A 205,000-nucleotide genomic window follows, 5' to 3' on the forward strand; every position below is an offset into this window, starting at 1 on the left:
GATCTTGTTCTTTCGGTCATTACCCAAAGCTCATGACCATAGGTGAGAGTCGGAACATAGATCGACCAGTAAATTGAGAGCTTCACCTTTTGGCTCAGCTCCTTCTTCACCACGATGGACCGGTAAAGCGACCGCATCACTGCGGAGGCTGCACCGATCCGCCTGTCGATCTCATGCTCTATCCTTCCCTCACTCGTGAACAAGATCCCAAAATACTTAAACTTCTCCACTTGAGGCAGGACTTCTCCACCAACCTGGAGAGGGCAAGCCACCCTTTTCCGGTTGAGAACCATGGCCTCTGACTTGGAGGTGCTGATTCTCATCCCAGCTGCTTCACACTTGACTGCAAACTGTCCCAGTGCATGCTGAAGGTCCTGGTTTGAAGAAGCCAACAGGACATCATCATCTGCGAAAAGCAGAGATGAAATCCTGTGGTTCCCAAACAGGATTCCTTCCGGCCCCTGGCTGCGCCTAGAAATTCTGTCCATAAAGATTATGAACAGAACCGGTGACAAAGGGCAGCCCTGATGGAGTCCAACATGCACTGGGAACAGGTCTGACTTACTGCCGGCAATGTGAACCAGACTCCTGCTCCGTTCGTACAGGGACCGGACAGCCCTTAGCAAAGACAGCCCTTAGCAAAGAGCCCCGAACCCCATACTCCCGAAGCACCCCCCACAGAATACGATGAGGGACATGGTCAAATGCCTTCTCCAAATCCACAAAGAACATGTGGACTGGTTGGGCAAACTACCATGAACCCTCGAGCACCCTATGAAGGGTATAGAGCTGGTCCAGTGTTCCATGACCAGGACAAAAACCTTATTGTTTCTCCTGGATCCGAGGTTCAACTCATCTCATCTCATCATCTCTAGCCGCTTTATTCTTCTACAGGGTCGCAGGCAAGCTGGAGCCTATCCCAGCTGACTACGGGCGAAAGGCGGGGTACACCCTGGACAAGTCGCCAGGTCATCACAGGGCTGACACATAGACACAGACAACCATTCACACTCACATTCACACCTACGGTCAATTTAGAGTCACCAGTTAACCTAACCTGCATGTCTTTGGACTGTGGGGGAAACCGGAGCACCCAGAGGAAACCCACGCGGACACGGGGAGAACATGCAAACTCCACACAGAAAGGCCCTCGCCGGCCACGGGGCTCGAACCCGGACCTTCTTGCTGTGAGGCGACAGTGCTAACCACTACACCACCGTGCCGCCCCCGAGGTTCAACTATTGGCCGAATTTTCCTCTCCAGTACCCTGGAGTAAACCTTCCCTGTGAGGCTAAGAAGCGTGATTCCCTTATAATTGGAGCACACTCTCCGGTCCCCTTTCTTAAAAAGAGGGACCACCACCCCAGTCTGCCACTCCAGAGGCACTGTCCCTGACCGCCATGCAATGTTGCAGAGGCGTGTCAGCCAAGACAGCCCCACAACATCCAGAGACTTGAAATACTCGGGGCGGATCTCATCCACCCCCGATGCCTTGCCACCGAGGTGCTTGCTAACCACCTCAGTGACTTCGGCTTGGGTAATGGACGAGTCCACCTCTGAGTCATCAGCCTCCGCTTCTTCAATGGAAGACGTGACAGTGGGATTGAGGAGATCCTCGAAGTATTCCTTCCACTGCCCGACAACGTCCCCAGTCGAGGTCAACAGCTCCCCACCCACACTGTAAACAGTGTTGGCAGAGTACTGCTTCCCCCTCCTGAGGTGCTGGATGATTTGCCAGAATTTCTTCGAGGCCGACCGATAGTCCTCCTCCATGGCCTCACTGAACTCCTCCCAGTTCCGAGTTTTTACCTCTGCAACTGCCCGAGCTGCGGCACGCCTGGCCTGCCGATACCCATCAGCTGCCTCAGGAGTCCCAGAGGCCAACATGGCCTGATAGGACTCCTTCTTCAGCTTGACGGCATCCCTTACTTCCAGTGTCCCCCACCAGGTTCAGGGATTGCCGCCACGACAGGCACCGGAGACCTTGCGGCCACAGCTCCGCTAGCTTTTTAATTCTCTACTATTAGCTAGCTTTTTATGAACATTCTCTACCATTAATTAGCTAGCTTTTTATAAACATTCTCCACTATTAGCTAGCTAGCTATTTATAAACATTCTCTACGATTAGCTAGCTTTTTTATAAACCTTCACTACTATTAGCTAGCTTTTTATAAACATTCTCTACTATTAGCTAGCTTTTTATAAACATTCTCTACTATTAGCTAGCTTTTTATAAACATTCTCTACCATTAATTAGCTAGCTTTTTATAAACATTCTCTATTATTAGCTAGCTTTTTATAAACATTCTCTACTATTAGCTAGCTTTTTATAAACATTCTCTACTATTAGCTAGCTTTTTATAAACATTCTCTACTATTAGCCAGCTTTTTATAAACATTCTCTACTATTAGCTAGCTTTTTATAAACATTCTCTACCATTAATTAGCTAGCTTTTTATAAACATTCTCTACCATTAATTAGCTAGCTTTTTATAAACATTCTCTACTATTAGCTAGCTTTTTATAAACATTCTCTACTATTAGCTAGCTTTTTAATTCTCTACTATTAGCTAGCTTTTTATGAACATTCTCTACCATTAATTAGCTAGCTTTTTATAAACATTCTCCACTATTAGCTAGCTAGCTATTTATAAACATTCTCTACTATTAGCTAGCTTTTTTATAAACCTTCTCTACTATTAGCTAGCTTTTTATAAACATTCTCTACTATTAGCTAGCTTTTTATAAACATTCTCTTCTATTAGCTAGCTTTTTTTATAAACATTCTCTACTATTAGCTAGCTAGCTTTTTATAAACATTCTCTACTATTAGCTAGCTTTTTTATAAACCTTCTCTACTATTAGCTAGCTTTTTATAAACATTCTCTACTATTAGCTAGCTAGCTTTTTATAAAAATTCTCTACTATTAGCTAGCTAGCTTTTTTATAAACATTCTCTACTATTAGCTAGCTTTTTAATTCTCTACTATTAGCTAGCTTTTTTATAAACATTCTCTACTATTAGCTAGCTTTTTTTAATAAACATTCTCTACTATTAGCTAGCTTTTTAATTCTCTACTATTAGCTAGCTTTTTTATAAACATTCTCTACTATTAGCTAGCTTTTTTAATAAACATTCTCTACTATTAGCTAGCTTTTTATAAAAATTCTCTATTAGCTAGCTAGCTTTTTTTATAAACATTCTCTACTATTAGCTAGCTTTTAAAAAAATTCTCGACCATTAATTAGCTAGCTTTTTATAAACATTCTCTACTATTAGCTAGCTTTTTATAAAAAATTCTCTACTATTAGCTAGCTTTTTTTATAAACATTCTCTGCTATTAGCTAGCTTTTTAATTCTCTACTATTAGCTAGCTTTTTTATAAACATTCTCTACTATTAGCTAGCTTTTTTAATAAACATTCTCTACTATTAGCTAGCTTTTTATAAAAATTATCTACTATTAGCTAGCTTTTTTATAAACATTCTTTACTATTAGCTAGCTTTTTTTTTATAAAAAATTCTCTATTAGCTAGCTAGCTTTTTTATAAACATTCTCTACTATTAGCTAGCTTTTAAAAAAATTCTCTACCATTAATTAGCTAGCTTTTTATAAACATTCTCTACTATTAGCTAGCTTTTTTTATAAACATTCTCTACTATTAGCTAGCTTTTAAAAAAATTCTCTACCATTAATTAGCTAGCTTTTTATAAACATTCTCTACTATTAGCTAGCTTTTAAAAAAATTCTCTACCATTAATTAGCTAGCTTTTTATAAACATTCTCTACTATTAGCTAGCTTTTTATAAAAAATTCTCTACTATTAGCTAGCTTTTTTTTATAAACATTCTCTACTATTAGCTAGCTTTTAAAAAAATTCTCTACCATTAATTAGCTAGCTTTTTATAAACATTCTCTACTATTAGCTAGCTAGCTTTTGTAAACATTCTCTACTATTAGCTAGCTAGCTTTTTATAAACTTTCTCTACTATTAGTTAGCTTATTTATTTATTACATTTTCTACCATTGGCTGTGTTGCTTTGTTTTTTGAACGTTCTCTTACATTAGTTAGCTAGTGTATATTGTTAGCTTGTTTGGGTATATGTTGTTATTATATGCTATTTTGAACCTAAATGTGGAACATTAACATCTCTTCAAGCTGTAATTACAAGAAGGAGCTTGAAAAAGAATTCTGCTTAAAAACATAACTGTTAGTCAACAGTCATGTTTCCATCATCCTGCTTTATGCTCAGTTTGAAAACGTGATCTAAAAAGTGAGGATGTTAGGGTGGGTGGAGGTGTGGTGAAGTTAGGATCCACAAGCAGAGCACAGACAGTACTCCAATAAATAATATGATTTAATCATGGGTGCAAGTATAAAATTTTCAAAAACCTGAAAAGTCTGACAAGGTCAGACGTGCATAGCACAGCCATGCACCCCCCTTAGGGCTCGAAAAAAAAAATTCATTACAAGTTAAAATGGTTGTCTCTCATGCAAACATTTATAATATTAATAGTTATATGATTTGCATATTCACATCAAATGTTTAATACATTTCATCAATTCATCTGAAATAATATTTCAAGTACAAGGCTTGATATTTCAAAACATCTAGCAACTACTAATTTAAATGTTGAAACAACCATTTTTAATATGCTTTTGCTGTGATACCTTTTTTACAATATATACACAGCTTGAATTAAAATAAGGGGCCACATGTCTTGATGTCCTCAGAAACTCCTGGATTTTAGCAAATAAGATTCAGCTTTTTCCATATACAAAAATATCTATATTTTATCATCCATTACTGACTACAAATGAGTTTTCAACCTAACAACCACATTAGAAAAGATGATAAAAAAAAGCTAACAAACTTATTTCAAGACCTACCTTACTTTTATTTAATAATTGAAAGGTAATCAAATGTAAAAAAAAAAAGTTTATAAAAGCACATTTGTGATGAATTTCAATTCTAGAAGAAAGCACACTGCATTTGCACATCACACAATATCAGATGACAATTTAAATCACCAATAAATGTTTTGAATTCACTTATTACTACATAGCACAAAAATCAGAAAAGTGATTAGTCTCATCGGTGTGACTTTTAAGTCCCTTCGTCCCGCTGGAGCTGTACTTGATGGTCTTTGAACAGCAGTCACAATACGCAACTCCCGGGACGTCCGGTTTTCTCAGCCATATTCCCCATTTGTCACCGTTTTTGTCACACTCGCTTAACCATTCCCATCTCCATTTATTTCTAGACGTCTTTTCTAATTCTTTTGTATTGGAGCCTTCCGATAAAAACTTCATTTTGACATATTTTGATCAGCAACCAGAGGCAAAGCATGTGGATCTGTCGCAAGGGAGGGAAGCGAAATAAGGCGTATTATAAAAGCTGAAGTTTCATTGGACGGCAGTTAACAGTGAGCCAATCAAAAGCAACGTTCTAACTTGCACCAAAAGAAACGGCAACTCATGGGAATAGCTGTGTTGATTTAGTCGAACAACGTGCTACGTACGTGAAACATGATATCACACGTGTATAACACCGTGAAACAACGGGCTAGTCAGGACCGCTCGTCGGTGAGCGGCGTATAAATTGAATGAGGTTTGTGGTGAAGACGAGATGAAAAGATTTGTCTCATGCAGAGATTGTACCGCGGTAACCCGGTAATACGCTGAGAGTGAGACAGTGAGAGGGCCACCTTCACATTTAAGTCACATGACATGAAGCTCAAATGGAAATGCTACCTTTCTGAAAAAGAGAGAGAGAGACGTGTAAGAGCCATCACGAGAAGAGAAAACTCAGCTTTAATCATGTAACATCACTCAGTGGAAACAGAACATTCACAATTTTGTTGAACATTTTGTCAAAAATACGCGTCTATTTTGAGCAAAAATTGCAATGGAAATGCGGCTAATATTTCACTTCAAAACAAAAATGTCCTCATCAGGACTATCTGATCAGCCAACAGGCGAATGTGTCAGGCCTGAACATGGTGCTATGAGAAAGAAAACAAAAGATTATGTCAAAAAAGGAAGAAAAAAAAGAGAGAGACCACCACAACTTGTGGAGCAGAGTTCCAGATCTACGGCTGGAGGGCGAGTGGGAGACCGGCTAATCACACGGCACTGATAACAAGAAAACCCTCTGTCGTTAGCATCAGAATAGGGTCACTTGCATACCAAGTGTTATGTCTGAACACAAAATTCCCGAAAAGAACCGGTCAATGCTGGACTTTCAGCTACCCAAATGGGGTTAACGCTCAACTTGACTATGTCGTCATAAATAACAAATGGAGAAATAGTGTCATGAACTGCCATCCTTACAGCTCTTTCGAGGATGTCAGCTCAGATCATAGGATAGTAACATCACAAATTCGGCTGAGTCTCCAGGCAAACAAAGGAAAGTCCTCACGGAGCTCTCCTCACGACTGATCTCTTCTGTGCAACAACAAGGACATTCTGCAGTCGTTCACAATTGCCTTGAGGAATCGTTTCATGGTTCTGGAATCTGGAAATGATCATAACCTGGCTAACCAGATATATAACAACTTTGAGACAGCCTGTAAGGAAGCAGCCCTCAATTGGTTTCCAATAAAACCAAAGTTAAAAAAGCATCTCCCATGGGAATCGGACGCAGTTATTAAGGGTCGTAAACAGCTAAGTGAGGCTGCAAAAGCCAAAAATGTGAACCCCACGATATCAAACAAAACAAAGTTCAAAAGAGCCCAAGCCTCCCTTTCTGCCATATACAAGGCTGAGCAACAGGTGTGTCTTCAGAGCAAAATCAACCTGATCACAAATGCAAGCCTCAAAAACAGAGCAGCCACTGCTTGGAAAACTGTCAATGAAATATGCGGGAGGAAGAGTGCAAATAAAGCCAAGTTGAAAGCTTCAAGCCAGCAAGAAAGACTTGATCTCTGGAAAAAGCACTTCCAAAATCTTCTTGGAAAACCACCAACCGTCATTGATAGCTCAACCAGACAAATAATTTTCAAGGAACTTCATGTAAAGAAAGGGTCTTTCTCAATAGAGGAGCTCTCTGTTGTTCTGAAGAACATTGATAATGGAAAAGCATGTGGACTCGACAACTTCCCTGCAGAAGTATGGAAAACTGGAGCTTTCAACAACGCTGCGTATAGTGGACAACATATTGACAGATGGACCCAAGGCTGCACTGTACCCTTTCCTAAGAAAGGGGATCTTGGGGTTTCAACCAACTAGAATTATATGGATTTATTCCACCCGTATCGGTAACCATCCAAGAGAGAAGATTACAGTTTGCTGGCCACTGCTGGTGCAACAAGGAAGAGCTGGCAAGCGATGTTCTTCTATGGCAGCCCAAACACGGTACCATCTCTGTGGGTCGTCCAGCACGTACCTACATCGATCAACTGTGGGACGACACAGGCTGCCTAGTAGAAGAACTGCCTGTAGCAATACAGGATAAAGTTGGTTGGAGAGGCAGGGTCATGGGGGTCCAAGCTTGCTTGACATGATTGATTGATTGATTGATTGATTGATTGATTGATTGATTGATTGATTGATTGACATACCTAGCTAGCATTCAGTCCAACTTATGAAGTTGTTCAGGCAAATTATGCTAACATGTCCAAAGTTGTGTTATTTGTAAAAAAAAAAAAAAAAAAGATGCTAACGTACTGTAGCAAGAACCTGAATATTGCTAGCTAGCATGGTGTTCAGCTCATCTAGACACACAGTGCTGTGTAAAAGTTTTAGGCCCATGTAAAGAAATGCTGTCGACCAAAAATGGCTTAAAAAATAGCCTTCATTATAATCTGAAAAGTGCTCTCTTCTTTTGTAATATGCTGCCCGGATACAAACATTTTTTTTCCTGTAACATTTAATTTTGTGCTGGAAAACAAACGAATGTTTGGAATGCTAAAATGTTTTGTAATGTTGTGACTCGATAATGTAGAAGTCATAAAATAGAAATCTGTAACAAAGATTGTATGAAAAAAAATAGAGTGCCAAGACTTTTGCACAGTACTACTGTATATCATAGCTCGTCTCGTCTCGTCTTCTTCCGCTTATCCAGGACTGGGTCGCGGAGGCAGCAGTCTAAGCATGGAAGCCCAAACTTCCCTTTCCCCAGACACCTCGGCCAGCTCCTCGGGAAGAACACCGAGGCGTTCCCAGGCCAGCCGAGAGACATAGTCCCTCCAGCGTGTCCTGGGTCTTCCCCGGGGCCTCCTCCCGGGGGGACATGCCTGGAACACCTCCCCAGGGAGGCGTCCAGGAGGCATCCGAAAAAGATGCCCGAGCCACCTCAGCTGGTTCCTCTCGATGTGGAGGAGCAGCGGCTCTACTCCGAGCTCCTCCCGAGTGACTGTGCTTCTCACCCTATCTCTAAGGGAGCGCCCAGCCACCCTGCGAAGGAAACTCATTTCAGCCGCTTGTATCTGCGATCTTGTTCTTTCTGTCATTACCCAAAGCTCATGACCATAGGTGAGAGTCGGAACGTAGATCGACCGGTAAATTGAGAGCTTCGCCTTTTGGCTCAGCTCCTTCTTCACCACGACGGACCGGTAAAGCGACCGCATCACTGCGGAGGCTGCACCGATCCGCCTGTCGATCTCACGCTCCATCCTTCCCTCACTCGTGAACAAGATCCCGAGATACTTAAACTCCTCCACTTGAGGCAGGACTTCTCCACCAACCTGGAGAGGGCAAGCCACCCTTTTCCGGTCGAGAACCATGGCCTCGGACTTGGAGGTGCTGATTCTCATCCCAGCCGCTTCACACTCGACTGCAAACCGCCCCAGTGCATGCTGAAGGTCCTGGTTTGAAGAAGCCAACAGGACAACATCATCCGCAAAAAGCAGAGATGAAATCCTGTGGTTCCCAAACAGGATTCCTTCCGGCCCCTGGCTGCGCCTAGAAATTCTGTCCATAAAAATTATGAACAGAACCGGTGACAAAGGGCAGCCCTGACGGAGTCCAACATGCACTGGGAACAGGTCTGACTTACTGCCGGCAATGCGAACCAGACTCCTGCTCCGTTCGTACAGGGACCGGACAGCCCTTAGCAAAGAGCCCCGAACCCCATACTCCCGAAGCACCCCCCACAGAATACCACGGGGGACACGGTCGAATGCCTTCTCCAGATCCACAAAGCACATGTGGACTGGTTGGGCAAACTCCCATGAACCCTCGAGCACCCTATGAAGGGTATAGAGCTGGTCCAGTGTTCCGCGACCAGGACGAAAACCGCATTGTTCCTCCTGGATCCGAGGTTCGACTATTGGTCGAATTCTCCTCTCCAGTACCCTGGAGTAAACTTTCCCTGGGAGGCTGAGAAGTGTGATTCCCCTATAATTGGAGCACACTCTCCGGTCCCCTTTCTTAAAAAGAGGGACCACCACCCCAGTCTGCCACTCCAGAGGCACTGTCCCCGACCGCCACGCGATGTTGCAGAGGCGTGTCAACCAAGACAGCCCCACAACATCCAGAGACTTGATATACTCAGGGCGGATCTCATCCACCCCCGGTGCCTTGCCACCGAGGAGCTTGCAAACCACCTCAGTGACTTCGGCTTGGGTAATGGACGAGTCCACCTCTGAGTCATCAGCTTCAGTCTCCTCAGTGGAAGACATGACGGTGGGATTGAGGAGATCCTCAAAGTATTCCTTCCACCGCCCGACAATGTCCCCAGTCGAGGTCAACAGCTCCCCACCCGCACTGTAAACAGTGTTGGCAGAGTACTGCTTCCCCCTCCTGAGGCGCCGGACGGTTTGCCAGAATTTCTTCGAGGCCGACCGATAGTCCTTCTCCATGGCCTCCCCGAACTCCTCCCAGTTCCGAGTTTTTGCCTCCGCAACTGCCCGAGCTGCAGCACGCCTGGCCTGCCGATACCCGTCGGCTGCCTCAGGAGTCCTGGAGGTCAACATGGCCCGATAGGACTCCTTCTTCAGCTTGACGGCATCCCTTACTTCCGGTGTCCACCACCGGGTTCGGGGATTGCCGCCACGACAGGCACCGGAGACCTTGCGGCCACAGCTCCGAACAGCTGCATCCACAATGGAGGTAGAGAACATGGTCCACTCAGACTCAATGTCCCCCGCCTCCCTCGGAAGCTGGGAAAAGCTCTCCCGGAGGTGGGAGTTAAAGACCTCCCCAACAGAGTGCTCGGCCAGACGTTCCCAGCAGACCCTCACCATACGTTTGGGCCTGCCAGGTCTGTCCAGCTTCCTCCTCCGCCAGCGGATCCAACTCACCACCAGGTGGTGATCAGTTGACAACTCAGCCCCTCTCTTCACCCGAGTGTCCAAGACATAGGGTCGGAGATCAGATGACACGACTACAAAGTCGATCATCGACCTCCGACCTAAGGTGTCCTGGTGCCACGTGCACTTATGGACACCCCTATGCTCGAACATGGTGTTCGTTATGGACAAACTGTGACTAGCACAGAAGTCCAATAACAAAACACCACTCGGGTTCAGATCGGGGAGGCCATTCCTCCCAACCACGCCCCTCCAGGTGTCACTGTCATCGCCCACGTGAGCATTGAAGTCCCCCAGTAGCACAATGGAGTCCCCAGTCTGAGCACCCCTCAGTACCTCTCCCAGGGACTCCAAGAAGGCTGGATACTCTATACTGCTATTTGGCCCGTAGGCACAAACAACAGCAAGAGCCCTCTCCCCAATCCGAAGGCGCAGAGAGGCGACCCTCTCGTTCACTGGGGTAAACTCCAACACATGGCGGCTGAGCTGGGGAGCTATAAGGAAGCCCACACCAGCCCGCCGCCGCTCACCACGGGCGACTCCAGAGAAGTGGAAAGTCCAGCCCCTCTCGAGGAGCTGGGTTCCAGAGCCCAAGCTGTGCGTGGAGGTGAGCCCGACTATCTCTAGCCGGTACCTCTCAACCTCCCGCACAAGCTCAGGCTCCTTCCCCCCCAGCGAAGTGACATTCCATGTCCCAACAGCCAGCCGCTGTGTCCGGGGATCAGGTCGTCGAGGCCCCTGCCTTCGACTGCCACCCAATCCACACTGCACCAGCCCCCTACTGCTACCTCTGTGGGTGGTGAACCCACAGGAGGTCGGGCCCACGTCACCTCTTCGGGCTGAGCCCGGCCGGGCCCCATGGGCAAAGGCCCGGCCACCAAGCGCTCGCATACGAGCCCCAACCCCGGGCCTGGCTCCAGGGTGGGGCCCCGGCTGCGTCCTACCGGGCGACGTCACGGTCCTGGATTTTTTCTCCATAGGGGTTTTTTGGTGAACTGCTCTTGGTCTGGCCTGTCACCTAGGACCTGTCTGCCTTGGGAAACCCTAACAGGGGCATAATGCCCCCGACAACATAGCTCCTAGGATCATTCAAGCACACAAACCCCTCCACCACAATAAGGTGGCAGTTCTAGGAGGGGTATATCATAGCTTTCAGGAATAAGTAGCATTAAGAGATAACTCATTCAAACGCTGCTAATTATTCCTATATCATAGCTTTCAGGAATAATTAGCAGCGTTTGAATGAGTTATCTCTTAATGCTACTATAATGACTCTGTTTTCCTTGGGACGTCCTCTGAGGTCGGTACTCTATCTGTTCTGGGGGGGGGGGAGAAGGAAGAGTGCCATTAATTACACTATCTGTTAAAATGGTGTGAATTGGTATCAATACACAGACTGAAAGGTGAGCGATCGTTTGGGTTTTTTGTTTAGCATACCAAGCTGCAAGGTATTCATCAAGGGTTTGTGGATTAAACCCAGATTAAATCCAGTTTTTGTCTAAACTGGATTTTTACCACCATGTTTCTTTTTTTATCTGCGCCGTGGCTGCACGGCAGCACTTATTTAGGATTCCTTGAGCAACACAAACTGGAAAAACAAACAAACAAACAAACAAACAAACAAACAAACAAACAAACAAACAAACAAACAAACAAACCCTGATTAAGCATAACATCTGAAACCAGAGGATTTCAGACCCCTGGTGGCAGATTGTATTTTGTGGGTGTGGCTTTATAGCGCTAGGATGTTAGCTAACGAGTTTTGTTTGGGTATTTTATATAAAATTAGCTAGTCACATTTGTTTTGGAGTATTCTCTAACTTTAGCTCTCTAATTTCATTTGGAAATTCTCTACTATTAGCTAGCTTTATTGAACATCCTCGACCATTAGTTGGCTAGCTTTTTTTTTTTTTAAATATTCTGTGCCATTAGTTAGCTAGTTTTATTAAATATTCTCTACCGTTAGTTAGCTAGCTCTTTTTAGACATTCTCTACTATTAGTTAGCTTTATTGAACATCCTCTACCATTAATTAGCTAGCTTTTTAAAAATATTCTCTACCATTAGCGAACTAGCGTTTCAAAAATATTATCCACCATTAGTTAGCTCGCATTTTAAAAACATTCTCTACTATTAGCTAGCTTTTTTAATGTCTATTTATTTATTAAACATTTTCTACCATTAGCTGTGTTTGGGAATGATCTAACATTGGCTGTGTTGCTTTGTTTTTGGAACGTTCTATTACATTAGTTAGCTAGTGTATATTGTTTCATGTTTACTAGCTTGTTTGGGTATATGTTGTTATTATGTGCTAGTTTGAACCTAAACATTTAACATTAACATCTCTTCAAGCTGTAATTACAAGAGGGAGCTTGAAAAAGAATTCTGACCACAGTTTCTGACCTGTTACTAATAGTTGACTGTGCCCTCATTCCAGAGAAATTAAAGTTTCAATATTTGATGAGATTTAATTCCTAAATTTTTAAAAATACAACTTATTTTAGTTGTCACGAATTACTGGGTTACATCTTGCATTAAAAATATAGCTATATGTAGCTCATATGTAGCTAATCCTAACAGCTAAACAGCTAGATATGTAGCTGATGCTAACTCAAATCTACTTATGGTATTTACATAATAGCGACTATTGAGCCACTGTTCCCTCACGTTAGCTAGCTAGTTTTGTTTTTGTTTACACATTTACAGCTAGTCAGATGTAATATTTTGTTATACCAGTATTATGTTGGTCTTATAAGACTGTGTGTGTGTGTGTGTGTGTGTGTGTGCGCGCGCGTGTTGTGTTTTGAAATAAACCACTTTATGAAGCGAAATGATCATTCAGGTGTTCCACATGTTTGGGGATTTTGCTAGAAGCGCAGTGTCACGAGAGCAGAAGGTTTTAAAGCCACTTCACGTCCGCCCCTCGCCCTTTAAAAAAAAGACCAACACCCCAAAAAATACCTTCTGCCGTCCCCCACACTCCTACCACCTGCTCTTTTAGCACACACACACACACACACACACACACACACACACACACACACACACACACAGTGCATTCTTTATCTCCAGATTTCCAGACAATGCCCAAGGGATACTGATTCCTAATCCTCCTGATCCCTCTCTCTCTCTCTCTCTCTCTCTCTCTCCCACTCACATCCCCCACCATCACCCGGTCCTTATAGTTGAAATATCGATATAAATATAGGTGTAGTAGTTACATAGAACATTTGATAATTATAAAAACAAACACTATATACAACCCAAACAGGAAATAGATGAACCCTAAACAGGAAGTAGAGCTATGGTGTTGGTCTATTTATGCTTTGACATGCAGCCGTTTTATTTTCTTGAGCTGCAAGTAAAAATTCATCCTGTAAATATTAAATATTACAACCCATCACTCCTCCCAGTGAGTCTCGTGCCTCGTGTTAAACACTCCAATGTTAAACAATTAAACAGGCACAAAGTTCATACAAAAGTAAGACCATAAGTCTCGGCTTCCTCTGAACTCACGCCATCTTTTCCTGGGATTGAAGGATTTGCGCATTACGCTCTTAACTCGTTTGTTTCGAGGCCTAACTCCTGAAAGATTATACGAGTTATCCCATTTGAGTTAGTTAAAAACCACCATTCTTGTGTGGTGTGTGGTGTGTAGTGTGGTGTGTGTGTGTTTGTGTCTGCATGTGTAAGCTTAAGCACAGAGCGGGTCAATGAGACCAGGCCGCTGCTTACAAGGCCAAGCCCACAGCGAAGCTCGGATGTGTTATTGTAATGAACCATAAGCTCCTTTGGCTGTGCACTCCCTAAAGAACTTGGCTGATAATATACTTAAGGCAGGATGCGCGGAGACGTTGAACATGCCGCTCACGTAGCGAAGGCTTAAAGTCTCGAGGTCTGAAACCACACAGACTGACAATGAAAGCAGGCGGCTGTTAGTGTTACTAGCATATGTCACTTTGCCCTTCATACTGTCCCTAGGTTTAGGAACACTCGCTCTGTTTGGAGCTGAAAGACGTTACGATTTAAAGGAAATGCACTGGATGGAAATGATACTGCTGGACTTCATTCAGTGCTACCTCATAATAGTTAGCAAACTTAGCCAACAGTAGCATCAGTAAGCACTTTATCCAGGTCAGGGTTGTGGTGGGTTCCAGAAACATAGGGATCAAGATGGGAATACACTCTGGATGGGACACCATCATAGGGCCAGTGTTGTATTACAGATGTTCAATGTGATGTTCAATGATTGTCACACTTAACAAGAGTGAGCTGAAAGTTCAGTTCACAGACAGATGGACCAGTTCAAAATGAACCAATTCACCAATGAACCAACTGAAAATAAACCAACTGAAAATGAACCAATTCAACAAGGAACCAACTGAAAGTGAACCAACTGTAAATAAACCAATTGAAAATTCACCAATTCACCAATGAACTAATTGAAAATGAACCAACTGAAAATGAACCAATTCACCAATGAACAAACTGAAAAAACCCAATTGAAAATGAACCAATTCACCAATGAACTAATTGAAAATGAACCATTTCACCAATGAACCAACTGAAAATGAACCAATTAAAAATGAACCAACTGAAAATGAACCAATTGAAAATGAACCAATTGAAAATTAACCAATTAATCTATGAATCAATTGAAAATGAACCAATTCACCAATGAACCAACTGAAAATAAACCAATTGAAAATGAACCAATTCACCAATGAAGCAATTCACCAATGAACCAACTGAAAATGAACCAGTTGAAAATGAACCAACTGAAAATGAACCAACTGAAAATAAACCAATTCATCTATGAATCAATTGAAAATGAACCAATTCACCAATGAACCAACTGAAAATAAACCAATTGAAAATTAACCAATTCACCAATGAACCAACTGAAAATGAACTAATTGAAAATGAACCATTTCACCAATGAACCAACTGAAAATGAACCAATTGAAAATGAACCAACTGAAAATGAGCCAATTGAAAATGAACCAATTGAAAATTAACCAATTAATCTATGAATCAATTGAAAATGAACCAATTCACCAATGAACCAATTCACCAATGAACCAACTGAAAATGAACCAGTTGAAAATGAACCAACTGAAAATGAACCAACTGAAAATAAACCAATTGAAAATTAACCAATTCATCTATGAACCAATTGAAAATGAACCAACTGAAAATGAACCAACTGAAAATAAACCAATTCATCTATGAATCAATTGAAAATGAACCAATTCACCAATGAACCAACTGAAAATAAACCAATTGAAAATTAACCAATTCACCAATGAACCAACTGAAAATGAACCAATTGAAAATGAACCGATTCACCAATGAACCAATTGAAAATGAACCAATTGAAAATGAACCAACTGAAAATGAACCAATTGAAAATGAACCAATTCACCAATGAACCAACTGAAAATGAACCATTTCACCAATGAACCAACTGAAAATGAACCAATTGAAAATGAACCAATTGAAAATTAACCAATTAATCTATGAATCAATTGAAAATGAACCAATTCACCAATGAACCAACTGAAAATAAACCAATTGAAAATGAACCAATTCACCAATGAACCAATTCACCAATGAACCAACTGAAAATGAACCAATTGAAAATGAACCAACTGAAAATGAACCAAGTGAAAATAAACCAATTGAAAATTAACCAATTCATCTGTGAATCAATTGAAAATGAACCAATTCACCAATGAACCAACTGAAAATAAACCAATTGAAAATGAACCAATTCACCAATGAACCAACTGAAAATGAACCAATTGAAAATGAACCGATTCACCAATGAACCAATTGAAAATGAACCAATTGAAAATGAACCAACTGAAAATGAACCAATTGAAAATGAACCAATTCACCAATGAACCAACTGAAAATGAACCAATTCACCAGTGAACCAACTGAAAATGAACCAATTGAAAATGAACCGATTCACCAATGAACCAATTGAAAATGAACCAATTCACCAATGAATCAACTGAAAATGAACCAATTGAAAATGAACCAGTTCACCAATGAGCCAATTGAAAATGAAGCAACTGAAAATGAGCCAATTGAAATTAATCAATTCACCAATGAACCAACTGAAAATGAACTAATTAAAAATTAACCAACTGGAAATGAACCAACCAAAAATGAACCATTCAAATGAATCAATTCATGTTCACATTCATTTCTTCCCTTTTTTTTAATGAACTGCTCTGAACCCAAAGTGAAAATTTGTGATCAGCAATTAAAAAAATCCAGTTTCACCTCCCAGTAGAAGGAGTAGGTGAGTTGGAGTCTCCATTACTGATAAAAGCAAATCAGTAGCATCACCACCAGCGCAGTGGAGCGCATCACTGGGCAAGACGAAGAACATACGAGAAAATCCAGATGGTCAGGGAATAATTTTCTAAATTATTGCAATCCCAAGACATCATAACACTTCACACACGTCAAACAATAACGTGACGTATCTAATATGACATACAGTACTGTGCAAAAGTCTTGGCACCTTTTTTTAATACAATCTTTGTTCTAGATTTCTATTTTATGACTTCTACATTATTGAGTCAAAACATTACAGAAACATTTTAGAGTTCCAAATGTTCGTGTGTTTTTTTTCCAGCACAAAATTAAATGTTACAGGGAAATAAAAGTTTGTATCTGCGCAGCATATTCCATAAGAGAGCACTTTTCAGATTAAAAAAGAAAACATATTGAAGGCTACTGGGTTTTGGTGCAAAATGAAGAAGCGAGTGTGACAGTCAAAGTGTCCAGAAGAACTGTGGCTGGTTCTGGAAGATGCTCAGTAAAACCTACAGCTCATTTCTGCATAAAACTGCACTCATTGGACCTCAGACTACTGTTTTTTTGTTTGCTTGTTTTTTAAAGCAAAGGGTCGTCTCACACCAAATACTGACTTTGTTTAATTTATTATGGCTTAATGATTACTGTTTATAGTATTTTTTTTAATGGTGAAACATTTAATTTCATTATTTTTTAAGCCGTGTGTTTAAGAATTTTCCACACTACTGTACTTGTATTTTTTTGTTTTTGTAATTTCTAAGTTTGTATTTTTTGGATTGTCAGTATTTTAGTCTTGTTTTTGTGCGTATAGATGAAATTTCTGAAATTTTTGTTTGCTTATCTGCTTGCCTTGAATTAGCCACTTTGGAGATGATTAAAGTATTTTGAACTGAATTGAAATGTTCATATGAATGTTCATATGAAAGTTAAATTTTTGCCTTTTATACAAATTTCTCTTGCACGAGCTTCGTTTAGTCTCACCAGAGTAAATGACGCTCATGTCATTTTCATGGTTCATTAGTTGCAAACCAGTATGTTCAGTTCGTATGAGCCGATCCAGTGAATGGTGCTCATTTAACCTGCACAACACTGCATCGAGCTTCAGGCAGATTCACTTCTTGGGAACAATTTAGCATTGACAGTCTACTGACTGGCATGTTTTTTGGGAGTTGGGTAGAAACCAACGGAATTCTACTCAGATGTTGGGAGAAAGTCTTCAGAAACTCCACAACCCCAGAGCTCAGGATCAATCCAGGTTGCCAGGTCTCAGCAAAATTTCCAGGACAACTACTGCATATATAGTTAAAACGAGCCCCCCAGAAGGGAGACTTTTTTGATGCTTTTTCTCAGTCTTTTCTTTCCATGGGAAGCAAGTTTGTCATGGTGTGCACACATGTTTGCAAGTTATTTATAATCACGCTATCTGTTATCACCCAGGTGAGGTTGGGTTCCCTTTTGAGTCTGGTTCCTTTGAAGGTCTGAGGGAGTTTTTCCTCACCGCCATCACCTCAGGCTTGCTCACTGGGGATAAATTTAGTTCATTTAATTTGTTAAAGTCTTTATTTTTCTATAAAGCTGCTTTGCGACAATGTCTGTTGTTAAACGTGCTATACAAATAAACTGAACTTGACTTGATTTTCCATTTCTGATTGAGAGTACGCTGTGCGCATTTTGGCTGCCACTTCTCACTGGAGCTTTTTATTTTTCTTCCCTCCCCCTTTGTTTTTCTTTTTGTGATTGTATGGTTTGATGTTTCTTCTTTGTTTGAATGTTTTGTCCACCAGTTGTGGTGTAGCTCTGGACCTAGTTTTGGGTGTCGGTTCCCTTCAGGCCTTGGTGCATCATGGGTGATATCTGTGTTCCTCGCTATGGACTTCAGTGAGCTCATTGCTCTTTTAACATCAGGGTTGTCCAGTGCTCTGTGTGATGGTGCTAATGTGCTTGGCGTGGTGTTCCGAGCGATGTTGCTTGGTGGCGTCACAGTGGCTGTGCAGATGGTTTGGGACATACCAGCACTCTGTGCAATGGTGCTTCTGCGCTCGGTTTGTGGAGCCATGGTGTGGTGTTCTGAGCGATGTTGCTTGGTGGCTGTGCAGGCAGTGTGGGACATACTTTTGTGCGCCTTTTGGTGGGACTGTGAGTAGGTATGCCATTGGAATTACATCCTGACCCTCTTTTGGTGGACTTTTTTTTTCTTGTAATTGTAAAGCAACCTTGGGTGTGAGAAGCCAAGTCAAGTCAAAGTCCCTCTCACGCCAGAATCTGAACTTCCCAGGCAGTCTCCTGTCCCAGTACTAATCAACTCTTTACACTGCAAAAAAATTGAAAACTGAATTTGAGGAGAAAATTACTTAATACTAGTGAAATTATCTTGCTGCCTGGACAGATATTTTTACTTGATAAGGCATTATACACTAAGTAACTTTAAAAACGCACATTGATAAAACTTGCTGAATTCGTGCTGAGTTTATCTCAAGAAGAAAAGAAATATATCACAATGGAAAAATAACTTCGTTCCGCCCGAATAAGTTCCAAATCTGTGCTCAAATCAGAATTTAAGGGAGTTGTACTCAATAACGTACAATATGACTCGGGTAGTCAATGACATGGACAGGCTTTAATTTTCAAACAAATTTTGCATACACTGTACACACACAATCTTGCCTATAAATACCCGGGGGAAATGATGGGAAAATTGTCATTATTGAAGATGCCACGCCTAAGCCAAAATCAACGTGAACAGGCCATTGGGATGTTGCGTGCCGGAAGTACACAGACAGAGGTCGCCCGGCACTTCGGTGTTCATCATTCGACCATTTCCCGTTTGAGTCAGCGTTACAGACAGACAGGGAGCACCAGGGATCGTCCACGCCCTGGTCAGCCTCGAGTCACGACGCCAGTTCAGGATCAGCACATCAGGCTAGCTCACCTCCGTGACAGATTCCTGACACCCTCAGTCACTGCTGCTGAGACCCCTGGATGACACAGACCCAGAATCTCCAGCATGACGGTCTGAACATGGACCACCTGTCACTTTGAATTTTTTTTATTGTGAATTAATTCTTGAATTTGACAATAAGTGTCCTTTATCGATGTTTCAAGATGTGTGTGCATTACATACAATATCATAAATTTCAAATATATGCATGGATCTAAAGTTATATCGTGTTGAATTCCATTGTGCATTTTTAAAGTTACTTAGTATAGAATAAATTGGTTACAATCTAGAACTAGGTTTAATAATCTCAGAATTGGTGGCTTGTATTCTTCTAATAGGACATGTTAGATCGTTTCAACTATTTTCAAGATATTTTCACTTGCTAAGATATCATTTTTTGCAGTGTAAGGCATATGGATGCGGCGCCCATCTCTGTTTCGATAGCCCTCGGCCTCTCACCTATACAGCTAGGGTTACAGTGGGTGGCTAGTCCTCTGGTAACCACGATAACCTCATCTCATCTCATCTCATCTCATCATCTCTAGCCGCTTTATCCTTCTACAGGGTCGCAGGCAAGCTGGAGCCTATCCCAGCTGACTATGGGCGAAAGGCGGGGTACACCCTGGACAAGTCGCCAGGTCATCACAGGGCTGACACATAGACACGGACAACCATTCACACTCACATTCACACCTACGGTCAATTTAGAGTCACCAGTTAACCTAACCTGCATGTCTTTGGACTGTGGGGGAAACTGGAGCACCCGGAGGAAACCCACGCAGACACGGGGAGAACATGCAAACTCCACACAGAAAGGCCCTCGCCGGCCCCGGGGCTCGAACCCGGACCTTCTTGCTGTGAGGCGACAGCGCTAACCACTACACCACCGTGCCGCCACCACGATAACCAATAAGTTGAAATTATTATTATTATTATTATTGACATGTTTGTCATAGGCGGCACAGTGCACTGCAAAAACAGAAAACTGAATTGGAGGAGAAAGTTACTTAATACTAGTGAAATTATCTTGCTGCACGGACAGATAATTTTACTTGACAAGACATCTTGGAATAAGATTGAGTAATAATCTCAGAGTTGGGGTCTTGTATTCTTCTAATAGGAAATGCTAGATCATTTCAATGATATTCAAGATATTCTAACTTGCTAAGATATCATTTTTTGCGGTGTGGTGTAGTGGTTATCACTGTCGCCTCACAGCAAGAAGGTCCGGGTTCGAGCCCCGTGGCCGGCGAGGGCCTTTCTGTGTGGAGTTTGCATGTTCTCCCCGTGTCCGCGTGGGTTTCCTCTGGGTGCTCCGGTTTCCCCCACAGTCCAAAGACATGCAGGTTAGGTTAACTGGTGACTCTAAATTGGCTGTAGGTGTGAATGTGAGTGTGAATGGTTGTCTGTGTCTATGTGTCAGCCCTGTGATGACCTGGTGACTTGTCCAGGGTGTACCCCGCCTTTCGCCCGTAGTCAGCTGGGATAGGCTCCAGCTCACCTGTGACCCTGTACAGGATAAGCGGTTACAGATAATGGATGGATGGATGTTTGTCATAATGCACCTTTTCCCTTCTCTCCATCTTCAAGGTATATTTTACAATGCAAATGGTTGTGAACTTTATTGACACACTATCTGCGCTTGCACTTTCCCACTGTTTACTGAAACTGATTACATTTCATTCTGTTTATTTGCTTTGAAGCAAGATCTTGGTGGACATGGACTATTTTTTAAACGAGACCAAAAAAAGTCACCTGTGGATGTGATGTTCCACCTGAAAATGCAATTTGGGGTAAAAACCAAGACCTGTGGCAACCTTGGCTGGTGATGTGGCAACACTACCCCCTGCAACTTTTGCATAATGCTTTTAAAATGTGAATTATTTCATAGTATTTTCATACTCGGGATTGTTACAGATACTAACAGCTCTGTTTGACACTTTTTCCGAAGATGGAGGTTGAGTGGTTCAGGCTTTTAATTTTTTTTGGAAATGTCAATTGTAAATTGCCTTGGATCAAAGCATCCACCAAATGTGAATGTAAACTATATGACGTTGCAGTGAATTCGGGGTCAGTTATGGGGTCCTGAAGTCTACCGTCCTGTTCACTTGATTCCTAAACTGATATAATAAACTTCACAGCTAAAATACAGTAATGGAGCAGCAGTAAAGATGGCGTCAGGGCATGTTGATGTCAAACAGAGCACTAGAAACATAATTAACCCCTTAGAAAAGACAAATTTATCTACACCTATGTGTGATGGCGGAATCCCCTCCCCCACCTCCCCCACAATTAACCTTCCTGGTTAATTATCAGCGGGGTTAATTATCACCTGTTTATCAGTGTAAATATCAATCAGCTGAATAACCCCAGTGCACATGCTCAAAGAAAAGTGTGTGTGTAGTGGGGAAAGGAACGACTGAGCAGTAAGACATGAACACGCACAGATCCAAAACACGTCGTTTCTTCAACGCACACAAACCACAGAAGCCGCAGACATAAAGCACTCTTGACATCAATGGAGATGGATGAGTGTGTAACGACAATTAAACCACCAGAAAAGGACTCCTTATTGTCGATGAGGTCATTAGTGCATGTCAGTTCCAGTCAAACTGCCAACAGTTAATTAACACCAGATAACGAGGTGCTTCCTTTCACACCTTCTCTTTCAGCCGTGAAAAGGACGCCAAGGGAGCTAATATAATTATTAAAAATAACATTTAACACTTAAAAGGAAAACTGATTCATTTGTCGTTTAAAGTCAGACAAAACCCAAAAATAAACTCCTTTATACTGACAGATAATATTTATACAAGACTCAAGTTCGAGTATTCATTTGTTCATATTTGTACCTATATACTGTGTACGAGGTTTATTTTAAAAGAAAAACAAACAGTTTCCCTGGGCATTGCCATCTTACTCTCTCTGAGGTCAAATATCACGCTTTGAGGACAAATTACGAGAGAGAATCCGAGATTGTGACATCATTTACACACTACATGACTTACCGAGACTGAGATCTAGTGGATACATCACTTCTACATTGTCGCAAACGAACCTGAAGATGCCAAGTGTCAAGCATTTGGATATAAAAACGACCCAGAATGCAAGCAAAGGGAATTTTTTTTTGTCATCCCCAATACGAAAAACAATATCACTTTGAAGGAGCAAGTCATGAAACTTGCTTTTCACTTTCACCGTTTATTTCTTCCTTCCTGGGCTCATATTCTGGTTTAAAGATGTACAGTTGAATATTGCTTTGTGTTCAGGAACCTTTTCCATGTTTGCACAGCAAACCTACAAAAAAAAAATTACAGACAATTTCTGAGTCGATGGCTCTGTGTAACGAAGGCAAGTAGTGTACTAGCGTGCTAGCAATGTCAGAAGTGGATATCCAGTTTCAGCGCAAATGGCCACGCCCATATAAGCCTATTTTTTAAATATCAATATTGCAACTTTTAGAATGGATAAATTGTTGTTATAAAGTTTTATTTTTAATTTAAATGTGTGTGTGTGGGGGGGGGGCACTCACCATGGGCACTCACTGTGATCGGCAAACGGTGTTTATTTTTTGGGTGTTTTTTTTCTGCTTTAAGGAGATTCTAAAATAATATGAAGTGAGAATAATATAAATATAAATATTTAACAGTTATTCCACAAAATCGAGTCATACATAAGCTGACAGTTGATGAAGAGCATAGCACCGAGTGTACGATGTGTATGACGAGACTGAGTGGAATAAATGTTTTATTCTATCCACATTCACTGGATTTTGAGAAACAGAGCATTTTTATTTTTAGCAAATTCGATCAATAAAAAACTTTATACAAAATAATTTCCACTTAGAATGTAAACAAACTGGTGAAATGACAGGAGCAATTTGTGAAAAAATACGATAATAATAATAATTCTTGAAAAATAAAAAAAAGATACGTTCTTACCATCAAATACTTTTATTCCATATTTTGTTGCTTTTTTTTGGTTTTGTTTCCGAGTAGAGTTTTTATTTCGTTCTCGGTTGGTTCAGCAACACGCGCTGCCATTTTGTTTTTCTCTACTCACGGTATATGAGCTGATATCCTAGTAGTAGAGTAGCCAATCAGAGCGCGCGACTGCTCATATGCAGTGCATGTGGATAGAATACATACACACACACACACACACACACACCATATATATATATATATATATATATATATATATATATATATATAAAGTAGAGTAGAGTAAAAAGTCTCTGTCAGCCAACAACCAAGGTTGCTTTAGGTGTAACAAAAAATGCGATTTATGTAATAACTTTTTCGCAGAGTCAAATTTTTTTTGTCAGCTCTGTAACTGGAAGGAAATACAAAATTCATCAACATCTTTCTTGTACTTCCCGCAATACAATATATATTTAGTAACTTGCTGTAAATGTAATCTCCAATATGTTGGCTCTTGTACTACAGAGTTTAAAGTACGTTTTCGTAACCATAAATCTAGTATGAAAAACAACAAAAAAACATGCGAATTAGCCAAACATTTTAATCAGTCTCCCCATAATTTAAATGATTTTGAATTCATTTGTATAGAAACAATAGTTAACGCTGCTCAAGATAGTTTAGACAATGTGCTTCTAAATAGGGAAGTGTACTGGATGTCGCAATTGTTTACTTTAGCCCCTTATGAGTTAAACAAGTGAAAAGAATATAAATCTAAAAATTGCATTCTTTTAAATAATATTTAATTATTAAATTTTGTGATTAATAGTTTATTTTTGTCTTTGTCTTTTATTTTGACGTGTATAGAATTCACAATTTTGTATATATAAGACCAAGCCCACAGCACTATGTAGTTTTTTATGACACTGAAGAAGGCTGAAGGCCGAAACGTTTGTCGAGAATAAATTTTTAATAATGTTCAAAAGTTGCATGTCAGAGTGAAATGTTTCTATTCTACATTTTATATATATATCTCATCTCATCTCATTATCTCTAGCCGCTTTATCCTTCTACAGGGTCACAGGCAAGCTGGAGCCTATCCCAGCTGACTATGGGCGAAAGGCGGGGTACACCCTGGACAAGTCGCCAGATCATCACAGGGCTGACACATAGACACAGACAACCATTCACACTCACATTCACACCTACGGTCAATTTAGAGTCACCAGTTAACCTAACCTGCATGTCTTTGGACTGTGGGGGAAACCGGAGCACCCGGAGGAAACCCATGCGGACACGGGGAGAACATGCAAACTCCGCACAGAAAGGCCCTCGCCGGCCCCGGGGCTCGAACCCAGGACCTTCTTGCTGTGAGGCGACAGCGCTAACCACTACACCACCGTGCCGCCCTTATATATATATATATATATATATATATATATATATTAGAAATTGATTAAAAGAAATTCAGTTCATGGAAACATCATTTCAAATAACATATCGTTGATCAGTGTTCCTTCATGTAGTGATACTATTTGAAAATCACACTATAAAAATTCTACACCAACAAAACCTTTATACTTTTAGTAATTATAATAATTATACTATTACTGTAAATTATTCATCTTATACAATTTGCGTTTATTTCATCCTACTTTGCTTGTGTAAAGTTTGAAATGTATTTACGGTAGCATACAGTTTATCATGCTTTCGTCTAAACCGGGGAACAGGGGTGCTGCGCCCTCTTACTCTCGGCGTGCGCCCCCTTACCGAAATGCCGATTGAACCCCAAGTTACACTTAGGCCATGCCCTTATATGCTACTGCACAACATGCAATCTTTCTCAAAACGATCTTTTCTCCGTGAAAACATCCCAGCAACACCACATGACAATGTGCCTGATCATCAAATAAGTTATAATTACTCCAAAAATATTCCAATCATAGTAGATACACCGCCAGACGGTGCAAAAAGGATCCGAATTGGCGTTTTCCAGACCGAAGCACCATGTTGTTTAGTTGTTTACTTGTCACAGCTGCTCTCGCAAGATTTGACATAGGTTACATACAAGGTCAGCTGACTTGTAGAGCGAGATTTCTCGAGACTGAATGACCTTTCACCCACCGGTGCAGGAGCTTTTGACAGAAGAAGTTCACGAGTTGTTTTTATTGACACTTGGGCATTTAAAGACGTCATCCTGCGGCACGAAATGGAAGAAAGCCAAAGACTGTCCAGGACAGAAGTAGATGACTTCTTTTTTCTGTTACAAAGCGGATAAAGATGTTTCCGATGGTGAGATCACGACAATTGAGGGACCGGTCCGTGCCACCGGTTCCAGGGCCTCATTGAAGGACACGCCAACCGAGCGCTGTGACAGCGGCGTCGCGGAATCTGTGACGAACGAAGACCAGATGTCTTGCTCTGATGAAAGCACCATGTTCAGTGGAAAAGCAAAATGAGAAAAAGGCCGAGTTCCAGGAAAAGTTCAAGTATGTTTTTTTTTTTTAGCACGCTTACATTTTTTGCATGGTTTCAAACTTTGTGATTTGGGTTGGATTCCAACTTTACAATGTTTACTTTCATCTCATCTCATCTCATCTCATTATCTCTAGCCGCTTTATCCTTCTACAGGGTCGCAGGCAAGCTGGAGCCTATCCCAGCTGACTACGGGCGAAAGGCGGGGTACACCCTGGACAAGTCGCCAGGTCATCACAGGGCTGACACATAGACACAGACAACCATTCACACTCACATTCACACCTACGCTCAATTTAGAGTCACCAGTTAACCTAACCTGCATGTCTTTGGACTGTGGGGGAAACCGGAGCACCCGGAGGAAACCCACGCGGACACGGGGAGAACATGCAAACTCCACACAGAAAGGCCCTCGCCGGCCCCGGGGCTCGAACCCAGGACCTTCTTGCTGTGAGGCGACAGCGCTAACCACTACACCACCGTGCCGCCCCCCAATGTTTACTTTTTTAAAGAAAATAATTTCGCTCTGGAATTTTTTTTTTTTTTCATTTTGAACAACTAACTCTACCTTATTCTAGTACAACCCCGATTCCAAAAAAAGTTGGGACAAAGTACAAATTGTAAATAAAAACGGAATGCAATAATTTACAAATCTCAAAAGTTGATATTGTATTCACAATAGAACATAGACAACATATCAAATGTCGAAAGTGAGACATTTTGAAATTTCATGCCAAATATTGGGTCATTTGAAATTTCATGACAGCAACACATCTCAAAAAAGTTGGGACAGGGGCAATAAGAGGCTGGAAAAGTTAAAGGTACAAAAAAGGAACAGCTGGAGGACCAAATTGCAACTCATTAGGTCAATTGGCAATAGGTCATTAACATGACTGGGTATAAAAAGAGCATCTTGGAGTGGCAGCGGCTCTCAGAAGTAAAGATGGGAAGAGGATCACCAATCCCCCTAATTCTGCACCGACAAATAGTGGAGCAATATCAGAAAGGAGTTCGACAGTGTAAAATTGCAAAGAGGTTGAACATATCATCATCTACAGTGCATAATACCATCAAAAGATTCAGAGAATCTGGAAGAATCTCTGTGCGTAAGGGTCAAGGCCAGAAAACCATACTGGGTGCCCGTGATCTTCGGGCCCTTAGACGGCACTGCATCACATACAGGCATGCTTCTGTATTGGAAATCACAAAATGGGCTCAGGAATATTTCCAGAGAACATTATCTGTGAACACAATTCACTATGCCATCCGCCGTTGCCAGCTAAAACTCTATAGTTCAAAGAAGAAGCCGTATCTAAACATGATCCAGAAGTGCAGACGTCTTCTCTGAGCCAAGGCTCATTTAAAATGGACTGTGGCAAAGTGGAAAACTGTTCTGTGGTCAGACGAATCAAAATTTGAAGTTCTTTATGGAAATCAGGGACTCCGTGTCATTCGGACTAAAGAGGAGAAGGACGACCCGAGTTGTTATCAGCGCTCAGTTCAGAAGCTTGCATCTCTGATGGTATGGGGTTGCATTAGTGCGTGTGGCATGGGCAGCTTACACATCTGGAAAGACACCATCAATGCTGAAAGGTATATCCAGGTTCTAGAGCAACATATGCTCCCATCCAGACGACGTCTCTTTCAGGGAAGACCTTGCATTTTCCAACATCACAATGCCAAACCACATACTGCATCAATTACAGCATTGTGGCTGCGTAGAAGAAGGGTCCGGGTACTGAACTGGCCAGCCTGCAGTCCAGATCTTTCACCCATAGAAAACATTTGGCGCATCATAAAACGGAAGATATGACAAAAAAGACCTAAGACAGTTGAGCAACTAGAATCCTACATTAGACAAGAATGGGTTAACATTCCTATCCCTAAACTTGAGCAACTTGTCTCCTCAGTCCCCAGACGTTTACAGACTGTTGTAAAGAGAAAAGGGGATGTCTCACAGTGGGAAACATGGCCTTGTCCCAACTTTTTTGAGATGTGTTGTTGTCATGAAATTTAAAATCACCTAATTTTTCTCTTTAAATGATACATTTTCTCAGTTTAAACATTTGATATGTCATCTATGTTCTATTCTGAATAAAATATGGAATTTTGAAACTTCCACATCATTGCATTCCGTTTTTATTTACAATTTGTACTTTGTCCCAACTTTTTTGGAATCAGGGTTGTATATGAAAACAACAGATTTCTCTGGTGAATGTTTAATACTATGTAAGTTTGATTCATTTGAATTTGAATTATAAATTTGAATTTGAATCATGAGGAATTAGTATTATGTGCAATTTGAATTATGAGGTATTAGAATTTGAATTACGTGTTGTTTGTGACAAAGTTTTATTTTCTTTTTCAATGTTGACAAACAATTTGTTACAATTTCCCTCTTAGATAGCCTCAGAATGTCCCATTGTAGCCTCAATTTTTCAAAGGCTTAGCAAGCACCTTATATACCGTGTGTATATATATATATATATATATATATATATATATATATATATATATATATATATATATAAAATCTATGAGTGTTGTTAAACTTATTTAAGTCAATAAACACAGCTTGTGATTGCATACAATGACTATGAGAGGGCTTTTTTATTTTCCCATTCATATATTACCTGGTGGTGGACTAAAGCACGGACTATCAGCGGAAAAATATATCCACGCTAAAATAAAGAAAACTGAGATAACGCTTAACCAGACTGGTTGCTTGTCTCAATCTGGCCCCTCTTGGCCATTGAATGTGTTGTTAATTCCTTTGGAAAGCCCACCAAACACCTTCAATTGTCTCTTGGCCATTTTTCCGCCTGCCCCCTGCCCCTCCCTGGCCGTACCCCCTCCTGTCCACCGGGCCCAAAGCAATTTAGCCCTATCTCTCCTGGCTAACAATCCCCAACAGAGATAACTAATTAGCTACATTTCTGCCATTTCCATCTTAATGGTTTGTTTGCGGCCATTGTTTGGGTGACACAATGGGAAGCAAATGCAAATGGAGGAGACCCAGGAGCACTCGGTTTGAGAGCGGGACCATACACTGGCTTACACCTCCCAGGAGAGAGAGAGAGAGAGAGAGAGAGAGGGAGAGAGAGAGAGAGAGAGAGAATGCATGTGTGTTCATTTAAGACAAGACAGCAACATTCTAAACACCGAGGGCTTAATAGCACTCCTTGAGGTACACCGCTCTGCAGGGTGGAGTTGCTCCTACACACTTGAGCCACTTCTAAAGACCTTCATTAACTGGAACAATCGTGTCAGAGATCTTAAATTTGGAGAGCTCTATTATTTAAAAAGTGCTGTGGCCAGTAAGTGCAAACCATATAAACAAACAACAGAAAAAAAACCCAACAAAAAAAACAGAAAAGCCTTTCAATCAGGACAGCATTAACTCAAAACTCAAAAAAGTGTAGGTTGCTGGGTTTCACATGACGTCACAGCTGCCTCATTCGTTATTCAGAACTTTAGCTGGTGGTCTACCAAGGCTCAGTTGACAAAGTGTTTGAATGGAGAAGGTGCATTGCTCGCATGAAAAATGCCTAACGCTTGCGTTGTTTTAGGTTTTTCGACTTGATCAGACCATGAAACTGATAAAAGTTTCTTCAGGGTTCTCTGTGAACTAATAAACAAGGGTGAACAAACAGGATTTCACAAAAAGATTTCGAGAAAGGTGGCTTTTGAACCTCTCGCTGAAATCGAAGGGAGCCGAGTCGAAGCATGCTCGAGTTTGCAGTGACCACTTGGTGAAAGGTTTGTATTTCCCTCTCAGCTCTGTCCTTTGTGTTTTCCAAGTACTTTTCTTGCTATGTGTCATTATTTTACAGTAGTTTTTTTAGTCCCGAAGTGCTAAAGTCCCCAGCTGTTTCTTTGTTTACTCCTCACAAAGTCCATATGCATGAAGGTCGCGACAAAATTCTTCCCCAGCCGTACAGTTACAATACGGTGTGATCATTTCTCTGTCTTGTTTAACTAAGATCCAGGTCTTTAAAGGGGTTTCTGATGATCTTTGTGAATGATTTACCTGAGAGATAAGAGCCAACACAAGTGAGAATCAAGCCAACTGTTTGTTTACACTTCAACTTGCAGCGCTTCGTTGTAAAGACACGAACGAAAAGCTTAAAAAAACATACTGAGATGGGCAAAAGCAATACAGGATTCATTGGGCAGCGACTTGGTACCGAGGTCCTTTACCCAGCCACATACAACAAAGTTGTAAGCCTCCATACTCTTCCATGCTTTCATCTGTTTTGCGGTGTAGAAGGACATCTGCAACACCTTCATGTTTACACTCTCACTCTCTATCAGTGGCAAACTAGAGGTTAGAGAAGTAAACACAAAAGTGGTCATGTGCAAATCAGTGATCAGAAGTTTGTTTTTGACTTGCGTTATTGTCCCCTTGCTGCTCGTGATTCTGTGGTAAATCGGCTCATCGCGGCCTGATTTCTCCAAATCCGAATGAGTATCTGCATCTCGCCACAACTGGATGAGGGTAAGAACTTCTTCTGTAGTCCAGTTACCACTGCGATTGGTTTGGGAATCGCTTGACTCCATCGTTTAAAGGAGGAGAAGTTTGACAACGAAAAGCACTCAAAGAACTGACCATTGAATTATTTTCACTGAAGTGGTCTTGTCCAGATGATAAATGACCCGGATGAATGCTACAGCGCATATGTAAGCCCCTCCTACTTGCCACTGATTGCATTTAGATGATAAACAGGAACAAGTTGCACCACCTCGTAAAGAGGAGCAAGTTGCCCCCACTGGTGTCAGATTGTTCTGGAACAAATCATGTTTGGATGGACAGTTGCACCAGGGCAGCTTGTTCTGGGAAGAATTTGTTCCGGTGCACATGCACATGTAAAAGCAGCTTAAGGGGCCAGTCCCACAACACTGATAACTATAACTCCGACTCTGACTCTCCCTTTGCCTGAATTTAATTCCAGTCTGCAGCAGAAACACCACAACTATAATCCCGACTATAATATCGCTTGGTCCTGACACTCAGGGAAATAAATGCATGCAACTTAGGAATAGTCATGGAAGTTTTTTCCAAGTCATAACACATTCTGGGTCGTACTGTACAGCTTGGACTCCAAAACAACCCATATACACACTCTGGTGGTTGATAAAATAGATAGGTCATGGATTATGGAAATATAATAAAAAATTATACAAAATACAGAGTGGTTATGGATGTTAATACAGATGCATCATGGATGCTAATAATTTATGGATTGGTCACGGACATTTCAGTACAGTCATGCTTGAAAGTTTGTGAACCCTTTAGAATTTTCTATATTTCTACATAAATATGACCTAAAACATCATCAGATTTTCACACAAGTCCTAAAAGTAGATAAAGAGAACCCAGTTAAACAAATGAGACAAAAATATTATACTTGGTCATTTATTTACTGAAGAAAATGATCCAATATTACATATCTACAAGTGGCAAAAGTATGTGAACCTTAGCTTTCAGTATCTGGTGTGACCCCCTTGTGCAGCAATAACTGCAACTAAACATTTCTGGTAACTGTTGATCAGTTCTGAGGAATTTTAGCCCATTCCTCCATACAGAACAGCTTCACCTCTGGGATGTTGGTGGGTTTCCTCACATGAACTGCTCGCTTCAGGTCCTTCCACACCATTTCGATTGGATTAAGGTCAGGAGTTTGACTTGGCCATTCCAAAACATTAACTTTATTCTTCTTTAACCATTCTTTGGTAGAATGACTTGTGTGCTTAGGGTCATTGTCTTGCTGCATGACCCACCTTCTCATGAGATTCAGTTCATGGACAGATATCCTGCCATTTTCCTTTAGAATTCACTGGTATAATTCAGAATTCATTGTACCATCAATGAGATGCCAAGCTGTCCTGGCCCAGATGCAGCAAAACAGGACCAAACCATGATGCTACCACCACCATGTTTCACAGATGGGATCAGGTTCTTATGCTGGAATGCAGTGTTTTCCTTTCTCCAAACATAATGCTTCTCATTTAAACCAAAAAGTTCTATTTTGGTCTCATCTGTCCACAAAACATTTTTCCAATCGCCTTCTGGCTTGTCTGCATGATCTTTAGCAAGCTGCAGACAAGCAGTAATGTTCTTTTTGGAGAGCAGTGGCTTTCTCCTTGCAACCCTGCCATGCACATCATTGTTGTTCAGTGTTCTCCTAATGGTGGACTCATGAACATTAACATTAGCCAATGTGAGAGAGGCCTTCAGTTGCTTAGAAGTTACCCTGGGGTCCTTTGTGACCTCACTGACTATTACACGCCTTGCTCTTGGAGTGATCTTTGTTGGTCAACCACTCCTGGGGAGGGTAACAATGGTCTTGAATTTCCTCCATTTGTACACAATCTGTCTGACTGTGGATTGGTGGAGTCCAAACTCTTTAGAGATGGTTTTGTAACCTTTTCCAGCCTGATGAGCATCAACAACGCTTTTCTGAGGTCCTCAGAAATCTCCTTTGTTCGTGCCATGATACAATTCCACAAACGTGTTGTGAAGATCAGACTTTGATAGATCCCTGTTCTTTAAATAAAACAGGGTGCCCACTCACACCTGATTGTCATCCCATTGATTGAAAACACCTGACTCTAATTTCACCTTCAAATTACCTGCTAATCCTAGAGGTTCACATACTTTTGCCACTCACAGATATGGTTATATATATATATATATATATATATATATATATATATATATATATATATATATATATATATATGAAGAGTTTGGTTCCAAAACGTGATAAATGCCAAATTTGAAAAATTTAACCTCCCGCCTCCAAACAATCAGCAATTATCATATCTTACTCGTACCATATTCAGTTTTCGCCAAAACCCAATATCTGCCATTGATTTGCACACTGCATTACAGCCTTTCATTCCAAAACACAACAAGCGCCATCACCGATTTTTCTCAAAACCGGACAGATCCATTTGGCCAATCAGAGGCTGCTACTGGTGGGAAGTCTTCTAAGATGGCTGCGCCCATGAAGTAGGAAATCACTTCGGCACTCCTCGCATTTATTGGACAATTTCACGCTGAATTATGAATAATTTTGATAAAATAATCTATAAAATAAAATAATCTATCATGAAAGAACATGGTTCGATGAACTTTAAATAGAAAGCGATATGTAGCATTTTGGGGAAAATGCCGTGGCGTGGATATGTAGTGACGACAAAAAAAAATTACTTGGTTCAGTTAAAAGTTGTTAATTAGTTTTGGATTTCATTTTTGAAGTTTATTATCATTAAGGAGTTAGTCAATAAATTTTAAAACAGGATACAGTGGTTTTCCTTTCATCACTTCCCGTAATCAGAAAAAGTGATTTTTCTCGAAACAGTGGAATTGGATATATAGCGTTTCGGAACCAAACTCTTCAAATATATATATATATATATATAAATACTCAAAAAAATCGACCGACTGTCAAATCACAAGTCCATTTCCTTTGACAGAATGAGCACATGGAATGATGTTGAGGGTCCAAGAAGAACTGCACAGTTTGATTCATTCTTAATTCATAGTTTATTAATCTATTTGGGAAAGTTGCACACAAAAAAAAAAAGCCTATGATATATATATATATATATATATATATATATATATATATATATATAAACACTAATATGGCCAATAACAGGATCATTGTACTTGTATGATCAGTTTGCCATAAATTATGTGTTTGGAGTATATATATAGAAGGTGTGTGTGTGTTTGGAACACTGACTCTTTCTGAAACGATGCAGAAATGGGGAATGCAGGGAATGCTGACTACGCTACTAATCCTTAATCCCTGGTGAGTGCAGGAGCTCAGACAGGTACTTTTTCCCTCACTGCCTCCGTGTAAGCGTGTGTGCGTGTGTAGCAAAGAAAGAGCGTGGGCTCGGGTAGTCAGTATGCTGAGGTGTGTGATGTAGTGGGACGATGAGGGAGAGAGAGAGAGAGAGAGAGAGAGAGAAATACATTCAAAATAGTTTAGCTTTAATTAATACCACTTTTTGAGGTGCACCACTCTACAGGGTGGAGTTTCACCGTACTTGATTCTGCAACCTTTTGCAGTTTGGCAACGAATCCAAACTGAAGGCTACATCTATCCTGACCAACTGTGTGTCGCTTTCCTGTCATGTAACTCTACCCTTGAAAGTAGGAGGAGTTTTGATCAAGGCCTAAAGGTTAAAGAAACAGCTTTGGGACCAAAAGGTTGCTGGTTCGATTCCCTGGACCAGCAAGACTGGCTTAAGTGCCCTAACCTCCAACCGCTCCGGCTGTACCTTGTGTCTGATTAGCCAATGAAAAACTGATGATGCAATTATCAGTTCGGGCACTGAACCCGACCAACTGAACTGAACTGAGCTGATCGAGGCTGTCAGTTGACTAGTGATGTGCAGAGTAGTATAATACTTAACGAAATTCAAAAACGAAACCAGACACACATCATTCTCAGTTAAAAATGAGTTATGAAAGGGAGAGTCTGACAAAACTGAACCAACATTACTGAAGGTTAGAGGTGTGACGATTAATCGATCCCCGAACTATTGATCTATTTCAATCCGTGATTCAAAAATCGATTAAAATTTAATGAATCATGATTCACTGATGATTCACTAACAATAACTAATTTCATCCTGATAACCCTCGATGCATAACAAATTGCGACAAACGGCAAAACTTTGATATTAAAAATTCGATTCGGTATCCGGAGCTGTACGTGGGCGCAGCCATGTTTGTGGTTGCTATAGCAATCTTGCAAGATCATGTGTTGCTTTGTGAACAACACGGCGGATGACTCAGAATTCCTGAAGCTACTGGATTTCAAAAGCCCATTTTGGCGGCATTTCTTACAATCTCAGCGCCTTCTGTACTCTCTGGCCAACGAATGTTGTGTCTTAAGAGGTGAGATTCACTTTAACACAAGTGACTGTATTTTTGTGTTTTAAAAGATTGAGACAAAAGTCATAAAGTTTTCATTGCTTTTTTGTTTCTTGTTTTTTTGCGGTTTGAAAATTAAAATATGCCAAAAATGACTGAACTGTGATACATTCGTAGTTACATTCAAAGTCAATGTAGTAACTGGAGTCTGAATAAAGACTCCAAAGGCAACACGACTTGTTTGTTTTTTATTGCTCTACATTTCTAGGCTCATAGTTAACAGAATATTGATGATGATTTGCATGAGTTATAAAATGGAGGACAAAAAATGTGAATCGTGATTCAAATTGAATCGGAAGGTCAAAATCGTGATTTGAATCGAATCGTGAAAAAACTGAATCATCACACCTCTATTGAAGGTTCTTGTGCTGGTTACAAAGTGACTCCACCAGAGGTGATCAGGGTATTCACACTCTTTTTAGCACCATCCGTATAGTTCTATCACCCAGCTCAGCTCATGTGGTACCTGGGCAAGAAGGGGACCCAAACGGAGCATAGGTGCTGAGATACAGCTTGCTTTTCAGTGCGAATAATGAAGAAAGTAAACCACATTGCCAAGCCGACCTGCTCCGGTGGATAAGCATTATTAATATTCAATATTCATGTCTTAATGAGGTGAATCCGGATTGTGAATCAAGTCATCGAAAATCTCCAGCTGTATTTCACAGGGTGGCACGGTGGTGTAGTGGTTAGCACTGTTGCCTCACAGCAAGAAGGTTCTGGGTTTGAGCCCAGCAGCTGACGGCGGCCTTTCTGTGTGGAGTTTGCATGTTCTCCCCATGTCTGCGTGGGTTTCCTCCAGGTGCTCCGGTTTCCCCTACAGTCCAAAAACATGCAGGTTAGGTTAATTGGTGGCTCTAAATTGACCGTAGGTGTGAGTGTGAATGGTTGTTTGTCTTTATTACCCCTTTTCCACCAAATCAGTTCCAGGGCTGGTTCAGGGCCGGTGCTGGTTCACAACTCGTTCAACTTGCGAGCCAGCTGAGAACCAGTTTGCTTTTCCATAGCTCGCGGTGCTAAGGGGAGCCACGTCATTACGTCGCTGTATACGTCATTTACGTCGCTGTATACGTCAGTTACATTGCTACGTTTGCATAAACCTTGGTGCGAATATCGAAGCAAAAACAACACGGAAGCAGCAGCAACAACAACAACAATAATAATGGATTACTTCGCTTTGTACAGCTGCTGCTTCTCGTCGCTTAAAAATGGTGATCTTTCGCGGTCTTGTTATTGTTGTTGGTCTTAACAACTCCGCCCCCCCCCCCCCCCGCCCCCCGCTGACATAAGCAGTTCTTTCCTCTGGCCCAGCAGAGATTTGGTGCTAGCCTGGAACCGGTTTTTCTGGCCCCAGAGCCAGTTCTTTGTCAGTGGAAACAGAAAACCCGGTTCCAAACTAAGCACTGGCCCCGAACCAGCCCTGGAACTGCTTTGGTGGAAAAGGGGCATATGTATCAGCCCTGTGATGACCTGGCGACTTGTCCAGGGTGTACCCCGCCTTTCGCCCGTAGTCAGCTGGGATAGGCTCCAGCTTGCCTGCGACCCTGTAGAACAGGATAAAGTGGCTAGAGATAATGGATGGATGGAATATTCATATCTTAATGAGGTGAATCTAGATTGTGAATCAAGTCATCAAAAATCTCCAGCTGTATTTCATAGGGCAGCATGGTGGTGAAGTGGTTAGCACTGTTGTCTCACAGCAAGAAGGTTCTGGGTTTGACACCAGTGGCCAAAGGGGGCCTTTCTGTGTGGAGTTTGCATGTTCTCCCCGTGTCTGCTCCTGTTTCCCCCCACAGTCCAAAGACATGCAGTTAGGTTAACATGGCGAGGCCTTGGGCTGAAGTGCCCTTGAGCAAGGCACCTAACCCCCAACTACCCCCTGGGTGCTGTAGCTACCCACTGCTCTGGGTATGTGTGTGTGCCCATTGCTCACTTGTGTGCGTTCACTGCTTCAGATGGGTTAAATGCAGAGGGCAAATTTCATTGTGCTTGAATGTGCCTGTGACAAATAAAGGCTTCTTCTTCTTCATAGAATAATCTTCCCTCACTTTCAGTAAACACTTTATCTGGATCTGGAGCTTGTCCCAGGAACACTGGGTGTGAGATGGAAACTCATCCTGGATAAGTTCCCGATATTAAAAGGCGCCATGCACGTTCATGATCACGCACTCATTCATACTGAGGGGCAATTAATCATAGTCAATGGCATGATTATGGATACCGAATAATCCAGAAGAAACCCACACAGAGAGTAATTTGAGGGCAGGATCCAACCAGGAACCCTGGAGCTGTAAGGCAGCAAACCTACCTGCTTCACCACTCTCGAAAACTTTTCCGTGATTTATTTAATCACTGCAAATATGACCCTCATTATAATATGGTCCTTTTGATTTCTGCAGTGTATCATTAATCAAATTAAATGTGTTTTCTTTGCGGTGTTAACTGTACTCAAGGGCAAAACTCAAAAAGCATGGTTAAGAGTGTGTGTGTGTTCTCTCATCTTACTGATTCCATGACCCTAACCAGCGCTGTCTCCTTTCTTCTTGTCCAATCATCTGGCATTCATCTGGTTACTCTCCCAAATCCATGCCACTCCATGTCCATCACGTGCCATGTGCTCTTTTCTCTTCCACGCTGCACTTGAGGAATGGTCCGGGAGAATGCAGGGCGCCGAGGATCTGCTTTCTGTTGGAAGCATCGTTCCTGCGTCTCTGAGGGTCAAAACAGAAGGGTACTAATGAGCAAGCTTGACCACTGACTGTTGGAGGTCTGGGATGCTTGACTTTTTTTTTTTGACATGGCCTTTGGTCTCTCTGTGAAGAACTTGGCATTGGATTATGAAGGCCACCCAAGAGGAGAAAGAGAGAGAAGACTAAACCAATTAGCAGTGTACCACCATGAGCTAGGAAGTGAAGGACAGAGAGACTGAGAGTCCTAATGAGTAGCTCAAGGTCAACTTAAATGGACACAAACATTCAGGTAGACAATAAAACACATAAACAGAAAGTTTAATGTGTGTTCAATGCTTTTTTTTTGAATGAATGCATTATAATTACGTTCAGTGACTCAATTTTAGGTCACGATGAGCAAATTAACTGCTTCCTGCCGCCCTCTGTTGGTCAGATTTGATAATACACAAACACACAACAGCCAAGAGGTCAAGTATAATATGCGTTTAATGCACAGGATGAAAAAATAATGAGGGTAGAGAGCTTCCAGGGTCCGATTTCTGTTTAGGCACACTTCAAAAAAAAAATGTTGAAGTAGAAAGGAAGTAGAGAAAGAAATATGTTTCAGATACTGAGGTGACACCCACATTTCAAAAAGCTAACGAAATGTCAGCTTCGTTCACCGGTTAGCCTTATAGTCATAGCTCTTGTATAAAAGTGTATAAAGAAGCTAAATAAGTGAAAATCTTTCCATTCAGACATTTTTCTTAGTTGATCAACGACATTTAAAGGTGCTGAATGCAAAGTCATCTCATCTCATTATCTCTAGCCGCTTTATCCTGTTCTACAGGGTCGCAGGCAAGCTGGAGCCTATCCCAGGTGACTACGGGCGAAAGGCGGGGTACACCCTGGACAAGTCGCCAGGTCATCACAGGGCTGACACAGAGACACAGACAACCATTCACACTCACATTCACACCTATGGTCAATTTAGAGTCACCAGTTAACCTAACCTGCATGTCTTTGGACTGTGGGGGAAACCGGAGCACCCGGAGGAAACCCACGCAGACATGGGGAGAACATGCAAACTCCACACAGAAAGGCCCTCGCCGGCCACGGGGCTCGAACCCGGACCTTCTTGCTGTGAGGCGACAGCGCTAACCACTACACCACCGTGCGGCCCGCAAAGTCATCTGAAATTTTCAATTTTTTTTGTTGTGCATGGCATTTTACTATGTCTTGGAAGAACAATACCATGCGACTGAACGGGATGTGATCATTTTGATGTCCTGAGGGTTTCTTCTATCCGTTTTGGGACTCTTGAGATAAACAGTACGCCCCTACGGAAACAGGAAACAGCCAAATGCGAGGGAGGAGCTTTAACTAATTAGCATAACTATGGAACTGCGTCACACCAAGATAGCGACGCACGGAAAACATCGTGACTCTGCATTGACCTCGGAGAGTTTTGAGTCGCAGGGATGTAATCTGTCGTTGATGTTCGCAAATAGATCCGTGAAACAAAAGACGAATGTACAGTATCTTTTCTCTGTTCCTGCTTTTGTGTTCTCGTTTCTTTCTCTGTAAGATGAAAACATTTGGTGTATAACTCCATCATCAACTCGCTCCCGTGGAGTCGAGCCCATGCATTCTAAGGCTAAGGTAGCTAAGCGCTAGCTAGAATTATTTAGTTATCTGTCCAGAAAAATGTCATCTAACCTTGCTCTATCTTGCAGTTGCACTCACAAGGCAGGCTTTCCTTTTCTTTTCCATGGGAGGGAGAGACGAGTCTGCCATGTTCGCCCACGCCAACTTGTTTTGGTTAAAAGTAGGTCAAACACACCCCACGGTAGTCATGTGACGTGATATTGTTGCTCACTTGCTTCGTCAATCTCCGGAATCATAAAATGTAGGACACTTTTTATCTCAGCAAAACATTTACACACAGGATACACAGTGTGTGTGTGCAGCAGCAAAACATCTCAAAACTCCAACAGCAATACAAATAGAACATTTTGCCCAGAATTCAACTTTGCACTCAGAACCTTTAAGGTAAGAGGAACGTTGTGTAAAAGAACACTATGGTGTCCTCTAAAATCAATTTTACCATCATAGACTGGATTATCTTAACTGTACAAGCCATTTAATATGATATAAGAGTTAAAGGATTGTGCGCTGCCGAAGCGCGCAGAAGGTGTTAGTACGCCTGTCATTATAGTGCGGACTTTCCATAGCATAGAAAATCGCTACGTTTCAATTTGTGTAACTGAACTTGTTTCATATCACTGGTCATATAAACCTATGTAAACAGGAAAAACGCGGAAGAGTTTGGTCGCATCTAACTACAGCCCCAAAAAATACCATTGGCCATGCTGAGCCTAGCTACATTGCTAACAGGAGTGACAGCGCGTCTGACTGCGTCTGACTGACTGGGAGGTCGCGCAAAGCTCGGACAGGTACGGAGCATCTCGTCTCAATTCAGATAAGAGCATATTTCATTATGGAAGTACGGTGGACTGTTCCTTTAAATTGTAAGATAAATCAATGACCTGTAACCTCAACCTATGAGAATTTTTGCTCAGAGTTATGCATTCTTATGAATTTCTGAGCAATTTATGAATGCTGAGTCTTTTTTTTTTTTTTGGTAATTTTGTCATACATACACTACCGTTCAAAAGTTTGGGGTCACCCAGACAATTTTGTGTTTTCCATGAAAAGTCACACTTTTATTTACCACCATAAGTTGTAAAATTAATAGAAAATATAGTCAAGACATTTTTCTGGCCATTTTGAGCATTTAATCGACCCCACAAATGTGATGCTCCAGAAACTCAATCTGCTCAAAGGAAGGTCAGTTTTATAACTTCTCTAAAGAGCTAAACTGTTTTCAGCTGTGCTAACATGATTGTACAAGGGTTTTCTAATCATCCATTAGCCTTCTGAGGCAATGAGCAAACACATTGTACCATTAGAACACTGGAGTGATAGTTGCTGGAAATGGGCCTCTATACACCTATGGAGATATTGCATCAAAAACCAGACATTTGCAGCTAGAATAGTCATTTACCACATTAGCAATGTATAGAGTGTATTTCTGATTAGTTTAAAGTGATCTTCATTGAAAAGAATAGTGCTTTTCTTTCAAAAATAAGGAAAATTCAAAGTGACACCAAACTTTTGAACGGTAGTGTACTTTAACCTCCCATCCTACACTAAACGTCCAGCCGACTCACTCAAATCTCATCATCAAAGTGCGTCCAGTTGAGTGGCTCAACACTGTTTACTCAACCAATCGAATTAAAGCGATCAGCTTTTTCCAGTTATTGAAGACCCAAATGCAATAGTGTCCAGCAGACTTGTTCCACTTTCCCTTCATTGATCTCTCCATCCCCTTTTCCTTTCTTCCTCTGCATGGTCTTCCCTTTTCTCTCTCATTTTTCTCTGACAGAGATGGAGACCCACAGTTTTTTTCCTCAATTCTGGATCAAGACAAGTTTGGATTGGGTGATGATGCAAAATGTCTAGAAATTTGGATAATTTCATACAAATAAAGGTGAAAGAAATGTTACTAGTCATTAGTCACTCTTAGGTTCATATACAAGCATCTTTCTCTACCCCATTTTCCTCCAGTTCTTCTTTGGTAAGCACTTTATCCTGGTCAGGGTCACAGAGCTTCTTCTTCTTCTTCTTCCCATAACTGGCAGGGCCATACCATTCATGTGTTTAGGGCATTTTAAACTTTGCAGAGCCCATCCCTCTCCAAGCTTGATCAGTGGACAATTTAGAGTAGCCAGTTAACCTAACTGCATGTCTTTGGACTGTGGGGGAAACCGGAGCACCCAGTGGAAACCCACACCAACACGGGGAGAACATGCAAACTCCACACAGAAAGACCCCCATCGGCCACTGGGCTCAAACCCAGAACCTTCTTGCAGTGAGGCGACAGTGCTAACTACTACACCACTGTGCCACTGGGGTACAGAGCTAATTCCAGGAATTGTGCATGTGATGTGGATGTACACCTTGGCTGGAGTTCCAGTCCATCATGGTACACTTATTCACACCTAGAGGAAATTTAGCATATTCAATCAATCTACTGATACCTAACAGTTTTTGAGATGCTGGAGAAGTAACCCATGTGGAGTAGACAGCAATCTGAGCTTTAGGATCAAACTAGGAATGCTGGAGCTGTGAGGCATCAATGCTAACTGCTGCACCACCAACACAAAATCATTAGAGCAGATAATAATCAGAGGTGCTAACTGTGTACACAAGTTAACAGATGCCCAAAATTGATTAGCATGGTTTTGACTGACAGAGGGGAAATGAATGGTATACTTCCCAACCAATGAGCAGGATGATTCCAGATGGCCAAGGATGACTATGGAGTCATCCAAATTCCATAGGTGCTAAAGAAGGCAACTGGACTTGCTTGAAATCCTTGACCCTAGCACCTTATTGTACAATATTAACAATATTCAAGGATTTCAAGCAAGTCCAATTGCCTTCTTTAGCACCTACGGATTACGATGACCTGGATGACTGAGAACCTTCACAGACAGTCATCTGGATTCAAACTCCCAGTAATATGGAAAAGTCCTAAAATCATTGTGCCACCTCAGCTCACTTTCAAATTAATACAAAATCACTAATGTGGCCATGTTACTGTATATTCAGTGCTTGTTCTGATTGGATGGAGAATTCCTGTCCTTTTAACCTGGTCAGTGCTGGAAGCAACAAGATCCAGACTTCTCTAGACTGAGCCACAGTTCCCAGCTCTCCATCCTCAGACATTTCCAATCCAGGGGAACCAGGAGGTTCCTTGTGAGGTACTCAAACCACCTCAACTGGCTCCTCTCAATTTGGAGAATCAGCAGCTCTGTCAAACTCCTTACTATATCACAGAGAGTTAGCACGTTATTGTACAATGCTAACAGGCTGCACATTAAGATCTGAAGGCCACATTGTTATCCAGACTCCAAACACTGACATTCCCATGCATGGGGACAAACCTGTGTGTGACTTTGATGGACCTGCAAAATCAATAAAACTTACATTACAGGTATTTAGCAGACGTTCCTATCCAGATCAACGTACAACAGACCCAGAGCAGCCAATTGTTGAGCAGTTGGGGGTTAGGTGCCTTGCTCAAGGGCACTTCAGCCATTCCTGCTGGTCCAGGGACTCAAACCAGCAAACTTTTGATCCCAAAGCTGTTTCTCTAAGCATTGGGCCATGGCTTCCCCAATGCAGTTGACAACTAGCAGGATAATTTGAAACAAATACTGGAAGTGTGAGAGCTAAAACATACATGAATCATCTTGAGACACTGGGGGATGCTTACCTGACAAGATCGGTGTTGAGACGAGGCGTAACCAAGTATTTGGAAAGAAGTAGGGAAGCCATGGCCTAGTGGTTAGCGAAGCACCTTTGGGACCAAAGGGTCACCAGTTCAAGTCCCTGGACCAACAGGAATGCCAGAAGTGCCCTTAAGCAAGGCACCTAACCCCCAGACTGCTCTGGATATGTTTTACATTGCTCTGAATAAGAGCATCTGCTAAATGCCTGTCATGTACATGACACATGCTGTTGTTTTTAGTCTGGAAGCACATCATGAAGGTATATCCACTGAGCCGAGGCCTCCATGATGGGGTAAACGGGTTTGATGTCTTGCTCAAGACCACAGAACCAGTTCTCAAGGAGGAAAGACATCAGCATTTATAAAAGACTTTTAAGCAAACAAATGTCTGGAGACTGTATGTACTACACAAATACAGGAATAGCACACTTAATACACTGCAACCCCTGGGGGGGGACATCCAAATAGTTCATTATACAAAAAAAATTATACCATAATACGGAAATGGACCCACTTGTCACACCAAACACGCACGTTATATATGTGAAATTCTCAGTGCGTATGGCAAGGGCCTTTCTGTGTGGAGTTTGCATGTTCTCCCTGTGTCTGCGTGGGTTTCCTCCGGGTGCTCCGGTTTCCCCCACAATCCAAAGACATGCAGTTAGGTTGACGTGGGGCGGCCTTGGGCTGAGGTGCCCTTGAGCAAGGTACCGAACCCCTGACTGCTCCCCGGGTGCTGTAGTGTGGCTGCCCACTGCTCTGGGTGTGTGTGCGTGTGTTCACTGCTTCAGATGGGTTAAATGCAGAGGATGAATTTCACTGTGCTTGAAGTGTGCATGTGACGAATAAAAGGTTTCTTTTTCTTTTTTTTATTCTCATCACAACTTTGTCTTTCTGAGTCACTTTCAGAGTTCACTGACTGAGTTAAAGGATCATGAACAGAGGCGATGATTTCTTCGTCTGTTATGGAAATGACGGAGGTTACCGGTGTATTGTTTGTTGTCAATGTCCACCCATTGACTTGCTCTGTTTTCTAAATCTTCACCATTCAGCACATTTATGTGTTGCAAATCACCAATGATGTCACGTATGTCTTGTTGCGGGGCTGGGCGGGGTGGGGCAGGGGGTATAAAAATGCCACCAGCTTTAACTAGTTGTTAGGTTTATCAGTAGTCATTTCATCCTTTTATTGATCCTTTGATCACCGTTCTTGATAATTGTTAGTGTTCGATACCTAAGCAAGGTTCATAAAGCCTTTGTTTTATAGCGTTAACGCATATTGTTAATTTAACTGTGGACTTGATTACTTATTGTTTGTCTCTGGGGGGGAAGACGAGCGCATGGCTCAGTGACTTTTTTGAAGACTCTGACTCATCGTTGCTAAAGGCAGGGACATGAACTTAGTTCATTATATGCGAAAGTTCTTAGTAAAGGAGCTTTCTATAGACCTCTTGCAGTCACGTGACCGGAATGTAAACAGCCGCCATCTTGTCGGTAAAAAACACAGCTGAATATTGCTGCACTCGTGTACAAAAAGGATCAATTTCAACTGACGGACTACACGGCTCATTTTTCTAATGAACAGATAACTAGATATATGTCTGAAATAAACGACCTACAGATTAGTGACCCTTATCGATTACCGGACGGAGTTTTCACGACCGTGTCAGTGGATATTGAACTGCCAGAGGTGGAATACCCAGATGTGTATAATTACCTCATTACCTTTCCATCGCTGTTCAGTGGTGAAGCACTGCGTGCTTATAAATCTCTGGACAGTTATCTTTACAGAAATTCAGGATTTGTCAGCCGCCCTCAGATGTGGCATCTTGTAAACAAGAAAATAACTATCCTCATTGGACGGGTAAGTCACTTAAGTATTGAGACCCCGCTGGTCTCGCTATCTCGTCCGGAATGTTGTGCATGCAATGGAAATCGCTACAAACTGTCATTTTCTGCTGGAAACCAATGTTAGATCAAGTATCAGTAGTCTATCACTATTACTGTATATATGGTATACCTGATAGCAGCAATCCATTTTGCACGCCTGTCAAGGTCCCGTGGCAGCCTACTGTCAAGTGTATGTGAGCATCGTGGGTTTCCCACACTTGAAAGGGAAGGACTCGGACACAGGATTCCACTCATCTTATGTTTTATTGATTTTCAGTGGAGTTGATGTTGTAATAGAATTGTAGGGTTTTCCAGAAGAAAAGGTAGAAGTAGAAGGCAGAAATATGGCGTTTGACCGACAAGGTGGCGTCTGTTTACAATCTGGATCGGATGTGACGTCACATGCAAGTGCTCCATAGCACGGTTGCAGTGTATTTGTATTATTACTAGAAAAATACAGATTATTAATTCAATTAATTCTACTTCATTGTGCACCCTATCGGTTTTTATAAAAACGTGAAATTTCCTTTTTCGCTAAAATGTTATCGATCAGTCAGGGCGTGTTTTTTGTCTGGAGTTATCTTCTTTAGCTTTGCCCACTGAGCTACAAGACTAATATAGCTAACAATAACTGAAAGTCTCTCTCACTGAAAATCCATCCAGCCATTATCCGTAACCGCTTATCCTGTGCAGGATCTCAGGCAAGCTGGATCCTATCCCAGCTGATTATGGACCCTTTTCACGTGACGTCACGACAAACGCGGCCGCCATTTTGGACATGTAATACCAGTAGTTTACCACAGCCAGCATTGAGGAACGGCAGCAAAGAAAGTTTTTACTTTCAGCAAGACTTCCATCATGCCACTATATTGTTGTGCACCTGGATGTAGTAACCATCAACAAACAAGGCAAGGTTTATCATTTTATCGGATCCTGACGGAGAAGATGGATAGCGGCCATTAACAGGAAAGATTGGCAGCCCTCGGCATACCAACGCTTGTGTGGTGACCACTTTGTTGGAGGTAAGACGAATAAAATTAGCCAGAAAAGCCATTACATTGCTGTTAACATTCTGTGGCGGCGAGTGTGTAACCAAATAGGTTAAAATAACCCATTGTAACCTCTTTGTTCTTCTGTAGTAGCTATTGTTGACTAGCTAATGTCAACAACATATGTTACTGTAGCAATGTTTACGTTCAGTCATTTGGATGACTGTTAAAACCTTTCAGTCTCAAGTTTTTCCTTTACTGGATTTACTAGTTTACTGTAATTATGATCCGGCAGCTATTTACACCGGATCCAGTGTAAATAGCTGCCAGAGCCAACGTCCGAGGTTCCGGAGCGCACTCCGGCTTGCTCCCCCTCAAATTAAGTAGCGCGCTCCAGCTTGCTCCCGGAGTGCTCCGGCCGAGGTTCCGGAGCACGCTCCGGCTTGCTCCCCCTCAAATTAAGTAGCGCGCTCCGGAAGCCGGATGTGCGCTGCTTAATTTGAGGGGGAGCAAGCCGGAGCGTACGTCAGTGAACAATTCTGGTGGGAGCAGGTAAACGTCGTTCTCTAAGCCTGCTAACCTCAATTTTTGCAAATACCTCTCCCTCTGCTCGCCCTGTAAATGCCCTATGTCGCTGGATAGTGAAGGTGTTTTCTGCATCTCGCTCCTTTTTCTTTTATGTTTTTCGTTTGTCGCCTTCCTCGCATTCAAACTGATTTGAGCCAAAGTCCACTACATGTCCAAAATGGTGGTCGCGTTTACGAAGGTCATGTGACTGAAAAGGGTCTATAGGTGAGAGGTGGGGTTCACCCTGGACAAGTCGCCAGGTTATCGCAGGGCTGACACATAGAGACAAACAACCATTCACACTCACATTCACACTTATAGTCAATTTAGAGCCATCAATTAACCTAACCTGCATGTCTTTGGACTGTGGGGGAAACCGGAGCACCCGGAGGAAACCCACGCAGACACAGGGAGAACATGCAAACTCCACGCAGAAAGGCCCCCTTTGGCTGCTGGGCTCGAACCCAGAACCTTCTTGCTGTGAGGTGACAGGTGGCAGAGTGATAACAAATAGCTCAGAGTGATTGAATCACTGATTTTGGTTGTCCATGATCATTGCCTTTCGGTCTTTGAGTGAAGTTTATTTTGTCTTTACAGATCACTGTGTCCTAAACCACCATCCTGAAGAACCAGTTAACAAATTTAATTCCTGCAAGCAGAAAGTCTCAGCACTCTCATGCTTATATGACAGCAGTGAGGGACTCGGATGCCCCGCCTCGACCTCTCTCTTTATTCGCACATGAAAGAGAGATGCGAACTCACCGCCAATTTCGTTTTTCATTCACAAGGCTGGATTCTGTTCAGTGGCACTCGGCGTACGAGGACCGCTAATTAAAAAGCGCTAACGGCTAGCATGGTGGAGGGGAGAAGGGTGAAAAGCAAACCCCCTTTGGGATGGAGGGGCTTAATCAAGACCTTACACACACACACACACTGATCCTAGGCCTCGGGACGTGGATTGATCTTTCGGGTGGGTTACAGGGAGAGGTTTGAGTTCGACTTCTCCCACTAAGCTGGAGGGCCACACACCTGTGTGTGAGTATTTGAGAGTGTGTGTGTGTGTGTGTGTGTGTGTGTGTGTGAAGCACCGCTAAGCCCAGATTAAGCTAAAGTTACCCGTCTCTCTCCCTTCTTGCCGTGTCATTCAAACCCCTGATAGCCCAGCAACCACGCGGCCCACACAAAGCCCCCTTTCCACTGCCCTCATCAGTGCCATTAGCTCTCAGACATCAAACACAGAGGATTATGGGATTGCCAGAGGTCCCTGAGGGAGGGGGGAAGGAGGACAAAATGGATTCTTCCGGGGGACTCCCTTAACGCTGGAAGGCTTTCTCTTGGGAGATTACGCTACAATTTGTTTCCCTTTTTTCCGCCATTTTGTGAGCCGTGCTCTCTCTCTCTCTCTCTGTCTGTGCGTGGCGGCTGTACTGTAATCCCGGCCGTGCGGCAGATTACATTCGGCTTTGTCAACATGGCTAATACCTAACAGCCGGGGAATCGCCAAGTTCTTAAGGCACTTAACACGTTAAGAGGGTGCTAACGTGTGTGTGTGAGGGAGAGAGAGAGAGAGAGAGAGAGAGAGAGAGAGAGCATGCCGACACACAGTCAAAAACCAGCTAGTGTATTCTGACTTTACGCTTTGATCATGGACTGTTTTATGGGAAACATGACGCGAGCTTGGTTCATGCTAGCAAAACACAGCCCTAGCGTTTAACTCTTTAGCCACACAGTTAGCTGAGGTGTGTATTAACTGTCATGAATATTCTATTCAGTGCTCTTAAAGCTCAGAGTTCAGTCCAGTTCTGAGAGAACACCATGCAATGCCGATAAAGCTAATTTACACTCGGTTTTGGGAGGCAGACAACATTGTGTTAATGGCCGTAGCTGATTTCCTGAAGTTTAGTACATTGAAAGGAATACAACACGTGGGTTGTTCTAGAATTCGGGGTACATTTCATGTCTCTGAGATAAACCTTTTGTTATTTTCCACAAAAGAAATCTTTAGGGTGGCACGGTGGTGTAGTGGTTAGTGCTGTCGCCTCACAGCAAGAAGGTCCTGGGTTCGAGCCCCGTGGCCGGCGAGGGCCTTTCTGTGCGGAGTTTGCATGTTGTCTGCGTGGGTGTGCTCCGGTTTCCCCCACAGTCCAAAGACATGCAGGTTAGGTTAACTGGTGACTCTAAATTGACCGTAGGTGTGAATGGTTGTCTGTGTCTATGTGTCAGCCCTGTGATGACCTGGCGACTTGTCCAGGGTGTACCCTGCCTTTCGCCCATAGTCAGCTGGGATAGGCTCCAGCTTGCCTGTGACCCTGTAGAAGGATAAAGCGGCTAGAGATAATGAGATGAGAAATCTTTATTGAATCAGTTTTGAATAAAATGCAAATTATGACAAACTTACACCAAGAGCGATGCTTGATGTCCATTTTAGACCCAATTTATCCATAAAACATTAGCTAAATGACTCCCACCCCTCCCCCCACATTACTGGCCGTCTTTGACTCCTGATTCATCCATTCAACTCCAATAAACAGGAAGTGATTCAGTCTAACAATCTGATTTTTGGGGGCTTATTCTATTCACTGTCATAAAATCAATTGCATAGAAAGTCTATTTTCTGTATTATGTGAAATTTCAGAAATAAAAATATATGTTTTATCTGTCCCAATATTCATGTCAACTCTGTTTGTCATAAAACCACATAAAATCCACAAAGACTTTTAATAATATGCATGACTCCTGCACCAAGTGACGTCACTTCCTCTGGCGGGAAACTTCAGAAAGGCAGTGAGAGAGAGTGTTCTGTTTCTTCTCTCATTAATTTGAACAAAACATTGAGGATTTTACACCAACAGGAGATTAATGATTCATCAACTCTGTTACCGTGATATCAGAGTGAATCTCTCACTCGTTATAAAAATAAAAACAATGATACGAGTAAAATCCATAAAATTCCATTTTTATGCATGTCATGTGGTAGCTAGTTTGAGGTTAGCATGTGAAGTTAAGACAAAAAAAAAGGTGGGGAATGTCAACTCTGTTACCATCAATTCTGTTAATGTACACTACCGTTCAAAAGTTTGGGGTCACCCAGACAATTTTGTGTTTTCCATGAAAAGTCACACTTTTATTTACCACCATAAGTTGTAAAATTAATAGAAAATATAGTCGAGACATTTTTCTGGCCATTTTGAGCATTTAATCGACCCCACAAATGTGATGCCCCCCAGAAGCTCAATCTGCTCAAAGGAAGGTCAGTTTTATAGCTTCTCTAAAGAGCTCAACTGTTTTCAGCTGTGCTAACATGATTGTACAAGGGTTTTCTAATCATCCATTAGCCTTCTGAGGCAATGAGCAAACACATTGTACCATTAGAACACTGGAGTGAGAGTTGCTGGAAATGGGCCTCTATACACCTATGGAGATATTGCACCAAAAACCAGACATTTGCAGCTAGAATAGTCATTTACCACATTAGCAATGTATAGAGTGCATTTCTGATTAGTTTAAAGTGATCTTCATTGAAAAGAACAGTGCTTTTCTTTCAAAAATAAGGACATTTCAAAGTGACCCCAAACTTTTGAACGGTAGTGTATTAATGATAGCAGAGTTTAACGACAACAGAGTTGACAATGACTAACAGAGTCAATGCTTGAAATGTACCCGCAGTTATAGAAGAAGAAACCTTTATTTGTCACATGCACACTTCAAACACAGTGAAATTCATCCTCTGCATTTAACCCATCTGAAGCAGTGAACACACGCACACTCAGAGCAGTGGGCAGCCCAGAGCACCCGGGGAGCAGTCGGTTCGGTACCTTGCTCAAGGGCACCTCAGCCCAAGGCCACCCCACATTAACCTAACGACATGTCTTTGGACTGTAGGGGAAACCAGAGCACCCGGAGGAAACCCACGCAGACACAGGGAGAACATGCAAACTCCACACAGAAAGGCCCTCACTGGCCGCTGGGTTCGAACCTAGAACCTTCTTGCTGTGAGGCGACCATGCTAACCACTACACCACCATGCTGCCCACCAATGGGCCATGTTATCGATTGGCTGTGCTTTCTTCCGTTTTTTTTTATTTGCGTGACCATCAAGTACTTGGTATGATGTAGAGTAAAGCATGCCCCCTGTTGCCGAGTTCAGAGTGCTAAAATCGTTTGAGTTTTTAAATTGTGACAATAACAGCGTTATAACTTTTTTAAACACAGTCCCATCAGATTTAATGTCATCTGTAAGTGGATCTCTCACTGGATGGTTTGTTTACAAAAAAACCCAAAAAAACCATGGCCGCCACTGCGCATCAGTAATGTAAGACTACTTACCGTACATATACATTCGGTGTCATGACACGTTTCGTTTCTGCTCCTGTTTTTTTTTTTACTTTCTTCAGTACAGTGAGACAGTGAATTGTCCCACTGGGTTTTCTTTATATCATCAGCATTTTCTCCCTTGTGTAGTTCTGTATGTTTGAGAAAGCAAACCGTTTGAAGTCTTTCTTTAGTTTGCTAGAGCAGTGTTTCTCAACCTTTTTTCAGTCACGGCACCCTTCAGAAGTATGCAAATTCTCAAGGCACCCCCATATAAAACATACGCAGTCACACTGACCCCGGCAGTGACGTTGTGACATGGGAAAGGGGGCCGTGAGACAAATTTTGATGATGCATGAGGCGGCGATGATCTGCATTAGTGTAACTATCGTTTTTTTGGAATTTTAATTAATTTTATTTATTACAATGTTAGAATATATAATTTTTTGACGGCACCCCTAATGAAGCCAGACGGCACCCCGGTTGAGAAAGGCTCTGCTAGAGCGTAGGTCTCTGTGAGACTCTGTACATGCTTTCAGGACGTCACATTGGCGTTCAGGTTTGGCCGCGCTTTCTGAAACGAATTGTTAAAGAATGCTATTGTGAGTGTCGTGAATGGAACAGAAACACAGGAGGCATCCTACAAAGAATGCAAACAGTGCAAGGAGCCCATTGCTCAGGGCTCTTACCTGTCCAGAAGAACAAGAAAACAACAAGAAGAGGAACAGTAAAGGTGCTGTGACGCAGCCTATGTGACGTAACATGCATGATGGCTTATGAACTGGGAAACTTAATGTCGTGCTCCGAGCACATGGAATGTCAGGTGAACACTTTCACACAGTGATCCTACAGTCGGCTCGGTGTATATGAAGTGTTATATAAACGTACACAGGATATAAATACAGATTATAGTGGTATTGCCCTTTGTATCATCTCTGATTAGAGATAAATTAAAACACTTCTTATAATTATTATAAAAAAAGGCCTCTGGGAACAAATAAGGTAAAGATGAACTTTCCCACGAGGGAATTTTACTTGTATGATATTACTTGTAAAATGTGCTTGGACCTCTTCTTCTTCTTCTTCTTGTTATGAGTAGCAGTATTGTTGTTATTATTGCTGGTGATGTTTTTATGAGCCCTGTGATGACCTGGCGACTTGTCCAGGGTGTACCCCGCCTTTCGCCCATAGTCAGCTGGGATAGGCTCCAGCTTGCCTGCGACCCTGTAGAACAGGATAAAGCGGCTAGAGATAATGAGATGAGATGAGATGTTTTTATGATTGTATTTGCTGTTATTGTTATTATTGTTGCTCTTGTTGTTATTGTTTGTTTTTATTGCAAATATTTTTCTTTTTGTTGTTGTTATCATTATTGTTAATATTGTTATTATTGCTGTTATTGTTGTTTTTATTGTTATTATTATTATTATTATTGCTGTTATTTTTATTGTTGTTATTACCTCGCCCGGGACGGAGTCCACCAGGGGGCGAGGTATTGTTTACGGTGGGGTTTCTTTGTTTGTTTGCTTGCTTGTTTTTTTCTTAAAGATATTATGAGAAAATGGCTGGATCAATCTTGATGAAACTTTCAGGATAGATGGGCATTAGTCTCAAATAGAACCTCCAACATTTTGAGGGTCATCCGGTCAAGGTCAAGGTTTTTGTGGCTACTGCTTCATACACTCATATGTACACGCGTTCTGATTAAAATGACCAGTGAGTGTATACAATTCGGTTCAACATTCGAAATAAATGGACTAGACTAAAGAAATCACTTTCAGACATGTTTATGCTTATTACAGAGGGAAAGTACGTTCCGTTGAGCTCTAGCGCCAGGCCATTTCCAGGAAATAAGAGTTTGGGTCATGGTGACAGCATGTGTATGTCAGCCTCGGTTCGGAGGTTTCAGTTTTGAAAACTGTAAGAGGGAAGAGTAGAATAATATAAAGTACAGACACTTGGTATATTTTACTAATGTGATTTTTAAATTGTTCATTTTTGGATTACACTTCATTTTTGTGGCTACTGCCTCATAGAGTAAATATATATATATATATATATATATATATATATATATATATATATATATATATATATGCTATATTTACTGTGTGGACATGGGATCAGAAAACTATTTTATTTATAAGCAGTAGCCACATGTACGCATGGGGACCTTTTATTTTTCTTCCCCCTTCATATTCATCATAAGTGCTACCGGGCGAGGTTTGTTTTGCCTGGTGACACTTGTTGTTATTGGTATTGTTGTTATTATTGTAAATATTTTTCTTCTTCTTCTTGTTGTTGTTATCATTATTGTTAATATTGTTATTATTGTTGCTGTTATTGCTGTTGTTATTAGTGTTCTTGTTATTATTTCTGTTATTTTTATTGTTGTTATTGTAAATATTTTTCTTGTTGTTGTTGTTGTTGTTATTTTTATTGCTGTTGTTGTTATCAGTATTGTTAATATAATTATTATTGTTGTAAATATTTTTTCTTGTTAACTGTGGGTGGTAGAAATGGGCAACTGGACTTGCTTGAAGATTCTTGAAAACGTTTCACCTCTCGTCCGAAAGGCTTCCGAGAGGTGAAACGTTTTCAAGAATCTTCAAGCAAGTCCAGTTGCCCATTTCTACCACCCACAGTTTACTATGACCTGGATGATTGAGAATCTTCACAGACATTTTTTCTTGTTGTTGTTGTTGATGTAATTATTATTTATTATTGTTATTTTTATTTTTGTTCTTGTTATTGTTATTTTTGTTCTTGATGTTTTTATTGTATTTGTTGTAGTTGTTATTAATATGCAGGCCCTGGAACACTCTAAACGCAGGTCTGCTCTCACCTGTGAAAGATGTGCAGTAATTTGGTATGTTCTCTTCAGTTAGTCTAGTGAACACACACTTTATGAACAAGAACCACACCACAGAAACAGAAACACGAAAGCAGAACCATGAAAACAGAACCACAAAAGCAGAACCACGAAAACATAACCATGAAAACAGAACCACAAAAGCAGAACCACGAAAGCAGAACCACAAAAGCAGAACCATGAAAATAGAACCATGAAAATAGAACCACCAAAACAGAACCACGAAAGCAGAACCATGAAAATAGAACCATGAAAACAGAACCACAAAAACAGAACCATGAAAACAGAACCACGAAAGCAGAACCACAAAAACAGAACCACGAAAGCAGAACCATGAAAACAGACCGATGTAAATAGAACCACAAAAACAGAACCATGAAAGCAGAACCATGAAAACAGACCCATGAAAACAGAACCACGAAAACAGAACCACAAAAGCAGAACCATGAAAACAGACCCACGAAAACAGAACCACAAAAACAGAACCATGAAAGCAGAACCACAAAAACAGAACCACGAAAGCAGAACCATGAAAACAGAACCACAAAAACAGAACCATGGAAGCAGAACCATGAAAACAAAACCATAAAAGCATAACAATGAAAACAGAACCACAAAAACAGAACCACAAAAGCAGAACCATGAAAACAGAACCACAAAAACAGAACCATGAAAACAGAACCATGAAAACAAAACCATAAAAGCAGAACCATGAAAACAGAACCAGAAAAACAGAACCACGAAAGCAGAACCATGAAAACAGAACCACAAAAACAGAACCATGAAAACAGAACCATGAAAACAGAACCACGAAAGCAGAACCATGAAAACAAAACCATAAAAGCAGAACCATGAAAACAGAACCAGAAAAACAGAACCACGAAAGCAGAACCATGAAAACAGAACCACAAAAACAGAACCATAAAAGCAGAACCATGAAAACAGAACCACAAAACAGAACCACAAAAGCAGAACCATGAAAGCAGAACCACAAAAACAGAACCACAAAAGCAGAACCATGAAAGCAGAACCACAAAAACAGAACCATGAAAACAGAACCATGAAAACAAAACAATAAAAGCAGAACCATGAAAACAGAACCAGAAAAACAGAACCACGAAAGCAGAACCATGAAAACAGAACCAGAAAAACAGAACCATGAAAACAGAACCATGAAAGCAGAACCATGAAAACAGAACCACAAAAACAGAACCATGAAAACAGAACCATGAAAGCAGAACCACAAAAACAGAACCACGAAAGCAGAACCACAAAAACAGAACCACAAAAGCAGAACCATGAAAACAGACCCATGAAAACAGAACCACAAAAACAGAACCATGAAAGCAGAACCACGAAAGCAGAACCACAAAAACAGAACCATGAAAACAGACCCATGAAAACAGAACTATGAAAACAGACCCATGAAAACAGAACCACAAAAACAGAACCATGAAAGCAGAACCACGAAAGCAGAACCACAAAAACAGAACCACGAAAGCAGAACCATGAAAACAGACCCATGAAAACAGAACTATGAAAACAGACCCATGAAAACAGAACCAAGAAAACAACCATGAAAGCAGAACCATGACCACCTTCCACTTTTCAATTTCAACAAAGAGAACGGACTGAGGGTTAAAATGCTCTTCAGGGATTATCCTTCTTATATTTCTCCAGATCACTTATTCAGCCAAAAAAGAAAAAAAAAAGAAAACCCACTCTCACAGCTCACTGAGGAGCCGGTTTTCCGTTTCAGATCTGAACCTGCTGGTTGAAAGGTTCGCTGTTTTACTGCGCTGTGATTGGCTGACAGAAAACCGAGAGGATTGGACTGTAGTTACAATGTAATAACTGCTTTATTAACACTTTCTGCTCATTCAGGACGAGTGTGTGCTTCTGCTATGTATTCTTGCTGTTTATAAGTTATTTCTGTGTGTGTGTGTGTGTGTGTGTGTGTGTGTGTGTGTGTGTGTGTGTGTGTGTGTGTGTGTGTGTGTGAGAGAGAGAGAGAGAGAGAGAGAGGAGAATGTGAGATGACCTTAGCATGAATAAAGTCAGAGAGGATTAAGTGTGTGTGTGTGTGTGTGTGTGTGTGTGTGTGTGTGTGTGTGTGTGTGTGTGTGTGTGTGTGTGTGAGGGGGGTCAGAGGGGGCAATAACAGCTTCTGCAGAGTGGGGGGTTAGGGGGTAACAGATGCTGTCTTTGTGGGACGTGGTTGGAGGGTAGAAACCTTTCCTACCTTAGAGACAGCCAATGACCGTGTGTGTGTGTGTGTGTGTGTGGTGAAAAAGATGAAAATCAAATAAATGTCTGCTGTTATTACGTTATCCTCAGATGCCTTTGCAGTAAAGAGTATTAAAGGCAGATAAACATGAGGAAGTGCTCCAGCGCTGCAGACTCAGCTCTCTCAGACAGGAAGGAGCTTCAACGCAACGTTTTAGGACGAACCTCGTTTTCAAATTCAGTCAGAGAATATACTCCTCAAAGCGCTCCAATTGTAGACATTAACTGAAGTTCATCTACCAATAATTTCCTTTAAGGAAAGGTACAAAATCTGAATGCATTAAAATGCCACTCCAGGAATAACGTTTGTACCATAAAACCTCTGTTTATTTATTTTTTAAGTGCACAGGGTTTAAGGGCCAGTCCTACAATACCGATAACTATAACCATGACTACAATTATAGCGATAACTATGAATAAATCAGTCCCCTAGAGTTTATGTGGTCGGTGCTCACACCGGACCGATAACGATCCCTATAGCCCAGGCCTGGGTTTATCCGTATCACTGAGATTGCTTCTGCAGCCATTTTTCCAGGCCTGGAAAAATCTGATTCGATAAAATGTCTGCCCAATCAGGTCATTGTGACGTTGTCTGAGCACGTGCTATTTTTCCCCAGGCATCTTTCTTTGTACATCCTTGTTGCATCATGAAGTCATGGAACACGGATTCACGGAAAATAAAAAAAAACATAATACAAAGCACAGATCTTTTATTCACAGATATGTGATTATTTTCCATGAAATATCAATAAACATGGGCGGCACGGTGGTGTAGTGGTTAGCGCTGTCGCCTCACAGCAAGAAGGTCCGGGTTCGAGCCCCGTGGCCGGCGAGGGCCCTTCTGTGTGGAGTTTGCATGTTCTCCCCGTGTCCGCGTGGGTTTCCTCCGGGTGCTCCGGTTTCCCCCACAGTCCAAAGACATGCAGGTTAGGTTAACTGGTGACTCTGAATTGACCGTAGGTGTGAATGTGAGTGTGAATGGTTGTCTGTGTCTATGTGTCAGCCCTGTGATGACCTGGCGACTTGTCCAGGGTGAACCCCGCCTTTCGCTCGTAGTCAGCTGGGATAGGCTCCAGCTTGCCTGCGACCCTGTAGAACAGGATAAAGCAGCTACAGATAATGAGATGAGATGAGTGATCAATAAACATATAAATGCAAGTAAGATATTTTAATTATGAACTTCAGCAGTCCAAACATTTACCTGCTTTAGACTTCTTAATTTTTTTTATCCCTGATGCATTTTTTATCCGTATGAAATCTGTAATATACTGAAACATCCGTGACCAATCCGTAAATTATTAGCATCTGTGATGCATCTGTATTAAAATCCGTAACCACTCTGTATTTTGTATCATTTTTTATTATATTTCCATAATCCGTGACCTATCTGTATTTTATCAACCACTGGAGTGTGTGCATGGGTTGTTTTGAAGTGCAAGCTGTACAGTACGACCCGGAGTAACGTGCTACTACTTGGAAATAACTTCCATGACTATTCCGAAGTTGCATGCGTTTATTTCCCTGAGTGTCAGGACCGAGCGATATTATAGTCGGGATTATAGTTGTGGTGTTTCTGCTGCAGACTGGAACTAAATTCAGGCAGAGGGAGAGTCAGAGTCGGAGTTATCGGTGTTGTGGGACCGGGCCCTTAAGATTCATTCCTGACAAACACACATGTAGCTCTTCTGAATCAGTGTTTCACAAATCCATTCTCCATTTTACAGCAAGAATAATTCCTTTTCAGTAAAGAAATCAACAGATACATTAAGATGCTAAAAACACCCAAAGCCTCAATTTTAGAGTTTACTGTAAATCTTTGTCACAAATAATCTCAGATTCTGTCATCCCATCAAATAAAAGAACACACATCCTTTCTCTTTAGTCTGCTGTTTCACACATTACAAAGAGCGCGCGCACACACGACAGAGAGAGAAAGAGAAAGACTTGGAGTGGGTGAGATTGACAGGAAGGATGGAGAGAGAGAGAGAGAGAGAGAGAGAGAGAGAGAGAGAAAGACTTGCTGTGTAGCCTTGGGGAGCATCATGTTGGAGATTAAGCCTAACATATGTCACTAATCGAACCACAGCTGCTCCAAATGTCAAGTGTGTGTGTGTGTGTGTGTGTGTGTGTGTGTGTGTGTGTGTGTGTGTGTAAAGCACAAAAGCATGACAGAAGTGTCCCGTGTCCTATAATTAGTCATTTGTGTCATACTGTCTCTGATACACACTTTAGTTATTAATCATCTTGTTTTTTGGTGATTTTGTGAAGTTTTTCTATAAAATCTGACCAATTAGCATCGTTCTGTAAATCCGGAGCCACAGCAGGTACTTTCAGATCAGAGGAACTTTCAGAGTTCTTAGAATTGTTAGAGGAAGTTCCACTTTTGTGTGTGTGTGTGTGTGTGTGTGTGTGTGTGTGTGTGTGTGTGTGTGTGTGTGTGGTTTTGAGGGACTTTTTTAGCTCCACCTTCAGGGTTGGTTCTCTCCCAGCACATGAGTGACATAAGTGTAAGGTGATTGGTCAAACTCATGAACCAATGCAGCACCAGGAGCCGCCATTTTTATAATTTCGTGTAAAATGTTAGCCGTGTAAACAACAGCTCTTAACATTAGCGTTAAAAATGATGAAAAAATATGTACAAATTTATCGACAGTGATTCGTCCAATTAAAGTCCAGGCTTTGGAGGAAATAGAGCACGATTTTGAAGCAAAATATAAAAATCTTTAATTAAAAAAAAATGTTCTTGTCTCATCTCATCTCATTATCTCATCTCATCTCATCTCATCTCATCTCATTATCTCTAGCCGCTTTATCCTCTTCTACAGGGTCGCAGGCAAGCTGGAGCCTATCCCAGCTGACTACGGGCGAAAGGCGGGGTACACCCTGGACGAGTCACCAGGTCATCACAGGGCTGACACATAGACACAGACAACCATTCACACTCACATTCACACCTACGGTCAATTTAGAGTCACCAGTTAACCTAACCTGCATGTCTTTGGACTGTGGGGGAAACCAGAGCACCCGGAGGAAACCCACGCGGACACGGGGAGAACATGCAAACTCCGCACAGAAAGGCCCTCGCCGGCCACGGGGCTCGAACCCGGACCTTCTTGCTGTGAAGCGACAGCGCTAACCACTACACCACCGTGCCACCCAACCCTTAACTGATAAAATAATAATGCACGCTAAAGATAATTTTAAGCAATCGCCAGCTCTTTTCCACCATGAATTCGATCTTTCTAATAACCTCATAGTCGTCACTGCCGAACCCGATCCAGGAGAACCATGTTTGCTTAACTTGACCAGTAGGGTGGCCAGTTCCTTTCTGCACACTCACACACACCTATGGGCAATTTAGAGTAGCCAGTTAACCTAACCGCATGTCTTTGGGGGAAACCGGAGCACCCAGAGGAAACCCACGCAGACATGGGGAGAACATACAACTCCACACAGAAAGGCCCCCATTGGCAGCTGGGCTTGAACCCAGAACCTTCTTGCTGTGAAACGACAGTACTAACCAGTGGCGTGCACAGACATTTTGGGGGGGCAAGTGCTCTGGGGGGAAAGAAGGGCACTTTTTTGCGCATGTGGAAAACCTTATTATAAAAGTCTGAGATTTAACCCTCCTCTTGTGTTTGGGTCGCCACTGACCCGTTTTAGTTTTTAAAGGTGTAAAACAACCACTTACTGTTAATTTATTACATCAAGGCTTTTTGACTTTGCCAGGAATCTCTAGTTGAACAAAATAGAAAAAGAAATTTTTGTTTTCCTAAATCTGAAAATGGTCTAGCAAAAAATATAATACTTATGTGCAGTTGTTTCTGTATGCGACGGGCTACTTCATGACAAAACAATTACAGCTTGGGCTTAGAGGGCAAACAATACATTTCCACTCGATTCATGTGTTACCTGGCTGGTGGGGCAGGGGAAGAGCTGACTGACTGCCCGATGTGTTGTCTGCGCTACGACAAGGCCGTGGCTTCCAGGACGCTATGCTGCTGCAACCTCACATTGAATGCACTGCATGCTTGTTCACGTGACAGAGCAAGAGAGACAGAGGTGTGTGCGGAGGGGGCACACATTGGGACATTATTTTCACACACGCTTTTAATGCCGCGGCTTTTCTAAAAGATCATGTCGACATTGGCCTCAGTAAACTGTAAAAAAAAAAAATTCAAAAGGGCACTTTTTTGGGCAGAGGGGCAGGTGCTTGAGCACCACCTCGTGTCTATCTGTGCACGCCACTGGTGCTAACCACTACACCACTGTACCACCCTCTAATGGAAGGCATGGCCTAATGGTTAGAGAAGCAGCTTTGGCACCAAAAGGTTGCTGGTTTAATTCTGTGGACCAACAGGAATGGCTGAAGTGCCCTTGAGCAAGGCACCTAAACCTTCAACTGCTCCCCAGGCTGCTCTGGATATGTTGTATATCACTCTGGATAAGAGCATCTGCTAAATGTAATGTAATGATATAAAGTAAAATAAAGAATTTCCTGTCAGCATGTAACACTTCCTGGTCTCCCCTGTTCTACTGTTCTACGGTGCAATGGAGCAATCCGTTTCTATAGAAACAGGCGATCAAAACACGACACACGAAGGTGGACAAGTTTAAACCCTCATGCTGCTAGTTTGCTGTTTTCACGGAGAAACAAGATCACTGGTGGACAAGATGTACATTCATATGAAAACAAACTATAAACTACTGATGTCACTATAGCAACTGTCAGCTAGCTTACTCCAGCGTCACTTGAGCGTTCTTTCTGGTGGTGCGAATACAAACAGGAAAACAAGCCCTGGAAAAGTATGTAGTTCTCCAGGAAGCTCCCCAGGGGTTAGTTCCTCTCAAAGAGTCCCCAGAACTGTTTGGTCCTAAAGTACTGAGAAAAGCAGGAGCAGGAATTAAAAAGGTGAAACATCCACAGGTGAGGATGTGTGTAGCAGGAGGAGGAGGTCCTCTCAGCCTGCGAGTCCAGCTGGTGCTTCATGCTGAGTGGCATGAGCCTGCCAGGCTGCCCCCTGCCCCAGGGAATGCTGGGTAACGGCACCTGTGGCCTGTTGTCCTTGTCAAAAAAGAGTGTGATGAGCTTCGTAAACTACAAAGGCGAAGACAGACTTGCTGAAGGAGAGGCTACACACACACACACACACACACACACACACACACACACACACACACACACACAGTATGTGAGGGGAAGGGATGCTGAGAGAACATCTGGAGGAGTGACTCAGCCTCGACAGTTATCGAATCAAGCTATTTACTGTATTTTTATTACTTTTATTATTTACTATTAACTGTTTGATGGTCTTAAATGCATTAAGAAGGCAAGAAACTCGTCCACTAATTAACTTTTGACAAGGCACACTTGTTAATTGAAAAGCATTCCAGGTGACGACCTCATGAAGCTGGTTCAGATAATGCCAGTAGTGGGCAAAGCATCATCAAGGTAAACTCTGGATACTTTGAAGAATCTAAAATATATAAAACATTTTGGGTTTTTAAGCACTTTTTTTCCATCAAGTTACCACATAATTCCATATATGTTCCTTATTTCGTAGTTTTGATGTCTTCATTATTGCTCTACAATGTAGAAAATACAAAATACAGCAAAACCTATGAATGAGTCGAGTAGGGGTGTACAAACTTTTGACTGGTACTGTATTTCAACACTTATATTTGGGTTGTGCTCATAAAATAAATCTTTAACCCCTGCTTTAAGACATCATAGTGTCAGAGAGAGAGAGAGAGTCTGAGCTGCTCATGAAGCGCCACCTAGTGGTCTAATGAAAGAAATGAATAAGTCATTGAATTTTCATCATAATGAAGAAACGACTGTGTAACAAAAATGGTGTTAATTCTATGAAAGTATGAAATTGTTAAGTGTGTGTGCATGTCAGTGATTGTCAGTGACCTTCATAGGGACACTTTAGAGGTCACACTGTTAAAGGCAGCGCTTTCGTGTCCCTTTTTAGGGCCAAAAAGTTACATATATGTTCCCAAGCAGTATATAAAAGCTACAAATAAGTACCTTATAGGGTCCTGCCCCAGTGACAAACCAGTGTACCGCTAAAGGTACAATCATCTTCTTCTTCTTTTGGCTGCTCCTGATTAGGGGTCGTCACAGCGGATCTTTCGTCTCCATTGCTCCCTGTCTTCCGCATCCTTCTCTACCACACCTGCCACTTTCATGTCCTCTCTCACCACATCCATGTATCTCCTCTTTGGTCTTCCTCGTTTTTGTTTGCCTGGCAGCTCCATCCTCAACATTCTCCTTCCCACATGCTTTGCATCTCTTCTCAGAATGTGCCCATACCATCTCAGTCTCATCTCATCCCATCTCATTATCTCTAGCCGCTTTATCCTGTTCTACAGGGTCGCAGGCAAGCTGGAGCCTATCCCAGCTGACTACGGGCGAAAGGCGGGGTACACCCTGGACAAGTTGCCAGGTCATCACAGGGCTGACACATAGACACAGACAACCATTCACACTCACATTCACACCTACGGTCAATTTAGAGTCACCAGTTAACCTAACCTGCATGTCTTTGGACTGTGGGGGAAACTGGAGCGCCCGGAGGAAACCCACGTGGACACGGGGAGAACATGCAAACTCCACACAGAAAGGCCTTCGCCTGCCACAGGGCTCGAACCTGGACCTTCTTGCTGTGAGGCGACAGCGCTAACCACTACACCACCGTGCCGCCCCCAGTCTCATCTCTCTTAGCTTCATTCCCAAGCTCTCCACATGTGCTGTCCCTCTGATGTGCTCATTCCTTATCCAGTCCAACCTTTTCACTCCCATTGCAAACCTTAACATCCTTAACTCCGCCACCTCCAACTTTGCCTCCTGTCTCTTCATTAAGGGTACGGTCTCCAATCCATACATCACAGCTGGTCTCACTACTGTCTTGTACATCTTACCTTTCACTTTTGCTGGGACTTTCCTAAGTCCCATTATTACCGCTGAAGGTACAATAATGTACTTTATTTTCTGAGAGTGTATATTCATACAGTGTAGCATCTGAGCTGAAAATGTGATTAGGTTTCATTTTAAAAAATCATGGATGGAGTTTAATCTCTAATGCAGACTGATCTGAAGAAGTAAACGATATCAAATGATATTAAATTCAGAGAAACAGTGAGCCAGGCTACAGTACAATATGTCTCTTTTTGCATTGTGATCATTCAGTTTTCACCAAATTCCATACAAACCTGTTTGTTTTGTAATAAAGCAGACTTTTGATTATTGACGAATTTTACTCGAACATGGTAAATAAAACGGGACACAATTAAAAACACCTTGGAATTGTACAATACTTTAATTAGTCATCATGATCACGATATTAAACATGTTGTAATTTTATAAAGATCTCATGGAGGATTATTATTCCTCATCCCATCATCCCAAATACAAGCATATACAGTTAGGTCCATAAATATTTGGACAGAGGCAACATTTTTCTAATTTTGGTTCTGTACATTACCACAATGAATTTTGGACAAAACAATTCAGATGCAGTTGAAGTTCAGACTTTCAGCTTTAATTCAGTGGGTTGAACAAAATGATTGCATAAAAATGTGAGGAACTAAAGCATTTTTTAAACACAATCCCTTCATTTCAGGGGCTCAAAAGTAATTGGACAAATTAAATAATTGTAAATAAAATGTTCATTTCTAATACTTGGTTGAAAACCCTTTGTTGGCAATGACTGCCTGAAGTCTTGAACTCATGGACATCACCAGACGCTGTGTTTCCTCCTTTTTAATGCTCTGCCAGGCCTTTACTGCAGCGGTTTTCAGTTGCTGTTTGTTTGTGGGCCTTTCTGTCTGAAGTTTAGTCTTTAACAAGTGAAATGCATGCTCAATTGGGTTGAGATCAGGTGACTGACTTGGCCATTCAAGAATATTCCACTTCTTTGCTTTAATAAACTCCTGGGTTGCTTTGGCTTTATGTTTTGGGTCAGTGTCCATCTGTATTATGAAACGCCGACCAATCAGTTTGGCTGGATTTGAGCACACAGTATGTCTCTGAATACCTCAGAATTAATCCGGCTGCTTCTGTCCTGTGTCACATCATCAATAAACACTAGTGACCCAGTGCCACTGGCAGCCATGCATGCCCAAGCTATCACACTGCCTCTGCCATGTTTTACAGATGATGTGGTATGCTTTGGATCATGAGCTGTACCACGCCTTCGCCATACTTTTTTCTTTCCATCATTCGGGTAGAGGTTGATCTTGGTTTCATCTGTCCAAAGAATGTTCTTCCAGAACTGTGCTGGCTTTTTTAGATGTTTTTTAGCAAAGTCCAATCTAGCCTTTTTATTCTTGAGGCTTATGAGTGGCTTGCACCGTGCAGTGAACCCTCTGTATTTACTTTCATACAGTCTTCTCTTAATGGTAGATTTGGATATTGATACTCCTACCTCCTGGAGAGTGTTGTTCACTTGGTTGGCTGTTGTGAAGGGGTTTGTCTTCACCATGGAAATTATTCTGTGATCATCCACCACTGTTGTCTTCTGTGAGTGTCCAGGTCTTTTTGCATTGATGAGTTCACCAGTGCTTTCTTTCTTTCTTTCTCAGGATGTACCAAACTGTAGATTTTGCCACTCCTAATATTGTAGCAATTTCTCGGATGGGTTTTTTCTGTTTTCGCAGCTTAAGGATGGCTTGTTTCACCTGCATGGAGAGCTCCTTTGACCACATGTTTTCTTCACAGCAAAATCTTCCAAATGCAAGCACCACACCTCAAATCAACTCCAGGCCTTTTATCTGCTTAATTGAGAATGACATAACGAAGGAATTGCCCACACCTGCCCATGAAATAGCCTTTGAGTCAACTGTCCAATTACTTTTGGTCCCTTTAAAAACAGGGTGGCACATGTTAAGGAGCTGAAACTCCTAAACCCTTCATCCAATTTTAATGTGGATTCCCTCAAATGAAAGCTGAAAGTCTGGCCTTTATGTCCATGTCCATTATATAACTATAACTTGAATATGTTTCAGTAAACAGGTAAAAAAACAAAATTTGTGTCAGTGTCCAAATGTATATGGACCTAACTGTAATCCTAATTCTTCACATATTACATAAAAACAGGATGAAAGTGTCCCCCAATTGTTGGATCCACATAAAGAGATTATTATACGCCTAATTAGGCAACATTTCTGGTGTTATTTGTCTAATTGATTGGAGATTAAATGCAGGCAGCTCAGAAATCACCCTGATTAATGTTTTCTTTTCCAAAGTCTTTCAATTATTATCTAAGTTAAATAACTCCACTGATTTTTTTTTTTTAATTACTATTATTTCTTATTTTTGTGGACTGTGTGCTCCATTGTGTTTCAGTGTGAGATCCCGGACACATTTGTCACCAATATTGAGAAGTTTTTCCAAACGCTGGTGCCTGTCATTAGTAGTAACTCGTATGGTTTTCTTCATTTTCATTCATTCGCTTATCAAACACCGGTGAACTCCACTGAAATTCAAAATTTGTAATCTGCCAAAAGGGGCAGCAGCCACACGGTGAGGGCAAAGTTACTGGATGATTGTGTCTGCTGTACCTGGGCTACTGTTGCTGGGTGAGAAGGAGCAGATCCTCCGTCACCTGAGAGCATTGAGATGATGATTGATTAACATGGACTCCAGCACAGCAACCTGAGCACATCTCTAAAGCTGATCAAGTTTACAAGAGGTTGCTGGAAGGTTTTGGAAAAGCAGCAGACAAAATTATGGCACAGGCCAAAAGGAGGAACCTGGGTGAGGAGATCGGACTCCGGTACCAGAGGCCAGTCAGTCAGGAATGTGAGGAGACACACAAAGGGACAGTATTTGCAACTTTATTTAATGTTCTTCCAATAAATTATGCCATCATTGCGATAAAAAAATGATCCAGGGTTCTTGTCTTTTTTTCCAATGCTCTTGCTCCCTGAGCTGTTCCACCAAAATCCAGACAGGATCTATGGCAGAGGGGAACCATCAGGGCCTTCTAGGCTTTCAGAGAAAGCTCAAACATATCAGCATTTCAAATGTTATATTTAATTTCTTTCATTCTTTAATTGCTTTCATAATTTCATTATAATTATTCTCTTCTGATTTTAATCTGGCCTCATTTTCCATCAAATTTGCTTCAGAAATGAAAGGGTTATTGTCCTGAAAACATTAAAATCGAGTTATCCATTGAGATTTTTTTGTTTGTTGTCTCTAGGCTGAGAAGAGTTTAGAGCTGCTCACTCCTTGGTTAGGACTTCATTGCCAGGACAGAAGGTCATGGTAGGAAGTGACAAATTAATTAACCAATCAGATTTTCATTTATAGAGGGAGGGACCAAATATGTATCGCCCTCAGCCTTCTGGAAGGCCAAAACTAGCTTAACCGCGAGTCGGAGACCAAGTAGCACACATAACTGAAAAACTAAGATTTCTGTCTCCAGACTCTTCTTCCATGCACATGTAGTGATGTCATAATTTCATATGAATAAAGTTCTCTTTTTTTTGTTAACTTCCCCATATCCCTCTATTGTAAAATATGTTAATTTGTTGGGTTCCGTTAATAGTTCCACTATTGTTTGTGATGGGGCATTAATTAGTGTAGCACACCTGTGGACATTATTGTGATTGGGATGTCTGGAAAGGGGTAAGTTGGCTTCGTGAATCCTGCATGGACAGTATTCATTAATACAGTACTTTTTTCCCCCAAGATATGATGTTTAATTTTTAATGTAAGAATGTTTTAATACACATCCACTGTTTGTATCAGATGAAATATGTAAATTAGGCTACATCCACACGACAACGGCAACGAGATTTTTTTTTTTTTTAAATATCGCATGCACATGGGCAACAGATCAGTAAAATATCAGGTACATATGGCAACGCAATGCTTGCTGAAAATGATGCGATACACATGCCACACCTCTACGTGCACTGTAAGACGGTCCCATCGGAGACACCAGAACAATAGAAGAAGTAGACGCATGTGCATAAACCCCTTCTTCTGTAGCATCAGCCACATAAAGTTTTGATTATTAATCAGTAGCGTAAAATAGTATATATTGTCTAAGACACTTATTTATATTTCATATTAAAACGTCTATGTAAATTAATACATAGAAAGCCTGGCCAGGCGCTGAACGTTCTTCTGCCTTCACTTTAAGAGAAATTCAGGGCGAGCATGAGCCTAGCTTCTTCCCTGTCACTGTCACACGCACATACCTTCTCACTCCTTAGCCTATGGATATAGTCCCTTTAAATCACGTGCTCGTTTTTTGAATGGAGATGCGGAAAGAGGAATGAATGGGGGTAGATGGAAGCCGGTACGCCAACATTCTGATATCCTCCAGAATTCTTTAATGGTCCGGAATAAATTGAATGCTACACATTGATGGATTACTTTGTTCTTCTACGCCCTTTTTGAGGAATGTATTGTCGGACTTAAACCAACATCTGAAGAGGTGAGATCGGTCCTTTTTTTCCCCTATTTTTGCTGGCAGGATTGACTCTGCCCTAAGGGCTATTCTCTCACTCTCTCTCTCACTTTGCACCATTACACAATAAATATTCACAGTGAAAATATTTTGTAAGCTCGTTTCATGAACCAAGTTATAGGATTTGTTGACAACTCGCATCGAGTTCGTTACACTTCTACCCGGCATGAAGCACTCACAGTCATGTGGTTGTGACGTCATCGTAAACAAATCCGTTCTACTCATCCAGACGACTTCGCAACGGCGCCGTTGGCAGATTTTTCTACTCTGGAAGCCGTTCTCAAAAGAGTTCGTTTTAGGGCACCCAAAACACCGGTGCCGTGTGGACGCCAGGCCGAAACGATAAACAATTTTATCAGATTCACCTGAATCCGTTGCCGTGTGGACAGGGCCTTAGTGTTGTAAAACTCCATGTGAAAAGTCGAGTGTTTATCCGAGTAGCCATTTGGCTGGCTGCTAACTGGTGTATTATGTTGTCGGGATGCCAGAATTCTTTCCCCGTCTCCATGTGTTGATCGCCCTGTCATTCACTGTTTGCCAGGTATGTTTGCCTGACTATGTTAAGAAAACTCTTAATATATGTCATATTTTATTAATTACTGTATCATTTATATCATTCATTGTACATTGTAAACTATGCTATACAATCAATATTAAGTGCATGACTATTATAGTCTGTTTTATCTCACAAAGTGTAATGTCACCAGCCTACTGAACAGTATGTAGCCTACAGTATGTAATTTTTATTTATTTTATTTATTTTTATCATGCTTGGGCTGTGGGGCAGCACGGTGGTGTAGTGGTTAGCGCTGTCGTCTCACAGCAAGAAGGTCCGGGTTCGAGCCCCGTGGCCGGCAAGGGCCTTTCTGTGCGGAGTTTGCATGTTCTCCCCGTGTCCGCATGGGTTTCCTCTGGGTGCTCCGGTTTCCCCCACAGTCCAAAGACATGCAGGTTAGGTTAACTGGTGACTCTAAATTGACCGTAGGTGTGAGTGTGAATGGTTGTCTGTGTGTCAGCCCTGCGATGACCTGGTGACTTGTCCAGGGTGTACCCCGCCTTTCACCCGTAGTCAGCTGGGATAGGCTCCAGCTTGCCTGCGACCCTGTAGAACAGGATAAAGCGGCTAGAGATAATGAGATGAGATGCTTGAGTTGTCTGGATGGGGGATGCTGGAATTCTTTCTCTTGTCTCCATGTCTTGACAGCTCTGTCATTCATTGTTTTCCAGAATAAATGCTGACGATCAACTCTTCACCTTGTCTGCATCATCTATTAGCCACACAGACACTTTTAGTTATTATTAGAGTAACTAACTGGTTATAGTCAATTACACACACTTGCCCCAGTATTTTTCACTCAGACTTAAGTATACATTTCCCTGTGTAATTTACTTAGTTACTTTTAAAATCAGCATCGATACCTACACACACCGGAGCGACCTGGCAGCCTGCTGCTAATCCCTTGCAAAATCCTTTACCCTGTTGCTTTTTTGCCATGTCTGGCTATGTTTTGGCTGAACTCAAGTCCCAGGTCTCATAGTAATGATTCGCCACTGTCCCCATGTCTGTGTGGGTTTCCTCTGGGTTCACTGGTTTCCTCCCCAGCCAAGATTTCCAAGTCTCAGCAAAGTTTACAGCTCAAATATGTGCACAAATATTGTAAGTATATGAGAGAACAGTGTCCTCTTAAGGTCCTATTTTTCTTTATTTGAGAAATTTATCTGTCCCTACTTTTTTTGAATGTATTTGAGGCATCAAATTCTAACTTTGTTTATATTTACAGAATACAATTAAGTTGATCAATAAAACTATGAAAAAAATTTTTTGTACCTCAGTTCAAAAGGTTCACATGAATTAACAAAATCACAGATTTTTGTTTTTATTGCATTTTGGAAAATATCCCAGCTTTCCTGGAAATGGGGTTAGTGATAAAAAAAAAAAAACTGCTGACCTTGAGATGGCTGTCCGTGTTCCATGCAAAAGCTCCCAAAAACCAGAACGGCTATCAAGATATCCGACCAAAATCATGTCCAGTCACCAATTTAATATGTAGTGGAAGTCTGAACCTTAAAATTACAACCCCGATTCCAAAAAAGTTGGGACAAAGTACAAATTGTAAATAAAAACAGAATGCAATAATTTACAAATCTCAAAAACTGATATTGTAGGGGGCATTGTGGCTCAGGTGGATAAGGCGCCATACCATAAATCCGGGGACCCGGGTCCAATTCCGACCCGAGGTCATTTCCTGATCCCTCCCCGTCTCTCTCTCTCCTGCTCATTTCCTGTCTCTACACTGTCCTATCCAATAAATGTGGAAAAAGCATAAAAAAAATCTTAAAAAAACAACTGATATTGTATAATATTGTAAAATGTGTACAAAAGAGGTTTTAAAAAGCACAGATGTTTAAAATGTGTACAAAAGAGGTTTTAAAAAGCACAGATGTTTAAAATGTGTACAAAAGAGGTTTTAAAAAAGCACAGATGTTTAAAATGTGTAAAACAAGATGTTTTTAAAAAAGCAGATGTTTAAAATGTGTAAAAAATGTTTTAAAAAAGCACAGATGTTTAAAATGTGTAAAACAAGATGTTTTAAAAAAGCACAGATGTTTAAAATGTGTAAAAAAGATGTTTTAAAAAAGCACAGATGTTTAAAATGTGTACAACAAGATGTTTTAAAGCAGATGTTTAAAATGTGTAAAAAAAAGTTTTAAAAAAGCACAGATGTTTAAAATGTGCAAAACAAGATGTTTTAAAAAAAAGCACAGATGTTTAAAATGTGTAAAAAAGATGTTTTCAAAAAGCACAGACGTTTAAAATGTGCAAAAGAAAAAAGTGTACAGCAACCATTTTTTAAAATACGAATGGAACATTAAGTATAGCAACAACAAAAATTGTAAGGGGGGGGGGCGCTGTTGTTTATTTGCTCTCTGAGGGGGGCCTGACTCTCCCACACTTTGAAAACCCCTGGAATACATTGAAAATTCTTAGACTTAGACCAGTAATTTTAAACTCTGTCCCGGTACAAGGGACCAGAGCCGGCCCGTGGCATAGGCAATATAGGCAAATGCTAAGGGCGCTGCGTCCATCCAGGGGCGCAGAAACGGGGGGAGAAAAATGATGACTTCCACTATTCTGAAAACGAGTCAGCATTATAATGTCTTAGCCTAATTTAATTGTACAGCAAAGCATGTAGTCAGGGTGCGATTTGTCAAAAAAAGCGGGGTGGGGTGGGGTGGTGGTTGTTAATCATGAAACAATAAGCGCTCAACAGTGGTTCGCCCTGTCTATAGTGTGTCTTTGGGCGCGCAAGTGCGCATCCGCGGCTATTCTCTGTTTTGGCCATGTAATAGCATAAGTGTTGTTGGCTAAAGAGTGTTTTTGCATAACGTAGATAACTGACATAGATCTGTTGCTTGTTTTGAATATGGCTGCACTTGGAGCAGTCTGTCGGTGTCGTTGAGCAGTCTGGGCTGAAGTAAAGGTCTTTTATGCACCGAACACGTTTCGCAGCGAGATATTCCAATGATGCCTGGCACGTTTTTTTTAAAATAAAACAAAGTTGCTTTGTTGATCTGTGTTCTCATTAAAATGACAGTTTAGCAGCTCATTCAAGCAACCATGTTGCGAAGAGCTTCCTGGAGGAAAATATAATAAACGCGTTGAAAACAAGAAACAATCTCAGTGCGTCAAGACTGCAGGGAAACGAAACAAGCACTCAGATGTGTTCTCTTTACAAATAGCATAAATGGCACACTTTCTCTCCTGTAAAGGAAGAAGACACAAAAGCAACTCACCGAGCGGGTGGTGACGAATTCAGTAAATAATAATAATAATAATAATAATAATAATTATTATTATTATTATTATTATTATTATCATTAATAGACCTGTTACTTTCCCAAGGCGCCCCCTCTCATCCGACCAGGCTTTACATATGCTAGACTACTACTTGGGGAGGATGGTCGTGCTTTAATGCAAGCTGAAAAAATGTCAAAACGTCCAAAATTGTCAGGAGCCCGGGGAGAAAGAAAAGGAAAGAAGAGGAGGAAAAATGCGACAAAGACAGAGGTAATGTCACACTCAGTAAAGATGATGTCGATATTATTTTTCTGTTGCAAAATATAGATGACTTTGCTGCAAGAAAGACTAGGAGGGTAAAGCTGTAGCAGGTTATGTGAGATTGAGGATGCGCTGGTGTTGTTCAAGTTCAAGTTCAACTTTTATTGTCAATTTCCTCACATGCACCAGTCATACAAAGGAGCTGAAATTACGTTTTTCACTCTCCCATACGGGGACAGAGACAGGACAGACATCAAAGTGCTGAGAAAAAAAAATAGGAAAGCAGCACAACATATCAACATATAGTAAACTAGTATTTCCCTTGTACTATATTCAATATCAACATATACACATATAGTTACATATCAACAGTTTTCCCCCTGTTCTACATTTAGTTTTTCAATAGTTGAAGTTGAAGGCAGTACCAAAAAACACCACTAGAGGTCTTTTTAATATCACAATTTTATATTTTTTAATTTTTATTTAAATCCTTGTATTTTTCATGCACACTGGTTTCTTTAATATCTTATTTTGTGCAATGCCTTATTTATATTGCATTTACGAATTACAACACTTGTTTACATTTTTTATTTTGGGAGTACTGTAAGCCATTTATATTATGTTTCATATATTCAGTTCATATTTTGTATTTGTTTCTTTAATTCAGTATTAAATATTTTGAATGTGCAATTTCTTTATTTAATGCCTTTAATTAAGTATTTTGAACGTGCAATTTTTTTGTTTAAATAAAAGAATGTTTTAAGACAAAGCTATTCCATTTCTTGTTAGTATAGATACACTATCAGCGGCTTTAACTGGTGTTGGGGAGGGGGCGCCACCTAAAATCTTGCCTAGGGTGTCAAATTGGTAAGGGCCGGGCCTGCAAGGGACCCACCCCTAGAACCGCCCCAAAACAAAATGACAGTTCTGATTTAAAAGCATTGTAAAATAACTTTTCTTTGTTTGAACACTGACTTCTGATTGGCTGCCCAGTGGCGGCTTCTCATTGGCTAAAGCACAACTTCCGCTGAATTTGAAATAAAGCAGATCTCCCACCATGCGACATCTTACGGTTTTAACTACACGATAGCGAGTCTGTATTTAACACGTTAAGTGCCTTTACATTGATACTCATCAGTGGTAAAGAAGACACCATGTGGTTACTCACAATATCTTCTACATATTTTAACTCTGTTCCTAGGCTAAATTTAATGGAGCCTAGTGTCAGAAAAAAAACCCTAAGTAGAGTATCATAAATCCAGGCTAAGTATTACAACATGCTTTCTCAATGATCTTAGGAAATATTCATTGCAAGCTAAAGCACATTCAGCAGTTTGACCTGTTGACACTTGTATCACAGAGAAACTGGAACAAAGATAACCGTGGCCACAGAAACAGAAACCTTAACACAGTTTGCAGCTTTAAACAGTAATCTCATCTCATCTCATTATCTCAAGCCGCTTTATCCTTCTACAGGGTCGCAGGCAAGCTGGAGCCTATCCCAGCTGACTACGGGCGAAAGGCGGGGTACACCCTGGACAAGTCGCCAGGTCATCACAGGGCTGACACATAGACACAGACAACCATTCACACTCACATTCACACCTACGGTCAATTTAGAGTCACCAGTTAACCTAACCTGCATGTCTTTGGACTGTGGGGGAAACCGGAGCACCCGGAGGAAACCCACGCGGACACGGGGAGAACATGCAAACTCCACACAGAAAGGCCCTCGCCGGCCCCGGGGCTCGAACCCAGGACCTTCTTGCTGTGAGGCGACAGCGCTAACCACTACACCACCGTGCCGCCTAAACAGTAATCTTGAGGGATAAAATAATCCCACATCCATGATTTTAAATTAGTAGCTGGTTAATAGTTTTGAGAAATAAACCTAATTTAATCAGAAATTAATTGTGAGTGGTTACAAATAAAAATAATAACTGCAGAAGCAGACAGGCAGGAGTGGGATTTAAAAAGAATTTCTAAATGATTTAGAAAAAACGCAAACACCTCGAGTGCACACCCCTTTAAACTCCATGTGCTGTTATATTAATTTTACCCATTTAAATCAGCAGATAGTCAGATCCTTTTCCTCATTTGTTTTGCACTTTTCTGTTCACAAAGTCGCTGGCAAAATTCACAATATTTGTCACTGCTGTCAAAATCAGAATATCCACCTCAGTGTTGTTGGTGATTTCCTCATGGTAGTTCTTTACAGGGAAGATTTGTGTCATTTGCAGACCCAGACTGATACTGCACTCCTTCATCTAGAAAGACAGACACTGAGAATAATCAGAATGAACCTGTAATAAAGCTCATGGTGTATTTCAGGGCAGTGGTTCAGCTGAATGAGGTTCTTGTACTTACCCTCTCTCTGATTTTCTTGCTCATGTAGATCGTTCTCAGGTTCTGGTTTACAAGTGAACATGCAACATCCACTTTGGACATGATGACAACTTGAGGAATCCCTGTCATGATGCATGCAGGTCATTCACAATGATTATTCCATTACAGACATTTCAGATCTTTTTTTTTATTTTCATTCTGAATCAATCATAATACATCAGAGAGTAATATATGGACAATTTTTTGGGAATGATTGATTGTAAAAATCAGGATGACAGGATGATGACTCACCTAATTCTTGTGCTTTTTTCCGAATTTCTTTCATTTTGTCCATGATTCCGTCAGATATTTGGAGAACGTTGTCTGCTGGTAGGACAAACACCAGACAGTGAATGTTGTCATTTAGATTTGGGGTTGGATTATAGTCGTTGCTTTCAGCAGTCAGTGGTGTCGAAGGATCAAACTGAAAATAAAAATATGAACTGTCATCACACTGCACTGTTGTACATTAAAGAAACTCTTTGTACACCAATTAGTATAATTAAATTTACATTAAATACACCTATTTTTTATATTTATTTATTTTTACATGTTAGCATTTGGAGTGCAAATGGAGAATTATCTGAAGGTAGTGAAATATTTCAATCTGTGGAAATAATGTTACAGTTCTGTACCATGGAGATATCATACATGTGAATAAGCTGAATGAGCTTTAACTTACTGTGTATCCTTCATGTATATGACCTTGCAGAATGTTGATGATGTCATTTACGTGGGTACCACCTAACTCTTCCAGACCCATTGTGTCACTGAACACAAATGGAAATAAAGTTCCCTCTGTGCCTTTGTTCAGCTTGTAGACGGTGTACTGTATACAAATAGAAATTAATTCTGTGAAATGTGTGAGCAATGTCTATATTGAAATGTTAAGCTGTGCCATTTTATTTGAAATGAAACTAAAAATGGCAGTGTATTTGAGTGTTAGATATTCAAGATAGATTATATATTGTTACCTTGTGGGTGACACTCGAATCGCCAGAGAGTGAATGAGCGAGATAAGTATTGCGGCCTTGGAGAGCAGTATTAACTGAGGTGATAAAGGCAGACTTCCCAGCACCTGCTGGTCCAACAACCAAAATCCTGATATGGTCAACATGGCGGTTTGGCTGAAACTCCCTCAGTCTCTGTAACATTGGTTCTTTATCACTACAAGAGAGTCAAAAGGGGAAATTAGCTTAATAAAGTTTTTTTAAAAACATAAAAATGGAATATGGCAAAGGGACAAGTTGTATCTCTTTAACTGCACTACATTACACATGACCAGATTTCGCACAGGTCATACAAGACTTTTATTTGAAAGTCTTTTTTCTCTGAAAATACACAAACCCAGATGTCCTCAGCCTGGGTTTAGGCACAAGCAGGCCTAATTCTTGCATATTTTGCATAAAAAAATGGTGTAATGGCATAAATACAGTTTCTGCACAGATCCAGTGGTGCTTGAAAGTTTGTGAACCCTTTAGAATTTTCTATATTTCTGCATAAATATGACCTAAAACATCATCAGATTTTCACACAAGTCCTAAAACTAGATAAAGAGAACCCAGTTAAACAAATGAGACAAAATATTATACTTGGTCATTTATTTATTGAGGAAAATGATCCAATATTACATACAGTATCTGTGAGTGGCAAAAGTATGTGAACCTTTGCTTTCAGTATCTGGTATGACCCCCTTGTGCAGCAATAACTGCAACTAAATGTTTCCGGTAACTGTTGATCAGTCCTGTACACTGGCTTGGAGGAATTTTAGCCCATTCCTCCATACAGAACAGCTTCAACTCTAGGATGTTGGTGGGTTTCCTCACATGAACTGCTCACTTCAGGTTCTTCCACAACATTTCGATTGGATTAAAGTCAGGACTTTGACTTGGCCATTCCAAAACATTAAATTTATTCTTCTTTAACCATTCTTTGGTAGAACGACTTGTGTGCTTAGGGTTGTTGTCTTGCTGCATGACCCACCTTCTCTTGAGATTCAGTTCATGGACAGATGTCCTGCCATTTTCCTTTAGAATTCGCTGGCATAATTCAGAATTCATTGTTCCATCAATGACGGCAAGCCGTCCTGGCCCAGATGCAGCAAAATAGGCCCAAACCACGATACTACCACCACCATGTTTCACAGATGGGATAAGGTTCTTATGCTGGAATGCAATGTTTTCTTTTCTCCAAACATGATGCTTCTCATTTAAACCAAAAAGTTCTATTTTGGTCTCATCCGTCCACAAAATATTTTTCCAATAGCCTTCAGGCTTGTCCACATGATCTTTAGCAAACTGCAGACAAGCAGCAATGTTGTTTTTAGAGAGCAGTGGCTTTCTCCTTGCAACCCTGCCATGCACACCACTGTTGTTTGGTGTTATCCTGATGCTGGACTCATGAACATTAACATTAACCAATGTGAGAGAGGCCTTAAGTTGCTTAGAAGTTACCCTGGTCCTTTATGACCTTGCCGACTATTACACGCCTTGCTCTTGGAGTGTTCTTTGTTGGTTGACCACTCCTGGGGAGGGTAACAATGGTCTTGAATTTCCTCCATTTGTACACAATCTGTCTGACTGTGGATTGGTGGAGTCCAAACTCTTTAGAGATGGCTTTGTAACCTTTTCCAGCCTGATGAACATTAACAATACTTTTTCTGAGGTCCTCAGAAATCTCCTTTGTTCATGCCATGATACACTTCCACAAACGTGTTGTGAAGATCAGACTTTGATAGAGCCCTGTTCTTTAAATCAAACAGGGTGCCCACTCACACCTGATTGTCATCCCATTGATTGAAAACACCTGACTCTAATTTCACCTTCAAATTAACTGCTAATCCTAGAGGTTCACATACTTTTGCCACTCACAGATATGTAATATTGGATCATTTTTCTCAATAAGTAAATGATCAAGTATAATATTTTTGTCTCATTTGTTTAACTGGGTTCTCTTTATCTATTTTTAGGACTTGTGTGAAAATCTGATGATGTTTTAGGTCATATTTATGCAGAAATATAGAAAATTTTAAAGGGTTCACAAACTTTCAAGCACCACTGTACATATGAATTGTGCGGTGATGCTGCAGGAATGGGACATGTGACTGATTACATCAGCTACACAGTTTAATACAATTTGACAGCAATGTCCAAATGATATGTTATTGTCTCCACTTCCCAACATCAGATACAAGTGCCACGCACATTTGCTGAGAGCACTACAGCCAGTACTGCTAGTTGTATGTTGTTTTATTTGCAGGTTTGGGTTTGGGCATTTTGTAGCCATTAGGTTAACTAAAGTTTAATCTCCTATTCTGAACATTAGACCTGTATTTTACTGAGTGAATTTATTTCTCTCAGACATCAAGGTATTGCATGATTTGCTGCAAATGAGAGGTGAGTGTAACCATGAGTTGGCCTAGTGGTTAGTGTGTCCACCTCTCGATCAGAAGATCACGAGTTCTATTCATGGTTGGGTCATACCAAAGATCATCATAAAAATGGTACCTACTGCCATCTGGCAAGGCATGCTGCAATACAGATGCGAGTGGAGAGTCAAACTCTCGCGGTTACCAGAGGACTAGCCGCCCCCCCCACACACACACACTGTAACTTTAGCTATGTAATAGGCGAGAAGCCGAGGGAAACAGAGCTCAGCGCCGCCACATGGTGTGGGAAGGACTTTGATAACTGTGAGAGTCCAGTCTAATACTACAGTCAATCAAACAGGCAAGTGAGAGAGCAAGAAAATCTAATGTAATACAATAACAAACCAAACCAAGGAAGAAGAGAATCTAATCTAATACCAAAATAAACCAAACAGAGGAGTGAGAAAATGAAAGTATGTAATGTAATGCTGTAATAAGTCAGGGAAAAGAGAGTGCAAGAGTCCAATCTATTACAATAAACCAAACACGGATGGAAGAGAATCTATTATTATAATAAACAAATGTCACAATGTTTATTATAATAATAATAATAATACACAATTCTTTAACAATTATTTTAGTCTAAATACACGGGTGATTATTTAAAAAAAATCATAAATCGTCTCATCATCTCATTATCTGTAGCCGCTTTATCCTGTTCTACAGGGTCGCAGGCAAGCTGGAGCCTATCCCAGCTGACTACGGGCGAAAGGCGGGGTACACCCTGGACAAGTCGCCAGGTCATCACAGGGCTGACACATAGACACAGACAACCATTCACACTCACATTCACACCTACGGTCAATTTAGAGTCACCAGTTAACCTAACCTGCATGTCTTTGGACTGTGGGGGAAACCGGAGCACCCGGAGGAAACCCACGCGGACACGGGGAGAACATGCAAACTCCACACAGAAAGGCCCTCGCCGGCCCCGGGGCTCGAACCCAGGACCTTCTTGCTGTGAGGCGACAGCGCTAACCACTACACCACCGTGCCGCCATCATAAATCGTATTAAAATATAATTTATTTCAAACTTTAAAAGCAGCCTGTAAATGTAATAAAGCTGCAGTGCAGACTTGTATCACTTATCAACGCCAAGTCACATAAAATACTTTGTTTTGAAATCGATAAAATAAATCACAACTCCACCTTACCTTTGAATGGTTTTAGATCAAACTTCATAGCATCTTTATTGCTTTTAGGAACAGCATTTTCTTTCATAATTTGTAATTCTTCCTTACTTACAGTGACGATGCGATTGGTCACCATTTTTCCAAGTCGCTGGAGGTGATTATCAAGAAATAGTGCGAATTTCTTAACCAATCAGCACACGCAATTTCCTATATATATTTATACTAAAATCCAATCTTATAATAAGTCACAGCATGGAAGAGTTAGAAAGTTCAATATCATTCTCTAATCACCAAACAAAGGAGTTAGATTCCAATCAATATACAACCCCAATTCCATAAATTTGGGACACTGTGTAAAACATAAATAAAAAAACAGAATATGAAAATTTGCAAATCATGGAAACCCTATATTTCATTGAAAATAGTACAAAGACAACATATCAAATGTTGAAACTGAGAAATTTTGTTTTTTGAGAAACATATGCTTTGATGTCAGAAACACGTTTCAGAAAAGTTGGGACAGGGGCATGTTTACCACTGTGTTACATCATCTCTACTTTTAACAACACTCTGTAAACGCTTGGGAACTGAGAAGACCAACTGCTGTAGTTTTGAAAGAGAAATGTTGTTCCATTTTTGCCTGCTATACAACAATTTCAGTTGCTCAACAGTTCGGGTCTTCTTTGTTGTATTTTGCGCTTCATAATGCACCAAATGTTTAAAATGGGAGACATTTCAGGCAGGCAAGTTTAGCACCTGGACTCTTTTACTATGGAGCCATGCAGTTTGAATACGTGCAGAAGGCGGTTTGGCATTGTCTTGCTGAAAGAAGGAAGACCTTCCCTGAAAAAGATTTAGTCTGGATGGCAGCATATTGCTCTGAAACGTGTATATATCATTCAGCATTAATGATGCCTTCCCAGATGTACAAGCTGCCCATGTCATGTGCACGAATGCCCCCTCATACCATCACATATGCTGGCTTTTGAACTGTGCACTGATAACAAGCCGGATGGGCCCTCTCCTCTTTAGCCTGGAGGATGTGGTGTTCATGATTTCTAAAAAGAATTTCTACTTTTGATTCATCAGACCTTGGGACAATTTTCCACTTTGTTTCAGTCCATCGTAAAAGAGCTCGGGCCCAGAGAAGGTGGCAGTGTTTCTGGATATTGTTTATATCTGGTTTTAACTTGCATTTGTGGATACAGTAATGAAGTGTTTTCACAGAGGATGGTTTTCTGAAGTGTTCCTGAGCCCATACATGATTTCCACTACAGACACGTGTCTGCTTTTAATTCAAGGCAAGGCAAGGCAAGGCAAGTTTATTTATATAGCACATTTCATACACAATGGCAGTTCAATGTGCTTCACAGAAGTAAAAACAAAAACAGTAAACAATAGAGAAATAAAATTACATAAAATAATTTTATCTTTATTCTAAAATAATTAATTAAAAGAATTAAAAGAAAATAATAAGAATTAAAGAATAGTAGAAATAAAATATTAAAATGCCAAAAAGAAAAAGAAAAAGGAGAAAAAGAAAGAAAGAAAGAAAGAAAGAAAGAAAGAAAAAGAAAGAAGAAAAAAAACAAACTAGCAGAATAAAATAGAATAAAGTTAAAGTAAATTTAAAACATGCAGAGAAAGTAAAGATTATAAAAAATGTAAAAAAAATATTAATTATTTAACAGAAAGCATCTGAAAACAGCTTGGTCTTTAACCTAGATTTGAAGCTGCCAACAGCAGGAGCATTTTTAATGTCCTCTGGCAGTTGGTTCCATAGCTGCACTGCATAGTAGCTAAAAGCTGCTTCACCACACTTTGTTTTAACAACTGGTTTTAATAGTAAATTTTTCTGTTGCGATCTGGTAGATCTGATTGGGTTAGGCCGCTGCAACATATCAGAGAGGTAATTGGGCCCTGTACCATTTAGAGATTTGTACACCAGCAGCAATACTTTAAAGTCAATTCTGTAGCTTACTGGAAGCCAGTGAAGGGACCTTAGAATTGGAGTAATGTGCTCTGTTCTTTTTGTTCGTGTGAGAACCCTAGCCGCTGCATTTTGAACCAGCTGAAGTCGGTTGATGGTCTTTTTTGGCAGGCCTGTGAAAAGGCCATTGCAGTAATCAACCCTACTAGAGATGAAGGCATGTATTAGTTTTTCCAGATCATGTTTTGACACAAGTCCTCTTAGTTTAGAAATGTTTTTTAGGCGATAAAATGCCGTTTTAGTGATTGCTTTCATGTGACTGTCAAAGTTTAGCTCGCTGTCAATGAAAACACCAAGATTTTTAACCATTTCTTTAGTTTTAATCCCTTTTGTGTCAAGAATAGTGGTAATCCTGAGTCTTTCATCTTTTTTTCCAAATAGAATTATTTCTGTTTTATCTGTGTTCAGCTGAAGAAAATTTTGTGACATCCAGCTATTGATTTGATCGATACACTGGTAGAGACATTCAAGGGGGGCATAATCATTTGGTGATAGAGCAAAATAAATTTGGGTATCATCTGCATAGCAGTGATACAAAATTGAATTTTTATTGATAATTTGCCCAAGTGGGAGCATATAAAGGTTGAAAAGTAATGGTCCAAGAATCGACCCCTGGGGGACACCACAGGTCAAGGGCATTGACGTTGAGGAACAATTTCCCAGGGTAACAAAGAAGCTTCTATCTTTTAAGTATGATTTTAACCAATTGATAACTTTACCAGTCAATCCAACCCAGTGTTCAAGTCGATATAGCAGTATGTTGTGATCAACAGTATCAAAAGCTGCACTGAGGTCCAGTAATACCAGGACCGATGTTTTGCCTGCATCAGTATTAAGACGTATGTCATTTATAACTTTAATCAGCGCTGTTTCAGTGCTATGATTGGCACGAAATCCTGACTGAAAATTATCAAAACGGCTGTTTGATATCAAGAAGGCAGTTAATTGATTGAAGACAATTTTTTCCAGGATTTTCCTGATGAATGGTAGATTTGATATTGACCTGTAATTATTTAACACTGAAGGATCCAGATTATTTTTTTTTCAGTGTCACCTGAGGGCCTGAAGATCACAGGCATCCAATGTCAGTTTTTAGCTTTGTCTCTGGCATACAGAGATTTCTCCAGATTCTCTGAATCTTTGAATGAAATTATGGACCATAGATGACGTGATCCCAAAATTCTTTGCAATTTTACATTGAGGGACATTATTCTTAAATTGTTGCATTGTTTGCCTATGCAGTCTTTCACAGAGCGATGAACCCCTCCCCATCTTTACTTCTGAGAGACTTCGCCTCTGCGGGATGCTCTTTTTATAGACAATCATGCGACTGACCTGTTGGCAATTAACCAAATGAGGTGTGGGGTTTTTTTAGCATTACACAATTTTTTCAGTCTTTTGTTGCCCCATTCCAACTTTTCTGAAATGTGTTGCTGACATCAAATTCAAAATGAACATATATTTTTCAAAAAACAATAAAATTTCTATGTTTCAACATTTGATTTGCTGTCTTTGTACTATTTTCAATGAAATATAGGGTTTCCAAGATTTGCAAATTGCCATATTCTGTTTTTTTTTAATTTATGTTTTACACAGGGCGGCACGGTGGTGCAGTGGTTAGCGCTGTCGCCTCACAGCAAGAAGGTCCGGGTTCGAGCCCCGTGGCCGGTGAGGGCCTTTCTGTGCGGAGTTTGCATGTTCTCCCCGTGTCCACGTGGGTTTCCTCGGGGTGCTCCGGTTTCCCCCACAGTCCAAAGACATGCAGGTTAGGTTAACTGGTGACTCTAAATTGCCCATAGGTGTGAATGTGAGTGTGAATGGTTGTCTGTGTCTATGTGTCAGCCTTGTGATGACCTGGCGACTTGTCCAGGGTGTACCCCGCCTTTCGCCCGTTGTCAGCTGGGATAGGCTCCAGCTTGCCTGCAACCCTGTAGAAGGATAAAGCGGCTAGAGAGAGATGAGACTTATAATAAATCAATCTGGGAAATAAAAGAATGCAAGCATGATTTCTGCCCAAGCTTGTCCATGAAGCCTCACAAATACATTTGTCTTACTATCCTTCTGAGGACCTTCCACTGACATACCTATTAATGCAGTTAATTAACGCTGTACCTGCACCTAAACCTAACCCTAACTCTAACCTCAGTAATGAAAAGAAAACTTCTTGGCTCTTTTATTTTTTCCATACAAATGTCACCACAAGTTCAACATTGTCAGATTTCACTATCCTTGTGGGACCATTTGCTCCTCAGTAGTATGTAAAAACATGCACACGTGCACACATGTACATGCAGCTGAAGCATTAATACATTGATGCTGACCTCCAATTCACTGGCCTCCATGGTTTTTCAGAAGCTGTAAGAGAAAACAAATCATTAGCCAGTGCGTATTGTAAATGTGTACTCTTATTTTATGGTATTTAGTTTATGGAACTTTAGATGTTTAAATTTCCTGATTTAACATTCTTCTATGAAAAGTAAGCTCAGAGGCATCACAATACAATACAAAACATCTGAGACTAGACTTGTACCCTTAGAACTTAATTGTTCTTGATATCTGGACACACTCACTCACAACTTTATTAACATTTCTTGTACATCTGCTCATTCATGCAATTAACTAAAGCAGCCAATCATGTGACAGTAGTGTAATACATAAAATAATGCAGATACAGGCCTAGAGCTTCAGTTAACATTCACTTCAAACATCACACCAAAAATGTGATCTCACTGACTTTAAATGTGACATGGTTGTTGGTGCCAGAGGAGCCATGGGCTGAAGTGCCCTTGAGCAAGGGACCTAACCCCTGACCGCTCCCCAGGTACTGTAGTATGGCTGCTCACTGCTCTCTCTCTCTCTGTGTGTGTGTGTGTGTGTGTGTGTGTGTGTTCACTGCTTCAGATGGGTTAAATGCAGAGGATGAATCTCACTGTGCTTGAAGTGTGCATGTGACAAATAAAGGTTTCTTCTTTCTTCCTCTATTTCAGAAACTGCTGGTCTCCTGGGATTTTCATGCACCAGAGCTTCAAGAGTTAACACAGAATGGTGTGAAAAACAAACAAAAACATCCACTGAGGGAATATATTTTTGTTGAGAGTGAATGAAAAGGCAGGCATTTATGGTAGCAGTCACAAGGGAGAGTGGGTGCACTGCAAACTGGTAGACAAATCCAAATCGTACCATGTCCAGGATATCCCTTGCTTGGACACAACTGCATTCCTCAGGTCCATAACCCTCTTAATCTCTCCCCCATCTCACTCTGGGAGCATTTCCTTTCTTCCAACACCCTCGGTTGCATGGTGCTGGTTTCTCAGAGTGTCTGGCATGAAATTCCTGGGTGAATAGCAGGTCCAGGATATCCCTTGCTTGGACACAGCTGCGTTCCTCAGGTCCATAACCCTCCCAATCCACCAGGTACTTGAGATTATCCTGCTTGCGGGGGGAGTTGAAGATCATGTGTACCAGGTACACCAGGCTTTGGGAAGCTTTGTTTACTCAAGCTTTGGCTGAACTTGGGCCAATTCTTTGTCTATATTCCAAGTGAGGGCATTGAAACATTTGGGGGTAGAATGGGTGTGGTTTCTTGGACAATGGTGATGGGGGAGTGTATTCTGGATAGGGCATTTACCTTAGTGTTCTTGGAACTGGGTCAGTATGCAATGGTAAACTGGAACTGGGTGAAAAAGAGAGCCCAGTGCACCTGATGGGAGTTCAGTTGTTTAGCTGACTTGAGGTATTCAAGGTTTTTGTGGTCCATGTGTATGATGAATGGGTGTGACGCCCAGTTGAACCAGTGTCTCCATTCTTCTAAGGCCAGCTTGATGGCCAAGAGTTCTCAGTTCCCGATGTCATAGTTCAGTTACACTGATGTGAGCTTTCTAGAGAAAAATGCTACAGGGTGACGTTTGGGGTTCTCCCTAAAGCACTGGGACAGTGTGCTGTCTTCCCCTGATTCAGAGGAGTCAATCTCCATGATGAAAGGCTTTGTGGCATCTGGATGCTTCAGAATCGGAGTAGTAGTGAAGGAAGACTTGAGCTGGGTGAACACATCTTCTGCCCCTGGTTCCACTGGAGGTGCTTGGGGCCTTTCTTGAGTAGGGATGTGAGGGGAGTGGCAATGGAGCTGAAGCCCCAGATGAACCGCTGGTAAAAAATTGCAAAACCCAAGAATTGTTGGAGTTTCTTTACAGTAGTGGTGGCTGGTCATGTTGTGACTGTGGCTATTTCATCTAGATTTACAGTGGTGCTTGAAAGTTTGTGAACCCTTTAGAATTTTCTATATTTCTGCATAAATGTGACCTAAAACATCATCAGATTTGAACACAAGTCCTAAAAGTAGATAAAGAAAACCCAGTTAAACAAATGAGACAAAAATATTATACTTGGTCATGTATTTATTGAGGAAAATGATCCAATATTACATATCTGTGAGTGGCAAAAGTATGTGAACTTCTCGGATTAGCAGTTAATTTGAAGGTGAAATTAGAGTCAGGTGTTTTCAATCAGTGGGATGAAAATCAGGTGTGAGTGGGCACCCTGTTTTATTTAAAGAACAGGGATCTATCAAAGTCTGATCTTCACAACACGTTTGTGGAAGTGTATCATGGTACGAAGAAAGGAGATTTCTGAGGACCTCAGAAAAAATGTTGTTGATGTTCCTCTGGCTGGAAAAGGTTACAAAACCATCTCTCAAGAGTTTGGACTCAATCAATCCACAGTCAGACAGATTGTATACAAATGGAGGAAATTCAAGACCATTGTTACCCTCCCCAGGAGTGGTTGACCAACAAAGATCACTCCAAGAGCAAGGCGTGTAATAGTTGGCAAGGTCACAAAGGACCCCAAGGTAACTTCTAAGCAACTGAAGACCTCTCTCACATTGGCTAATGTTAATGTTCATGAGTCCACCATCAGGAGAACACTGAACAACAGTGGTGTGCATGGCAGGGTTGCAAGGAGAAAGCCACTGCTCTCCAAAAAGAATATTGCTGCTCATCTGCAGTTTGCTAAACATCACGTGGACAAGCCAGAAGGCTATTGGAAAAATGTTTCGTGGATGGATGAGACCAAAATAGAACTTTTTGGTTTAAATGAGGAGCGTTGTGTTTGGAGAAAGGAAAACACTGCATTCCAGCACAAGAACCTTATCCCATCTGTGAAACATGGTGGTGGTAGTATCATGGTTTGGGCCTGTTTTGCTGCATCTGGGCCAGGACGGCTTGCCATCATTGATGGAGCAATGAATTCTGAATTATACCAGTGAGTTCTAAAGGAAAATGTCAGGACATCTATTCATGAACTGAATCTCAAGAGAAGGTGGGTCATGCAGCAAGACAATGACCCTAAGCACACAAGTGGTTCTACCAAAGAATGGTTAAAGAAGAATAAAGTTAATGTTTTGGAATGGCCAAGTCAAACTCCTGACCTTAATCCAACTGAAATGTTGTGGAAGGACCTGAAGTTAACAGTTCTTGTGAGGAAACCCACCAACATCCCAGAGCTGAAGCTGTTCTGTACGGAGGAATGGGCTAAAATTCCTCCAAGCCGGTGTGCAGGACTGATCAACAGTTACCAGAAATGTTTAGTTGCAGTTATTGCTGCACAAGGGGGTCACACCAGCTACTAAAAGCAAAGGTTCACATACTTTTGCCACTCACAGATATGTAATATTGGATCATTTTCCTCAATAAATAAATGACCAAGTATAATATTTTTGTCTCATTTGTTTAACTGGGTTCTGTTTATCTACTTTTAGGACTTGTGTGAAAATCTGATGATGTTTTAGGTCATATTTATGCAGAAATATAGAAAATTCTAAAGAGTTTACAAACTTTTAAGCACCACTGTATGCTGACCCCCTTTGTGCTGATTATATAAACCAAAAATGCAACTTGTGGAATGTGAAACTTGCACTTCTCTGCCTTAAAGTACAGGTGATTGTTGAGGAGCTGGCTGAGCACTGCTTTCCTGTGTTCCTCATGGCTCTCCTTATCAGGGGAGTAGATGAAGATGTCATCAATGTAAGCAATGACATAATGACCTAATGTCTCTGAGCATGGCGTTGATGAGACATTGGAAGATGCTGGGAGCACAAGATGGCCCATATGGCATTATGCAATACTCAAAGTGGCCAGAGGTGGTGCCAGATATGCACCAGATTGTAGGTGCTTCTGACGACAAGTTGCATGAAGACGCCTTCTGAACATAACTGTTCCAGGACCAAGGGGACCAGCAGTAATTGGTAAGGGAACTTGACTGTGACTTAACTGAGATCCCTATAATTAATGCACAGCCAAAGCCCTCCTCCTTTCTTCTCTACAAAAAAGAACCCTGCTGATGCAGATGATGTAGATGGGTGGATGTAGCCTTGTTTTAGAGCCTCCACTCTACAGCAGTTCCTCCATTGCTTTTTGTTTGGTGATTGCAAGGGAGTAGATGTGGCAGTGTGGTGTGGTGCTTTGGAGGAGGTCAATCATGCAATCAGAGGTAGCCCACTGGTCTTCTTCTTACTGAAGACATCCTTGAATGCATTGTAAACAGGTGGGGACATGATTGGTGCCACCAGGAGCAGGGCTCTTCACTGAAGTGGAGGCTAGTGTGATCTGGGGTAGGTGGAGACAGTGCTGTCAGCAGAATGGGGACCACTGAAGCATTTCCCTGCCGTGCCAGGAGATGTGAGGGTCATGGAGCTGTAGCCAGGGAAACCCAAGGATGATTGCTTGGCTTTGGTTGTGGGTGATGGACAGGGAAATGGTCTCCTTGTGAAGGGCACCGACTGGAATCAACAGGCGCAGTATATGAGTGGTGACAAACCCCTCCACAATAGGTCCACCATCAATGGTCTTGTGGCCTACTGGTTGTGGGAGTTCCTGTGTAGGTAACTGGAGCTTGTGGATGACCTCACAGTCAATGAAGTTGCCTGTGGCCCCAGAGTCTATCAGGACAGAGAGAACATGGAAAGATTCTGAGAGGTTTAACAATACCTTCAAGTTGAGGAATTGATCTTGTGGAGAGACACTGGAACTTGTCAGAGGAGAGGTGAAGGTGTTTGAAGCTCTCTCTGTGTTGGCCCATCTCCTAGGGCTTTGAGGTCAGACTTGGCAGGAAACCAAGAGATGGCCAACTCCTCCACAGTAGAAACACAAGCCTTCCCTGCATCTTCGTTCCCTTTCAGAACATGGCATGTGAGTGTTGGAACTCTCCATGGGTGTGGGAGGCATGGTGAGCTGTGCGCTTCCTGGGGAACCATGCAGTGACTGCCTTTTATAGAGGAGGTTATCTAACCTGATAGCAAGGTCTCTGACTGAATCCAGAGTTTGTTGTTCACCACGGTAAGCTAGTTACGTTAGAATGAAAGACAGCCTTCAGAGCCGGCTCGTTCCAACCGCTCCCGGTAGTGAGGGTGTGGAACTCGAGTGTATGTTCAACTACTCTCCTCTCTCCTTGTTGTAGCATTAGTAATTTTTCATCAGCCTCCACACCCTCAGGCTGATGATCGAACACTCACTTAAGCAGGTCAATAAAGTGCTCATATTAGTTGTGGCTCACCGCCATTTTCCCACACAGCGGTAGCCCAATGAAGCACTTTGCCAGTGAGCAGATTGATCAACTACGCAAGCTTCTGTTGGTCAGTGGTACAGTGTCTTGCAAAAGTATTCATCCCCCTTGGTGTTTGTTCTGTCACATTACAAGCTGGAATTAAAATGGATTGTTGGGTGTTAGCACCATTTGATTTACACAACATGCCAACCATGTTAAAGGTGCAATTTTTTTTGTGGTACAAACAATAATTAAGATGAAAAAATAGAAATCTGGAGTGTGCATAGGTATTTCATCTCCTTTCATATGAAACCCCTAAATAAGAGCTGGTCCAACCAATTAACGTAATAAGTCACATAATTAGTTGATTAAGATCCACTTGTGTGCAATCAAAGTGTCACATGATCTGTCACATGATGTCTGCATAAATCAACCTTCTCTGGAAGGACCCTGACTCTGCAACACTACTAAGCAAGCAACATGAAAACCAAGGAGCCTCCAAACAGGTCACAGACAAAGTTGTGCAGAAGTATAGATCAGGGTTGGGTTATAAATATAGCCCAAACTTTGAATATCCCATGGAGCACCATTAAATCCATTATAGCAAAATGGAAAGAATATGGCACCACTACAAACCTGACAAGAGAAGGCCCTGCCCACCAAAACTCACAGACCAGGCAAGGAGGCCATTAATCAGAGATGCAACAAAAACACCAAAAATAACACTGAAAGAGCTGCAAAGATCCACAGCAGAAATGGGTGTATCTGTCCATTGGACCACTTTAAGTCGTACGCTCCACAGAGCGGGGCTTTACAGAAGAGTGGCCAGAAAAAAAGCCATTGCTTAAAGAAAAAAAAATTGTGTGGCAGACAGCATGTGGCAGACTCCCCGAACACATGGAAAAAGATTCTCTAGTCAGATGAGACTAAAATTGAACTTTTTGGCCATCATGAGAAATCCCATGTGTGGCACAAACCCAACACTTCCCATCACCCTGAGAACACCATTGCTACAGTGAAGCATGGTGGTGGCAGGATGTTTTTCATCTGTTATCATCAACATTACCATGACAACATGGGGCGCATGAGTCCAATCATTGCATTTAGCTTTCTAATAGCGCTTTTTGTTTTATATCCTATTTAGCTTCTTATTAAAAGGATATTAACAGTTTGTTTATATTCGGTCAATCTATGTACATGTCAGTAGCAAAAATTAATGGGTCGTTTTTGTTTATGTTATCAGAAATCTTGATACAACATTTAAAAGGAAATTGTGTTTATTTTCCTCCTTCGTAAGTCAAAAAATTAAATTGTACGTGAAATAAAAAGAAAAGAGTTCATTTTTGTGAAGGCTGTGGTTGCAGCTGATAGAATCATATGGCCCTTTTCCACAACCCTTTTTCAGCTCACTTCAGCTCGCTTCAGCCCGACACGGCTCGCGTTTCGACTATCTAAGAACAGCACGATTCAGCTCGCTTCAGCCCTGCTCAGCCCCCAAAACTCGCACGGTTTTGGAGTGGGGCTGAAGCGAGCCAAACCGAACTGAGTGAGGCTAGGGACGTGAGGAGACACTCCCCTGTGCACTGATTAGTGAGGAGGAGTGTCCTCACACGCCCACACACGCCCCGCGAGCACGCTGGGATCTGTAAACACCATAAACCCGGAAGAAGGAGAATTACGAATTATGAGAATTATGAAGCCTTATGCGCCTCGCCTCATCTATACACTCTTGCCAGTATCTGTTGGCGTTGTTGGTGACAACAAGCCACAGCACCAAGACCAGCAACACTAACAGCTCCATGTCCTCCATGTTTATTGTCTACTCTCCGGGTCGTGAGACTACCGCTTAAAAGATCACTGATGTCACTGTTTGCGCCGCCTAACGACATCACCTGACGTCCACCCACTTTCGCTAACTCCACCCAATGTGTCCACCCACTTCCAGCCAGCACGGTTCAGCGCGGTTGTAGTCGAAATGCAATGCCAACAGCCCCGCTCAGCTCGACTCAGCCCAACTCAGCATGGCACGGCTCAGCCCAACTCAGCCGCATTGGTAGTGGAAAAGCGGCAATAGGTGCTAAAGAAGGCAACTGGGCTTGCTTGAAATCCTTGAAGACATCTCACCTCTCATCTGAAAGGCTTCTTCAGTTCTGTCTGTCTAGTGGGGAGTTCCAGATATTTATCCTCTAGTGGACCAAAAGCAACCCTAAGGAGAGTCGTTGAGATCACATGGGTCGTTGACCCTATCAGTCTTCCTGTAGGTTGTTAGGATCACTGGAGGCTGGGTGTGAATGGTGTTAGCAGCCTAGAAGGTCGTAAGGGTGATCTGTGGGTCGCTGGCTCTCTCTCTCTGCCATCATGTGAGTCACTGAAGTCAGCTGAGTATTGGTGTGGATGTGTATTCGGTTTTCTAGGAAGTGTACCAAGGACTGCAGTGCAGTGGTGTCTCAGGCCCTGTCCACATGGCAATGGATTCAGGTGACTCCGATACAGTTGCTTATCGTTTAGGCCTGGCGTCCATACGGCACCGGCGTTTTGGGTGCCCAAAACGCAATCTTTTTGAGAACGGGTTCCAGTGTGGAAAGATCTGGCAACGTTGCCGTTGCGAAGTCGTCTGGATGAGTAGAACGGATTTGTTTACGATGACGTCACAACCACATGACTGAGTGCTTCACACCGGGTAGAAGTGTAACGAACTCGATGCGAGTTGTCAACAAATCCTATAACTTGGTTCATGAAACGCGCTTACAAAATATTTTCACTGTGAATATTTATTGTGTACTGGTGCAAAGTGGGAGAGAGAGAGAGAGAGAGAGAGACTCTGCCCTTAGGGCAGAGTCAATCCCGCCAGCAAAAATAGGGAAAAAAAGGAGCGATCTCACCTCTTCAGATGTTAATTTAAGTCCTACAATACATTCCTCAAAAAGGACGTAGATGAACAAATTAATCCATCAACGTGTAGCATTCAATTTATTCCGGACCATTAAAGACGCCGCCTTCTGTGTAGAATCATACGTCATCCTCGCCGCCATATTGGATAGGTCAAAGCGGAGAATAAAGATTCATGTGCTGCGTTTAACTGTACCAACAGGTTTACCGTCCAAACGAGATCACATGGGATTACCTTTCACAGGTGAGAAACAACAAATTAATCCATCAACGTGTAGCATTCAATTTATTCCGGACCATTAAAGACGCCGCCTTCCGCGTAGAATCATACGTCATCCTCGCCGCCATATTGGATAGGTCAAAGCGGAGAATAAAAATTAGCTGCGTTTAACTGTACCAACAGGTTTGCCGTCCAAACGAGATCACATGGGATTACCTTTCACAGGTGAGACTGGAAAAATACTTTTCATTGTATTTGGTCATTATAATGTAATTTTACGAACAGATTTTCCTGACTTTGTGGCTAATATGAAGTCTCGCGCATAATAGTTTATGCACATGCGTCCTTACTTCTTCTATTGTTCTGGTGTCTCCGAAGGGACCGTCTTACAGCGCCCCTATAGGTGTGGCATGTGTATTGCATCGTTTTCAGCAAGCGTTGCGTTGCCATATGGACCTGATATTTTACTGATCGTTGCCTATTTGGACCCGATATTTTTTTAAATAACATCTCGAGATGTTATTTAAAAAAATATTGCGTCCAAATGGGCAACGATCAGTAAAATATCAGGTCCATATGGCAACGCAACGCTTGCTGAAAACGATGCAATACACATGCCACACCTATAGGGGCGCTGTAAGACGGTCCCTTCGGAGACACCAGAACAATAGAAGAAGTAAGGACGCATGTGCATAAACTATTATGCGCGAGACTTCATATTAGCCACAAAGTCAGGAAAATCTGTTCGTAAAATTACATTATAATGACCAAATACAATGAAAAGTATTTTTCCAGTCTCACCTGTGAAAGGTAATCCCATGTGATCTCGTTTGGACGGCAAACCTGTTGGTACAGTTAAATGCAGCTAATCTTTATTCTCCGCTTTGACCTATCCAATATGGCGGCGAGGATGACGTATGATTCTACGCGGAAGGCGGCGTCTTTAATGGTCTGGAATAAATTGAATGCTACACGTTGATGGATTAATTTGTTGTTTCTCACCTGTGAAAGGTAATCCCATGTGATCTCGTTTGGACGGTAAACCTGTTGGTACAGTTAAACGCAGCACATGAATCTTTATTCTCCGCTTTGACCTATCCAATATGGCGGCGAGGATGACGTATGATTCTACACAGAAGGCGGCGTCTTTAATGGTCCGGAATAAATTGAATGCTAGACGTTGATGGATTAATTTGTTCATCTACGTCCTTTTTGAGGAATGTATTGCAGGACATAAACCAACATCTGAAGAGGTGAGATCGCTCCTTTTTTTCCCTATTTTTGCTGGCGGGATTGACTCTGCCCTAAGGGTTATTCTCTCTCTCTCTCTCACTTTGCACCATTACACAATAAATATTCACAGTGAAAATGTTTTGTAAGCGCGTTTCATGAACCAAGTTATAGGATTTGTTGACAACTCGCATCGAGTTCATTACACTTCTACCCGGCGTGAAGCACTCACAGTCATGTGGTTGTGACGTCATCGTAAACAAATCCGTTCTACTCATCCAGACGACTTCGCAACGGCAACGTTGCCAGATCTTTCCACTCTGGAACCTGTTCTCAAAAGATTGCATTTTGGGACACCCAAAACGCCGGTGCCGTGTGGACGCCAGGCCGAAATGATAAACAATTGTATCGGATTCACCTGAATCCGTTGCCGTGTGGACAGGGCCTCAGACCACCATCTCTGTTCAGTGATGGTCATTCCAGGTTGACAAAGATGGCTTCTTTTAGTACTCTTTCAAACCACCAGTCTTCCCTGGCTAAAATGCGTACATTGCTGACATGAAGTGAGTGTCCTTGTTATTGAGATGAAGATAGACTGCAGAGTCCTGACCTGAGGAACTGGCTCTCCTGTGCTGAGCCATACGCTTGTGAAGCGGTTGTTTCATTTCCCCATTGTACAGGTCTGTGGATTCTCACTGCATTGAATTGCATACACTATGTTGTCCTGTTTGTGTCTGGGTATTCTGTCCTTGGGGCAGACCAATTTCTGCCTCAGAGTGTGACTGGGTCTGAAGTGTACAGGTATATTGTGTTTGTGGAAGATCCTCCTGAGTTTCTCAGGTAGTCCAGAAATGCAGGGAATGGCAATGTTTTTGCATTTGTTGTTGTTTTTTTTCCCTGTCCGTTATGTTTCTTTTCCTGGTCTTGACGAAAGCCCAGTTGGAATACCTGCACTTCTGAAGTGCTTCCTTGATGTATTTTTGCTACTTCTCTTTTCCCTCTACTGTTGTAGGAATGTTCTGAACCCTGTGATGTAAGCTCCTAAAGACCCCCAATTTGTGTTCCAGTGAGGAGTGAGAGTCAAACAGTAGGGACTGGTCTGTGTGTATGGGTTTCTGGTAGACCTTGATGCGAAGGCTTCTGTATTGTTTGATATGCATGCCGCAGTCCAAAAAGCCTCGGTTGTTTCCACCGATGTCCTCCCAAGCAAACTTGATGTTGATATCCACTGCATTGATGTGCTCAGTGAAGGGTTCACCTCATGGGCTTTGATTTTTACCCAGATGTCATCCACATACCTGAACCAGTGGCCAGAAGCAACTCCTGAAAAAGTGGTCAAAGCTTTGTTTTCCACTTCCTCCATGTATAGACTGGCCACTATATGGGACACCAGTGAACCCATGGCGCAACCATGCTTCTGTCTGTAGAATCATTTGTTGAACTGAAAATAGGTGGTGGTTTCCAGTTCAATGAATGTTTCTACAGACAGAAGCATGGATGCGCAATGGGCTCATCGGTGTCCCCTATAGTGGCCAATCTATACATGGAGGAAGTGGAAAACAAAGCTTTGACCACTTTTTCAGGAGTCGCTCCCAGCCAGTGGTTCAGGTAGGTGGATGACGTGGATGACTGAGAAGCTTCACAAACATAGCTGATAGAATGTATTTGAGATTCACTGAGCAGTGCAAAGGGAGCATGTTCTAATCCATGTGAATAGAGCAAATTCCAATGCGATCAAAAATCACTTGTAGTAGACCATTTTTGTGGCAGCAGGTAATACCAGCCCTTTCAGCTGGCTACCAGAACAAATGGTAGATGTTCAGACTTGGGAAACTGCTCATTTTCTCACTCTATGCTGTATTTGTTGTTGTGTCACATGTCTGGTGCAAACGAATAATACACCCATTAAATGATTGGTTGTTTGCGTGTCACTCGTAGCACGCTCCATTATCAAGGGATATGATAGGGTGTTTATGGGCCAGGGAGGGAGCATGCTTGGGGTTTGTTCATGCAACTGAACTTTGCGTATTCGTTTTTCTGGCAGTTTGCATTTAATGCATTTAAGTGAAATTATCGAACATTCTATGAAACAGTTATCTGATTGCTATTGATACGATTCTATCGATGGTACATATTAGAGCCCTGCACTCCCACGGGAGTCCCGCGGGACCCGACGCAAAGCAGTGCGGCATGGGACAAATTTTGAAAGCTCATTGCGGGCGCAGGCGGGAGAGGTGATAAGCTGCAGTCCCACTAAGTAAAAACATGTTTAAAATAAAATTTATAAATTATTAATTTATGTCTATCATATATCATTTGTGCTGGATATTTTATTTGGCATTAATAAAAACATTTTAAGATGCCTATATTTGCGGATGTGGTCTAATCTCGCGTACGTTTCCGATTCCTTTCCTCTTCCATGTTTGAGATCTCCATCATGGCAGAAGAGCAGAGCTCCTCTAGTGAAGCTCACAGTGCTTCAAAAGTAAGTGCTACTTTAAAAAGAGGTGCATATTCCGTTAAAAAGTCAAGAGTCCTGAAATCGGACATTTGGAAATCATTCTCACTCGTGTACGACGCAGAGGGAAATCAGCTGCCCTTTGCTTGCTGTGATAAGTGCCAAAAAATTCTGACATACAACGGCCATAAATCAGGTACATCAGGCCTGAATCGCCATGCATGTACTGTGTTAAAAGGACAACAATTGTTGGAGTTCAGAGGGAACAACGCAAAAGTGACAGATGCGTTGAAGGCAAAGACCATGGAGAAATGTGTTGATTTTGTTGCTGCGGACCTCCACCCGTATGACAGCATCGCTGGTCGGGGATTAGTTCAGTTAGCCCAACACTTAGTTGACACGGCAGCCACAATAGGCAAATTCGATGTACGAGATATTCTGCCCCATCCAACAACTGTGTCACGTCATGTAGATGATAGGGCACTCAAATTTAGAAGAGCTGTTGTTGATGACATAAACGAGACGATTGGGAAATACGGGTGTGCTGTGACAACGGATGTCTGGACTGAAACATATCGCAAAACCTCTTTCCTCTCAGCCACCCTGCATTACATCAATTCAGACTACAACTTACAGTCTATAGTGCTATTTTCTGCCCCATTTGATGAAGGAACCTCAAAGACAGGAGAAAATATCCGTGCTTTATTATTTCAGAATTTAAGAGCCTTCGGAATCGATTGTTCAGTCTTGGGGAAAAAGATTGTGTTTGTGACAGATAGAGGGGCGAATATGGTAGCCTCCTTACGAGGATTCACAAGGCTAAACTGCAGTGCCCATGTACTGAATTCAGTTCTCTCGCATGCCCTGTCTCCTACTGTGATGAGCGAAGTCCCTGAAGCAGGCCAGCTGATCAGCGATGCGAAGAAGCTGGTCAGCTATTTTAAACATTCCGGCCTGCGAGTCAAGCTGACGAAGTCTCTCAAACAGTCAGTGGAGACGAGATGGAATTCGACTGTGGACATGCTGCATTCTATCTCACAGCAGTATGACGAGGTCACAACAGTTCTACTTGAAAATAACCAATATGACAAAATAAGCTGCATCAATAAACAGATCCTTGCATCCCTGGTGGCTTTTCTCAAACCCTTCAAAGACGCAACGAATGACCTGGAGTCTGACAATACGGCATTAAGTGCTGCGCTTGTTCTGACATGGTCCGTGAAGTTAAGGGAGCATTGTGAAGTGGCCAAGGCTGACCCCCTACTCAGTGTCATTGCATCTGCGTGTGCGCAACGCCTAGACGCACTGCTGTCACCAAGTCACCTTGTCCCAAACGGAATTGACATGCTGTATAAAGTAGCAACTTTCCTTACTCCAAAGCTGCGTCATCTTAGGATGATCAATGCAAATGAAAGACAATATGTGACGGAAGCTGTGAAAGAGATGACCGAGGAGTTGGGGTTTGATGTCCAAACTGATGAAAGCGCGGAGCCACCTCCACCTAAAAAGGTCACTTTTCATGACTTTGAGGAATGGGAGGATGTCGGTGCTACGGGTGCTGAATCAAAGTCTTTAAACTCCGAGATTGATGATTATCTGAAAGTGAAACTCATTGGATCCGAATCACACCAATCTAAAGATATCCTGTTGTGGTGGAAAAAGCACTGCTATGACTTTCCCACACTTGCCAAACTGGCATGGCATGTACTGGCCATTCCAGGTTCTAGCGCACCATCCGAGCGCGCGTTCAGCATATGTGGTCGCATACTGGAGGAAAGGCGCAGTATGTTGAAGCCCTCAACAGTGAACAATTTGCTGTTTCTCCATAGCTGTTCAAAGAACCCGATAGCCTAAGCAATAGGCTTAGTTGTTTCGTTTACCTGCGTTTGATTAAACCTACCGTTATTTCAATTAGACATGCTATAGCCTACTGACGTTTTTTCTCGTTTTTCTTATTCATATTCAAACAAGGTCAGCTATGTTATATTGAGTTTAACACTTGCACGGAGGCTCAAGCCCAAATAGTTTTAGAAATGTGCAACCATAGCCCTATAATGGCTACAGTAGCCTATACTGTCGATTTTTTGTTGTTGTTTTTGACGATGCATAGCCTACTGTCAACACTGTTCGTAGGCTAGGACTGTGTTTTGTTATAACATTTATATATGCTATGCTTATAGGGTATTCTATAGGATATTCTAGTTAGAAATGCTTTACAAATGTAAACTGGGTTAGCCTAATGTTTTGTATGGCTGAACAATAAATATACCAAATTTCCACTTGGAATTACGCGCTCGCCTGTCTTTTTTTATTGTTTATTATTATTATTATTATTATTAGAGACACTGACGAAGGCAACAGCCGAAACGTTTGTCTCCTTCTGCTGCTAAAAACAACTGAAAAGAAATGTAACTAAAAGAATAAGTTCAAGAGTGCGATCCGTCTCTCCTTTCACACTAATTATTCATAGGAGATGCACCACGGGAGAGCGCATACTTAAATGATTAGCCTACTTAAATAATTATTATTATTAGGTCTACATGTTGCCATTTCAACATTCCGAATTCAGAAACAAGGTTTAACAAACGTGAACGTGAGCTGTAGATATTTATGCTCAAATCCACTCAAAGTAGGGGGTGGGGCACCATCACGCTGTGTCTTTAAATTATATTAATTTCTTATAGGCCTACTTGTATTTCCTAGAATGTAAATGTGAGGAGTGACATATAAGCTATGTGCAATGTACAATATTCTTAATATCCACTGTAGATTTTGGTAGGTGTGTTGGGCATCTCTGTAAAGCCTCAGCTGCGCATGCCGCCTGGCAACGCGCACCCTCGCTACGTGCGCTAGGTGAAGGATCGGTCAGTGGAGAGCTCAGCATGTTTAATTCCCCAAGCCAATGACAAGAACTTTCGTGAGAAATAACGCGAACGTCTGCATCATGCGGGATTTGCGGGCGGGAGCGGGACAAAATATGGCAGGCGCGGGCGGGAGCGGGACTGAAAATCATAATTCTTTGCGGGAGCGGGCAGGAGCGGGACTGCACAATGTGGGCACGCGCGGGAGCGGGACTGAAAATTCTGTCCTGCGCAGACCTCTAGTACATATCACTATCATTTTATTGCCCAGGCATAGTGTTTAGCAGAAAATTTCTCAGAACACACAACAGATTAAAACTTTGAGGTGGTTCAACAACAATAGACCACATCAGGTTCCACTCCTGTCAGCCAAAACAGGAATCTGAGTCTACAGTGGGCACAGACCCATTGAAATTGGACAGATAAAGATCTTTTTCCAATCTTCAACTGTCCAGCTTTGTGTCCCATGAAGTCACACAATTCAGGATTCAGGGTTGCTGAAAGTCTGTTGGTCAAACACTGTCACTTATGGACCAAACAAGCTTGGTTTTCAAAATTAAGTTATCTTCATGCACTATTGGTTAAAACGCAGTACTATTTACAAGCATTTAATATGCTGATTACTTTCTCAGGAGTTCTATGTTTGTATTTATTTATCATTTTTCTTTGCCATCCACCTCATGTTATGAATTACCTGTAGAGCACATTTTTTTAAATGCTTTAAATTTCCACAAAACCTCTCAATACATGTATAATTTTTCCCATTCTTTTTATACATTACCTTGCACAAAGTCGCTGGCAAAATTCACAATACTTGTTACTGCTGTTAGAATCAGAATATCGATCTCAGTGTTGGTGATGATTTCCTCATGGTAGTTCTTTACAGGGAAGATTTGTCTCATAGGAACACCCAGTTTGATACTGCACTCCTCCATCTAGTAAGACAGACACTGAAAATAATCTGAATGAACCTGTAGTAAACATCATGGTGTATTTCAGGGCAGTGGTTCAGTGATGAAGTTTCTGTACTAGAGACTTGTAAATTTGTGAGAGTTCAGCTACATGAGGTTATTGTACTTACCAACACTTTGATTTTCGTGCTCTTATAGATCATTTTCAGGTCCTGCTTTACAAGTGAACATGCAACATCCACCTTGGACATGATGACAACTTGAGGAATCCCTGTCATGATGCATGCAGGTCATTCAAAATGTTTCTTGGACTGATTATTCCATTATGGATATTTCAGAGATTTTTTTTTTCAAATTTTCGTTCTGAATCAATGGTAATACATCAGAGAGAAATATATGGAGAATTTATTGGGAATGAATGAGTGTAAAAATCAGGATGATGACTCACCTAATTCTTGTGCTTGTTGCAGAATTTTTTTCATTTTGTCTGTGATTCCGTCACATATTTGGGCAACTTTGTCTGCTGGTAGGACAAACACCAGACAGTGAACTTTGTCATTTAGATTTGGGGTTGGATTATAGTTGTTGCTTTCAGCAGTCAGTGGTGTCAAAGGATTAAACTGAAAATAAAAATATGAACTGTCATCACACTGCACTGCTGTACATTAAAGAAACTCTTTGTGCTCCAGTTTGCATAATTAATTTACATTAAATGCACCATTTTTACATGTTAGCATATGGAGTGCAAATGGATAATGGAGAATTATCTGAAGATAGTGAAATATTTCAATCTGTGGAAATAATGTTACAGTTCTGTACCATGGAGATATCATCACGGGCAATTGCTCTAAGACAACGAGGGAGGCTCAGCCTCCTTTAAAAATGACGAACATCGTGTAGGATGAATTGTGCTAGGCTTATGTTATAGCCGACCTTATAACATTGCTATTTCAGATCCAGAATCATAGAAATATATGTGCTCAACCCAACTACAGTGCGAAATCATTCCGTTATAACTTTCCCCAGCTCGCCTAATGTGTGCGTGAGTTTTTCCCCCTCGTGACAGCGTGATGCAGCCCAGCCTCAGTGGATTGGGAGCTATGTGCTTGTCAATCTCAAAATGCAAGACAATTATTGGACAAATACTGCGAAAATGCCCGCCCACGGAGTCTCACGGACTCCCAGCCTCAATGGACTTCAACGGCATTTGGGAGCTATGCGCTTTTCAATCTCAAAATGCAAGACGGTTATTGGACAAATACTGCGAAAATGCCCGCCCACGGACTCCGAGCCTCACATGGGAGGGACATGGCAGTTTCCGCGAGGAGACTGGTGATTGGTGAAAGCGGCCGGATATTTTCTTTGATTGACAGCTTGTTTCAACTATAGACAGGCAGCGGTACAGTGTTGCCAGATTGGGCGGTTTTAAGTGCTTTTTGGCGGGTTTTGAACATATTTTGGGCTGGATAACGTCAGCAGTATCTGGCAACATCAGTTCAGTCCCATGCAGATTCACAAGTGCTATGGTGTATTGTAAGAGATCAGCTTACATTTCGATTTCATTCATTACATACGGTTTCTACCAGCTTTTTTAGTTTGTATATATTTTCATTGTAAATAAAGTGTAAATATAGTGTTGTCAAGTTTGCTATCTTAGTTCCAGAAATTTCGTTTATTTGAGTGACTGAACTTGAACTTGAGGGGGCTAGTCAGCTAGCAAGAAAGCTGTGCACGGATGCCAAGCATTGCTGATTTAATTTTGGCGAAGCCATTTGGCAGTCTTCCTTTCGAGGAAAAAATTGAAATTAAAGAGCAGGGTAGACCAACACCTCAAATTGACTTGGTGAAAAAGGTAGGGAATAATACTCGTTCCTTTCAGCTCTCCTGGTATGAGAAAGTGAATTGGCTAACAGCAAGTGACCCACATCAACAACAGTAAATAGGCTACTTTAGTAATATGTCATGGATGGACCAAAAATATAGAATCTATTTAAAATGTTTATGCTGAGTATATTATATTGGAATATATATTTCTCTGGATATGAATTAAACACAGCTACAATTTGGAAAACATTTTTAAACAAAAACACAGCCGAGGTCAATTTTTAAACAACATGCCACAATTTTAAAATATAAAATATTAAAATATACCCCCCCCAACACCACCATCATGTATATTGGACAATAGGCTAATGGGCCAAAAGAACCTGTTATTTCACAGTTTGTGATGCTGCCAACAATCAGCCAGATCAGAGGCAAGAGTATGGGCAGAATTGATGTGTTTTTTCTTTTAAAATCTGGAAATATCGTAACCGACCAGCCTCCCCGTTTGAAAGACTACCAGCCGGCACTGGATATCATACATGTGAATAAGCAGAATGAACTTTAACTTACTGTGTATCCTTCTTGTATATGACCTTGCAGAATGTTGATGATGTCATTTACATGTGCACCACTGAAACCTGTTTCCAGACCCATCGTGTCAGCGAACACAAATGGAAAGAAAGATCCCTTTGTGCCTTTGTTCAGCTTGTAGACAGTGTACTGTATACAAATAGAAATTAATTCTATGAAATGTGTGAGCAATGTCTATACTGAAATGTTAAGCTGTGCCCTTTACTTGAATTGAAACTAAAAATGGCAGTGTATTTGAGTGTTAGATATTCAAGATAGATTATGTATTGTTACCTTGCAGGTGACACTCAAACCACCAGAGAGTGAATGAGCGAGGTAAGTACAGCGGCCTTGGAGAGCAGTATTAACTGAGGTGATAAAGGCAGACTTCTCAGCACGTATAGGTCCAACAACCAAAATCCTGAGATGGTCAACATGGTGTTCCGACTGAAACTCCCTCAGTGTCTGTACCATTGGTTCTTTATCCCTACAAGAAAGTCAAAAAGGGGACATTAGCTAAATATTTTTTAATATCAAAATGTAATATAATAAATGTCATGCATGTAAGATAAAAAATAGTGAAGTTAGGTTTTACTTACTTTTGGAAACATAAAATGTGTTAAAGGCAGAGAAATTATTTAATGCGTTTAATTTCTACTAACACAGTTGCCTAACACTGGCCTTGTTTTTGAAGAAATGTTTGAAAGTTATAAGGAAAGACTCATGCAATGTTTGCTAGCTAAGAAAAGTGAAGATGACAGATGCAGGCATGCAAACTGGTCAGGGGTGAAAAAGGTGAGAAGGGTGCACGGACACACGGCACGCGCGCAAAAGTACATTTCGTAGTCTACGTTACAAAAAAAATTGCAACCAGTCACATCTTGAATTTAATACAATACAAAATAACTTTCCGGGCGGCACGGTGGTGTAGTGGTTAGCGCCATCGCCTCACAGCAAGAAGGTCCGGGTTCGAGCCCCGTGGCCGGCGAGGGCCTTTCTGTGTGGAGTTTGCATGTTCTCCCCGTGTCCGCGTGGGTTTCCTCCGGGTGCTCCGGTTTTCCCCACAGTCCAAAGACATGCAGGTTAGGTTAACTGGTGACTCTAAATTGACCGTAGGTGTGAATGTGAGTGTGAATGGTTGTCTGTGTCTATGTGTCAGCCCTGTGATGACCTGGCAACTTGTCCAGGGTGTACCCCGCCTTTCACCCATAGTCAGCTGGGATAGGCTCCAGCTTGCCTGCAACCCTGTAGAAGGATAAAGCGGCTAGAGATAATGAGATGAGATAACTTTCCATAAACATGTCTTAATAAGTTACTGTTGAGTGGCCGGTAAATTGTACCATTTATTTGTCAGTGGCCGGTAAATTGTACCATTTATTTGTCAGTGGCCGGTAAAGTTTGATATTTTGTGAAGTTAATTTTCACCCCTGTGTACAACACAGTGGCCTATTTACAAAAAGGTATATATTGCTGCCTGTGCTATCTAACAGACCTACCCCAGAGGACACACCTGGCCAATCCCTGTCTGTCAATTTTCTTAAAGACATCACCTATGTGAAATCAGGGGCGGATCTAGAAAAATATTTATGGGGTGGCAAGAGGGGGGCAGGAATTTTTGAGGGGTGGCAACGTATTACAGACGTGTATATATACTGAATTTAATCACAGTTATCACAGTTTGACGACAAATAGTATGTACACACTACAAAAGGGCACAGGCTGCCATTTACAAACTCATACAGACAAACTTAATCTCATGCTTTTATTGTTCATGAAGAACACACATTCTCAGATGAGGTCTATACCGTTTCTGGACAGTTTTATACTGTATATGAGCAATTCCAGCGTTATGGACGTGACACTTGAACTCAAAATGGCAACAAATGACCCAGTGCATGTTTTATTGTCTCCCAGTATTTAAACAGGTGTTGCATATTTTAAGGCTGTACCATACTGGAGAAGTGATAGAACAAGAACAATTCCCATAGTACATCTAGGGCATGCCAGAAAATGCCAATAAAAGATGCGTTATGGATGTGACAGAAAAAGTATCACTTTTCTTGGGTGACTGTACATTTTTATCAAACTCTGTGAAATTGTAAACCTAATGTCGAAATGGAGATATCCATTTGATAGAGGGGTCCAAGGTGAATATTAAAAAATCTTTGTTTAAAATATTTTGTATTTCATGCAGAGTTTCGGAAGGAAAAGTCAGCGTTATGGATGTGACGAAATTCCGTTATGGATGTGACGCGTCTGAAATAGACATGGCATATGTTTAGAAAATCAGCAATTTAACCACCATAACCCTTTGAAAAAACTCTCTAAATATCAGCTAAAACTATCAAAGTTCTTAAATAATATTTAGGATGGCTATTGTTTTGCTGTTTTGTGGATTTTAGCATACATTTCTGTGGCTTGTGGCAATAATATAGAATTGTACATGATCAAAGTTGATTTTAGCTTGGGGTTTACATTATAAGAAAGAAAGACTGACAGTGACATATTAGGTTGGTTACAAATTGGTTCAACTTATTCACATCTGTAAAATACAGGCCTAGGTGATATCTCTGGGAGTGGTTTTGATGTATTACATGTTGCTTTATTTTTGCATGGTGAGGTTGACATTTACATGGAATTGCCCATATGCAAAAGAACAGACACTAAAAAACAACATGATTACCCAGCAAGTCTAATATAGAAAGAAAAACACCCTTTTTTCCCAGAGTCAAGAGACTCCCTGTGACCCCGCTGTTATAGGTTTTCTGTGGCTGTTAGAACTAAAATTTCAGCTAATGTTTTAACGTAGTATTGATTTTAACAAAGTTATCACGTTTTTACAATACATCTATCATGTAATATAACATCATGTAATTTCATGATACAAAATTATTACGTTTTTCATGATATTTTCATGTAATAATGTGAAAACACCTTATCAAGAAATAACGTGAAAATATGGTTTAACGTCCTAGGCTAGGCTACTTCCATTAAAAGCAGACGGCCTAGCCTACTGTAGAACTTGGATCGAGCAAAAACACCGAGCAAAAACATGGCTGAATCCTGAATGACTCCTATTTGTATAAATAGTGGACTACATAGGCGGCAAAACATAGTGTTTTTCCTGCCATGGAAGTGCACTTGTATACTGAAGAGGAAGCACTTTGCATTACAGCCTTGAATGAGGATTCAAAATGGCGCCTCGGCTCAGTTTTCCCTTCCTCCTTCAGAATATAAGTGCGCTTCCATGTTTATGCAGGAGGGCTGATAGAAGTGGCGAAACATTTTACTTTTTATCATTTCTTTCACAACTTGAATGCGTTGAAACAAAAAATTATGACAAACTAACGCCGCTTACACTAAAATATAGAGGGAAAATTTGTAATAAAAACTTTACGTCGGCAATTTCGACGCGGAAATTCTCGATCGGTCGGGTTACCGGAAACACACTTTTTTTGGCCTTACATGTATAGTTAGCTAAATAACGTTCTCCAACCTGATTTTTATCCTCTCAAAATCAGCATCGCAACTATGCTAGCACTGTTCATTCATTATAATTTCATTTCTTGATAGATAGTTAATCAGCTTTTACCTCTGTCCTCCCATGTCTCCTTTCCTCGTGACTCCTGGCTCCCTCGCTTTGCGCCTCTCAATTTTCCAAAACAACCAATCTCTGGCGTTATCTCGTGCTGCATTCGCCACAGTCGGACATTGGAAATTCGTGCACGTAAATGTCAAATTGGCCGTAATTTTTCTTTGAATTCGTCGCTGCCAACTGGGGTGGCAAGGCTTTCTTTTAGAGTGGCATTTGCCACCCTATGCCACCCCGGCAGATCCGCCCATGGTTATTCACCCCCGAACGCGCTGGAAACTGTTCCATTGGTATGTTCAGATCCAGTCGCGAGATGAGGTTGCCAGATCTCTCTATAAAAAGGTGACTTTGCAGTCTGAATCTGTGGAATAGTCATAAGCGAGGACTGGCAACCAGCAGTGGGTTGTGCACCAGCTGATCAGAACTCCAATGGAAAAGAAGCGTGTTAGTAACTGTTTATCTCGATTGGCTGTAACCTTGTAAGTGAAATGTTTGGCAACAATAACGTTGTAGCCTGCCTACCCCCCCCCCAAAAAAAACTCTTCGGATCTACACGATTCACACAAGTGACCTATTTTGGGACCAAAACGGCGAATTTCGCCGAAAGGTGAGGAGTTTGCATGTGTGCAGATGAGAGCAGAGCAGAGTGATTTTGTCTGTAGTAGGACGAAAAAACCTTTTCTCTGTTAAAAGACATGGTAGCGCCAACAAAAGTGAGTGAAAATTCTTGCAAGTTTGTTGAAAATTTTGAGAGACTTTTATACACCCAATAAGAATGTGTTGGTGGAAATGTAATTTGATATTTCAAAAATGATGAGAACAGATAGGAGAGTCTTTTGCAGACTACAAAGCTAATTTGAAGTGATTAGCACGCATGTATGTGTTTAGGGTGAATCTGGAAGATCAACTACAAGACTAGTGTGCGTATAGCATCACTAACAAAGAATAGTGAGGCAAACTGCTAAATGCCACCAGTGATGATGGATGGAGGTGGGCAAAGTTGATTGAAATAAGGAACATTTTCGAGTGAACTACCAGTGGACTGCAGTCCATGCAGAGGGGATCGCCATCAGCTATGAGAGGAGTGCCAGCATGTCAGTGTAGGTATCATGCCGCCATCTTGTGTCAGAACTACAATTCCCAGTCCACTTCCGTGTGACCTACGTCACGCGTGGGCGGGATCATCTACGTCATCATACAAGGAAACATAAAACAATGGGACAACGCTTCCATCTTTGTCTCTCACGGCTGGCTCCCGATGGATCTGGACGTATAAAGAGGCGCTCTCCACCCCAAAAAGACGTCTTCTTTCTTGCAAGATCCATCACTCAGCGCGATTTTGCTTCTTACCCTTGGCAAAGGTAAACTCTAGAGTCGCGCGATCTCTAAACTCAGCCTGAGTTACAACCGGTTTACTTGCATTAGAAGTGACGTCACGACTGCAGCCCAGGCAGTCAGAAGTTAAGAAGCGATTGAATCCTTTTTAACTCAAAAGCGTTGTGCATCTTATTCTGATCAGAGACTTTTCCTCACGAACGCTGAGGTTCGGACCAAGAACCCTCTGCTTTTCACGGGAACCACCCAAGTGCTCCGTTCGACCCGAAAGTTTCTCCGCCTCCATCACGAGCGGCTCACGTGCTCCCACGGCGAGGCCCGAGACTACACCGGCGAATAGTTCTTCATATCTTGCTAAAGGCAGGATTAAGTAAGATTTTGGCATTTGGGCATAATTAGGATAGTCTTAGGAATTTGCTTTTATTTGAAATAGTGTGAATTTAAACCCAGGTTTATTGTTACACTGTTGAACACGCAGCGTGTTGATTTATTTTGGTTCTATGTTCTCTCAATTGTTTAATAGATAGGCTGCGCATGCTTCTCTCTTTTATTCTTTACTACTAACATATAGTTCTCATTATTATACATCTTGATGTCATTAAGATTTCAGTGGATTCAGTATGGTTATGAGCTAGTGGGTTAGCTACAGCTTCGCTTTTGTCTGCTTAGCAACACAAAGCTAATCAAGGCCTACCATGTGCTCAGCAAGCCATCAGGCCTAACAAACACACTTTAGCTAGGCTATAGGGCCTTTCACAAACACATACTAGCAACACAAGGCTAATCTAGGCCTCCACCACGTGTAGTTAGCTACACGAGGCTAAACACAGAGCTAATCCTTTGTTCTGTTTAGATAACATTCTTTTGTTTAGCTACCAACAAGCTAGGCCTCCACCACGTGTAGTTAGCTACACGAGGCTAAACACATGGTCAAGTCCTTCACACTCCCTCTCTCTCTCTCTCTCACACACACACACACACACACTTCACTGCTTGTATATATTGATTTATCTTTTTATCTTTGTATAATAAATTCATTTATTAAACAAACTGTGTTTATTTGTGTGAACAACATCTGAAGTCCCCAATTTTCTCGAATTCAAAAAGGGTGCAAATGTTATATAATATGGTAAGTGATCTTAATAATTTGGAAATGTACCATAATTTAGCTGTTTGGTAATTTATTATTAAGCACCAGGATTAATGGTATGATTCACTAAATGATTCCCTAAATGATTCATTGAACAATTCCCTAAATGATTCACTAAATGATTCATTGAACGATTCACTGAACGATTCACTTCAAATGAGAGTGATTCTATGGTATGATTCAATTCAAACGAGTCAAATTAAATGATTCAATGGGATTGATTCATTTTAATTATTGACCTTCAAAATTTAATGAGACTGATTTAACGAGATTGATCACTTAATATCAATAATTAACTGATTGCACCCACAGTTAAAATGGTGCCCCGTGTGAGGCGATTGGTTTGTTGACTTCTGGATTGTTGTTCAACAACAAATAAACTATCAGTTTAATTCAGCAACTGCTAAGGTATATCCCCAGGTGTGTTAAAACGGATAACAGTAGTGTGATAACCATATCACCAATACTCATAACCTATTCAACTTAGGATAAGAGAGCATTTCCAAATAAACCTTCATAATTAATTACATAGTTAATTAATAATGATTAAATTAATAATTAACTTGATTAATTATCTAACATCCAGCCTAAGTAAAATGGCATCCCCTCATGTCTCAAAAATGGAAGACAACGCTCAAGACGTGTCTCTCCTTGAGGTCATTGCAGACCTCATTCACTGCTCTGCCTCCGAAAAGGCAAACATTAAGTACATGAGTGAGAGTGAATGCCAAAACAACCTAGACAATTCAAACAAACATATGAGAGATCCAAAAAGAACAACTATTAGTGTCCAAGTGGCACTAGGTAAGCTATTCCTATCATACTTCCAAAATGCTGATTCAGAAATCAGATGCCTTCGCGGAGAGGTTGAAAGGCTGACCACCAGCAACGCCAAGCTGACAGCCGATCATAATGATTTACATAGGGAGTGTGAGCTCTTGAAGACCTCCCTTGATAATTGCACCAAACGGCTAGAGAAAGCCGAAATGGTTGCTAAGAGGGCTGCCCAGGAGCAGACCCCCCAAGAGCAGCGCGAGGGGCGTGAAAGACCCCCAACAATGCGCCAAAGCTCAGAGCGGGAAGAGGCGTCCGAACCGGACACCGTAAATGATCTGGTCGAGAACCAGACATCCCGCCAAACTCCATCAACTCGCTACACGACTCCATCGTCGTCTAGCCAGGATGGAGCCGCCCTGCGCTCATCCCGAGCCCAGGCCCGTAGCACACCTAGGTCAGTGCGCTTCAGTCTCCCTGATCCATCTCCAGACGAATCAGACCACGCATCTCGTGCGAAGCGGGAGCGATTCCAGAGTAGCTCAGACAGTGAGTACTCAGAAGAGCCAAGAAGGTCGCACAAGGACGTGCACCAAACCCTTCGTTTACGGCAAATTGACCTACTTGCCAAAGATGTCGAACAATTCGATCCCGACAATCAAAGAACAAATGTAAATAACTATTTACGAGAAATTGATCGATGCCTGATGGACCTGCCGAACGCCACAACACGTGAAAAACTTAAACTAATCTGGAAGACCTCCAGTAGTAGCGTTCGTGCCTTTTTAGAGACACTACCCCCAAACATTCGCGATAGTTATTCGAAACTTCGCAATTACATGAGGGAAGAATATGCGCCATACACGGACGAAACCTCCGCGATATTGTGTGCATTACAAGTCAAACAAAAACGGTCTGAGGCGCCTCGTGAATATTACAGACGGCTACGTACTGCCTATTTCCAAGGTAGTAGTGCACCAGGGTTGGAAGAAGATAGAGGTTTCATATCTCTCTTCTTGCATAACCTCCACCCAAGCGTGCGGACCCATGTCACACTGACGTGTCGACAAGGTCGCTATTCGATGAGGGAAATTAGGCGACTAGCCCAAATGACCTGGGAGACCATTGTCAAAACCGCAAACGGAAATGATGATGAACCCAGAGTCCTTAGTCTCCAGGGTGAGGACAAGCCCCCGCTAACCTTAGGAGGTGAAGCACTGAAAGGGGGACCCACCTGGAAGAATTCCGGTCCAGCCCGATCCTTGCCGAACCATCACAATGGTGAGTGGAAAAATCGACAAGGTAAGGCCAGGAGGGACCGAGGGCGAGTCCACAGTGACGATGGCAATCGCCCATCAAATGAAAAGGGTCGTAGGGAACAAAACGGTTGGCAGCAAAACCGTCATCCCCGCTCTGACCAGAAACGGCAGAAGCGTTCCGACCGTAGCTCTAAAAGCAAGGGTAGAGACGACCAACACAGTGACTCAGACCAACCTGGTGAGTTCCACTCAGAGCTGGACTCTTTAAAAGCCCAGTTGGCTGAGATTAAAGAACTGTTACAGGAGACGTCAGACCCCTCAACAGATAAAACAAAAGAGCCCAAGAAAAATGGCAAAAGGCCATTCACTGGCATGACTAGGCCAGGAACCACGGGTATATCTCGTGAAAGGGGGAGGAGATCCCTCTGAAACAGCAGGCGAGGGTCAGGATGTAGGGCCCCCCCTGGTGGCGAAGGCAAACACACAAGACGCACCTCTCATGTGCGCTAAAGTCTTCACCACCATTTCTCAGACACACGGCTCTCACAAGGCGACCCAATCCCAACCAAGCCCTGCGACATAAACTTAGTCAGCTTTACACAAAACAAAACCCCACAGTCGTTGGATCCCACAAAATATGCACAAAACTATTGCGACGAGATTAGTGCGAACACTGATCAACCAAGCGCCACGCGAGATCAAATTTCTGATTAACTTCAGTTCATGTCTTGGCACACCGAGTCCGGTGTCGAAACACCTGACATCGCGACTCCCCCTAGTGGCAAAAATCTCCCTCTATCCATCGACTCAGACACAGACACCCATTTCACCGCTGGTGTAATGGCTGCGCTGTGGAACATGTTAGGCGTCAAGGCGAAATTCCATATCGCGTACCACCCTCAATTCTCTGGTCAGGCTGAACGAGCCATTCAAACCATTGTGAGCATGCTGCGAAAGTATATCACAAACCATGGTAAAATTTGTGATGTGAAACTTCCCTTGGTGCTAAGGGCCATTCGGTCCACCCCTCATTGCGCCACTGAAGTCACACCCTTTGGGATGATGACTGGGCGAGAGTCGGTTCTTCCCCCGCATCTCCTATACAAACCAGAGGCCATGAGCGTCGCGATTGCATACACTGCACATCAACATGTCGCCGACCTACAACGCCACCTACAGTCAATCTTTACAGGTGCCCAAAAGAATCTCGATTCGAGAGTAGAAGGACACAAAGCCTACTACGCCCGAATCTCAGAGAAGTTCCTACCACCCTGGTCGAGACCTTTCGATCGTGGGAAAACCGTTCCCCGTCGCGTATCACATTAGGATATCTAGGCCTAATCAAATGCTTTCATATCGATTTCCATGATAATCGAATCAAACCTTTTGAACAGTCCTCACTCCAAAAGGGGGTGGACGACAGCTAGGCCCATCCTGTCCACTTAGCTTGTACGCATCACTCAACCATAAGCGTACACTAACATTCCCGGTCAGACTTCACCAACACAAAGAAGTAACCCTTCAGTATAACATGGTAGATAAAATACTAAAATCCGCTATTATTACTAGTGTGTAGTCATCGCAAATACACCTGGCGTATAGTCTTGGCAGTGCTATCCTCACTTTTGTGAATCCACAAAACTTAGAGATGTGCACCTTCACGAAAGACATCCACTGGGTCTGCCCAGGCAACCCATACATAACACTACACACCTAGCTAGATAAAGATGGTCTGTGTCCCCGACAGCTAGCCGCAGTAGCGCACGCTTTCTAGCCAGACCCCCCACTGCTATCACCTTCCCAGAAGATTAGGTTTGCCAACCCAAACACTAATACTTCTTTCCTTCCTTCATTTCTTCTCTTTTCTTGTTTTTTTTTTATGCATAAGAAATTGAATACTACATGTTTCATGTTCAATGTTTAATTTTTTTGATGTGGTTTTGATCTAGTTAGTTAGATAATGATTATATGCCCAAAATGCCCATAGTGATTATATTATGCCCAAAATGCCTCTGACTCCAACTGTCTTACTGGAACTCACAAGTTTACACAGTCTCCGCAGGACACCATGGACTGCACAGGACAAGTCTACCTCAAGGACTATGGACACGGCGATGATACGATACGGTGCTCTCAGTGCTACGACTCCGTCATACCCCTGAGACCAAAAGGGGGACTGTAGGTATCATGCCGCCATCTTGTGTCAGAACTACAATTCCCAGTCCACTTCCGTGTGACCTACGTCACGCGTGGGCGGGATCATCTACGTCATCATACAAGGAAACATAAAACAATGGGACAACGCTTCCATCTTTGTCTCTCACGGCTGGCTCCCGATGGATCTGGACGTATAAAGAGGCGCTCTCCACCCCAAAAAGACGTCTTCTTTCTTGCAAGATCCATCACTCAGCGCGATTTTGCTTCTTACCCTTGGCAAAGGTAAACTCTAGAGTCGCGCGATCTCTAAACTCAGCCTGAGTTACAACCGGTTTACTTGCATTAGAAGTGACGTCACGACTGCAGCCCAGGCAGTCAGAAGTTAAGAAGCGATTGAATCCTTTTTAACTCAAAAGCGTTGTGCATCTTATTCTGATCAGAGACTTTTCCTCACGAACGCTGAGGTTCGGACCAAGAACCCTCTGCTTTTCACGGGAACCACCCAAGTGCTCCGTTCGACCCGAAAGTTTCTCCGCCTCCATCACGAGCGGCTCACGTGCTCCCACGGCGAGGCCCGAGACTACACCGGCGAATAGTTCTTCATATCTTGCTAAAGGCAGGATTAAGTAAGATTTTGGCATTTGGGCATAATTAGGATAGTCTTAGGAATTTGCTTTTATTTGAAATAGTGTGAATTTAAACCCAGGTTTATTGTTACACTGTTGAACACGCAGCGTGTTGATTTATTTTGGTTCTATGTTCTCTCAATTGTTTAATAGATAGGCTGCGCATGCTTCTCTCTTTTATTCTTTACTACTAACATATAGTTCTCATTATTATACATCTTGATGTCATTAAGATTTCAGTGGATTCAGTATGGTTATGAGCTAGTGGGTTAGCTACAGCTTCGCTTTTGTCTGCTTAGCAACACAAAGCTAATCAAGGCCTACCATGTGCTCAGCAAGCCATCAGGCCTAACAAACACACTTTAGCTAGGCTATAGGGCCTTTCACAAACACATACTAGCAACACAAGGCTAATCTAGGCCTCCACCACGTGTAGTTAGCTACACGAGGCTAAACACAGAGCTAATCCTTTGTTCTGTTTAGATAACATTCTTTTGTTTAGCTACCAACAAGCTAGGCCTCCACCACGTGTAGTTAGCTACACGAGGCTAAACACATGGTCAAGTCCTTCACACTCCCTCTCTCTCTCTCTCTCACACACACACACACACTTCACTGCTTGTATATATTGATTTATCTTTTTATCTTTGTATAATAAATTCATTTATTAAACAAACTGTGTTTATTTGTGTGAACAACATCTGAAGTCCCCAATTTTCTCGAATTCAAAAAGGGTGCAAATGTTATATAATATGGTAAGTGATCTTAATAATTTGGAAATGTACCATAATTTAGCTGTTTGGTAATTTATTATTAAGCACCAGGATTAATGGTATGATTCACTAAATGATTCCCTAAATGATTCATTGAACAATTCCCTAAATGATTCACTAAATGATTCATTGAACGATTCACTGAACGATTCACTTCAAATGAGAGTGATTCTATGGTATGATTCAATTCAAACGAGTCAAATTAAATGATTCAATGGGATTGATTCATTTTAATTATTGACCTTCAAAATTTAATGAGACTGATTTAACGAGATTGATCACTTAATATCAATAATTAACTGATTGCACCCACATCAGCCTGCGAGCAGTTAAATAGTGCAACTCCCAAATTTCACAAACGGAACTGAGGCGTCACGACAGCCACCAGTGCTGCCAATGTCAAGGAAAGCGACATGAGACAGTCTAAGCTAATGCTATAATAAACCAATCAGGGAAGAGAGAGAGAGTGAGAGCCTGCTTTTTTTTATAATAAACCAAAAAGGATAGTAAGGGAGCCAAAAAGTCCAATCTAATGCATTAATAATCCAAATGAGCAGAAGGAAGTCCCATATACAACCTATTAATGTATAAGCATGAATACATTGATCCTGACCTCCAATTCACTGGCCTCCATGGATTTTCAAAAGTTATATCAGGTTGTTGAACAGCTGTAAGAGAAAACAGATCAATGTAGTCAGTATATTTATTAGAGGTGCACACTACAAGATTGAACTTTCATCTGTGAAAATTAAGTTAACTAGGTTCATAATGGTGAATTTTCACACACACACACACACACACACACCTTTATTTGAGTGGACATTTCAAAATAAATATCCATATGACACAAATTTAGGAGATGCGTTAATTGTTCAGATACGATTCCAACATGTAACTCAGTTGGCAGGAAATAAACAACAAATCTCACGGGTAAACACAGCACCTTCTCCTGCAAATGTGGTGACTTCCAATTACAGATGAAGTGGAACAATATTTTGCCAACAGTTTTGTTTTCATTTTTGAAAATCCAACCATCCTGAGACCTTAGTGACCAACTAATGCACATGACCCAAAATGCCAAATATCAATACAAGAAACTGACCCTTATATCCAGAACCAGACCCATCCTTGCTTGCACAGACTGAGCCTTTGGTGCTGCTCCTTTTATACTCAATCATGTCACCAATTAACATGTTTATTGTGGAATCTTTCAAGATGGTGTAACTTGAATATTCTATAAACTTTTCAGTCTTATTTTGCCTCTGTCACAATTGTTTTGAGTGTATTTCAGGCATCAAATTCTAACTTAGTTAATATTTAAAAAATACAAATAAGTTGGTCAGTAAAACTATTGAAAATCTTTTCTTTGTACTTTTGTCAGTTAAATAAAGGTTCACATGAATGAACAAATCACAGATTTTTATTTTTATTGCATTTTGGAAATTATCCCAACCTTTCTGGAAATATGGTTAGTATCTTCACTAAATGCTTTATCCAGGTGAGGGTTGTCATGACTCAGGAGCTTATCTCTTATCCCTAAGGTTGGCAGTTGATTTTATTTACTTTTATATCATTTTTCTTGAACCCTGTAGAACAGGATAAAGTGGCTAGAGATAATGAGAATTAGATCATTTTTCTTGAATTGCTATTTCATTTCTGTATTGATCCTGTTATAGGTCTATCATACCTAAGTATGAACAGCCATTAATTAATAGTTGATTGTCTACCAGGACCTGCTAATTACACAAGTTAGCATTAAATACAAACCATTAAGTACTGTATAAAGGTAATTTAGTTTAACATCTTAATTCATAAAAAAGATGGGAAAACTTACTTTGATCTTGTGGAGTTGAATTCCGTCCACCCATGATGCAATTACTTTTCTGTAAGAGATACAGATGGTACAATAATTAAAAGTTTTAGGCCTATTCTCATAGCTGTACTTCTAAAAGACTTACGGAGATGGAAAAGATGGTGAATTTTGGTAAAGTGGGAAAAAGGGTAAAGTTACGGTTGAATGCTTACACTTGAACCTCAGTATCTATGTGTATATATTTCAAAAAGTAAAGGATTAAATTAATCAAATGCTCTGTCTGTGATGTGACTTTCAGGGGAATGACATCATTTAAAAACGAGGATTGTGAAAATCAATAAGTGAAATGATATCATGTGAGGCAACTTGATTAAAGGTGTAAAGAGTTTGCAAATGTTCCAGAGTATATGGAAGTGCAATGTAAAAGTGCAGCAGAAAATCTAAAAAATTTTTTTTTTCTTTTACTGGAAGCATTTTTTTCTTCTGTGTCCATTTACAGGTACTAGGGACAGGATATTTTTGGTAAACTGGGATCAATCAAGTAATTTAAAAAAAGGTTTAGGTGAATGATCTTTCTAAAAACTGAATGTCTAATGTTTAAAACAATGATGAATTAGTACACACTACTAATGGATATACTCATCTTAACATCATAATGCATGACAGTTCACAAGGCTATGAGAACTTTAGGAAGCGCTTTCACCTATATTATGATTGGTACCGGTACTTGTTGCATGAACTCTTCCCAACAAATGCCAATGTCTTTTTTAGGCTAAACTTTCCATGAGGTGTAATTTTCCCCCAGCATTAACATCTCAGATTATTTATTTTTATGGAACTTTATGAATACATACTTTTGTGTTTAAATATACAAGTACAATTAGACAACTACAAAGAATATTATATGAAGGGATAAAGTTCAGTGAGCTGGTCATTATTGCTGCCAGATAGGCAGGCAACAGGTGGATGTAAACACAGTAGAATTTATTTCAGCAAAGCTGGCAAACAAATCCAATTCAGGAATCAAAGGAGAGTCATAAAACAGACAATGGTCAGGCAATGCACAAACAGGATATTAAAGGTAAGATTAACAGGCAAAGTCCAAAAATACAAACTCAGTCAAAACCAGAATATCAGCACAATAATCAGAAGGATTGGTAAGATCAGGTGTGAGAACATCAAGCATTTGTTTCACACTGGTGGTGGCTAGGGAACCTGGAATGGTGGGCTTGAGGCAGGAAACATGGAAAGCGGGCAACAGTCTGCTGTGTCTGGGCAGGTCCAGCTCATATGAAACTGCATTAACCATTTGTATGACCTTGAAGGCGGCGATATACTCGGTGCTGATTTTCCTGCTTGCTTGTGGGTTTCTGATGTCCTTGGTGGACAGCCATACTTTGTTACCTGGGTTATATACAGGGTTTTCTCCTCTATGGCGGTCAGTGAAGTGCTTGCATTGCTGCACTGATTGCTCTAGGTCCTGGTGGACACTCTTCCACACCTGTTCACTGCACATGAAACATGCATCAGTTGCAGACATGTCAGTGGGAGAGTTGTACCGAGGGAAGAGGGGAGGATGATAGCTGAGTATGCACCGGAAGTGTGTGAGTTAAGTAGCGGAGTGATGTAATGAGTTTGGTGCGTACTCAGCCAATGGCAGGAACTGCACCCAGTCCCTCTGATTCTTGGTGTAGTACACCTGAAGGAAGAACCCAAATTTCCTGGTTGACACTTTTCACCTGGCCATTGGACTGTGTGTGATAGCCAGAGGTTAAGTTTACAAAACCCCCAATTTGTCCATAAACCTGGCCCACACTTGTGACATGATCACTATGTTCTCGGGGATGCCAAAGTATCGAAATACATGCGTGAAGATGAGTTCAGCTGTTTGCAGTACTGTGGGGAGGCAGAGGGATAAGTCTTAATGCTTTCCAGAAATGGTTGATGATCACACAGTCTTGTGCTGGGACTTGGGAAGATCAGTGATGAAATTAATAGCAATATGCATGGTGTGGACAATGGCAGGAGTTTGCCAACTGGGAGTGCCCTGGGTACTTTAGTCAAGCCAAGTTTATTTGTATAGCGCTTTTAACAATAAACATTGTCGCAAAGCAGCTTGACAGAATTTGAATGACTTTAAACATGAGCTAATTTTATCCCTAATCTATCCCCAGTGAGCAAGCCTGTGGCAATGGTGGCAAGGAAAAACTCCCTCAGACGACATGAGGAAGAAACCTCAAGGGGAACCAGACTCATAAGGGAACCCATCCTCATTTGGGCAACAACAGACAACATGACTATAACATTAACAGTTTTAACATGAAGACAGTTTAGCTGATGTTATAAACTCTTCATTGATGGAAACTTGAGTGCAAAACTGTTCATGACAACTGCAGTCCTAAAGTTAGCAAGTCAACTGTAGTCCTCAGCCATAAAAGTCTCTCTGTACACACATGGAGCATGAGTAGATGAATTGATTGATGTCAGTAAATATGTCCCAGAGTTGAAGCTGTTCTGTACAGAGGAACGGGCTAAAATTCCTCCGAGCCGGTGTGCAGAACTGATCAACAGTTACCGGAAACATTTAGTTGCAGTTATTGCTGCACAAGGGGTCACACCAGATACTGAAAGCCAAGGTTCATATACTTTTGCCACACACAGATATGTAATATTGGATCATTTCCCCTCAATAAATAAATGACCAAGTATAATATTTTTGTCTCATTTTTTTAACTGGGTTCTCTTTATCTACTTTTAGGACTTGTGTGAAAATCTGATGATATTTTAGGTCATATTTATGCAGAAATATAGAAAATTCTAAAGGGTTCACAAACTTTCAAGCACCACTGTAAGGTTGGTGGGGCATCTGTCAGGAGTATGGTAAAGAAGGGTCTTGGGGAATTCTTTGTTTGTGTCCCAGGTAAATGCATTGAGAAAGCAGGTGGGTGGGACAATAGGTTTTGCCTCCTGGGCTGGAGCTGAAAAGGGGTAAAGGCAAGACAGAATCAGCTTTGAGGTTCTTGGAACCTAGTCTGTAAGTTATGCTGAACTGAAAGTGAGTGAAGAACAGGGCCCAGCAAGCTAGACAAGGATTCAATGTTTTGTTTGTCTTGTGATATTCCATATTTTTATGGTCAGTGTAAATGATGAATGGTACGGTAGGTTGCTCCCTCCAGCCAGTATTGCCACTCCTCCAGCCAGTATTGCCACTCCTCCAGCACCAACTGAACTGCCAATAGCTCCCGGTTGCCTGTGTCATAGCTGCATTCTGTGGGGGTGACTTTCTTGGAAAAGAATGCCATGGGATGTAACTTGGGGTGTAACTTCATTCATTTCAGGGGACTTTTATTTCATAATTCCACTTTTTTTGTGGGACTTTTATTTCCTAATAACTACAAAGAAAAGATTTTCAAGAGTTTTACTGACTAACTTAATTGCGTTTTGTAAATATAAACAAACTTAGAATTTGATGCCTGTAACTCACTCAAAAAAGCTGGGACAGAGGCATTATTACCATTGTATTACATCGCCTTTTCTTTTAATAACACTTTGTAATCATACCGTATGGGATCTGAGGATAATAATAGTTGCAGTTTTGCTATTGGAATTTTTGTCCATTCTTGCTTGATACAAGACTTCAGCTGCTCAACAGTCTGTGGTCACCATTATCTGATTCTTCTCTTCATGATGCGCCATACATTCTCAGTAGGAGACAGATCTGGACTGGCAGAAGGCCAGTCAAGCACACACACTCTGTGTCTATGAAGCCATGCTGTTGTAGCCCATACAGAATGAGGCCTGGCATTATCCTGCTGAAATAAGCATGGACTTCCCGGGAAGAGACACCACCTTGATATGTCTCTCTAAAATCCCAATATATGCTCCAATATATCAATGATACCTTCACAAACATGCAACTCACCAATGCTGTGGGCACTGATGCCCCCTATACCATCACAGATGCTGGTTTTTGTACCTTTCTCTGATAACAAACTGGATGGTTGTGTTCACCTTTGTCATGGAGAACTCAACATCCAGTTTTCCTGAAAACAAGCTGAAATGTGGACTCGTCTGACCACAGCACATACTTCCACTGTCTTTCGGTCCATCTGAGATGAGTACAGGCCCAGAGAAATCAGTGGCATTTCTGAAAAGAGTTGATGAATTACTTCCTTTTTGCGTAATACAATTTCAGGTTGCATTTCTGGATGCAGTGGCAGACTGTGTTAAGTGATGACGGTTTTCCAAAGTATTCCTGAGCATGCCTGTTTTATTATAATATTTTCCCACTACAGGGTTGTGTTCAGAACTTTGTTACTTTTCTTCTGCCTTCATGTTCATCTGACACGTCATCTCTTTCAGTTTGTCATTAGCCTCCGTTTTTTTTCACCAAATTCCCCATTTCAGTTTTTCTCCTGTCGGCTGCTCCCCTCCTCCAGTCCTTCACGTTCAAGATTTAAGACCAATCTTCTTCAATTCGGTTCACATGAGTCTGCTTTTGGGTCTAGCCAACACCTACTGCCATTTGGCTTGTGACAACATCAGTTGGGTTAATGAAGAAAAGGACACTTCATTTGATATTCCAATGGAAGCTTCAGGTTCAGCAGGAGGGAAGGGATATTGAGAAGCTCAGGGTTTGTTAAAGAAAACCTGCCAACCAGCAGGTTCTGTCACAGAGTCTGTTACTGTGGTAACTGACCCAGAGTTTTAGTTACCTCAGAGACTCAAGTCTGATTTGGATTTATGTGTCCACACAGCCCTAAGAACACCAGATCCATATCACATCAATGCACAAAATCAGATTTGAGTCATTTCAGCCTGATAAATATAGCCTTTTTGGAATGGAAAACCCAGAGTTTCCCTCATCTCAGGGTTACCAAACTCAAAGTTTTCATTAAACCTGATATCTGGAATACCCCCTGACCCCAGTTAATTGCTTGCAATCGGACTTGGAAACCTTTGCCATCACTACACTGGACGCACTGGGCTAATAACAATCAACAAAGAGCAAGAAAGTGTGGGCGCATGTGCCCAAAAAATAGGCCACAGTAATTGAGTGAGTACTCGCTCCTGAGTACTCTGCACTTAATCCATTTGAAGCAGTTAATATACACACACACACACACACACAGGGCCGTCGACAGGGGGGGACAACCGGGTATTTTGTCCCGGGCCCAGGCATGAGGGGGGGCCCAGAACTGGTCCCTCATGAAGATGCCATTAATTATTGTTTCATTTCAAAATGTGTTGATTTGGGGGAGAAAAATGTGCTATATTTGCATTCAATGAATGATTTCTGGTTCTTTTGCCTTTATTGTCTTCGAAAATAGATTCAAGAACCCACCTACCACCCCTAATGCAGAAATGGTTTGGTCTTTGATTAAGGCGCCAAATAACACGGCACTATTCCATCATAACGCTTCGACAATAAGCGTGCGAGCCCGTTTGCCAACATGCACAAGTCAGGAGCAAAGAAAAGAAAAGAGAAAAAGAGATGAAGAAGCCAAGAGCCTCAGGGGCTCACTGCATAGATATTTTAGAAAAAATTCAGATGATGCAGCAGGTGGTGAAGGCAGTGGGGCAGCTGAGCCAGGTAAGACACAGATAACTTTTTTCCAGCCCCGTAATGTAACCCCAGCACGCGCGACGCGCCATTCATAATTATAAAGTAGGGGATAGCAGGGTACACTGAGTGAACACTGAAATGCACAGGGCATTGAATTATTTCATAAACATATCGGTTTAATAACACTGTGTTGCATATATCTCAATGAAGCAAAGAATAGCACATTGGCCCGCAATCATATCCGAATGTTTTAGGCACGCTTGCTGAGCTGCGCTGAGCTGGACTCCGGTTAGCTGAAAGCCCGTGGAACGCTGCCTCTTGTTAATTAAACCTTATTTTGTTGGAAATCATCCCATGTAGATACGACGGCATGTGAAATTGCCAGCTAGATAGAGTTTAATGTAACGAATGGGCTATAAATGGGGTGTTTTGAGGTTAGTCTGTTGCAAAACATTAAACTTTCGCTTAGACTGGATACTCTTCAAACAATTCCCTTGCTCAAGTGAAAAATGATAGGCCTGTATGAAAAGCGCAATTAATGAAAGTAGCCTAATAAGCCCTAAATGAATAAAACAACCTCTGTTTTATTGTTGTTGCTTACACGTTAAGATTTTGAAATCTTCTCGGTCCAGTTCTATATCCAGGGAACGTTGTAATCCTTTTGGTTTATCTGTAATAAACGTGTCAGCCCCCAGGTCAGATAGGCTAATGTTACGTGGTTGGGAGGGTGTCAATTTTTTTTGTAACATTCTAAATCGAGTACGGAAAGGACGTTTATGAAAAACAAGACAAAAAAAAATACACTGAAAAACTCACTGTACACATCACTAGTGGCACACACGGACTGGCCATTGGGAGTAGCGGGAGTTTTCCCGGTGGGCCGGTGGTTCAGCGTGGGCCGGCGGAGAAAAAAAAAAAAAAAGTTGCGCGCTGGCCTTTAATATGATAAGCAATGTTAACAGTTTCTTAAAGAAACTGTTAACATTGCTTATTATATTAAAGGCCAGCGCGCAACTGTTTTTTTTTTTTCTCCACCGGCCCACCGGGAAAACTCCCGCTACTCCCAGTGGCCAGTCCGTGTGTGACTAGTGGTGATGCTTCTATGTTCAGATTTTGGGAAAGCCATAACTCCGTTCTCATTGAGGCCCAGTTCCATCCCGTAAACAATCATTTTGGTTTATCAACTACCTGCGCTCAAACATGTCACAGGAGAGGCTCAATGGGCTGGCTATGCTCTCTATAGAGCGCGAACTTGCAAAGAAGCTGGACTTCAATGACCTTATTGACGACTTTGCCACAGCAAAAGTCCGGCACATTGCATTTCGCACCTGAATAGTTGCAGACTAAGGAAATGTTCAAACTGTAAAATATGTTGAAATGTTGAAATAAAATGGTTGACTGTTATAATGGGCTTGGAATACCTGTTATTTAAGGGTTGGAGTGAATGGAGACTGTGAAAAGAGGGGTTGGGTGTGGGTGGTTGCTGTGTGGCGATGTGCGTGCGCGCGTATGTGTGTGTGTGGGGGGGGGCACTCAGATTTTTTTTTTTTTGGGGGGGGGCACTCAGATTATTTTGTCCCGGGCCCAGCCAAAGCTGTCAACGGCCCTGCACACACACACACACACACACACACACACATGTGAGCAGTGAGCACACATGTACCCAGAGCAGTGAACAGCTGCGCTCCAGCAGCCAGGAATTTAATTTTATTTTTATTTATGTATTTTAGTATTAGCAGCCTTTATTTGATGGCTCTGTGTAACAAAGACAAACAGTGTACTACCGTGTCAGCTACGTCACAAGCCGATATCTGATTTCAGTGCAAATGGCTACACCCAAGGAAGCCTATTCTTCACAATATCACAACTTTTAGCATGGATAAATTGTTATAAAGTTTTATTTTTAATTAAAACATCATCCTAATCCAACCTCTCTTCATGTTGAACTTATTGATGGGTTTCCAAATAGATCCAGATAGGGTTAGGATATTCCTGAGAGATATTTAAAGTGTATAACATTTTAACCTTTTGTTCCAAATATATATTAAATAAACCCATACAGCACAGTCCACCCTTCTTCTTATGTGTGATCTGGTTGCTAAACTTCTGGAAAACAGTGGAAAAACCCAGTGGTGTAAATTAACCTGAACAAAGTCAGTGTTACACAATAACACGATAACGCCATACTGCCAGTGAGAGACTTGTAAACATGCTGATACAGTGAGGGTATTTACTTTTGACAGCGTCCTCAACACTCAAATCAGATCTTTTAAACACACACTATGTTCTCTGACTTACCTTTCCCACAGTGAATTAGAGGTAAGTCTGTGCAGCGTTTCTGGTTTTATCAGTGAATTTATTTGCTTACGATTCTGTTTGTTTTACTTCCTTGTTCTGTTCAACCACTGTGTAGATCAGAGATGGGCAACTTGCATGATAAAGACGGCCACAATTTTTCATCACCACCATCAGAGGGCCACATGACCGCGCACTTCAACTAATCAGATATGAGAGAAATTACAAAAGAATTTTAAATAAGAACAAAATATTTGTATATTCTAATGTCTGTATTAGGGATCAACCGATATGTTTTTTTCAGGGCCGATACCGATACCGATTATTATGGAATTGGGATGCCGATAACTGATACGTGCAACCGATAAATGTCACATCACATCACATTATCTCTAGCCGCTTTATCCTTCTACAGGGTCGCAGGCAAGCTGGAGCCTATCCCAGCTGACTACGGGCGAAAGGCGGGGTACACCCTGGACAAGTCGCCAGGTCATCACAGGGCTGACACATAGACACAGACAACCATTCACACTCACATTCACACCTACGGTCAATTTAGAGTCACCAGTTAACCTAACCTGCATGTCTTTGGACTGTGGGGGAAACCGGAGCACCCGGAGGAAACCCACGCGGACACGGGGAGAACATGCAAACTCCGCACAGAAAGGCCCTCGCCGGCCCCGGGGCTCGAACCCAGGACCTTCTTGCTGTGAGGCGACAGCGCTAACCACTACACCACCGTGCCGCCCTACCGATAAATGTAAACATTATAATTCACATAAAATTAAACATAGCACACACTGACACAGACCTTCATATCCATGAAATGTATGTTTAATTGTAAAATTGAACATGAAATTTTGTGCAGGGAGATGCCAGCAGCATTTGTACAATAAAGTCAAACATTAGTTAGAATAAAATGAGAAATAAAATAATAAAATAAATATTCACCAATAATAAAAAAATCACTCTCTACTATATTACAGCTCACCATTTTCAGTGGAAAATAAATGAAAATACACTCTGGATTATTTTACACTAAGAACTAAGTAAGACTTACCAACTTCAAGTAGTTTTTAAATAACAAATCAAGTGTAGGGAGCTGCCTGCAGCATTTTTTAAAAAGTAAAATCAAACATAAAGTCGGCTATCACTCCCTGTTATGTAACAACAAGTAACCATCTACATTCTAATGCTTTTAATGCCCAAGCCTAATATTCCCAATTTAGGAGGATTATATTGTAGTGAAGGAAGCACAGTTGCTCTGCATGTTAAAAGGAGCGGCTGCTCCTTTAAGAGTCTGTTCAGAGAACGGAAGTCGGAGTGAGGGGGCGGCTTGAAACAGTTCACAGCAGTTAGCTACGCGTGTTGATTGGCTATATCGCTTGTGCCAAACAAATCAGATGTTGTGGTGGGCGGGACCGTGTTCTTGGACGTGCAGGGACAGTCGCGTTAGGAACGAAATGGCTGCAAAAAGGCATGTTATCGGCATATCGGTGGAAATTATGGCCGATACCGATAATCCTAAAAATGCAGAATATCGGCCCGATATATCGGCCAGGCCGATTATCGGTCGACCCCTAGTCTGTATGTTTATTGAACCAACATAGATTTAATATTTTCCACACTGAAATGCATTTTTAACATAATGCTAACACAAGTTTGTTTTAAAAGAAACAAAGTGTAAAGGGCTCACATTCAATGAGGCACAAAACTTAAAAAACAGTGGCCCAACATTAAGTGCAACTTAATGAGATACTTGTGGTTTTGCCTGCTGGCGCACAACAGACTGGATATCAATGTCAATCTTTGTGCATCCAATCCGCATCAAATGAAAAAGAGCATCATCCGTGAGTCTGTTCTTCTCTTTTGACTTAATGTGCTTCATTGTTGAAAAGCTGCTCTCACAAATGTAAGTGCTCCCAAACATGCTGGCCATTGACAGAGCAAAATCTCTGAGGAGTGGAAAACGTGCCTCTGGTAGCAGTCTCCAAAATGAAATTCCCCTCTCATTGCGCTTTGCTTGAAAATATGGATCTGACTGCAACTCGCAGAGTTCGAGCTGCAGTTCTGATGGTTGCTCGCTGACAGCAGCAGAGACGGGGTCCGTGAATAGCGCAATTCGTGGTTTCATCACATGAAAATCTTGGAAACAATCGTTAAACTGCTCCTGCAATTTTTCGATGTCGGCCCTATACTTCTGAAGTAGTTTCTCGCACCTGGGGTTATCTTTTTGCATCTCCTCACAAGCGGGAAAGTGTGCCAAATTTGGACGATGGGAAGAAAATCCTTCTATGAACAGGTCAAGTTTACGCTGGAATGCGGTTATGTGCGCATACAGATCGCAAACAGTTTGGTCTCTCCCCTGCAAGTGTGTGTTAAGGTGTTTGAGATGCAAGGTGATGTCTGTCAGAAAGGCCATGTCGCAAATAAACTGTGTCTTTGAGTTTTCTGCAGTAGGTGCTTGTATCACCACTAATACTGTTCTCCAAGAACACTGGTAGTTCAGAGCGCAGCGCAAAAAAACGCTCCAGACACTTCCCTTGACTCATCCATCTGATCTCAGCATGCATTTGTAAATCCCCATACGCGGCGTCCACTTCATCCAAAAAGGCAGTGAACCTCCTGTGACAAAAGGACCTGTTCACGTGTTGGAGCGCAATTTCCATGTTTCGCTCGCTTAGGTGATGCCATGTTGTTGTATCTTCTATGGTCTCCTCACTACAACTGGGTGGGGCAATCCATACAGTGGGTGGGAATCCAGGGGGGGGGGCGTGGGGATCATCTCCCTTGCTGACGTAGTAAAGGGAAGAGCCTATCAACGCGCTGTTTTGACGCGCCATTCTCAAATGTTGGGCATAGTTTGGTTTACACATTATGAAATTTCTAGCCACTGGGGTGACTTAAGAAGGTCCGAGGAACTCATTTTAACGTTAAAAAACCTCAGAAAGTGAAAATTTCATGTCATGGGACCTTTAACAAGCCCTCCAGGTCAGCACTGGTTGTTTTGATGGAGTCTATGTCCTTCAGGCTGCAGTTGAATACCTTCTCAAGGTTCTTCACTGGTTTTTCTGTGACTCATGGAATCTGTACTTCTCCCAGCCTGAAGTGGAACTTGTCTGTGACCTTCCCTCTTTTCAGAACCAAGGACCTGGACTTTGCAGGTTTGAAACTCATGTGCACCCATGGCATGAGTTTCTCCAATCCCTGGAGGATCCACCTGGCACAGTTGTTGTTGTTGTCACTGTGAGATCCTCCATGAAGGCTCTTATGGGAGGCTGCCTTACTCCTGACTTGCTGAGAGGGCCCTGACATTCCCTTTCTGCATATTCATTGCCGGTGTGAACAGGGTCACTGAGATGGTACACCCACTGATTATCCCGACTTCCAGCCAGTGCCAGTCTGATGTTACTTGGTTAGAGGAGACTCTCAAGCTGAACCTGCTGTAATAGTCCAGGATGTAATAGTCCAAATTCTAACTTCATTTATATTTACAAAACACAATTAAGTTGATCAATAAATCTATTAAAAATATTTTTTCTACTTTTGTCAGTTAAATAAAGATTCACATGAATTAACAAATCACAAATATTTGTTTTTATTGCATTTTGGAAAATACCTCAACTTTTCTGGAAATGGGGTTGATAATTAAAAAAAGCACCAACAACTTACTTTGAAATGACCATCCATGTTCCATGCAAAAACTTGCAAAAGCTCCCAAAACCCAGGACGGCTATCAATATATCCAACCAAAATCATGTCCAGGTCACCAATTTAATATGCAGTGAAAGTCTGAACCTCAAAATTAGCCAAAAATACACTTACACAAAAGAAGTTACCTTAAAGCACCTTTATTGTGTAGAAACCACACAAGCACTGAGTGTCTTCTGGAATATACTGATAATTCTTAGACTTACACCAGTAATTTTAAACTCTGTTCTGGTACAAGGGAACCACCCCAAAACAAAAATGACGGCTCCTATTACAACCCCGATTCCAAAAAATTTGGGACAAAGTACAAATTGTAAATAAAAACGAAATGCAATAATTTACAAATCTCAAAAACTGATATTGTATTCACAATAGAACATAGACAACATATCAAATGTCGAAAGTGAGACATTTTGAAATTTCATGCCAAATATTGGCTCATTTGAAATTTCATGACAGCAACACATCTCAAAAAAGTTGGGACAGGGGCAATAAGAGGCTGGAAAAGTTAAAGGTACAAAAAAGGAACAGCTGGAGGACCAAATTGCAACTCATTAGGTCAATTGGCGATAGGTCATTAACATGACTGGGTATAAAAAGAGCATCTTGGAGTGGCAGCGGCTCTCAGAAGTAAAGATGGGAAGAGGACAGAGGTGGGTAGAGTAGCCAAAAATTTTACTCAAGTAAGAGTATTGTTACTTTAGAATAATATTACTGATATATTTTTACCATATTAACATGCCATTGTTGTGTGTTATGCCTGATGTCAAGACTCTCGTCTCTGTGAGCCTACCACACAGACTTAATACTTGTCATTTTTAGGGCATACCTAACATGTGTTTTCTTTCTCTCTCTCTTCCCCCCCCCCCAATCTGTCCTTCTGAGTTACATGTTGGTCCTGGGATTGAGATGCTGGCCTCTTCTGCCACTCGGACCTGTTTGGTCCATCCTGGTGCCCTGTGTCTGGTCGGAGTTTTATCGCACCGCTCCTGTGAAGGACGGCCCCATGAGGATAGTTGAGGGTTATACCTGGAGGACGCTCTGGACTCTTACAGTAATGCTTTTATGGCTGAGGACTACAGTTGACTTGCTAACTTTAGGACTGCAGTTATCATGAACAGTTTTGCACTCAAGTTTCCATCAGTGAAGAGCTATAACATCAACAAAACTGTCCTCATGTTAAAACTGTTAATGTTATAGTCAGGCTGTCTGTTGTTGCCCAAATGAGGATGGGTTCCCTTTTGAGTCTGGTTCCTCTCGAGGTTTCTTCCTCATGTCGTCTGAGGGAGTTTTTCCTTTCCACTGTCGCCACAGGCGTGCTCATTGGGGATAGATTAGGGATAAAATTAGCTCATGTTTTAAGTCGTTAAAATTCTGTAAAGCCGCTTTGCGACAATGTTTATTGTTAAAAGCGCTATACAAATAAACTTGACTTGAAACTTGACTGTTACTCAAGTAAAAGTAAAAAGTAGTCGTCCAATTAATTACTTGAGTAAGAGTAAGTGAAAAAACTACTCAAGTACTGAGTAACTGCTGAGTAACTTTTGTTTATTGATCAGGATGTCATAACAGGCAGAGATTTCATATATATTTCACACATAAACTGTGTGTGTGTAGTTCTGTGTATTAACAATAAGAAGCTCAAGGCAGTCTGCACATAAACCATAACACTGTGTGTGTGTGCGCGCGCGTGCATGTTCACTCCGTGAAGTGACTGTTCAGCTTTAACAGCAGCTGGCTCTCCTGCACTGTGAAGCTGTGACCTTTTAGCCGTGAACAGGTGAAAACAATAATAAATTAAATATTAATTAATTAAATCTTTACAAAGTAACATAATAATAAAACAATGGGTAGAGGTTACAAAGAAAAAGAAGAAAAAGGCAGTCTGCACATAAACCATAACGCTGTGTGCGCGTGCATGTTCACTCCGTGAAGTGACTGTTCAGCTTTAACAGCAGCTGAACATCACACGCAATATCTCCTCGTACGAAAAAGACTGGAAATAATCCTGTAAGATGCGATCAACGATGTTAATCCTTTCATCTCCCAAAAAGTTGTTTACTGGATCCATCTCGCAGAGGAGTTAGCAAGTGGAAGTAACAAGCAGAAAGGTTGCTAACTAGCTGCTAGTGCCCAGCTTGGCTGGGTGGTGGTGGGGATTGCTAGCAAGCGGTCAAGCTAACAAGCTAACGCCCCTCCTTTTGTGAAGAAGCACTTGTAGACAAATAATAAAACAAATCTCACAGAAAAAAAAACACCTAAAGTCTTCACAAATCTCTCTAATCCACAACAAATACAGTAGCTTGAAAAATGGAGATTTCACAAACGATATGTTACGCGTTTTGTTATTTAGTAAGTTTTCACCAGTCTTCCATTCCCAGTTTTTGACCAGAGCCGTGTACAACTGTAATGCTATTGAGGAGCTGACATTAGGCGAGCAACCTTATTTTCATGAGCATTTTTTGGTTTCACATCAATAAAAAGTGATTGTTAGGAAGATTTTTTGTAGATTTATTTCTTGGTTCTCTGGTGTGTGTGTGTGTGTGTGTGTGTGTGTCTTGCCGTCTGAGGCCGCAGTGCGTCAATACATTTCCACAAAACAATGTATTTTACAGTTATTTATGATGTTACAACAGGGCTAACGTCTGCCTACGAAGACAGCCAAAAGCACACAGCCTACTGACCGCAATGTGTTTCCTCAAATTCGACATTGAGTTTTTATAAGCTGAAACGTCCACTGGTTTGGGGAGACACATGTGACACCGCATAACATTATTATTTTTTGTTGTTTGGAGAGTGAACATGGTTTGTATGTGTAGCCAGGGGTGTGCCTCTTCAGCTTTATGAGAAACGCTGGCCGCTGTCTCTGCCATTTTTCTTCTGCTTCCGTGCTCTTTTCCACCTGGACTGCTCTTGCTGCGGGAATTTTGTGTGCGGGTGCGCGCGGCGGCTTGGCTCTGTTTGATTGGCGAAACGGAGTTAAACCATAGCTCCTCCCACTATGGCTCTGGCTGCTACATTTGATCGGTGAGATGCGGTCATGTGACAGAGCCTCTGCTGGAAGTCTCAACAAAACAAACAAACAGACCACGTATCGCACAGATCAATAAAAATAAAGTAGCGAGTAATGAGCAGAATATAGCCCAATGTAACGGAGTAAAAGTACCGCTTCTTCTTCACAAATATACTCAAGTAAAAGTAAAAAGTATGCTGCATTAAAACTACTCTTACAAGTACAATTCATCCAAAAAGTTACTCAAGTAAGTGTAACGGAGTAAATGTAGCGCATTACTACCCACCTCTGCGCACAGTATACGTTCAGAGAGGTTTCTATGGATGTAGAAGTGATCTGTACAGTATTGTTGATTATTGTGAGGAGTGTCTGGTGCTGTGCTTGGTGAGGTGCCGGTTGTACAGTCTTACAGCAGTACGGAGGAAGGAGCTGCTATATCTCTCCTTAACACACCGCAGATGGAGGAGCCGGTCACTGAAGGAGCTGCCCAGTGCTGCTACTGTCTCCTGCAGTGGATGGGAGGTGTTCGCCATTAAGGATGACAACTTGGCCAACATCCTCCTCTCCCCTACTACGTCCACTGAGTCCAGTGCACAGCCCAGGACAGATCCTGCCTTCCTAATCAGTTTAAGTTTTTTCCTCTCTGCTGTTGTGATACTGTTATGAGCAACCTGTTGTGTGCTCGCTGCACACAATGCATATGGCACAATGTGTCACCCACTCCTGCTGGCTCCAGCACTAAAAGTGAAAGTGCCTAATTACTGCCATTATTTAGCCTTGTATAAAACTTCAGAACTGCTATCAGTGAAAAGGATAAAAGACTAAGGACAACTAATCAATTCAAGCAACAGGCTAAACACAAGCTTGACTCTTCCTGTGCGGTGGTGGCTCTTTGGGATGGCGTTTCTGACTTTTTTGTTTCCAGATCGTAGGAACTGCTCCACGTACCAGACATCGCGCAAATCCTTCTATGTGAATCTGCCTCACAAATGTATCTTTTTCAAAATGTATGGCGCAGACACCAAACCATCCTATCGGCTCAAAGTTACCTCTCTTTGTCCGTACAAATCGAACCCATTTATGAGTAGCACGCTGTGTGAGCACAATCGCTATCAGGCGCGTTAAAATGTAAATAACTTTTCTAGAATTTCACCAAAACTCATTGAATTTTCAGCATTGTAAGAGAACTCCCTAAAGTATTATTCAGCAAAACCCCAGAATGATAGCACAAATCTAGAATTTTTAACAGAATTTTAGTTCTTAAAATTTAACGTAATTATGGACGTCATGTGTAACATTTACAACCGTGAAAAATCACTTTGAATGCTGTTTTGAAAGTTTTGATCAAATATTCTCTATAATAAAAAATAGCTTAAATATTATAAACACACAGTCTTTTTTAATGTATCAAAAATAATTTTGATAAAGCAAGGAAATTCGCAAGAAAATTTGTTTTTTCTTTTGCTTGTTGTGCGCATCACGCTACCAAAATCTAACTAACCCCTTCACGAACAATTCCAACTTTCATGGACTTGTAGCGCGAATAAACCTTTCAAAATATATATATAATACTTCTCACCCAGTAAATTAGAATCCTGGTGATTTATATCCTCGTAGCTTCAGTAGATCTAGAGATTTAGTCGATTTAGTAAATCCCAAACGCTGTGAAACACACCAGCCATCTATGTTGAGAAGTGCTGCTGTAGTTGAGAAACTCTCATTTCTCCCGCTTCCAACTAACTCCGTGACCCATACCAAAATAACAAGGTCACGCTCATCACTTAAGGATGATTTATGCCAAGTTTCACGGAAAAATACAGTGAAATAAACTTGCTAGAAGCATTTTTCAAAATCCCAAACATTATGAAACATTTCTTGTAGGGTTTCAGGTTACAAATTTCGAGAATAGAGAAATTTGCGGCGCAAAAGTTTGCCACTAAACTCGCGAAAATACTCCATCCTAGCGAGTTTCACTACCGAACTAGGCTACGTGACAGTCCGTGACCACCCAGGAATGTTCTAGAAGGTACGCTTCTAGGCACGTGCGATCGAGAAAGACACCACGTGAAGGTAGTAAAGGTAGTATTTCCACTGTCTTATGACGTTTTTGCTTGTTTTAGTGCGATAAACAATGCATTATGGGTAATCATTAAAATGCTGATTTCAAGGTTAAAATGGGTAAAAACAACTAATTTATATAGATATTGTAAAAATTGTGCCTAATAGTTATTTCAGTACATAAAATCAAAACCTGAATTTTTAATTTTTTTCCCTATGTTACACCATTGTGCATCTATAGCATGCTACTCATCATTCATTCTGTAAGTGTCCTGCTGACTTTGGGCTGTAATGGACAGAAATTCCACTTTTTTATCGGCTACACTTGAACAGCCTTGAAGGATACACCTCTTAGTAGGCGTGCTTTGGTTTTAGTTTTGTTGTTGCGTATATGATGTCACATCCTTAGAATTAACAGTAAATACCAGAAACACATTTGTGTAATAGCGGACTCAAAGAGCCAAACTTTACCGTTAAAATACAATTTTGACAGTAAACTATTGAACATGTCTAGTTTTATAAGGTATCATTTCCAGCAGTGATGTCATTTTCGTAAGACTAGCACTTTAAAGGTGTCATTGCATCGTTTTTTCATTAATTGTGCGGTGGTCTCTAGTATGAATGAATGCCCTGTGAGCCGGTTTTGGTGAAAAAAAATGCTGTGGTGCTCCTGTTTCAGGCTGTTCTAGTTTAAGGCCAATTTATGCTGACAACCCAGTCCTCGCAGATGGCGTCGCAGATGGCGTCTGCGAAGCCCCCCCCCCTTCGCAGATGCTCTGCGCGCACCTCCCAAAATTTGTGACCACCGCAGACAGCCTTGCAGACAGCGTTGCAGACAAGAGGGCTCTGATTGGTCCACTCTACATCCGCTGTACACACACTTCCGCTTCCCTACTTTCCCGGTTTGGTTTGGTTTCACGACTGCCATTTTTAAAAACACGAGCGAAGATGGAGCAGCACAAAGAGCGGTTGATCGAGGAAGTGAGGAAGTACGTACATCTATACGACTCCAGTTTAGTCATTATAAGGACAGCGGAGGATAAACACTCCACTAACCACACCCAACAACTACTCCTAGTGATTTCGTGACTTCGCGCCCCCTTGCGTTGTAGCGGTGAATAACATCGCGCACGCCTATTACTCCCCGCTCAACGATAAATTACAACTGTTGGCGAAAAGCTATCTGCGAAAGCCTTGTCGCAAGAGCATGCAGAGGCCCTTAGTGGAGGAGTGGGTGGGGAGAGAACGACAGGATTTCAGCTCTTACTCATGAATATTCATGACATGTAAACATGTTGCTTCTGATTGGCTAAGAGCACTGTGACGCTCCCTCCAGTGGGTTATGGGCGAGGCCATGAATACTAATTTTCGAAGTGACGCAAGTTTGTAGGGCTTTTTCTGATTCGCTCGTTTTTCCATCTATTTTCTTTCATAGGCTAATACAGGGAATGGGGGTAGAAGAACATTTTCACGTGCAGCATGCATATGCAACTCGGAGTGACCTATGGTATTTCAAAAAGAACAAGTATTAAATGGTTTGTCGTGGAATGACACCTTTAAGCCTGCTTTCTACAGAATACCCAACAGGTTTTGTCTATTGATAACTATCTTGCTCTGTTTGCTGATCGCCTGATTCTCTGCCTGTTTTCAGCCTTGAACTTGTCTCATGTTTTTCCCCATGTTTTTAATGTTTCTTCAACATTTTTACCCTAAAATTTGGGTTTAAAAAAAATCAACCAAGAATACTGATAATCATATTATCCCAACCTGTGTCCATGTTGAACCTAGTGATGGGTTTCCAAATAGACCCCGATAGGATTAGGATATTTTTAAGAGATATTTAGAATGTGTAACATTTTAGTGTTTTATTCCAGCAGGCCAAGATATATATCTATCTATCTATCTATCTATCTATCTATCTATCTATCTATCTATCTATCTAACCACCCTACTTCTTATGTGTGATCTGATTGCTAAACTTCTAGAAAACAGTTGGAAAAACCCCAGCGGTATAAATTAACAGGAACAAATTCAGTATTACACAATAACACTATAACCTCAGACTGCCGGCGAGACACTTTTTTTTCCCCTTCTTCTTTTTCTTCCTTTTTTGGCTGTTCCCATTAGGAGTCTCCACAGCAGAAAATGTCCCTCCTGTCCTCTGTACCTTTTTCGGTAGCACCAACCATCCTCCTGTCCTCCTTCACCACACCCATAAAGCTCATCTTTGCTCTTCCTCTTTTCTTTATACCTGCCAACTCCATCTCCAGCATTCTTTTCCCAGTATACCCTGGATCTCTCTTCTGTACATCTCCAAACCATCTCAGTCTCGCCTCTTTTACTTTGTCTCCGAGCCGTCCTACATGTCCTATCCCTCTCATCTCATCTCATTATCTCTAGCCGCTTTATCCTTCTACAGGGTCGCAGGCAAGCTGGAGCCTATCCCAGCTGACTACGGGCGAAAGGCGGGGTACACCCTGGACAAGTCGCCAGGTCATCACAGGGCTGACACATAGACACAGACAACCATTCACACTCACATTCACACCTACGGTCAATTTAGAGTCACCAGTTAACCTAACCTGCATATCTTTGGACTGTGGGGGAAACCGGAGCACCCGGAGGAAACCCACGCGGACACGGGGAGAACATGCAAACTCCGCACAGAAAGGCCCTCGCCAGCCCCGGGGCTCGAACCCAGGACCTTCTTGCTGTGAGGCGACAGCGCTAACCACTACACCACCGTGCCGCCCGTCCTATCCCTCTAATATACTCATTTCTAATCCTGTCCAACTTTGTCACTCCCAGTGAGAATCTCAACATCTTCAGCTCTGCTCCCTCCAGTTCAGCCTCCTGTCTTTTTGTCTCCAAACCTTACAATATGCTGCTCTTATTACTGTCTTGTCCACTTTCCTTTTCGTTTTTGCTGGCAATCTTCTGTCCAAATCACTCCTGACCCTCTCCTCCATCCATTCCAACCTGCTTGCTCTCTCTTCACTTCTCGCCATTACCATGTACAGTTGAAACCAGATATTTACAAACATGCTGATAAAATGAGGGCATTTACTTCTGACAGCGTCCTCAACACTAACATCATATATTTTATCCACAGAGCCTGTCTGGTCTGACTTACCTTTCCCACAGTGAATTTCAGGCAAATCTGTGAAGATGGGTTTTTTTTTTCTGCGTATTTTTTTTTTTTTTACTTTCGGTTCCTGCCCCCCGGTGGGGAGGGGGAGGGGCATAAATAGAGACTGGTGTGTGTTCAGCAGTTTCTAAAATACTCAAACCAGCATCCCAAGCCTGCCAGAGATCAGACATTTTCTTCATTCTGATGTTTGATGTGAAACCAATCTGCATTATTTTATGCATTGCAGTTATATCAGTTTAATTTTAAATAGACTTTAATTGCAATTTTTATTTATTTAAAAAAATCTAAACACTTTTATTCATTTATATAGGAAAAATATTGATAGCTTGTCTAGATTTATCTTTGAACGATCATTTTATTTATTTATTTACGTAAGGTTTATTAAAATAAACTACTAATTGAAATAATTTTATATTTGTAATAATTAGGGGTGTAACGATTCATCCACTACATCGATGAATCGATTTATTTTCCTACGATCCAACTACAACGATCTGTGCTCGGCAAGTTGGCCTTCCGGACGACATACATCGATCTAACATAGTTTTAAAGGTAATCAATCGATTTTATCGATATTAGGAAATAACGCAATGGATTTAAGCACGTCAGACTTTATATTGATGTGGGTTTTTTTTTTTTTAGCACTTTTAATGATAAAGGCGTTAAACGTTACCCGATTCAGTCTGCCTGTCTGTGACGTCATCATCACGCGCCAGCAGCAGTACAAATCAAAACATGGCATGATGGCGGATAGCAGAGGAGAAGCCGGCGAGCGGGGAATTTTCAAACCAGCATTACGGTCCAGTGTGCACTTTGTTTTAAAATTGTATTTATTATTTCTATGTTAAAATACAACAGGTAAACCTACTGTTATTAATTCAACCTAAAAAAAATTGGTTGCACTTTATTTTTGATATACACACACATATTTGATAATATTGTAATATTTTTGTGTTGGAAAAACAAAAGCAGAAGTTTTAGAAGCATTATTATTATTATTATTATTATTATTATTATTATTTCAACCTAAAGTGTTGGTTGCACTTAATTCAAATAAAATATCAATGCATTTGCCACTAATTGTTGTTTACTTGTTTGTTTATACCCATAATTATACCTGATTCCCTTACAAGAAACAACAGGAATCTAGAAAACTTGACATATTATTACTAATAATATGTATGTTTTAAAAAACAATTACCAGCAATTCGAACAGCCAGCGCGTGAAGTTTATTTTTGGACGGTATGACTCTTCTTGCGTGCCGTAGAAAATGGGGCGTGGCTTAGCGAGATTGCGGAAGTAGTTGTGCATTCTCAGCGGAAAACACGTGCAGAGCGATTAAAGTAATCCTGAGTGATGTATAAATACTGAGTCGGTGAGTGTGTTCACTTTATTTCACACTGTTTTCTGAAATATTATTTTAAATGTAATTTTATTTAAACCTGTTTGCTCTGTTTGTCAGTTAGCAGAAGGCTAATAGCTAATGTCACGATGTATCAGTGTGTTATTACAGTACAGTATTATTACAAATGCATTGCTGTATGTATAGTAGTTTATATTTAACACTATGTTAATGTTGTACTGTCTTAACTTGGCACATAGGTAGGGTGACCAGCTGCTCATAAGCCCAAGGGGGGGACAAGGGGTATGTTTTTGAGGGACAATGTGGGACGCCGCCCCCACTGTGCCGTGCCGGCCGCTGGAAGACTCACAGATAGTGGTTTACGCATTTCTAGCACATACTACCTTACATGGTATATCAATAATACCCTAATCTGCTGTTATTGGTGATGTATGGTCATGAACAGGCCACCAAATTGTTTATTTAAAAAAAAAAAACACTTCATAATATTTTGACCATTCAATGACTTGACACACACTTCCACTTATGATTTACTGAAGCTACTCAATTTTATTTATTTTCCATTACAATTTATTCACTTTAAATCAATCATAATATAATATTGAGTCTGAGGCTTTGCAGTGCATCAGAACAGCAGGAATAGTGACAAGTCTCCATTTAGTTTTCAGTGGATTAACAGGAATTGTAGTGGCTCAGCACCACAGAAACAGTAGAAAAAAAGTCTCTTAACTCACAACCGCAGTCACTTTGTCAGCTAGAGAGTCGTTTTTAGGTCGGAGGAAAGCATCCACAGATTTAGACGTTTCTTTCTGTTGCACACTTTTCTTGTGAGTCTCTGCGAGCCTGTGTCGTTTCACATCGTATTCCCCGCCATGGAACTAAGATCCATGCATGCATGTCCGATTGAGAAAGATGTTTTGCAAAGGTCACAAAAAGCCCTCTCTGTATCCCCCTCAACCCCTTTCAGCCACAAATATTCATTTCCCCACTCTTTCCTGTACATACACCTTCTCTTTTTAACTGGAGGTGGCGGTGTCTCACCTGCCATCTCCCCGGTACCTTTCTCCATTTTTTAATATGAAAGCAATGCATGCGTTGCACCTGCGTCCCTCGTCACTGTCTGTGCACGTGAGTGCGGTGTCATGGCAACAACAAAAAGTTGACAGCAACCAGTCAGTTGTGAGGGGTGTGTGTGTGTGGTTTTGTTCTACAGTCTATAGTGGCGACGGTGGTGTGCTGAAATGTCAAGTAATATTCGTTTGGCTGCCTGGGTGGCCCGGGGAGAGCGACATCCCCCTCAGCAAGCATCGATTATGCGGGACACGTTCTGAATTTGCGGGACGCATAAATTCGGCTTCAAATGCTGTACGCGCACGCGCTATGCGGGACAGGTGGTCACCCTACACATAGGTCGACTGAGTGCAAAAGTTTGCACCCCCTTCCATTCTGGATTAAAAATGGACACTCCATTCTCCAACAAACAAAAAACCCTTTTATATCACATTGTTAGAGTGTACGACCTAAATAGGCCTTTGATTAAAAGTTTGCATCTCTGACCTGCTTCTTGAATGCGAGTTAAAACACGTTTACTTTGTGCCTGATTTACAGCATGAAAGGTTTAAACAGTTTTCTGTGAATAATCATTGATATGGTGAAGTTTTCTGTAAGGAGAAATGTGTTGATGTGACATTTCTGGAAGGAGTCTCCAGTGTCAGAGGTAAAGCTGTAACTTTTTAGGGTTTCTAACATCTTCAGGATGGAGGAGTTTATGCTTTCAGTCTCTGTAATATAAGCTGTGTGTTTAGTTTTATTTTTTTAATTAACTGTGTGTGGGGAGAGAGAGAAAAGAGACAGACTGATGAGGGATGACTGTTTATAGTTGTGAGAACAGGATCTAACTTGTTCCACAGTGTTAAATATCACGATAGATGGTTTAAAAGTAAGATGGTGTTCTTTAATAAATGTATAATAAATAATTATAATTAATGAAAGTTTGGTGAAATTCCTTTCATTTGCCTTTGAGACATGGTGTTCACAAGGTTTGGGGATGGACATTTGACCTCACAGTAATCTTGACCTGTGACCTTTTAACCTCAAAATCTAATCGGTTCATGTTTGTCCCAAAGCGCACAAATGGTGAAAGTTTGGTGAAATTCCTTTCATTAGCCTTTGAGATATCGTGTTCACAAGGTTTCGGGCCGGCCGGCCAGACAACCCGAAAACATCTCATCTCATTATCTCTAGCCGCTTTATCCTTCTACAGGGTCGCAGGCAAGCTGGAGCCTATCCCAGCTGACTACGGGCGAAAGGCGGGGTACACCCTGGACAAGTCACCAGGTCATCACAGGGCTGACACATAGACACAGACAACCATTCACACTCACATTCACACCTACGGTCAATTTAGAGTCACCAGTTAACCTAACCTGCATGTCTTTGGACTGTGGGGGAAACCGGAGCACCCGGAGGAAACCCACGCGGACACGGGGAGAACATGCAAACTCCGCACAGAAAGGCCCTCGCCGGCCCCGGGGCTCGAACCCAGGACCTTCTTGCTGTGAGGCGACAGCGCTAACCACTACACCACCGTGCCGCCCAACCCGAAAACATAATAAATAAAATTTAAGAGCTGTGTTTATTGACCTTCCGGAATGGAATGGAAGGGGGTGCAAACTTTTGCACTCAATCAACCTATGTGCCAAGTTAAAAGACAGTACAACATTAATATAGTGTTAAATATAAACTGTTATTATGCATACAGCAGTGCATTTGTAATAGTACTGTACTGTATTAATACACTGCTACATCATGACATTAGCTATTATGTCATTAGCTAGAGAAGGATGCGGAAGACAGGGAGCAATGGAGATGAAAGATCTGCTGTGGCAACCCCTAATCGGGAGCAGCAAGAAGAAGTAGTTTATTGACCTTTTACGCACACACACAGGACAAAGTCAGTGTCTTTGATTTGTGCAGTAACAAAAAAAACCCAACACTGCAACTACAGGAAAAACAAAACAGTCAGTGCTAGGTTTCCCAAAAGCCTTTAAACGCTGAGCATCTTAACTAGTAGAGAGTGTTCATTATGCTGTTCGCTCTACCATTTAACGATGATCTTTGTGCTACGATGCTTTTGGGAAACTCGGCACAGCTTGGTCATACTGTGTTTTCATATCTGAAATAATGTCATTCCTCAGAACAGAATAAAGAAGAAAGAGAGAAAAACAGTGGGACGGAGTGGGATCTTATTTGAGGACAGCTGGGAAACTTTTTTTTTTTTTGTATAAGCACGGAAAGGCCCCCACACCCTCTGGAAATTCATAGAGGATCTGTTCAATGTATGTCATTATTTTTTTCAAGCTTTAAGTTCTTAAATTCTTTTATCTAGAGAGTATGAGAAGACGGTGTTGGTGATTTCCGTCTCCTTAATATGAGACGTCGAGTCAACAGAGTTACAAAAGCTATCGGATCCGCTTGTGGTCGAGGTAGAGAAACCTGAGGAATGCCGAACAGTGTTGGGTTTCCCAAAAGCCTCTTAACGCTAAGAGCATCTTAACTAGGAGAGAGAGTGTTCCTCGTGATGCTCGTCCTACCATTTAACAATGATCTTTGTGCTACGATGCTTTTAGGAAACTCACCCCAGAGCAGTTATGGCATTAGGATCCATAAGTGTCCTGACAGAGTTTTAAAAATTATAGTCCAGTATTTATGAATAGTTGTAATTATTGGAAAGTTGGTGTAGTATAAGAGTAATAACTCACTTCAGGATGTGCTGTCATAGAAAAATAATCAGCGTCAGGTCAGGATGGTTACAGTAAACCTGATTTAATATATTGATTATTTTCAGGGTTTTATTCCTTACATGTGACCTTTGAATTTGAAAAGTTTCCAAAATCACGTGATGTAGAGATCCTGCTCTTACAGCCTCCTCCAAACCATTAAGTGCTAATTTTTGTTTAATACAATGTAAATATTGCATTCAAACCTTATTACAAACTAATCGTACACCATGTTGGTGATCTTTCTGTTCGTCTGAATTCTTTACACGTCTCCGCCTGCATGTGTCCAGGTTTGTGTCTGTAATTGAAGCTCCATCATGTCGTCTAAGAAAGAGCCGAGCGCTGATGAGCGCTTCGCCCGCGTCAAGAAGGACCCACGCTTCTGGGAGATGCCGGACGTGGAGCAGAAAGTGCGTATTGACAAGCGCTTCCAGTCCATGTTCCATGACGAACGCTTCAAGCTGAAGTACACGGTGGACAAACGCGGCCGTCCCGTCAACCACACGTCCACCGAGGACCTGAAACGCTTCTACAAGCTGTCTGACTCTGAGCAGAGCGATGCTGATGACACACATGAGGAGCAGAAGAAGAAGAAAGTAAAAGCAAAGGAGGAGGAGCTTGAAAAGGGGGAGGAGCCTGTGTCTAAGAAAGCTGGAAAGAAAAAGGTGTTAAAATCCAGCGAGTGTGAGAAGATCAGGAAAGCAGAGCCAGTTAAAGGAGTGCGAGTCGTCGAAGAAGGTAAAACGCGCGTGCGCGCACACGTCGGCAGTTCATCCTCTTTTGTTGATGTGTATAAATATTTCAGTGCTGTTGAATTCTGGATTCTGATTGGTCAGAGTGTTGATTAATTTTCTGACAGTAGTGCAGCTGCAGTAATATAGGTTTATATTATATTAATGCACTCGTTAAAACACGTTATCGTTTCTATAGCAACAGCTTATTCACAGGGGCGTGTGTGGTGGTTGATAAAGCTTCCATGAACTAATTTGTTTTGCAGACATTCCAGAGCATTAAATGTAATTATAAATGAATAAAACACGTGTGTTGTTCTTGTTAGTCTTGGTAAATTGCTGTGGTATAAAAGGAATAAAACACTTGGGGCTGTGCTGTTAAAGGAAAACAATCAGTGATGGGGTGGTGCAATGAGTCAGAGTTACTGTTTCCAGCCCATCACTGATTATTTTCCTGTAACAGCGTGACAGTGTTGTATTCTGTTCGTTCAGCTCCAGCGAGTTCCTCAGAGCAGTAATGAGGATGTGTTGCGTGTGGATTTTCACCGGGACGCTCTGTAACTGACTGATTTTATTTATTCCACAGTGGAGGAGGAGGATGAAGAAGAACTCGAGGAGGATGAAGAAGAATATAGTGACAGTGACAAAGGAGTGGGTCTCTCTGATGATGGAGAGGAAGATGATGATGAAGGTGAGAGTGAGTCGGAGGACGACAGTGACAGCGGTCCTGATCTGGCCCGAGGAAAAGGTAACATCGAGACGAGCTCCGAGGAGGAGGATGAGGATGAGGTGGAGGAGTTCCTGCATCATGAGGAAGAGGAGATTGAACACGACTGGGGGGAAATGTGGAAGGACGCTCCACGCACTGAGGAGGTCAGACACACTCTAACACTCTGTGTGTGTGTGTGAGAGAGAGAGTGAGATCATGTTAAATGATACCACGTCTGAAATGAAAGGAACTAAAGGCAAATTAGCAAGCAGTGAAATAAACAGTGACAGACAGGTATATGCACAGATGGACAGACAGATGGTTATACTGATGGCTGGGCAGGCAGACGGATGTTTAGAAGAACAGATAGGTGGATAGACAGATGGTTAAATGGAAGGATAGGAAGATAGACAGACAGTGATTGTTAGACAGACGGACAGACAGACTGTTGGATGGTATGGAATCAATTTTGTGTCAAAATGTTCATACAATACTTTTGAAATATCAAACAAAAACGATAAATCAAAATTAAAAAACAAATTTAAAAAAGTCAATTTTTTAGACTGGCAAACAAATTATTCGTGTAATTGTGCAAAATATCAGTCTATTACTCTTCAGAAACCTTTTTATTTTTGTTCCGCGTCTTTCTCAGTTTTGTTTGGCGTAATTTATTTTGGTTGCGATTCCAGCTTTCTCGTTTGCGCTCCCTGACTTTTTGCTTGCGGTTTTGGCACAAACTTGACGTGTGGGTGGGCTGTCCAGGAATGCATTCCCATTGGCTAACTTGTGTTTGACTGACAGCTCCGCTCAGCCATTCCCTACTCGGATTCTGGCGGACTGTTTGATGAGTGACCGATCCATTGACGGTAAACAAGGATCGAGTGGACTTCAGTGGCGACTATGATACTGAATTAATTCAACAAAGTGTAAGTGCGGGACAAATGTGCTGTACGTGTTGCAGTAGTGCACAAGTCCACTCGATCCTTGTATACCGTCAATGGATCGGTCACTCGTCAAACAGTCCGCCAGAATCCGAGTAGGGAATGGCTGAGCGTAGCTGTCAGTCAAACACAAGTTAGCCAATGGGAATGCACTCCTGGACAGCCCACCCACACGTCAAGTTTGTGCCAAAACTGCAAGCAAAAAGTCAGGGAGCGCAAACGAGAAAGCTGGAATCGCAACCAAAATAAATTACGTCAAACAAAACTGAGAAAGACACGGAACAAAAATAAAAGGTTTCTGAAGAGGAATAGACTGATATTTTGCACGATTACACGAATAATTTGTTTGCCATTCTAAAAAAAATTGACTTTTTTAATTTTGATTTATCGTTTTTGTTTGATATTTCAAAAGTATTGTATGAACATTTTGGCACAAAATTGATTCCATAGGACGGACTGACCATTAGACAGATTGTTAGATGGACAGACGGACAGATTGTTAGACAGACAAATAGACAGAAGATTTGATGGAAGGAAAGACAGACAGACAGGTGGTTAGAGGGACGGATATACAGGCAGATAGACAGACTGTTGGATGGATGGATGGGTAGACTGACAAAATAAGTGTGTGTTGTATATGGCAGTGTGCTCAGGGTAATCGTGTGTGTGTTTAGGTCAGTTGCAGGTTAGCAGTGTGTAACATGAACTGGGACCGAATCAAAGCTAAAGACCTGCTGGCTCTGTTCAGCTCCTTCAAACCTAAAGGAGGCGTGGTGCTGTCCGTCACGGTAACTCCGCCCCTCTGCCTCATCATCTACACTAACTGCTTTCAGCATAACTGTGTATAATAACGTGTGTGTGTGTGTGTGTGTCTCAGATCTATCCCTCAGAGTTCGGTAAGGAGAGGCTAAAGGTGGAGCAGACTCAGGGCCCTCTGGAGCTCACCAGCCTTCCAGACGACCCAGACGCAGACACTGAGGAACAGCGGTAACACGCACGCACCCCCGTGTTCACTCTGTTAGCTCACTGCATGAGGTACAATGCAGTAGCACTGCACCCGACCTCGTGCCCCAAATGCACAGTATGACACCATTTAGGATTCAGCCACACAAAAGTGAAGAGTTCTTGTGCTGTTTTGTATTTAAATGTCATTGGACAAAGTTTGGACTCTACATTTATTTATTTATTTAAAAATATTGGCGCCCATTTGAGGGCACTTACTGACATTAAAGCAAACCCCCTGTGTCTCAGGGTACCGTGAGTAAGACATGAACCAAACAGGCTGCATCATCACAGCGTCCAGACTACGAGGGCGGGGCATGGTGCCAATATAATACTGATATTCTCATGCGACAGTATAACACTTTTCTGAACCTCGAAAGCAGATTAGAAGTTAAACTGATTTTATTCATTGTTATTGTTTGTTTCTCAAAAACCCGTCTGCTGATTTGCTGTGTTTTAGGATCTATAGGGAGAGGATGCGAGATTATCAGTTTAAGCGTCTGCGTTATTACTACGCCGTGGTGGAGTGCGACTCGCCCGAAACGGCCACCAAAATCTACGAGGAGTGCGACGGCTTCGAGTACGAGAGCAGCTGCTCAACGCTGGACCTGCGGTGAGAAACGTGTAGCATTTTTACCAACCGAGTCAGAATAAACACTTCAGGGCGTGGTGTTATTGGAAAATAATCAACTCTGCGATAATATCAGTGATTTTTGCTTCATCACATGACCATATTGTGGATTATTTTGCTGTAGCAGCATGACCCTGGGTGTGTTGTTCCTTACTTAGTGAATGAAAGCTAGTCAGGACGACTTGGCATAGAATTATCCAGGATCATGATGAGGTTCTTCACGTGTTCTGTGAACCTTACGTTAATTACAGGTTCGTCCCTGACAACACGACGTTTGAAGACGAACCGAAAGACAGAGCGACAGACGTGGATTTGGCCACCTACCAACCCAAACTGTTCACCTCCACCGCCACCACTACAGCTAAGGTCCACAAGCCCCGCCCCTTTGTTTACTGTAAACTGCTTACTGCAACTTTAAACATGGCCTGAAGGCAAAACTTGACTGTATATCATGATTCCATGATTTAACCTCCCCCACACTCACCACCCCAGACCTCCTCACCCAATATCAGTGGCTGAATGGACACACATCCCCATAGCCACGCCCCTAAATCTAGTGGAAAGCCTTCTCAGACCTCAGAGTAGAGGATATTATAACAGGAAAAGGAGGAATAGATCTGGACTAGAATGGGACGTTCAACAAGGACTTATGGGTGTGATGGTCAGGGGTGCACATACTTTTGGCCATATAGTGGATGTTGTTTCGGTTGAAAATATAGCTCTAAACAAATTTGCAGTACCGTATACTTTAATGTTAGCCATGAATTGATTACTTTTCTAAAAAAGTCCATCCATCCAGGACTGCTTTATTTTTTGGAAAGTTCTAGAAAAATTGTAGCGAAGATGATCGAAATCAAGGTGTGTGTGTGTGATGATCAGGTGGAGCTAACATGGGACGAGACGGATCATGATCGCATCACCACCCTCAGCAAGAAGTTCAACAAGGATGAGCTGCTGAACATGGACTTCCAGGCCTACCTCGCTTCCTCCAGCGAGGATGAGGTCGAGGCAGAAGGTGAGTGCTGAAGGTCACAACGTTCCTCTAAAATCCATCTCTAAATCGTCACAAAGTGAACGAAAAACAAGGCAACAAAAAAAAATTCCCATCTTGAAGCCAAATCACTGTCTTCTTCAGCATTTCTTCAGTTTGGTGTCACGCAGGAAGTGAGGTAGGTGTGGCCTAACATCTAATGAAAGAATTCTACATTAAAACTGATTTACATGATCAAGCTCCAGTAATTCCGAGATTTAGTTTTTATGCTAGTTTAATATTTTGAGCCATTTGGAATTATGTTAAACAATCTTCCCTGAGATGCTGCATTGGACTCGTAGCTCCAAAACCAAAAGACGTCTCTTTTCCACAAACATAGGCGTAAGGCCATTATTAAAAAAATGTTCTGTTTCCGGTCCACCGGCCGGGTGAGTGCCGTTTGTGCGGTTGAAATGTTTTTTAAACGCCGGTTTTTTGACATTTTTTTTCAAGTTCGTAAATCTAAAATCGAACTTGACATTTACGCATTCCGCGCAGAATATAGAATCGAATCAGCTCTGCGCATGCGCCGTGCGGCACAAAAAAATGGCAGCCACCATGAAGGAAGGAGATCCGGAGTTTTCAAACATTTGCTAAAGTGTGAAATCGCAAAATGGTATTCTAGCGAACAACAAAATAGTAAAGATTCAGAAAAACAAATCATTCAGTGATCATTTTAATCGTGTAATTTCATCCGAACTAGGCCTAACGCTCGATTTAGAACTACAAAAAGTCCGTGTGTCGGACCATCACAAACCGTTTGATCTTGATCCATCCGAGACGTTACAAACAGCTTTTGAGTTTTGTTATGCGAAATTCATTACCTACTTTGTTAATGACCCTGACAGATCTGTAGGAGAACCTAATAGATCTATTCAAAATGAGAACGGAACTGAACAAAAAAATGCGTTTACGGAACTAATGCAGGTTGGCTGGACAGAATTAAAAGCTGTGTCTGTAGCAAATAAAAAGAACGAATTACACAACGAAATTATAAAAGACGCCCTGTGATGACCTGGCGACTTGTCCAGGGTGTACCCCGCCTTTCGCCCGTAGTCAGCTGGGATAGGCTCCAGCTTGCCTGCGACCCTGTAGAAGGATAAAGCGGCTAGAGATAATGAGATGAGATGAATTATAAAAGACATCCAGAGAGAAGGACCTTGTCTATCTAGACATGCTGGCCAAACTGAAGGAACAAATGTAGTAATGAACATTACAAACTGCTTGTGGTATTTAGACGGCCGCCAGGACATAATCAAAGAGGCAGTGAAATGCCGAGGACCGTCTGTGGTGACGCCTGTTCCTACACGATAGGTTTTATAATAATATTAAAGTTTTTGTACAAGTTTCAATTGATTAAACGGTCATATTTTATTAAATGTGTCTGCTTTTGTAATAAAGTACTGAAAGAAAAAGCAGACGCAGCATTGCGATTTCTTATCCGTCCATATATATATATATGAGTGATTCCACGCTTATGGGTACTGAAATGGGGACATGAACTTATTTTTAAAAATTCACCTAAAACCATTTCTTTTTTTTACCATCAGGTCACAAAACATGTAATCTTTAATGAATGATATGTTAAAAGATAACTTTAATTTTCTGAGATGTAATAAAAACATATTTATATGCCAAAGTCAGAATGTAACAGAAGTGTTGTGGACATCTATATTCTCAATTTTAACAATGTAGAATTACTTTTTGAAACATAGGAAGGTGATGTTTTAGCAAATATAATTAATAAACATGTGTAGCAGAATAAACATACACATTCTTTCAATAAGATTAACATGGTATATAGCTAGATTGTAATTAATTTGTAACAGACGCGAGATGGACAATCGTAACAGAAGTAATGTAACAGACATCATTTTGGAACTCATAGGCTTGACTTTGGCATATAAATATTGCCGCTTTTCCACTACAAACGCGGCTGAGCCGTGCCGTGCTGAGTCGAGCTGAGCGGGGCTGTTGGAGTTGCATTTCGACTACAACCGCGCTGAACCGTGCTGGCTGGAAGTGGGTGGACACATTGGGTGGAGTTAGCGAAAGTGGGTGGACGTCACGTGATGTCGTTAAGCAGCGCAAACAGTGACATCAGTGAGCTTTTAAGCGGTAGTCTCACGACCCGAATAGTAAACAATAAACATGGAGGACATGGAGTCGTTAGTGTTGCTGGTCTTGGTGCTGTGGCTTGTTGTCACCGACAACGCCAACAGATACTGGCAAGAGCGTATAGATGAGGCGAGGCGCATAAGGCTTCAGAAATTCTCGTAATTCGTAATTATTCTTCTTCCGGGTTTGCGGTGTTTACAGATCCCAGCGTGCTCGCGGGGCGTGTGTGGGCATGTGAGGACACTCCTCCTCACCAATCAGTGCACAGGGGAGTGTCTGCTCACGCCCCCAGCCTCACTCGGCACGGTTTGGCTCGCTTCAGCCCCACTCCAAAACGGTGCGAGTTTTAGGGGCTAAGCAGGGCTGAAGCGAGCCGAGTCGTGCTGTTTTTTGGTAGTCGAAACGCGAGCCGTGTCGGGCTGAAGTGAGCTGAAGCGAGCTGAAGTGAGCTGAAAAAGGGTAGTGGAAAAGGGCCATATGTTTTTATTACATCGCAGAAAATTAAAGTTATCTTTTAACATATCATTCATGAAAGATTACATGTTTTGTGACCTGATGGTAAAAAAAGAAATGGTTTTAGGTGAATAAGTTCATGTCCCCATTTCAGTACCCATAAGCGTGGAATCACTCATATATACTGAAATTTTTTTTGCTCACCCGGTGGACAGGAAACGTTTTTTTTTTTTTTAAGGATGGCCTAAGTTTAAATTTTTTTGTTCCGAACATGCGAAAGAACTGCAGCGTTGGCGTGTTTTAGCTGAGCTGTTCCTCTGGTGTCACTCTCAGAGGTCAACTCGGCGGAGTGTGAGACCGAGGAGAAGAAGAAAGGGAAGAAGGAAGAAGAGCAGATCGCTAAATACCGCGAGCTCTTGCAGAGCATCCAGAATAAAGACAAGAAAGAGAAGGACAAGGACATGGAGATGGAGATCACCTGGGTGCCAGGTACGGCCGTTCAGCACGTTGGTGTTCATTGCGGGAACTGGCAGAGAAGGATGGATGGATTTGGTCGTGTTGGGGCGTGTTTTGATTTTTTTTTTTTTTTAATCAGGGTTAAAGGAGAGCGCGGAGAAACTGGTCAAGAAAAAGATGGAGGGAAAAGACAAAATGACTCCGTGGGAGGAGTTTCTGGAGAAGAAAAAAGAGAAGAAGAAAGAGAAGAGGAAAGGAAAGAAGGTGAGTAAGGCATTTTATAGGTGATACAATATTATTTACAGTGGTGCTTGAAAGTTTGTGAACCCTTTAGAATTTTCTATATTTCTGCATAAATATGATCTAAAACTTCATCAGATTTTCACACAAGTCCTAAAAGTAGATAAAGAGAACCCAGGTAAACAAATGAGACAAAATATTATACTTGGTCATTTATTTATTGAGGAAAATGATCCAATATTACATATCTGTGAGTGGCAAAAGTATGTGACCCTTTGCTTTCAGTATCTGGTGTGACCCCCTTGTGCAGCAATAACTGCAACTAAACGTTTGCAGTAACTGTTGATCAGTCCTGCACACCGGCTTGGAGGAATTTTAGCCCATTCCTCCATACAGAACAGCTTCAACTCTGGGATGTTGGTGGGTTTCCTCACATGAACTGCTCGCTTCAGGTCCTTCCACAACATTTAGATTGGATTAAGGTCAGGACTTTGACTTGGCCATTCCAAAACATTAACTTTATTCTTCTTTAACCATTCTTTGGTAGAATGACTTGTGTGCTTAGGGTCATTGTCTTGCTGCACGACCCACCTTCTCTTGAGATTCAGTTCATGGACAGATGTCCTGACATTTTCCTTTAGAATTTGCTGGTATAATTCAGAATTCATTGTTCCATCAATGATGGCAAGCCGTCCTGGCCCAGATGCAGCAAAACAGGCCCAAACCATGATACTACCACCACCATGTTTCACAGATAGGATAAGGTTCTTATGCTGGAATGCAGTGTTTTCCTTTCTCCAAACGTAATGCTTCTCATTTAAACCAAAAAGTTCTATTTTGGTCTCATCCATCCACAAAACATTTTTCCAATAGCCTTCTGGCTTGACCACATGATCTTTAGCAAACTGCAGATGAGCAGCAACGTTCTTTTTGGAGAGCAATGGTTTTATCCTTGCAACCCTGCCATGCACACCATTTGTTGTTCAGTGTTCTCCTGATGGTGGACTCATGAACATTAACATTAGCCAATGTGAGAGAGGCCTTCAGTTGCTTAGAAGTTACCCTGGGGTCCTTTGTGACCTCGCCGACTATTACACGCCTTGCTCTTGGAGTGATCTTTGTTGGTCGACCACTCCTGGGGAGGGTAACAATGGTCTTGAATTTCCTCCATTTGTACACAATCTGTCTGACTGTGGATTGGTGGAGTCCAAACTCTTTAGAGATGGTTTTGTAACCTTTTCCAGCCTGATGAGCATCAACAACGCTTTTTCTGAGGTCCTCAGAAATCTCCTTTGTTCGTGCCATGATACACTTCCACAAACATGTGTTGTGAAGATCAGACTTTGATAGATCCCTGTTCTTTAAATAAAACAGGGTGCCCACTCACACCTGATTGTCATCCCATTGATTGAAAACACCCGACTCTAATTTCACCTTCAAATTAACTGCTAATCCTAGAGGTTCACATACTTTTGCCACTCACAGATATGTAATATTGGATCATTTTCCTCAATAAGTAAATGATCAAGTATAATATTTTTGTCTCATTTGTTTAACTGGGTTCTCTTTATCAATACATACCTGCAAACTCAGAAGGTCTGAAAAAGGTGACAAACTTTTTTTACCCCACGACGTGAACTAAAACCCGAGCCCTCCCCCTCTCCGAAAAAAGGTGCAACATAGCTACAGGTAAACAAAACTGTTTAACAACATAACCTTGTTTTTTGGTCAGTCAACAAAATCAACCACAATCATGTAACAACAATGTCAAGCTGAGTAATTTACTAATAGTAAATCTCATTTCTTCATTTTTTTTTGGCCTGGACAAGCCGTTCCATGGCCAGTTTCCTCTGCTTTGCCATGTCTCTCTTTTGGGCAACTAAGGGCTACTTTGTCTTCAGCCAGCACTTGGGCCAGGTTCACCATCACTGGTGCAAAGGTGAAAGGAAGTGAATATTCAGCAAGTAGGGCTGGGTAAAAAAATCGACTTAAAGGTGGGGTATGAGATTTTGGAATAACGGTTCCTGCAAGCCATATTTTGAAAAGAAACACGCCCGCCCTCGCCATGCTCCCACCCCGCGTCTCCACCCCTCCTCCCCCTTAGAGCAGGGTTGGAAAAATAGCTCAAACTTTCTCATTTAAACTGTGTTTTCAGCCCCAATTTTCACTCCACACACATTTTTCTCAAAAGTAGTAGCCACACTTGTCCTGATTCACCCAATGTGTCTACCTACACGATAGGACTTGCAGTTTTTGAATGAGAAGCCTGAAAGTGAGGAGAGGACAGGCGTGCTGCCCCATAGACTGCCATTATAAACTTGGCAGAAAAGTCACTCATTTTTAACTCGCTCTAGTGACCCCATTTTTACACTACAGACAAAAAAATTACATCAGTGTGTTCAGGAGAGCCTTGTGGCACTCACTGTGAAATAATTTTGTGAATATCGCCTTCCGTTTTCGTGTAAATCCCCGTTGTTTGGAGGAAGCGCACTGAGAGAATCCTGCGCTCTGTGTGACACACTGCTCTGCTCACTCTCTCTCTCACACACACACACACACACACACACAGAAGGGCCGGGCTGCTAGCGGGCTTCAGTCTGATTGACGTGTCAGTATCCAATCATTTTGAGGTGATACCTCTATATGATTGGATGGCGTTTTTCCTTTATTTTACACTATAGACTGGATTAAAATATTTTTTGTTTTTGGGTCAGACCTTCTATTGTACTGCTTGCAACATGGGTGTGAGGAGCTTTTCAAGCAATATGGTAAAAAATACTCCTGAAAAAATCTCATACTCCACCTTTAATCGATTTCGGATCGATTTCATTTAAATTTCACACTATCGATTCACAGGGCATGAGATCGAGGGTTTTTTTTTTTTTCTCCACAACACAATCTCGTGTTTTGTGTGATTTTCCTCCCTCAGCCGTCTCGTGTGTGATGACGCAGCTGCGCAGTCGTACGTCGTGACGTTCAAGCACGCACACAAAATGGCTGAGGCCAGAGCCATGGCTGAGGCAGGGAAAACACCGCTCGGCAAGCCGTCTCAAATGAAATCTGACGTGTGGAATCATTTCAAATTTAAAACGACAAAGGACGAAGAGCTTGATAAAACCAAGGTAGTTTGCAAGATATGCCAAGCAGAGCTCAGTTATTGTAGGAATACTACAAACCTCAGAAACCACCTGACAAGGTACCGCACTACGCTAACCTTAGCTTCCGACAACAAGCCGCCCGGAGCAAAACAAAAGAAACTGAAGGACCTGCTAGCATTACCATCAGAGTGTCCGCGGGCCATAAAGATAACAGAGGCCATCGCAACTTTTGTTTGCAGAGATTTACGCCCATACTCGGTAGTGGAAAACGAAGGATTCAGGCGGCTCATTCAGGTACTCGAACCACACTACGTTATGGTGCAACGTAAACATCTGACTGAAACTGTGATACCCATGATGTATACATCTGTGAAAGACGCGATACGAATGAAAATGCAGTCAGCAAACAGAGTCGCTATCATGTGTGACACCTGGACATCGCTGTCAACGCATTTTTTGTTAATATTTTTTTCACTTAAACAATACAGTTTGCTGCAACGTTCATTTGCACTTTTATTTGCACTTTTTTAATTACAGGAAGATAAGAGTTTTGTTTACGGTTACGTGTGAACTGTCAAATCTACAAAATAGACATGTATTTTGCAACGTATTGTATGGAGATATTTTCATTATTTAAGAGCAGATTGAATTGATTCAGATTTAATCGAATCGTGATTAATCAATTTAAAACCCTAAGAATCGAAATCGAATCGATCTAGGAAATTGACTGTGATACCCAGCCCTAGTAGCCAGAACCATTGCCTAAACAAAGAAAATAATATTAGATTTACATTAGGGCTGTGCGATATGGGAAAAAAATGAATATCCCGATACATTTTCTCCATTTCACGATATACAATATATATCTCGATATATTTAAATCTCGGCGGCACGGTGGTGTAGTGGTTAGCGCTGTCGCCTCACAGCAAGAAGGTCCGGGTTCGAGCCCCGTGGCCGGCGAGGGCCTTTCTGTGCGGAGTTTGCATGTTCTCCCCGTGTCCGCGTGGGTTTCCTCCGGGTGCTCCGGTTTCCCCCACAGTCCAAAGACATGCAGGTTAGGTTAACTGGTGACTCTAAATTGACCGTAGGTGTGAATGTGAGTGTGAATGGTTGTCTGTGTGTCAGCCCTGTGATGACCTGGCGACTTGTCCGGGGTGTACCCCGCCTTTCGCCCGTAGTCAGCTGGGATAGGCTCCAGCTCGCCTGCGACCCTGTAGAACAAGATAAAGTGGCTACAGATAATGAGATGAGATATTTAAATCTCCTCTAAAAGACCCCATGAAATCTAACTTTTACTGTTTTCACTACAATCCCTGCAGACTAAATAACATTCTTGGTTAACTTTACAGGTGGTTTTCAACAACACATTTTAAATTTTCATGTTGGTGATTAATCACAATTGAGTTGAAATAAGACTATTTTTATTCAACAAAGATGTGGCACAAACTGCAAAAACAATCTTGAAAATTGCAACAAAGGGGCAACACAATACAGAGCTGCTCAGAGCTCAAACCAATAAAGTGCAGCTCAACACTGAGAAAGACATTTAGCCTAAATAAGAAAAGTGCTCTTTCATTAAATTATTAAAAAAAATAGATCTCCAAGCTATTAACCTGACTACTGAGAACCACTGGAACATTCACAATAGAGAGAGAGATTGAGGGAGAGAAGAGAGAGATCTGCAAAACATCATTTCTCTCTTTGCACACTTTTGAACTGAATGTTTTCTGGCTCTGCCTCTCAGATGTGTATAATTCCGGTATCGCCTTCTCTGTAAAATGTCTGCGACCAGGCAACTCATATTTGGGATCGAGTGTGTTTAGTAATTTTTGGAAGCCTGGTTTTTCCACTATACTAATTGGGATCATGTCTTCGGCAATGACGTTAGTGATTGCATCCGTTATAGCTCTCCATCTCTGACTCGGTTTCTCATATGGGGGGCTTTGGAGAACGAGGCCGCTATGGTCGTTTGTTTAGCTCATGGGGGGTTTTAGCTCGTGGGCAAGTAGTTCGGAGTTTAAGAGACTCTGCATACTGTACCGGGTGAGTTTCAGGTGATGGAACATATTTGTAGTGCTGCTGCCTTTCGTGATGACAGTTTTTTTTTTTTTGCACACTTTACAAACTGGCATTTGCTGTTCCACGTCCTCCTCGCGATATCCAAAAAATGCCAGTTGACTGACCCCTTACTAGTTCTTTTAGGAAGTAATTTGTCGCTGAAATGGCCAGAGCTTACACGGTAGCCTATGCAACACCAGCGATTGCACGAACTGAGTCAGCGCTGTAAACCGGAACCAGGAAATCTTCCCGCCGGCAGTGTTGCCAGATACTGCTGATGTTTTCCAGTTCAAAATATGTTCAAAACCCGCCAAAATGCACTTAAAACCGCTCAATCTGGCAACATAACCGAAACTAGAAAATCTTCCCGGAAGTTCCTTTCAGCACCGAGATGTCGCCCGGGATTGGTTGGCGAGTGCGTGACGTTATTGTTTTCTTTACCCTTAGGCAGCCTCTCACGTTACTGCCTGAGGGACAGGGAGAAAACCACCGGAAAAGGTTTTAAACAAACACGAAACAAACGCAAGTCGGAAGATGACCATAAAATACTCGATAGTTACGATATAATAATTTTATGTATCGCACACAGAATTTTCGCGATATATCGAGTATATTCTATATATCGTACAGCCCTAATTTACATTATTAAAGCTGGTTTAATATTCACAAACTTCCTGCTATTACAAAGTTGTTAAGCTTGGCTCCTCATTCCAATAGACATGATCTAAGCTATGGTAGTTAATCTCTAAATTAACTAAACATGCAATGTACAATATTTTTTGGTAATGTAGGCTAGTCTACTCCTATTTTGCCTAACATTAGCCTACTGGCAAATATCAAGTAACCTATTAAACAGTGAAATGGTAGAATTACAGAAAACTACAAGCCTCGCCTATTTACCCTAATCTATACACACCTCTGCATTGGCAACTCGCTGAAATGTAGGTACAGGCACCCTAACTCACTCCCTCATAACATCAGGCCCCTTGGAAGCACTTTTCTGTGGGACTGGAAGGACACTGGATGTGGTCATAACAGTGCACACTTTTTGCCGGTGCGCCTCTGTTTGGCAGTGTGCCAAAAGAGCATGAGAGCCTTTGTTGCTGTAATTTATTTCTTTTTGGCAAAGGCTGCGTTTTGAATACCCGGCTTTGTCTATCTTATGAAAAAACTGAGACAGCGGGAAGCTGTGCTGAACTCTCTTCACTTCAGTCTTGACCTGGATTTTTAGCCAGGCCCAGCTCCACCTGCACCTCAGACCTGCATCAAGCTTTGCTACATAAACAGCGTCTTCCTCTTTAAGCTCCCTCATTCTGGAAAAGAATTGACCAAATATTATCGGCTGGGTCAGGGCTCCTTTTTGTTACCATAAACGTTTGTAAAGGCTAACTCTAACTACATCCATCCATGTTAAATGATCCGCCTGAGACGGTGTTTCAATCACTTAAAAAATGCCGGTGTACTAACGTGAATGTTAAGTGTTCGTTTTCATTCCGGTTGAGAGTACGTCGTGCGCGTTCTGGCTGCTGCTTCTCACCAGAGCTTTTTTTTATTTTATTTTCATTTTATTTATTTATTTATTTACTTATTTTTTCTTTCTGTGTTTGTGTAGTTTGATGTTTGTTTGAGTGTTTTGTCCGCCGGTTGTGGTGTAGCTCCGGACCTAGTTTTGGGCGTCGGTTCCCTCCAGGCCTTGGTTCGCTGTGGGTGATGCCTGTGCTCCCAGCTGTGGACTGCAGTGAGCCTGTTGCTCATTTTACATCGTGGTTGTCCAGCGCTCTGTGCTTTAACGCTTGGCGTGATGTCCTGAGCGATGTTGCTCGGTGGTGTCGCGGCGGCTGTGCAGGCGGTTTGGGACACACCAGCGCTCTGCGTCCCGGTGCTTCTCTGCTCGCTTTGTGGATCCATGGCGTGGTGTTTGAGCGATGTTGCTGATGGCGTCACGGCGGTGGTGCTGGAGATGTGGGACTCGTTTTCCTGCGCCTTTTGGTGGGACTGTGGCTGCTACACCACTGGAATTACATCCTGACCACTACTTGGTGGACTTTTTACTTATTTATTTATTTTCCTTGTCTATAATTGTAAAGCGTCCTTGGGTTTCTTGAAAGGCGCTATATAAATTTAACATTATTATTATTATTATTCCTCATCTTGTGACACTGTCGCATTATCATCAGATAACAGTACGGATGCATTAGAGAGAGCCTTCACAAAAATTATTCGAACTGAACCGACTGGTATGAAAGGTTAACGTTAACACACAATTCACTGATGTTAGCTGACATCCTGGCTAACGTTAGCATGCAAGCTGAAAAACTTTACATTATGTATAACGTTAAACATGTTGGAAAAGGTTTCATGTCACGACACACGTAACGTTGCTAAAGTAGAATTATCTTTGACAAACCAAGTTTAATTTACACAGCATACACTACCGTTCAAAAGTTTGGGGTCACCCAGACAATTTTGTGTTTTCCATGAAAAGTCACACTCTTATTTCCCACCATAAGTTGTAAAATGAATAGAAAATATAGTCAAGACATTTTTCTGGCCATTTTGAGCATTTAACCGACCCCACAAATGTGATGCTCCAGAAACTCAGTCTGCTCAAAGGAAGGTCAGTTTTATAGCTTCTCTAAAGAGCTCAACTGTTTTCAGCTGTGCTAACATGATTGTACAAGGGTTTTCTAATCATCCATTAGCCTTCTGAGGCAATGAGCAAACACATTGTACCATTAGAACACTGGAGTGAGAGTTGCTGGAAATGGGCCTCTATACACCTATGGAGATATTGCACCAAAAACCAGACATTTGCAGCTAGAATAGTCATTTACCACATTAGCAATGTATAGAGTGGATTTCTGATTAGTTTAAAGTGATCTTCATTGAAAAGAACAGTGCTTTTCTTTCAAAAATAAGGACATTTCAAAGTGACCCCAAACTTTTGAACGGTATTGTATTACATTGTTGGCAGATAACGAGACTTACCTCAAGTCTGTCGCTAGTGTCCATAGCTCTCTGAAGTCTCTGACGCAGGTCGTATGTTTACTGTCTGTGGTTTAGTCAGGCAAAGGTTTAATTCGCCGTGGGAAAGATGGATTGACTTGGATGTTTGTGATTGGCCAAATGAGTAGCGCGTGATTGGCCAAATGACTCTTGTGAAGATGGCAATCCCATTTTACTGAAAGTCCCATCCACCGCTGATCACCGATGAGTTCATGTGAGGAAACCCACCAACATCCCAGAGTTGAAGCTGTTCTGTATGGAGGAACGGGCTAAAATTCCTCCAAGCCAGTGTGCAGGACTGATCAACAGTTACCGCAAACGTTTAGTTGCAGTTATTGCTGCACAAGGGGGTCACACCAGATACTGAAAGCAAAGGTTCTCATACTTTTGCCACTCACAGATATGTAATATTGGATCATTTTCCTCAATAAATAAATGACCAAGTATAATATTTTTGTTTCATTTGTTTAACTGGGTTCTCTTTATCTACGTTTAGTACTTGTGAAAATCTGATATTTTAGGTCATATTTATGCAGAAATATAGAAAATTCTAAAGGGTTCACAAACTTTCAAGCACCACTGTAGTCCTGCCTCTTTTTTTTTGTTTGCATGTCTCTGCCCCTCAGCTTCTTGGCCCCTCCCCCACAGCTCTCTGAACATTTGTCTGGCCACACCCCTCCCTCAATACATAACTAGTGACATCAATCAGTGATTCATAAAAGTTGTGTGTAAATTGCAATTTGTAATTGCACCATGAATAATGTAAATATGTAAATGAGGATTATTGCATATTCATGAGACATATGGTTGAATTTGTGTATAATTATGTTGGACTGGATCGTAACTCTACTGTGTTTGTTTTTTGGCAGGAAGCAGAGGTCCAGGATGAGGCTGCTATCAGCGATGATGAACTTCCTCCTGACGTTGACCTCGATGACCCCTTCTTCTCTGAAGAGCTGGGAGGATCTACTGGTCAGTCCCAAATTTTCCTTTTATGTTCATCCTTCTTATGTTTTCTGACTTTCATATTCACTGCCGTCATGTTGTTTTGTTGACGATTATGAACCTAATCCCTTGGGTGAAACAGGGACGGCCCAGAAAATCAAGAAAGCAAAGAAAAACAAAAAGGGGGAGGAGCAACTAACAGTGGAGGAAGAGGCGGCGCTAGAGAAACAGAAGGTGAGCACTAAAAACAGTAATTTATTTGGGGGAATTTTTTTAAAATACAAATGGAACTGAACTGTCAAGTGTAAATTCCAGTGAAATAGCGAAGATATTTTTGAGCTCTTAAAATTAAGAAATATTCAGTTCTAAACCCTGAACAGAGTCAGAGTGGCCCTGCTTGTCAAGTTATGATAGACTCAGGGCAAGAGCAGAGGTGTAACGATTGGGTGTGGTTTCAGGCTGAAATGGCTCTCCTGATGGACGACGATGAAGGTGAGGAACACCGCCATTTCAACTATGATCAGATCGTGGAGCAGCAGAACCTGAGTAAGAAGAAGAGGAAGAAGCTCCTGAAGAGCAATACGCTACTGGAGGAGGACAACTTCAAGGTCAGAGACCAAACTCGCTTAAAGGTCCCATGGCATGGTGGTTTGTTGATGCTTTAAACGGGCTCGTGGAGGCTTCCGGATGTTATATCCGCAGCTTTTCTCAAAATGAACCCTCGGCACGTAAATATAGCCTCCTGGGAGAAAGCCCCATTTCAGCGCTTTTCCCAGTGCGTCGTTTTGCAGGAGGTGGGGAAGGGTAGAGGGTGGGGGCGGGCCATGGGGGGAGGGGGAGGGGCTTGACCAAGCTGCGCGCACACATACTCGCTGCTATCAGCGCCTGTAGTCACGCTGCTAAGACAAAACCCTGTTCTCCCTCGGACTCCTTTCGTAAACTCAACGTGACACAGAGAGTGAGAGTGTTCGGAGTGGTAGTTTACGAACGTATAATACCCTAGGCTTGAACACGCACTCCATCACCAAAGAGGATAGAAGCAGCAACTACAGCAACATATCGCTTATCCAACAGAAGACATGCATTGCGGAGCAATAGTCAAACATAAGCTCATAAGTTACAGTCAATTTCCAGACTAAACTCAGTTTAACAGAGCATGCTGCATGCTCTTTAGTTTTGTAGCGCAGATTACCTGGCTAACTGCAGGAAGCGGTTAGCTGCACAGCTAATGTAGCCATTGCTAGGCTAACGCACGATTTTAAAACACGGCAAAACGACCAGTTATACACTTACTTGTTCGGTGTTTGTTGCTGATGCGGCAGGGATGCTTGGTACGGACCCAGGCTTCAGTGATGGTTGATGTGCAAAACTTGCCCTGTACTGTCCCAAGTTGTGGAAACATTCCTCAGGAAAATGCTTCCGACAAACATACACCGTCTTAGGTAGACTCGACGGCGTATTATTGAAGTAAATAAAATTAAGCCACTGCGTCTTCAGGGGCTCTCCCGTCGGCAGTAAAAACAGACTCTTTTCTGTGTTGTCACATCCATGTACAGTGCAATTTCCATGTTTCGCTCGCTTAGGTGATGCCATGTTGTTGTGTCCTCTATGGTCTCCTCACTACAACTGGGCGGGGCAATCCATACAGTGGGTGGGAATCCAGAGGGGGGCGTGGGGATCATCTCCCTTGCTGACGTAGTAAAGGGAAGAGCTTATCAACGCACCGTTTTGACGCGCCATTCTCAAATGTTGGCCATAGTTTGGTTTACACATTATGAAATTTCTAGCCACTGGGGTGACTTAAGAAGGTCAGAGGAACTCATTTTAACGTTAAAAAACCTCAGAAAAGTGAAAATTTCATGCCATGGGACCTTTAACAGCATACAATGCATACTGCTGTTTTATTAAAGGAATAATTACTTGCTGTATGATGATTCCAGGTTATAAAAGCCTTGCAGAACTTTCACATCTCGTATGTTGTTCTTCTTGTGTGCGTGTTACAAACAGGTGGACTTGCAGGACTCGCGTTTCCAGGCCATGTTCACATCCCACCTGTACAACCTGGACCCCTCGGACCCGGCCTACAAGAAGACCAAAGGTACTCAGAGCATCCTGGAGGAGAAGCAGAGACGGAGGGCGGAGCAGCAGCGCAGCCAGGAGGAGGCGCTCCAGAGTCAGGAGAAACCCAGCATGAAAACAGAGGAGAAAGAGAGCAGGGGTGGAGGAGAGATGGCGGGTTCGACATCATCAGCGGCTCCGAGTAAAATCCTGGACCCGAGTCTGTCTTTACTGATCAAGTCTGTGAAGAACAAGACCGCGCAGTTTCACGCCCGCAAGAAACAGAGGACAAAATAGAGCCGTTTCACTGCGTTGGGAATTGAATTCATTTATACAGTTTGATATACAGTTGTTTGTACAGGAGATTTTACAATTTAATAAAAGTCATTTAAGGTCTAAACCTTTTTGCTCAAAGCTATTTATCAAAGTCTTAAGATTGAATTAAAATTCTATTTATAGAGACAGAGACTTTCTTGAATACTCTGGGATGAGAGTTAGTAGGGGTGTGGCTGTGTGTGATCTCCATCTCTCGTCTGTCCCTCCCCTTTGCTCTTCCCTCTCCTTCTTTCCCTCTCATCTCTTTGGATTTCACAATTGCACAGTGTGAATTTTAAAATTTCCAAATTATATAATCATGATTGATATGCAAATTATTAGAAGACAATGATGCAATAATCAGACACTCACATCCACAAAGTGCATAGCTACCTGTTTTTCGAGCAAATGTTGAATAAAACCACGAAGTGTATTATTTAAGTCCTTCCCGCCCCGTATGGCACATTAGGCAGCGCCGATCTCTGTAGCCCTCGGCCTCTCGCCTATTACATAGCTAGGGTTATAGTGGGGGGCGGGTCCTCTGGTAACCGCAGGAGTTTGACTCCCCACTCACATCTGTATTGCAGCGTGCCTGGCCGTACAGCAATACAGTGATGCTTGAAAGTTTGTGAACCCTTTCGAATTTTCTATATTTCTGCATAAATATGACCTAAAACATCATCAGATTTTCACACAAGTCCTAAAAGTAGATAAAGAGAACCCAGTTAAACAAATGAGACAAAAATATTATACTTGGTCATTTATTTATTGAGGAAAATGATCCAATATTACATATCTGTGAGTGACAAAAAAGTATGTGACCCTCTAGGACAGGGGTGTCAAACCTGATCCATAAAGGGCCTTGTGGCTGCAGGTTTTCATTCCAGCCATGCAGCAGCATACCTGACTTGGCTCATTCAATCAACTGAACTGTCTTCACACAGTCAAATACTTGCAGCCACACCCACCCTTGATTAAAGGGTGGGTGTGTCAGTTGATTGAATAAGCCAAATCAGGGTGCTGCTGCATGGCTGGAATGAAAACCTGCAGCCACACGGCCCTTTATGGATCAGGTTTGACACCCCTGCTCTAGGATTAGCAGTTAATTTGAAGGTGAAATTAGAGTCAGGTGTTTTCAATCAATGGGATGACAATCAGGTGTGAGTGGGCACCCTGTTTTATTTAAAGAACAGGGATCTATCAAAGTCTGATCTTCACAACACCTCAGAAAAAGCATTGTTGATGCTCATCAGGCTGGAAAAGGTTATAAAACCATCTCTAAAGAGTTTGGACTCCACCAATCCACAGTCAGACAGATTGTGTACAAATGGAGGAAATTCAAGACCATTGTTACCCTCCCCAGGAGTGGTCCACCAACAAAGATCATTCCAAGAGCAAGGCATGTAATAGTCGGCGAGGTCACAAAGGACCCCAGGGTCACTTCTAAGCAACTGAAAGCCTCTCTCACATTGGCTAATGTTCATGAGGACATGAACATTAAAGGAAAAAATATCAGGACATCTGTCTATGAACTGATTCTCAAGAGAAGGTGGGTCATGCAACAAGACAACAACCCTAAGCACACAAGTCGTTCTACCAAAGAATGGCTAAAGAAGAATAAAGTTAATGTTTTGGAATGGCCAAGTCAAAGTTCTGACCTTAATCCAATCAAAATATTGTGGAAGGACCTGAAGCGAGCAGTTCATATGAGGAAACCCACCAACATCCCAGAGTTGAAGCTGTTCTGTATGGAGGAATGGGCTAAAATTCCTCCAAGCCGGTGTGCAGGACTGACTAACAGTTACCGGAAACATTTAGTTGCAGTTATTGCTGCACAAGGGGGTCACACCAGATACTGAAAGCAAAGGTTCACATACTTTTGCCACTCACAGATATGCAATATTGGATCATTTTCCTCAATAAATAAATGACCAAGTATAATATTTTTGTCTCATTTGTTTAACTGGGTTCTCTTTATCTACTTTTAGGACTTGTGAGAAAATCTGATGATGTTTTGGGTCATATTTATGCAGAAATATAAAAAATTCTAAAGGGTTCACAAACTTTCAAGCACCACTGTAGGTACCATTTTTATGATGGTCTTTGGTATGACCCGACCGCAAGGAGAGTAGAACTTGCGATCTACCGATCAACAGGCAGACGCGCTAACCCCCAGGCCAACTCGTGGTAGCGTAGTGGTTTTATTGCAATGTTATATTTTGTCAGGTTTATCCTGAAAACTACAAATGTAAACTTTGATCCTGAAATGATTCCTGCCTCAGCCTGTAATATTTGCACTAGTTTCCTAGTGATTACTGAGATTAGCATCTTCGTGGTTATTATAAGATGACACGTGCATCCTGATGTGGTCTTCTACTGTAGCTTTTCTGTCTGGTCATGACTGATATCGGTCTCGTTTTGAAGATAACTTCTAATAATCCAACAACTTTAAAGTAGCACTAAGTAACCATACAGATACCAGTGCTAAATATGCACATTGTAACATTGCAAAACATTAAGGAAGGTAATTATGCTATGAAAATGTCCTACATGATTTAGCATCTGTTACTTTTCCACAAACATGAATAAGTCCACAGAGTTGTGTGAACAGGGTTTATTTCAGATTGTGTGAATGTTCACTGTGATTAAAGGGGCAGTAAGCAATTTTTTTTCCTCAGGAAATTGGATGAAAACAATAACAAGCGTCACTAAACTTCACCAGTGTAAAGTTACAAACAAAAAAATGTCAAAAGGACAAGTGGGATGTAACAAAAAAAAAAAAGTAGTGATGAGCAGCACAAAGCATCATCAAGCCCTTCATGAAACAAGAAAAAAAAAACCCTGCTAGTGTTTTTAAACAATCTGAGCTCTTCATTGTACAACAATTGTTAAACCATGAAACCCATTGAAGCGACAGCCTTCACCCTGACAAGAAAACTGGCCTCGAGTTATTACACCGAGCATCTGATACACAAAGTCGAGCACATCAAGTATAAAAATTATCAAGTATCAATTTCACAAAATAAGCACTTTTATTTATTACATGTATAATGTATGTAAATGTGTACAAAAACATGATTCATTTGCCAGTATTTACTCTTTGAATACGGTCTAGCAGCTACAACCTTTTTTTTTTTTGGTAGTGTTACCGGCGAGCTGCCTTTGTATTCTGCGGATTCAGAAACTAGTCAGCCGTTTTCTTTTTAGTGAACCAGAAACACAAGGCACGATGTAGAAACTGACAGACACAGACCCCGACTGCACAATGGATCCAGACACCGTGAGTGAATTTTAGTGGTTTAAATATTAAAAGGCTAAAGATGAAAAAAAAGGCACCTATCTGGTGCTATTGAAGCAAAAGCCACAAGACCACAGGAACAAACACCACGCTAAGTAACGAATAAACAAACAAACATCGCAGAGTTTTGATGCAAAGATGCTGGCTGAGTATACAGACAAAATCCAAAAAGCTCACGTGCTACCAAGATATAGTCACGTATGATTAGCATGTGCTTCACTGGAACAGGAAGGAACTCGCCATGAGGAAACCAAGTCCCAACTGGATTAAACCATGACCATGGCCTCACTCAGATGGATATGTCATCAGTGAAAATGACAGAAAATTGTTAGTTAGCTAGCTGAATTGCTTCCTAGATAAAGAGTAATCTGTAATAACGATGCTGTTTTTCCTTCTAGACCTGCAAAAAAACAAACACGTGATCGGAAATATTGCCCTTCAGACCGGATCTCATGTTTGTCCGTGTTTTTATTGTAATTTAGCTCGCAGGCAGCTTTAAAAAGCTGAACAGAATTGCAGGAAATTCACTCGTAGGTCATGTCTAGCATTAGTAAAAGCTGGGACTGTGGTTCATTTGGCCATACCAGCACGTTACAACAGGCTAGCGAAACAAGAGGACAGTAAGGCAATCGTGTGTTAGGTTTAAAACGTAACGTCGTGTTGTCCAGTCAGGTTGTAGTAAGTCAGGGGGTGCGCTGGTGATTGTCATGCTAGTGATGTATCCGTAACCCAGCACTTGCTAGCTGCCGGTCAGTTTAACCCCTTAACACCTTCACGTCATGTGCCATGAATTTAAAATCTGAAAAAGCTGCCAAAATGGAACTGAACATGGCAACGAGTCATCAGAAATCCAGGTATGATTCTGGGCAGATTTACCTGTAAAGACGTCCTACCTGCTGTCATTACAACCACAACAACGTTTCTGTACAAGTTGGAGATTTTCGCATGACCTTAGAGACCTTGTAAAGTTGTTTCTCAGGCATAAAATATGAGCTCGGGTATCTGCCCCCCCTGCACTCCGGTACCGTTGGTACTATCTGAGGAGCACTGGAACTGGAAGGTGACCTTCCCGCACTGCACCTCGGTCATCCCTTCTTGGCCGAAGTAGCTGAGCTCGTTGCCATCCAGCACCACACTGGCTGTGTAGAACGTATCAGGTTCCACCTGCACAGGGTGCTCGAAGAACACCGGGAACGTGCCGCTGGAGCCATCTGAGAAGTACTTGACGACAGCGAGGCCCAGCGTGGTGCCCTGCCTCTTGAGCTCGATCTTAGCCTGGTACTCGGCCGAGCCGCAGCTGGAGCCGTAAAGGCCGAACCCGGCAATAAACACGCGCCTGTCCACAGCAAACTGAATGCTGTCACAGCGTCCACGGTAACGCCACTGGTTGCTACGGTAGGCGCAGGACTGGAAGCGGTGGCAGCGCTGGGGCGTCAGGCCTTTCCTCGGCTGGCTAACGAAGGGCAGCTCGGGTTTGTTAGCTGCCGTGTGCCACAGGAAGACCGCGTTGGTCTCGGCAAGAGTGAGCAGGCCGCACTGCGCCGCGCCGTTTGCAAACTCGTCCAGTGACATCGCTGGGACACGGATGAGGTACAGAGCCTCGCCCAGCACCAGCCTCTTGTTTTCGACAGTGGGTTGCAGTTCACGGCGCTGGCACTCAGCCTCGGCCCAGCTGAGAGCCGCCTCCAGAACGACCGTCTCGCTCGCGTTGAGGGTTTCACGCCGAAGGATGCTCTCCAGCGTGCGCAGGTCGATGTCGCAGAAGGCGTCAGAGCGCAGCGCGAGCTCGGCCTGGGCGTCGATCACCTGCCAGCAACGGCGCGTCAGCTCCGGCTCCTCGAACAGGCAGCTCTGCGACAGCAGCACGCAGGCGTTGCGTGCACTCAGGCTGGTCTCCAGGAACGCCACGCAGGCACGCGCCAGGTGAGGAACCATGTACTTCTTGGCAGCATACAGCGTGGCCAGGACGGTGTCCGCACACAGGTCAATCTCATCACAGTAGATGTATCTGCAGCGAGGAAAGAGGAGACGGAGTAAAATTAAAAGCGTCTCTCACACACAAAATCCGCAAACTCTCCAGACACTCCCCGAACACTTTATTAGGAACCATCATCCATCCACCTGCTGTTTGAGGCAGTTCGCTGATCAGATACAAATCAAAAGCTTCGGTTAACGTTCACAGTGTTTGAACATCAGAATGGGAAAAATTACGCATGATCTCAAAAAATGAGCGACTTGCATTTCACTGTGGCATGGGTGCTGGTTCGAGTATTTCAGAAACTGCTGATCTCCTGGGGTTTTCACACACAACAGTCTCTAGAGTTTACACAGAATGGTGCGAAAAACAAAAAAACATCGAGTTCTGTGAGTGGAAACAAACATCTTGTTGATAAGAGAGGGTCAGAGGAAAAAATGGCCAGATTCGTGGTTCAGATTTTTTTTTTTTTTGCCAGGAAGGATATAGTAACTCATATAATCACTCCTTACAACTGCGGTGAGCAGAAAAGCAACAGCAGAACACCACACTGGGTTCCACAAACAGCTAAGAACAGGGATCTTAGAATCAAGAAAAAGTTCCAATTAAAGTGGCCGGTGAGTGAGAGAGACAACTCAAGGGCTACAATACTGTTGTCTGCTCTTATGATTCTCACTTGAGCATGGCCAGGAAGGAATGTGGCTCGACGTCTGGGATGCGGATCTCATCTGTATCCTCCGCCAGCTCCCCGTAGAACATGGCATAGAAGACAGAGCTGCCGACGGCCAGGATGTACTGAGAGAGAGAGAGAGAGAGAGAGAGAGAGAGAGAAATCTGCTAGTTAGCATTCATTATTTAGCTGTAAATGCTAAAACCACAGTTATATTTTTATTCTAACTCATGCAAATATCAGCTTTATCCTGAATCCTGAACAAGATATCTACAGTAGGATATAAATGCTTCTCTTCTCGTATACATTTTCATGTTTCAGTTTACTGCAGAATAAACATCACAGCTCGACATTAAGGACTGCCCGATTGCCCGGGACAAGTGAAATATGCATTCGGGCAAGTGGGATATGTCCCCGACATGCCCAACTGGGCAAGTTGGAATGAGCATATATTATGAACTAGTACCAGAAAAATTAGGCTTTTTTATCTTTTTATTTCAGTCCCTAAAAGCGTCCCTCACTACGCATCCGCCATCATGTCTTGGCTGTTTTCTTAGTCTCGGTTTCATTTACTGCTTTGCAAGTTATTTTATATCCCCCCCGCTGGTGTAGTATGGTACGCATACTGTTTATAGACCCCTTGTGCATGACGTCACGCATCACATGATAATTACAGCTGGGGTCAGACAGACACCGTCTTTCACACAAGCAGCTTAATCTGTCTTCAATATGGTTAATTTTTGCGATGTTTTTGCTTCTTCAAACAGAGAAATAGATAAAAGGCATCACCGTCTCCCCGCTATCAAGAAAAACGTTAATAAACAGAAGCAAATGCTTCAAGAACAACGAGGAAATGAGTGGTTAAAGAATACGAGGAGAGGAGCTCAGCCTGAAAACTCCAGAGAAATTCACGATCGCATCTAAAATGTATTTTACAAAAACAGAAAGTCGGAAGTGAGGATGGAAGCGTTTGCTTAAGAATCTTGTTTTATTTTTTTCTGCTCGCGTTCGAGTCAGCGCCTTCATGAAAGTGTTTGATTTTCGTACAGGTGAAGCCGCTTCCTGATTCGACACAGAAAACCCAGATTGGTTTTAAGCAACTCGGGCATAAAAAAAAAAAAATCAAACAAGGAGCGACATGCGCGATAAATCCTGAAAGAACAGAACAGATTAAGAGCAGAGAGAGCTGGAGCTTTGTTTCTGTTATCAGAGGAACACAGTCCTGTGCAAAATATTTATATAAAATCATTCACCTCTAGGTTTAAAAACCAGACTGGCTGCACTGATTCAGTTACAGGTTGCCAGATCTGTATTTGCATTTTTTTTTTCTTTAAACCTAAAGGTGGATGATAAAAAAAAAAAAAAAAAGATTATATAAATATTCTCAAACACAGTACTGTTCAAACGTATTGGCACCCTATTGTTTTCTTCATACAAACTGTGTTATAGATTTCTATTTTATGATTTCTACATTATGGAGTAATGAACCTACAGTCTGATGCCCCTTTTCCACCAAAGCAGTTCCAGGGCTGGTTCGGGGCCAGTGCTTAGTTTGGAACCGGGTTTTCTGTTTCCACTGACAAAGAACTGGCTCTGGGGCCAGAAAAACTGGTTCCAGGCTAGCACCAACTCTCTGCTGGGCCAGAGGAAAGAACCGCTTACGTCAGCGGGGGGGCGGAGTTGTTAAGACCAACAACAATAAGACCACGAAAGATCGCCATTTTTAAGCGACGAGAAGCAGCAGCTGTACAAACGCGAAGTCATCCGTTATTATTATTGTTGTTGTTGCTGCGGCTTCTTCCATGTTGTTTTTGCTTCGATATTCACGCCAAGGTTTATGCAAACATAGTGACGTAACTGACGTATACAGCGACGTAATGACGTGGCTTCCCTTAGCACCGTGAGCTATGGAAAAGCAAACTGGTTCTCAGGTGGCTCGCAAGTTGAACGAGTTGTGAACCAGCAGCAGCACTGGCCCCGAACCAGCCCTGGAACTGATTTGGTGGAAAAGGGGTATGAGAGAGAGAGAGAGAGAGAGAGTTCTACACAAACACACTGAACTTTACAACAGCTCCATGGATGTGAAATGGAAATAAATCGACTAAGGCAGGAAAAACTATTTTGGATAAAATTGTTATTGTCCGTTACAAGTAAAAAGTAACCAATAACCAAGCTTAATAATAAACTTAATCAATAACCAAACTTCAACTCAATGTGTGATCTTCATTTTATGTTGCAATTCACAACTATTCTATGGTTTTCCTAAAAATTAAAAAAAAAAAAAGTAGTACTCGCAAAATAGGGAGAAAGTGATAATATTGGGGGGGCAAGTGGAAATTTACCCCCACGGCAAGTGGGTTTAAAAGTTAATGTCGAGCCCTGAACATTTCGTCCTCTTTCCTGGTAATGCGCTGGCTTCTGTTCACACACGAGCTCTCCAGGGAACTGGGTTACATCTTTACTGTTTAAACTCAAGCGCGTGTGAACATGGCTTAAGTGTGTGTGTGGGATGACACTCGTTTCTGATTGGCTGACTACTCTAGTCTGTTTTGAAGTGAAGGGTAAACTCTTCTCCACCCTCACCTTGTGCCCTGGAACTCTCTGTGTGCCCCCGGGAGGGCCGACCACGAAGTGCACGTCCGCCATCAGCTCATTGTTAAACATGACTGCGTTTCTGGAGACACAAAATTAAACACCAAACACGCAAATTTACAGTAGTTTCAGTACAACGCTGTGGTGTGAGACAGGTTTTGCGATTGTGTGTGTACCTCTCTCTGATGGTGGGATAGAGTCCCTGCCAGTTGCAGCCCTGTACAGTGTTGTTGTTGCTGATGTTCTGCTGTTGGTACTGCTGCACCGCCGTCGCCGTGGCCGCCACCGAGGGCAACTTCTTAGCAGCATAAAGTTCGGCGGCCATTTTATCGCACCTGAAGAGTACTCAGGGTCCACTCATGGCCAAACTGTTCCCAGACGTGGACACAAGTAAGAGAGGTACAGTGTATGGTAACGCCGGGTATCACCGCTTCAACAAAACACTCCGAAACATCTGGAAGAGAAAAATCAGTTAGCAAAGGAAAAAGGAAGGACGGATGGAATGAATTTGGGACAGACTGAAGGAACAGAAAGTTGGGATGGATGAAATTAAGTCAGGAGAAGTAATTAATTTAGGAAAGAAGGAAATAATTAAAAGGATGAAATGATGGCCTGGAAGGAAGTACAGAACTCAGGAAAGACGACGAAGTCGGATAGAGGAGAAGGAACGAAGTAGTGAAGTCAGGAAGGAAGGACGGAAATCAAGGCAGGGAAAAAAAAGGATGGAAGAAAGTTAGAAAGATAGATGCGGAAAAAATATATACAAAAGGATAAGAGGAAATGAAATCTGCCTTTCAGTGTAGGAAAGAAAAGGAAGAAATGAAAGCAAGAAAGGATTAAATAAGGTCTGGAAGGAAGTGCAGAAGTTAGACCGGGAAGAAAGAATGAAGTAGTGAAGAAGTCAGGAAGGAAAAAAAAAAAGAAACAAAAAAGGAAGGATTAAATGATGTACAGAAGGAAGTACAGAATCCAGGAAAGAAGACTGGAAGTCAGATAGAGGAGAAAGAATGAAGTAGTGAAAGTCAGGAAGGAAGACAGAGGAGGAATAAATACGCAGAAGGATAAGAGTGAAAGAAATAAAGAAAATCTGCAGACATGGAGTCAAGAAAAGAAGTAATTCAAGGAACATCTGTAAAGGAAGTGAAGGAAGTAAAGTCTCTATCTTACTATCTATCTATCTTTAACTGTAGGAAGAAAAGGAAGAAGTGAAAGAATTAAAGGATTAAATGATGTCTAGAAGGAAGAAGAATGGAAGTCGGATAGAGGAGAAGGAACGAAGAAATGAAGTCAGGAAGGAAGGAGCAGTGAAAGGGGGATAGAAAAAAATAGATGAAATATGAAGAGTGAAGAAAAATCAGGGGATACGGGGTCAAGAAAAGGAATAAATCAAGGAACATATGTAAAGAAAGTGAAGGAGGTAAAGAAAGTTATCCTCCATCTTACCATCTACCCTTCACTGTCAAAAAGAAAAGAAAAGAAGGAAGGATTAAATGATGTCCTGGAAGGAAGTACAGAAGAATGGAAAGAAGAATTTAAGTCAGACAGAGGGGAAGGATTGAAGTAGTGAAGTCAGGACGGAATAAAGTTCAGAAAGAAGGAAGGTAGGAAGATAGATTCGGAATAAATATGCAGAAGGATAAGAGTGAAAGAAAAGTAGAAAAGCTGGTGATATGAGGTCAAGAAAAGAAAAATCAAGGAACATCTGTGGAGAAAGTAAAGAAAAGGGTTTCTCTATCTTTATCTACCTTTAAATGTAGGAAAGAAAAGGAAGTAGTGAAGGAAGTAAAGAAAATTATCCTCCATCTACCCTTCACTGTAGGAAGAAAAGGAAGACATGAAAGAAGGAAGGATTAAATGATGTCCTGGATGGAAGTACAGAAGAATGGAAGTTAGATAGATGAGGAATAAATATGCAGAAGGATAAAGAAGGAAATGATGAAAATCTGGGGATACGAGGTCAAGAAAAGAAATAAATCAAGGAGCATACGTGTTTAAAAAAAGGGAAGGAAGTAAAGTGTCTTTTTTTATCTACCTTTAACTGCAGGAAAGAAAAGGAAGAAATGAAAGAAGTAAAGAAGTCAGAAAAGAAGACTGGAAGTCAGATAGAGGAGAAGGAACAAAGTAGTGAAGTCAGGAAGTAAGGATGGAATAAAATTAGGAAGGAATGAAGGAGCAGTGAAAGGTTGAGAGAAAGACAGATAAAGAAATATGCAGAAGGATAAGAGAAAAAGAAGAAAAGCTGTTGATATGGGGTCAAGAAAAGAAGTAAACCAAAGAGCATCTGTAAAGAAAGTGAAGGAGGTAAAGAAAATTATCCTCCATCTTACTATCAGTTTTTCACTGTAGGAAGAAAAGGAAGAAGTGAAAGAAGGAAGGATTAAATGATGTCTGGAGGGAAGTAAAGAAGAATGGAAGTCAGATAGAGAATGAAGAAGTGAAGTCAGGAAGGAAGGAAGGAAGGAAGGAAGGAAGGAGCAGTGAAAGGTCAAGAGAAAGATAGAAAAATAGACGCAGAAGGATAAGAGTGAAGTAAAATGAAGATATGGGATCAAGAAAAAAAGTAAATCAAGGAACACATGTAAAGAAAATTTATCCTCCATCTTACTATCAGTTTTTCACTGTAGGAAGAAAAGGATGAAGTGAAAGGAAGGAAGGATTAAATGATGTCTGGAAGGAAGTAAAGAAGAATGGAAGTCAGATAGAGAAGAAATGAAGGAGCAGTGAATGGTGGACCGAAAGATAGATGAAGAAATATGCGGGAGGAGAAGAGGAAAAGCTGGCGATATGGGGTCAAGAAAAGAAGTAAACCAAGGAGCATCTGTAAAGAAACTGAAGGAGGTAAAGAAAATTATCCTCCATCTTACTATCAGTTTTTCACTGTAGGAAGAAAAGGAAGAAGTAGTGAAAGAAGGAAGGATTAAATGATGTCTGGAAGGAAGTAAAGAAGAATGGAAGACAGACAGAGGAGAAGGAATGAAGAAGTGAAGTCAGGAATGAAGGAGCAGTGAAAGGTGGATTGAAAGACAGATGAAGAAATATGCAGAAGGATAAGAGAAAAAGAAGAAAAGTTGGCAATATGGGGTCAAAAAAAGAAGTAAACCAAGGAGCATCTGTAAAGAAAGTGAAGGAGGTAAAGAAAATTATCCTCCATCTTACTATTTACCCTTCACTGTAGCAAAAAGAAGGAAGGATTAAATGATGTCTGGAAGGAAGTAAAGAAGAATGGAAGTCAGATAGAGGAGAAGGAATGAAAAAGCAGTGAATGGTGGACCAAAAGATAGATGAAGAAATATTCAGAAAGATAAGCGGAGAAGAAAAGCTGGTGATATGGGGTCAAGAAAAGAAGTAAACCAAGGAACATCTGTAAAGAAAGTGAAGGAGGTAAAGAAAATTATCCTCCATCTTACTATTTACCCTTCACTGTAGGAAGAAAAGGAAGAAGTGAAAAAAGGAAGGATTAAATGATGTCTGGAAGGAAGTAAAGAAGAATGGAAGTCAGACAGAGGAGAAGGAATGAAGAAGTGGTGAAAGGTCGAGAGAAAGATAGAAAAATAGACGCAGAAGGATAAGAGTGGAGTAAAATGAAGATATGGAGTCAAGAAAAAAAATCAAGGAACACATGTAAAGAAAATTATCCTCCATCTTACTATCAGTTTTTCACTGTAGGAAGAAAAGGAACAAGTGAAAGAAGGAAGGATTAAATGATGTCTGGAAGGAAGTAAAGAAGAATGGAAGTCAGATAGAGGAGAAGAAATGAAGGAGCAGTGAATGGTGGACCGAAAGACAGATGAAGAAATATGCAGAAGGAGAAGAGGAGAAGAAAAGCTGGCGATATGGGGTCAAGAAAAGAAGTAAACCAAGGAGCATCTGTAAAGAAACTGAAGGAGGTAAAGAAAATTATCCTCCATCTTACTATCAGTTTTTCACTGTAGGAAGAAAAGGAAGAAGTGAAAGAAGGAAGGATTAAATGTCTGGAAGGAAGTAAAGAAGAATGGAAGTCAGACAGAGGAGAAGGAATGAAGAAGTGAAGTCAGGAAGGAAGGAGCAGTGAAAGGTGGATTGAAAGACAGATGAAGAGATATGCGGAAGGATAAGAGAAAAAAGATGAAAAGCTGGCGATATGGGGTCAAGAAAAGAAGTAAACCAAGGAGCATCTGTAAAGAAAGTGAAGGAGGTAAAGAAAATTATCCTCCATCTTACTATTTACCCTTCACTGTAGGAAAAGGATGAAGTGAAAGGAAGGAAGGATTAAATGATGTCTGGAAGGAAGTAAAGAAGAATGGAAGTCAGACAGAGGAGAAGGAATGAAGAAGTGAAGTCAGGAAGGAAGGAAGGAAGGAGCAGTGAAAGGTCGAGATAAAGATAGAAAAATAGACACAGAAGGATAAGAGTGAAGTAAAATGAAGATATGGGGTCAAGAAAAAAGTAAATCAAGGAACGCATGTAAAGAAAAAGTTATCTTCCATCTTACTATCAGTTTTTCACTGTAGGAAGAAAAGGATGAAGTGAAAGAAGGAAGGATTAAATGATGTCTGGAAGGAAGTAAAGAAGAATGGAAGTCAGATAGAGGAGCAGAAACAAAGGAGCAGTGAAGGGTGGATTGAAAGAGAGATGAAGAAATATGCAGAAGGATAAGAGGAGAAGAAGAAAAGCTGGCGATATGGGGTCAAGAAAAGAAGTAAACCAAGGAGCATCTGTAAAGAAACTGAAGGTAAAGAAAATTATCCTCCATCTTACTATTTACCCTTCACTGTAGGAAAAAGAAGGAAGGATTAAATGATGTCTGGAGGGAAGTAAAGAAGAATGGAAGTCAGATAGAGAATGAAGAAGTGAAGTCAGGAAGGAAGGAATGAAGGAGCAGTGAAAGGTCGAGAGAAAGATAGAAAAATAGACAGAAGGATAAGAGTGAAGTAAAATGAAGATATGGGGTCAAGAAAAAAAGTAAATCAAGGAACGCATGTAAAGAAAAAGTTATCCTCCATCTTACTATCAGTTTTTCACTGTAGGAAGAAAAGGTGAAGTGAAAGAAGGAAGGATTAAATGATGTCTGGAAGGAAGTAAAGAAGAATGGAAGTCAGATAGAGGAGAAGGAATGAAGAAGTCAGGAAGGAAGGAAGGAGCAGTGAAAGGTCGAGAGAAAGATAGAAAAATAGACACAGAAGGATAAGAGTGAAGTAAAATGAAGATATGGGGTCAAGAAAAAAAGTAAATCAAGGAACACGTAAAGAAAATTATCCTCCATCTTACTATCAGTTTTTCACTGTAGGAAGAAAAGGAAGAAGTGAAAGAAGGAAGGATTAAATGATGTCTGGAAGGAAGTAAAGAAGAATGGAAGTCAGATAGAGGAGCAGAAACAAAGGAGCAGTGAAGGGTGGATTGAAAGACACGAAGAAATATGCAGAAGGATAAGAGGAGAAGAAGAAAAGCTGGCGATATGGGGTCAAGAAAAGAAGTAAACCAAAGAGCATCTGTAAAGAAAGTGAAGGAGGTAAAGAAAATTATCCTCCATCTTACTATTTACCCTTCACTGTAGGAAAAAGAAGGAAGGATTAAATGATGTCTGGAAGGAAGTAAAGAAGAATGGAAGTCAGATAGAGGAGAAGGAATGAAGAAGTCAGGAAGGAAGGAAGGAGCAGTGAAAGGTCGAGAGAAAGATAGAAAAATAGACGCAGAAGGATAAGAGTGAAGTAAAATGAAGATATGGGGTCAAGAAAAAAAAGTAAATCAAGGAACGCATGTAAAGAAAAAGTTATCCTCCATCTTACTATCAGTTTTTCACTGTAGGAAGAAAAGGATGAAGTGAAAGAAGGAAATGAAAATTTGAAAATCAACTGATCCCGATTTAAGAAACAAAACTTTTCATTTCTTGAAGTGAATTAAATGTTATCTCAGTGTTAGTGAAATTAGACAATAAAATAATATTTACTGTTTTTAATAAATCACAACAGCTCTTCACTGGATACTGACAGGAAATAAAACTTTGCCTCGCCTGTTAGCAAACTAACCATCATGACAACAGCAATAACATGAACAGAAATACCTCAAATTTGCATTTATTTAAAGAAAAACAAACAGATTTATTAACCTGAGGATGAACACAGCTGTTCCTCAGATGCAGTGTATTTACTGGATTAGCTTAGCAGGCTAGCACGGAAACAGCAGCTAACACGCTAGCAATGCTGGCAAATAAAATAAAAATACACGCTTAATTTAAAGATAAAGAAAAATATAATCTAATACGTGTCTCATATCGCTCAGTGGATTTTATATGGTTGAAAAAAATCTTCAAATCTTAAACGACACTCCAGAGAAGAGGAAGAAATAAAAGTTTAAAGACAGCCCAAGAGTCTACCGGCGGCCATCTTGAAGAGGCTCAATCACAAATTAGCAGAAAGTGCACTTATTAGGGTGTGTAGTCCGCTATGTTATACAGCATGTGAAGTGCACTCGGGAGGCAGGGACGCATTCGATTCAGGACACAGCTTCCTAAAGCTGAATCCCTGCCAAAAAATCTGGCCCACTGACACTCCCTGTATCGGATTTCATCTGGTTTATAAAGAATCTTTGTCATAATTCTTGTTTAAGATAATTATTACGGAAAAGTATTATTTTAAAAACAAATAATGAAAAGAAATGCTAAATGGTAATGATAAATATTAATTAAAAAAAAATCCACTTTAGTTCATGCTGTTCACCAGCAGATGGCAGCAAAGCCACTGAAATGTAATTTGTGTTTTAAATTTTATTTATGTTTGAAAAGTCGAAAATATTTTTTTTACTTTAGTGTGTTTAAAAACAGTTGAGTATCAGGTCCAATCCTGTGCAAAAGTCTTAAGCCAGTGTCTCACTGGGCTGCGACAGCTTGCGACAAATTGCGAACGTCATTCGCGAGAGAGTTTCAAAAGTGTCTTGAAACATTCGCAGGCTTCTCAGTTTCCTCGCATGAGTCGCAAAGTGTCGTTCCTTCGTCGCTGAAATTTTGAACATGTTCAAAAAATTTGCGCGACACAATTTCTCTCAAAATAGCCGCAAATGTGTCACTGGTGTCGCAAAGCTGTCGCAAACCCTTCTCAAGTCAGTTTCCGTGAGACTTCCTCTACTTCCCTGCCTACCAAGGGAAAGCCGGGCTGCGACAGCCTGCGACTAGTTGGAGACACAACAATTGCAGTAAAAATATGCGAATATCAATTCAGTGTGATTCCAAGTGAAAATGGTCACTAATTCGCACATTTTATCGCAATTGTTGTGTCTCCAACTAGTCACAGGCTGTCGCAGCCGAGTGAGATACTACCCTTAGACACACTATTTTTAGCTCAAACTTTGTTGTAGATTTTTTTATTATTATTTGATGATTTTTACATGATCAAGTCAGTAGACATTTTAGATTCCAAATATTACTTTCCTAGAACAAAATATGTTACACAAAAGTGTTTGTGCGTCAGTAAAGAGAGCAGTGATTATTGTCTGTAAGGCCCTAATCTCACTACAGCTCATGATGGATTTGCAAATACTCAGCGATGAAAAATTGGTAGCATCGCCACCAATCAGACGATGCACAACGAATGTTCTCTGAGGTTTGCGAGTTGTTTTTTTGGGTGTCTCTGCCTCATAAGTGTCCAAAAACATCACGAAAAATTTCAATGCATACACTGAAATTTGGTGGCCATGTTTTTGTCGACAAACTAAATGGCGAATATTCACAGATGGGTTTGGGAATACTTCCCAAAGATCAGGGAACCTTCGTCGAACCTCTTGAGGTGTATTTGTCTCAAATCCATGTCCTCGATGCTCACGGGAGCCTCATCAGCACAGCAGCTCAGCATAGCCTAACCTTTGCCAAGACTTAAAAAGTGCATTTACATTCAGGAATCCTTTGGAGCACGTTGTGTGCATGTACTTGAGACCCAGTCATTATGGGAAACACCTGATACTGATTTGAACACAATCAGCACAAGCATATAAGGAAGCTGTTTTCACAGAGACGTTGCAAAGTATTCAGTCAGGTATGCGGTGGTAGACAGATGTAAGTGCAGGAAGAGTGTTTATTAGCAGGCATGATATTTACAAAAACAAAACGTGAGGCAAGGTCAGAATAACAAAACCAAAAGCAGTGTCATAAACATCTAAAAGTCTAAAGTCCTTCCCATGCCATATGGCGCATAGGGCAGCGCCGATCTCTGTTTCTGTAGCCCTCGACCTCTCACCTAGCTAGGGTTACAGTGGGGGGTGGGTAACCGCAAGAGTTTGACTCACGGGCGCAGATAGAGGGGGGGACGGGGGGGATTCGTCCCACCCAGATTTAAATTCACTTCGTTCGGTCCCCCCCCACTTATAGGGAGGAAAAAACGTCTATGCTGTCTTTCTTTGCATAAGGCAAACCTCACGGAAAAATCAAAAGACTAATTACCATTCGTTTATTGAGGTGCACGGCAGTGTATACATAGTTGCAGCAACTCACATAAAACAAAAAGACTGATATTCGGTTGGTTGAGCTGCGCAGACTGCACAGGTTGCAAGCTCGAGCTTGGTTGCTATGGTAACCCACAACAAGCTTGACAGGCATATCGGGGTTGGGGTTGGTTTGCTGGCAGCTTTGTCCCCCCCAGTTCAAAAAATGTATCTGCGCCCCTGGTTTGACTCCCTACTCGCATCTGTATTGCAGCGTGCCTTGCCAGACAGCAGTAGGTACCATTTTTATGATGGTCTTTGGTATGACCTGACCGCAAGTAGAACTCGCGATCTCTCGATCAAGAGGCGGACACGCTAACCACTAGGCCAACTCGTGGTCAAACATGGCTAGGAACAAATCTGGCAGTGATAATGATAATACTTCGCAAAGCTTCTGTGTCCTTAGCTGCGTGTGCTGATTGCGCTCAAATCAGCATCTGGTGTTTCCCATAATGACTGGGTCCTGTGAGCCAGCATGGGTGCTTGAGTATGCTAAGGCATGACGGTCAAGTGTACGCCTGCTGTGTGACTACAACTTTTAGCTTGCCTGTATTGCCATGCGTTGTCATCAAAATGCCTCATTTTCATCAATAACCCATCACAAAGCATCATGAGCTGTAGTGTGAGAATGTAGCTTAAGAGAGAACTTATGCATAAATACAATATCATAAAGAGCAGTAAACGATAATAATAAACAAGTCGATATTTGGTGTGACAATAGGAGTCTAAGGTACAATCTGTTACAGAAAAGTAATCCACGTTTGCTGACCAGAATTCAGCAGTGCAAAGAGTTGACTTTTTGGTGGGATCTTTTAGATGAACGCTGGGAGCTGACTTGCAGAAAATATGATTCTTGGTTGATATGAGGTTGGGTTGGTCCTTGACGTGTGTAACGTTCAGAGCATAGTCTATAAACATTACTAACATAGAATTAGCATGTTAACAGGCTAGCTGTTAGCAGCTTCTGAGCAATACACTGCATTTCTCTTCAAAGAATGCAATTTCTAGTTTTTGTTTTGTTTTCTTTAGCTGTCATGGTGCTCGGTGGATGGTGTTTGATGCTAAACTCATGTTCAAGAGGAATCAAACAAAAAACACATCTGCACCTGTCAGAGACTGTTGTTGTTCTTATTGTCAAGGGCTGCAACAGTGTTCGTAAATCCCACGTTAGTTTTTCAAAAGAAAGCGCTGGATAAAAACCCGTCTATCTTATATAAACAAAGACACAAATTCTGTTGTCTGGTGGTCGTGTTTATGAGATATGTTGCCTTGCGCTTATGACCAGGTTCCCTGTGGTAGTTTACAGACGCCATTCATCAAAAACCAGGTCGATGCATATCATTCACCATATTCTCTTAAGTATGGAGCTCTGCTCTGAACGTTTCTTTTTTTCATTTTCTTTTTGTAGATGTTGCCATTCCCTCGTTCATTCATTTATTACCTCCACCAAGAAGGTTGTTTTTGGTAGCGTTGGTTTGTTAGCAACATTACGGAAAAAGTTATGAACAGATTGCTCTGAAATTTTTTCCTGAGGTGTGACTGGGCACAAGTAACAATCCATTAAATTTTGGTGGTGATCCAGATCACCTTCTGGATCCCGGATTTTTTTTTAAAGGATTCTTTATCATTGCGAGATGAGCTGCTTGGCGGAGGTCTGCGCTCTCCGAGTGCTTTTCTAGTCTTCAGTTGGTTTTCTTCAGTCCTTGAGCTGTCTGTCTGTCCGAGTCGTGTGTTTGACTCTCAGCTGTGTCTATGACACAATTGATTATCAGGATAAAGGGAAATAAATCTATAGAAGCACAACAGACACAATAAAGATGCAGAGATGGTGAATGCTTTGTCAGAGCACAAGGCGACATCGTGCCGTTCTGATTCAGACTGAAGTAATTTAATCAGGTCTACAGTTTACAGTGTAGAGTCATGTTACAGTGTTAAAGAGTAACATTCACTGAAACAACTTCAGGCAAAGAACAACCTCAGATCATAATGCAATCTTTATACGGTTTAGAGGGGAAAATGCTCTCTCTCACTCTGTCTTTGTATGTGTCTCTCTCTCACAGTCTGTCTTTATACATCTCTCTCTGTCTTTATGTCTCTCTCTCTCTCACTCTGTCTTTATACATCTCTTTCTCTGTCTGTCATGTCTCTCTCTCTGTTTTGATATATCTGTCTTTATCTCTCTATGTATCTCTGTCTGTCTCCAGCTCTCTCTCTTTATATGTCTGTCCCCTAGCTCTCTCTTTTTGTCTTTATACTGTATGTCTCTGTCCCCCACCTGTCTTTATACTGTATGTCTGTCCCCCACCTGTCTTTATACTGCATGTGTCTTTATACTGTATGTCTGTCCCCCACCTCTCGCCCTTTATACAGTATGTCTGTCTCCCACCTGTCTTTATACTGTACGTCTCTGTCCCCCACCTCGCCCTGCCTTTATACTGTACGTCTCTCTGTCCCCCACCTCTGTGTGTTTATACTGTACATCTCTGTCCCCCACCTCTGACTTTACACAGTGTGTCTCTGTCCCCCACTGCAAGTCTCTCTGTCCTCCACCCCTCTCTCTGTCTTTGTACTGCGAGTCTCTCTGTCCTCCACCCCTCTCTCTGTCTTTGTACTGCGAGTCTCTCTGTCCTCCACCCCTCTCTCTGTCTTTGTACTGCGAGTCTCTCTGTCCCCCACCCCTCTCTCTGTCTTTGTACTGCGAGTCTCTCTGTCCCCCACCCCTCTCTCTGTCTTTGTACTGCGAGTCTCTCTGTCCCCCACCCCTCTCTCTGTCTTTGTACTGCGAGTCTCTCTGTCCCCCACCCCTCTCTCTGTCTTTGTACTGCGAGTCTCTCTGTCCCCCACCTCTCTCTCTGTCTTTATACTGCAAGTCTCTCTGTCCCCCACCCCTCTCTCTGTCTTTATACTGCAAGTCTCTCTGTCCCCCACCCCTCTCTCTGTCTTTATACTGCAAGTCTCTCTGTCTCCCACCCCTCTCTCTGTCTTTATACTGCAAGTCTCTCTGTCCCCCACCCCTTTCTCTGTCTTTATACTGCGAGTCTCTCTGTCCCCCACCTCTCTCTCGGTCTTTATACTGCGAGTCTCTCTGTCCCCCACCTCTCTCTCGGTCTTTATACTGTGAGTCTCTCTGTCCCCCACCTCTCGAACGGCCGCTGTAGCGGGGTGTGGTGCCATGCGCATAAGTGTGTGTTGGTGTTGTCCAAATCCACTGCTGCTGTGGGGGTAGGCAGGCTGGAGCATCCCTTCTCTCACCAGTGAGAAGTTCTCCTGTATGGAGTTTGTAATGTTTGCAATGTTTGTGTTAATTTTCTGCATGACATCTGCGTTTCTTTTAGAGGACTGCTCCATCAGCTCCAACATCTTCCGCTTGATCTGAAGGTCCTCTAGGGCTGCTTGGTCACCTGTTAGTCTTCGTTTCAGCCTGCCCCCTCTGTGGTTGTTTAGCCTTGCCTTGAATAAAGCAAAGCAAATTTCCCTCATTATTATGCAAAACAAGTTATGGTCAAAGCTATGTATGAAAGCAATACACCTACACAAAGAACGTGCACCTGCCATATAACTGTTCTCACATAGTTATAGTAATATATAGATTTAGGCACTGCCTAAAAGCGGAGCTCCCATCAGTTGCTGGGTTGTAGAATTTTCTTATCATAGCCAGTCTCTTGTTTTATTTCTTTACTGACACTGGCCACTCGGCGGCGCGTGTAGGAGTGGTAATTTACTGACACTGGCCACTCGGCGGCGCGTGTACGAGAGGTAATTTACTGACACTGGCCACTCGGCGGCGCGTGTACGAGAGGTAATTTACTGACACTGGCCACTCGGCGGCGCGTGTACGAGAGGTAATTACTGACACTGGCCACTAGGCGGCGCGTGTACGAGAGGTAATTACTGACACTGGCCACTAGGCGGCGCGTGTACGAGAGGTAATTACTGACACTGGCCACTAGGCGGCGCGTGTACGAGAGGTAATTACTGACACTGGCCACTCGGCGGCGCGTGTACGAGAGGTAATTTATTGAGACTGGCCACTCGGCGGCGCGTGTACGAGAGGTAATTTATTGAGACTGGCCACTCGGCGGCGCGTGTACGAGAGGTAATTTATTGAGACTGGCCACTCGGCGGCGCGTGTACGAGAGGTAATTACTGACACTGGCCACTCGGCGGCGCGTGTACGAGAGGTAATTACTGACACTGGCCACTCGGCGGCGCGTGTACGAGAGGTAATTACTGACACTGGCCACTAGGCGGCGTGTGTACGAGAGGTAATTACTGACACTGGCCACTAGGCGGCGTGTGTACGAGAGGTAATTACTGACACTGGCCACTAGGCGGCGTGTGTACGAGAGGTAATTACTGACACTGGCCACTAGGCGGCGTGTGTACGAGAGGTAATTACTGACACTGGCCACTAGGCGGCGTGTGTACGAGTTGTAATTATTGACACTGGCCACTAGGCGGCGTGTGTACGAGTTGTAATTATTGACACTGGCCACTAGGCGGCGTCTACGAGTTGTAATTATTGACACTGGCCACTAGGCGGCGTGTGTACGAGTTGTAATTTATTGAGACTGGCCACTGGCGGCGTGTGTGAGTGGCAATTACTAACACTGGCCACTAGGCGGCGTGTGTGAGTGGCAATTACTAACACTGGCCACTCGGCGGCCTGTGCATGAGTGGCAATTACCAACACTGGCCACTCGGCGGCCTGTGGATGAGTGGCAATTACCAACACTGGCCACTAGGCGGCGTGGATGAGTGGCAATTACCGACACTGGCCACTAGGCGGCGTGGATGAGTGGTAATTTATTGACACTGGCCACTCGGCGGCGTGTACGAGTGGCAATTACCAACACTGGCCACTCGGCGGCGTGTACGAGTGGTAATTTATTGACACTGGCCACTCGGCGGCGTGTACGAGTGGCAATTACCAACACTGGCCACTCGGCGGCGTGTACGAGTGGCAATTACCAACACTGGCCACTCGGCGGCGTGTACGAGTGGCAATTACCAACACTGGCCACTCGGCGGCGTGTACGAGTGGCAATTACCAACACTGGCCACTCGGCGGCGTGTACGAGTGGCAATTACCAACACTGGCCACTAGGCGGCGTGGATGAGTGGTAATTTATTGACACTCGCCACTCGGCGGCCTGTGTATGAGTGGCAATTACCAACCCTGGCCACTCGGCGGCCTGTGTATGAGTGGCAATTACCAACCCTGGCCACTCGGCGGCCTGTGTATGAGTGGCAATTACCAACCCTGGCCACTCGGCGGCCTGTGTATGAGTGGCAATTACCAACCCTGGCCACTCGGCGGCCTGTGTATGAGTGGCAATTACCAACCCTGGCCACTCGGCGGCCTGTGTATGAGTGGCAATTACCAACCCTGGCCACTCGGCGGCCTGTGTATGAGTGGCAATTACCAACCCTGGCCACTCGGCGGCCTGTGTATGAGTGGCAATTACCAACACTGGCCACTCGGCGGCGTGTATGAGTGGCAATTACCAACACTGGCCACTCGGCGGCGTGTATGAGTGGCAATTACCAACACTGGCCACTCGGCGGCGTGTATGAGTGGCAATTACCAACACTGGCCACTCGGCGGCGTGTATGAGTGGCAATTACCAACACTGGCCACTCGGCGGCGTGTATGAGTGGCAATTACCAACACTGGCCACTCGGCGGCGTGTATGAGTGGCAATTACCAACACTGGCCACTCGGCGGCGTGTATGAGTGGCAATTACCAACACTGGCCACTCGGCGGCGTGTATGAGTGGCAATTACCAACACTGGCCACTCGGCGGCGTGTATGAGTGGCAATTACCAACACTGGCCACTCGGCGGCGTGTATGAGTGGCAATTACCAACACTGGCCACTCGGCGGCGTGTATGAGTGGCAATTACCAACACTGGCCACTCGGCGGCGTGTATGAGTGGCAATTACCAACACTGGCCACTCGGCGGCGTGTATGAGTGGCAATTACCAACACTGGCCACTCGGCGGCGTGTATGAGTGGCAATTACCAACACTGGCCACTCGGCGGCGTGTATGAGTGGCAATTACCAACACTGGCCACTCGGCGGCGTGTATGAGTGGCAATTACCAACACTGGCCACTCGGCGGCGTGTATGAGTGGCAATTACCAACACTGGCCACTCGGCGGCGTGTATGAGTGGCAATTACCAACACTGGCCACTCGGCGGCGTGTATGAGTGGCAATTACCAACACTGGCCACTCGGCGGCGTGTATGAGTGGCAATTACCAACACTGGCCACTCGGCGGCGTGTATGAGTGGCAATTACCAACACTGGCCACTCGGCGGCGTGTATGAGTGGCAATTACCAACACTGGCCACTCGGCGGCGTGTATGAGTGGCAATTACCAACACTGGCCACTCGGCGGCGTGTATGAGTGGCAATTACCAACACTGGCCACTCGGCGGCGTGTATGAGTGGCAATTACCAACACTGGCCACTCGGCGGCGTGTATGAGTGGCAATTACCAACACTGGCCACTCGGCGGCGTGTATGAGTGGCAATTACCAACACTGGCCACTCGGCGGCGTGTATGAGTGGCAATTACCAACACTGGCCACTCGGCGGCGTGTATGAGTGGCAATTACCAACACTGGCCACTCGGCGGCGTGTATGAGTGGCAATTACCAACACTGGCCACTCGGCGGCGTGTATGAGTGGCAATTACCAACACTGGCCACTCGGCGGCGTGTATGAGTGGCAATTACCAACACTGGCCACTCGGCGGCGTGTATGAGTGGCAATTACCAACACTGGCCACTCGGCGGCGTGTATGAGTGGCAATTACCAACACTGGCCACTCGGCGGCGTGTATGAGTGGCAATTACCAACACTGGCCACTCGGCGGCGTGTATGAGTGGCAATTACCAACACTGGCCACTCGGCGGCGTGTATGAGTGGCAATTACCAACACTGGCCACTCGGCGGCGTGTATGAGTGGCAATTACCAACACTGGCCACTCGGCGGCGTGTATGAGTGGCAATTACCAACACTGGCCACTCGGCGGCGTGTATGAGTGGCAATTACCAACACTGGCCACTCGGCGGCGTGTATGAGTGGCAATTACCAACACTGGCCACTCGGCGGCGTGTGTATGAGTGGCAATTACCAACACTGGCCACTCGGCGGCGTGTGTATGAGTGGCAATTACCAACACTGGCCACTCGGCGGCGTGTGTATGAGTGGCAATTACCAACACTGGCCACTCGGCGGCGTGTGTATGAGTGGCAATTACTAACACTGGCCACTCGGCGGCGTGTGTATGAGTGGCAATTACTAACACTGGCCACTCGGCGGCGTGTGTATGAGTGGCAATTACTAACACTGGCCACTCGGCGGCGTGTGTATGAGTGGCAATTACTAACACTGGCCACTCGGCGGCGTGTGTATGAGTGGCAATTACTAACACTGGCCACTCGGCGGCGTGTGTATGAGTGGCAATTACCAACACTGGCCACTCGGCGGCGTGTGTATGAGTGGCAATTACCAACACTGGCCACTCGGCGGCGTGTGTATGAGTGGCAATTACCAACACTGGCCACTCGGCGGCGTGTGTATGAGTGGCAATTACCAACACTGGCCACTCGGCGGCGTGTGTATGAGTGGCAATTACCAACACTGGCCACTCGGCGGCGTGTGTATGAGTGGCAATTACCAACACTGGCCACTCGGCGGCGTGTGTATGAGTGGCAATTACCAACACTGGCCACTCGGCGGCGTGTGTATGAGTGGCAATTACTAACACTGGCCACTCGGCGGCGTGTGTATGAGTGGCAATTACTAACACTGGCCACTCGGCGGCGTGTGTATGAGTGGCAATTACTAACACTGGCCACTCGGCGGCGTGTGTATGAGTGGCAATTACTAACACTGGCCACTCGGCGGCGTGTGTATGAGTGGCAATTACTAACACTGGCCACTCGGCGGCGTGTGTATGAGTGGCAATTACTAACACTGGCCACTCGGCGGCGTGTGTATGAGTGGCAATTACTAACACTGGCCACTCGGCGGCGTGTGTATGAGTGGCAATTATTAACACTGGCCACTCGGCGGCGTGTGTATGAGTGGTAATTATTAACACGGGCCACTCGGCGGCGTGTATGAGTGGCAATTACTAACACGGGCCACTAGGCGGCGTGTGTGAGTGGCAATTACTAACACGGGCCACTCGGCGGCGTGTGTGAGTGGCAATTACTAACTCTGGCCACTCGGCGGCGTGTGTGAGTGGCAATTACTAACACGGGCCACTAGGCGGCGTGCATGAGTAGGAACACTATCAGCTATTATGGCATCTAGTTTGCTTGTTAAGCTTGAAATCATGAACATACCTGCAGCGAATCCCTGCGCTGCTTTATAGCCGCAGAAGGCAGACTTCCGGGTGCGCTGGATGACTGGATTGAATCGCCAGGCAGCTCCTTTGCCGGAGAAGTTCGTGTCGACGGCTCTTCTTCCATGTCAGCAGTCTCGATACCGGCGTCGATGGCGCTTGCAGCACGCGACCCACCCCAGATCTCCTCACACAGCTTAGAGTAGAGCAGAAGCACACGGCCGAGGCCCCTGCGGCGCCCTGTCTCCACCGCCCGCCTGTATTTTGTCCGGATACTTTTTAACTTGGAGCTAACCTGGGGCTTTGTGACGCTCTTGGCATCATGGGGGAAATCCTGCTCCACTGGGCTCTGCGGATACTGCGCCTGAAACGCCTCCATAATGTCGGAGTACTTGGAGTGGCAAGACTCCCAGTCGACATTTTCCTGCAGTTTAGTTGTTTTATAGTCCAATGTGACACGCAGTAGAAGTTCCACTTCACTGTCGGTCCACATAAAAGCCTCGACTCTTACTCTCGGAGCCGCGCTAGCCATGCTCGCCCTCTTCTCGGGTTATGAGCTTGTTTGTAAAACAGCGCGTGAACTTTTACGCATGCTCCATGGCTTCGCTTCCGGGTTTAGTGTATTGGTGTGGCGGCGTCACAGCGCCACATACAGGCCTGGCATATGTACTACAGCGTTTTGGGTCGTTTCCAGTGAATCCTTGTGAACGCAGATATTTCTGGAAACGACGCCGTGTTCCTTTGTCTTTATACGTCTCTCTCTCTCTCTCTCTGTGTCGTTATACATCTCTCTCTCCCCTCCCTCCTTCTCTCTGGCTTCGTTCCAAACCACACACTCGTACCCTAAAGCGTAAATCATAATAAAACATCACTCTTGGTTACTATGGTTACAGTAAGTGGTATAGATCTAATGATGTTCCCTGGTATACAATGGCCAGATATATACTCGTACCTTATTGACAAGACTTCAGTGTACACCCACAAAAAACTTCGTGCCTACAAGTCTTTAGACGCATATGATTATGTTATGTGCGGGCATGTACAACTTGATTAACAATGGGACATTCATATTCATTTTGTTTTAATCAAATTATGCCAGTGATGTGATGGCAATGTGGCTTTAGCTACAACAGCAAATACCAACACTAAACAGCAATTTGCAGGAGGTAATGGCATGAAAGGAATGATAGTGTAAAGAGTGCAGCTAAGAGAAATCAGAGCTGCGTAAAAAGCGAGAGGCAGAGAGCAGAAATGAAACTGAACGGGGCGGGAGCTAGGTTAGAGCAGTCAGCGTAAGTTGGCATTTAGAGTGAGGGCACACAATTTTACCTTTCCATCCTTGCTTTAAAATTGTGATTTTCGGCATACACGAATAATGATGGCACAAAATCTGGACTGCTTGAGTCAAGCGAGACCTCTCCTACAAACACAATTGCATGCAAAGCTAAGCTAACATGCTAACAATATTCATTACATTGTGTAACTATGACCCAGCTAATCAGACAAACATTACCAAAGTATTTTGCTACATCAGTAAACGAAGACTAGAAAGAATAAAAAAGAAAGATTTAATAAATAGCCTGATCTTACCTGTGATGAAGTGGGCGCTGCAAACCCGCGCATTTTTGATGGTGCTTTCATCCCAGTCTACACGTTTGATGGCTTGTAGCCATAGACGTCGGCGATTTTTTTGGAATGGGTGAGATCCTGCTGGAATTCTGAACATTTTAACCCCATCACTGCTACGATTCTGACACCCGACAACACAACAACTAGGCATTTCTGAGTCTTTTTTGGGTCCAGGCTGCGCGCGCAATTTCCGCTTACGTATGAATGACGTTTACTGCGAAGGGGTCTATTGCATGCATATAGAAAATTCTAGAAAAGACACACTGGGATTGAATCTGATTGATGCTGCTAGTGATAAAATGTCCCTATGATTCTGTAAGGGGTGGCACGGTGGTGTAGTGGTTAGCGCTGTCGCCTCACAGCAAGAAGGTCCGGGTTCGAGCCCCGGGGCCGGCGAGGGCCTTTCTGTGTGGAGTTTGCATGTTCTCCCCGTGTCCGCGTGGGTTTCCTCCGGGTGCTCCGGTTTCCCCCACAGTCCAAAGACATGCAGGTTAGGTTAACTGGTGACTCTAAATTGACCGTAGGTGTGAATGTGAGTGTGAATGGTTGTCTGTGTCTATGTGTCAGCCCTGTGATGACCTGGCGACTTGTCCAGGGTGTACCCCGCCTTTCGCCCGTAGTCAGCTGGGATAGGCTCCAGCTTGCCTGCGACCCTGTAGAACAGGATAAAGTGGCTAGAGGAGATGAGATGAGATGATTCTGTAAGTGCTGAGAGGAACAAACTCCAGCAGAGGGCACAATGTGATCAGTGAATACAGGGAGTTAACACACACACACACACACACCCTGCTAAACAACTCTCTCTCTCTCTCTCTCTCTCTCTCTCTCTCTCTCTCTCTCAGGCTTCGTTCCAAACCACACAGACTAGCACCCTAAAGCATAAATCATAACAAAACATCACTCTAGGTTACTATGGTTACAATAAGTGGTATAGATCTAATGATTAATACACTACTTAGCCTGAAGGGGGCGTGGCCTTGTTTTCAATTGGCCTGTTGAATGACATTTGGACCTGTACTGCACTGTATTGCAAGCTACGTAGCATAAATGTAGAACATTACAGAAAGGACCCACTGGGATTGAGTCTGACTGATGCTGTTAGTGATGAAAATAAACATATAAAACTTCTACAAAGATCAGGAAGAGTAAAGGTTTTAGGTCGTGCGCTATATGAGGGTACTTGAGAAAGTTCTCAGCCTCACCCAGTAAACGTCACAGGAGAAAGATTGTTCTTGCATTCATTTTCAACACAGTCTCTTTTAACTTCAATGCACCTGGTCCACCAATGTTCAAACTTCGCTATCCCTTCGCAGAAGAAGGTCACCTCTCGAGCCTCCAGATCCTCCTCAACAGCATGGATGACTTCATGATCACTCTGGAAATGGTGATAGAAGTCAGGCGATAGAAGTCAGGCGGTTCCAGGTTGGGTGAGTAAGGTGCATGGAGCAACAGTTCAAAGCCACATTTGGCTGCTTCTGCCCCGCCCCCTGTGCTGTGTGGACGGGCACACTGTCCTGGAGCAACATCATGCCAGCTTGAAGATTTTTTTCCTCTCCTTTTTTCTTTGACTGCTTCTTTCATTTGAGTTTTTGTGGACAGTGATATAAAGCTTTATAGTGTACAGTTATGCCCCAAAATGGGAGTTACACCCCTTGTTTCTGAGTGACACCGAGAACTTTTTGAAGTCCCCTCCAGTGTTGTAGTCAAGTCACTAAACCTCGAGTCTGAGTCCAGTCTCGACTCCCCAGTATTCAAGTCCAAGTCATTCAAGAAAATTCCAAGTCAAGTCAAGTCTGAGTCGAGTCCACTATTGATCCAAGTTGAGTCCAACACAAATGACACACTCTCTAAAACACATTGATAACTCTGAGTAGTGTGAAGATGCATGTCCCATACCATAGCCTACAATAAATTCACAAAAAAAAAAAAGATGTCTTCTGGGGCAGCACAGTGCTTCTTGCTGTCACCTCACAGCAAGAAGATTCTGGGTTTGAGCCCAGCAGCCAACGAGGGCATTTTTGTGTGGAGTTTGCATGTTCTCCCCGTGTCCACGTGGGTTTCCTCCGGGTGCTCCGGTTTCCCCCACAGTCCAAAGACATGCAGGTTAGGTTAACTGGTGACTCTAAATTGACCGTAGGTGTGAATGTGAATGGTTGTGTGTCTCTGTGTGTCAGCCCTGCAGTGACCTGGCGACTTGTCCAGGGTGCACCCCGCCTCTCGCCCATAGTCAGTTGGGATAGGCTCCAGCTTGGCAGCAACCCTGCACAGGATAAGCGGCTACAGATAATGGAAATGGAATAAATATTTTATGCCAAATTATTATGACACAAAAAAATAAAGAAAAAATCCTAGTCCTCGTCTCCATTTTACGAGTCTGAATGCAGTTAATGCACGAGTCCGAGTCATCAGTGCTCATGTCATGAGTCCTTAAAATTAGGGCACGAGTCGGACTTGAATCTGAGTCCTGGACTTGAGTACTACAAGCCTGGTACCGTCATCTGTGCTGTGTGGGACTTTCTGGGATTTGATAATTAGCCCAATTTCCTAAAAAGCCAAGCACTTTACATAAACTGTCGGCTAACATGAAGCTAATACCATAATACTCTTTCATTCTGGACTTTTAAATAATCCTTTTGAATAACACACAATTGAGTGCCAAAATTTGCACTCCCATGGCTACTGGACTAAAAAAAAAGAAGAAAAGAAAACATACCTCCATTTCACATCTTATCAGTGAGATAGGAATTTCGGGAGCTTAAAAATAGAATTTTGATGCGTCATGCAGTAAGACAACAATCCAAAATACAACATGAACCTAGCTAAAGCGAGAACGTCCATTTTTCTTTCTTTAGAGTTTGTGAAGGTTGTAATATTGACTACTTTTCTTCCTTATGATGAGAACAGAACTGTGAAATTTAACACTTTAAATGTTTTTTTTGGTTTAATCATGTTCTTCAGGAAGTGCTTTATCCTGGTGGATCCGGAGTCTATAATGGGAACACTCTGCACAAGGTGGGAATACACCTTGGAATGAGACACCAGGCCATCACAGGGCACCACGAGCACACACACTCACACATAATCCACCTACTGGAATGCTCTCGGACAGTGAGAGGAAACCTGAGATCCCGGACGAGACCCACATAGTGCCACCCTTATTTCTGTTTACTGGTGTTTATTTTGTGCGAACGTTTTCAGATACAGTACGGTTTGGATAAATTGCGAATGAGTTCCATTATCATGTCACGTTTATGATTTCCCTCTTTAGTATCAGGTATCGTTTTGTTCCGAGACTAAACGAACTTGCGCTTCTCGGAGTTCCTCATCACTATAAATCAGTGATGGGTCTGTCGGATCGTTAGCGCTTTCCTTAACCTTTCCTGAACTTGAGTGAATTGCTTTGGATTAAATGATAAACGAGACCAGAAGTGGAACAGATGATAAAATAAATAAGGTTAATGTGAAAAAAGTCACGTCGATGTTCTCACCGAGGAAACATCCTAAGAACCTCCGGGTCACTGTTTGAACTTTAACGAGCGTGAAGAATCTCTTTAATGTGTCCCAAAAAAAACAACAACAACAACCTCTGTGTGTGTGTGTGTTGGGAGAGCAGGCTGAACCTGATCGCAGACGAGGGCTTAAGGGAGAGAGACAGGGCTGGGAATGCAGTTGTGCAGTTGTAGCTGTGACAGCAGGGAATAGCACTGGAGTTATGTAATGTTTCACTAATTATGGCAGGGGAAAGATGCCAGAGAGAGAGAGAGAGAGAGAGAGAGAGTGAGCCATGAAGTGATTAGAGAGAGGAATTCATTGGCCTGATTGAAAGGGTCCATAAATACGCAGTACTCTGTATTGTCTGTGTGCTGATTTCAATCTGAGCTCTAATAAGTGTTTCCTTGCTTCGCTCCCTGCCATTTAAGGGGCAGTTTAGCTCAGGAAATTACCATTGTCCAGCCTTCAATGCTCTTATGGATCACTTAGGAGTAAAATCAAAGCCACTGGTAAAGATGGAGTGAGTGTTAGAGCTAAGAGCTGAGAGAGGGGTTCACAAAATGTTTTGCAGCCCAGGATCCCTTCAGCTGTAATAAATAAATAAATAAATAAATAAAAATTCCAGACTTCCTCAGTCCGTATTTATTTTACGAGCTTAAAAAGAATTCTACTATTAGGCTCATTATTCCAATACGTGCACAATAACGTTCTGGCTGTTTATCAGAGCTTTTTCTTCCTGAGCTTTCCACAGACTGAACCAGCTTTTTATAATCCTAATTGGTTTTCAGTTATCGAGGCTGATAAATATATACACTCAATCATAAATACATCTTTACTGATGGCGGGGTTGTTATTTTCACCGCTGTAACTAAACGAAAGCCCCCTTGGCTTTGCTCCACAGACTCTGCTTGGAGAACTGTTGGCGTAGCGTAGCCGCAGTGAGCTTACATTCCTTCCTCATCTCTGTCGTTTTATTACAAAATAAAATCCGTGAGTCTGGTCATACAGAGCGAGCGAGGAAGAGCATTGAGCTGAGCTGAGCTGAGCTGAGCTGAGCTGTGTAACGGTCTTGCCTTTAAGCCATGGCTTATTATCAGATATTCGTTCGGTATCTGTTATGAGTTATTCATAACAGTGCGTAAAGATATTAGTAGAATGCATGGCATGTAGGTACAAGAGTCAGGGATGTAAAAGAAAAAAAAGAAAGGCCAGGTTTGAAATCATCCTAGATTATTATCCCATGCCCAAACGAAGTTTGGAGGGGAATATGTTTTCGTTTCCGGGCCATATCTTTAAAACTACTGAAGATATTTTCATAAAACTTTGTATACATATCAAGCAACATGTGAACTGGTGCGTTTTGCTATTTTGGATTTTTGAAAAAAATATATTTTTCAAATTTTTACATAAAAAAATAGATTTTGACTTGGTTTCTAAGACCGATGTTCGTTTCAGGAGCATATATCCAAAACTATTCATGATATGGATTTGAAACTTGGTATACACGTTAAGAAGGTGATGTAGATGTGCCTTTTCATACTAAGAAATTTGAGAAATTTTATTTTTTCATGTTTCCATGGAAACAATTTCAGACTTAGTCTCTCAGGTTAGCCTTAGGGGTAGGCTTTGTTTTCAGAGCAGAACTTGAAAACTATGGTTTTGAAAGTTGGTGTATGTGTTGATTAAGTAATGTATTTGTGCCTTTTGATACTAAGAAATGTGAGAAATTTAAATTTTTAGCTCAGCTGGACCAAAGGTCCGGTGGGTTTATGCCATGGGCTGCTGAGGTCAGTGTAAAGAGGTCGAGTTGGTTTCCTGCAGTAGAACTTGAAAAATGTGACAAATAATATCTTGAAACTTGGTATACAGTTGGTATATAGGGCGGGGGATATAAATGACTCTGTCTTCTTGTTAGATTAATTAATGATTCGATGCTGCTACATTTTTAAGAAGCTCGTAGATATTTAGACCTCCTTAACTTTTCTAATTTTACACTGAAAATCCAGGAGCTCTTTTTTTTTATTTTCAGCAGTCAGTTGTTTTTCTTGGACTGCTTCAAGCTTTTCAATGTAGATGTGACAGTTTCTGACAGAAATACCTTCTCAGTGTTTAACTCTGTCAAGTACCTGTCATACCATCTAGATTTACAGATAACTGTGCATGCCATCATGCTTGTTTTCTAGTTGGTTTAGTCAAAAGTTTGGATACATCTTCTAATTCAGTCTTTATCTTCATGAACTAAAAGTTACTTCATGTCTTAAAGTAATGATGGATGTTGTTTCTCTTTACTTAGTCGAGCAGTTCTTGATGTAATATGTATGGATTACTACAGTTGTATTGTTGAATGGGGCTATTTATTTATAGTATTCTTATTATTAATTTGTGCTAGTAGCGCTGTCACAAATTGTTACTCTTCATCAGGTTTTTTTTTCTTCTTCTTCTTCTCCTAATGTTTTTAAGGACGCTATTTCTCCTTCAGTTTTCAACCAATCATCAAATTTCACATGAATACCTCTGGGTTGAATTAAGTTGCTATGACTTTTGGTACTGATCTGGATCACTGAACTGGAATGATGCATGAAAAACAGGCTTTTTTCCTCACTAAGCGTCATTCTCTATTTCTTACCGTTCCGGAGCTATAGGGTATGGTGATCAAACATCCTGGTTTGTAAGACCTAGCTCAAATCACTGTGACTTTAGTCACAGTATCTATCTAGTTTACGATTTACTGTTTGATCTCAAACGCATTAAGAAGGCAAGAAACTCATCCACTAATTAACTTTTGACAAGGAACACTTGGTAACTGAAAAGCATTCCAGGTGACTACCCCATGAAGCTGGTTAAGATAATGCCAATAGTGTGCAAAGGGTCATCAAGGTAAATGCTGGATATGCTGAAAAATTTTTGAAAACTATCACACACACACACACACACACACACACACACACACACACACACACACACACACACACACATATATATAAGTTCACTACATAATTCCGTATGTTCCAGATGTTATTTCATGTGTGGCACAGTGGTGTAGTGGTTAGCGCTGTCGCCTCACAGCAAGAAGGTCCGGGTTCGAGCCCCGTGGCCGGCGAGGGCCTTTCTGTGCGGAGTTTGCATGTTCTCTGCGTGGGTGCTCCGGTTTCCCCCACAGTCCAAAGACATGCAGGTTAGGTTAACTGGTGACTCTAAATTGACCATAGGTGTGAGTGTGAATGGTTGTCTGTGTCTATGTGTCAGCCCTGTGATGACCTGGCGACTTGTCCAGGGTGTACCCCGCCTTTCGCCCGTAGTCAGCTGGGATAGGCTCCAGCTTGCCTGCGACCCTGTAGAACAGGATAAAGCAGCTAGAGATAATGAGATGAGATGTTATTTCATAGTTTTGATGTCTTCAGTATTGCTCTACAATGTCCATCCATCTATCCAGCCATTATCCATAACCACTTATCCTGTGCAGGGTCATGGGCAAACTGGAGCCTATCCCAGCTGACTATGGGTGAGAGGTGGGGTACATCCTGGGCAAGTCGCCAGATCATCGCAGGGCTGATACATAGAGACAAACAACCATTCACACTCATGCCTATGGTCAATTTAGAGCCACCACTTAGCCGAACCTGCATGTCTTTGAACTGTGGGGGAAACCGGAGGAAACCCACACAGACACAGGGAGAACATGCAAACTCCACACAAAAAGGCTCCCGTCGGCCACTGGGCTCAAACCCAGAACCTTCTTGCCGTGAGACGACAGTGCTAACCACTACACCACCGTGCTGCCCTGTTCTACAATGTAGAAAATACAAAATACAGAAAAACCTACCAATGAGTAGAGTAGGGGTATGCAAACTTTTGACTGGTACTGTAGGTTGTGTATGTCATTATACACCAGTTAGTTCTGGTCCACTAATCTGATTGGTCGAGCGACGTTCCAAGAGTGCTGATACAGTATTTTGCCATAACAGCACTGGGACATTTCACTGTGAGCATCACGTCATTCATCCACGTCAAATTCCACTTTCTCCGAAACAGTTTCTACAGTAGTGTTAGATCTTTGACATCATTAAAGGACATGGCAAATGATCCTTTTCAGTAATAAAACGTTTGACTTCCTTGAACTGGAATGTCGTATAAATCAGTGTGAGGTGGCTAGCCAGCTGGCCGACATGCTATAAAGTGAGTGGGGCTTCTTCGGGATCTGTTTCCACTTGCGGAGCAAAAATAACCAGAACATTTGGTCATATTGTGTTTGAAATACCACTTACATGAAATAAATTTTTTATTTATAGAAATTTTCTATATTCAGTACAACATCATGTGATATTCCAAAACATCCTGACAGTATGTTCTGTAACTACAATACAAATGTTAGTAGTTCAGAGTCTTTTCTTAGTCATTTATCATATCTGAGAGAAAAGTTGATGTTCTCGACTGTTTGGTTTAATTCCTACCACCATTGTTCTTTTACATAGTATAATTAAACACTTAACAGCTAAGCACTAGCTAGCTAGAAGGTTTCCGTCACTCATTAGCTAACTTATTGTTGATGCTTTGCAGTTTTCAGAAGTGTTGTGTGCTTTCTTTCAAAACAAAAGAATTTCAGTTCAACACATACGTCATAACTGAATTTTCTGGAACCTCACAAACATAAATACGACTACTAAGTTCTACATCGGCTTGAAATCTGATCCAAGTTGGCCCTTGGATGTTTGCTTAATCAATAGCGAGCTCTGTAAGACGTTGTTATGTTTTCGTCTTTATCTTTTCCTCCATTAATTCAGTCAGGCATTAATCAAAATCATGAAATATTTCTTCAGCTATTCCAAGCCAAACCACTGATAAGGTGTTGGACCAAGGTTCAGCCCCAGTACATCAGTCCAACTGGAAAGGGATTTTGATGTTTTAAGCTCTGAATGATTTAGCAGTGAGGATCAGTTACAGCTCAGCTTGTGGAAGACGGTTTTCTTACATCGCAGCTAAAATCTGGAATAGTTTTTTCAGAGAACATCAATAAGATCAGTTCAGTGATAGGTTTAAACCTGGGTTACAAACATACTTGTGTAACTTGACCTTTTCTTAATCCTGGGAATTAATTTGTTAAAATGTGTAGTTAATTTATTGTACATGGGTTATTAATGTGATCATAAATACATTATGTATCTGTTATCTAATCTAATTACTATTAATTTATATTCTGTAAATGGCTGCCTATTGTTTCTCTGTTGAACCACTAACACTGTGTAGACTTGTTCTAAGACTTTATGGCGCTACATTTTATTAAAAAAAAAAAACATGAGAAGGGCACTTGGTAGAGTAGAGTGTATACCTCCGCCAAGCCACATATTATCAACATCAAAATCAAATCACTTGAACCTAGGATAATACTAAAGCTGTCCACCAAATTTCATCCAAATCTGTTTGCTACTTTTTGAGTTATGTTGGGGAAAGATTTTTTAAAAATCCTGGACCTGCATACATATCTGGATCCACAACCATATCCGGATTTGCATAAAAATCTAATCAATTGTTCCTTGTCCCATGGGTCACCTTCCCACCAAATTTCATCCCAGTCTGTTCAATACTTTTTGAGTTATGTTGGAAACAAACAAAAAAAAATCCTGGATCCACATACATATCTGGACCCTGGATCCATGTACATATCTGGATTTGCATCAAAATCTATTCAGTTGTTCCTTGGCCCATGGCTCACCTTTCCTCCAAATTTCATCCAAATCCATTCAATACTTTTTGAGTTACGTTGGGAATGAACAAACAGAGATGAAAACATAACCTCCTCCAACAACTTTGGCAGAGGTAAAACAAACAAACAAACAAAAACCCTGTTACTGCGTAAAGCGTGATGGATAAAACCAGTGGCGGTTCTAGACCAAAATTACTAGGGGGGCCGAGGTGGGGCCAGTGTTTTTTCAGGGGGGCACATATGGACAAAACATGGCAATATTTAAGCATTCAAAATGTTTTGTTTAGTTTATTTAAAACCAAAACAAAATACATTGAGCATAAATACAATGAGATAAACATTCTGTCTCAATAGCCTAAACATAAAATAAATTATGCTCAATAAATCTTAAAACCGGCAGCACGGTGGTGTAGTGGTTAGGGCTGTCGCCTCACAGCAAGAAGGTCCGGGTTCGAGCCCCGTGGCCGGCGAGGGCCTTTCTGTGCGGAGTTTGCATGTTCTCCCCGTGTCCGCGTGGGTTTCCTCCGGGTGCTCCGGTTTCCCCCACAGTCCAAAGACATGCAGGTTAGGTTAACTGGTGACTCTAAGTTGACCGTAGGTGTGAATGTGAGTGTGAATGGTTGCCTGTGTCTATGTGTCAGCCCTGTGATGACCTGGCGACTTGTCCAGGGTGTACCCCGTCTTTCGCCCGTAGTCAGCTGGGATAGGCTCCAGCTTGCCTGCAACCCTGTAGAACAGGATAAAGCGGCTAGAGATAATGAGATGAGATGAGAAATCTTAAAACCATGATTCTCTTTTTTGTAAAATAAGATGTCTATTTTTGCATACAATGAACAGATGTGGCTGCACTGGAGTGTCGTCCAAGCACTTGCTGATATCTGGAGAAAGATGAATACAGTAAATATGAGCGTGCAACTGAGAACAACATTTATTTATCATTATTCATTTATTAATTCATTATTATATCTATTATTTTTATTTTGGGCAGCACGGTGGTGTAGTGGTTAGCGCTGTCGCCTCACAGCAAGAAGGTCCGGGTTCGAGCCCCGTGGCCGGCGAGAGCCTTTCTGTGTGGAGTTTGCATGTTCTCCCCGTGTCCGCGTGGGTTTCCTCCGGGTCCTCCGGTTTCCCCCACAGTCCAAAGACATGCAGGTTAGGTTAACTGGTGACTCTAAATTGACCGTAGGTGTGAATGTGAGTGTGAATGGTTGTCTGTGTCTATGTGTCAGCCCTGTGATGACCTGGCGACTTGTCCAGGGTGTACCCCGCCTTTCGTCCGTAGTCAGCTGGGATAGGCTCCAGCTTGCCTGCGACCCTGTAGAACAGGATAAAGCAGCTACAGATAATGAGATGAGATGAGATTATTTTTATTTTATATTTATTAATTATTATTCAGACTTCACGCTTTTAGGGTAGGCTATATGAATTGTAGGCCGACACTGCTCACACACACACATTGTTCAACATCACAAACCTGATGGTGCTGTACTTGATATGCATGGTGAATCTGGTTGTCCCAATGACTCGTTGGGTTGTCCCTCATTCTGTCCCTCAATCTGATCCTGAATGTCTTCATCCTCACTCTCAGATTGCCTTTCAGATGCCTCACTTTCCATCTCTCCAACCACCACCTCTGGCTCTCTCTCCACCTCTGTCTCTCTCTCCTCTTTCATAATCTTCATCTTCCTTACTTCATCTTCCTTACTTCCATCTTCTCTATGTTGCTTTTTGCCAACAGGGGCAAAAAAAGGACATAATGTCCTTGCTCCTTTTCATGATGATAGCCTACAGTAGGCCTATACTAAAAAGTAAACGGAGAGGAATGTAGCCTCTACATATCACAAGGCCTTTCAAGTTTTACAAGAAGATTAAACACTGTCGGTTATTTTACCCATTTCCCAAAAATATTAAGTTAGGCTACTTATTGCTGTGCAACGCACTTTTAAGAAAGCGCAATAAAACGGATTTATTATTGTAGTGAACAACAACAGTAAAACACGGATATGTGCAAACACTGACGTTACGAAATTGAATAATTTTCCTTACCTTCGCCTCTTTGCAGTAGCCTAGTCCTTGCAGGGCTGCAGCTGTTATCTCTCACGTCCGAAGTTTACAATTCGCGCTGCTGCTAATCTTTCTGCTGCAGGTAACAGTGTGCTTGTAGCGCTTTCAGGAGTCCATGTAGAACACTCCGTCATGTCAGTTCTGATCTTCAAGCCAGCGCACATCGAAATTAATAAAGCTTATTATCTGTTCAGCACAGGGGCCACAACAGGGGCCAGGAGCAATTTTACAGGGGCACTGGCCCCCCCGGCCCCCATTTAAAACCGCCTATGGATAAAACTAAACATCACCAAAGACATGTAGGAGAAGGACTTATTATTCACTTCTTATCCACACAATCAGAACAGCGAATTATTTCCCTTGATATTTTAATCATAATAGTTCATTCTGATAAACAGTATATTACAAAGAAATACCCGTTTTGTGTTGCCAACTTAAGCTGAGAACACTGACTGGAGTCTTGATCCCAAAAATATCAACAATGTTTTTAGATACACATTAATCTTTTTTTTTCTTTCAACATCATAAAAAAAACCCTGTTATTCAAACATCACTTAGGCTCGAATGCTTTTAATATGATGTTATTTTAACAAGTCAAATCATGGCACTTTATTTCCATAGCACGTTTAAAGAGACCAAAGTGCCGCACAGTAATATCCAATAATAAATAACGTGTAAAATAATTTATTAGCTTGAATAAAACAGTAGAAGACAAAGAACTATGTGTGACAGCAATGCTTAGAAATAGACGAGGTACTAGAGACTTTAGGAAGACTTGAAAGCCTGTGAATAAGGAGTACATACTTAAGTTAGATTTGGCCTATCGTAGTAAAGTGCATCAGAAAAGATGACCTGATTACCTTTAAAGTTTATCAGGGAAAGGTTGAAAACTACTGCTCACTGGATCTTAAAGTAACACTTCAGAATTTTTCAACCTTCTCTCTCTTCAAGCTGTTCTTGTTGTGTGTGATTAACATTAGCTAGAATAGTACCAATTGAAGAAGAAGAAGAAGAAGTAGAAGAAGAAACCTTTTATTTGTCACATACGGCTTATTCTATAATTGCGGGTACATTTCCAAATGTTGACTGTGAGTCATTGTCAAGCTGGGCAATCCATTAACAGAATCGATGACAACAGAGTTGACATTTCCCACCATTTTGTGTCTTAACTGCACATGCTAACCTCAGACTAGCTACCACATGGCATATCAGAACAGAATTTTATGGCTTTTCATTATACTATTTTTTTTTAAATGAGTGAGAGATTCACTCTGATATCACAATGACAGATTTGACAAATAATTAATCTACTGTTGGTGTAAAATCCTCAACATTTTGTTCAAATTAATGAGAGAAGAAACAGAACATACCTCACTGCCTTTCTGAAGTTTCCCGCCAGAGGAAGTGACATCACTCGGTGCAGGTGTCATGCGTATTATTAAAAATCTTTGTGGATTTTATGTGGTTTTATAACAAACAGAGTTGACAAGAACATTGGGACAGATAAAAGATATATATATTTTATGACTGAAATTTCACATAATACAGAAAACAGACTTTCTATGAAATTCATTTTTATAACAGTTAATAGAATAAGCCCCCAAAAACAGACTGTTAGGCTGAATCACTTCCTGTTTATTCGAGTTGAATGGATGAATCAGGAGTCGAAGACAGCCAATCACATGGGGTGAAAGTTTATCATAATTTGTGTTATTGTTCAAAACTGATTCAATAAAGGTTTCTTTTATGGAAAATAACAAAAGTTTTATCTCTGAGATGCAAAATGTACCCCGCATCCTAGAATGACCCATATACACTCAAGCACAGCGAAATTCCTCCTCTGCATTTAACCCATCTGAAGCAGCGAACACACACATGCACACACAAGTGAGCAATGAGCACGCACACACATACATACCCAGAGCAGTGGGCAGCGATGCTACAGCCTCCAGGGAGCAAACGGATGTTAGGTGCCTTGCTCAAGGGCACTTCAGCCATGATACAGAGGGAGAATGTACTGTTCATTCACTCAACTCCCCTCACATTTTTCCTGTTGGTCCTGAGAATCGAACTGATGACCCTTTGGGCCCAAGGTTGCTTCTCTAACCTTCAGGCCATGACTGCCCCCATTGATTTAGTCAGTGGTATTATAAACCAATGTCCAAATCTGTCAAATTCACCAATTTAGAGATGGAGCTACTTTTTCAGCGAGAAGATTTTGCATTTAAGGGGCGGCACGGTGGTGTAGCGGTTAGCGCTGTCGCCTCACAGCAAGAAGGTCTGGGTTCGAGCCCCGTGGCCGGCGAGGGCCTTTCTGTGCGGAGTTTGCATGTTCTCCCCGTGTCCGCGTGGGTTTCCTCCGGGTGCTCCGGTTTCCCCCACAGTCCAAAGACATGTAGGTTAGGTTAACTGGTGACTCTAAATTGACCGTAGGTGTGAATGTGAGTGTGAATGGTTGTCTGTGTCTATGTGTCAGCCCTGTGATGACCTGGCGACTTGTCCAGGGTGTACCCCGCCTTTCGCCCATAGTCAGCTGGGATAGGCTCCAGCTTGCCTGCGACCCTGTAGAAGGATAAAGCGGCTAGAGATAATGAGATGAGATGAGATTTTGCATTTATGTGTTTATCAGTGTACAGGTCCAAAAATATTTGGTTACTCTTCTTCTTTCGGCTGCTCCCGTTAGGGGTCACCACAGTGGATCTGTTCCATATATTTGATTTGGTGTAGGTTTTACACTGGATGCCCTTCCTGACATAACCCTCCCCAGTCTATCTGGGCTTGGGACTGGCACTAAGCATGCACTGGCTTGTACAACCCCAGTGGCTGGGTATTTTACCTAACCTACATGTCTTTGGACTGTGGGGGAAACCGGAGCACCTGGAGGAAACCCACACAGACATGGGAAGAACATGCAAACTCAACACAGAAAGGGCCCCATCAGCCGTGAGGTTCGAACCTGGAACCTTCTTGCTGTGAGGCAACAGTGCTAAAAACTGCACAAAAATATTCAGATACTGGATAAATATTTGAGTATCTACCACAGTATATTGGAGTTGAAGTTACATACTGGATATGAGCTCAAAATTTCGACTTTCTAATTTAATTTGAGGATATGTACATCCAAATCGGATGAATGGCGTAGGAATTGGAGCACTTTTTTTTAAAATCTCCGCCAGCTTTGTTGGACGAGGTTATGGTTTTGCGTCCATTTGTTTGTTTGTTCCCAACATAACTCAAAAACTAATGAATGTATGTGGATGAAATTTGGAGGAAAGGTAAGCCATGGGCCAAGGAACAATTGATTAGATTTTGACGCAAATCCGGATATGTATATGGATCCAGGATTTCTTTCTCTTTTTCCAGTGTAACTCAATAAGTAGTGATCGGATTTGGATGAAATTTGGTGGTCAGCTTTAATATTATCCTCAGTTCAAGTGATTTGATTTTGATGTTGATGTTGATGATATGTGGCTTGGCGGAGGTATGCACTCTACTGAGAGCCCTTCTAGTTTTAATATGTGGCCCTCCCATTTTTATAGGACCAAAAGTAATTGGACAATTAGCTGTCCAGCTGTTCCACAGCCAGGTGTGTGTTATTCCCTCACAAATGAGCATGTAAAAGGTCTGGAGTTGATTTCAAGTGTGGCATTTGCATTTAGAATGTGTTGCTGGAATCTTTCCAAAGAGCTGTCAGTCCCAGTGAGGCAAATCCATCGTTCAGCTGAAGAGTCAAAACAAACCCATCTGAGAGATGGTGTAAATATGTGCGGCCCAATCAGATATTTACTGCATTCTTAAAAAGAACAGAATGCACTAGTGAGGTCAGGAAGACCCAAATGCCTGGAAGACCACGGAAAACTACTATGTAGTCACTAAAAGACTAATTTTAGGAAAATATAAGATACAAATTGCATGATATTTATGATTGTTGTAATTTAAGATAAATGATCGTCCTGATTTCTGTTCCTCTCTAAATAAGTTGGCGTTCTCAGTGCAGCACGTCTCTGGTAAACCGTTCCGCACTTTCTGTACAAAATCTCAAATTAGAGCACTGTGCAAAAGTTTTGGCACAAAAGTTTTTTTTTCCTCCATACAATCTTTGTTATAGATTTCTATTTTACGACTTCTACATTATCGAGTCAAAACATTACAAAAACATTCTAGAATTTCAAACATTCAGGGGGTTTTCCAGTGCAAAATTAAATGTTACAGAATTTTTTTTTTTGTATCTGAGCAGCATATTGCATAAGAGAGCACTTTTCGGATGAAAAAAGAAAACATAATGAAGGCTCCTGGGTTTTGGTGTAAAATGAAGACGTGAGTGTGACAGTCAAAGTGTCCAGAAGAACTGTGGCTGGTTCTGTAAGATGCTCAGTAAAACCTACAGCTCATTTCCATATAAAACTGGACCGGCTGAGACTGCTTTTTTTTTTTTAAAGCAAAGGGTCGTCTCACACCAAATATTGACTTTGCTTCATTTATTATAGGTTACTGGTTACTGTTTATAGTATTTTTTTTAATGTTGAAACATTTCGTTTCATAATTTTTTAAAGCCATTTTTGGTCGACAGCATTTCTTTACATCTGCCTAAGGCCAAGTTTACATTAGACCGTATCTGTCTCGTTTTCTTCGCGGATGCACTGTCCGTTTACATTAAAACGCTGGGAAACGGGAATCCGCCAGGGTCCACGTATTCAATCCAGATCGTGTCTGGTCCGGTGCTGTGTAAACATTGAGAATACGCGGATACGCTGTGCTGAGCTCTAGCTGGCGTCGTCATTGGACAACGTCACTGTGACATCCACCTTCCTGATTCACTGGCGTTGGTCATGTGACGCGACTGCTGAAAAACGGCGCGGACTTCCGCCTTGCATCACCTTTCATTAAAGAGTATAAAAGTATGAAAATACTGCAAATACTGATGCAAATACTGCCCATTGTGTAGTTATGATTGTCTTTAGGCTTGCCATCCTTCCACTTGCAAGTGGTAAGTGACGCGCATGCCCGACATGCACTGAGATCACACACACAGCGGCTCAGTCCCAAATCACTGCTCGTGCGCTATACTCACGCGCTCTGTGAGCTGCGCAGGGCTGGAGTGCGCACCCTCCAGAGGGCACTCGCTGTTCAGGGCGGAGTGATTTGGAGTGCAGGATGCCTGCGGAGCCGAGCATATCCGTGTATTGCCGTTGCTATGTGCACGCGAATCGTGTATTGGCGTTGCTATGTGCACGCTAATCGTTTTAAAAATGTTAATCTGATGATCCACTGATACGGTCTAATGTAAACCCCACCTAAGACTTTTGCGCAGTACTGTATATCATGTAAAGAATTGTCAGAGACTCCAGTGAACACCCTGGGATTATTATTATTATTATTATTATTATTATTAAAGACGGATCTTTTTGACATTCGAAATCACTGTGTAAATGTCATGAATATTGCAATATTTTGTTCAGAATTATATTTTCTCTCATTTTGGTTATCAGAATTAAGCATTTTAGCTTTGACTGTAAATTATTTTCATTAACACATTGAAAGATGTTTTTTTTTTTAACCTAGTACAGTATTTGATTTGCGCTAGCAGTGCTGGGGCAAATTGTTACTCTCACTCAGGATCGTTCGACTTTATTATTATTATTATTACTATTATTATTATTATTATTACCTCGCTCGGGATGGAGTCCACCAGGGGGTGAAGTATTGTTTTCGGTGGGGTTTCTTTCTTTCTTTCTTTCTTTCTTTCTTTCTTTCTTTCTTTCCTTCTTTCTTTCTTTGTTAATGATGTTACGGGAAAAAGGCTGGACCAATCTTCATGAAACTTTCAGGATAGATGGGCACTGGTCTCAAATAGAACCTCCAACATTTTGGGGGTCATCCGGTCAAGGTCAAGGTTTTTGTGGCTACTGCTTCATATAGAGGTGCTAGCCACTATGTCATCGTGCTGTAAGAATGTAAGAGTGTGACAATCGTGCAGTACAGTGTGTTCTAATTGACTGAGAGCAGTATGGTGTGTTCTGATTGGCTGAGAGCAATACGGTGTGTTCTGATTGGCTGAGAGCAGTACGGTGTGTTCTGATTGGCTGACAGCAGTAAGCAGTACAGTGTGTTCTGATTGGCTGAGAGCAGTACAGTGTGTTCTGATTGGCTGAGAGCAGTACAGTGTGTTCTGATTGGCTGAGAGCAGTAAGCAGTACGGTGTGTTCTGATTGGCTGAGAGCAGTAAGCAGTACGGTGTGTTCTGATTGGCTGAGAGCAGTAAGCAGTACAGTGTGTTCTGATTGGCTGAGAGCAGTAAGCAGTACGGTGTGTTCTGATTGGCTGAGAGCAGTAAGCAGTACGGTGTGTTCTGATTGGCTGAGAGCAGTACGGTGTGTTCTGATTGGCTGAGAGCAGTACAATGTGTTCTGATTGGCTGAGAGCAGTACGATGTGTTCTGATTGGCTGAGAGCAGTACGATCTGCTCTGACTGGCTAGAGCAGTATGGTGTATTCTGATTGGCTGAGAGCAGTACGGTGTGTTCTGATTGGCTGACAGCAGTACGATCTGCTCTGGTTGGCTGAGAGCAGTACGATCTGCTCTGATTGGCTGAGAGCAATACAATCTGCTCTGATTGGCTGAGTGCAGCAGAGAATCAGAACCATGTTTATTGGCCAAGTATGTTCACACACAAGGTCAAAATCAAGGTCAAGGTCACCAAAAAAGTCAAAATAGTTTTTTCACGATATCTTCCTTCATATTCATCACAAGTGCTACCGGGCAAGGTTTGTTTTGCCTGGCAACACTTATTATTATTATTATTATTATTATTATTATTATTATTATTATGTATTAATAATAATAATAATAATCCTAACTTTTTAGGATGCTATTTCTCCCTCAGTTTTCAACCAATCTTCACCGAATTTCACATGATGAAGAATACGTCTGGCCTGAATTAAGTTGCTATGACTTTTGGTACTGATCTGGATCACCGAACCGGAATGATCCATGAAAAATGGGCTTTTTCCTCATTAAGCGTCATTCTATATCTCTTACTGTTCCGGATCTATAGGGTACGGTGACCAGACATCCCGGTTTGTAACAGGTAACGCAAATCACTCTGACTTTAGTCACAGTATCTACAGTATCTACTTACCGGTATGTTTTATCCTTTTTCATTCATGGTATTCCTACATGGACAACCTTTTAATATATTTACAAATATTACTAATAAAATACATCTTTAAAAAAATTCTGGATTTAAAAAATGTTTTATATATGAAAGGGTGGTTCATACACACGCAAAGCAATAATCGTAACCTCAACAATACCTCACTTTCTGTTTCTCAGTGGAGAGGTTTTATTTATGATCTGGCTCGGGCTTGACAGGAACAGGCCACAATGTGATCCTGGATTAAGAGTCTGAAAATGAGGTTTCTTTAACACTTGCGTTTTCCTCCGTCACTCTCTCCTCTTCCTCTCAGCTTGTCGATGATGTGATTTATGCTCTGGGTGCACTGTGGGATGTCGGAGTCTCCCAGCGCAGGACTGCCAAACCCATTGGGCTCTGAACTGATTTAAAACCAGCCTTTGTCTTGTGGTTCCTTCCTCTCCGGTATCTCCTGCTTTTCCTCCTGACTGATTTCAGAACAGCTTGAATGGGACGGAAAAGTGTGCAAGTAGCAGGAAAAGCTATTACATTCAATTACGTGCCCTTGAACACGGATAAACACACTTTATCTTACAGGTAGCAGAAGAGATTATCAAG

The 205,000-nt window shown here is 42.1% G+C and overlaps 4 protein-coding genes across 15 annotated transcripts; 1 reads left to right on the top strand and 3 right to left on the bottom strand.

Annotated features, from left to right (window-relative positions):
* Positions 1–37,464: 37,464 nt before the first annotated feature.
* LOC132866365 (interferon-induced protein 44-like) lies at positions 37,465–123,693 on the bottom strand. 8 transcript variants are annotated; one of them, XM_060899107.1, is made up of 15 exons: positions 122,150–122,279; positions 114,307–114,355; positions 113,086–113,140; positions 101,101–101,293; positions 100,807–100,956; positions 98,861–99,032; positions 98,583–98,683; positions 98,283–98,436; positions 82,626–82,659; positions 74,728–74,920; positions 74,436–74,582; positions 74,006–74,177; positions 73,736–73,836; positions 73,546–73,635; positions 37,465–37,587 (listed from the first exon to the last, which is right to left on the bottom strand). In XM_060899107.1, the coding sequence occupies exons 2-15, from the start codon at positions 114,338–114,340 to the stop codon at positions 37,480–37,482; spliced, it is 1,704 nt and encodes a 567-aa protein (XP_060755090.1). In that variant the 5' UTR covers positions 114,341–114,355; positions 122,150–122,279; the 3' UTR covers positions 37,465–37,479. The 8 variants fall into 8 exon arrangements, with proteins under 8 accessions (XP_060755090.1, XP_060755089.1, XP_060755088.1 ...); XM_060899106.1 differs by lacking the exons at positions 37,465–37,587; positions 122,150–122,279 and adding exons at positions 65,057–65,782; positions 123,207–123,693; XM_060899105.1 differs by lacking the exon at positions 37,465–37,587 and adding an exon at positions 65,058–65,782.
* A 10,837-nt stretch (positions 123,694–134,530) lies between these two features.
* Positions 134,531–159,098, top strand: esf1 (ESF1, nucleolar pre-rRNA processing protein, homolog (S. cerevisiae)). 5 transcript variants are annotated; one of them, XM_060899101.1, is made up of 15 exons: positions 134,531–134,631; positions 134,722–134,878; positions 139,513–139,960; positions 140,540–140,826; positions 142,278–142,391; positions 142,481–142,590; positions 143,066–143,218; positions 143,488–143,602; positions 144,116–144,251; positions 147,171–147,326; positions 147,433–147,557; positions 156,565–156,667; positions 156,783–156,874; positions 157,099–157,248; positions 158,648–159,098. In XM_060899101.1, exons 3-15 carry the CDS (start codon positions 139,540–139,542, stop codon positions 158,993–158,995), a joined length of 2,310 nt encoding a protein of 769 aa, XP_060755084.1. In that variant the 5' UTR covers positions 134,531–134,631; positions 134,722–134,878; positions 139,513–139,539; the 3' UTR covers positions 158,996–159,098. The 5 variants fall into 5 exon arrangements, with proteins under 5 accessions (XP_060755084.1, XP_060755083.1, XP_060755082.1 ...); XM_060899099.1 differs by lacking the exons at positions 134,531–134,631; positions 134,722–134,878 and adding exons at positions 134,921–134,937; positions 138,641–138,781; XM_060899098.1 differs by lacking the exons at positions 134,531–134,631; positions 134,722–134,878 and adding exons at positions 135,274–135,455; positions 138,641–138,781.
* A 2,514-nt stretch (positions 159,099–161,612) lies between these two features.
* Positions 161,613–173,947, bottom strand: btbd3a (BTB (POZ) domain containing 3a). The gene is made up of 5 exons (XM_060899119.1): positions 173,634–173,947; positions 167,725–168,002; positions 167,540–167,630; positions 164,963–165,081; positions 161,613–164,319 (listed from the first exon to the last, which is right to left on the bottom strand). Exons 2-5 carry the CDS (start codon positions 167,871–167,873, stop codon positions 163,287–163,289), a joined length of 1,392 nt encoding a protein of 463 aa, XP_060755102.1. The 5' UTR covers positions 167,874–168,002; positions 173,634–173,947; the 3' UTR covers positions 161,613–163,286.
* A 3,731-nt stretch (positions 173,948–177,678) lies between these two features.
* LOC132865807 (uncharacterized) lies at positions 177,679–185,128 on the bottom strand. The gene is made up of 3 exons (XM_060898309.1): positions 184,366–185,128; positions 179,029–179,446; positions 177,679–177,785 (listed from the first exon to the last, which is right to left on the bottom strand). Exons 1-3 carry the CDS (start codon positions 184,894–184,896, stop codon positions 177,679–177,681), a joined length of 1,056 nt encoding a protein of 351 aa, XP_060754292.1. The 5' UTR covers positions 184,897–185,128.
* Positions 185,129–205,000: the final 19,872 nt, after the last annotated feature.

The sequence above is a fragment of the Neoarius graeffei genome, chromosome 18 (genome assembly GCF_027579695.1).
Source record: "Neoarius graeffei isolate fNeoGra1 chromosome 18, fNeoGra1.pri, whole genome shotgun sequence".
Taxonomy (NCBI): domain Eukaryota; kingdom Metazoa; phylum Chordata; class Actinopteri; order Siluriformes; family Ariidae; genus Neoarius; species Neoarius graeffei.

Coding starts and splice junctions, on each gene's coding strand:
- LOC132866365 (XM_060899106.1), bottom strand. CDS start 114,340: ATGGGTGGACGGAATTCAACTCCACAAGATCAAA. Junction 98,684..98,860: donor GCAACAAGCACAAGAATTAG/GTGAGTCATCAT, acceptor GCATCATGACAG/GGATTCCTCAAGTTGTCATC. Junction 74,583..74,727: donor ATTCGAGTGTCACCCACAAG/GTAACAATATAT, acceptor ATTTGTATACAG/TACACCGTCTACAAGCTGAA.
- esf1 (XM_060899101.1), top strand. CDS start 139,540: ATGTCGTCTAAGAAAGAGCCGAGCGCTGATGAGCGCTTCGCCCGCGTC. Junction 139,961..140,539: donor AGTGCGAGTCGTCGAAGAAG/GTAAAACGCGCG, acceptor TTTATTCCACAG/TGGAGGAGGAGGATGAAGAA. Junction 156,875..157,098: donor CGGCGCTAGAGAAACAGAAG/GTGAGCACTAAA, acceptor GTGTGGTTTCAG/GCTGAAATGGCTCTCCTGAT.
- btbd3a (XM_060899119.1), bottom strand. CDS start 167,873: ATGGCCGCCGAACTTTATGCTGCTAAGAAGTTGCCCTCGGTGGCGGCC. Junction 165,082..167,539: donor AGAGAGTTCCAGGGCACAAG/GTGAGGGTGGAG, acceptor TCTCTCTCTCAG/TACATCCTGGCCGTCGGCAG. Junction 164,320..164,962: donor TCCTTCCTGGCCATGCTCAA/GTGAGAATCATA, acceptor TCCTCGCTGCAG/ATACATCTACTGTGATGAGA.
- LOC132865807 (XM_060898309.1), bottom strand. CDS start 184,896: ATGGCTAGCGCGGCTCCGAGAGTAAGAGTCGAGGCTTTTATGTGGACC. Junction 179,447..184,365: donor AGCGCAGGGATTCGCTGCAG/GTATGTTCATGA, acceptor GCTTTATTCAAG/GCAAGGCTAAACAACCACAG. Junction 177,786..179,028: donor GGGGGACAGAGAGACTCGCA/GTATAAAGACAG, acceptor GTGCTTCTATAG/ATTTATTTCCCTTTATCCTG.